The sequence below is a fragment of the Ochotona princeps genome, chromosome 3 (assembly GCF_030435755.1).
Source record: "Ochotona princeps isolate mOchPri1 chromosome 3, mOchPri1.hap1, whole genome shotgun sequence".
NCBI classification, from domain to species: domain Eukaryota; kingdom Metazoa; phylum Chordata; class Mammalia; order Lagomorpha; family Ochotonidae; genus Ochotona; species Ochotona princeps.
In genome coordinates, this window is record NC_080834.1 from 85465474 (window position 1) to 85718462 (window position 252989).

General features: G+C 43.7%; 3 protein-coding genes and 1 pseudogene across 3 annotated transcripts; 2 read left to right on the forward strand and 2 right to left on the reverse strand.

Moving 5' to 3' along the window:
- Positions 1 to 39559: 39559 nt before the first annotated feature.
- Positions 39560 to 55040, reverse strand: LRRC58 (leucine rich repeat containing 58). The gene is made up of 4 exons (XM_004577871.4): positions 54255 to 55040; positions 44183 to 44311; positions 43283 to 43560; positions 39560 to 41157 (listed from the first exon to the last, which is right to left on the reverse strand). The coding sequence occupies exons 1-4, from the start codon at positions 54752 to 54754 to the stop codon at positions 40949 to 40951; spliced, it is 1116 nt and encodes a 371-aa protein (XP_004577928.2). The 5' UTR covers positions 54755 to 55040; the 3' UTR covers positions 39560 to 40948.
- An 11623-nt stretch (positions 55041 to 66663) lies between these two features.
- Positions 66664 to 89174, forward strand: LOC105941962 (butyrophilin subfamily 2 member A2-like). Its single transcript, XM_058661951.1, has 5 exons — positions 66664 to 66815; positions 70070 to 70122; positions 75751 to 76158; positions 77379 to 77663; positions 88907 to 89174. The coding sequence occupies exons 2-5, from the start codon at positions 70071 to 70073 to the stop codon at positions 88933 to 88935; spliced, it is 774 nt and encodes a 257-aa protein (XP_058517934.1). The 5' UTR covers positions 66664 to 66815; position 70070; the 3' UTR covers positions 88936 to 89174.
- An 11446-nt stretch (positions 89175 to 100620) lies between these two features.
- On the reverse strand, positions 100621 to 152658 carry FSTL1 (follistatin like 1). Its single transcript, XM_058661950.1, has 11 exons — positions 152521 to 152658; positions 152311 to 152367; positions 118964 to 119068; positions 115986 to 116115; positions 114720 to 114752; positions 113895 to 114025; positions 109048 to 109166; positions 107692 to 107804; positions 107290 to 107400; positions 104513 to 104589; positions 100621 to 101704 (listed from the first exon to the last, which is right to left on the reverse strand). The coding sequence occupies exons 2-11, from the start codon at positions 152365 to 152367 to the stop codon at positions 101660 to 101662; spliced, it is 921 nt and encodes a 306-aa protein (XP_058517933.1). The 5' UTR covers positions 152521 to 152658; the 3' UTR covers positions 100621 to 101659.
- On the forward strand, positions 144188 to 144695 carry LOC118758867 (prefoldin subunit 3-like; annotated as a pseudogene).
- Positions 152659 to 252989: the final 100331 nt, after the last annotated feature.

Consider the following 252989-nt stretch of genomic DNA (forward strand, 5'->3'; position numbering starts at 1 on the left):
CCAGGGAGAAGTTAAACGCAGGAGGAGATGGGAAAGAAGAGAAAACACAGGGAACAGTGCAGAGACAGCAGTGGCCCTGAAGTGGAATTAAGCTGCCAAAACCCACCCAGAGAGTCAGCCCCACGGCTCCCGAGAGAACCCTAAGTCAAGTCAAACAGACCACAGCATTTTATTCTTCAGACTCAAATTGCCTTAACCTATTGGCAAGCACTTCTCCAGCTGTGCCCCCACCTGCAGCTGTCCAAGGAGCCACTGTACTTTGCAAGTCCAACTGCTAAGCAGCCTGTTGGGAGACGCTCTGCACACAACTCAGCCACTGGTCCAGACAAGATAGTTTCTCTCTGCCAGCCTGGCTGCCTGATATTCCCACAACTGTCTCAACATCAGTGCCCAGTTTTTAATCTCTACCTGTCTTTTGCCTGGGGACTCAGAAATGCAAGGTTATCGTCTACATTCCGGTTTTAAAGAGCTGCACAAGGAACGGCCTTTCATCTAGACTATAATTCGCTGTTATGCATGCAAATGCCCAGAAAACCAGCAAAGAGGTAACAGTGAGCCAGGCTATGACTTGTCTCCCCGCAGATCTCTATCTCTAAACGTCTATTTAGAGATGCCTACTTCCAAGTGGGAAAAACAAAACTGACTTTAAGGAAAGCTCTCCAGGTTCTGCAGTAGCCAGCAAGCACCCAGAGCTCCAACAAGAGTGGGGTGGCCTGGGGCGGAGCTCACAGGCAAAGGCGGCTTGCCCCGAAGCAAGACTGGCTTGTGCCCAGGAGCAAGACCCTAGGTCAGAAGGCAGGGCCATTACAGTTTCTCTTTCCAGGGCCTCACAGATTCCCGAGCAGGGGCACCCTGCAACCTGGTGGGCCAATGTTCCTTTAGCAAGGCAAATTCAGGACAGGGGCAGCGAGGAGACTCTGGGACATCTCCAGGCGGTGGGACACGTTGTCTGAGGTCTGTAGCTCACCCAAATCCAAGCAAACAGACAACTGTGGTCTAACCTTTATTCTCCCCTATCCCAGACCTTACGCCTCTGTGGCCCAGAAAGTGCAACTGGCGACCTATCTGACAGGTGGCCCCGTGGCGTCTGAAAGTTTCTCAACTTTCTGGAGGAGAGAGAATCCTTACAAACAAAACCCCAACTGGGTATCCTCAGGGCCGCAGTGCTCACCTCACCGGGTCGTTCCTCAACAATCCAGACGCGCCGAGCCCTCAACTGTTGGCAGGATGCTAGCTGTCCTGGGGTCGCTCGCGGGTTGGTGAGGTTCAGAAAGGACCAGGGCAGCTAGGGCAAGGCACAGATGGAGACCCATGCCCATCGCTTCCAGGACAGTCACTCGGTCGTTGGGGGGCGGCCGGAGGGTGGCGCCCACGTCTGCCCGGTGCGGTGCCCTGCGGGGCCGCCTCAGGTCGCGAAGCAAGTTGCCCTGCCGCTCCTCCCGCCGCTGCCCGTGGCGCCGCCCCCTCGCGGCGCGCTCCGAGCCGCGCCCCGCCGTGCAGACCCCGGGCGCCGCTGCCGCTGTCTCACGCCTCGCTCGGCGGCCGCGCGCCCCGGGCAGCCCCGCCTCCGGCGTCCCTTCCCGGGCTTGGGGCCAGCGGCTGCGGGAGGAGCTGGCTCCGGGGCCTGGAAGCCCCAGGTGCGGGTCACACTCAAGACCCGGGAGCGAGATGGGACGCTTTCCACGCAAATACTCGTTTTTACTTCTGGAATGGGATTACTGGTGCGTTTTCTTATTTTTATACTCTCAGGGACTTCCGGAGTCTGTGCGTTTGGGTTTGTTGTTTCTTTTCTAAGCAGAGAATGCTGAATGAAGCGGCTGCAGACAGGACGCTGGCGCCCCATGTTCCTCACGGTGTGAGAGAAAGAGAAAGAAGTCAGAGAGGGCGCAATGGGTCTTGGGGATCTGTTTGGACTTTTTTTTTTTTTTTTTTTTTTTTTAATCTCAAAGCTATTATGCTGTCGTGGGAAATGCCACTGTTTTTCCCTTGGCTGTAGAGGAGGTAAAAGCTGGTTAGAGCAGCCCCCATTCTGGGACAAGAGGTGGCGGCATTCTTGGATGCTTCACACACCGTGTCACCCCAAGGCGTTTTTTGTTTGTTTGTCCTCAGAAAGGATTCTCCAGAGGAGAAAAACAAGACAGAGAGAAGCTAGCCAGCCAGGTCTTCCTCGGACGGTCACGCTCCCCCAGGATCATGGCTTTGGCGTGACATTTGTCCCGGGATCGCCTCCGGGTCTCATTATGCATGGCCCATTTTCTCTCGGCCCAGAGGTTGCAAGGCTGGGGGTTCGTCTTTCCTTGGCAGCTGACTTGAGAATCCAGAACCACTTCTGCCATTTTGTGGGTCTAGATGGAGGATGTATGCCGTGTTGATCCATGCGGGGCGTCTGTTTGGTTCCAGAATTCCTCCAGGCTCTGAGCCTGTTACCCCCATTGTCCCCTCTAGATCATTCAAGACGCTTGAATCAGGTTCTCCCAGCCTGGTCCCCACCTCAGTGGAGTAACCCCAGCCCCTCAGTTGCCAGACACCAACTTTCTTATCTTCCAACCTCCGCCTGCCATGTTTACCTCAGAAATGTTTCTGAAAGGGGTCCCCTCTTCTGTGGCCCCACACTACTGCTCTGGTTAGATTTGATTGCTTTGGCTGGATGGTTTTATGGCTGTTTAAGTGATTTTCTTGCTTCCTGTCCGTCCTCACTACCAACACAAAATTGTTCTTCGGATTACACAAGTAAATCCACCCCTCCTTTCAGCTCCTCCACCCCAACCTGCTGTGGCTTCCTGTGCAATTAAAGTTAGGGTCTAAATGTTCACAGTTGGGACCCACTTTACCTTTCCAACTTTCTGTTCACTCATTATTTGGGTTCCAGTTGCACCAAGCTGGGGCGATTACTATCGTCCCTGGGTTTTTAATGCCTCTGCTTGTTTTGTTCATTATGTGCTCTTATCCTGGATTTCTCTTCAACCCCACTTTTACTAATGACCTCTTCACATCTTTACTCCTTTCACAATGTTGTTCCTTGGCTTCCCTGTCACACCTGCAAAATCAGCGAAGGTCTCGCTCCCAACACTCTGGACTTATTAAAGTCCTTAGGAAATCCGCTATAGGTTGCACCTTCTTGTCATTCTGTCTCCCCCAGAGCCTGCATGGTAAAGTAAGTTTCTGAATCATCTTCATCCCCAGAGCAGTTGGCCACACGCACGTTTCAAAATAAATCACTCTTCTTTGGTTGTGTATATAAGCCATATGCTTATTATTATTTTTTTAAATCAAATACATGGAAGAAGAAATAAATAAATAAACTTCCACATTCTTCAAAAAACACTATCAGTATTTCAGTGATCGGGACCCGCACAGTGGCTCAACAGGCTAATCCTTCAATTGCAAGCACTGGGATCCCATATAAATGCCAGTTCATGTCCTGATCGCTCTACTTCCCCATCCCGCTCCCTGCTTATGGCTTGGGAAAGGAGTAGAGGGTAGCCCAAAGCCTTTGGACTGTGTACCTGTATGGGAGACCAGGAAGAGGCTCTTGGCCCCTGGCTTCAGACTGGTTCAGCTCTGACTGTTGCAGCCATTTGGAGAGTGAACTAATGGATGGGAAGATCTTTCTCTCTGTCTTTTCTTCTTTCTGTAAATCTTCTTTTCCCATAAAAATAGAATCTTTTTTTATTATTTATTATTTTTAATTCATTAATTACATTGTATTATGTGACACAGTTACATAGTACTTGGGTTCTCCCCACCCCTCCCCAAACCCTCCCACCATGGTGGATTCCTCCACCTTGTTGCATAACCACAGTTCAAGTTCAGTTGAGATTCCCCCATTGCAAGCATATACCAAACATAGAGTCCAGCATCTTATTGTCCAGTCAAGTTCAATGGCTTCTTAGGTATACCCTCTCTGGTCTGAAGACAGAGCCAGCAGAGTATCATCCCAGTCAATTGAAAGCTCCAACATACCATCAGCAAAAATTTACATCATTATGGAATTAATTGACATAGTAATGAGTAACCAATATGGTAAAAGTAAATGCGAGTTCTTAACCACATTCTGTGGCCACCTCATTGACATTTCAATTTTAGTTTATACACAACATATAACATACATAACATAACATGTTATACATAACATCATATCATCTTAAATTAAGGCAAACATGTGGTATTTAATCTTTTGGGATTGGCTCATTTCCCTTAGCATTATGGTTTCCAGTTTGGCCCATTTGGCCACAAAGAACTGCATTTTGTTTTTTTTAATAGCTGAGTAGTATTCCATGGAGTAGATGAACCATAGCTTTCTTATCCAATCCTCTGCTGATGGGCATTTTGGCTGCTTCCCTGTTTTTGCAATTACTGATTGTGCTGCTAAAAATATCTCATTGATCATACTTTCACAAGTTTGTGTACTTGTCTGTGCACATATGCATAGATGGAATCCTTTGTGTGTGCTGGCTTGTCTTTTGGCTCCCGTTTTGGTCTTCATTTTATTTTTGTTTGATAAGCAAAGAGAGAAATAGAGATCTTCCCAAATGCCTGCAATAACCAAAGCTGGGTCAGGCTGCGGCCAGAAGCCAAGAATACAATCTGGATCTCCCACATGGAGAAGACCAAAATACTTGAGTGATCGCTTCTGTTTCCCAGGATGCCCATTGTCAGGACACTGGAATCAGGAGCAGAACTGGGTCTGAACCCCAGGTGTCTCCAATGTGGGATGAGGACATCTTAACTGCCGAATAAAATGTGCACCATTCTAGACTTTTAAAATCTTATTTGTTTTCTCACTACTTTCTCCTACTTCCAACTATTTGAAAGTTGAGCAATTAATTTATAATGTCCCTTAATTTTTCAATACTTATATCTATTCAGAGTTTTTATCCCAGTTTTCCTTATAAAATGAAATATGTTAAATATAGTTCTGTTTCTTGTGCTTTTTGTTAAACAGAAAGTCATAAAATTCCTTCTAATTCAAGGATAGTTTCCAATTCTCTCTTTTATTTTAGACTCTCCACAAGGCTCCACAGCACAGTATATTAAAATTTTTAAGATATATTTATTTATTAAAATCAGAGAAATAGAAGGAGAGAAAGAGATTTTCCATCCACTGATTTAGTCCCCAAATGACCATAATGGTCAGTGCTATACCATGCCAAAACCGGGAACCCAAAGCTTTTTCCAGTTCTCCCACACGTGTGCAGGGGTCGAAGCACCTGAGCCATCATCTGCTACATTCCCAAGTCATATTAAGAGGAAACTGCATCAAAAGTTGCGAACTTAAATGGTGCTCATATACGATGCCAGCATCATAGGCTGTAGCTGAATCACCTACAGCAAAGACCAGCCCTAGACATATTAAAATGTATTCCAGTGTTCCCCTGCCCATGACATTTGACTTCCTTTAATAGAAAATGCCACAGTTATGAATATTGCAACACATTTCTGATGTATACCCAAATGCTCTGATACTCCAATTTCTATGGGACTTATGTTCAAAGATCAGTTTGATCTATTTGAATGTTAATAAATTTCTATTTACAAGGTTATAAAATTTCTCTGAGCACAGTTGTAGCCATTCTAATAAATGAGATAGAAATGTTGAGTAAGTTAGGATGTGAACTTTGATTGGGTTAAGGCCTTTAATGTCTTACCTCCAGTTACCCATGCTAACCCTTCCTAGGAAAAACTTAATCTTTGTTCTCCTGCCTCTTGCCTTCTCAATTCTTTTTCATTTTGTTTCACTTGGAATTAAAAATAAAGCTCTAGAATGTATATCTTTAAACTGACCAGGAACTCCTGAAACTTTATTCTTTTTAATCAACATCAGAAGTTGAAGTTTTAATGTAGCTCAAGTTCCTGAACTTTCTCTGCCTGGCCTAAAGTTGGAATCTACTGGCTGGCCTTAGCTTAACACCAGGATCTAGAGTGCTATGGCTAATTTGTGAGCAGAACATTTTAACAATTAACTAGTGTAAAAAACATTAATTCTTGGGCCCGGCGGCGTGGCCTAGCGGCTAAAGTCCTCGCCTTGAAAGCCCCGGGATCCCATATGGGCGCCGGTTCTAATCCCGGCAGCTCCACTTCCCATCCAGCTCCCTGCTTGTGGCCTGGGAAAGCAGGAGAGGACGGCCCAAAGCTTTGGGACCCTGCACCCGCGTGGGAGACCCGGAAGAGGTTCCTGGTTCCCGGCATCGGATTGGCGCGCACCGGCCCGTTGCGGCTCACTTGGGGAGTGAAACATCGGATGGAAGATTTTCGTCTCTGTCTCTCCTCCTCTCTGTATATCCGGCTTTCCAATAATAATAAAATCTTTAAAAAAAAAAAAAAAAAAAAAAAAAAAAAAAAAAAAAAAAACATTAATTCTTTAGTTATTGCTTTTTCAGTAAATATTAATTGTGGGGAGTAAAACCTCTTCCTTTTCAGTTTTGTTTTGTTTTGTTTTTACTTTGACCCTAAAGCAGCTCCTTGGCTTTCTCAAATGTGTTAGGGAGAAAGCTTCAGACCGCCAACATTTTGCCTCCTACTTGCTTTCCATATGGAAAAGAAAGTGATTTGTAGAATTGTTTTTTTTTTTTAAGATTTATTATTGTTGGAAAGCCGGATATACAGAGAGGAGGAGAGACAGAGAGGAAGATCTTCCATCCGATGTTTCATTCCCCAAGTGAGCCGCAATGGGCCGGTGCTGCGCTGATCCGATGCCGGGAACCAGGAACCTCTTCCAGGTCCCCCTCGTGGGTGCAGGGTCCCAAAGCCTTGGGCCGTCCTCAACTGCTTTCCCAGGCCACAAGCAGGGAGCTGGATGGGAAGTGGAGCCGCCGGGACTAGGGACTAGAACCTGCGTCCACATGGGATCCCGGGGCTTTCAAGGCGAGGACTTTAGCCGCTAGGCCACGCTGCCGGGCCCCTGTAGAATTGTTTTAGAAAAAGCGTCATTGGGCCCAGGGCAGTAGCCTAGTGGCTAATGTTCTCACCTTGCATGCGCCAGGATCCCATATGGACATTGGTTCATGTTCCAGATATTCCACTTCCCATCCAGCTCCCTGCTTGTGGCCTAGGATAGTAGTAGAGGATGGCCCAAATTCTTGGGACCCTGTACCTGTGTGAGAGATCCAGAATAAACTCCTGGCTCCTGGATTCAGAGCTCAGTTCTGGTCATTGTGGCTACTTGGGGAATGAACCAGGGGATGGAAGATCTTTCCCTCTGTCTCTTCTTCTCTGTAAATCTGCATTTCAAATAAAAGTAAATAAATCGTTAAAAAAAAAAAAGGAAAAAGAATCTTTGCAATCACATGGCCATAGCCCTCTGTGACTTTCTTTTGGAATAATGTTGCCCACAGGAGCTACATAATATTTTCTTCCTTAGGTAAGCCCTATTTCTTTGGATAGACTATGGTTTTGTGGTTTTCCAAGTTTTACCTGTATTTAGGTGGGTAAGTTCAAGTTGGGGGAGGAGTATGAAACCCATTTTGACCTCTAAACCAAGCTGTATTCTCATATCTAGCATCACCATATAATCTTGGGGTTGTAACTGATTCCAGGATTGATAGCATATTGGTCAGAAAACAGGGCAAGATATAATTCTCATTCTCAAACTCTGATTACTGATATTTCTTATGTACAACTCACAGTTGGAAGATGTAAGTCATAAAATGTATGTACATGTACCATACCTTCATGAAGTCTGTAGATTTGGGGCCAGCCTTGTGGCATAGCAGGCAAAGCTGCCATTGGGTGCCAAGTTGAGTCCTGCTACTTCTCTTCCAATCCAATATGCTGATAATGGCTTAAGAAAGCAGTAGAAGCTGGCTGAAATATTTCTACATTCAAGAACCTTAGGGTTGCATTTTTGTAGCAAAAAGGGTGCTTGAACCAGTGTATGAAGGGTAAGATATTCTAAGTAGAGAACAGAGCGTGAGCATGAGCAGAAAGGCAGGAACTCTCCAGGCAAATGGTCCACTTAGGTAGAACTGGAGAGATCTTACTGGAGAGTAATGGGAGATTACTAGACAGCTAGATTGTGACTACTTAGCACAGTTTCTTGATTGCTCTCTAAGGCAGCAACACTTCATGGTTAGTGTCAGTGATCCCGAATAGAGAATAAGGATCTCACTACAGGTAAGAGAAGGGAAAATGCCCCTAAATAAATATCTTCCCCTACAATTTATTTGTTATACACCCATAGAATGGACAGAATGTCAAAAATCTTGGAGATATTCTAATTTAACCTACTCACTTTACAAAAGAAAAAAAATGCTCAGAGAGATGAAGTGAATATTCTTTTGAGCATTAGCCGCACATCTCAGAAAATTAAACACAATTTCAATGTGAGAAATCCACCCCAGGAAATAGAAGCACCAGGAGTGCCGTATTGGAAGGAAAAATGCAAATGCCCTCCAGGAGTCCAATAACAGGGAGTAAGAATTATTTCAGGAATACAAAGTAAGCAATTTTCCATAAAACAAGTGGGAAAAGTGCTGGTTCTTACATGTGTGGATACTGGTCTTGTGTGAACCAAAGGCATTGAGTCACAGTAATTAGTCATTTATTGTTGGTTGGTTGCTTTTTTTGTTGTTATTATTGCTACAGTCATGTACCTAAATGACTCCTTAGATAACTCTTCAACTCCCAACAAGGCTTTGAAAGACTAAGAGGCAAATTCTGTTGGTGCTTGCTGGGATGAATGGGAGGCCATCAGGGAAGGTAACCATGTTGAGTCTTAACAGGAGAGTTTTCTCCTAGGCTTCACTTGTCAGACTATGTATTCCATGGGGTGGGCAGTCACGAGATGCAGAGGGGAACAGCTATGGGAAACACAAGTCAACATTGCATTAAGAATAACTAATTTCAACATGGATATTCAGCAACCTACTTACATTATTAAATATTTTATATGATATGACCCTGTGGAACCAGAGGGAGAGTTTTAAGAGGCACATCAGACTCCCCCAAATCAAAGGACGAAGGTAGATGTCTGGTATAGCAGCTAAGATACTGCTGTGCATGCCTACTTCCATATTGGAGAATGCCCTAGTTTAGAGTCTTAGATACGCTTCAATTCCAGTTTACTGTGCATCCTGGGAAGCAATGGGTGATGACCCAAGTACTTTCCAGTCTCCTGATTTGGGCCTTTGAAGAGACATTTTTAAATCTGTGTTCATAGCACACAATTCACAACAGCCAAAACTGGCAAGCAGTCTAAGTCTCTGTTAGTGGATTAATGGGTTTAAAAAAATGATATCAGTATACAATGGAATATTATGCAACTTCAAAAGAAAGAAAATTCGGACACATGCTATATCATGAATGAATTTTGAAGACATTTTTCTAAGTGAAATAAGCCAATCACATAAGGTTAAATATTATATGAATTCCTTTACCTTGAGTTGTCAAAAATCACAGAGATAGGGTAGAGGGGTGATTTCTCTGGGTTATAGAAGGGGAGAGTGGGAGTTAGTGTTTAATGGACATAGAATTTTAGTTGGGGAAGTTTAAAAGATTCTGGAGTTGGGTGATGATAATGGTTGCATGACAATATGAAATACATAACAACACAGAACTATACACGTAGGAATCATTAAAATGGCATATTTTGATATTTAAATATTTACCACATTTTTAAAAAGAACAGCTCTTTCTGCTTTTCAAATAGATGAACCATTTTTAAAAACAATTTTTTTTTGAGAAGAGAGTATTATTCATATCAGTCTCCAACACAGCCAAAAGCCATAACATCAGGCCACAAGGCGGGCAGAGAAGCATCCGGTAGAGGCAGACAAGCTTGTCACCTTCTTTGCAAGCCATGCAGCCAATACATCCTCTTCTTATTACTTCTGTGGCTTTGAGAATATGGAGCTTTTTTGAAATCTGAAATTCTGTTGGACCACTGTAGTGTGAACTCCTCAGCATCAAATGCTGTAAAGCACATATGGAGCTAAGTTTTTAAAAATCTCATACTCTTCAACTATCACTCTCTAGTTCCTGTCTCCCTGCCTCACCCCAGCCTTAAGAAATTAATAACCTTTTTTTAAAAAACGGCTTTATATACCTTTTTTCAAATTAGAAATGCAGATCAGATATATGGAGAGAAGTAGAGACAGAAAGATCTTCCATCTTCTGGTTCATTCCCTAAATGGCCACAATATCTGGAGCTGAGCCAAAGCCAGGAACCAGGAACCAGGAGCTTCTTCTGGGTCTCACACCACAGGTACAGAGTCCTAAAGCTTTGGGCCGTTCTCTACTGTTTTCCCAGGCCATGAGCAGGCAGTTGGAAGGGAAGTGGAACAGCTAGGACACAAACCAGCACCCAATTGGGACCTCGGTACTCACAAGGCAAAGATTTAGCCATTGAACATTGAACAGGACCCCAGAAATCACTAATCTACTTTCTGTCTGTAGGATTCTCTATTCTGGGCTCTTCTATTAGTAGGATCATAAATAAATTATTTTCCTTGACTGGATTGTTGTCTGTTTTGCCCTTAGTTAAGCTGCACAAAAAGGAACGTTATAAGCCCTTGAAATAGGTGTTTTTTAAGAATATATCATGCCATTTTCTATGCATTTCATTCTTTTTAGAAGTTTTATTTAGTGATTTGTTTATTTATTGAGAAATTTGCTTCATTCCTGTTAACAGTTTCTGGTGGTCCATTATATAAATGTACCATTATTTGTCTCAACATTCTCCATTGATAAAATTTGTGTGCCTTCCAACTTTTTACTGAGATGACACAAGCAAGATATTTCTACTTGTTTTTCTGTGCTGGTATTTCCTAGAAATGGAATTGCTGGGTCAAGGGGTATGAAAATACACTGTTGTGTAAGCTGATTTTTTTTTTACCCCGTTAATATATTGCAAAACTTTCCCCAGATCATTAAATATTTCATCTGACAGTCTAATTCTACAATTTATAAAGATGATGAAATGTGTTTTCTCAATCCTCAATACTAGATATTGAGTCATTTTTAAATTTATAGATATTTAATTTATCATAGTTAAATCTTTGAGCCTGGCGGCCGTGGCCTAGCGGCTAAAGTCCTCGCCTTGAAAGCCCCGGGATCCCATATGGGCACAGGTTCTAATCCTGGCAGCTCCACTTCCCATCCAGCTCCCTGCTTGTGGCCTGGGAAAGCAGTCAAGGACGGCCCAGTGCATTGGGACCCTGCACCCACGTGGGAGACCTGGAAGAGGTTCCTGGTCCCGGCATCGGATTGGCGGCTCACTTGGGGAGTGAAACATCGGATGGAAGATCTTCCTCTCTGTCTCTCCTCCTCTCTGTATATTCGGCTTTCCAATAATAATAATAAAATCTTTAAAAAAAAAATCTTTACATGTATGCTTAAAATTATATTTTAAGATGAATTCCTAGATACATAATTTCTCATTCGAGAAGGATATATACATATATAAAGTAGTACCTTTAATTTTTCTTATTATAGCAATAACATATAGTCATCCTAGATTAAAAAATACACAAAAGCAAGAGTCAAATGCACATAACTTCACCACTCATTGGTAATGTAGTGGAGATGGCCACTGGTAAATATTCTGTTTGCATACTTTTTAAAATATGAATGCAAACATGGAGTATACACTACTTTGAGCCACTTATAATAAATTTTACTTTAAGATTTACTTATTTTTATTAGAAAGGCAGATCAGATTTATAATGAGAAGGGGAGACAGAGAAAAATCTTCCCTGGTTCACTCCCCAAACGCCCACAATGGCTGTAGCTGAGTGGATCCAAAGCCAGGAGCTTTCTCTGGGTCTCCCACATGGGTGCAAGGCTTTGGACCATCTTCTACTGCTTTCCCAGGCCACAAGGAGGGAGCTGAATGAGAAGTGGAGAGCTGGGACACCAAAGTGGATTGAGTCATCGCACCGAGTCCTATAATAAACTTTAAATTCATGTCCATTACCACTTTTAATATTTGCATAGCATTTTATCTTATAGATGTACCAAAATTTGCTTGTTCTAGTCCTATTCCTGAGCATTTAGGTAGTGAATGTTCTTATTTTGCTTTGGAGTTTTTTGTTTGTTTGTTTTTGCTTTTTAAAAAAATGTATTTTTGTTGGAAAGGCAAATCAGATTTACGAAGAGAAGAAGACAGAAAGATCTCCCATATGCTGGTTCACTCCCCACATGGTTGCAATGGCCAGAGCCAAGCTGATCTGAGGCCAGGAGCTTCTTCTGGGTCACCCATGCAGGTGCAGGGTCCCAAGGCTTTGAGCCATCTTCTTCTACTTACCATACACAGGGAGCTGAAAAGAGAGTGGAGCAGCTGGGACATGATCAGGCACCCATATGGGATCCTGGTGCTTGCCTGATGAGGACTTGGCCATTGAGCCATCACACCGGGCCCGAATGTTTGTTTTTGAAACCTTTTCAGTTTTGTGGTGCTTATGGACAGAATCATTTCTCTGTCAAGAACCCTTGAACATCCAATTTGTGCCTCTTTATGAATCCAAAGCCAGGAGGAGGGAAAGAAAGAGAAAGGCTAGGAATGGAACAAGGTGTCAAGCAAGGCTGCCTAGCCAACCTCTGAATGGAGGCACCAGCAAGGATACATAGGATTATGGTTTGTAGGGGTTACAGGCAGGGATGTCTGAGTTCTAAGTTACCATCTGCAGAAAGCTGCCAGACCCTGGCCGTGCATCATGTGTGGTGTGAGGGTACAGCACCTCCTCTGTGAGGCTTCCTGGAACAAGCCTTGTAATTGCCTATGTTTGCCCCCCCACAAAAAGTAAATAAAAAATAAAAAATAAATCACACCACTGGATTTTTACCTGGAGCTATACTCCTCTGTAAATAAAAGGTGATTGCCAAAATTTGTCAGGTATCCCTTGTACCAGAGCATGTAACAGTGCTGGTTAAATAGAAGTTTAGAGTGGGCATTGTAGCTGTTTGAATCCCTGCTCCTCTACTTTTCTTCCTATTTATGCTCCAATGGGCAACAGACGATGGCTCAGTATTTGGATTCCTGCTACCCCTGCGGGAAATCTGGTGTTCCTACCTTCTGGTTTCAACCTTTCAACCTGGTCCATCTTTGGCTGTTGTGGGCATTCGGGGAGTGGGTGAACCAGCAGACAGATCTCTCTCTCTCTCTCTCTCTCTCTCTCTCTCTCTCTCTCTCTCTCTTTCACTCTCTCTTTCTGTCTCTGACTCAGTAGTAGCAGGTCAAAGACAGATCCGGCAACAGAAGGAGCCCCAGAGAATCCTAAGCAGACTGTGCCAGGTCTGAAGTAATGGCAACCTCCTTTGAAACTGAGTCAAATCCATGCATCTCAACTGATAGCTGTGCTTCCAGAGTGGTTCCAAAGTACTCATTTTGTATTCTTGGCTGTGCTCCATAGCCTCAGACAGTTATAACACGTTCCCTGAAGTTTATCCTTCCTAAAGAAATCATCTATATTGATATGTCTTTCTTCAGTTTCCTTTCAAATTTTTTTTTTATATTCTAAGCTTGTGTTATTTCTTTGAAATGAATGTGAGTTACTGTATGTCCTGCTTGTCTTCAGTTTTCCTGCTTCAAGGCTGAAATACCTAGAAATTTGATGGAGAGTGAGTCCTCTCTGGTTATCTACCCACACCCTTTATGACCCATGCATTCATGAACTTTAATCACATCTCTTTTCTTTTTTCTCTGTTTTGACCTTTTTTAAAAAAAATCACAAAATGGATAATTCTCAAGGCTTTTGGTCACCATGTGTTTAGAAATATCAACTAGAGAGTGAAATAGATATTTCATTCTCCAATGGAGGTCTAGGTGGGAACACCTGTGACTACTTGACATGGGGACAAGAGGAAGACAGCCTAGCCATCTGCTTTATAATGCTTGGGAATACAAGGACTCTTGCTTGTTGAGAAGCCTGAGAGAACTCTGCAGAAATTCTCTGCGTTCGGTTCCATTCCAAGTATCCTGCCCAAGAAACTCACCCAAGCAAGGAGCAACCGCTGTGAAGGAGGCGCCAGTGTGTCAGTGGGCTGGAAGAGATTGAACTGGAGCACAATTTGGAAAATGTGCAACAGAGAGGAAGCTCAACAGATATGCCACCACCAACCCGAAGATCTCAAATTCTTGATGCCTGACATACAAGTGACACCAACCACCTGCCTGTGTTAGCCAGAGAAGCAGCAGCATCAACAATGTTTATTTACTGTAGAGAGGTGTTCGCCTTTGCCCAAACCTCCATTTTTCCTCCCTGCATCTAGCAGTGAAGGGTAGAGGAGAGCACTGAAGCAGCTTTTAAGTTTTAAATGCATTGGGAAACTATGAAGCCTTCTCGAAGCAGCCTCAAGAGTTTAGAGAGCATTCAGTACAACAAAGTTCAAAGTAATGTTTGAAAAAGCAAAGCACTGGGGCTCGTGTGGTGATGCATCAGACTAACCCTCCACCCTGTGATGTCAGCATCCCATATGGCACCGGTTCATGTCCTGTTTCACTTATTGTATGTGTGTTTTCCACTTGTGATTCAGCTCCCTGCTAGTGGCCTGGGAAAGCAGTTGAGGATGGCCCAAACCCTTGGGACCCTGCACCCATGTGACAGACCTAGTTCTCAGCTTTGGATTAGCTCAGCTCTGGCCGTTGTGGCTATTTGGGGAGTGAACCAGCAGATGAAAGACCTTCTCTCTCTGTAAAATCTGTCTCTTTAATCATGCAACTCCAATTATGAATTGAGACTTCAGATATAGTAACTGTCATGCAGTAGCATGACAAATTATATACATAGGGAAGATATTTGTATTAGCAAAAGTAGCAATGGAAACAAGGAAAAATAAAATGCAACAATAAATTGGAAGCATTTCGTCATCAACAGAACACTGGATAAGTCAGTTATCTCACAGTCACACATTTAGAGATGACAGAAACAGACAACTGTTTGGCATAATCATTAAGACTTCATTTGGGGCCCGGTGCAGTGGTCTAGTGGCTAAAGTCCTTGCTTTTGAAAGCGCCAGGATCCCATACGGGTGCCGGTTCTAATCCTGGCAGCCCTACTTCCCATCCAGTTCCCTCCTTGTGGCCTGGGAGAGCAATCAAGGACAGCCCAAAGCCGTGGGACCCTATACCCGTGTGGGACACTTGGGAGAAGTTCCTGGCTCCTGGTTTTGGATCAGCGTAGTACCAGCCATTGCAGTCACTTGGGGAATGAAACATCGGACAGAAGATCTTCCTCTCTGTCTCTCCTTCTCTCTGTATATCAGACTTTGTGATAAAAACAAAAATAAATCCTAAAAAAAAAAAACCCAAACAACAACAACACAAAAACCTCCATTTTGGGGGCCCAGCACGGTAGCCTAGTGGCTAAGGTCCTCACCTTGCATGTGTCAGGATCCCACATGGGTTGAGGACGGCTGAAACCTACCTTGCACCCGTGTGCAAGACCCAGAGGGCTCTGGGCTCCTGGCTTTGGATCGTCTCGGCTCCAGCCATTGTGGCCGCTTGGGGAGTAAATCAGCGGATGGAGGATTTTCCTCTCTGTCTTTCCTTCTCTCTATGTATCTGACTTTCCCATAAAAACTGTTGGGATACTCACGTCCCGTATCAAAATGTCTCAGTTCAAATTCTGGCTCCACTCTTATTTCTAGCTTCATATGAATGTGTATCTTGGGAATCAGCAGGTGAGGGTTCTAATACTTGAGTCCCTGCCACTCCCTTGGGAAAGCTGGATGATTCTGAGCTCCTGGCTTCGGCCCGGCCAAGTGCCAGCTGTTGCAGCCATTTGGGGGAGTGAACCAACAGATGGGAGATCTCTATCTATCTATCTGACTGTCTCTGTCCAAATAAATATCCAAAACTAAAACGGGAAAAATGAAGTAGAGTTGCATGTGATGTTTCCATGAGAAACTCCATGGTAGTTTCCTTTGGGAAAAAATGACTGGAAGATTTTTCACTTTTCACTTTACAGTTTCAAGTCCTACTTGAATTTACACTAAGAACATGTGATCTGGTTTTGTTTGTTTAGTCTAATGTAAAAAGTAATAGGGGCCAGTGTTGGGGAATAATGAGTTAAGTCAGTGCCCATATGCTGACTTTGTGCCAGCTGCTCTGCTTCCTGTCCAGCTCCCTGTTAACGTGCCTGGGAAAGCAGTAGAGGATGGTCCAGATGCGTAGGCTCTCACACTCACCTAGGAGGCTGGGAAGAAGCTCCTGGCTGCCTGCTTTGGCCTTGCCTGGCCCTGGCAGTTGTGGTTATTTAAGCAATGAACCAGCGGATAGAAGTTCTTTCTCTTTCTCTCACTCTGTATTTCCACTTTTCAAATAAATAAAAATAAATCATCAAAAAAGAAAAGGGAAGTTAATAAGTTGAACAGATATGTGCCTGGTGCTCCAAACTGTATGGATAAAATGGTAAAGTTTGTTGTGCACTGTTCTACAGAAAGGTAAATAAAAATATGTGTAAGTTCATTTAAAATAGAATAAATACTGGGACGAGGCTAAGCAGTTGCCGAAAGGAAAACAATCTGAGAGTGTGAGACATTCTGAGGCGGCAGTAAAGGCAGGTTCAAGGCTGGCTCATGACTCTCACTGAGGCTGTTGTGTGGGAGGTTTTTACGAGGGGTTCAGAAGGAGCCGGGACATGTATATTTGTCTGGAAGAAGTTGGGGAGGGGATCCTGGCAACCTTTTATTTCCAGTTGAGTTGTGATTAGACTCCACACGGCTGCGTGAAATTAAAGAGCAGGAGGATTTATTGAGCCTTGTGAACAGTTTTCTCACTGACTAATCCGAGTTGGACTTCTACAAGATCTTATAAAAAACCTGGACTGGATTCTTGGTGGAGGGAAAACTGACTTAGCCTTGTGGCCAACTGAAGTATCAAAACTGGAAAGAATGAGTAGAGTCCTTTCACCTGAGGATTCTGAGGGCAAGACAAACAGAATGGATGCAAGTCACAACGATGGCAAAATAACTCTAGTTGGCTATGTAGCTGGGGTCTCCAGTCCCTGGACAAGTACTGCTTTTGTCAAAAATTTTTAAATTTTTAGAAGTTGACACTATTACTGTTTCAGACATGGCTTATCTGCCTTCCCCTGATTTCTCTTCCTGCTTTTTTTTTTTTTTTAGATTTTTAAATTTTATTTTTATTGCAAAGTCAGATTATACATAGAGGAGGAGAGACAGAGAGGAAGATCCTCCGTCAGATGATTCATTCCCCAAGTGACCACAACGGTCGGCACTGCGCTGATCCAAAGCCAGGAGCCAGGAACTTCCTCCAGGTCTCCCCACACGGGTGCAGGATCCCAAGGCTTTGGGCTGTCCTCGACTGCCTTCCCAGGCCACAAGCAGGGAGCAGGATGGGAAGTGGAGCTGCCGGGATTAGAACCGGCACCCATATTGGATCCTGGCGTACAAAGCAGGGACTTTTAGCCACTACGGGCCGGGCCCTTCTCTGCGCCGGGCCCTTCTCTTCATGTTAATGGCTTAACTACTTCTTGGAACTGAGAATTTACTATTTGTTTTAAAATATTTTAAAAAATATTTATATTTATTTTACTCAGAAGTCAGAGTTACAAAGAGAAAGGGAGAGAGAGAGAATGAGAGAGAAAGAGAGAAATAAATCTGGGGCTTGGACCATTTTCCACTCCTGTCCCAGGCACATTAGCAGAAAGCTGAATCAGAAGTGGAGCCGCAAAGATGTGGACTAGGGTCCTTGTGGGATGCTGGCACAAGAGGTGAAGTCTTAACTTCCACTGACAATTCTGGTTGCTAACATAATATCTAGAATGTTTGTGCCTGTATTTCCTAAGTGAGATAAGCTTACAGTCATCTAGTTTTGTGCTACTATATTTTTACCAATTCTATGATCTGTACTTTGTTCACATTTTAGTGTCTTTGAAATCAGCATGCCTCTGACAATTGCTGTTGGCTAAGCCTAAGTTATTACATAGCTGTCATCACTGGTGCCTGTGCCTGTGCCTGTATGAACTTGACTGAAACCTTGCATTGATGCCTGCTGGCATCAAAACTTACAAAGGAAATGCCAGCAGGTTGGAAAAAAAAAATCCTAAGATATCAATGTTGCTTCTTTTGGAAGAGGTCATATTAGTGATGCTTTTGGTGGCTTAGAGAACAACATTGTATGGAAAAACACTAACATTAGCTATTTGAGTAGAAAATGATCAAAAGAGCATGACTTTGAGTATGAAGACATTTCCTTTATGGATACACAAAGATGATAGATGACAAGCAAGAAAAGCCTAAAGCGGGGTTGGTTTTGTGGCATACAGGGTTAAGTCTGTGCCTATGATGCCAGCATCCCATACGGGCGTTGCTTTGAGTCCAGGTTGCCCCACTTCCAATCCAGTTACCTGCTAATTACCTCAGAGAGCAGAGGAGGATGGTCCAAATGCTTGGGCTGCTGTACCCATGTGAGAGACTTTGAAGAAGCTCCTGGCTCCTGGCCTCAGCATGGTAGCTTGTTGGGATCATTCAGGGAGTAAAACAGCATAGGGAAGTATAACTCCTACTCTCTGAAACGCTATCTTTCACATAAATTTAAAAAATAAATATTTTTTGAATAAAAGCCTAAAATAATGCTTTCAGTAAACTTAAGCCAAAAATATAAGGGCTAGAAAAGTACATGTGTAACCATTCATATTAACATCTTAGAAGGAAATGAATATTAAGGGAAAGAGGAAAGTAAGAGAATGAGAAGGAAGAAAAGAAGGAAGCAAGATAACAGCACCCAAAATTATCAGTGGTGCTATTGTCTTTTTAAAATTTATTTTAAGATTTATTTATTTGTTTGAAAGAGTTACAGAGAGATGGAGAGACATGGACAGTGATCTTCCATCCAGTGGTTTACTCCACAGGTAATTGCAATGGCTGGGGCTCGGCCAGGTCAAAGCCAGCATCCAGGAGCTTCTTCTGGGTCTCCCATACTGATGCAGGGTCCCAAGGCTTTGGGCCATCCTCTGCTGACTTCCTAGGCCATAAGCAGGAAGCGGGATGGGAAGTGGAGTATCTGGGACACTAACTGGCACCCACATGGGATCCTGGGTGCAAAGCAAAGGATGAGCCAATCAAGCCATCATGCTGGGCCCCCGAAGATTGGTTGCTAACCAGTGCCCAATAGGTCCTTAGAGCCCCTACATGTGACCCTTGACTTGAACCTGCCCTTTGAGGCTAGAGAAGGAAGAGGAGGAGGAGCTTGGGTGCATGGTCTCTTAACAATTGTGGAATCTGGCACAAAATAAAGCCCAAAGGTCTTTATCCTCAGGTCAGTGTTTGCCAGCTAAGCCCAGAGTGTTACTCGAGCATTAGAGAGCTACATCTTGGTGCGACAGATTTGGTTCAGGTATGTCATCACCAGCCTCACATGGACCATGCATCATCCCCAAACTGGGATGGGGTTCAGTGACTCTAAGACCCAAGTGTGTCCCATCATAGTACCAGCTTGAGCAGCCAAGGGTCCCCATTTATCACTCTTCCTCCATCCTTGCTCATATAGCAAAGAACTGTAGAGATCCTTTTTTAAAAAATCAGTTTAACAACAATGTGTTTTTTTTTTTTATTTACTTTCATTTGAAAGGTAGAGTTACAGGGAAAGGAGGAGAGTCAGAGAAAGATCTTCCATTTGCTGGTTCACTCCCCAAATGGCAGCAACAGCTGGAACTGGGATGTCAGAAGCCAGGAGCCACAAACTTTCTTCAGCTCTCCCCCAAAATTGACCAATTCCCCACTCCCTTCCCTGGCCATCAGCAGGGAGCTAGGTCAGGATTGGAACTGCAGAAACTCAAACCAGCATGTGGAGGCCTAATGTACTATGCCAGGGTGTCAGTCTATGGAACTCCTTGTTAAGATTCAGAGTTGGGCTGGCTAGTAAAACCCACAATAGGCAGTTATTAATAGTCTTTGCTTCTAGGCTGTTGGGGTGCATATGGCCTGCAGATGGAGCCTGTAGACCTGCTGCAGCATTAGAGATTTGCACCCTGATGGGCTGGACTGCTTCGGCTGTGCATCAGTGGAAGCCTGATGTGGGCCAGGCATACACCCCCAGGATTATCCAAAGTTTAATGGTAGCCTGGACAGACAAGGGACTACCATTGTCACTCCTCCCCCATCCTTGGATAGATATAAGCCATAGGACAGTATCTTGAGACTTGGTGCTAGCTGGGGTGATAAAAAGCCAACATTAGAGGCTAACACTGTGTTGTGATAGGCTTATCTTCCACCTGTGGTGTCTGCATTTCTTATGGGCAGAAGTTCATGTCCTGGATGCTAAACTGATTATCCAGCTCCCTAGTTAATCCTGGGAAAGCAGTAGTGGATGGTTCAAGTGCTTGGGACCCTGTACCCACAGAAGAGACTTGAAGAGGCTACTCGCTACATTGTGGCCATTAGGTGAATGAACCAGCAGATGAAAGATTTCTCTCTGTAACTTATCTTTCAAATTAAAATAAAAGAAGTCTTTTTTTTTTTAAGCCAACATGGAGCAAATCTTAATCATCTCTTCACCCAGGTCTGACCTAGCAGTGCAGTGTTGGTGGCCATAGGCCTGGGTATTTGGGCCTTCCTTGGCCTCAAGAGAGGCTAGTAAGATGAGACTGCCTGTTTTTTGAATACCTGCTGGTTCTCTCTGGGCAGCAGACTCTGGATTTGGGGCAAATCTGAGTTCAGAGCACCCCTGACCTGGTGACCACACTTTGGCAGAAGATATGTCCTTAGCCTAGACCCAGAGCACCACAAGTGGTTAAGTGTAAAAGTCTTCACTGGTGGGCTGCAAGAGGGAACGTCTAGCTCGGATCCCAATCCCAGCCACCATGTGCTCATGGTGAGCTGGGCCTGGGCCCACCTGGATTCAGGAACTGCTTCCTTTCGGGTGAGTACACCGAGGGGGGGGGGAGTCTCTGGGACTGGGTGGGTCCAGGGCCCACACACCACCCGCATTGGGCGGTGGACGGGATTGGGGTGGGGCGCAACCTTGGGCCTGCGGGTTTAAACTTCAGCAGCTGGGAGGCTGCTGGGGGCTGCAGGATGGAGCGTCTAGCTCGGATCCCGATCCCAGCCACCATGTGCTCATGGTGAGCTGAGCCTGGGCGGCCAGTGCGCCATTTGGCACCAGGCTGTGCCTGCTGGCCGCCCGGCTGGGGAGCTCTGGGGTATTTGTAGTCTGAATCGTTGTTTAGGTAGCTCCAGGCTGACCGCACTGTTTCTGGGATCTGAGTCAATCCCAAAGATTCCCAATGCCAGTAACTCTTCCTTTGAAGAACTTCTAATCACTTAACAATGCTGAGCTGTCAAATTGGTAATGGAACGGAATGTACTGGGCAGGACTAAGCAAACCTTAGCCTACAAGCAAAACTAGAAACCAGCATGGAGCAAGGTCATACCGAGCTAGGCTCTTGCACCTACTGGTCCTCAGAGCAAACACGGGCAGGTGCGCAATTTACGGCTAGGAACAGGCCCAAATGGGAGGTAAGGGGACAACCTAACTGGGTTGAGGCTCCCACCAAGGGGTGCATGTGCTGGAATGGGGGCTGCATTCTATCTAGGAAACAGTCGTAGTCACCCAAGGCACTAGTGTGAGCTGGGACTGGATGCACCAGGCCAGTTCAGACCCTAACACCATCTGGTGTCATGGAGAACCAGGGTAGACGTGGGACTGACTAGGCTGGGTCTCAACCCCATACTAAGTCATGTGTGAGCTGTATGTGGGTATGGACAAGCCATGGCTGGGCTGAAACATCCAACAACAAGAACCAGAATGGGGTGAAAGCCAGCCAGGAAAAGCCACTGTTCCTGCTAGGACAGGAGGTGAACTGAGTAGGGTTGGCTCAAGGACCCCCTGGTATGTGCAAAATCTGACATTGGGAGGGGTTCTGATGGAGGAGCATGGGCAACTCCTCTGGCAGGACACAGTCCCTGCAGGTTAGCGCAAGAAGCATGATAGGAAGCAGCCCAGAATAGGCCATGGAAAGTTTTCCACTGGCACACATTCGGCCTGGGTCGGGGCAGACCAGGCTGAATCAGTTCATGTCATCCATTGGCAAATCCGATCACCAGAACAGAGTGTGGGTTGAGCCGGGTTTGGTCGCGACAAAACCAGTACACACTATGGAATGCCAGGGCGTGGTTGCCTTTACTGGATTTGACTGCAGCACCCAACCAGCACACGTGAGATCCAGGAAGGGAGGGGGCAGAGCTGGCAAGGGGATTAAGGGACTGGTCCCCTCGCCGGACCGCTACTCCCACTGGAGAGCATGGGCTGGGATGGGGACAGACCAGACTAAGCAAGGCTACAACACCTGTGCGCTGCATGCGGACTAGATCAGGGAAAAGCCAGGCTGGGCTGATTATTCCTGTGGGTGCAAGCATAAATTAGAGTGGGTGAGGGATGTTTGGGCTTAGCCGCAGCATCAGCTGGCACTGGGGACTAATTCTGTCAAGTCAAATCACAGAACCACCCGAAGAGTGCATAAACCGGGATTGAGAGAGACCTGGGAGGGAAAAAGTGGGTTCCCCCTTCTTGGGTCACTACTCCCGCGGGAGGGCATAAAAACTAGGACGGGGGCTGGGATGGCTAGACAGAGAGGCACTCAACAACATCCGTGAGGGCTGGATGGTTGAGTTGGTTAGATGGAATTAAGCTTTAATACCCAGTGACAAGTACAAGAGCCAAATGGGATGGGGGACAGCCTGGACTAGTCTGCTACACATACTGGCAAACCAGGGTAGGGGGTGGGCCTGATGGGGGTTATTGTGGGTCACCCCGACTAGGCTGCAGCTCCCACTGTTTGATGTAAGGGCCGAGTATGTGCTGGGCAGAACCAGGCTGGACTGCAACACCCATTGGTTCCAGTGCAACTCGGGACTGAAAACAGAACCAATCCAGCAATTGCAACCACCAGCTGATCCGGGTGATGGACTGTGCCAGGCCCTGTGCTTGCTAGAACATACAAGAATCTAGTCTGGGAATACCTCAAAGTTTCTTTGGAGATCTGCCCAATCGAACTGCTGGACTCAGAACTCTAACCAAGAAAAGACAGAGGACAGAACAGGTCAATCATTCATCTCAGCTGTATATTCTTGGCAGCGAAATATGGGGCGAATGGAGACTTTGTGATGGACCATATCAATCAGTGGACGACCTCATCGAGCAAAACTGGCAGTGATTCATAACTGGAGAACTATTAAAACCACTTGAGCAAATATCTCAGAGCATGCCCCACGTCCGGGACTTGGGGTGGGCGGGGAACCGGGTAAGGATTCTCCCTCAATATTACCCTTTACCTCGGATACATGATGGAAACAATATGGACATAATAGTATTACCCACTTCCCTATACCCCCGAACCTTTTTTTTTAACCATAATTAACTATGTAACCATTGTCAACAATATAATAAAATAAATTAAAAAAAAAGTCTTCACTGGCTTAGGGTAGATAAATGATTCCTTAGAATTTCTAAAAGAGTATCCACAAAAGGGCCAAAGTCCGGAGAAAAATATTAATGCTCAGTATGCATAAAATATTATATGGTCTCTGAAGGAAGCATAGCCTGACTTAAGGAACTCAAGGTGCTAGACTCCAATTACCTTCAATCTAAGATTGTCAAATGTTCAGATAAAGAGCTGGAAATGGCTGTTTTAAGGACATTCAACCAGCCTCAAAAGAACACAGAGAATTTTTTCACTACCCTTAAAGATAAAGGTGGGAATACATTTAAAAAAAAAATAGAAATACTTCAACTAGAAACTACACCAAACAAAATTAAAACCATAATAGAAAGCATAAGTACCAGAACAGATCAAGCAGAAGAACCAGTGAGCTCAAAAACAGGCTATTCAAAAATACAAAGTCAAAGATAAAAAAGAATTAAGAGGAATGAGAAAAGCTTCAGAGCAAATATCTGCAGAATTAGGGTTTAAGAGAGAGTTGAGAACATCAAAGGAATATAAAGCATATTCAAAGAGATAATAACTGGACCTAGAGAAAAATGTATAGGAAGGTCTGAGGTCACCACTCATATGTAACTCAGCCAGCTCTACTCCCATACATATTATAATCAAGGTCTACAAGTTAGACACCAGGAAGACTCCCAAAGTGGAAATAAAAGGAATAACACCAAAACAGGGTCTAGTTTCCTGACTGTAGACCAAGTGGCAAAGGGATGAGACTTCCACAGCACGGAAGCTAAAAGAATTGCCAGTCAAAACAGGGGCCCAATGCTGTGGCATTCTTCTCAATAGCATGTGGAATATTCTCCTAGAGGGATCATATAGTGGGTCACAAAACAAGTCTCAAAACAAAACAAAAAACAAAATAACAAGTTTTTGAGTGCATGTGAAGTACTTTTTCAGACCAGAATACAATCAAAGTAAAACTCCATAACAACAACAACAACAAAAAGCATAAATACATGGACATGAAATTTATTCTTTTTTAAGATTTATTTATTTATTTTATTGCAAAGTCAGAGATATAGAGAGGAAGAGAGACAGAGGGGAAGATCTTCCATCTGCTAGTTCACTTCCAAAGCGGCCACAATGGCTGAATCTGAGCCAATTTGAAATTAGGAGTCAGTAGCTTCCTCCAAGTCTCCCACGCAGGTGCAGGATCCCAAGGCTTTGGGCCATCCCGCACTGCTTTCCCAGACCACAAGCAGGGAGTTGGATGAGAACAGGGCGGCTGGGATTAGAAACGACGCCCATATGGGATACTGGTGTATGCAAGGTTAGGATTTTAGCCACTAGGCTACTGTGCTGGGCCTACAATTTACTCTTAATCAACCAAAGGATCCAGGAGAAAGTTAAAAATTTGTTGAAACAAAGAAAATAAAAGCACAGCACAACAAAACCTATGAGATACAGAAAATTCAGTACTTGGAGAGGTTACTGTGTCAATTAATGCCTACATTTTAAAAAGCAGAAATATATAAAATAAAAATTTATTGCTGTACCACAAGGAAGTAGAAAAACAAGAATAAATTAAAACAAAATTGGTAGAATGAAAGAATTCATAAAATTCAGGGAACTAATAATGACCCAGAGACAAAAAACAAAAAAAGCAAAAAAAAACCAAAGCAAAACAAATAAAAAGATACAATGAAATGAAAAGCTAGTTTTTCGAAAAGATAAACAAAATTCACAAAGCCTTAACTAAATTTAAAAAGTGGGGGGGGGTGGGGAGAAAGACAAATATGTAAAGTTGGAGATGGGGCTCAGTGTGATGGCATAATGATTGAGGTCCTTGCCTTGAAAGCTCCGGGATCCCATGTGAGCGCTGGTTCTGGTCCCGGCAGCTCTGTTTCCCATCCAGCTCCCTGATTGTGGCCTGGGAGGGCAATCGAGGATGGCCTCAGGCCTTGGGACCCTGGACCTGTGTGGGAGACCCGGAGGAGCTCCTGGCTCCTGGCTCCTGGCTTCATAATCACGGCACCAGCCGTTGCACTCACTTGGGGGGTGAATCATCGGACGGAGGATCTTCCTCTCTGTACATCTGCCTTTCCAATAAAATAAATACATCTTAAAAATAAAATAAAATACAATTAGAGATGAGAAAAGTGTTATAATTGGCAGTGTAGAAATACAAAGCATTGTTGCCATGACAACAAATTTAGCAATCTAGAAGTTGATCAACCTTACCAAAATTGAATCATGAAGAAATATTGTACTTAGGTAAATCAAGAGTTGTAAGACTGAATCAGTAGTAAAAAGTCAACAAGAGAAGGCCAGGAACAGAAAATTCATTGCTGAATTATATCAAATATTTTAAGAATTAATACTAAGTTCTCTTAAAGTATACCAAAAGTTCAAGAACAGGAAATACTTCCAAATTCATTTTACAAGTCCACCATTGCTTTCATACTAACACCAGACAAGAACATAGCAAAATAAAGGTTATAGGCCCCTACCTCTGATGAATGTACGTATGGAAATTCTCAACAAAATACCAGCAAACTGCTAGAAGTCGATTGAGTTGAGCTAAAGTGCAGCACCCCCTGCAGACTGGATGGGGCTGAGCTTTGAGGTCACCCTACTGGGACACAGCACCTGCTGGTGCATGCGAGAGCTGAGGTTGGAGATGGGACTGGCCAGGCAGCTGTACCCACTGGTATGTGCTAGAGGCGGCAGACTGAGCCCAACCTTACACCAGCTATCACACACAGGAGAGCATGGTCTGATGATATCCCCAGTGAGATTGGAGGCTCCCCAACTAGACCACTGTGCTCAATCCCCAAACTCAGGGAAAATCACATAGATGCATGGTCTTACCCCAGAGCACAAGTTGCAGAATTTGACCACCTCAGTTGTTGACACTCATGCAAGAGTGGAGAGCATACCCAGATGAACATGAAAGATAAGACAGCCAACTCATGTAAGCCAACAGAAGACCTCCAGTACCTTATTAATAGATATGAAGAAGGACCAGCTTGAGCAACACTCCAGGCTCTACAATGAGTGCCTACATCTGTGGGTACACTGAGGTAGACAAGGACAGTTAACAAGCCTCAGAAAGAATTTAACACCTCTGGTGTAACAAAGCTGACAATTTCTCAGAACAATCAAGACCACTCAAGTAACTCCTGTGAACATTCTTCCCCACATGGGGCCTCAGAGGTGATTGTCTCCATTTGAGTGATGATGTAGTGTGATATCAAGGAGCAGAGTATTCCTTCTTTCCTCCGCCCTTTCCACAGATACAGGAGGGAAACTGACACATTTGTCTCACACACCGTGACCCTCTCCGTTCTAATCAGAGGGCCCACATGGGCCTGCAACCCCGCATCTTTGTAATAAATATTAAAATAATGTGGAAATTTAAAAAATAACAGCAAACCAAATCCAACAGTAAAGAGCATATTAATCATGATCAAATGGGATTCATTCTAAAGAAGTAAGAATGGTTTAATATATGCAAATTAAGAAGTGTGATACACCACATCAACTACATTAAGTATAACAACTATATTATTATTATCTCAGTAGATATAGGAAAGGCATACGATACAATACACTACACTTTTATGATAAAAAAGATCTCTGATTAAATTACGTATAGAAGGAACATATCTCGATATAATAATAAGTCAGTAGTTAAAATCATGCAGGATGGAAAAAAACTGAGGACTTTCTTTCCAAGATCTGGAGCAAGACAAGAAGAGTCACCTTCACCAAGATTATCCAATGCAGTACAGGAGGTCTACTATCCTGAGCAAGTAGAGAACAGAAAGAAATAAGCAACATCTAAAATGGAAAGGAAGAAGTCAAACTGTAATTTTTTTGTAGAATTAAACTCTAAGACTACATACACATAGAAAGCTGTTGAATTAATACACTAATTAAGGAGGGTTACAAAGTTGATGTACAAAAATCAGTAGATGCCACCTGCAATACTAGCTTATGAGTGCAGGTTCATGTTTCTGGTATTCCTCCCTGATCTAGCTTCTTGTTAATGTGCCTTAGAAGGTAGCAGAAGATGGTCTAAGAACTTGGACTGCTACATCCACATGGGAGATTTGTATGAAGCATATGGCTCCTGGTTTCAGCCTGATCTAGCCCTAGTCGTTCCATCCCTAATCATTGTGGTCATTTGGGGAATATGGGAAATGTGGTCTTTTAGGGAATGCAAGTTTCTCTCTCTCTCTGCTTCTTTGTAACTCTGCCTTTCAGGTAAATAAATACGTTTTTTTAAAATCAGTAGTACTATTATGCAGCAATAACAAGGTATCTGGAAAAAAAAAACAAGAAAGCAACCCCATTTCCAATAGCCATCAAAAATACACGAAATACATAGGAATAAATTTAACTGAATAAATGAAAGATTTTTACAATGAAAACCATACACATTGGTGAAAGAAACTGAAGTGAACATGAAGAAGTCAGAAGATATCTGTTCATAAATTAGAAGAGTGGGTGTTATTAAATGTCCATACTACCCAGGTAACACACTGAATGCTAAAATTTGTGTGGGACCAAAAAAGATCCTATATGGCCAGAATAATCTTGAGCAAAAAGAACAGTCCAGGATACAGTATGTCACCTAATTTTAAAATTTATTATAGGACTACAGTAACTGAAATACCATGATATCAACATAATAGCAGACAGATAAATGAATGGAGCCAAATAGAGATCCTGTAATCCTAATCATCTACATCCATTCACAAAGACACCAAGAGCACAAGTTGGGAAAAATGATAGTCATTATTTCAACAAGAGCTGCTGGGGAAAGTAGATATCCACATGTGGATGACTGAAAATAGATCCAAATGTACAGGTCACCTGAAAGTGGATTATAGACCTAAATGAGAGATCTGAAACTTTGAAACTACCAGAAGAAAGCAATGCGGAGATGTTTCCAGACGTTGGAATGGGCAGAGGTTTTTATAGACCAAAATAAAAAGCACAGGAAAATAGAAGCAAAAATAGACACATGGGATTTCCTCAAACTAAAGAGCTTCTGCACAGAAAAGGAAACAACCACAGGGTGAGAAGACAGCCTACAGAGTCAGATCAAATGTTTGCCAGTTCTCCATTTGACAAAAAGCATATAACCAGAATATGAAAGACGTGGAAATGACTCAATAGAAGACAATTCAACTACGTCGGGCAGAAGCTCTCCACAGACAATTCTCAGAGGAAGACGTGTAAATGGCCAAGGGGTACATGAAAAAAATGCCCAGTGTCAGTAATCATCAGGGAACTGCAAATTGAAATCCCAGCAACACATCACCTCATTTCAGTTAGATTGTATCTATTTTTAAAAAATGGTAACAAGTACTGCCAGGAATGTGGAGAAAAGTGAGCACTTGCACACTGTTGGTAGGATGGAAAACAGTATGGAGGTTCCTCAAATCCTAAAAAATAGAATTACCATATGATCCAGAAATTCCACTACTGGGTATACATTAGGGAAATGAAATCCTCTGTCGAGGAGACATCTGTACTCTGTGTTTACAGTAGCACTCTTCACAATAGCCAGGAGACAAAAGCAACTGATACATCATCCATAGATGAACAATTATCATTTGCAGCAAGCATAGAACTGGCAACCATTATGCTAAGTGAAATAAGTCAAATACAAAAAGGCAAGTTTTGCATAATCTCACTCATGTGGAAGATAGGAAAACTGATTTCAAAGAAGTTAAGAGCACAATTATGGTTATTAATGGCTGGGGAGGTAGAAGGGAAGTAAAATTAAGGTAAGATTGAGGAACTGGTCCCAATTTATGATTGTAAAGGAATAAGAAGTTTAGATGTTCTACAAAGTACAGTGGTTATAGATAGCATGTTGTATATTCATAATATATCACCCAAAAGAAATGTCAAATAGTTCAGAAACCAGGTATATTTACTTTGATTTGACAGTGTCTAAATGTATAGAAATGTCACATGGAATCCCATAAATATTTATGTACACTTTTAGGTGCTAGTTAAAAATAAAAAATTTTAAAATTTGGACTAGCATTGTTGTGTCGGGTAAAACTGCCGCCTGTAATGTAGGCATTCCAATATGGCACCAGCTTGTGCCTCAGCTGCTCCATTTCTTATCCAGCTTTTGGCAATAGTCTGGGAAAAGCAGTAGAGGATCATCAAACTGTTTGAAGCTTCTGGCTGCTGCCTGGCCCAGTTGTAACTGTTGTGGCAATATGGGGAGTAAACCAGTGGATGAAAAAAATCTCTCCCTGTCTTTCTGTAATTATGACTTCCAAATTAAGAAAAAATTGTGAAAATCTTTTTTTTTTGCACTGAAATAAACTTATTTTTAAATTTCATTTTCCTTAATCCTCTTGACATTCTCTCAGGATGGCATATAAATAATCAAAAAAGTTGCTTTCATATTTAATTCACAATAACTTTGAAAAAGGTTTCTACCACTACTAATTGTTAAGCTTCAGGATTGCTAAAGAAGGAGATTCTTCCCAGAGATAGCATGATGGTTAAGTTATTCTTTTGCACAAAGTTGAACTAAAATGACTTTCCAAGTTCTTGCTGTGAAATCTTAGATTCTGTGATGCTTGATTCTGTAAAATCTTTGATTCTGCAATTTCACTAGAGTGAAATTCTGGGAGCAGATTGGAGTTAAGAATGTAATTATGATTATCCCACAGGATAAATCACAGATAGGCATGTAGTAACCATCTGATTAATTCTCATCGGCTGGCCAATTGCACACATGCCTTTCTTGGAGGGGATGCTATCCTGAGCAGAAATAAAAATCTAAGATTACTTGCTTCAAAGCTGCCCATCAGTCCTGTACCATCAGACTCTTAGAAGTGACAATAATGGGTGGAATTTTAGTTACAGATTAGGTGTAAAGTTCTCATTACCCCCACTAACTCTGCCTTTGGCGAAATGTTTAGCTTAGGAGGAAAGATGAAAAGACCTAGAGATGGTTAAAAAGGGTGTGGTGGATGATATAAGAATTTACAAGTATTTGAGAAATAGACGTTTTGAGCACAAATAATTGTCGATTCTTAAAATCAACAAGATCTTCAGAGAGCATTGTTAAGATTACAAAGGGGTTAAAATTAACAACAAAAACAAAAATGCCTATAATTGTAGATGGTTTCTAGCAGTAAGATTAATTACCAAGAAGTTATACTTGTTACATACCTTTATCTAGATCAGCTTCTAACACTCCTAAAATGGCATTTTAAGCTCAGTGTTAATTTGTAGGGAGATATACCCGTAACAACATTCAAGAATATTTTCTCTTCCACACTTTTTGTGACATCATGAACAAATTTTCTTTTTCACTTACACATTCCACATAGGAGTATTTACAGAGGTTGAAGATTGCATGGAGAGGACATTTAGCTTGGCAGTTAAGATGCCCTTGTCCTTCTGGGAGTGTCTGAGTTCCATCTTCACTCCCACTTCTAACTGCAGTTTCCTGCCTGTGCAGACCCTGGGCAGTAGAGGTGATGATCCAAGCACCTGGGTTCGTGCTACACACATGGGAGACGTGGACTGAGTTCCTGCCTCCAGGTTCTGGCACCAGCCCAGCTCCAGGCCTGGTCTCTGTGGGCATTTAAGGACGAGTCCAAGCTCACTTTCTCGAAAATTAAATATATGCGTGTGTGTGTGTGTGTGTGTGTGTGTGTGTGTGTGTACACATGCATATACGAAAAACATTGTGCTACTCTTCAGATTTAAGCAGGAAAAAAATCATAGATAGATCTAAAAAAAAAAGAAATTATAGAATGCTTAAGCACATTTTTGGTTTAAGGAATATGAACAGTGGTTTGTAGGTGGGCCTGGTCCAGATTCCTCTCTGCTTCACCCCTCTTATATTATGCTTTTCTAGGTTCAGCATTCCTGCAGGCCAAGCCTAAGACTATCAGGCTTGGGACATTTGGAACCATGATCAGTGAAAGAGATCACGGCAGGACCCATCAGGGGCAGAAGCTTGTGAAATGCATTTAGGACGCAAGTCACAGTGACACTCAGGAACCGTACACTGTGGAACATAGGGCATCATGGGACAGTCCATGGGTATAATGCTCATGTCCCTTACCCAGCCACTCCTCTGCCACTGTACGAGCCTATGGTGAGATACCCTGCCCCGGTGTGCATCTGTCACTACGTCTCCCAGGGAGTGTATCCATGTTGCATTGGGATGCCCAGGGAGGTTTGTATTCCATCTGTTTTAGCATTTCTTCCTCGGGGAATGGGGCAGGACACCCTCTAGAAGGAGCATGTCCAGCCTGCGACCCAGATGGGCAGGCTTTCAGGCTTTCAGTCTTTCAGTCTTCTGATTGGCAGTTGTGACTTCTGGGATATGCCTTCCTTGTGGAAGATACATGGTAGGTTGCTCTGGTTGACCTGGGGGAATGAAGGCAATCAGGAGAGACAGGAGGCAGCAGCAGCTCACAGGGAACCTTGCTTTTGAGATTTTCTTTTTAGGTTGCTGTTTTTTGAGCCCCTACCCCATTTTGTCCTCAGGATCTAGGAACCAGGAAATAACATGAAAAATACGGCAGGAGGGATGGTTACCACACAATTCACCTGTGACTATTCCGTCAGAGTTCAAAACCTGAAAGTGATCAGTGACCTAGCCAGCTTGATTCCCTCTAATTTAAAAAAAAAATTGGCAGCAATGTTTCTGTATTTCTTCCCGATACCTGGGACCACAACCTACTGAAATCTTGGTCACACCTTCAAGTGGGTGTCACAAGCATTGCCCACCATTTCCTAACTGGTTAAGAGAGGAACCTTTTACCTGTAGGTTCTTGCCTGACAAGGAGAGGTCAGGGAATGCTTAAAATCCCAAGACCCTTCCTCAAACCTTTGGTGTCGCTCCCTCTCTCGAGAGGCACCCCACCTCCTGGCTCTCTCTCGGGAGATGCTTCACCCTCCGCTCTTCTTTCCCTGCTCACCTGGTCCCTTCACAAATACAACTGTCTGTAATCGGTTCCCCACTTTTTATTTCTATATTAAGCTGAGGAAAGAACCCACTGAGCTTTTCTGGGAACAATACTGAGAACTAATTGCCCTTAAAAGGGCTGCATATCGTTCCAGGAAAACACACCTAAGGAGTGATTGGGGAGAGCTAGTTACTTTAGTCACCAGGTTCAGTTTGATTTGGGTGACACACACATAGGGTCGGTTTTATCTTAGCCACCTGCAGTAACCTTGTAAAGACCCTTTGTTCTTTATCCATGCAGTTCATGTCTATTTTCAGATACACCCTTAAAATCATTCAATAGTTTCAGTGATGTTTATCACCAACCACGTTTTGAGAAAGTAACCTCCCATTTGTGAGACCCTTCTGCTCACCTAAAGTTTGCCTTTTGGGGCTGAGTCAATGTGTGTTCACTGTTCACAACAAACGAAAAATCTACTGTCACAGAATACATAAATTCTAGCTACAGTCTAACTACCCTGGAACACTTTTCAAGATTCATTAAAAGTTGTTGGCCTTGTGTTTCCTAATCTAGGCCATTCATATTCTGCTCAGAATAATTAACATTCTATTAACCTTCAAAGCAGTAACACCTACAAATCAGAAAGGGTACTTGAGTTGAACCTTTCTGCTTCCTATCATCGGGGTCTGTGTTTATGGATTAGCTTGTGTCATCCTCTTGTCAGATGTCCACATTTTATCTTTCCTGGGAATGTCATGCCATTTATCACTGTTGTTTAAGATGTGAGTCATGTGTTCATCTGAAGTCAAAAGAGCCAGCGCGTGACTTGGCAAGGTTTATCTTGTGCTTGAAATGGATGTCTCCTGTCTTGTGGCTGTTAACTTGAAATGCTTGACCAAACCAAAATGTTTCTGGCTACGCTCATCTGTTTGCTGCTTTCAACTTAGCAGTCTGAGTGCAGCTGGTTTCACTCTGGCCAACACTCTTGAATACGTCATCTTATGTTTGTGAACCTTCTTTAAAAACAAAAAGTGACTGACAGGGAGAAGCAAGCAACATTAGCAATCAATGCCTGTCTAAAACATGCAATGCATTTTCTTTGAGGAGTAGATTCTAGCAGTAACTGTCCCTATCTAAGAGAACTTGGACATGTTGCTTCATCAGTTTGGTCCCACTTACTCACCTGTTTAAAAAAACAAATCTTAGCCCACCAACCTCAAGTTAAAATGAGCTTTTATTAAAGCAGTGTTACCCTCACTGAGAAACTGTGTCACCCCGTGAGTTTCTACAGCTCTGGAGACTTGGAACATGCCTTTCAAGATCAGGTTTAAACTGATCAGTGGAGGAGGCCCCTGCATCTTCATTATCTTCAAAGCTCCCCTGATGATTGTTAAATTTTAGTTTTGTTTAAATACAGATTAACAGTGACAGAGAATCTTCCATCTGTTTACTCCCCAAATGCCTGCCAATAATCAGGACTGTGCCAGGCTGTGGAACCAGGAATCTTGAACTCCTCATTTCCCTTGTGGGTGGCAGACGAGAATCATCACCCACTGCCTCTCGGGATAGGCATTAGCACAAAGCTGGGTCAGAAGTGGAGCAAGGATTCAAACCCAGACACTGGATCACAGGTATCCCAAGGGGCATTCCAGTGTGTTAGCCAGGTTTGAGAAGTTTCGCACAGAAATATTTCTCTTCCTTGTGGGAGAGGCTGACTCAGCTGCTTAGATGGTCCAGGTTTCTCCACTTGGCAGTACAAAGGAGTAAGTTTCTGTTTTTTTTTTTTTTTTAACCTATCCTCCTTTGAATTTGCCCGCCCAAAGTGGTGTGTTGCATGTGCCTTGGGAGAATCGTATGTGGGGAAAGCAGTGATAGTGGTTACAGTCAATTTAAAGGAATATTAAGCTCAATCCCGACTTGATAAAGCTGATATTTAGATTTCTATCTCAGGTTGACATCAATTTCTTGATTGACTTCAAACACCAAGGAGAAAAGGGGAAAGCTTTGCCTTGTCACAGCAACAAAGTTTACCAAATCTATGACTATTAAACACTGTCATGAGGATTACAAGATGGGTTCTTGCATGTTCTCTGTGAACAGTAGTTATCCAGGTATTTACTCTTACCCAGGGTCTCTCAGCTAATCTCCAACTTCAGGTTTATTAAGACATAGTGCAGCCAGCATCACCTCCAGTGGCAAGCCAGTGTATACTTCAGTATCCGTGACTCTCCTTGAGCTCCTGTCATTCCTTAACGGAAGCAGCATGCTATAATGGAAACAGTAAGTGAGAATCCAGAGACCTGGGTTCAAGATTCAGCCTTCTGGAATCTTGGCCAAGTACATTTTTGAATTTTTTTTCATTTCTCAAACAAGTGCATCAATTTTAGACTTCAAAGGATTCTTCTTACGACTAATATTTCAGTAAATGCTGATTAACTACTCACAAAGCTGGCAATGACCAGTGTGATGCATGGAGCATACCCAAACCTGACACATTCCCTTCTAACAATAATTCTAAAGAGAACTAGATGAGTTGGTTAAGCTTCACCCTTTGGAAAGAAAGAGATCAAAGTTAGTTTATTTGTTCTTGACTTCTGAAATTTCTGGTCCTAGCTTCACGAAGAAGTCATTTTATAAACTAGCCAGGGAAATGCTGAGCTTTTTCTCTTAGCAAATTAGAAATGCGAGTTATTTTGTACACACTACATTTATCCTGGCTCATCCTCTCATATTCAGGAAACAAGACAAATGTTAGGTGTTCTAAGGTCACCAAAAGAACAATATGAACTACCGTGGTATCACTGTGTTGTTAGTATTGTATTGCTATGAATTAAGATGGCATGATTCTGGAGTAAATGCAAGAAGTAATTAGTCTCAAAAATGACCTCATAGATTTATTATAGCAGGCATCTTTAGTCTGTGTAGAGGGGAAATGGGACCACTAACAGACAGGGGTCTGATCTAACTCATCCTTTATCCCTCACATAAAACACAAAGAGTAAATGCCAATATATGCTAAATGCACAAATTCATGTATTGAATAAATGCAATAAACAGATACACAATGATATAATAAGTAATCAGGTAAATACAAACATTGTAAGGATTTAAAATTTTTAAAAGTAAATGCTTATCAATCAATACTAAAACACTGTTATTCTTCCAAAATATGAAATTGGCTTCGAACAAAAACACTTTTAGTAAGGCACATTTGAAAAGGCATAATTCATACATATTGTTAGTTAATATTAAGATCACATTCTTCTCCATGTTCAGGGGATTAAGCAGGTAGGAAAAGGAGGTACTACAAGTGAAGTAGCTTATTCTTTTCAGAACATTTACCATTAAAATATAGCAATCTGATATAATAAGCTATCTTGTCCTGAAAACAAAACTTAATTGTTGAAATGTTGAATTACATTGCTTGCCATTAATTTTTAATTATCTGTATCTACAGATACATATTCTGATTTACAAGATGTGTTATACAGAAAACAAAATGATTATTTGGCTTAACCAAACTAAAATCAGACTTTTATGTAACCAAAGTAAAACTACATATGTTTTCAGTACCCTTTGCTGATATGTTTAAGTCCCAAAGCATATTTACTGGCTATCCTGAAATTGTCTACCGTCATCTTGTTTCTCATGAACATCAAGTGGGCTCAGGAATGCAACAAACCTCAACTGCAGGAGCACAAATCTCTGCGGAATTGTTGTAGTGTGACTATTATCTCACAGTACTTCGATGTTAAGCACTGAAGGTAGTAAAAGGAGTCTTTTAAACATCAGCTGTGTTTGCAGTATCAGCAATACTGATATGAATTTTATCTTATTTCGTCCACCAGCTGGAATTCAGAATAAACAGTTTTATCCAGTTATTCCACAGCCAAAGGAATGCAGTCTTTCCATAAAGACTTTTGGTAAGATAGTATATAAACTAACAGATTTCAACATTTACTAGATTGAACACTGTCCCTTACAAGACTGAGCCTGACCAATGCTAGGTGGAAGTCCAGTAGCACCCAAATCAGTATTACCCTGTGAGAATTTAATAATATGTAATGGTTGTCAGTAAATTGTTCCTTTTTTACATTAATTCTTAGCAAATATGGACCCAGGTGAGATATAAAACAAATGGAGATATTTACATCCACAAATACCAAAACATACATGCCTTTCAGCTTATATTACCATGAAAATCAATGGCAAAACATATTAGGGATCCCTGTAACAGTATATTCACATGATGTTGTTCATACAAAGCTTATCAGGAACTGCTGTCATCTTTTGGTGGCACCATATACATTTTTAAAACAGACTGATTTGTTACAGAATGTCTTTTTGTTGATTTCATTTTGAGGGATCCTCATTTGTTTGGCTTTGACAACACACATGATGGAGTTTCCTTCCCCAGGGGAAGGCCTACAACTTCAACCCAAGAGGCTCTGCTTTGGGGGAAGGGATCTCTCTGGACCACAGTCTCCATCTCTCCTGTCAAATGCCTGAAGCCATGAGGCAAGTTAAGATAAGATGCTGTTTCACAAACTTGTGGTCTGGAGATGAGAATTTAAGGCACATGGTTTCTGACCACAACTAAAGATGCTGTTACTTTCAACATGATCATGATAATAATGAAACTACAAAATTGTACACTACTAAATTCGCTACTGTTATACACATTACAATGCTTAATACAGCGATAGTGAAGCTTAAGAACGTCTTTAAAGTACAGATGGAATCAGAACTATGGATTATAGATCATGTGGCCTAACAACCTATACAACAGCCTTTGCTATTGTTAAATGCCCAGGACAACCTCAAAGCTCATTATTTTTGTCTAATGGCAGAGTAATACTTACAATGACACAGTAAAGTCCTTACTTTCAGGTGAGAAGACCGGGGATCACCTAGGCAAAAATTATTTCTAACCAAATGCAGGCTAATGTTTTATATACATATTGGAACTGATCATTTTTTTAGGGGTCTTATGAAAATTTAGGAATAACAACCATTAGTTTATTTATATTAATAGCTACTGCTAAAACACTTTAAGATAAACTATTTGCATGCATTTCCCCCCTCCCCAACAACATATGAACATTAACCAAGGCTACTTGCTGGACCACAAATGCCAGGTTAATGAGGCATTCCTCTGTTTCTTTGGGAAGACTAAGGTTGACTGTATGATAAGCTCATTACTTGCTGGCTCCTCACAGAGAGATGTGAACCATCTCCACATAAATCTGTCTTCAAATAAACTTTGTGAAGAGATTCTGAATGGTTGTCAGTGGCCAGTTAATAATTTAAAAATCAATTTGCTACTACTTTAAGACATTTTCTTGGCTCCGGAATAAGCCCAGGTGTCTGATGAGTCTTTTATTCCTTTTTAAAAAAATTTATTATTGGGCCGGGCGCTGTAGCCTATCGGCTAAAGTCCTCGCCTTGAACGCCCCGGGATCCCATATGGGTGCCGGTTCTAATCCCAGCGGCTCCACTTCCCATCCAGCTCCCTGCTTGTGGCCTGGGAAAGCAGTCGAGACTTTGTAATAAAAATAAATCTTTAAAAAAAATTTCTTATTGTTTTTAAAAACGTATTTCATCTAATAATCTAGCAAACAACTTTTTCTTATTCATCTACCTTTCATTTTCACTTACATCAACATAAAATTTCTCAAATTTAAGGAACAGCTTGCAGCATGAGTTTGCTTCAAAACCTGATAAAGTTCTAAACAGCAAGAATTCTGGAATAGGAAAGAACCTCATCACAAAGTTGAGCAGTCACCTTTAGCTTTATCTCTACCATTCCAACTCTGAAAAGATTGACAACCCTGACGGCTTGATCTGGCATCAGCCAATCCTTAGGATCATGGACTCAAAATATTGTATTAGCTAATATTATTTTCTAAAATCCTGAGACTATCTGTCCAGATCATTTTGGTAGTGTTGACAGAACCAGATTCTAGCAATAAAGTCTACTAAGAATGTATAATATACCCATTCCAATTTCAAATGTTAGCATTCTAAGTATATTAGTGCTTTAAGTAGTTTTATTCACAGAAGCTTTGGTTGCTAAAACTGTCCAACCCAAACCTTTTTTTTACTTTGAAAATTAGACTGATTCTGTGAATTTCTTTGAAAAATTAATTTCTTTGAAAAATTAAAGTTTATTAACTATAGTTGTTCATAAACATGTGACTCAGCAACTAAAAAGACTACTATTTTAAACACACCTAGCTGACTAGGGAACCGACCAACTGGGTTCTAAAGATCAGGCCCCTGGTATCTCCTGTTCTCATTAATTTCTAAAACCAACAATTACAAACAAAAAGAAGAAACAAACTCTTAGAAATTACTAGCAGCTCTTGTGAAAAAGACCTAAGGTTATAAAAAGATAGAATTAACAGTTAAAATGCAAATTTTACTAAAAGTTAACAAAGATAGTGTAGACTGATCATAGATTTTTTTCAAATATATATGTGATGAAACTAACAAATATTTTGTTGAGAGGATACTATGGTATACAGCTATATTGTAACAGCAAAGACTAGAAACTGTTTCTCGTTGCGTTTACCTGCATCTGTCAGAGATCAAATAATCTTTCTAAGAAGCTGGGAATGGCGGGTAGGGTTAAGCACTGTATTCACATACCCACTCATTTATTTTACAATAACTCACTCTTTGAAGATTATTCAAGCTGCTACATAGGAAACCAAGCTGGAAACCAATCGAAAATTAACTTAGAGGCAGTCAGAAAAATTTGGTTCTACCAATCTGAATTATTTCATTACTCAAATTGGTAAAAATAGATTCATTTTTTATGAAAATAAGAATCATTAAGTCACTTACATAAATTTTAGGTTTCACACTCAGGCACTGCCTAAGGCATCTTTGCTTGCTGTGAATTTTGTAGTATGCAGCTTGTTATGGCTCATATGGAGAAGGAAGCAAAGACTATTACTTTCATTTTATGATGTACTCAGTCAAGAACTACTTTGCTAGACAGCAGAAACAGTTTAGATTTCTTCTTACAGGCATAGTCAGAACATTTCTAAAATAAAAGGAAAAGTAGAATCTTCCTACATTGTATCAGGGTAAAGGTGAAGGGATTCACTATAGCAGCGTTTCATAACCGCAGTTCATGAAACTCTCATGTTTCACGAATTAAAATACCAAAAAAACCACATAAACTGAACTACTCTACATTATATTTTCTTCTAAGAAAAAATATATGAACAAAACCTAACACACATATATACCATTTTATTATACAGTAATCTGCTTTTGAAATAGTGTGCACCACCATAGAAAAGAGATTAATGTGTTGACACACAGCTGGCCAATGGCCATCATGCTACTACAAGCTGGCTACTTCATAACTCCTAGAAAGCCGGTGTATTTTATAATTCCAGCTTACAGCTATACTATTATTCAATTTCACTGAACAGTAAACTAGTGAATAAAAATTAATTTCTAAAACTAATCTGTGGAACTATTTTTCTGTCATCCTTCTAAGATATGATACATTTAGCATATATTTTTAATATTTTACCAGTATTTTATTCTCAAAACTTATTCCATGACTAAACTAGTTTTGGAAATTTTTCTATTGTACAAAACACAATGGCTTCTGTTCCAAACTGTGTTTGTCTTATTTTTCTAGTTACACGAATTTGTTCAGTAGACAATAAAGGAGTTATATTTGACTGTTAAAAACTTTTTCCCATTCGTTTAATGAACATCTAAAGCAGTTTTCCTAGCTCACATCTCTTCTACATTTTTCTGTTAAAAACTATCCTACAATGTACAGATTGGTCAAGATCATGACCTCCCATTAAGTATAAAAGCAGTATGTTTAAAAGGGGGCACTGCAAGTTTATACAAACAAACCAACAAAAAATGCAGTGAAGGTGGCTATGAGCTCAGCCGCTAAAAGCAGTTTATCCTGTTAAAGCATATTGTATGGCGCCCTGCATGGTATGTCAGGGTACAGTTTGCTCTGGCATTATTTCTTGAAGAAATTTCTTTATTCTTGCTAGGAGTAAGGCACTATTAAAGCCATCGCTGAATTATCTAAGATTGATAATAATCATAAAGAACAAAGGAGAAGTACTGAAGAATTTCAACAGCTAATTTAAAAACAAGCTAATTGGTCACAAAGGTTTAGGTCCTATATAATCTCTGAGTTTACTGGAACGGCTATATGTACTCTGTACATATGGGCAAAATTAGAGGGTAAATCCTGTTTACAATATAGTGTTCAACCTAAACCTCAGGCTAACTCTAACAGCACCATTTCTTTACCTCCACTGTCACAAGTTACAGAATTCATGGCTTTTGCCGGCACTACTCTTAAGAATGCACCTTTCTGCTGTGATTCATTCAAAACTTGAGTCAAAATCACAACCAGCCAAATCTGGAATTACCATTCACAGTGTACTCAATTCAAAGAATCCACACATGGAACTGACTCATTCCTGCTGTAGGGGCAGATGAAACAGTCTTTTACAACATGCCTGACTCCTTTACAGACACTCATGATGAAGGTAAGGTTTCTAGTGAATTCTAAGACTCATTTTCTTTTCTAACCACTTTTAGACAGTGTTGTTAGTATTTCACCCCATTCTGGTCTCCCTTTTAGCCAAGCAGAACTTTCTGCATCCTGTGTGCAGCGACACTGGCTTCATCTTCTGAGTCAGATTCGCTCTGGGATGTGGAACTGTGGGAGGCAGAACTGCAAGGGGAGGAGCATTCTGGCGAACACAAGTAGTGCATCAATGGGAGGCGATACTTCCCACAAAAGTCCACAAACTTAATTTGTCTGACACAGCAGTCAAAGTAGACTCCTGGAAAGAGGGAGAAACACAAAGTAATCATGACAAAGCAAAGTGCCACAGTCTGTCAACCCTCTCTTCAGCAAAGGGAGGGTACAGCTAAAGCTGAGAAGAAAGCAGCAGTTGCTGTATATGCTGGGTTCTAGCTGGCTGTGAACAGATAGCACACATCTTTTCAACAACTGCATCCAGAACTCAGTCCCGCTGCCTTTCTGGACAGGAATTTCAACCTTTATATACTAACCAGTTTCCCAAGTGTGTTTATTACGTAAGGGACCCAAATTACAGAAGTGGTTTAAGCAACGGAGAAATGATTTCTATGCTTCCCGACATCCCCCATGCACCCACTGATCTTTTTCAATTAATCTCACAGTTTTCTGATCTTGGTAGTAACTCTTGGTTTGGAAACAAAAATGCCCACTAGATTACTCTGAATAGTTTGGGACAGTTAATAAACTGGTCACAGACTGATTACTAATAGCCTAAAATGAGTAAGCCCTGAGAAAGAGACAGAACTAAAATAAGGAGTTACTATGAGCTAAAACAGTCTAACAGTAGCTAAAATCATTCATAGGCTCTCAGATTAAACAAAGAGAAAATATCCCACAAAACATAAAGTACTCTCATTTAATAGAAAAATATCTGATGGTTCAGTTTCCTTATTATCCCAAATTTTAACCTAGCAAGTTTTAAAGCATTTAAAGCCAAGATAAACAGTACATCAGTATAATACAAAAGCTTTTAAGAAACCAATTATGAGAGAAAAAAAAATCTTGAAAAGGTCCAGCTCCAGAAAAGGATGGATTCACAGCAGAGACTAGGTTAAGAAGACTTGGCCTGGGGCCCGGCGGTGTGGCCTAGCGGCTAAAGTCCTTGCCTTGAACATGCCCAGGATCCCATGTGGGTGCCGGTTCTAATCCCCACAGCTCCACTTCCCATCCAGCTCCCTGCTTGTGGCCTGGGAAAGCAGTTGAGGACGGCCCAATGCATTGGGACCCTGCACCCGTGTGGGAGACCTGGAAGAGGTTCCTGGTTCCCGGCTTCGGATCGGCACAGCACCGGCCGTTGCTCTCACTTGCGGAGTGAATCGTCGGACGGAAGATCTTCCTCTCTGTCTCTCCTCCTCTCTGTATATCTGACTTTGTAATAAAAATAAATAAATCTTTAAAAAAAAAAAAAGGAGAAGACGACTTGGCCTGGGTGTCTGGTGTACATGCTGGCCAGCTTGTCTTCCTGCCAGTGTTCAGTCAATTCAGGAAAGGACCACAGAGAAATGGGTTCACACTTCCATCCTGGCACAGCACCCCGATTTCCACTTCCAAAAGCAGGTAGGAAAGAATGTCCTTTTTTTTTCCTTCTTTAAACTAAAGTGTTTGTATCTTCCAGCATCTTTGAGGACTTTAATAATTTATTTCTTCCTTTCTAAACTTGTAACAATTTCCAGACAAGATGAGACTCAGGAAAACTTTTTTTTTTCCAAGTAGTCTTTAATGAAGAATCCAAAGTAAAAGAGCTTGCTATCAGTCCCCAGGTCTTGCCCATATAGCCTGGGACTTTAGGTCCTTTACAACGTGGTCTCAATTTATCTATTCACTGGTTTCTTGCTACTCACTGAACTGTACATCTCACTTGTCAACAACGTGCTGCATCATGCCGTTATATTCATTTTATCGTTGTCTCTTGAAAAGCTTCCTCTTGTCAATCTTACCCTACCTAAATCTACCCCAGACCTTAAGAATCTTCTCATCTTTTTCAAATCTATTAAATATATTTGCTCCCTCCTCTGATATTCAATAGCATTTTGAATTGCTTAAAGTAAATATGAAGAGTGGCCAAACATTTTAGTGTTTTCTACCATTTTACCAGCTTCCTTTATTGTCTGACCATTCTGGGATAAGATAAGACTATGTGGATGTTCTGCCTGTATATGAATTCTAAAATATTTTGAAAAGAATTTTTAAAAAATGAAATCCGAAGAGGGTGAAGTGTCTTAACTTTATGGGAAAAGGCTGAAAGGTGAGGGAACAGGAACAGACTCACTTTCTCAGAGAGAAGGCTCAGTTACAGCAACTGTCACACAATCGCCATTTCAAAAACAGCTAAGGCACTAGGAAGCCAGAACAGCAATTTAGCTTACCTCCACACTTTGGGTTTGGGCAGTTGCTAGCTGAACTTAAATATTTCAGAAGGTTTCCAGGAAGATCATAGGGAGTATAGGGAATATTTCGGATCTTAATGGTCCGTGCAGCCAATTCTAGGAGAGTTGGAGGGTCATAGGTTAAATCTCTAACAAAACGAACAACCAGTGGATTTCCTCGTAAACTCAATTCTTCCAGATGAATAAGGTTGAGGATCTCTCGAGGCAGATAGGTCAGCAAGTTATTGTGGAGGCTGAGGGAACGAAGTGAGTGCAACCTAGGATGGACAAAGCACAAAGATCAATGGCAGTAAGCAACATACATCTCTTACACACCGAGAGAGCTCAGTCTGTGTGTGGGGGCTGTGTGTGCATGTATGCATGTATGGGGCTTGATTTCCCCATAAGACCGAGACATTCAGACAATGGTCAAAGAAAGTATCATTAAAGATGCTGAAAGCTAGACCAGAGTGCAGATTTGTAAATGTTAGAAGACTCTGACCCAGCGAATCTGAGAGAATTTATAATATTGGGAATACTTTGATGTACTAGCTGATATTTAAGTAAACGCCAAATGTAAAGACTTTGGGTTGAAAGGCTTTATCATTAAAGGAACTAAAAACAAACAAGCAAACAAAAAAAAATTCAGATGCAACAAGAGTGAAGATTCTTCGTATTATAAAGCCTAAGTGTATCTGATTAGAAATTGCAAAAAAGCTAGGAAAATTTATGTCAAATCGATTCTCATTTTAGGCTATAGAAAACAGGCTGAATAAATATTCTAAAGAAAAGAAACTGCATATTTAAAAGTAAAACTAAAAAAGATGGCAGTGAATCCAGAAAATAATTCCTAACCAAGGACCTGTGTGTTTGTAATATATATGGTCTAAAACTACTCACTGGGAGAGTTGAGGAGGCACGCTTTGGATTTTGTTGTCGCATAATACCAAGTAATTCAGAGAAGGTAAATTTGCTAATTCGGGTGGGATTTCTTTGATGAAGTTTCCTCCAAGATACAAACACTCTAAACTGAAAAAGTAAATGAAAATCAAAATGAATAAAGTTGGACAAGATAGCCCGATGGTCTCTATTGCAGTTAATACATTTCATATATTCACTTAGTAAAAGTTCACTTGGGATCTACTATGTCCAATCTCTAGAGAAATAATGGAATCCTCAGGGAACTTATTCTCTAGTTCAGTACGAAGAACACACCAACATCAGTGATAAACAGGAAATGAGTCCAAAAATAAGCAATCTACATGACTAAAATACTAACAGAAAAATCAATAAATGACATAGAAGCTGAAAAACGAAGACAAAGAGAGGCCACAGAAGCACTGCCTGGACAGGACTTCTTGTGAGTGCTGTGACTTCAACAGGGGACCACAAATTTAACCCCTGGAAATAAGAAAGAGGACACTTCAGGTGGGAGGAAACCAGAGTGGAAGCTGGAGAGGCTGCACTGCAGGAACTCCGAATTCCAGGTTAATATGCTTGGGTTCGTGTACCAACAGGCAACGGGAAAACAGTTACCTTTCAACGGGAAGCCACATCTGAAATCTCTACATTTCTTCTTTGCTCTTAGTAGAGGATTCATTCTTCATAGGCTAGCTATCTAAATAAATTACAGGAATCTTCAAAGGGCTCATGGGAAACACATATCTTTTAATTCATTTTTTCCATGAACCTTCTGAAGTACCCTTGCATACGAAATTGACCACATGATAATAAAGTTCAAGATAACTATAAGTTAACATTTTAGACAACGCATGTACGACACTGAGATGTAAGGCTAAGGTCTGACATGATGAAAGAAAGGCTCTACCCACAACATTTTAGCATGGAGTGGCAGAATCAGTTCTTACACCACAGACAAATAAATACACACACATATGCAGAGCTTTTCCAAAAACTATCTTTGCTTTTGTTCTTCTTAAATGTGCTAACTCGGAGCTATCGCTCTTCCAAAACATCTTTAAATGTGAAAAGAAGCTTTATTACTTTGCTACCCAAAATGCCATGGTAAGAATTACCCAAGACAATTCTAAAGCCGTGAGATCCAGATACCAGGGGAAGGGCCCTCTGAAGTACAACATGTAATTTAAATAAAGTCTAGCTGCCCTGCAGAACTAAGGCTACATACAACCCCCAATTAGCATTTATAAGCATTCCTTAGCCTGCATCCTTGTCAACACTCGCTATTATCACCTGGTTTAATGGTTTTTAAATACTGGGCGGTGTGAAAAATTGTACCATTCTTAAAAAAAAAAAAGACTATTTATTTAAAAGGTTGAGTGACAAAGCAGGGGTAAGGGGAAGGTGGGGGAAGGAGAGAGGGCGATTGATTTTCCATGTACTGGTTCACTCCCCAAATGCCCACAACAGGAGAAATGGGGTCAGGCCAATTCCAGCATCTCAATCCCCCCACTGAGGGGTAGTGGTTCCAGGGACTGTGCCATCACCTGCTGCCTCCTAGGACTCAGCAGCCAGGACTCCACTCCAGTGTCGAATGGGAATGTCATGAGCAGTGGCTTAGCTCACAGTACAACATGGGTTTCCCCAACATGGCATTATCCTGATTTTCTATTCTGGAAATTTTTCATTATTATTAGCAAGCTCAGCATGTTTTTCACATGCTTTCTTTAGAGAACTGCCTATTCACATCACTTATCCGTATTTTCTAGTGGGTTAAATAGCGTTTTCTCACAAATCTGTTAGGAGCTCTGTTGTTAACATGTTATTTTGTATCACTTTGTTCCTCTGTGGCCTACAATTTGATAGGTGTTTGTTCATGTTTTGTAGGTATCAAAAGGATGTGTGGAGGGCTCCACTTTCCACCCAGCTTCCTGCTCCCTGCTTGTGGCCAGGAAAAGCAGTGGAGGATGGTCCAACACTCTGGGACCCTGCACCCATGTGGTGTCTCCCATGTGGAAGGAGTTCAATTACCTTAGCCATCACTTCTACCTTCCAGGGTCTGCATTAGTATAAAAATGGAATTACGAGCCAGAGTTGGGACTCAAACTTACGAACTAATGCGGGGTACGGGTGTTTTAAGGCTGGGCCAGATGCTTTCCCTCTTTATTGTTTGGAATTGTACATGCTGTTTCTGTTTTGCTAGCAGCTACCCAAATCAGTGTCCTCCCTCTGAGTGCTCTCTCCCTCTCAATCTATGCTGCACTCTGCCCTTCACATCATTTGTACGGTCAGTTCTATCTTGATTTTTCTATCAATTTATTGATAGGAAACAATCTCCATTAGATAACTTTGCAGACTTCTTGGTGTGTTTTTACCAATTACTTTATTCATCAGTCCTGGAGGCTTGCTAGTTCTTTCTCTTCTCTCTTTTTTTTAAAATTTATTTATTGTTATTAGAAAGACAAATTTACAGACAGGACAGAAAGAAAGATCTTCCGCTCTCAGGTTCTCTCTCCAAGTGAACAGAACAGCCAGAACTGAGTCCATCTGAAGCCAAGAGCCTCTTCTGGGTCTCCCATGTGGGTGCAGGGACCAGAGGTTTTGGGCCGACCTCTACTGCTTTTCCAGGCCACAAGCAGGGAGTTGGATGGGAAGTGGAGTATCTGGAACACAAGTCGGTGTTCATATGCGATTCCAATGGATGCAATGCAAGGATTTAGCCACTAGGCTACCACATAGGGCCCTTCGCTATTTCTTTTAAATTTCATTTTTCTTGAAGCATATCCTTTGGTTCTTTCAACAAGCATTCGTCATTGTCCATCTTCGAGTCCTTTGTGTCTGATTTTTTTTATTCCTCCCTCATCTTTGAGTAATAGTTTAGCTGAACATAAAATTCGAAGGTTAGTATATGGGTGCCTGTTTCAGTCCTGGCTGCTCTACTTCCAATCCAGCTAATGGCTTGGGAAAGCAGAAGACAGACCAAATCCTGGGGTCTCTGCTTCCACGTGGAAGACCCATAAAAAATTCTTGGCTCCTGATTGGTCCAGCTGTGGCCATGGCAGCCAATTGGGGTGTGAACCAGCAAATAAAAACTTTCTCTGTGTGTCTCTCTCTAGCTCTTTCAAATAAACATCTTAAAAAAAAAATTATTGGTTAGCAGTCGCTTTTCCTTAGCACTAGGAAGATGCTACTCCATGCTTTTAGTAGTACAATTCTTCTTTGTAGATTCAGTAATATTTGGTTCTCATTAGGAATGCTAAGCATTTTTCCTCATCTTTAGTGTTCTAAAGTTGTACCATGACAAGTGAAGACAGCAGTTTAGAGAACTCTCTTTCTGTAATTGTGGGAAATCTGAGCCACTCTTACATCAGTCCATCTTTCATTGCTTTCTTTCTAGGACTGCATCCTAGACTGTTAGGGTGTATCCTCGTGCCGTGACGTTTCTGTATCTCGTGCTGCACTCACACTCTGGAATGCCTCAGTAGGCTCTTCCAGCTCACAACCTAGTCTTTGCATGGCTGTGGTCTACCCATCCCTTTTGGTGGGTTCCTAACATGAGTTATCAGCACAGGGTGTGTTCCAAGATCCTTAGCCTTGCCTGAAACTATCTACTACGGAACTCTGTGATTTAATGATCTTTCTGCTACAACTAAGCACTTATCATGCGCGGTGGCAATAACCATAGCAGTCTGCGAGGTGTGACAGCAAAACTAGCATGAATTTCTTTTCTCTTCTTCACAATTTCATTGGGTCCTACCATGGTTACTTGCAATCTTCTTTCACTAACTTGAGAACCACATTTTTCTCTTAAAGGAAACACTGACTTCACGGAGGCATATCTGAATTGACAGCATCACTGCTCTATGTTCTCAGGTAATTACAAAGTAAGTTATTGAATACAAGCACTGAAACAGTCTAGTCCCCAAGTGGTTACCGCATGACTGCCTGGCAGGTGGTGTATGCAGGAGATCCACACTGCAGCTGACTGAACTAAAACCAGAAAAAATGAAACCATGGAAAATGAGACCACTGCATATTTTCTAATTTCACAGGAATTCTAATTGAGGCTTTGATAAATGTTCATTTTAAAACTTCCTACTCTTGTTTCATGATCAAATTCCTTCCTTTACTTCTCTAAAGTCTGGAAATATACTTAGAAAAGTCCTTTACGAATGGAGTTACAATAGGTATTTTCTCAGGTATAATTTCTTCCAAATGTTACATTTCTTCTGTTTTCCAGTCTTGGCCTTTCTTGTTGTAGCACCTCACAAAACCAACTTGATTATAATTTCTTTTTTCTCTTTTACAAATGAATGACTTTTTTCCTTTTTCTAAGAATGTGCAGTTTTTCAAGACTGCATTTCTTTCCTTAGACTTACAATGTTTAGAAAGATACGCAAGCAACCTTAATTTTAGTATGTTACCCTTTCTCAAAGATTCTCTTGTATCAAGAATCAGTTAACCAATTGTATGAATTCTCCCACATGTAAGGGCTTAAGCACTGGTTTAAAAAAAAAAAAAAAAAAGCTCCTGGCCAAGACTTTCTAACCCTATTGAGGATGGTATAAGTGAATGCTGTTATTCAGAAATTCCAATTTTTCAATGAAGAAAGTGAACAGAATCATTTGGAGTTTAAAGTCTTGGAAAGTATCCTCAAAAAAGGGTGGTAAAAATATTAACTACAGGGGTCCAACAAGGTGATGTGGCAAGCTAATCTTCTGCCTACAGCATCAACGTTCCAAATGGCCATATCAATTCATGTCCAAGCTGCACCAATTCTGATCCAGCTTCCTGCTTAGGGCCTGGGAAGGCAGCGTAGAATAGTTCGAGTGCTTGGGTTCCTGTACCCACACAGGAGATCCAGAAGAAGCTCTGGCTTTGGATCTGCTCAGCTCTGGTGTTAGTGCTCATCTAGAGAGTGGGCCAATGGATGGAAGACCTCACTCTCTCTCCTTTCTCTGTAAAATTTGCCATCCCAATACAGATATATCTTTAATTTCTTTTTTAATTGGAAAAGCAGATTTTACAGAGAAAAGCACAGAGAGGAAGATCTTCCATCTGCTGGCTCACTTCCCAAGTGGCCACAATGGCCAGAGATGAGCCGATCTGAAGCCAGGAACTAGTAGCTTCTTCCATGTCTCCCATTGCAGGTGCAGGGTCTCAAAGCTTTGAGCCATCCTCCACTGCTTTTCCAGGCCTCAAGCAGGGAGCCAGGAGGGAAGGGGAACAGCCAGGACAGGAACTGGCACCCATATGGTAGGCCAGTGCTGCAAGGCTAAGGATTAGACAACGAGCCATCACACCAGCTCCAAATAAAAATAAATCTTAAAAAAAAAATACTAATTGGGGAAAAAAGCTTAATAAGCGAAGTCCTTTCAATAAAGGATTCAACAGTTAAATAACCTGTCATTTATGTCCCTGAAAGCACTGACAAAGTGGAAAAAGAGGGAGGTGCTATTTTAAAGGTCAGGGTCAGAGAATCAACTTCTATTTCATCGCAAAATTCACATGGAAACTTCGCTCCTTTGTTAGTATTACAAGGTGGGTTCTTGGAGAGGTGACCGGGATTAAACTACGAGGGCAGAGCCTTCCAGGATGGGTTTTTTTTTTTTTTTTTTTTTTTTTTTTGAGAATCCTGGGTGAACTTGTTTCCTCTCTATCACGTGATGACACAGTGAGAAACAAGGCTTCATTAGACATGAGGTCTTCCAGTACTTCTACCTTGGATGCCCAGTCTCTAGCACTACAATATGTTTCTGTTGTTCACACATCACCCAGACTATGGTTATTTTGCTACAGCAGCCTGAACTTACTAACATGGTCAAGAACCAACAACAACTACTCTCTGGTGATTACCTGCTAGTCAATGTCTTCTTTCCACAGGGATGGGCAGGAAAAGCACACAGAAAGGATTTCAAAAAGTAGCAATGACTTTGGCACAGAAAGATCCAAACTTAAAATATAAAACCAAGTCCAGGATTTTGAAATTATGCAAGATTCCTTATGCAACTGATGCAGATTACACAACTAGCTTATTAAACATACACTTCCAGACTTGCTTCAAACTTAAAAGTAATGTAGAAATTTCTTGGGCCTTAAAACCTTCTAATGATTTGCAAGAATGAAATTTCTAAAGTGCATCTTACTATTTCCAAACCCACTTTTCTACAAGGAAGAAGAAAATCATTGTTGTCCATTTTGCATTTCTGTTAATTAGGGTTGGAACAGTTCTGTTCTTTCGGTGTTTGACAAGTACAAAAAATCATTCATTGAATTTAAGGAAAGCTGTTTGGTGTGAACGAACTAGCTTTACTTTCTTTTATGAAAAATGTTCTCATTGGAGCAGGCATTTAGCCCAGAGGTTAAAACAGCTCTCTTCCATGGAAATGCTGGGGTTTCATTCCCTGATCGTGCTCCTTATGCCAGCTCTCCAGTGTAAACCCTGAAAGACGGAGAGGATGCCAAGTAACTGGGTCCCAGCCACCCACTAGGACACTTGGACTGAATTCCTGGCTCCTGGTCCAATCCCAGGCCAGCCCCAGATGTTGCAAGGGAGTGAGTCAGCAAATGGGAGCGCTCTCTCTACCTCTCAAATAAGTACAGTTAGAAATAATAAAGTCTATTCACTCAGCGGATGATAAGTTATTGAGCTCCTCCTCCACCGATGTCTGAGCTAACAATGAACACTAAAGAGTTTAAAAAAAAAACAGTCAAGACACAAATTATATCTATTTTTTCACTATTATAAAACACTGAAGTTTTCCCCTCTAACAAAAACAGTATTTGCTGAAGGATAATCTCACATTCTGATGGAAAGAATTTACACTTAGAATGTTACAGTTCATGTTGAAATCCTAATTTGTTTCAGACGATTCAGTTAATCACACGATTTTCAGCATCTACATACTTGATGCACTTCAAAAGAAATTGTTCAGAAACTTTAAGATTTTCCCACTATGGGGAAGTATCAACAAGATATCAAAAGCAAAAGAAATTAAAGACATACTGCTAAAGCCAAAGGTATCAATGACAACATTAATCCTCGCTGGAATAATGAGGCATGGGAGTAAAAAGGAAGTATTCCTGAATTATCTATTCCTCAATCTCTTAAAAATTGCTCTTAGAGAAGGCAGGTGTCTTGTTAACGTGCCAGAACAGTCGACTGGTTCAAGCTATAGCCCGGTACACTGCACCTCACAAATCTGGACTCCAACCAATGAGTCTAACAGAAAGCACATGACTTCTAAGACATGGTGTGCTTGGACAGGCACCCCATGGCCTAAGGGGTTAAAGCCCCTATCTCTACATTTTGAAGATTTAATGCATGACTTTAGCAGTCAATATAGTGAGCAGCTTCTGAGGGCTGAACTAGCTCACTCTGTGGCTATCTGGCCTCAAGCAAGTCACCAGTAATAAATCTCTGTTTCATCACCCTTAAAAAAAAAGGGTGGTGGGAGGAGCTTGAATCGTTATCACCAAGGATATTTCTATCTTGAGGCGGATATTTCTACACGACCCTTTATGCCCTAAACTCTCAGTGATTCCTATCAGTAAAGACAAACACAGTGTACATCTGAAAAATGAAAACACGGATATAAAAGGTCCCATACATTCCTGGAACCAAAGGCAAAAACAATCAATGAACACAGGCACAGCTATCAGCTCGGAAAGTGAGGTTAAGCAGGCCTCCTCGCGGACTGTGATCAACGCTCCTTAGCACACATGCAGAGCAGAAGTCCAAAGCCAGGTTCCAGTCCCACTGTGCCACAATGGAGAACTCACGTTCCGGAGTCGGAGAACTCTTTCTCTCCACATGAGCAGGGAAGCAGGGGTGGAGTACGTCATCTCATGGGTCATGGCGAGAATTAGAAAGTATATTCACAGCACCTCTACAGCATGGGAAGTACTCCATCCATGCCATTATTGCCTATCTTTTAAAATACATGAATGAACATTTGCCCTGGGTGTCTCTTGTTATATTGAGAAAATTCTGAGAAGGTTGGAAACATAGCATATTAAATTTAGTAGGAATCAAGGTGTACCAATTTCATTTCTCAAACCCTTGTGTGCCTTACCATCTCCTTGTATTACCTGGCATAAGCCATCATCTCTCACGCTATCAGACAGCCACTCATTTCAGCAACCTCCCCCCATTTTGTTCCTGCATAGCAACAAGACACAAGTGCTTAGAACTCTTCCAGAACACTTACTCCACCACCTCCTTCAAGACCTGACATGGCCTGACTGGCCCCTTTGCCTCTCTCTCACTTCCTAGTACGATATGTATTCTTCAGAATTCTGGGTACTCTCCTTGCCTCTGAGACTTCACATATGCTGTTCTTCCAACAGAGCTGATCCCCTCTTATCTTCCACCGCCAGTTAATCTTTATTTTCCCTTCAAAAATTTAATTCAAAAAGCATTATTTTTGGGGCCCAGCACAATAACCTAGTGGCTAAATCCTCGCCTTGAATGTCCAGGTTCCCATATGGGCGGCACTGGTTCATGTCCTGGCTGCTCCGCGTCCCATCCTGCTCCCTGCTTGTGGCCTGGGAAAGCAGTCAAGGATGGTTCAAAGCCTTGGGACCCTGCACCCATAGTCGGAGACCCGGAAGAGGCTCCTGGCTCCTGGTCAGCTCAGCTGCGGTTGTTGCACCATTTGGGCAGAAAACCAGCAGATGGAGCATACCTCCTTCTCTCTGTATATTTGCTTTCCCAATAAAAATAAATAAATCCTAAAAAAAAAAAAAACCCACTATTTTGTTTCAAGACATTCCAAGCACATCTTCATAGAACTTAGAGCCATTGCAATTAAATATAAGGTTTATAGTTAGTTGTTTAATGTCCACTTTCTCTGCTAATGAGTCAGCTCCACGGGGACAAGATCATGCACACCACTACACCCCCAGCACCTGGGACAGTACCTGAAACACCTGTCTGGAACTCCCAGGTAAACAAGAGGCCATCTTGTCCAAATGCCTCACGGTGCAGATTAGGCAGCTAGGGCAGGGTATGCTAAGAGACTGACCTAAAGCCAGAACACCCAGAATTCTTTTTTCCGAGCCAACATTCTCATTACATTTAACTCTGGGGTCTCTCTCAGCACTAAGATTCTGCTAACTTCTGACCATTCAATAAAGGACAGGAGAATATTTTAGTCAGAAGACCCTTCTTTCTTCAACCTAGATGATAAGCTTAACCTATTTCCCACTCCTCAGGTCACCTTTGGGAACTTTACCCTGCCTCTCTGCTTCTTCTTTCAATTAAACTCTTCATACATTCACTAGAAAGAGTCCAGCAGATGAAGACGAGTAACTCCTGTAACTAAGGAATAACGCTGAGCAAGGTAAACACAGGGCGAAATGAAAGTACACTTTAGGGAATAACTAATAGGAGCTGTCTAGGGAGCATTAAAGCAAAGAATCATAGAGGCCACCCTTGAAATGGGTTTTGAAGGATGAACAGGAGTTTGTCAGGAAAGGCAACAGCACACATCAGAGATGCTGCATCTATTCAACACTATCTGTGCCCACTGGTGTAGGTCCTAGTGCCCATTTTGAGTGTCCACTGGTGCAGGCACCTATGGGCAGCTTCCCCTGTATGATGGGAAACGAAATGGCTCCACAAACAATTCGTTGCTTTCACCCCAAGGAAAGAGAACCGGAAACGTCATGAAAAGCTAGGTCGTTGTAAAGGGCATGTCCTTTGTCCTCGAATCTGAGAAAATCACGAGAGACTTCTGAAAAAGTAAGACTGACAGCAGCTTTAGCACCCACTCAGTTCGGATCCTTCTCCAGCTCTAAGAAGGAAGAGAGAAAACTGCCTCGAATATCTGCTTAGACCCAAAGCAACTTGCAAACAGTGTTGCACACGCAGTCTTAGGATACCTTTACTGCAATCTGCTGGGCCGACAAGGACAAGACTCAGGACTCCAACAGGCCAAGAGACAGCCTAGAAGAGTTTCAGGACAAACATCGGGCACCACGGGGCTCTCGGGCACGTCTCCTGGCTTTCCCACCACCCTCACCCCATCCAGGGCAGGCTCCCCCAGCGCACCTCTGCAAGTTCTCGATTTCCGCCGGGATGCTCTGCAGCTGGTTGCCGCCCAGGCTGAGGGTCTGCAGCGCGCGCAGCTCCAGCAGCGAGGGGGGCACCTCCTGGAAGCAGTTGCCGCTGAGGTTGAGCACCTGGAGGCTGTGGCGGAGCGGGGACTGGGCCAGGCCCTTGGGCAGCGCGCCGGGCCCTCCGAGGCGGTTGTTCCTGGCCAGCAGCGTGCGCAGGCCGCGCAGCGCCAGCAGCTCTGGCCCGAGCGCGGTCAGCGCGTTGCCGCTCACGTCCAGCAGCTGGAGGTGCGGGAAGCCACTGCCCAGCGCCCGCGGCAGCGACACCAGACGGTTGTGGGGCAGCAGCAGTCGCAGCAGCGCCTCCCGCGCACCCCGCCGCTCTTCGCCCCGCGCCTCCAGCTCCGACTCCAGCGTCTCCGGGGACACGCTGAGGCGGGACCAGTTCAGTTCGGCCTCCCCGTTCGCGGCCACCCCCGCCGCGGCCTCCTCCATCCCGGCCGCTGTACGCGCCCGCGCGCGCGGCCGGCCAGGCGCCCGCGCTCCGACGCGCCCCGGAACCTGAACCTAGGGCTGCGTCGGAAGTGGCGCGGGCGGCCGCTCACCCCGCGCGCCCGGGCCGAGTCACGCGACGCCCAGCGCCGTGGTGCGCGCGCTGCTCGGGGGCCGGGCTCGCGTCTCACGTGCCGCGCGGCCCGGACGGCCTTCCAGGGCCTTCCAGGGCCTTCCAGGGCGGCGCGGGGGCTGCGCGGTGCAGCCCCGTGGCGGCCCCGTCGTTCTCTGAGAGGGGCTGGGCTAGGCCCCTGCACTTTATAGTGCCCTGTCCCTGGGCCCCAGGACCGCCTTTGTAAACAGCCCCGGACTGGTTGTCTAGCTTGGTTGGCTTCGCGCGTCACCGTGCGCCGCCCTCTTGGGCTGGGAAGCGGGGCCCCGGGACCGCAGGGTTCTTGGAGAACACAGGAATTTGGTGTTGGTTCAACTCGGTCACAGCGAACCCGAGGAATTTGGAGTCTGGAAATGACAGAGTCCACATGGATGTGAGGAGGCAGCTGGACGAGAAAACAGAATCCCCATGTTACATAGCCCCGTGTCCTTGGACGTAGGTTTTGATTTCCGTCTTTCCATCCATAAAATACAGATAAAACCTGCTTGCCGTGAAGAACTGTTTCAAAAGGGGAAAAAAAAGGCATTTAAGTAGGCCAAATAAGGACGGTTTGTCCATTCTGATTGTACTAGCACTGCTGGGTTTTGGTCTGCAGTGTGATTAGGAATGAGTCTGGGAGTCACAGCTTATATTGATTAGCTTAAAAGCTCAGAAAGCCCTGAGCTCCTATCGCAGGTTAACACTACGTTGGAAATCCCAACTAACTTTAATGTAGTAATCTTGAGTAGCATGTTTTCCACTTTGTTCCAAACTCAATGTTTTCTGAAGTTACTTTTTATAGTTTTAAGAACTCATGAATAGAAATGGGAAAAACACTTTACTTTTTCATTTTCAAATGAAGCGAATGCATAAGAAAGCTAAATGGTTGTTTGCAATCAATGTTATTGCTTTTACTTTTTTTAATCTTGCGGATTTTTTTTTTTTTTTTGAGAAACTATATCTCTAATCTGGAGCCAGGCGTTAATTTCTGGTTGGGCTGTAGTCATTTGAGGATAAACTTGGCAATTTAACCCAAGGATGGAATGTTTTTAAGACCTATGTTCTGGAGTCGCCTGTTTTGAAAGACTGCTTTATAAAATAGGCCTTGTTTTGGAACAAGCTAACATTCTATTACCCTAATCTGCGAAAATTGCAGTCACTTAAAATAAAAAAAATAGTCATGCTTTAAGCGTGATTTTAAAAAGGAATTAAAATAAGTAATTTATATGTGATTCAAAAATAGAATTAGGGTTAAAGTCAGGGAACTTAAAAGGGAAATGGTATTCTACCATGAAGCCACCTGGTAGAGAACTGCAGAAATGCTTTAGGACAGAAACTGAGAAAATTGGGAGAGAAGGAGGAAGGGAAATACAATTATGTTCTTAGACTAGAGTCTGTGAAATACTTGAATTGTGTCCTCTTTTGTGTAAACAAAAAAAAATTTAAAAGAAATTAACTGACAAGTTTTGAAAGCCTACTGCATGCAAAATTATAGAACAAACTATTTTAATACTAAGAAGGCTCCAGCTCTCTGGTTGTTGAATTTAGGATAAATGTTAACCAGATCATTGATAGCAGCAGATAGTCTTTCAAAAAAAAAATGTCTTACAAAAGTTGAAAACAATGTCTGACTTTTGAAAATGGCAAGAAAATGATAAAGTTGGGTTTTTTAAAAAGGTTTATTTTGTACCCAAATGAGAATGCGCACCTTCGTTTATGGAGACGCTATCTTGATTTATAGTTTTTGCATTCTGGCTGTTAGGTGGCACGTATCCTATCACTGCCTTGCATGATTTCTTGCAGGTGATTTGAATTGATTGGACTGAGTGTCCTTATTAAACTGTTTTTGGTTGCTTTGTTGTTTTACATAATTAGATTGGATTGTGAGATGCTTACGGAGAGGAACTGCTTGTCCAATTTATCATTACATCTTCAGTCCCTGACTCCTGCTTGGTTCATGGTAGAAACTTCTGTATCTTTTTTTTTTAAGGTTTGTTTATTTTCATTGGAAAAGTGGGTGTACAGAAAGGGAGGAGAGAAGAGATAAAGATCTTCCATCCTAAGATACACTCCCCAAGAAAGCGCGACGCCTGGAGCTGAGCTGATCCAAAGCCAGGAGCCTCTTCCGGGGCTCCAGTGTGGGTGCAGGGTCCCACGGCTTTGGGCCATCCTTGACTGCTTTTCCAGGCCACAAACAGGGAGCTGTAAGCTGAACGTCCAGGATTAGGACCAGCTCCATATGGGATCCTGGTGTCTGCAAGGTGAGGACTTCAGCCACTAGGCTACAGCATCAGGCCTGAAACTTTCATATCTTTTTGTGTGTGTGTTTTAATTTTAGTGATCTTTACATAGTTGATTAGGGCTCAGAGAGCCAAGGGCTACAGGAAAGTGGGTAAGACCATTGTTTCCACATTCTCTTTTTTCCTTCCTGTATCTGGGAAGGGAAGAGACTAAGGGAGAAGCCACACCCAGCCTACCAACCATCCCAGGGTCCCTTATGTGGGACATGCTCCGAGGGCACTGCTCATGTGGTTTCAATAGTTCAACTGTTCTGAATTGCTGCCAATCTCACCATTCCAAGCATGATGAAATCTCTTCAGAATCTACTGGCTGACATAGTCCACCTTAGAGTCTCCACTTGCCCAGATTTTCACTGCAATACTTGGCTGGGTTAGTTGATCAATTTGTTCTGTCCTCTGTTCTGGTACCAGGTATCCTATGCAGGCTCTGATGTACTGCCATATCCTCTATGTGCACCTGGGTATGCTGTCCACTGCTCTTTCTAAGCCACCGAGGAGGCTCAGGTTTGACACATATACTCCACAGTTAGACCATGGAACCTGCAATTCTCTTCATGGTTGGGGTTCGAGTCCAGCAGTTCAGTTGGGGTATCCCCAAAGAAACTTCATCTGAGATGGTCCAAGACTTGATTCTTGTGTGTGCTTATCTTGTCCAGCACAGACTGCTACTCCAGTCAGCCTATGCACACACCAGTAGTTGCAATTGCTGGGTCAGTTCTGTCTCCAGCCCCATGTTTTATGAAACCCAGTGGGTGTTGGAGCCCAACCCGATCCTGCGCACCACACACTTGGCCCTCACACAAACCAATGGGAGCTGCAGCCTAGTCAGAGCAACCCACAATAGCCCTCATCAGGCTCACCTCATCAGGCCCACCTTCTGTCCTGGTTCCCGTGCTTGCCAGTATGTACAGCAGACTGATCTAGTCTGTCCCACATGAGCTGTCGTACATTCAGCCCAACCAGACCCACTATCCAACCTTCACACGGGCTAGCAGGTGCCACTTTCTGTGTAGCCATGCCTGTCCCAGTCCTGGTTCTCATGCTCACCATGGGAGTGGCATCCCAAGAGGGAGGTGTCCACTGTTTCCCTACTGGTTCCACTCCCACTCCTGGGTCATGCACTCTCCAGTGGTTCTGCAGTTTGGCTTGACAGAATTAGCCCCCCGTGCCAGCATCTGTCAGCTGATACGGCAGCAGAGTCCAGCCAACCCACACCTTCTCTGATTTGTGCTTGCACCAGTAGTAACAGTCAACCCAGCCTGCCTTTTCCCTGGTGCAGCTCACATGAGGCCCACAGATGTTGTAGCTCTGCCCGGTCTGGTCTGCCCCCATCCCAACTCATGCTCTCCAGTGGGCATTGTGATCCAGCAGTGGAGCCCCATGCAGCTCCACTACTGGCGTTACCTTCCCCCCGGGTCTCACATGTGCTGGTTGGGTGCTGCAGCCCTGTCTGGCATGGCCTGCCTCACCTCAGCTTTTGCCAGTGAGTGCTGTAGCCTGGCCCAGCCCAGCCTACCCCCAATTTCAGCTCACACTGGTGGAGGCTACATCCTAGCCCAGCCCAGCTGGCACCTAGTCCCAACCCTCATATGTACTGGCATGTGTTGTGACCAAACTTGGCTCATCCCACACTCTGTTCTGGTGCTCAGATTCACCAGCGGGTGATGTGAACTAGCTCTGCCTGGTTCGCCCCAACATGTGCCAAATATATGCCACTGGCTATGTTCCTTGGCCTGGTCTGGGCTGCTCCCCATTGTGATTCTTGTGTTCAACTGCAGGGACTGTGTCCTGACAGAGGAGTTTCCCAAGCTCCTCCATCAGAATCTCTCCCAATGCCAGATCTTGCGCACACCAGTGGGGTCCATGGGCCAGCCCTACTCAGTTCACCTCCTGTCCTAGCAGGAATAGTGGCCTTTCCTGACTGGCCTTCAACCCATTCAGGTTATTATTGTCGGGTGTTACAGCCCAACCTAGCCTGGTCCGCGTGCAGACACAGCTTATACCTGGCTTAGGGGCAAAAACCTAGCCTAGTCTGTCCTACACCTACCCTTGTTCTCATGAACACCAGTGAGTACTGAGGTCTAGCCCAGTCCGGCACACCCAGCCCCAGTCCACACTTGTGCCAAGGGACACTGCAGCCATGTCCAGACTAGAATGCGGTACCCATTACAGACCCTGCATTTACCAGTTGAGAACCACAACCCTACCAGGGCATCCCTTTGGCTCCCCAGCCAGGGCTGTTCCCAGCTATATTGCACATGCCAGTGGTTGCTCTGATCCAACTTGGCACAACCCCTCCCTTGGTTTGGCCTTTGCCTTTGGATGCTGCAGCTTTGCCTGACCTAGCCAGCCCCCAGTCTTTACTCTCTCTGGCTGGTGCTGGAACCTGGCCCTACTCAGTCTGCTCCAATTCCTGGCTCATGCAAACTGGTAGGTATGACAGCTTAGCCCAGCTTTACCTGTGCATCAGCCTGGTTTATGCTCTTGCCAGTAAGCTAAGGTTTGCTCTGCCCTGCCCCATCTACCCACCTCCAAAACCAACTCACATAATTAGCCAGCTGTTGGAGTTACCCTGCCCAACACCTAGGCCTAGACCACGTGTTCACCAGCGGGAGCTATGACCACATAGGGGAGTTTCCCACATTCCCCTACTTGGCCCACTCCCTGACCCAGGTCTCATATGTGCCAGCAGGTGCTAGGCCCTTGCCTGGCATAGCCTGCCCCTCCACCTTTGCCTTTGTATGAGCTGGAGGATGTTGCAGCTCTGCCCACTTCACACTCTGTTTTAGGGTGTATGTGCAGGTGCTGCAACTTGGATCTGCCCAGCCTATTCTCAGCCCGGATTTCATGAGTATTCCTGGATTTCATGTTCACATCTAATTCAGCCCATCACCACCCCAACTGTTGAGCTAACCCATAGGACTTGTATTTCCACAGGGTTAGGCCCACTTACCCCCACAGAATCTATTCCCGGACCTGGTTCTCTCATGTGCTGGTTAGTGTCATGGCCCTGCCTAATGTGACCTGTCTCCTGTTCCGACACTCAGTCAGGTATTGGAACCTACCCTGCCAGACAGGCTATCAGCCATAGCTTTTGTGTGGGCTGGTGTGTGGCAGTCAGCAATGTTCTGTGCTAACAGCCCATCTCAGTACTCCCATGTGAGCTGGTGAATCAGTCTGACCCATACAGATCTTCTGGACTTTCCCCTCCAAACCACCAGGTCTCAGTCCCCATGCTTAACTGCAAGTACAGTGACTTTGTCACTGGGAGTCACACAGGATTCATTCCTCACCTACACACACAGTGACCTGATCCAAGGTTGTCCCTAGGCAGCAATTAACATACCCCCAAAACCCTAGAGCTCACTGCTGGGCAGCCAGAGAGCAGAGCCTGGTGCCAACTGGTGCATTGGCTACCAGGTAAGCCTGGGACATGCTCACTGCATGACAGCAGTGGCCGTGGCCAGGGCCCCAAGCATTGAGTTCAACCTGGCTTGGGTACCCCCAACAGCCTCCACACTGGTGGAAGCTCCCCCCACTCAAGTCCCACATCTGAACACTTCCAGGCTCCTCCCACCACAAGGTCTTTCATACTGTTTGAATAGCAGTACATTTTTAGATACTCATTTAGTTGAAAAAGAGCTTATATGCATAAAGCACCTAAATCAGGAATTTTAAATGTAATGCTATTTGTCACATCAAATGTGTCAAAAGGAATTTTATTTTTTTATTGCAAAGTCAGATATATTAGAGAGGAGGAGAGACAGAGAGGAAGATCTTCCATCCGATGATTCACTCCCCAAGTAACCGCAATGGCTGGTGCTGTGCCATTCTCAAGCCAGGAGCCAGGAATTTGCTCCAGGTTTCCCACTTGGGTTTAGGGTCCCAAGGCTTTGGGGTCGTCCTCTACTGCTTTCCCAGGCCACAGCAGGGAGCTGGATGGGAAGCAGGGCTGCCGGGATTAGAACTGGCACCTGTATGGGATCTCAGCGTATCCAAGGTGAGGACTTTAGCCAATAGGCCATGCCGCCGGGCCCTGGAATTAGTTGACATGGTATTGAGTAACCAATTTGTTAAAAGAGAAAAAAAAAAGAATGCAAGTTCTGAACCACATCCTGTGACTTCTACATTGACATTTCAGTTATTAGTTTATATATAACCAGGTTCTGTACACCTTAAAATGGCTATAGATTACTATTCAGCTGTCTCATGTCTATTTTAATTTTAGTATTTAGCAGTTCATAGCGTTGAAGCATGATTTTGCGGAACCTGGCTGTTTTTCGGGTAGTCTAACTCTCTAACTCTAACAAGACATGTGTCAGCAGTTTAGGTGAACAGTTTTAGGAGGGGTGTGCAGAGAAATCTTCCATACCCCAGTGAGGAGTAACTAATCTTTGTGTCCCACCCAGTGAGTTACAAGTGCATCCCCGCTGACCGTTTCCTGTCTGTTTCTAAGCTTTCCTTGTTGTTCTCTGACTATCTATTCTAGTTTGTTTGTTTACTTGCTTGTTTGTTTTGAGGGGTTTCTGGAGCGCTCCTGATGGTCATTATGAGAGAGGGTGGGGATCCAAAGTAGGAACCAGGCAAGGACCAGAGAAAGCTCCTCTTCCTAGTCCCGAAGGAAGTTTACTGTTCTGTTTCTGTGGACCACTCAGTGCTCCTGGTTGTCATTCCGATGACCTCGGATCCTGCAAGGCAGGATTTGGGCTTCTTCCATCCCAAGTGGTAGATCCAAATGGGGGTGGGTGACCTCAGAGTTCTTGGCCTCCGAAGGCACTCCATTTCCTCGTGGTCTCCTTGGCAGTAGGGATGTAGTCCTCGGTGCTTGTACTGATAGTCCTTGGTGAGGATCTGGGAGTCTTCAGGGTTGGGAAACAAGCCTCCTGTCCACCTGCTCCACTCTGGGGTCCCCCACCCCCAGCTCTATGCATATGACCTCCTGTTAATAGGTTGTTAGGATTGCTCCTGATTCCCCCCATATGCCTTTGTAGTTTTGCTATTGTCTAATGCTAATTCGAGTCTGTTGTCTATGAGTTACCAGTTATGATCCTAATAGGTTATACTTCCCGTCTTCCCACACTGCTTTTTTTTTTTTTTTTTTTTTTTTTTTTTTTATTGTTATTGGAAAGCCGGATATACTGAGAGGAGGAGAGACAGAGAGGAAGATCTTCCATCCGATGTTTCACTCCCCAAGTGAGCCGCAACGGGCCGATGCGCCAATCCGATGCCGGGAACCAGGAACCTCTTCCGGGTCTCCCACGTGGGTGCAGGGTCCCAAAGCTTTGGGCCGTCCTCGACTGCTTTCCCAGGCCACAAGCAGGGAGCTGGATGGGAAGTGGAGCTGCTGGGATTAGAACCGGCGCCCATATGGGATCCCGGGGCTTTCAAGGCGATGACTTTAGCTGCTAGGCCACGTCGCCAGGCCCCACACTGCTTTTTTAGACTGAGTTTAGTCTTTAAATAAGATCCAAAGCAAGCCTTACATCTCACAAGTGTAGTCAGTGTAGCAAATAGAATTTATCTGTTTATGGTACTTCAAAATACTGTGGTTATTGGGCACTGATTTGAGGCTTTTATGGGATTCTGACAGAACTAGGATGGAGCACTTGGATGAGAGGCACATGAATCAAATGAAATTCATTTGTTTTATAAAATAATATCTCATGGCTTGACTCCAGGCATGATGCTTTAGAACGGTGGTGGATAAGGGTAAGCCTGTTGGTAGCTGGCTGGTGGCTTATTAATTGTAACACAGATGGTTGGAAGCAGGGTCATTTTTGTGCATGTCTGTCCCAGGAATGTAATACTCCACATCCAGACAGAAGTCATCATTGGTGGCAGAACAGAAAGAAGCAGACATATGGAGAGCTGCTGATCGTTGTTGATTGTGGAGCCCACAAGGGTACTCCAAAAAGCTCACTGAAAATGGAGTTAAAACACAAGCTTATTTTAGTGCAGAAAATTTTTGAAATTCATGCTTTTTTTTTTTTTTTAAGATTTATTTCGTGGGCCCGGCGGCGTGGCCTAGCAGCTAAAGTTCTCATCTTGAACACGCCCAGGATCCCATATGGGCGCTGGTTCTAATCCCCACAGCTCCACTTCCCATCCAGCTCCCTGCTTGTGGCCTGGGAAAGCAGTCGAGAATGGCCCAATGCATTGGGACCCTGCACCCGCGTGGGAGACCTAGAGAAGGTTCCTGGCTCCTGGCTCCAGATAGGCACAGCACCGGCCATTGCACTCACTTGGGGAGTGAATCATCAGATGGAAGATCTTCCTCTCTGTCTCTCCTCTCTATAGATCTGACTTTGCAATAAAAATAAATAAATCTTTAAAAAAAAGATTCATTTCAGAAAGACAGATCAGATTTACAGATAGAAGGAGAGGCAGAGAGGAAGATCTTCTATCCACTGGGTTACTCCCCAAATGCCCACAACAGCTGGAACTAAGCCGATCCAAAGCCAGGAGCCAGGAGCATCTTCCAGGTCTCCCACGTGGGTGCAGGGTCCAAGGCTTTGAGCCACTCTCTACTGCTTTCCCAGGCCATAAGCTGGGAGCTGGATGGGAAGTGGAGCAGCTGAGACACAAGCCAATGCACTTATGGCATTTATAAGGGGAAGATTTTAGCCATGAAACCGGGCCCATGAATAGTTTTATGATATGAATTTTCCATGAAACTTTGGTACACTCCTTATAAGTGTAAAGATTTACAAAATGCTACTACTGATTACTTGGGGCTGCTCTATGTCCAGAAAGACACCCTGCAAATTCATTGAATGCTAAATTTGTTACCTGGGTTGGTGTGCAAGTGTCCCTATTGCTCATTATAATAAACCCTTGTGATGCTACTGTGGAGGTATCTTCAGTGCCCTCAGATAGGCCTAGGTTAAACAGCACACTCCAGACCTACAGTGTTCCTTGAAACCACCCAAACAGCTGCAGTCCTGAAAACCTCCTAGGACGTGAACCAGTTTTGGCGCTTGTGGACCTTACTGTCCCTGAGGTCTGCCTGCTGCTAGCTGAAAGTGCTGAAGAAAGCTTTGGGGCCCCTGGGGAAGGAGAAGGACAGGCAAGACACTGCAATACATTAACCTGAGAGAAGGATTATGAAGAAGTAGGAAAATACATGGCCTATTTGTCCAATCGCCAAAAGTTTACTGTTATGCTGTGGTTGGCCAAATTGTAAATATTTCAGGGTAAGTCTCCTTCCTTATTAGAAGTAATTGAGGAGGGCCTGGCACCATGGCTCAATGGCTAAATTATCACCTTGCATTCCCAGGATCCCAAATGGGTGATGGTACCTAGCTCCTGGTTCCTGGCTTCAGATTGGGTCAGTTCCAGCTGTTGCAGTCACTTGGGGAATGAACCCGTGGACGGAAGACCTTTGTCTTTCCTTCTCTATGTTGATCAGCCTTTTCAATAAAAATAAATCTTCAGGGCCTGGTGTGATGGTTCAATGCTTAAATCCTCACCTTGCAAGAGTCAGGATTCCAATGAGTGCCAGTTAATGTCCCGGTAGCTCCACTTCCCATCCAGATTCCTGTTTGTGGCCTAGGAAGGCAATAGAGGATGGCCCAAAGCCTTGGGACCCTGCCCTGTGTGGGAGACCTGGAAGAAGCTCCTAGTTCTTGGTTCGAGATTGGCTCAACTCCAGCTGTTGCGACCATTTGGGGAGTAAACCAGTGAAAGGAAGATTTTTCTCTCTGCCTCTCCTTCTTTTTGTAAATCTTCCTTTCCAATAAAAATAAATCTTTTTTAAAAAAGAGTTATTGTAGAAAGGCCACATGTCCTTGTGGCAACATGGAAAGGCAGCAAGACTTGGGAGAGCCTCTAGGGTGTGGCACTTGTAGAAATGGACTTACAGCTGAGGACAAAATAGTCCTCACACCTGCTTGATCTCGTGGCCCTATTAGGATGCTCCTCCTCAGGGTCAAAGTCAAATGTAGGTCAATCAAGCCCCAAGCTCTGCAGTATGAATTAGAGAGGAGACTAGGAACTGGTCATTGTTATTTCCTGCCTTTCTCGCACACTGTATCCTGTAGTTATTTTAGTGAGAGTCCACTATGTTTAAAAGAAAGTTTATACTAGAGACTACAGAAGCTAAAGAAGAATAAGAACAAAAACCCTCAGCAGTTCATGTCAGTGGATGTAGCGTTCATTTTATATTGAAGCCGCACAGGTGTTTTTCTCACTCAGCTGCTGAAAGCGATTGGAGGAACCCTGAAGTCCAGGAGATCCGAGACCAGGAGCTAACAGGAGATCCGAGACCAGGAGCTAACTGGTTCAGTCGGGGGGGTGAGGAGCCCTTGGCCCATGTCCCTTATCTGCCCAGCCTAATAAGGTGTATTTACCAAGGGAAATGTTCCTCAAACTGTCATCTGTAGTTCACTCAGGCCGTGCTGAGCATCAGGACTAGGTCAACCCCTTCAGACCCAGATGATAATCCATGTGCTGTAGGAGGGCACAGGGCAAGATTCCCTAATGTGGAGCTGGCCACCGGGGACTCAGAGCCTGGAGGCTAGTAGGAGAGGCATCAAACAGGAGACACAAACTGTACTTAGTACCCTTGTAAGAAAGAGAATGAAGAATAAATCTCTTTTGCCCTCTTCTTCCTATATTCTCATTCTGTACCATATTTTGTGTATCAGAGCTGGCTCTTCAATTGCCTTTTTTCCAGGTATTAAAAAATTTATTATAAATTAAAAAGGTCCCTATAGAAAATTCAGTGGTAAAAACAAAGTTACATATAATCTCATTATCCAGAAATAGCCGCTGTTAACATTTTAGTGTATTTTCTTTTTTTCCTATTTGCACATACTTCCCCTCACAAAGTTGAAACCAGACATATTTGTGTATATATGTGTATTTGTGGCATATAAAGCTTTGTGTTTGATTTTTAAAGCTGTGTAATGAATATTTCCCCATTTTGTTTCATTAGTCTCTGAAAATGTCAGTGCAGTGATTTCCCAAAATTAGACATTATGGTGTTATTTTAGTTCTGTTCTTCTACCATAATTTTTAGCAAACAGTTTCAAACCAACAAATATAGCTGTAGCAATATTAAATATTACATCTTTGGGCTAGCATTATGGCATAGCAAATAAGGCCTCTGCCTGCATTGCCAGCATTCTATATAGCCACAGCCACCATTCAGCTCCCTGCTAATGTTCCCAATTTAGCGAGTCCCAGCCACTCTGCTTCCATTTCAACTCGGAAAGCAGCAGAAGATGCCCCAGATGCTTGGGCCCCTGCACCCACGTTGGAGATCCAGAAGGAACTTCTGGCTCTTGACTTCATCCTGTCCCGACCCTAGCTGTTGTGGCCATTTGGGAAGTGAGCCAGTGGATGGACGATCCCCTGTCTTACTCTGTCTCTCTGTAACTCTTTCATCTAAATAAATAAATAAATAAATAAATAATCTTAAAAAAGATTCAGAGTGTTGTTTGTTTTTGGAACAGAAGCATCAAGTCACATAGAAACCTGCTATGCCTTTGTGGCAGAGGCTTGGTAATAACAAAACCAGTCTCTGGGGACTGCTACACAACTGGCCCTCCAAGATGCACTGACTCCACCTCATTTGCCTCTGAGCTGAGCAGAGTGACTGTCTGTGACACAGGTAAGCTCTTCGGATAAAAGGACTATTTATTCGGGAATAATTGTTGGCAATGATGGTGAACTGGAAAATCTAATGGCCAGTAATGTGTCTGAAGTGTTTAGGTCTATGTTCTGATTGAATCTGGTCACTCTATGCGTATGTGACCATGCAGAGCTGCTTCATGAGACTTACTATTTTTCCGCAAACAACAGGTGAGAAGGATGCAAGCATAAGTGCACTGTTGATTGGGCATGCTGCATGTTCCTCTTTAGTAGCCTGTGGATTTTTGTTTTTTTTTGGCTCATGTTTTTCTTTTCTTTTTCCTGTTATATCGTGAAACGTTATAAGAATCTTACACAAGACTTCAGCTTCATTCAGTTAATTCAAAAAAATTGCTAGGTACTCATATGAACTGCTATGATATGTGAAAGACTAGGGGAACAAAGCTTTACTGCCTGGTAGGGGAAGTAAGATAAACAAAGCTAAGCAGTTAAAATTAAATCATTATTTAACAACAGAGAAACACAAAATAGTGTAATGAGGGGAATTGAACTGCATGTACAAATTCAGTTTTATTGAAGAATACACATATAAAAGACAAACTGAAACGAACACTATAAAATAGTAACAGTAGTTGGATGATAAATTCAAAGTAATTTTAATATTCTTTATTCCTTTCTATTTTTAAAAAAAACAATTTTCACAATGAATATATGCTTTTTAGAAGAATGCTTCAAAATGTTTCTGGGGAAATTGAATTATAAGAAGTTTATTTTGGTGCTAGAAACATCTAAAATCCATGAACAATTTTTCCAGACTATGCATTTTTGAGAATTTTTTTTAAAGAGATTTATTTATTTTTAGTGGAAAGGCGGATTTATAGAGGAGAGACAGAAAGAAAGATTTTCCATCCACTGATTCACTCTCTCCCCAGATGGTTGCAATGCCCAGGCTGAGAAGATCCAAAACTTGGAGCCAGGAGCTGCTTCTGAGTCTTCCACATGGATGCAGGATTTCAAAGACTTGGCTCAACCTTCCCAGACCATAAGCAGAGGGTTGATCAGAAGTGAAGCAGCTAGGACACAAACCAGTGCCCATATAGGATCCTGAGACTTAGAGATGGAGGATTAGCCTGTTGAGCCATGTGACAGCCCTCTGAAAATTTGTTAAAGACCCTGAATACATGTAAATTTCAAAATTTTTGCAACCAAAACAAACCTTTAAATTCTATCTCCTATGTACTTTTTGAAATGCCCTCGTGTTAGAATCACTAAACGTCAAGTCTTATTGAAGGAATGAGAGTATTATCAAGCAGTAAGAGCGGTGGAAGTGAGGGGAGCAAATATTATATCTGTGATGGGGGAGGATCTGGAAGGCTGTAGGATTTATGTCTTTCCTAATGATCAAAAACTTTCACACCTTAGAATTTGGGTAATGATGTTTTAGTGAGTTGGAAGGGCACATTATTCCTACAACTTTCACCTCTACAGCATTAGAGGTCGGCAGTGCTAGTAGCTATTATCTGCTATGTTTCCTTTCAGATTTTGTATTATTTTAGGTATTTAATTTTATTTTTTACTGTAACTACCACAGAGAAATATTTCTTACGTCAGTAGACACTGTCAATCACTAGCCATGTGCCTATTTAAAGTATTTGCATTTGGCAATGGATTTTTCTACTAACCCCAGAAGGGTCTTTGACTACTTACTTCTTCCTATTCTTCTGAAGACTTTTGTCTGCTAATAATCAACTCACAGAGCATGGGTTTTCCAGGGTCAAATAGGTCCCTAGGAAAATGTCTTAGTGTAATATTGCACAAGCCATGGACTTCATTGGCCTAAGAGAATCCTGTCTCCTTGGTGGACACCCCTGGGTGATAGGGGCTACTTAGGCTTGTGGCTACAATTGAAGAGATTTATGAGGACAGAGTTGAGATGTAATTTCCAGGCTCCAGCTAACCTAAAGGGCAAGAGTCTTGGCTCACTGTGACCCTGGACGACTTATTTATGTTCCTTATGCTGTAGTTTTCTCACCCACAAATTGGAAATAGTAGCACCTGCTTCTTAGGCTTTTTTTGAATATTCAACTTAGCCTTTGTAAGTGCTTGACATGAAGATGCTATTTTAGGTAGTACTATAGCCAAATTGAAGGATTGTGGTGAGTTCTTTCTTCTTCATTGATAACAGGAGGAAAGGGAAGTAAATAAATGTGAGAGGGTATGATTAATTTTGTTTCTGTGAAATAGTACGGGAGGACAGAACACTTAAAGAATAATTGCCCTCAAAACAAGAATAATTGCCCTATGGTGTGATTCATGCAACAATAGAAGTGTGTTCAAGATAAAGAAAGAGTAATTATTTAGATATGAGGCTGGAGAGAGCTTTGAGAAATGCTACTTTGGCAGAGGTGTGAATAAGTAGTAGGGGTAAGTGAGGGTAGGAGTGATGGGGACCATGTCAGGCACAGCAGGTATGAACGGCACTATGCCTTTGCGATGATACTGCTAGAACTTAAAGTGTGGGGAATAGTGAAGGGTAGCGCCAGAAATGCAGCTGGGTTTAACTTGTGTGTATTAGAGGCTTGCATTTATGTCAGAGACTCTCAAAGAACCGGGGTCTTCCCTGGGCCCTTTCTCCTAGCTTTCCCAGAACTGCTGTAGGCCTTTAAGGTCAGTACTGGCTATATTCTTGGCTATTTCCCTCCATTTCAAAGCATGGATTCCATAACTTGAATATGTACTGATCACATTTCCTCCACCTCTAACTTGCCCCAGTTTAAATCCAGAGGGGCTGATGACCATTGCCTGGGAAGGGATGACTTTGGATCCAGATGAATTTGACTATGGCTCATTTGGAGACAGGTTGACACAGTATAGAAAGAGAATACTAGATCTGTGTAGCAGAACATACAAACCTGCACAGGATCAGCCTGAGTGGACTTGACTCAGTGGGCTGTCCCACAGAGCATGCTGGGGTTCAGGCAGCATCTGTCGGCTGAGGTAGTCTGGGGTCTAGAGGCAGTAGCTGAACAAAACTTTCTTTGAACCTATAGCAGGTAACTGCACACCATATTCGCTGTTGGCTGATGTTAATTTTCTGATTTTCATTTTATGCCTTAGATACAGTTTAAATTTTCAAGTAGAATTTTTATAAAAAAATTACTTTTAACAAATTTATGTATTGAAAACTTTATAGAGCAAACCCAGGGAGTATACTGAACTGTTCATTGTGGAAGGCCTTAAATTACACTATGCTTTTCTTTTTGTTCCTTCCAGAATGTCTTCCTTTTTGGTGACTATCAACATACTTATACTTCTTCATAGTGCAGGTGAGTCACTTGCAAAAAGCTTTATGTAAAAGCATTGGGGGTGATGAGGAAAACGGCAGCTTAGAGATAAACAAGCAAACAAGCAAATTACTTAATCCTTCCAAACTCAGTCTTTTTCATTTGTTAAATGGGAGCAATAAATCCCTAGTATATTCCTTACCAGGTCTGGGAAAGAATGTGGGTGTTGGGGAGTGGGGTGGAAGTGACTCACACACACATTATAAGCACAATGTTTATTCTATTCTTTCTTTTTTTTTTAAGTTAAGAAAACCTCTTACTTTATCCCACCCCTAATTTGATTTGTCTAGTTTGAGGCCAAATCTTGATGACTAGTCTTTTTTTTTTTAATATTTATTTATTTATTTATTTATTTATTTTTATTGATTACATTGCATTATGTGACACAGTCTTATAAGCACTGGGATCCCCTCCCACCCCTCCCCAAATCTCCCCACCCCCGGGTGGATTCCTCCACCTTGTTGCATTACCACAGTTCAAACTCAGTTGAGATTCTTTCATTGCAACCATCTACCAAGCATAAAATCCGGCATCTTATTGTCCAGATAAGTTCAACGGTTTCTTGGGAAGACCACCTCTGGTCTGAAGGTAGAGCAGACAGAGTATCATCCTGATCAATTAAAAGCCCCGACATTACATCAGTAACAATTTATAATGTAATGGAATTAGTTGACATGGTATTGAGTAACCAATATATTAAAAGAGAAAATAAAAGAATGCAAGTTCTGAACCACATCCTGTGACTTCTATATTGGCATTTCAATTATTAATTTATATATAACTGGGTTCTATACACCTTAAAATGGCTATAGATTACTATTCAGCTGTCTCAAGTCTATTTTAATTTTAGTATTTAGCAGTTCATAGCGTTGAAGCATGATTTTGCTGAACCTGGCTGTTTTTCGGGTAGTCTAACTCTGTAACTCTAATAAGACATATGTCAATAATTTAGGTGAACAATTTTAGGAGGGGTGTGCAGAGAAATCTTCCATACCCCAATGAGGAGTAACTAATCTTTGTGTCCCACCCAGTGAGTTATAAGTGCTTGATGACTAGTCCTATTCTCATCTAAAGTTTGAGAACCCCAACTAACAAAAAACCGAACAAAAGCAAAAACCAGACTCCTTCAAGTGACTCTGACAAATGCACATTTAAGAACATATATTTGCAGAATATTTGATGTCAGAGCTATCCATAAAAATCTATATGCAATCAGCACAGAGGTTATGGAACTCACTATGTCCAATGCTTCAAAAATCTTAGTCATGAATATACAGATGTTGGAAAGGTTTATGTAATTCTAGTAAATAAAAGTCTTTCAGCAAAAATTTGTAGAAAAAAAAAAATTAAAAGCATGATGAACCCAAAGTTGCAGTGGAACTGTTCTGTGGAGTGACCAACCACATGGACAGCCTCAGGAATGTGCCATCTCTTAGGGGCCTGTGAGAATCGGATTTTAAAGAGGCCAAACGATGGAAGGTGTCCCCAGGCTCCAGAGATCTGATCAGGGATTAGAGTTAGGCCAAGTCCAGCCAGGTGACTAGATTCTTTCTGTCTTTCCCCAGACCTGTGTATGTGTGTGTATGTGAGAAAAGTGAGGTGGTAATCCACTCAGGAAAAACCTGATCAAATAAATGAAAGGAACATATGTCAGTGAGAAGAGAAAGTGCCTGTTTCTTCTAATAATATCTTTCATTTCACAGCAGAATTGACAATGTATTTATTTCTATGTGCAGGTACATTAATTAGCATAGTATCTTTCAGCAGTACCCAATGGGTTTTCCTATATTAAGTTTTTTTTTTTTTTTTACTGAGATTTTGCCTCAGCTTCTTAAAGCTTTGAAGGGTGATTATATAATGGTTTAGAATTAGCATTGATTAATTAGAATGACTATCATCTGAAAATAAAAAACAGCAAATGCTGGTAAGGATGTGGAGGAAAAATGTACCCTGATCACTCTTGGTAGGAATATAAATTAATACAACCATTATGAAAGACAGTATGGAGATTCCTTAAAGATCTGAAAATAGATTATGACCTAGTCCTCTTATTCCTGTGAATATACCCAAATAAAATTAAGTCAGCATTTGCGAGAATTATTTGTACACCCATGTTTATTGCAGCTCAATTCACAATAACTAAGATATAGAATCAATCCAGATGTACAATAACAGATGACTGGATAAAGAAATAAAGAAAATGTGATGTATAGGAATACTACTATGGACTACTACTCAGTCTATTAACAAGAATGAAATCCTGTCTTTTGCAACAAAATGGATGCAAATGAAAATCATTATACATAGTGAAATAAGCCATTCACAAAAGCTTAACTACCATGTTTCCCTGATCTGTGGTGACTAATACACGGATTGACACTCTGAGGTTTGATTATTGTTTACAGCCTTTGTCTATACTCTGGAGGAATAGTAGGCTTTTTCCACTTGGTAGTTGTTGAATTCTTTACCTGATGGAGTGTTAAGCCTGTGATTGTGAAGTAAGATTAAAGTATGCCATTGTAACATTTAAAAAAAGAGAAAGAGAAGGAAATAGATGAAAGCAGGATAGGCTTGGAAGTATCACTGTGCTCCTACTTCTGTGCTGGTCAGTATGAAATTTATTCACTTTATGTAAGTAAGTTAAAATGTATTTTAAAAAGGAGGAATCTTGGAAGAAAAAAATGACAGGACTTAAACTACAAAAAGGAGTTATTTAGATTCAAGTAGGACCATCTACAGACATATCAGTCACAAGTTGGCTTTTGTATTACCAGTTTCATCAGCAGTAGATCCTGTCTCATGATTCGTTGGCTAGCTTGTATTCCTAAATTAGGACTTTCCCTAGGGACCAGAATGCGTGCAGCTGTAGCCAGACCGCCTGAGTAGAAGAATCAAAGATTGTCACATATTCCTGTGAGAGAGATTGGGAAAAGGGGCATCTTACTGAAATATTCACTTATGTGCTCTATTTCTTGTTGCTCTGGAAAATGACTGAGCCATGTAGGATAAAAAACAGTCCCTGAGCATGAAAAGGAATCCCAAGGTATTTCCTAACAACTCTGGGGCAGATGTTATTATGCTAATTATACAGGAGGATACTGTAACTCTTTTTTTTTTTTTAAGATTTATTCATTTTATTACAGCCAGATACACACAGAGGAGGACAGACAGAGAGGAAGATCTTCCATCCGATGTTTCACTCCCCAAGTGAGCCGCAACGGGCTGATGTGCGCCGATCCGATGCCGGGAACCTGGAACCTCTTCCAGGTCTCCCACGCGGGTGCAGGGTCCCAATGCATTGGGCCGTCCTCAACTGCTTTCCCAGGCCACAAGCAGGGAGCTGGATGGGAAGTGGAGCTGCCGGGATTAGAACCGGCGCCCACATGGGATCCCGGGGCTTTCAAGGCGAGGACTTTAGCCGCTAGGCCACGCCGCCGGGCCCGGATACTGTAACTCTTAAAGATTACAAAGCATTATTAAGGGGTATTTGGCAGTAGAACTTGAATTTACAGTTCAGTAGGCCAGGCTTGAAAAAAACCATAAACTACTGCTTCATGGTGATAGTTGTATCAGAAATATAACAATAATTCAAGCAAGAAAGCACTTGGACCTTTTATTTGCCAGTTTCAAATTTAATCCCGAAGTTTCTCCCTGCCTCCTTCTTCCTTCCTTATATCCATCACTCATTCATTTAATTAGTGATTGATTCATTTGTCAAAGTTAGGTGGAGGGTCTGTGATTAGCAGCTGAAAGAGCAAGTCTGCAGGAGATGGCTTTGCAACCTGGGTTTTATTCAAAGCTTTGCTGCTGCTCACCAAGGTGCGCGTCCTTGAGCAACGCCACTGCGGAGTTTTCTCAGTAGTTAGCTTGGGATTCTAATCCTCACCACCTCCAGGCTATCTCACTGATGGAGAGCTTTAATACCAGAAAAGCTTTTAGACTCTGTCTCACACATTTTAAATACTAGATAAATGCTACCTGGTATAGTCAGTGTTCTCTAGACTAACAGAAGAATCTGAGGAAGCAGGAGAGAGAGCAATTGATTGATTACAAGGAATCAGGTTATGCCATTCTGGAGACTGAGAAGGTCCAGGCTGTGCCTTCTGCAAGCAGGAGGCCTGAGGGAGACTATGGTGTGGTTCTGAGCCCAAAGGCTCGAGACCCAGGGAGAACCTGTGTTTCCAACTGGCGTCTGCACCAGGAAGAGGCTGCTCAGCAGTACCATCTTGCTGATAGGAAGACTCATTTTTTTATACAATGAAGACTTCAGCTGAGTGGATGTGGACTGCTGTGTGAGAGAGCGATTGGTTCTCCTGGGTCTACCCATTCAAAGATTAATTTCCTCCCCAAACACCCTCACAGACACACCCAGGCTGATGCGTGGCCGCCAATATTCATGTGACTGCTCCTGTTGCACTGGCTCTCAGTTGCACCTTGCTGGGCTGGTGGCTTGGAAGCTTCCGTGCCTAACATCTCTCTGGGATTTCATCTTGAGATTTCCTCATGTACATTTTTCTTTTATTTTATCTCTCTTGGTTACATCAAAGAGTAACTTTAGGCTCACACCCACCAACTCTTCTTTTTCACTACTTGTCAAGTGTAGAGTCTCAGGGAGAAAAAATAAAATTGCCTTATTAGAGTCCCTACTTTCTCATTATTCTTAAATTGGAAATTTAATTAGTCTTTTAGGTTGAAAAATTTGGTAGCATTGTCCCTAAATACCATTTTTAACTCTGGGAAGTCTTATTTCTTTTTTGTGTATGTTACCATTATCTTAATATTATATCCAAGGGCAATTTTTCTTCCTGGGAATCAGTTTTGTATTTCAGTAGGAGTCATTTGACAGAAGAATTTTGATTAGGAGTTTAATTTATAAGGTAAACTAGAGAGGGATAATTCTGATTTAAGTGGTAAGGGGAAAGCTACTGATGTGGTCTTTCCCTGATCATTAGTGGCAACCTCTGGGACACTAGTTGGAAGTATTGAATCATGTCATGATTTTATGAATAGTACATGGTACACACGTCAATCCTCCACAGGTTTCAGCTCTTTCACATGCTAACCCTGCCCAGCGTGGTTGGTAATATGTGACAAAAGCAGGTTAAAATGCTGGACATCGGTTTCTGCGTTTCTTTAGGGCTTTCTAGCATCACTGAAACCGGAAAGTAAAAAATGACACTTTTGAGATTCGTTTGCAGTTAGGTTCCTAGGTGTGATGTAGACCCTGCCCACCAGATACTCTTGTTCATTGATGACATTGACAATCAATGGAAATGGAGATAAAGGTGATAGTGATGAATCATCCTGTCTTTTTCCAATGTGACTCCAATAAGTGCAGTGTGGCACTGGAAGCAGCACTGGTGCTGATGAGGTCCTGATTTACCAGATTCCTAGTAAGGCAGAGGCAACAGCTTCTGCAGGGTTGTTCTCAGCCTCATGTGATGTGGGGGAGAAGAGAATAAATATTGCCCATGTTGCCTTCCAGTGATTTTGTGAATCATTTAGATCCCTGTTCTGAATTCCCATCTGTTTGAAATAGCATTTGTTATCAAAGCTTGCCTAAGCAGTGTTCATTGGTCCATAGTAACTCTACTTCTCTGATGTTCTCAGTGTCTACAGAAGAGGAGTTGCGAGCTCACCCATTCACTGATGTTACCCTCTCTTGCCATTTCTCCTTTGTGAAAGACACAGAGAATCTTGAGTTTTCTTGGAAAAGAGAAGACATCATAGAGGAATATGAGGTAGAGGATGACAAGGAATATTATCGCTTTTTAAGGCATTATGACATTTTTGAAGTATTCTCGAAGTTGGTTTACCAGTTCCACAATAATACAGAGCAATTGGAGGACCAGAACTCTCTGTATGAAGGAAGGGTCTCTGTGGATCGAGATGAAATCTTTGAGGGGACTCTATCACTTTTGTTAAGAAATGTGGATTTCTTGGATGAAGCTGTGTACAAGTGCTCAGCTATCACACCAAATGGAAGAGGGGAAAGTACAATTAAACTAATAGTAGAAGGTAAGGGAAATTTTTTTAATGAATTTGGTTTCAAACCTCTTTTTCTAAAAATAAGTGTCAGTTTGGGGCTGTTCTCATATTGTTATAGGTTTTTCTTGCCCCTACAATAATAGTTTCATGTTTGCTAAAAAATATTGCTCTTGGAGTATACATTGTGGATACCACTTGGGATGCATGTACACTGTATCAGAGTGCCTAATTGGAGTCCCAGATTCTTGGCTTTCAGTCCATTTTCCTGCTGATACACAACCTTGGAGGCAGCACATGATGGCTCAAGTACCTGGACTCCTGCCTCTCATGGAGGACATCCAGGTGGGAATTCTGGGCTCTGGCTATTGCAGGCATTTGGGGAATGAACCGGCAGATAGAATTTCTTTCTTTCTCTCTCTCTCTCTCTGTCTCTCTCTCTCTCTCTCTCATTCCCTGTTGTTCTCTAATACATTTTTTAAAAATAGCCATTTTCAAAGTATATATTCTTCTGAATAAAATGTGCTTTATCTGTACCTGTATATATCATTCATTCATACAAACACAACATTAAAAAGAAAAACAGAATAAAGAAGCACTAGGCTTACTTCACACTTTCTGAATGATTTGTAACACCCAAATCCATGAAATGTGATGTGATAATCCTGCATGAAAACTTCAAGGTGTGAAATGAGCAGAGCCCTGCCTTGGGAGTCAGGAGTCCCAGGTTCTGTTTCAGGATGACTTGGAACTACTAATTTAGATTTTCTCACTATGAAAGTGGAGGTTGGACCAGATTAAAGGCTCTTCAGAATGCCCCAGGATCCATATCCTTCTCAGCATTACAGGGAAGGCTATGTTCTTCTCATGAAAGATCTCATAGGGTTTTGGGAAAGCATGGCAGAATTTCACCAGGATGAGAGTTGGGAAGAGATATACAGGTGGTGGTGGTGGTAGGAATCTTTTATTATCCTCCATGGTTCTAAGCAGGGTGTCTGAGGTCAGACATGAATCTGGAATGAACTTACCCAAAGAGAGGACGAATCTGAAAATAGCAGACAGAGGAGATTTGGAAGGCAAGGGTGTGCAAGAGTCCCATTCTCTTACTGTGTTTGCATTGAAACTTTACAGTGTACTATGAAATACATTTTTTACACAGGGGTTAATAGGAAAACCAAAGATGAGATCTACGCTAGCCTGAGCTTCCTGGGGGATGAAATAAAGGAACGAATTGTTATTTTTTTCCCAATCAGACTCTGAAATGCCCCCGGTGCAGTTCAGTAGAATGGATGACGAGGACGTAGCCACTTGTGTCTCCCAGGGCTGGTATCTCACACCCAACGTGACCTGGCTGGACCGTGCAGAGAGAGACCTGAGCAACCACAGCACAGTGGAGGTCCTCGAGGAACAACTGAACGGCTTCTTCAGGGTGTTCTCTGTCCTGAAATACCCTGTCAAGCTCCATGAGAAATACGTGTGTTACATAACAGAGACGGACGTGAATAACCAGCCCTTCCGGATCATCCGCAAGTACCCAAGTAAGTACACGGCGAACCCATGAGAGCAGGGGATATTTCACCACTAAGAAGTCACCTTTCAGTAGTATTTACTGAATTGCTGGGCATTTGGGGGTTTCAAGAAGCATCAAGAACCTAAGATTGTGGATCTCAGGGCTGGAGATGGTGGTGAGGTGGAGTCTGTTACTGCAGACCAGGCTTCTCTGCCTCACCTTTGTCACGTGACAGGCTGAGCGCTCACAGCTGCCATTAAGAGCCTCTCACCATTTGCCCATTACTTCACATTTGACATCTGAAGTCCTTGCTCAACTCTGAAAGGCAGTTGTAAGGAATGACCCCCTTCAAGCTGAGGAAACCAGGAAATGACTAAGAACATAGCTAATAAGCACAGGAGTCAGATGTCACACCCATTCTTTCTGAATCCAAAGTTCGTGAACTTTTTTTTATGCCACACTGCACTTATTGATACAAAACTACATACTACAGGAATAGAACCGAGTGTGGAGAAAGGGTGCCGCTGGGTGATAAGTCATGAGGCAAGAAATGAAGCTATTGTTCTTACCATGAATCCTGGACAGTATTATAATTGTATTCTGTTGTGCCTTGTAGTTCCCTGACAGTCCTTTGGAGAAAAAATTTGATCAACCATTTTTTAATGTAGCTGTTCTATTCCGTCTTAGTTGTTTATAACTCAGGGGGTTAATAAAGCATGTAAGAAAAAGAATGGATATTGATTGAGTGAGGTAGTCTTGCTTACCACACTTACCCCACAGTGATCTCTGAGTTAAATACTTGTGCTATCCCATTCAGCTAAAGAGGAAATTAGGGTAAGAGAAGGTAAATTATTGGTCAAAGGCAACTCAGCTGATAGGGTTAGAGGCCAGGCCTTCAGTCTGGATCTAATTCTCAAAAAGGCCTGGGTATTTTCCACTGCAGCTTGGCTGACTCAGAGGCTAATTACACAGTGTTAGTCCTTGTGCTATGGTGCCCATAGCCTCAGGCAGTGGTCAGTGATCCGTGTTAACACATGTGACTTCACCTGCCTCTTCATCAAGGAAAAAGTGATTCTGATGAGGAAACATGCTGCATACACTAATTCCTCCTTTCTGTGTCCTTGACTTAGGGACTGCACTCAGACCCCTAGTATTCACATGGAGCAGAGTATGACTGGGGGTAGAGGTGGTGGGGAACAGGAATGGGGACAGTAGGTGTCTTCTTCTACCAACCATAGCGCATGGAAGAAGGAAACATACCTAGAGAGCTGAAATAGCTGTCCAAGGTTGTACAGCTCCTGCACAACAAAGTTTTAAGTGAGTTTATCTTTATGGTTTTGTGGTGTAGATTATATAGACCTGGAGCTTACGGCATTTGAGATCTTATTGCCAAGCTTGGATCTCTCAGGAATCAGCTATGAATATTATACAACTGTTAAAAATATTCATTTATGGGTCCAGTATAGTAGCCTAGTGGCTAAAGTCCTCACCTTGTATGCACTGGGATTCCATATGGGCCCCGGTTCTAATCCTGACAGCCCTTCTTCCCATCCAGATCCCTGTTGTGGCCTGGGAAAGCAGTCGAGGACAGCCCAAAGCCTTGGGATCCTGTAACTGTGTTGGAGACCCTGAGGAGGCCCTGGCTTTGGATTGGCTCAGCTCTGGCAGTGGCAGCCACTTGGGGAGTGAACCAGCTGACAGAAGATCTTCCTCTCTGTCTCTCCTGCTCCCTGTATATCTGAATTTCCAATCAAAAAAATAAAATCTTTTTAAAAATTCATTTACTAAGGAAAGGTTCACCATGCTAAAATTCTTAAAAGATTTATTTTATTTATTTGAGAAAAAGAGAGAGGGAGAGATGTTTCTTCAGCCTGCTGATTCACTCCCCAAATGACCATAAGAGCTAGGGTTAGGCCAAGCTGAAGCCAGCAGCTAGGAACTCCAACCCCATTTCTCACATGGGGCAGGAGATCAAATACTCGGGCCACCTTCTGCAGCTTTCCCAGGTGTATTAGAAGGGACCTGGATCAGAAGTGGAACAATGGGAACTTGTCCTAGCACTCCAGTGTGAAATGCTGATGTCACAAGCTGTGACAGCTTGCTGTGCCATGGTACTGGCTCTACAGTAGTAAAAGTTTTAAAAGCAACATATAAATTTGTATGAGTCCGCATTGTTTACATACAGATTAGGTGAATAGGAATTATTATTATAGTTAGAATTGTTAATGATGATTCCTGGTTCCTTCTGCATGATAGAATTATGGGAATTTTCATTTTTGTACTTGTTTCTTTAATGTAGGTTTCTCTAATGAATATGAAGTTTGTATAGTCTTCTAAAAAAGGTGTGATTTTTTAAAAAAAGTTGAATTTTAACAACTTTATGAAAGATAATTCATTTGTAATAAGATTCATATATATGACATACATAATTGTTTTAGAGCATTCACAGAATTGTGCAGTCATTACTAGGTAATTTTATAATCTTTTCATTACCCTGAAAAGAAGCCCTATACCTTTGCAGTCACTCTCCATTTGTTCCATTGTGTCTTCCAGTCCCAAGCAACTACTAATCTACTTTCCAGCTATATAGGTTTTCCTATTTTAACCTTTGCAATAATTGAATCATATGTGATATGTGATCTTTAGTAACTGCCTTCTGTCATTGAGAATAATGTTTTCAGTGTTCACCCATGTTGTGGTTTATTACAGTGCTTATTTCCCCCTTTATTAATTTCAATACCATACTAAATATATATATATATACATATACATATATATACATATATATAATATACAGTATATTTTATGTATATGTCTTTGGTTGTTGGAGATTTGGGTAAATTATACTTTTTGAAAACTAATTGGAATGAGTAATACTGCTATGAATATTTGTATACAGTCTTTGTGAAATTTCACTTATCTTAGGTTTGTGCAGAGTGGATTTAAGCCCTGTCCTATTTTTTTTAACCGTTCAAACCACTGCTAGATTGTCTTCCAAAGTGGCTGCACAATTTTATGTCCACAGCAGCAATGTATGATTTCAGCACAGGGTGATTTCTCAACGCCCTTGACAGATCCCACTCTTATCTGTTTTTGTTGTGATAGCCTCCTGACAGGTCTGAGTGGTCTTTGTGGTTTTGAGCTGCATCTCCCTGATGGCACATGACATTTATCGTATTTTCATTTGCCTGTTGTTGAGTTGTTTATCTTATTTGGAGAAATGTCTATTTAAATCCTTTGTCCATTTAAAAAAAATGGGTGATTTATCTTTTTCTTATTGAAAAGAGTTGGTATATTTTTAATACAAAGTCCTTAGCAAATATGTAATTTACAAATATTTTGTTCCTTTCTGTGAGTATTTTTTAACATCTTTCACATCTCGATTATGTCTTTTTAAAAAAAAATTAATTTAATTTTATTGGAAAGTCAGATAGAGAGGAGGAGAGACAGAGAGGAAGATCTTCCATCCGATGATTCACTCCCCAAGTGGCCACCACGGCCAGAGCTGAGCCAATCCAGAGCCAGGAGCCTCCTCAGGGTCTCCCACGTGGGTGCAGGGTCCCAAAGCTTTGGGCCGTCCTCAACTGCCTTCCCAGGCCACAAGCAGGGATCTGGATGGGAAGCAGGGACACCAGGACACAAACTGGTGTCCATATGGAATCCCAGTGCAAGCAAGGCAGAACTTTAGCCACTAGGCTACCACACTGGCCCAATATGTCTTTTTTTTTTTTTAAAGATATATTTATTTGTTTAAAATACAGATCTACAGAGAGAGAGAGAGAGAAAGAAAAGAGAGAGAGAGATGAGATCTTCTCTCCACTGCTTCACTCCCCAAATAGCTGCAATGCTCAGGACAAGGCCAGGCTGAAGCCAGGATCCAGGTTTACTGAGAGGGTAGAAGGGAATCCACTACTTGAGCCATTTCCACTCCGTTCCCAGGTGCATTAGCTGGAGCCTGGGCGAAGCACAGCAGCTGGGGATCTGGCTGGCGCTCGTATGAGACATTGCCATTGCTGGAGGCAGGTTAGCTCTGGTGCTCGTATGAGACATTGCCATTGCTGGAGGCAGGTTAGCTCTGGTGCTCGTATGAGGCATTGCCATTGCTGGAGGCAGGTTAGCTCGCTGTACCGTGTCAGCCTGGACAATGTCTTTTGAGACACAAAAGTTCCTGATTTTGTTGAATTTATCTTTTTGGTTTTTTGTCACTTGTTATTTTAGCGTTATGTTAAAAAATCATTGTCTCAAGTGATATTTATTCCTGTGTATTCTTCCAACACTTCTACAATGTTTGCTCCTGCATTCTATGACCCAATTTACTTTTTTTTTTTAAAGATTTATTTTATTTTCATTACAAAGTCAGATATACAGAGAGGACGAGAGAGAGGAAGATCTTCCATCTGATGATTCACTCCCCAAGTGAGCGCAATGGCCAGTGCTACACCGATCCGAAGCCAGGAGCCAGGAGCTTCTTCCAGGTCTCCCACGCAGGTGCAGGGTCCCAAGGCCCTGGGCCATCCTCGACTACTCTCCCAGGCCACAAGTAGGGAGCTGGATGGGAAGTGGAGCTGCCGTGATTAGAACCAGTGCCCATATGGGATCCCAGGCGCGTTCAAGGCGAGGACCTTAGCTGCTAGGCCATGGCACCGTGCCCGACCCAATTTACTTTTAAAAATATATTATTTTTTAAAAAAATCTATTTATTTGAAAGGCAGAGTGATAGAGCGAGGATGAGGAGAGAATCTTCCAACCACTGGTTTCCTCCCCAAAAGCTACAACAGCCCAGGCTATGCCAGGCTGAAACCAGGAGCCAGGAAATCCATCCTAATCTCCCACAGTGGTGGCAGGGGCCAAGTACTTAGCAAGAAGCTTGATTGGAAGCACAGTCACCAGTACTCAAATTGTCACTACAAGATAGGCAAATGATGCCCCCTCTCTTTTTCCCCCAGCAACTTAGGTTAGAAAGTTGATTTATTGCTTTGTGATCTTTCCTTCTTTTTACTGTAGGCATTTAAAATGCTAAATTACCCTCTGGGCACTGTTTTAAATGAAAGTTTGATGTATTTTATTTTCATCTTAAAATATCTTTTTTTTTTTTTTAAGATTTATTTTATTTTTTTTTACTACAAAGTCAGATATACTGAGAGGAGGAGAGACAGAGAGGAAGTGGAGCTGCCAGGACTAGAACCAGCGGCCATATGGGATCAAGGCGAGGACCTTAGCCACCAGGCCACGCCGCCAAGCCCTTAAAATATCTTTAATATCTGAGGCCAGCACAGTAGTCTAGTGGGTGAAGTCTTCACCTTGCATGTACTGAGATCCCATATGGGTGCCAGTTCATGTCTGAATCCTGCACTTCCCATTCAGCTGTCTGCTCGTGGCCTGGAAAAACAGTCAAGGACGACCCAAAACCTTGGGATCCTGCAACCGTGTGGAAGACCTGGAAGATGCTCCTGACTCCTGGCTTCAAATTGGCTCAGCTTTGGCAGTGTGGCCATTTGGGGAGCAAATCAGCATATGGAAGATGTTTCTCTGTCTCTCTTTAGAAATCTTTTTAGTATCCCTTGGTATTTCTTCTTTAATCTATTTGTTATTTAGAAATATGTTTTTAATGCACATATTGTTATTCCCTATATCTTATGCTGTTAATTTTTTAAGCTTAAAAAAAAAGCAAATCATGAACAAAAATACCTTAGTTTAATGAAAATACAGACAGTGGCTAAAAAGGAAACTGAAAGAACTCTCACTTTTTCTATGCTTCTCTGTAGAGGAAAAGGAGCCAGAGTCACAGTCTGAGTGGCCACCCTCTTTCCTACTGTCCTATGTCTTTTTGAGAAGGCAGTGGAATTTATTAATTCAGCAAATACAGGTAGATTGCCATGTCAGTGCTAGAAATACAAAGATAAATGAGGGAGACATAATTTCCACCCTTGTGGAGAACATAAAAATTAAATGAGTGAACACTGCAGAACCAGAAAAGATATGGAGAGAAACCAGATGTACTGACCTAGAGGGCTACCAGCATTGCATAGGGTTGTGCCTCTGCACACACCATCCCCAGGCAGCATTACCGGCACCACTTGGATTTTGTTGGAAATGCACATTGTTAGGCTCATCCAAGACCACCGAATAAAAAACTCCAGGAACAGGCCTAGAACTTTGTGTTGTAAGAAGGCCACCCAGTGTTGTCTTAAAGGTACTCAAGTTTGTGAATTACAGATGAAAAATATCAGCCCTTGGTTGAGTAAAGATAGCCAGAGTGTCTCTATTCTGTCTCTTCTGCAGGGATGGGGATAGCATTTCCTCAAAGCCATGGTCAGCAGGCAAGGACAACAGAACTCCTGGCTGCTTGCCCAGTGCAGTAAAACAAGGTCAACCAGATGGACTCCTAAATTTGAGTTTATCATGTGAGTTAGCTTTACCTTAAAAGGAGACAAAAGAGGGGTTTCCTTATTCCCCAGACTTTTCGGTCTCTCCCACATATTCAGAAGTAGTTTAGATATTTGAGCATAACAGGGTGCCTCGGACTTTCTTCTGAAAACACTACGGTGTATTATTGGTGAACTAAATTTAAAGAAAACTGTTTCTTATCCCCTGAGAAATTTAACATCTTAAACAAAATCCCAGGAATGCCTGAGAGGCTCTGTATTTATTTTTCTTTGCTCCTTCTCTTATACTTTTTGTTTAATCGCTTTGAGACCCAGCATCTGCTTGTTGCTCAGCTCCAGGCCATTGCTTATGGCTCTGACGCAATGACCCACGCCCTTGGAATCTTGGAGTGACTTTCTTTTTTGGTCTACCACTTGAACTCCTCCTGCTCAGCCTTCAAGATTTGGCCCAGACTTAGCCCTTCTTTACCCTGCTATCATTTCCAGTCATCCAATAATTCATTCATTCATTTATCGAATACTAGTCAAGCTCCAGCTCTAGGCCAAATACTCTTTTAGGTACTGGAAAGGCAACAGTGAACAAAACAAAATTCCTGACCTCTCAAAGCTCACATGCCAGTGGTAGGGAAAGTAGACAGTAATAGAACATTAAAATGCATAGTATCTCACTGCCTGTGTCCATTTGGATTAAATGTAAAACAAGAAAAATTGATTTCAGCTCAGGTATAGGAGAATCGTGAGTAGAAGGAAACACCATGAGACTACTGGGATATTGGTAATACTCTGTTTCTTGATGTGGACACAGGACACAGGGTTGGATTCCGCTTCTGAAAATTAATTGAGCTGGATACTTAACATAAACTTTTTCTTTTATGTTTTTTAAGGTTTGTTTATTTTTATTGGAAAGGCAGATTCACAGAGAGAAGGAGAGACAGAGAGAAAGATCTTCTATCTGCTGATTCACTCCCAAAATGGCCGCAACGGCCGGAATTGAGCTGATCCAAAGCCAGGAGCTAGGAGCCAGGAGCTTTTTTTGGGTCTCCCATGCAGGTGCAGGGTCCCAAGGTTTTGGATCATCCTCTACTGCTTTCCCAGGGGACATCAGCAGGGAGTTGGATGGGGACTAGAGCAGGTGGGATACAAATCGGCATTCATATGGGATCCTGATGCTTGAAGCGGGGGGGGGGGGATAGATTTGGCCAACTGAGCCATTACCCCAGACCCAACATGTACTTTTCTTAACATGTACTTTTTCTATATTGGGTTATCTTTCAGTATAATGTAAAAAGTATGTGGTATATCATATGGTGAATAATTATGGAGAGAAAAGTAAAGCAAAGAAAGTTACTAAAGTGATGGAGGGTTGTAATTTTAAATAGACTGTTCAGAGAAAGCCCCACTGAATAGTTAAATTTTAACGAAGCTTTGGTTAAGATTAGAGCCATGCCTTGAGGCAGGCAAGGACTAATGGTTTTGAGAAACAGGCAAAGAGGGCTCAAGAGTGCATATGTCGGCCCAATGGCGTGGTCTATCAGTTAAAGTCCTTGCCTTGAACGCGCCCCGGGATCCCATATGGGCGCTGGTTCTAATCCCGGCAGCTCCACTTCCCGTCCAGATCCCTGCTTGTGGTCTGGGAAAGCAGTTGAGGACGGCCCAAAGGTTTGGGACTCTGCACCCGCGTGGGAGACCTGGAAGAGGTTCCTGGTCCCCTCTTCGGATCGGCAAGCACTGGCCGTTGTGCTCACTTGGGGAGTGAATCATTGGACGGAAGATCTTCCTCTCTGTCTCTCCTCCTCTTTGTATATCTGACTTTGTAATAAAAATAAATAAATCTTTAAAAAAATTTTTTTAGGGCTTGGCAGCTTGGCCTAGTGGCTAAGGTCCTCGCCTTGATCCCATATGGCCGCTGGTTCTAATCCCGGCAGCTCCACTTCCTCTCTGTCTCTCCTCCTCTCAGTATATCTGACTTTGTAACAAAAATAAAATAAATCTTTAAAAAAAATTTTTTTTTTAAAAAAAGAGTGCATATGTCAATAGCATAATGAAAATAGGAGGCTGGATTGTATGTTGTCTTATATACCCTACTAGGGCTATTGGCTTTTCCTCACACTGTGGAAAAAGCCAAAAGAGAGTTTTAAGCTGAGGTGTGACATGATCCAACCCATTGTATCAGGTTCTTTCTGGTTACTCTAGAGAACAGTCCTAAGAGAGGCAAGGGTGGGAGGAGGGTGACCAGTAGGAATCTAAATGAGACAAGATGGAGGCATGACATAAAGTGTTAGTGCAAGCAGTGAGAAAAGGTGGGATTATCTATATATTTATGAAATAGAGAAAACGGGATCTGCTGGCATATTAGACCATAGAATGAGGGAAAGAAAACTTTGATGACTAAGGCTTTTTCCTTGAGCAGCTGGAAGGCTGGAAAGAACAGTTATTCTTGATTAGGAAGTGCTGGAGTCTGGCTTGGAATGTGTACAGTTGGAAATGCCCATGTGAAACTCTTGAGGGGCAATGTGAAGTAGGGAGTGGAGTAGATTATGAAATTGCAGTTTAGGAGGGAGGTCTAGGTTCAAAAGAGGAACCTGAGTGTGTAACCTGTAGATGGTATTTTACATTATGAGACTGGATAAGAGCTGAGCCCTAGAACACTCTGGAATTTGTAGATCAGAGAGATGAAAGAGAATGAGACATGGACAGTAAAGAAGAAAGGAACCTAGGAGTGTTGGGACCTGGGAGCCAATGAAGAAATTGCTTCCGGTGTGAGATGCTGACACTAAGAATTATGTCAGAGCCAATAGCTAGAATCCAGGCATGTTAGTGGAGACAATATAGAGAACAGAAGAGTGTAACATCAGACGGTGATGGGTGACTAAGAAAAATGGTATCAGAATTTAAGCAAGAGGCTTGTTGAAAGGAGGAAAAGAGAATGATCTGGAAGACATAATACATTTACCTTGCAAGTGTGGGGAGGATGTTGGAAAGAAGGCCAGCAGTGCTTTGAAAGGGCTACAAAAGGAAAAGTATCCTCAAAGGAGAGTCAGATTTCAGTTAGAGCAAGACACAGAGAATGGAAGGGGTTTGTTGAGGAACCTCAGGTGATGAGTTTCAAAAGTTAGGGGTAGGCTGGAGGTGCAAGTCAGAAAAGGGAAGGTGCAGAACCATGAAGTGCTCAGAGTGATCTGAGATTAAGGACAGAGTGGCTCTGGGCTTCATGAGGGATGCGATATGATGGTCTTAAGACGGACCATGAAGGCAAACTGTTAATGTTGCTGGGGGAAGAAGGAGGGAGTATTGCAGGATGACTCAGAATTCTGAGGTCTCTTCATTCTCAGAGATGAATCCGTATAGGCCAAGGTGGAACAGAGGTAATCATAGAAAGTGCAACGCTGGCACTCCTTTTGATTCCTGTGGATAGGGAAGGAAGAGAAAGAACAGCAGGATGGCTCCACAGCTCAGGCTGTGCCTATTACACTGTTCACATTGAGTCTAATGTGCCTGGCACCCCTGGAGGAGAGTGATGTGCTCTGGGAGAACAGTCTTTATAGCATCTCAAACACGTTGTATCTGCAATTTACTGCGTTGTTGGGATTCATTATTCATCTTGTCACAAGATGAATCTCTCATGAGCAAGGACGCAATTCTCTTCTCTCTCTTCTGGTAGATAAAAGGAAGTTGCATTAAGTATTAGCTCTTAACTGCCAAATCTCATCATCATGGCATTAGGGATGTAAAATAGCTAAGAGCCTCGAAGGAAGACTGCATGACCTCTTGATTCCTTTTCTTAGGGTACATCAGGAATATCCTCCTCCCTTCTACCCCATGCCACGCGAATTAACCAAAGAGCTATGCAGTCCTTTTTTGGATTGGGATGAATTATTTCTGGAGCACACTGTAATGTGATGGGCTGCCCTGACCTGATGACATCAGCTCCTCTTCTCCTTGTCTCAGGCCCACAACCTAAAAGACAAGCTCCTTATGCTATAGCCCCGGGCCTATCTCCCTTCTGTTTCTTTTTGTTGTCAGAAATGTAATTCCATTCACTTCAGTGACTATTTTCTCTTCTGTAATTTTTCAAACAATATTTGTTTGACTAATAGGAGGGTAAGTCAGAATGTGGTCTTACAAATGAAGGAGAGTTGCTTGTGGCCTAGGAAAGCAATTAAGGACCCTATACTGGCATGGGAGACTAGGATGAGATTCCAGGCTCATGGCTTCAGATTAGCTCAGCTCACCCTGTTGTGGCCACTTGGGGAGTAAATTATTGGATGAAAGACCTTCCTGTCTGCTCCTTTCTGTATATATGACTTTCCAATAAAAATAAATAAATCTTAAAGAAAAAAAAAGCAAATGAAGGAAAGCTATGCAGTTGTGAGTAGGTTATTCTCAAGCAACACTTTTACCACTATTGGAAAGAGGGGAGAAAGAATTCATTGCTCATGATTGTTCTTTCCTGTGTGACTTTTAAGAAATTCAATGGGGCCTGGCGTGGCAGCCTAGCAGCTAAAGTCCTTGCCTTACATGCACTGGGATCTCATATGGACACTGGTTCTAATCCCAGCTGCCCTGCTTCCCATCCGACTCCCTGCTTGTGGCCTGGGAAAGCAGTCGAGGATGACCCAAAGCCCTGGAACCCTGCACCCATGTGGGAGACCCAGAGGAAGCTCCTGGCTCCTGGCTTCGGATCGGCGCAGTCACTGGCTGTTGCGGTCACTTGGGGAATGAATCATCGGACGGAAGATCTTCCTCTCTGTCTCTCCTCCTCTTTGTATATCTGACTTTCTAATAAAAATAAAATAAATCTTTAAAAAAGGAAATGCAATGTAGCTGAATACAGTTTGCTTCTAATGTAAAAGTGATCTATTGTGTTTTATTTCCTTTTGAACAGAGAGAAAATATCCTGATGACTACTATTGAGAAATTTGAATTACATCTGTCCAGGGGCCTGTCCTGCCTCAAGCCACCAGAGTACTTGGTTTTCCCTTAGGAATGATATTCTTTTTGTGCTAGACACTTACCTTGTCATAAACAGAAAGAAGGAAGGAAGCAGCAGATCGGGGATTTTATCTGACATGATTGGTGATCCTATATTTTGCCTCTTGTTACATATGTATGTTGAAGGCTGTTTCTTTATTTCTCTGCTTTAATAAGATTTATTTCTATTTAATCATATGCCTCTCACAAGTGAAATTCCGAGTAAAATTAAAAAATTTTAACTGAAAAGTAGAAGATTATAGCCCAATGAATGAATGGTCCACTTTGTGTGTTTCTTATTGGGGTGATATTTCAGTGATGGATGACTTGGTGGGGCATTCAGAGCAGAGAAATCTGCAGTAGATTATTTCCAAGACATTGAATGAGACACACATCCAGTATCAGGTCCTTGGTTTGGGTCCTAACTCTGCCCCTGATTCTAGCTTCCTGCTGCTGTACATCCTCAAAAGCACAGGTAATAGTCCAGTAGTTGGGTGTCTGCCACCTGCATGTAAGACTCAAGTAGAATTCCAGGCTTCTGGCTTCAGCTTGGCACAGCCCTAGCTCTAGATATTTGGTGAATGGCCTCGCTGACGGAGTTCTCTGTCTCTCTATGCCTCTAAAACAAATAAGTAAATATATCATTTTAGAAATGATTACAGGTGAAAATTATTGTATTTGTTAAAATCTATGCATTACCAAACACTCTGAAGATCTTTTTAAAATATTTATTTATTTTTATTGGAAAGCCAGGTTTTCAGAGAAAAGGAGAGAGAAAACTATCTTCATCTGCAGGTTCACTCTCCAAATGGCCACAATGGCTGTAGCCAAGCTGAACCAAAGCCAGGAGCCAAGAGCCTCAGCTGGGAATCCCACACAGGTGCAGGTTGCAGGGTCCCAAGACTTTACTTGGGACCTTCTACCTTCTACTGCTTTGCCAGGCCACAAGCTGGGAGGTGGGTGAGAAATGGAGCAGCTGGGACATGAACCACACCCATATGAGATCTAAGCGCAGGCAAGTGGAGGATTTACCCAACTGAGCCATCCTTTGCAGCCCTGGAAATCTTCTAAATTCGAAGAAGGTGAGATTAGCTTTTGAGCTTTTCTAATTTTCCCAACTGATCTTAGAGTTTATTTGTCCTCTGCCTTACCATCCACACCTCTCCTATGCCTTTTCTTTCTGCATGTGGATTCCCATCTGCTATAGTCTGTTTGTGACTGGCCTCCACCCAAATTCTGACTTTCAAAACGGGGTTATTAGGAGGAAGGGGCTTTGGGAGATTATTAGGTCATTAAGGTGGAGACCTCATGAATGGGATTCATGTCCTCATAAAGAAACCTGAGGAGGTCCTTTGTTCTTTATGCCAATGAGAATTCAATGAGAAGTTACCATCTATGGACCAGAAAAGGGCTCCTTACCCTTCAATCTGTTAGTTTTTAGGCTCAGTTAAAGTTCTTACACACAGCTAATTTTCCACAGCCAAGTCCTCTTTTCATAAGTTTACCACCACAAGTCAAAATCCCAGATGCAGCGAGGTGCTTAGCAGGCCTTTTATTCTGGCAGGGTAGGAATGGAACCAGAGCTGGGGTAGTTAGGATCGATCAATGCCAAATACCACTCACTGCTACATGCTAAAGCTTGGGCTGTGGGGCTGCCTGGCAGAGCTAGATCACAGCTCCTGCCAGTGAGAATCAGAACTGGAGATGGAAAGTGTTAGGCTGGGCCATGGCACCAACCAGAATGCGAGAGAATGGGATCTAGGGGTGGATTCTGTGGGGGTTGCATGGGCCCACGCCTGTGGATCTGCAATTTCTACCAGTTTGCTTGGGAGGTGGGAGTGGTGATGTGGACAATGTCAGCCAATTGACTTTGGAAGGATTTCCTTATCCTTAGAGCGGTGATAGCAGCAGCATCTCAGAACTATCGAAACCACATGAGCAGAGCCCTCGGAAAACTCCCCACAATGGGGACCCTGGGATGACATCAGGTGGCTATTCCCCATCCCCGGGTATTGAGGTGGTTGTGAGGCTGGGCGTGGTTTCTCCCGTCGTATCCTCTGCTCCCTCAGGTACGGGAAGAAGAAAGAGAATGTGTAAACAGTAGTCTCACCTACTTTTCCTTGATCTTTGACCTTTCCCTCCTTGATCAACTATGTAAACATCATCAAAAATAAAATAAAAATAAATAAATAAATAAAATAAGAATTTTGGAGCCAAAAAATTTTGTTTTGAGTTTCCCCAGCTCCTTGAAATGCTGCTAATATGTACAATTTAGATTAAATGTTTTAATTTTACTGAAAGCACCAAGGAGAGACAGAGATAGACATAGCTTTGCATGCGAGCATACACACACACACACACACACGCACATGCACACTCGCGCATGTGCACACAGATATATTGCTGATTCACTCCTTAAATGGACACAGCTGTTAAGGCCAGTGTCAGGAGCCTGGAAGTCAATCTGGGTCTCCAATATAGGTGACCCAAGTCCTTGAGTTATCATCTGTCATCTCTGAAAAGGAAGGAGGAAGAGAGAAGGAAGGAAGGAGAGAGGAGAGTGTACATTAGTAGAAAACCGGAATTGGAAGTAGAGCTAAAACTTGAATCCAGGTGCTCAACTATGGGAACAGGGTGTTCCATGTAGTGTCTTTTTTTTTTTTTTTTTTTTTTTTTTAAAGATTTTATTATTATTGGAAAGCCGGATATACAGAGAGGAGGAGAGACAGAGAGGAAGATCTTCCATCCGATGTTTCACTCCCCAAGTGAGCCGCAACGGCCGGAGCTGAGCCGATCTGAAGCCGGGAACCAGGAACCTCTTCCAGGTCTCCCATGCGGGTGCAGTGTCCCAATGCATTGGGCCGTCCTCAACTGCTTTCCCAGGCCACAAGCAGGGAGCTGGATGGGAAGTGGAGCTGCCGGGATTAGAACCGGCGCCCATATGGGATCCCGGGGCGTTCAAGGCGAGGACCTTAGCCGCTAGGCCACGCCGCCGGGCCCCCATGTAGTGTCTTAACCACAGAGCCAAATGCCTGGCCCATGGGTGTTACTTAATCCTAGGCCAAAGACTAGAAGAATAAAGTTGTTTTTCTCTTGTAGGCAAAAAATTTCCTTGCAAATATGTTGTATTCCTCACAATTTTGTACAATTTTCTTGGCTAAATGTTTCGTTTTTACTTCATTATCAGTCTTGTCTTCTTATGCTGCTAATAATACTTGTCCATTCTATTTACTTGTTTTTCTGTTTATATGTCTATATATGTATTAATTTATTTGAAAGAGCAAAAGAAAAAGATAATGATAGATGTTGGATATATAGATGATAGATACAGATAGATCATAGGAAGGTTCCATCCTCTATATCTCTCCCCAAATATTCAGAATAGCCAGGGGTTGGCTAAACAGAAATCAGGAGCCAGGAACTCTGTGTCTCCCACATGGATGACAGGGGCCCTGGTCCTTGAGTTATCATCCACTGCCTTCCCAGGCGCATTTGCAGAGAGTTCTGATCGGAAGTGGAACAGCCAGATTTACACCAGCACTTCATTATAGTGTGCTTGTGCTGCGAGTGGCGTCCTAACGTGCTGCACCTCAAAACTGACTCAGTCCATTCTTTCCCAACCCCAACATTGTCAAGTTTCTGTGGGTTTCTTTTCTAAACACCATAGGTCACCAGATAAGACCTATACATTCCAGTGATCATCCTAGGGTGATTATGAACGTCCTCCTAAATTCATTTGATCTATATTCCAATGAGTTACCTTACCTCGTGTCCCACGTAGGTTGTTCCTTAAAAGTTTAAACTTCTGGGGCCAGTGCCGTGGCACAGTACACTAACCTCCATCTGAGGTGCCAGCATCCCATATGGGGACAAGTTCATGTTGCAATTGCTCCACTTCTGATACAACTCCCTGCTTATGACCTGGGAAAGCAATGGAGGATGGACCAAGGGCATCGACCCCTATACCCATGTGGCAGACCTGGAAGCATCTCCTGGCTTCTGGCTTCAGGTTGACTCAGCTATGGTCATTGCAGCCATCTGGGAAGTGAACCAGCTGATAGAAGACTGCCATCTCCAACCCCTCTACTCCCGTGTCTCCTGCTTTTTGTAACTGTGACTTTCAAATAAAAATGAATGAATGAACATATGGATAGATAAAATTCCAACTTCTGTATGTATGATTTTTCTTCTACATTCACCCATATAAAATCCTAACATGCTGTACCATTAAAAAAAAAACCTGTGTAGCTTTTTTGTTAATAATGTCATGAAGAAGCAGGAAAAATACACACTCTCAGAGTTCCTCACAGGATTTTATTTATGACCACCTGAAGAATATTTTCTTACTTTTCAAAACTTAATACATTCTCCGTGGGCCGTCTGTCCCCCGACAGGAATACCATATCTAGATCCTCTATTTCCAGATCTGTATCACCAACTCAAATGTTTTTCAAAAACTTTCTTTCCAACTGCCCACAAGATGTCTCATTTGAATATTTCATGGCAACTCATATTCAAGCTGCAAAACTGAACCTACTGCTTGCTTCTTTATCCCCCCGGCCAATTGACTTCTCCAGTTTTCTTCCCACGCTCAAAAAGTGACACCACTACAAAGACAGAGCTTTAGAGTTATTCTAGACTGTTGTTTACAATCTTAACTCCTCCAGCCAATCAAGAGCAAGTTGTTGTCAATGCTGCTTCCTTAACTTTCTCTCAACCCCGTTGCCATTATCTTAATTTAAATCACCATTACTTCTTCCCCTCATTCTTTTTTTTTTAAAGATTTATTTATTTCTATTACAAAGTCAGATATATGGAGAGGAGGAGAGACAGAGAGGAAGATCTTCCATTCGATGATTCACTCCCCAAGTGAGTGCAACAGCCAGTGGCTGTGCCGATCCGAAGCCAGGAGCCAGGAACTTCTTCCAGGTCTCCCATGCAGGTCGGGGACCCAAGGCTTTGGACCATCCTCTACTGCTTTCCCTGGTCACAAGCAGGGAGCTGGATGGGAAGTGAAGCAACCAGGGCACAAACCTGCACCCATTTGGAATCCCAGCACTTGCAAGGTGAGGACTTAACCATTGAGCTATTGCTCCAAGTCCCATAATTACTTCTTATTGAGCAGTTGCTGTAGGTTTATTTTAGTCTGCACAGCAATGTTATGAAGGATTATTGTTACCTCCATTCTGCAGAAAAGAGGAGCAACAGCAACAAAAAGCTAACACTTAGCACACTGCTCCTCTTAAATCTTGTATTTCACTCAATTGTCTTAGCAACTCTGTGAAATACAAATTATGATTACCTCCATCTTACAGATGAGGAAATGTAAGTACAGAGAATCTAACTCGCTCAAGGCTGTACAACATCTGAGGAGAGTTCACATCCAGGTTTGGATCTACAGCTCCTTTTGCCTCTCGTGCTGTATCTCAGCATTTGCTACTCCTTCTGAGTGGACTTTGGCTAGGTGAACTCTTCTTGTTCAAAGTTTAGCGGCAAGGTATGCTGACCTCTTGCCTTGTGATGGTGCAATCAGAAGATACCATACAGACGGCTGTCTGTCTCCTTGAGAGGAGAGACCAAGTTCAGTATAGTCCTACTCCCCATATTTGGTGCCCAGTCCTCAGTAAACATGTGTTCAGTCCTACAGGCTCATTACATCTATTTGGGCACTCTATGTCTCACCTACTAACAAGATATATATCTATATTTCCTTCTCAGAGTTAGATGCTATATATACACCTAAAGCTCTTCCGTAACAGGCCTTGTAGTAAACAATCCCTGTTTTTGTCAATGATCAAAATCTTGATGCAGCATAGCTGGTGGGTAGCTGTATAAACCAACAAGTGCACCGGGAATAGTAGTTTTCAGCTCTCATACTCATATGGAAGACGTTTTTGAGAATGATTGGGCCCATAGGCACAATCAGAATCATGTGGGCTTTATTCTGTATATTTAACATAACAATCTAGAAACACCCCCCCCTTACTTACAGTTGCACACAAGGCACAGCTGTCCTCCCTCAGTTATTTACTCTGCCCATCTGCTCTGTGTCCTGGTGTCCCACTGCTCTCTCCTTCATTCACTGTAGCAGCCAGACAGACATTCCTGCTCTTCTTTACACACCCCACAGCTACTTGCCTGGGGCTGAAGTCTTTGTTCACCTTCTCAAAGAAACCTGTCCCCAATGACTCCATTTAAACTGGCAAATGGAGATACTCGCTCACCCCACACTTCCTCAGTCCCTGTTAGCTTGCTATACATAGTCCTGATCGCCTTCTCACATGTCAGAAACTTTACTTGTTTTTTATGTTTGTTGTCTGTCTCTCTCCGCTGGAATGCAAGCTGGAAAAAGGCTCAGGTTTTTATCTTTTTTCCAAGCAGTGAGAGCAAACACTTACAAAATTGCCTGGAGACACAAAACACATTCGCTGAATTAATATTAATGATATTTCACAAAAGAAGTGGAAATCATCCTTAGCCAATCATAGACTAGGCTGGATCGGAGAATGAGGTCAAGTTTGGATCTCCCTGGCTTGTTCTAAGCATTGGAATAATGTGTCCTGGGATACATCCTTCAGTACAACCTTAGGTTTGGCTTGTACACTCCCTAACTTTAGCAATGACTGCACTGTGCAGCTCCATCCTTTTCCTGAGTGGACACTTTCTACACTCTGTTTTTGACAGGTTCAGAGGTCTGCTCTGGTAATGATATTTTTGTCCTATGCTTTGACAATGCTACAGATTTTAAAGCTCCTTTGTCCTATGGACAAAAGGAAAAAACAATAAATTGTTTTATGTAAATAGTGAAAATTTCTGCAAGGCAAAGAATGCCAGAGGAAAAAAAATAATGACATAATAACAAAGACCTTTTACAGAGCCATCCTAACAAAAGGCCAACAGCCACAAGAAAAACAATAAAAGGAAATCAAAAGAAAAGGTTTAGTGCAGTCATTTATAGAAGATGCTCAATATCAAGAATAGAATAATGAAATGCATAAAAAAATTAAGTGAAGATTTTTTGTCTAACAGAAGGCAGAAGATTCTGGAGACACACTGTTTACAAAAATGTAGAAAAGTAAACATGGTGGGAACATATAATTGTACCACATACTTAAAGAACTATTGGTAATTACAAGCACATTCATAAATGTATATCTCTTTAAGTTAATTTTTAAAATATATTTTCTTTGATACAAATTAGATTTCCTTTGAACTGTGTGCACACATTACTTCTTCAATTCAAAAAATGTTAAATAGTGAGAAAAAATTACCTCTTCATCAACAGGAAGGCCCTGCCATCCAAACAGTAACAATCGGCTTCCTGTGTCACACATGAGACAGACTCCATCAGCAGCAGTCTCGGACTTACCCTCTCCATTTTCCACATGTGTGAGATTTTTCTCCAGGCCACTGAGGACGTCGGCCTAGACCTCTCTACTTATTCACATTTTTTTTAACCCCAATCCTTTCTCCTCTTATTTCAGAAAAGTTCAGGAAAACTGACAGGAAGTTGATAAAAGTACTCTAAATAAAGTTATTCATGTTGATTTGTATGATTCACACATTTTGATTATAGAAAGTTTACTTTCCTAGTTCTTTAAAAGACTATTATTTTTTAAAGATTTGCTCTTTCTAAAAATTTTTATTGCAAAGGCAGATCAGATTTACAGAGAGAAGCAGAGACAGAGCAGAAAGATTTTCCATCTGCTGGTTCACTCTCCCAATGGCCTCAACAGCCAGAGCTGAGCTCATCTGAAGCCAGGAGCCAGGAACTTTTTCTAGGTGTCCTGTGCAAGTGCAGGGTCCCAAGGCTTTGAGCTATCCTCTGCTGCTTTCCCAGGCTACAGGTTGGGAGCTAGATGGGAAGTGGAGCAGCGGGGACATGAACCAGTGCCCATATAGGATGCCAGCACTTGAAAGGGTAGGATTAGCTAATTAGCACAGGGCCCTGAAGTTTACTTTCGGAACTTTGTTTGACTATGTTTAAGAATTTTCACTTCCTAAACACATACACACTGTTAACAGCAGGAAATGTTTCTGGGTTCAAGATTGGGAGAAGCCAGCCAAGATATTTATTTAAAGACATTTATTTGAAAAGTAGAGAGAGAAAAGGAGACAGAGAGGGAGAGGGAAGGGGATAGAGGAGCCTGGAACTCCATCCAGGTCTTCCACTTGAATGGCAGGGGCCATCTTCTGCTGATTTCTCTGTTAGCAGAGAGCTGGCTTGGAAGTAGAGCAGCCAGGATTTTCAACAAGAGCTCATATCAGATGCTGGTGACAAGGAACTGTTTTTACCATCTGTGCCAAGATGCTGGCCCTACTGGCAAGCATGTAAACGTGGCTATGAGCAATGCACCCATCAAATTGGGTTTGAGAGTCCCTTCTGGGACTGGCATTGTGGCATAGAAGGATATGCTACTGCCTTTAGTGCTGGCATCCCATAAGGGTACCAGTTTTAGTCCCAATCCAGGTCCCTGATAATATGCCTGGGAAAGCAGCAGAAGATGGCCCAGTACTTGGGTCCCTGCACTCAGTTGGGAGATGTGGAAGAAGCACTGGGCTATTGGCTTCAATCTAGCACAGCTCCAGGCATTGTGGCCTTTTGGATAGTGAACCAGTGGAGGGAAGATCTCTTTCTCTCTTCTTTCTGTAACTCTGCTTTTCAAATAAATCATTAAACTTTAAAAATTACCCTGAGACTAGAAGTCAGTAACCTGAGATTCGAAGTCAGTAACCTGTAGTAGTAATAATACAACCAAAGAGATCGCCTTTTTTTTTTTAATGATTGTTATTTTTATCTGAGTTACAGAGAGAAGAAAGCCTTCCATTTGCTGGTTCACTCTCCAAATGGGTACTACAGCCAGAGCCTGGCTGATCTGAATTTGGGAGCCAGGTGCCAGGAGCTTCTTTCCGCTCTCCCATGTGTGTGCAGAGTCCAAGTACTTGAGCCATCCTCTGTTGCTTTCCCAAGCCATAAACAGGTTGCTGGATTAGAAGTGGAGCAGCTGGGACTGAACTGGCATTCAGATATAATGCTGGCACCACAGGCAGAGGCTTAGCTTACTAGCCATGGTGCCAGCCCCTAGACTTCTTTAATATTTGACTATCATTTGGGTAATGCTTCAGCTCTAATCAAGGCGAGCTGGCTGTAATTTTAGAAAAATGAGACTTCTACACATGACTGAAATAAAGAAATCTTAAGCCTCATCAACAGTAATGTGCTCTTCTGAATGGCAGAACTACTGGGGATGCAGAGTGCATCATATCAATAAAGATCAATGTCAAAAGTCAAGTGTTGCTCATGTCTCCAAGATAAAGCAGAACAGTCTTCTTAGCCAGCTCATACGCTGTCCACTTGGAATGTTTATCCCAATGGAATGTCTGCTATGAAAGAAAGTCTGGCTTATCCTGACAAGGATTCTTTGTTCCCTGTGCTAACCTTCCATCTTTATGTGGTTTCTCATAGTTTTAATGGTAGCCAGCTTCAGTGGGTGCCACTCATCTCGTAAGTCCCCTTGAGGACTTCAGTTTAACCTCCTCCCAAGGGAGGAATGAATGCTCATCACTACATTCTGAATGTCTGTGTCCCCCTAAAATTCCTTTATTGAAATTTCATCCCCATGTAGTAGTAAGAGGTTTTTAGGAGAGGATTGGGTCAGAGAGCCCCACCCTCACCAATGGGTTTCCTGCTCTCCTAACAGAAGCCAGAGCACACTGCAAGGAGGTTCCAGCCATCCTCACAGCCATCCCCAGCAGAAAAACCTGTGAGCATCTGGATTGCAGACTCTGCAGCCTACACAACTGTGAACAATTAATTCTGTTCTTTGTAAATTACCCAGCCTACGGTATTTTGTCATAGCAGCCTGAATGGACTAAGATATTCCCTGACTTTCCATCCACCCCTACTCTAGACCAACTACCCATGATCCATTTATACAATGTGTCCTCCCAACCCCTGAGAAAGCTTTTGCTTCCAGCTGCAGTTCCAAGGCATTTTTTTTTGGGGGGGGGGTTAGAGCAGGAGGAAATTCTGGGAACAGAAATTCTTCAGTGCTTTTGAAGGCTCCTGAAACACAAATCCACTTCTATGAGGCAATGGCTAATATTTGCCCAACTTTATTTGGTCTTTATTGGTGTTGGAGGTGGAGAAAGAAAACCAATAAAAGTATTATTTCAATGTCTTTATTTATCAATAGTAACAACAACAACAACAACAACAAAAAGCCAGGAATTACAAAAACAAGTTAAATGCAATATGGGAAGCATACTAAATACATTTTCACAAACACACAGGAACAGAAATCTGTTCAAACTGTTTCCTGAAGTTGGATTTTTTAAGAAAATAGGTGTAAAGGAAAGACATTCACTTGGGCTTAGTAGCAGGTGAAGGAGCCTGGCTTGCCAAAAACAATGATGTAAGAGTCCAAGGTCACGGCATGGGGGTAGGTTTCCCTGGACACTGGATCTCAGTGCTGCATTGTTTATAAAACCACACACACAGAAAAAAACCCAAGGAGGCTTGTGGTTGAGGCCCCAACTTTTACAGGGCTGCGGGAACTGGAACTGATTTAATCATGTCTGTATGCTCCAAGCAGAGCTCTGTGCAGGACTTCTCAAACTAGGCTGGTTAGCAGCTTTCCACGAATGGTTCTCAGATCATGTGATTCTATGGTGGTGACAACAGCTGCCCTCGTGACACAGAGGCAGCACAACTCAAGAGAAATGTGGATTTGCTCTTGGGAATTCCATGTTGTAGCATGGGACACAGTCTTGGATGGCAACCATTGTTCTAACTGTGAACAGACACTGAATGATACATAAATAGTGAAGGAACCCTGCTGTTTCTTGCTTTAAACAAAATGGAAACTTTGCCCTCTCTTTCATTGTCCAAACACTGGCAAAACTTTGGATTAAGGCATGCTGCTGGGAGTTTTCCAAGGCACTTGGGCAGGGAGTTGCAAAGTGGGGTGCAGGGAGAAATTTTAAATAGGATGATACAGTAAAGTTCAGAATTCTAAACATGGTGGAATGTTCTCATTTGGAGAATAAGGACAACAATTTTAAAAGAATTCCATTTCTGGCCCAATAGTTTTTCACAGTTACCTTGGTAGCACTACCCCAATGCCATCTGATGGTCTGTAATCTGCTTTCTGCCACTGACAGCTTATGTCAAGCTTTTAGTCTTTGTGATTCCCAATGTTCCTGAAGCACAATAGCAAGTTAATATTCACAGAAGCTGAAAGTCTCAGGACTGACTGTGAATGGTTGACTTTTCCTAAGTCACTGTTTTCAGACTCGGTCTCTTTGTCTCTCTTGAACCTGAAACCTTCTTTGGTTCTCATCTTTCAGCAATCACCTAAAGATGACTAATGAAATGCAGAGCTGAAGTAGGGTGGTTCTTTCCCACTCTCTCTCTGGGCAGGCAAAGGCTCTACATCAGAGCCCATGGCTGCACGGCCATTCACAATGAGATCACGTTGGGTCATCTTGGATTCTGGTTGTCTGACTTCTCATGTTCTAACAACAAGGTTTCATTTATCTTAATGAAAAGAAGACAAATCATGGTGACTCTCTGCACCAGTGACCAGAATCTCAGAACCACTAATCCATTAAATCTAAAGTCAAGTGAGCACAGACAAGTGAGCACATTTGTCACCACACCTTGAATATGATTTGCCTGAACCTCTCAGAATCAACGAAAAAAATTTAATGTTTTGGATCTTGAAAGCTTTCTGTGAAAGTGCGTCATCTTGCCCTGGCTTGTCTGAGGCACTGCTGCTCTGGCAGATGGCTGATCTGCTGGCAAATCAGGAGGCCCACAATGTGTTGTCTCTAGCCTGTAGAGTGGGCAACGTCTGGGTTAAGGAGCTCCCAGCACCAGGAAGAACCCCAAATTCCTTTCACCTGTGAAATGATAGGACTACTGAAAAATATTACAAAAGCTTACTATTGCAATAACAAAATATTAAACAACAACAAAAATATAATGGTAATAGTTGAAGAAGGAAGTCAACTTGCCAACAAAATGTGTTTTACAGAAAAATAGCACCTTTGGTAAAAAGTATTTTAAAAATTTGGTTAGGTCTCTAAGGGGCTTGAAGTAGACAAGTCTCTACATCATTTGAACACACCCTCCTGAAAACTCCATCCAAGCCTGAGGGATGCTGGGGTAGTTAGTAGGGTGGCCATGAAGGTAGAGGCAGTTGCTGGGACTAAAAAGAGAAGGACAGGTGTTGATGAATGGGAAGGAGCCAAAAGCAGAATGTGTTCCTCCCAACTGACCTCCCTAGAGTCCTCCCCCAAGGACAGCCTACTAAGTTCTTTCTGGCCTTGCTGACAATCCCTGCAGCCACGGACTGAGAAAGGCCTCAGTTCTGGGTCTGTTGCTTTTCCAACCATTGATGCAGTTTCCTGACTTGCTTCCAGCCCTCAGAGCATCATTTACAGTTTCTCCCAAAGCACTCCTAAAAGGAAGGCTCTGAGCCTTCCCCTCCTAGCCAACCGCCCCCATTTCCTTGATTGCAAAACACATAAACAAAACAAAAGTCGTTGCTATACAAGCAAATACTGGTGATTTGGCGATTGTAGCAGACATCTGTGTTTACTGGGCTCAGCGCTGAAGTGGAGGAGAAGGTGTGGGCTCCAGACGCTGTTCCTGCACGCCTCCTCAGATCTCTTTGGTGTTCACACTCTTGGTCTTCTCAGCTGTATCCTTTGAGATGCAAGAGAAAACAAATATCCTGAACATCTTAAAAAACTGGCCTTTCACTAGACCCCAGTGCATAGCAGACATATGCTCACACTGAGTTTCAGTTCTGTTGACATGTCTGGTTCCTCCATGGATAATGAGTAACTCAGAATGAAGGATCATGTCCCAGTCAGCACATGTCCAGGAAGCTGTTTATGGAATTAAAAGCTGAGCTGTGGGAACTCCCATGAAACAATGACCAGATATCATCATCTCCATTTTAAGGATGAAAAGAATGATATCAAATGGAAGTGCTACAGTATGTTCCAAACCCAACCAATGCAGAGAAGGGTTCAGAGCAATGGGTTGTGTGAGCAGACTGCCTGAGCTGTGACACTTTTGGGGATGACTTTTGACCTATTAGGAAAACTTTGGTGTTTCAGTGTCTTCAACTGCAAAACCAGGTGACAAAATACCGCCTCCTGCAAACTGTATCTAGCCTATTTCTCCAAACAAGATACACAAGTGGAAAATAAGGGTTTCAAGAAGATAATGAGCTGAATCATTAGTCATTAGGCAAATGTAAATCCAAACCACAAGGAGGAGATACCAGTTCAGATCCACACTAAAAAAACACAAAAACAATGACAAAGGCTGTCAAGGACGTGAAGGATGTTGAGCAGCTGGGAAGGACATACAATGGCATAGTCACTTTGGCACCTTTTCAAAGGCCAAACATGGAAATGCTCTGGGACTTAGCAATTCCACACCAAGGAGTATACCAACAGAGGCGAAAGCTCAGATTCACATGCATAGGAATACAACAAAGTTCCCAGCAATGTAATAGATCACAGGCAAAAGAAGGAAATGAAATAAATCCCATCTGCACATGAATGGGTACAGAGAATGTGGGATAACCATCCCCTGGAAGGTTATTCAGCCACAAAGGGGAGCAAAGTGCAGATTCATGCCACAAGGATGAACCTTGTAATCATTACGTGAAGCAAATTAAGTCAGGCAGAAAAGACTGTCCATTGCAAGACTGCATTGGCTGAAACATCCAGAATAGGCAAATCTATAAAGCCAGAAAGTAGGTTAGTGGCTGCCAGAGACAAGGAGAGGAGAATGAGAACTGACCTTTAATGGGTATAATTTTTTTTTGTGGGGGGATGATGAAAATGTTTTGGAATTACATGGAGGTGACGGCAGTCATATAAATACACTAAAAAAAAAAAAACTAGCGAGCAATACCCTTTTAAGGAACAGATTTTATGGTATGTGACAACTCAATTTTAAAAAGTAAATAGGGTAGACCCTTGGCCATGGGGCCTGGGACACAATAGCTGCTACTTCATCCCTAGTCCCTTTGTTCATATGCTGGTTGACACTAACTTTCTTCCTTCTGCAGGGCTGCATCTCTTTGCCCAAGGGCTTTCCCTGGCTGTGGAGGCCCACTTCGTGCACATTTGCTGACAGGCCAGAAATGCCAAGGAACCCATGCTTCCTGGCAGCAGCCATCAATGGCTCCAATGGCTGATGGGAGTTTTTGTTGAAATCCCTGTCTGCTCTCTGCTCAGACACAGCAACTCAGTTCCCCAACAGGATTCACTTCCACTTGCCCTGGATCCTAATATGCCTGAACATACATTGTATATCACCTTCTTCCTGAACTATTCTCCAAGTCCCTTTCTGATGGACTACTTCCCTGATAAACTATCTGCAGTTGAGTTCTTGTCTCACCATTTTCTGCTGCTAAGGGATTTCACATACATCAGAAACCCTTAAATGCTAGTGATTATAATTCACTCCCCACTATCTGACAACTTCCCACCCTAGATGAAAAAGAATCCCTATAAAGCACACCCCCCACCCCCAACACACACATACACTTCACGGGGCTGGACTCATTGGACACACAATACTGAAAAATTGAGTGAAACAAACTAGAAGCCTGTGCTTATTCACTAACATCAGCAGTGACAATGATAAACTGACTATGCATAAAGAATTATCACTAAATAAGAACAATTACTATTAACGGTTCCACTTATTCGTGTCAAATATTTCACCTCAATAGGCTAGTAGTACTTATGATCATTTTACTCCTTAAAAACATCTGAGTCACAGAGAAGGCTTGTACTACTAGACCCAATCTACAGGCAGGAAACATAAGGCACCACAGCTCTATGACTTCATGACAGGCCCGTGGAGAGGCGGGGCCAGGAGCCCAATATTCCCATAATATTTCAGCCTTCAACTGAACCACATGGAAACTGAACAGACTTCTTATTTAGTATCTTCTTGAATCTTCAAGAAGGAGAACTTTGGTTAATCTCAAGCTATTTTCTAGTCATTGTTGTATTTAACTTAAATCCTTTCTGCTGTGGTCCAAATGTATAAATTTCACAGTTGTTCAGTGCTACACATGTTCTAGGTCCCACGCTACGTGGGAGGGTACAGTGGTGAGCAAGTTCCAGAGCTTGCTTTCAAGCAACTGAAGAGTTTTTTGATCTGGGTGCTGGCCATGACAAGAAGCATTACCATCAGGCTCATTTGCAAATCACTTCCACCTCATCTGCAAATCACTACTAGTCTGGGTCTGTCTTAAGCAGCCAAACACCAAGTTGTTCCCTATGTCTTCTGGCACCCTACTTGACCATGGCAGAAATACCCATTAGAGAATGTCTGGATCAAATTCAACAGTAATAGGTAAAGTGGTACTATTCAGGAGCTACTGAGCATGGCATGTCTCCCGGGGCACCGGGAGTATGCATGGTCTCTGGGCCTGGTGGCAGCAGGGATGCCTGAACTTGCATGGAAGCTGCCTCTCACCTGGTGCTTTTGGAAATCCTGGACATATCTGGTCATCTCCTCCTCCGTTTGGGTCTGGGACCCCTTCTGATGCTTTCCTGCAAGAAGAACCAAAGTTCATGGGCCCGGCGCGGTGGCCTAGCAGCTGAAGTCCTCACCATGAATATGCTGGGATCCCATATGGGAACCAGTTCTAATCCCAGCTGCCCAACTTCCCATCCAGCTTCCTGCCTGTGGCCTGGGAAAGCAGCAAGACAGCCCAAAGCTTTGGGACCCTACACTTGCTTGGGAGACCCGGAATAAGTTCCTGGCTCCTGGCTTCGGATTAGTTTAGCTCCAGCTGTTGCAGCTGCTTGGGGAGTGAATCAGTGGATAGATTTTCCTCGCTCTCTTTTTCCTCCTCTCTGTATATCTCACTTTCCAATAAAAATAAAATAACTCTTAAAAAAAAAAAGAAGAAGAAGAACCAAAGCTCAGAGCAGTGGTAGCTGTGCTAATCCCAGGAGGGATCCCACCAAGATCTAGCCTGTAGGTCCTCAATTCATCCCACATCTAACGTGTGGAAGGAGAGATGAAATTCACAATTTCTATTAACATGGATGATTGCTCCTAGGTTACATACTATTGATAAAGCTATTGATCCCTGCTCCTCTCTGGCCTCTGTTCACTGTGTCTCCTTCAGCTGCTTATAGCTGACCCTGTAGAAAATGCTGGATCCTGCCTCAGGGAACTCCTCTCAGCCATTCACACATCCTCAAACAGTCTTGGAGAAAATTTTAAGAATACAATTGCTTAGGTCCTAGCTTCAGGGATTCCAATTTTATTAACATGAGATGAACACTGATTTTTGCTTTTTTGTGTTTTGGAAAAAGGCTTTCTAGGGGATTTTAATGTACAGCCATGGTTGACGGACACTGTACTTAGCAATAATAAATAAACTCTCAGTCCAGATCAACAAAAACAAGACTATGCAGGTCCCCAAGCTATCCTTCAGCTGATTTTAATTCAGTAGGTTTGGGATGGAGGCCGGTCATCTCGCGGGAAGCATGTCTGGGACACACTCTGGGCTTATTCTTCACAGTAGTCTCCCTAACTCTGGTTTTACCTGCCCTTACATCTTGGTGACCTTTCTTGTTTGTCATGTTGGGATTTAGGATCTGACACCACTCTGCTAACTTTCAGGTACTAACCTGAAAAGCCATACCCTCTCCAATCCTTAGACCACACAGGTCCTTGGTCACTACCCCACGACCCTATACTCCTACAGTGCTCTGAAGCAGAGCCATCCAGGGAGGTGGGTCTGCAGCATGGAGCTGTGTGGCTGTGAAAATGGGCAGTGTCCACAGGGGTAGTAACCTGGCCCTGATGCACAGGACGGGGTTCTTACCAGATGACTGTGATTACAGCTCAGCCTATCAGATGCTCCTCAACTGCTATGTCATGGAAATGAAGGGTTTCCCTTACAAGGCCACACAGGAACAGACAGGTAGGGAGAGCTACTGAAGGGAGTTCCAGGAAGACCAGAGGTCATGCAGGCTGGGCCACTGATTTGAGATGTTGTGGGCTTCAGTAGCTACTGTGTGGCCTGGCCTTCCAGGGTTGGTCTACACATCCAATAACTTCTAAGGCTTTCTAGACTCCTCCTGCTGTTTTACAAATTGTCCCTGGAATTCTCTTGGTTTCCTGCCTTTCCACCCTGTCAACAGTCCTGGACTGAGGTGGACTGGTGACCTTTTGATAACATTGGGTTCCTTTTGTACCACTGGTGTTCCCCAGGCCTCATTGGCCAGAAGCATCTCATCCTGGGATCTTGCCTTACCTAGTCTTCCTAAACATGATGCTAGGTACATAGTGTTCTTTCTGTAAGTATCCCTGATCTCCACTCCAAGACATGCTCAGGTTGCTGGTGTACTCTTTTTAGTCACACAGGGAGGGTGAGCAGTCCTGGGCTGTGTGATGGTGGGCAGAAATGACCTCCATATAGGGAAGGCAACTTGGATTGTAGGATGTGTGGGACTTACTTTTAGGTTCTCCACATTGGGTGTAACTTTGGGTCAAATTCTAACCAGCATTCTTCTCAAACCGAGGGTGGCTCTTCAGTCCAGACCTGGCTTCAATACTTAACTCTTTCCTCCAATCCCAATGGTCTCTGGTTCTTTGCTAGCCTTGGCTTTGACTTCAAAGTTTCTCTTGACCTTTGGCATCACTGTAACAGAACCCTGATGGGATCCCTGATCCTCTGTCCTGTCTTCCCAAATCCTTCCAACATGTTCTCCTCAACCTGCCCTGCCCACGTTTCAACCACCTCAGGTGTTTTTTTTTTTTTTTTTTTTAGGATTACCCAGTCTTTTTCCATTTTCTTCTGGGTATGGCAAGGTGGTGTCATTTTGTCCTCTAACCACCTCAGTCTCTCCCAGCATATTTTCCAAGGTGTCATACAGGTTAAGTGCATTCACATGTAAATGCTGAGAAGCATGTCTAGCATATAGCAAGTATTTGTTTTCCTTATTATTATTCTTGTCTCATAGCAACATTCACTAAGGTCCTGGGTCTAAGTGTTCTCTTATTAGAAGTCTCTGGGGTGATTTGCACACTTAGGCATTGGAAAGAGTGCTCTGCCCTCAGAGATGCCCACTGGGAGCTCCAATATGCCAAGTCTGAGTCGGCCAATTGTTTGCCTGGGTTCTTGCTCCCAGCCTTGGCTCTCTTCTCTACCTCCACCCCACCCCCTGGGACTTCTCCCACAGTGAGGTACAGTGCTGCTTTTTTCTGTTTCCTGTTCCCAAGACACAGCTCACCATCACATGTCATGGCTGTGCAGACCCAGTTTCCACAGGCACAGACGCAGCGGTTACAGTCCACCTCAGTCTCGGCTCCATCTGCGTATGTCTCATCCTCCAGTGCACACTCTGTGGGACCACAAATGAGGGGACAACAGTACAGATGGGAGGGGAGCTTTGCTACAGTCTATGGACCTTACCCATTCCCAGACAAGATCATCTTAATGACAAGATGCCCTATAGTCAAGGCAATGTGACCATCAACCTCAAGATTTTTGGATCCTAACTCAGCCAGAGGTGATGAACAAGGCCCAGTGTACAATCAAGGAAGGGGATTTTATCAGTTAATTCTGGAGAGCGCCACCAAGGCTTTCTAACCCGGCCTCCCTCCCAACAACTCTGTCTTCAGCTCAAGCATACTCTTCTCTGGAGGGTTGAAAGATGGGTTGAGGCACTTGAGGAACTCTTGGAAGCTGAGTTTCCAGTCGGCATTTTCATCAGACAGTTCGATGAGCGCATCGACACAGAGTCCTCTGAAATGAAATGCAAGAGAAATATGTCAGTGAAAGCTCAGTTTTGCTCCCAAGAAAGGAAGATGGTACTAAGGCCACACACACCTGCAGCCTGCAGTGGAGACCAAGAGATGGTTGCTGAATGGGACACTGTGCACTGGCCTACCATGGCCTTTGCCTATCCAGGCCCCGGGATCCTCTAACCTTCAGTTTGTCTTATTGGATGTCAGATCCCTCAAGCTGATCAACTGTTCTGTCTAAGAAGACAAAGTCATTTTTGGCTTTGTTCACTGAGACAGACAAATGTTTTTATGACCCGCACAGCTTCCACTAACAGCTACTCTTCCCATGCGTTATGTGTCAAGTTAACCAGACTAAAAAAGTTAAGACAGAGGAAATTAAATATGATATGAAAAGGACATTGAATCTGACAAAAAGTAGAGGAAGAAGCATTAGTCTAACCATTCTAGAAAGAGATCTTTGACCAAAAGGATCTTAGTTCCATCGCTCTCCCTTTAGCCTGAACTTTAGCCCTAGCTGAATCCCTTACTACTGCATGTCCTTGAGCTAATCATTCAACCTTTCAGAGCCTGTCTTCTCATCTGTGAAAGGAGGACAAGACACCTCCTTCACTGGGATGTCAGGAGGAGCAAGTGTTGAAACTGTAAATCGCTATCAAATTTCAGATGACCAAAGATGACTATGTTACGGTTTAAGGTCATGGATTATTATTAAGGAAGGAGTCCTTCTAGGTGCTTTGGGTCACTTGAGAACATAACAGGCACTTTTGTTTTTAATTTTACCAGTACACTAGAAAGCAGGGTTAATTTTTAAAAATACTTATTCTGGGATAATACTGAGAAGGGGGGAGGGCATATCATGGTAATCATTAGAGCAATCAACATGAAACAGCACTGATTTTCTTAAAAATCACCTCTGAAGCTATTTCAGATTTGCAGTTTGATAACCCTTTCAGAAAATGAACAACAAAATATCAGGCACAGCCCTCAGGAACAGCTTTGTCGGGGTGTGACCTTGATAATCTGCCTTAGGATCCATTATAATCTTCAATTCCTTGCCAGAGCTAGCCGAAAATCATAACTACATCATCAGTGATGGATGGTTTTCAATACTAGACTGCAGTGTTCATCAGACTAGAACAGGACACAATTCCTGTTCTCCTGGTGGCTCCTTGTCTGGTAGAAAGAGTTGCGAATCTCCGTCCCAGGCAACCTGCTCCCAGCTGACCACGCCCCATGTGTACCTTAGCAGCTTGTTGTTTTCCTGGTTTGCATAGGTGGTGATGTTGACAGCAGTTTCATTCTGCTCCACAAATTTCAGGAATTCACTGGAGTCCAGACGTGAGTCACCATTATCAAAGTTCTAGAAAGGGTGTGCAGAGATCCTTCAGGGAGGTTTGGCAGAACTCTAGCTCCCATTCCTGACCCCTTGTCCTGGCCCATTTCTGCTTCATCCTTCCTTGACTCATTCTAGCCCTGGCCTAAGAGAGCTCCAGCAATCCTGACTGGAGTCACTAGGACATCCAGAGAAGGCCCCCATGTCCCAAGATGAGAGTAAAGGGATCTGGCAGAGGCCACCCCACCTCCTTCAAACCCAGGGAAGGGTCCCAAGAGGGTAGCTCCAACAGAAAGCTGAACTGCTCAGGGCCCTGGGGTGTCTGACAATCTACTTCACAATGTTGGCTTTAAGTGTGAGCTCAGACAGCAACAATCCATGCTCACAGATCCCAGGGGAAGACAGAAAGGCAAAGAAAGGTGACCAGTTCGGGATCAGAATCTTTGGCTGGAGGCCCAGAGGGGTTCCTCTAACAGGGTGCTCAGGAGCAACAACGCAAATGACCCTCTTAGTTCACTTTGGGATCTACAGGAACATATCTTGCTGTTGGATTTCAAGTGTCCATGCCCTGTTATCAAGATTTCACTTTGACACTGGTGGCTGTAACAGACCATGTTGGTGAGAATACATGCACAAAGGGTCCGAATTAACTAAGTTGCAGGCACAAAGTCCTGTGCAGTGGGTCCTGCTGCCGGTGAGAGCAAAGATCCTCAGACTCCTTGGTGCAGGCTGTCCTGATGCTCCAGCTAATACCTCATGAACAGATCTGAAGGGACAGAGGGACCAAGCATTTCTCCCTGCATGGAAAGATGCTAAACTGAGACCTCAGCCAACTGGGATCATCAGCAATGCCTCGGCTCTTGTTGCAGGAAAAAGGTGTCAATTTCAAGGTTCTGATCAATCCCAAGTTGGATACTGCCAGCCTCCTAACTAGTTCCAATGGCATGGCATCTGCCACCCTTACACAACTATATTCTTTCCATAGACTGCCTCATTTGCTACCCTATGAAATCAACATCGACATGTTCCTTTCAGGGTGGCTCCCAGATGCTGCAAGGGATTCTAGAAAAATATGTCTTGGTTTCCACGTAGAAGGAAAAAAATGTAGCTACCATTTCTGTTTTTGTGACTGTCATGTGTTCCTTGTATGCCAGGTGAGTCTTCCTGTTGCACGTGGCATGACAAAAACATATAGATCAACCGCAAGGCTTCAGCTTAGCATCAATTTATCATCCTTGTCCTCAATCCCTTGGAACATGTCTCAGATGTTCTTTATTCACTATGCATTCCTCTGAGGAACCCTCTATAAGTATTGACCTCGTGAGGTCTTGATTAATTAGCCAAGAATAATTTTAAAAGCTTGTCAAGGAGCCATATTTTAGTAGCTCAGGACTTTGAGTTCAGGGTTGTATGTGTTGGGGTGACAGAAGCAATCCTTAAAGATCCCAATGTCTTTAGGGCTTGATGACAGACAGAATATAAAGAGAACAATCCAATGTGGGCTGCCAGAGGCACCTGTGAGCATCCTGTACCTGGATGAGCCTAGTTGGCTCTTAAGAGACAGGACTATGTACATATACCTGATATTCATTGCAACTAGATCTAAGCCTAAAGCTAAGCACCCATCCCTGCCTTCCTGCATTCTTGTCTCAAAAGGGCCTTCTCTGTCTTTCCCCAGGCCAGATCTGTAGGTGGAATCCATAGGAAGGCAGAAGCCTGGAACCTGACCATGAAACAGACTGGAATGCTTTGGCCAGGGTTGGGAGGAAGGGGTAACTATCTGTGGGAGACTCTTCTTGGATACCAACATAATTCTCCTGGCCTCTGTTTAGCCAACACTGACAAAGAATGAGGGTATGTTTTTAAAAATTCATGTAATAATTGATTTTAAAAAGAAGGATTATTTTATTGGCCAAAATTTTCAAACTAGGCATATGAGGGGTCTTCAAATAGTTTAGTGAAGATGCATCGTATGCAACTTATAATTCTACTCCCTTGAACTCTCTGAAGTCCCCCTCAGAAGTCTGCATTTCCAAGCTTTGTATTTACACTAACAACACTTTCCTGTCATGTCACTGGAGGGTCGTGGAAAGGCAGGAAGATGTGTGTGTGATGGAGACGGCTCAGAGAGGGGCTGCGCCAGGTGCTCACTCACAGCTACTGGAGTACTGGACAATTGGATAGCTAGGTACAGGGGACAGGAAAGCTGGCTCTAGTTTCACCAGCCACACGGAGTTGTGGGTGTGTATGTGTGTGTGTATGAAAGAGAGAGAGAGAGAGATGGGCATCCTATTACACTTTCATCCCAGAAACAGCAAGTGGGTCACTAGCTGAGGTTAAAGTCTGATTTGGGTCTTTTCCAAATTCCCATTAGATTTGGTCTTTCAACTGATGTCGATGTGTGGAATGCCAGGTGGGCAGGAGAGTAGTTCACTGGTCCAGAAACAGATGTCTCTGTGAAATATCAGATCTGTTACCAACTGGCAGCTGTTCACCTAGGGGAGGGAGTCTCCCTTTGAAGACAGTATCACACAGGTTTCTGGACATCAGCAGGAATCAGAAAGTAAAGCCTCTCTTTTCTGCGGGATGATACTGCCAGGGAGTCGGAAAGGAAGGACCTTGATGTTAGAAAGTCATGACTTAGCTTTCTTAGTTGTGAGTGAGTGAAAATGCCCTAGAGCAAAGCTGCTGTCTCAAGGGGGTGTGCAGGTTTTCGATGGAAGCTTCTGGGCTGTGATGTGTGTGTGTGTGGTGATGGGGAGTGAGGTAGTCAAGGGACTTGACAATCAAATCTAATAGCAGGTGTCAGTGATGCCGCAGGCAGGGTGCCACCAGAGAGCCACGATCAATGGTTACAAGGTCCCAAGAGGTGCCCTGGAAGGAGTGTCCTGGGCCCGGCAACGCTTAAGCTATAATCACAAAGCTGCTGCTTACCACGGGCCCTGGGGTACCACTTAGGCAGCTTTGGGAAAAATAATTTTCTGTCAGTGCCCTTCTGTTCCTACCCTATCCTCAGCAGGGTGATGTATCTTTCTAGGGGAGGACCCAGCCCTGGCCCAGGGGCTCTGTGACATGCATGTGATAGAAACAGGACAGGGCACTTGGGTAGTGCTTTTTCATCCTGCTGAATCCCAGCAGGGATTTAATCTCTCCAGCTGACGAGAGAAATCTATAACTAAGAATAATTACAGAAGAGACTGCTGAAATGACCCTCCATTCGTTTAATTCCAACCCAGTAATCTTTTACCACGGGGTCCATACAGCCAGGGTGAGAGAAGAATCCAGACTGAAATTGCATGGATCCAGCTGGATGGTGTCAGAGCTGCTAAAAAAAAAATCCCTCTTGTGGTTGGTTAGCTCAGGGCGCAGGTGAGAGAGGATGTGTGTGTGTGTGTGTGTGTATGTCTTAGAGTGCTCCCCAGCAACTTTTGTCTCTAGATGGAGAGCCCCTGGGTCTCTATGAGAATGTGGGGGTCTGAACTGTGTGTGTTTGCATGCAGGCTGTGCATTTGCGTGCGGTATGCGTAACTTGAGCATGTTGTATCTCTGTGTATGTGTCTCTCTTTTTCCCAGTGTGATATGTGGGGAGCGGCCGACCCCACATGGATGAGGGGCTTCAAGATGGCGGCTGGCCAAGTGCCAGGAGGCGGGACTTGTCCCACCAGTGGGCAGGCGGGAAGTCACAAGGATAGGCTAATTCTCCCTGGCTGCGATTGCTGGCCTATCAGATAGCGCCCTGTGGACCACGGGCAGAAGTGATTGGTGGAAGAACTGTATATAAGCAGCTCACTTTAGGCATTAAACGCCTTTTTTGGTTCGTCTGCCTTTTTTGGTTCGTCTGCCTTTTTTGGTTCGCTCTCTCTTTTTGGTTTTGTCTCTCTCCCTTTTGGTTCATGACATTCTGGTGGCCCGTACAGGGAGAATACAGAAACGGGAAGAATTGGGAAGAAGGGTGGTGGAAAACGGGAGGAAGGGTGGCGAAGAAGCGGGTAGGAAAGCTTAGACAGACGGGGACAGGAGCAGCGGAGAAAAGGTTTTAAAACGCAGCCGCTTTCGCCAGTTTTTCCCGGACCTCCAAGAATATGACTAGGCGTTTTTAGTTGTCACCGCGGCCAGAGCAGCGGCGACAGTGATATGTGTCTGTGTCCTTGGCAATCAGCTGGAACACAGCCATGAATCTTTCCTTCCAGCAACTCTGAAGCTCTGCAGGACGTTCGTGGTGGCCTGCCACTGCCAACTTCATACTATTTCCTCCTTCCTTTTCTTTCTTAGAAGAAACATCTCTTTGGACCTAGAGCACCGTCTCTTTAGTTAAAAACAACAGGGAATAGCAGTATCTTTTTTTAGCCAGGTTTTTTGGACCCATGAAATGCCAGCTCACCGACAGAAGACTAACAACTTGGGGAGATATCAATGTGGGCAGGAAAGAGGCTGAATGTGTTTGGGTCCAGGTGAATCTGAAGGTGTCATGTAACAGCACTCAGCTGCACAAGGCACCATTGGCAGCAGGAGTCAGGTTGGGTCCTAGCCATCAGTGACTGCCTCATCAACCCTTTCTGTGGCTTTCCTGGCCAAAGAAAGGAGCACATGTGTCTCAGACTCCCAAGGATTGCAGGGCTCCTACGGACCAAGCAGGTCAGAAGGCAACTTTCGAGCAGCTTCACAACTTTGTCTTGGTTAGGGAGTCAGGTTTATCCCAGTGTTTCCTTCTGATCAAGCTCTGGGAGGAGGAAGTATCTCTCAACGCCATGTTACCTTAAAGTACTTATCAAGAACTTCACTGTAGTTGCTGCCTTTAGAGAACCAGCCGTCGGGAATGATCTCGGCTTCCAGCCACTGGATGATGCGATGCCGGAGCTCATCACGGTTGGCCTGATAGCAAACGACTGCAGGAAAGGGACAGCTCTGTCACACACAAGGCAGTCAGCTAGGAAGAGTCTAACCCAGAATTCAAGCTGTCATTGCTGAAACATTTGTCAAACACCCAGAACACTACAACAGAAACTTTGGTGCTTAACAGGCATTCCACCCCATTTTGCCATTTCCTTGCTGTGTGGATTTGGGAAAACTCACTTCATTTCTCTGAGGCTCATTCTTCTCAATTGATAATCACAATAAGAGCTGCATTGGGCGGGGAGTTCCAGGGATGTGCACACCAAGCATAAATCACGATGAACTTGTCAGGCTTATTTATAGAAAACCCCAGAAGTCTCACCAGCCTTCCCAAACATCCACTTTCAAAACACATCATGCCTTCTGCTTTTGCTGGGGCTGTGACATGCGCCCATCTTACAGGGTAACAAGGGGAGGTTGCAATGGCTTTTCTATCACTGTGATTCAATCACTGCTCAGTAGCAATGGAAAACCTGACCCAGACAGCAGTTTCAATCAGTAAGCACAGAACAAGGCCACTTTGCAGTTTTTCTGGGTTGGCTTGAGGTGAGCCTACTTTAGGGTCATGAGCTCTGATCTAGCTCACACCTTGTCAGGGATTGTGGAAGAGAATCAGAATTTTCAACATGGAAAGCATTTCCTCCTAAGGCATGTGTGTGTGTGCGCTCACAGCAGACCAGCACTCACCTGGGCTGGCAGATGGACTGACCGGCTTCTTCTCTGCAAGACAGAAAGAGAAGGCATGTTGCCAGGCGAAGACAGAAGAGAACATTCCTATGGATGTCTAGGATCAAGCCTGCGCTACACTAAAGGGGCACCTCATCATCTTGTCTTCCTCCTCTTCCTCCGGGGCTCAAGTGTGGGGATGCTTTCTTTCCTGCCTTGTTTGACATTCTAGGGTCACAGAATGGCCCTCTTGGTTTTTTGCTCTTTCCTGTTGGATGAATGGGGTCCTGAGAGCCTGAGAATTAATATGAAGCAGCCAGCATTATGGCATGGAAAGTTAAGTTGCTGCCTGAGATGCTGGCATTCCATTTCAGAGTACAGGTTTGAGTCCCATCTACTCAACTTCTGATCCAGCGTCTTGCTAGTGCACCTGAAAAAGCAGCGGATGATGGCCCAAATATCTGGGATCCTGCCACTCACATGGGAGACTGAGTAGAAATTCCTGACTCCTGGTTTTAAGTTAGCCCAGCCCTAGCTACTATGGCCATCTGGGAGTGAACTAGCTTGAACTAACTTGTGGAAGATCATTCTTTCTCTATCCCTTAACCCCTTTTCTTCTTTCTCTCTCTTTCTTTCTCTCTGTTGCTCTGCCTTTTGAATAAAGAGATAAATATTTAACAAAGAAGGATCCATGCCCAGAATCACCCTGAACAGGAAACAGAGTAGACACCAACACTTGGAAACAGCTCTCTGCTTCTCTGGGAAGGTCAGGGCTGAGAAAGGCTGGGTAGGTGTAGGACTTGGCAGGTAGCTAATGTCTAATTAGCAACAAATGCAGAACTCCATCTCTCAGACTCCAAGGGGTAATAATTTGACCACAAAATGGACAAAACACAATACTACCAATTTTGAGAGGTGCCCAGATTAAAAATCTTCAGGAAAAGTGAAATCTAGCTGCTTTCTAGAAAGGAAATCACTTATGGATTTTTAAAAATGATTTTTGATTAATAATGTGGTCACCTGTTATCTGCTATCTGGCTATAGACAGTGCTGGAAGTCCCCATTAGGGTCTGATGTAAGAAGCCCTGGGCACAAATCCGAGCTTTTCTCTAGGCCCAAACAAGCAGGCTCATAGCAAGAGGACCCATCGCCTCTGCCAGGGTAGTTTCCACAACTTTGCTGGCCATGGTCAAGATGGAAGAAGCGAGGGTCATTTTGACCAGCTGATCTGCTCTTGGGCTCCCTGCGGCTCCAGTTGCCCTGCAGCGGGTGGGGAGTCTGCCTTACCTTTGCAGTGTCCATCATAATCCACCTGGATTTTGGACCCAGTGAGGCAGGCGTCTCGGTGTAGTTCACAATGGTTGTGGTAGGTCTTGCCGTTACTGCCACACACAGGCCTCTTGTGAGGTTTGCATTGCTGAAACAGACACAAGAGGAAATGCACATAATCAAGGCACACACAGGTGTACACACAGCTATCCTGCAAGGCGCCTCCCCACCAGCAAGGTGGAACCTTTACCCCACTAGGGCACAGGGAACCTCAGCTCTGGCCATCAGTGACCACGGCTGACTTGGTGTCGCAGGTGGCTCATCCTGTCCCACCCACCGCAGTCCTCTGGGGTCAGTCTTGTTCAGGGTCTTTTCTTCTGTTCAGTGAAGAGAAAGGCCTCCTGCTACGGTTGGCATGGCTGTATCCTCTCCAACTTTCATGGATACAATCTCCAAAGTGATCATATTCAGAGAGGCCTTCAGATGTGATTAGGTCACAGGAGCCCTTCCTTTGTGAATGAGACTAAGGTTTTTTTTACAAAAAAGGCTTCACACAGTAGTAATACTCAGCCCCTTTGCTCTTCCGCCTTCCACAACATGAGGCTGCAATGGGCAAGGGGCCACCCTGGAAATCGGATCAGACGCTCTGCAGACGCTACACCAGCTGTTACCTTGATCCTGGCCTTCCCAACATCTAGAACTCTGAATGTCAGATTTCCATGATATAGAAATAATCTACTCTCAGTTATTTGTCTATTGCAGCACAACTCGACTAAGCTCTGCTTTATTCACCCTCTCAAGTCAGTAAGAAGGGAATTTCATTAGAAGTCAGGAATTTGGATTCTCTGCCACTTTGGATAAAGTCATTCAATATCTTTAGGTGATCCAAGATGCCTTAATGTGCCAACAATCTATCACAAAAGAGCCAGAGACAGGTTGGAAATGTGAGAGACACACATACACACACATTTCAGTTCTTTCAGGGCCTAACTCTAAGGGTCTGTGACTCTGTTTCACATTCTAGGGCTATTTGATTTCCTTCTAATCTCACAACCTGTTGTGAAGCTGGAGATGGAGGCTACTTTGTGAAGTGCTACATATATAGAATCATTATTGATGGAAACAAGGCAAAGGGGAAATGGAAACTTGGCAGCTAGGTTCTGTTTTGCCTACTGAAGGTGTCAAGATACCAAACAAGCCCAATTTCCTTAGATCTGTGTCTTTTAAGAAGGTGGTATGGGCAGCAAGTTCAGCTCACACCTAATGAAGGGACAAAACAGAGAAGACATGTTAACACAAAAAGTAACAGCACATCCTGCAATGGGAGTAGGCTAGCCTCCCTACATATAAATGAGGTTAACAAAGCCCGAAGAGATAAATTGCACTTGCTTATGTCAATAATATTTATTATGGGGTGCTTGCTGTGCAGTGGATCATCAGAGCCTGTTTTGGCATCTAATGGGAAGTAGTTTGTTCAAAATCAATGACTCCATAAGACAAAGCTGAGACTAGACTGTGGTCATCTGCAGTTTTTAGACAGGACCTCCCAGGGCAAATCCATGCCCAGTAGGAACTCACTTTCAGGCTTCTGAGTTGGAAGACTTCCTTCTTGGGACTACACACCAGAATCTGTTAAGCTGGGTTATTTATTGGCAGAAAGGTATGTTTCCAGGTTACGGATTAAGGATTAATTTGCTAGAAAGGGCTGGTGAAAGGATACATGTTTGCTTCAGGAGGGGGAATGGAGCTGAATCCTGCCAATAAAAGTTGCATCTCTCAAAGGCTCATTTTATTTTTCAAATGTGATTAACAAAAGGAAGGGGGGGACACATGGGGAGAGGTCAGAGTTGTGGTGCAGCAGTTAAGGCATGTTGTTATGCCGGCATTCCATATAAGTGCTGATTGGAACCGCAGACGCTCTGCTCCCAATTCAGCTCTCTGCTAACGTCCCTGGGAAGGCAGTGGAAGATGGCTCAAGTGCTTGGGAGCCACAACTGAGTGGACCCCAGTGGAGTTTCTTGCCCTTGGCTTTGGCCTGGCCCACTCATGGCCGTTGGGATATCTGAGGGGTATCTCACAGATGGGCGCTCTCTCTGTTCTCATAAGTAAATAAACAAATACGCTTAAAAATTTAACATATCCTTTGACCTAGCAAGCTCAGTGGCAAAGAAACAAAGGCAGTAGCAGCTTGAAAACAAATCTGTACTGGAGGTGATAGATTGTAGTGTAACCAACCCATGGAACAACCTACATGTTCATCCATGTGAAATGACTCAATAAATCTAATCTTCTTTCGTAGGATCAAATACCATGCAGCTATTCAAAAGTGAATTAAAACAATATGTAATACTTTGGTGTGTTGTCGACGATTTATTAACCAGTACAAGACATAAACTGCACATATCTATATTATAATCTTGCTTTGTAAAAAAATAGGGGGAAATCCTATGTTTATAGTAGCATAGAAAAAAAAATGTGGAACATTTTATACCAAACACTGGTTCCCTCTATACAAATATAACACTTCTTCAAAAAGTTTATGGGAAATAGAATAAAAAGATAAGCTTTATTTTGATGCAGAAAATTTGAAATTCATGCAGATGAGGGCTCTTCATCAAGTTCATGGACAGTGCCTATCAGGAAAATCATGCATGGATTTTAAAATATTTTGATTGAAATAAACTTATCTTTTAGCTTCTTCATTTATGAACTTTCTGAAGTGCTCTTACGTCTTGTACTATTTGACAAACATAAAGCAACTTGACAATCTAAACATTTTTACAGTTCCAAACATAAAAAATATATAAAAAATCCCTGTGCTAAATCAGGTATATGATTTATAACACCTTGGTTTAAAATGTCACGTCTTCCAGATAGACAAGGCATGCCTGTGCAGAGATGATGAAATGACAGGCACTGCCCCGCTAAGTGGCAGCTCAGGCAAGAGACCCACCCTCTCCTGGGTCCCTGTCGTGGCTCCTGATGTCGGGACTCACCTCAATGCACAGACAGGTGGGCTCCCCCTTCTCTGTGACAGCACACTCCCGGCCAGCTCCACAAAACACGTTGGCACAGATTTTGGATTTGCTCCTTGGTTCCTCCTAAAACACAACATTGCTGAGATGAGCCGATCCCAGAATGGATAGTATGTCTGCAGGCTTGGGCTTCAGTCTGGAGGTGTAGCTCATGCTGTGGAGGGTCCTGAACAGGTAGAAGCTGGCCCTAGCAGCCAGCAGCATACTCCCAGGCACTGCTCCACCGACACATTCCCCCTATGGCTGTTTTCTTGAAGAGCATGACTTCATTTCTTGCATATTTCCTTTCTTCTAAAAGTGTCTCTGAGCATCCATTACAGACCAATGCCTTGCTAAGGGCTGCAGCTACAAAGCAATGCCACCACAGGAATCCGGGGCAGCTGGAGGCAAAGAGGAGGGAATGAATAAAATGAGACCTTCTGAAGATACTGGACTTCATGGGAACACCTGGGAAGACACAAAACTTCTGAAGGTCCTAAACCTCACCACGTGGTGTTTAAGGCCACATCTCCACACAAGGATGGCTAAAGCACTAAATACTGGGATTTTCTATTGTTTCCTGTAGTTCTATTCAGCTCCTCCCATGGCTGCCTCTGGCTTCAAGAGTAAGAGATCTAAACTACGTGACAGAATGTACAATGCATAAAAGCACTTTCTGATCTGACATTCCTGTATAGATGTGGGAGGCAGAACTGGCAGGGCAGGGGGCAGTGCCAGTCTGTGCCACTTCAAACCTCAGGGGTGGCAGGAGCCATGAGGAGAGTCATGGGATGGGACAGGTCAGGGCAGTGGTGGAAGCCAAGAGCCCATTGTCTGGGCCATGTATACCACCTCACACGGAGAACTCACACCCACAAAGCCTGTGGCAGTCAAATTCTTACAGATTAAAAAAAAAAAAAAAATCCAAGCATAGGCCACAAGAAGCAAAAATCCCAAAGTGGATGTGTGAGAGCCGTGTCTTACACGGCTGGTCTGCTGCCACCCAGGGGCTGCTTTGCAAACTGCGGGCTATTATGCTCTCCTAAGCCATCTTGGCTGTCAGGCTGAGCCCCCATTGGTTTAGAAGCCTTTCCCATGTCCACATTTCATTGGTTCCCATGCTGTTGCTAGGCGAATTCTTCTTTGGATGTTGCTAAGGAGAATTCAATAAAGCTGGCAGGCAGGGAAGAAAATGAGGAAGTAATTCCCAGCAGGCTAGGGGTAAGGGTGGGGGTGGGGCTGCAGAGTTGTTTCTGCAACCGGGAATGGAGGTAAAAAAAAATCAACATTTTCTCCAGGCAGGGCCCTCTTGTGAAAACTGTGCCTGGGAATACAAACCCACGTTGAAAAGGAAGAGGAAAAGGCTATTGTTGGTCCGTTTTTTAAAAACTCAGAACGTTAGTTCTCTCGCCTCCCATAAGTGCCTGTCTGAGCCTGTGGGTGTGTCGTGGGAACTAGACACACAACTGTGTGAAAGCCTGCCCTCAGGGCCACCCTCCAAAGACATCCCAGCACACAGCCCTCCTGCGCCAGCCACATGCCACTTGATTTTTGTGAGCCTTGACCTTCCTTACCCCAGCAAACAGCAGGGACGTGCCCGCTGTCCCAGCAGGACGAAAGGAGATGGCACACTGGGAAGTGCACTAGACTGTAAAGCTGGGAACACTGTGTTAACAGGAGTGCTCCAGGTCCCCCTGTGGAGCCGATGTGGCATCCACAGAGCTCCCGCTCCCCACACTGCCTTGACCTTAGTTGGCTGCTTTTAGCACGACAAACACAAGCCTTCATGTAGAGGTTGAATTCAAACCAAGTCATTGTTCAGAAACCCTCCCCAATCCATTTGAAGAACCATATGCCTCGGACTTAAATGATGACAACTAATATGGGAGTAGCACAGGTTTTCACCTGACTGTGCAGACAGCTCTGACAGAATGAGTCCATCCTTGTCAGCCCCATTGGACTTAGGAGAAAACCAGTGAGATCCAGTCACTTGCCCAAAGCTAACAATAAGAGAAGGGTGGATCCCAACGTAGGTGTTCAGACCACAGCTGACCAAGCTCCTGTTTAGAAATCCCTGTACTCCAGAATATTAAGGCTCTACCATAACTCCGCAAGTCAGACATCCTCACTACCCTGTTTACCGTCAGGGAACTGAGCTTGGCGGGGAGGGGAGGGGTGGTGATGGGGGTGTGAGATTAAGGTGGAAAAAAGCAGAGTTGGGATTCTACCCAACCAAAAGGAAACGGTTCCTTTATTTCTAAGATGACTTGGATTACAGAAATTCTGCCTTGAACTGGGGACAGGAACTGCTTGGTTGGCAAGTGCTGGGAGAAACTGATTCAGAGCAAGACAGAATTCAGCCTCGATTCTGCCATACCCCAAGGTCCTTGTTCCTTACTGGTCGTGGATGCTGGGGGCCAGCAACTGTTATTAAAACCTCAGGTTCCTCATGTGGAAACTGGGACGACTGCCTTCTCGAGGGATGCTTGGAAGGGTAAGAGACAACCACATGCAGCAGAGTGCCTGTCACACAACACCAAGTGCCTCGTGTAATCAGGAGGCCTGATTACAGGGGGCGAGCTGTTCCTAGGCAATTTTCTCACGAAGACGCTCTCCTCATCACCTCGGGATCTCCAGTTCCCATCTTCCCCTCGTCCTCCCCTACACTGTAAACACACCGAGAGCAGGAGGTCTGACTGAGTGGAAAAAGACAAAGGGTCTTGTTAACTACCCAGTAGGAGAGCACAGGGAGGCTGGAAGCTGCCATTACACAACCTTGCCTCTGTGCAGCCGACGCGCCTGTCAGTAGGTGGCGCTCTCCCGCTTCATCTCAGCCCAGAGCCGCATTGCAGAAGCGCAGCTGGGCTCCTGCAGCTCCCCTCTCCTCCCAGCAAGAAATGGTGCAGGAAAAGGGGCTGGCAGAGCTCTCCCACCCCTGTGTACACACAGGAGGACTTGCCAACCTAGGGTAAGGATGTCTTTCTTGCAGCCCGCACAGCCTCACCAGTTCTCCCCAGCTGTCACAGCTCTTAGGCATGCCTCAGTGTATAAAACAACGAGAAAGACAGTTTCCTCTCAAGAGATGGCTTCTGTGTGCTATTCACAGCCCTTCTCCAAACCCCATCTTCTCTGGGAGCGAGTGTGTCAGGTGCACCTCCACCCATCTGCTGCCTGATTGATGCTGGGTCAGAGAGAGGAGCAAGCACCTGTACAGGAGATGAACAGGACACGGATGTACTCATGGGTCAGCAATGGCTGCCTGGTGAGGACAGAGACAATCAGGGCGGTGATGAGGGGCTGGGTCTTCACAGCTGATCTGAGACGCATGCAAGTTCTGGGAACAGGCAAGGTGGTACAGTGAATGGGATACCCTGCAATGTCCTTTGGATAGCAGCTCTTTCAATTTCAATCCAAAGTGCAGAACAGCCTGCAGGGAGAGGCCAGGAACAGGGAAACCTCCAGGCTGAAGGCAGGGCCTTAGCTAGGGTGGGTGGGTTGGGGGGAAGGGGTGCCTGGCAACAGGGCTGGTGTTGACAGTCGCAGCCAGCTCAGGTGAGGCTCTGCACAGACAGCTGTGTTCTGGCCACCTCTGTGCAGGTTTTCAGGTTCCAGTCCAGTATCACAGGGGCAGAGCCACTGCGGATTTGGAGAAGCTTTGACAGATAGAGGCCACCCGAACAATGAGAGCTGAGTCAGGGTCAGACCCAGAGCCTCAGTGGGATGGCAGACAAGGGCTGACACCTGTGCACAATGCAGCTGTTGTTAACCAAGCAGGGCTGCGGGATTTAGCCTCCTGATGGTTTTAGGAATCAGGTCTCAAGGCTGTCCAAGAACCCGATCTACACAGGAGTCACCATGCTGGCATGAGCATACTCTTCAGGAGTGGAAGGGTCCCAGGCAGGGCCATTGTTAGAGGTATAGGAAGTGGGTGAGCCTGAATATCACTGAGAGCAGGACTGAGTCACGCAGGTGAAGGGTGCTTCAGAAGTGTGGACACCTAGATGCTTTGGTCAATAAAATACCTGCCTCCAAATGAAGAAACATCACATAGCTAGCTTTCTTCTTCTGCCTCCCTGCCACCCTCCATGCTGCTTCTGTGATAAGTACTGCATACAGGCTGGGGCAGGGACGTCTGATCTGGGGTCCATTTGCACACAATCAGTTCTCCTTGGTAAACGGGTCACCGGGAACATCCTACCAGACAGAAATGTCCTCTCTGAGCTGGGGTCTTCCATCGCATGGTAATAATGATATTTCATATTTACACAGTATTCTCTTGAATCGGGAAATTTTAGTAGCATTTTTGATTCTCAAGACCTTTTTAAGATAGGCAAGGAGTTCCCTCCCAAGCCCTTTTATATTTAAGATCTTACGGTGAAGATGATGCCAAGGTCCCCAGACCTGGTCCTTGGCTCCAATCCAAAGTCAAGAAAAAAAACAGAAGTTCTGTTTGCAACAAGAAAAGATCCTTTACAAGCAAAGGAAAAAGCAAGTTATTTGCAAAACCACCAGCAGAGTGTGTCTGAGTTTGTGGGCCCATCCTGAAGTCTGAAAATAAGACACATTTGAATGTTTTTGCACAGTCTTGGCCACTCAGGAGATGGTTCCTGGAGGAATAGCCTGTTTTGGCAGGGGAGGACACGTTCAAGCAAAGCCACAGGGCTGTCAGCTTCATGTACCATCATTTCCTAACTGCAGCTGTGGTGGTTCTGTCCCCTCTGTTTCTTTTTTTCTTACGTTCCAACTTTCTTATTTAAAAACATAGCTCTATGCACGTATGCCAAGGTGGAATTTTGGCTCCACTTTCCACTACTCTGTGTGAGAGAGGCTCTGTTGATACGAGAAAGGGTCTGCTGGCCCTGCCAAAATTAGTCATGGAAACTTTGCAACACCAGGGCCTCTCAGACACACCCAGCCGCATGGAGCTGGGGACAAAGGAATTCACAGAACTCGGGGGAGCAGGAGGAGGCCTGGGGTGGGGTAGGTATCTGGGCAGTGTCAGCTGTTCCCACCCAGCCATCCCGGAGTGGATCCCTGTAGCAGTGCCTAGGAGAGCCAAGGAGAAAGAGGAAAATGGCGTGAGGACCCTGAAATCCAGGGCAGCAGCTACAACACCTTGTTCAAGGCTCTGCTTCCTTTGTGTTGATGCATCCTGTGTGTTCTAAGGGAGCAGAAGGAAGCAGAAGGCTGGTTTTAAGAGTGCTTTGATATGTTCAGCAGTAGCTACCACAACTGTGCCTTGTCCCTCCCTTAATATTCCTCAGGGGCCAGTGTTGTGGCACTGCAGATGAAGATATCGCCATCCCATATGGGTGCCTAGTTGTATTCTGGCTGTACTTCCTCTGATCCAGCCCCCTGATAATGGCCTGATAAAAGCAGCAGATCCTATGAGGCCCAGAACTTAAATAATCTGGGGAGTCTTCCATAGGAAAAAGAGAATACACAACTGTGATCACAAAACTGGATGCAGAGCGTTAGTCGGGGCCTTGCAAATATGTAAAAGGCCTGAAACTGAAGCATCATTAACTTCCAGGTAAACCCAATTTTTCATTCCTGAAGTTGCTCCCCTCGTGAGGAGCAATATCTTACTAATAATAACCTCTGATTCTTCAGTCTCCTAGAGCTGCATTTCATATCCTATGCATATATGGCTTATCTCTAGAAGATTCCACGTGCCTTGAACACTTTGTTTTCCCACAGACTCCCTCAGTGTCCTGCCTGCAAAAATCCCCAATAAATGATTTCTATGTTCAATGTCATTTGAGCGTACAAAGTCCCCATTATGTAAGTTATATAAGCCAATTCCTAAGGATCTAATAATATACAGCATGGTGGTACCAAGTAAATGCCAGTTAACAATGGTGTGTCCTTTTAATTTCCTAAGAGGATATAGATTTTGAATGAGAACTCAACACACAGAGATCTCTCCTCCTTTGCTTGATTATGGTGATCATTTCACAACACATAGAAACAGAAAAAAAGTCACAGTTGTACACCTTAAATATGCATAATTTTCATATGTTAGTGATACCTCAATAAAGCTGTTTAAAAATACATTCAGGTACGTGTCAGCTCCATTGATCAGCAACAGCAGTGTTCAGGATGTTTCCAAGAAGGTAGGGGTGGGCTTCATGATATTAAACTAAGCAGTGAGCACTGGCTTTCAGATTTAAACACTTGCATTATGAACCTGTCAATCTAGGATTATTAAATTCTCTTTGTACTTATTTCAATAATGTCTCCATTGCAACCCATGGGATTCAGCAACCGTCTGACATCCTGGCCTTGTTGCATGACAATGGACTGTGTGCCTGCCAGTGGGGAAAATGCTGCTTACTTGAGCTATTTTATTATTTTACAGGACTGTCAGACTCCCTGAGTTTTTGCCTTTTCAGACAGAAGCATCTGCATTGGTGCAGGCATCACCACTGGGTGGCTCATCCAGCTCGCAGGCCATTTCTGGAAAGGGCTCCTGCTCTGTTGACCCAGACACAGCACAGCAAACTACACACTGGGCTCCTAAAGGACAAGTTCAAATTCTCTGTCAGGGTCTTGGCTAGTCAAGTGTTCAGAGGCAAGTAATAAGAACCTACAGAGTTAGAAATACACTAAGGCCTCTCACAAAAGACTGCAAATAATCTTACGGGGTCTTCGAGGTCAGTGAATTCATTCCTGTTTGTAGCAAGAAGCCCAGTGACATCTGATGCTGTGCTATGACTGAGGTGAGGGTCAAATCCAGGTGCGTCTGAGCCCCTACCACTGGAAGGCACTCTTTTCTCATACCTCAGGCCATGCTCCACAGTGACATGTTGGGCTTTGCCCCCTACAATGTCAGCTGCCTCCTACCACAGGTACATTCAGCAACCCCACTCAAACTGGTCTGGGTCTACAAGCTGCCTAACCTGAGTGTCATCTGTGTGTGTCTGTCACTCTTGGTGAGGTCCCTGGGCAGCTGCTCACCTTTTCGTCAGGCTCCTTCATGCATGCTTTCTAACGCAGCCCATTTCCCTCGTGCATGTTTTCTCAGGTACTCCATTTCCACTTTCGCCCTTCAGTCTCCGGAGCACCTGCACGGGCCCTGCTAATTCATACTGCGCGTCTGCCCCACCTGCATTAGTCTATGAGGGTTGAGGGTAGTATTCATTTTCTGCTCTCCAATCACCCACCTAGGACTTGTCTACATTAACGGTCAGGACTGGAGGGATCTGGAGAGTTCCCTGATCTTTTTTGGTCAGGCCAAGGCAAACTGTCTAAACCTATCAAATAGGGCATTGGATTAAGAGAACCAGCATGATGACAGTCTGCACCCAGCATGGTGCCAGCTCCAAAAAAGTCTATATTCCTTCGCAAAGCTTCTGTCCTAGCCATGCCTGAGGAACCAACCTTGAGGCTGTGCAGCCCTGCAGTGAGGGGACATTCAGGGAGAGGCAGGAGCAGAGGACAGCGGGGCCTAGAGAGCAATCCTGCTGGGCTTTAATTTAAGAAACAACAGCTGGAGAGTAATGCAGGGGCAGAAATGGTTGAGCGGGGGTGTGGGAGGCAAGGAAACCAGCTAGAAAGGGCCTGGGAAGATGATGAGTCTCAGGAAGGTGGCATGCATACAGGAGGGGAACCCCAAGGAGTATCTAAAACATGTTCTGGCAAACATCCTGGACAGAGAGGAGGAGGGCTGACTCCAAGGAGCTGCCAAGATGTCTGACCTCAAGGTCCCTGCACAACTGGTACCGAGCTCCGGGAGAGATGGGGCATTAGGAGGGGTAAGGGTGGGGCAGAGGGAATGAGTCAGCTGTGGACAGGAGTGTAAGCGGACAGTAGGAATGCCCTGGATAGCTGAAAGTACAGGCGGAAGAGACACATCTGGATGTCATCTATGTAGAACTGGGAAAGCAGGGCAAGGGAACACACATGCTCAGGAGGAAATGGTAGGACCGGAGGCTGAAGGTAACCGGACAGAGGAAGGGAAAGGCGAGCTGAGAGACAGCAAGCATGTGGGAGGACGAGATGCCCCAAGAAACACGGGTCTCCGTGCAACCCAGCCAAGGCCCCTTCACCTTTGGGCAGATGCGACATGGCGCCAGGATACAGAGCATGGTAGATGGAATGCAGCCTGCATTTTAGGCCCGCTTACTTATTTGTGCAGTCAACTGCCTGCATCACTGTGCAAGGGTTCTGATGGCAAAGAAACCAGGAGGACAGAGTAGGGGGATTCAGAAACCTGTGAGGGGAACCAGCACATTTGCAAAGCTCCAAGAAATGCATTGATGAATGAGAAAGAGCTTGACAAACATCTGGATAACCCTGCCCCGCCCCCCCCCCCCCAAAAAAAAAGGAAAAAGAAAAGCTTTCAAATCCTTTGTTGGAACCTGAAGCAGCACCCAAACAGTAGCCCAGGCACAGGCAACAAGAACTGACGCTGGAAGCAGGAGCTGCGGACATGTCTCCAACTCTTAGAAAAGGGTCCTGGCCTCTTGAAGTCTCAGTTTCCTCATGTATCAAATGCAAAGATTATGCCTGATGCCCAAATCCCTTAACTAGCAGAATGGACTCAGAAGTTCAAGAATTTCAGATGCCGCTGACTGCCACACAAAACACTAAAATTGAAAGAGACTGGTACTAGAGTGGGGAGTTTCAGGTATTTTGCTGGGTTTGGGCAAGAGGACAAAAGTTGGCTCTTGTAGTCAGACGGTTTTCACAAGCAATGCCTTGTCCCTCACGCCTGGATCCTAACAGACCAGGGCTGCAGGGATGGGACCCCGCTGAGCAGCCCGATTTCACTGATGCTGAACTGACTCCTGCACCCTCTTCTCCGATTCCCCTGGAATGTCATGAAGACAGTTTCTCTTCAACTTGTGTTTTCCTTGCATGGAAACCAGGGCAAGAAAGCAAAGAGGAAGTGGGTAAAAGAAACTCACAGGAGATTTGCAAATCTCCACTCCTGCCAAGAACCTGTCACTGAAGTATGTCTGGGGCTGCCTGGGCTCCATTTACTCAGCATTCATGCTCTAATTATTTCCATGTGCAGTTCAAGGAAAATGGTTGATCAAAAGTTAAAAAGAAAAAATCCATATCCCTAAACCTCAATATCCTCAAAGAGGGGAGAAAGCTTGAGGGTTGCTGAGGGAGGGCTGCCAGAAAGCTAGTTTTAGAAGAGGCCCCTGCCCCTGCAGGGCCTCCACCAGCCGGTCCAACATCACTGCCTGTTCCAGGAACGTTGCCCCAGCAAGCTGACACTTCCCCGCCCCACACCTCTCAACCCTGAAGCAATTAAGATCTGCGTTCTTCGGCAATTTTGATTTGGTGGACCAGCAGAAAAGCCGGTCTGGGATGCTGCTCCACTGCTTCTCCCCTGGATGCCACCGACTCCAGGGAGTTCCAGGGTGGCTCCTAACACCACACATCACATCTGCTGGGGAAGGAATCCACTGTGGCAGACATTCTGCATTTCCATCGCCCCGAGGGGCACGTGCTTCCTCCTAAACCTGAGTGAAGTCATTGTTGTCTAAGGGGTGGGGGTAGTCACATGACCCAACCCTGAACTGGGTGTCCAGGGCTGTGATGTAAAGGCACTTGCGTGGGCACATTTAACACAGTCTTCGGCAAGTAGATCAAAGTCATCTTCCCTCTCTCCTGAGGGATTAAATCAGTGAGGAGGGTTCAAGATCCTTGGCCTTCTCACGCCGAGCCGCCGCGGCCCATCTCTCCAGCCCCCGCCCTTCCGCCCGGGGCTGTGGGTAGCTTTTGGAGGTCTCTGAGAGTAGATAGAGCAGGAAACCAATGCAGTCTGACACCGTTGGCAGACAGAAGGAAAGGGCAGAGGGCTCCTGAGGTTCGGTGTTTCGGAATGCGAACTCATTACCCTTTGAAAATGTCAGCACTATAAGGTATTGTTAGCTTCTTGTTTCACCTCTGGATAGGCAGACACCGTCCCATAAGATCAGCTACAAAAACAATGTCACCATGTGGGAAGTCTGATTTATTGTCTGGCTTGCTCAAATTCTTCCTGTTCTTCAAGGATTAGCTCAAATTACACTTCACCCTTGGTGACCATTTCATTTTTGTTTTTGATCATCTGATGTTTGAGATGTAACTGCGCAGAATCTGCCTTCCAAGTTAACTGGTGAACTCACAGAAAACAAGAATTATTATGTTTTAGAGTTCTTTTGCAGGGCTTCCCACAGTACTCCATGCTGTTCCATCCTTTGTTGAAAGTGTAAAAGGGTGGACAGAAACATACTGCCCTGGGGAACTGGGGTTAGGGACAGAAAGGCACAGTGCCTAGGCCAGCCCCTCACCTGGCAGTGCAGGACTGGTTTTTAGAGTAAAAAGAACAAAGACTCAACTCTCTTTATTTAAACTATAAACATTCAGCCTGAAATTTCACTTGTTAGAGATTACATTAGGCCCAGAGAAAGACACTGGCTGTGTGAGGTAGACAGGACAGTAACCAGTGTGCATGCACACCTGTCTGAGTGATTTACTCTGTCCATAATTGATATAGAACAGAGATTGACATGCTAAGAGAATGAGAACTTGGAAGGGAAAGAAGGAGAAAGGCAAAGCAGTGTGGGGTATGGGATGCAGCGTGGAACAAGGCAAAACTGGGTAGGACTTCAGAGGGTAGGGCTGTGCAGCCAACAAACAGCCTGACGCCAGGGAGAAGCAGACACAAAGGGAAGTAAGGGAGAGAAGGTTGCAGTTGAAACCCTGAGAAGGGGCTTCCTACCCAAGGAAATTGTGCTCATTCTTTTCAGCGATGTCCTGGGAGGGAGGCAGGGTGATCAGTTTCTCTAGGCCATAAAAAGAAGTGTCTTGCCTTGTTCTACCCCTCTGCCACTCCCAGAATGTATTAGGGTCTCCAACCACTGTTCTTTGGTGCATCCATTAGATTGACCTTGTGGTGGGTTGGCATACATGGAAATGTGAGTTGCCAGGGAAGGTGAGGCCTGTGCTGTGCTGGAGTGGTTTATTTCCCCTGGGATTTGGCTCATGAAAAAGAACCACAAGCTGAGCAAAAGCCATTGGATAGGCCAGCACAGGCTGGGGATGTCAGTGGGGAGGCCATGGTTGAGTAGAACAAGCTGGACATAGGAGACCCAGAGAGCAGAGCAGCAGTGAGCTGCCACTTCAAAGCAGGAACACAGATCTGAGTCTTGGAGCAAGGTGGCTGCAGAATGGCAGCAACCCAGTGATGGTTCTCCTAGCCAAGAGGATGCGGAAAGAGCTAAAACCCCGGCAAAACGAAGTCTCCATATATGTGGCTCCCAGGGTTCTATGGGAGACAGAAAGATGTAATTACAAGTTCTAGTCACTGTGTTGTCATGGCAACTGCTGGCCAGGACAACATGGAGGCAGACCAGAGCCGAGAAAGGCAGTTTTCCCACGAACTGCCAGCAGCAGGTGGTGCCTGCCCTGCTCTTCCTCATGGCTGGCTCCCCCAGTTTGCCCACTCCAGACTTCAAGGACTATTTCACTCCAGTTCTTCTTCTTCATTCCACTCCCACGCCACAGATCTAAGCCTGGAGCCATTCCAGTGCAAATCAAGGGCTCCCTTCGTACAGTATCTAAAGGAAGAATTAGACATTTCTAGAGCCGAGTTGGTGTGCAATGACGGTGTTCTCGAGCAGTCCCAGGGGCTTCCTGGGTTGAGTCTGAGGCCCTGCTGGAGAAAGTGCAGCCTGGATATATGGATCATGACCCAGTCCAGCTACTCTGTAATGCAGGGTACCTCAGAACAACTGCAAGCATGTGAATAGGGCTCTCAGTCATGGCACATTTGGGAGCCAAAGGGGACCTTTCCAACAGACACACATAGAAAACAGTCATAGCCTACCACACTTGGTCACCGTAATTACTGAACTGTCCATGGGAAAAAATGTTAATTGTATTTTATACAATGGTTATTTTAACCTCATGTCTTTTGGGCTCCCAGAAACCTTGCCATATCTCTGGGGGCTGAACTTTAAATGGGGCATATGTGCTTAGCTTTTCACAAACCCAAATCCAAACCCCATAACCAAAGAAATGACTGCTATAGACATAAACTGCCTGTTGAAACCTTAATCTCCTGTAAACTGGAGGATTTTCATGGGGTTCTGCCACTGGGAAGCTGGAGACCCTGGGATTCTCTTTGTTCTTAAACCCTGGCACTGTATCATTTCTCCAAAGACAGGGTTACTTATTCCACACATTGTCACGAAGGGAGATGGTTCCCTCTGCCCTGTTTATGGCATTCAGTGGAGTGGGTTCAAACGCAGCCATGAGACCTCATAAACCTGCCTCCAAGGTGGAGTGGTTTCCAGGGATGTAGCTGAAGCAGAAACAGGGGCCGAGGAATCCCCTGGTCAGGAAATGCAGGGAAAGGTTAGACTCTCCCAGGGGCTTTAGGAATCATGTAGCCAGCCCTGAAATTAAGAGCATGTGGGTCAGCCACAAGTTCAGTTACAAAACGGCAGCCTGTTTAAAGGGTAAGCCCCCTGCCATGAGGGAATATTCCCTAGTATATTTTCTCAGAGACCCTGAGAAGTATTGCCATCTGGTAAGGAGTTCTTGACAATGATGTGGCCATTGGACCAGTACATCCCCCTTTAAAGGTATCCATATCCAGATAGGTCCTTACATGTGGGGTGCAAGTCTCTGAGCTGAATTTGAAGTTTCTTAAGATTCTGGGTAAAGAGGGGTTCCTCGCAATCTGTGCTTAATACCACTGCTCTTTCCGGCATGTGTCGGGGAGTTGTGATACCCCATTCAGGTCCTGGAATTTTATAGTTCAGTTAAGAGGAATGTTTATCTTCCTGGAACAAATTAAGAATTACATAAAATCTGTTCTTTTGAAAAATAAAGCAATACTCAAAACACAAATTAACCCGCAATTTCTTATCATTGTCCAAAGTAGAAATGGACGAAAACTATTTCCAACTAAGTAAACAACCTATGGCACAATTCAGCAATCAAATACATCATGCTACATGTGAGGAGCATAAAAGAAAACATAGTCCATGTCTTCAAGAAGCCTAGGTTTAGGTGAGGAGTTGGAGTTAAAATATATGAAATTTTAAATAGCAGACCACCACACATTTTAACAAAAGATCATTCAATTAAATGTGTGGCAAAACGCAATGTAATGTCTAGAACAGTTATACCCAATAGCAATAGAATATTACTTCTCATATATTAACATTTTCTGATAGTTAAATTTTAAAAAGTCAAAAGAAACAGGTAAAATCATTTCAGTAACTTTTTCCTCAGCCAATATATCCAAAATGTTACCATTTGAATATGTAATCAATATTAGTGAGATACTGTACAGTTAAAATTTAAAAAAATCTTTTATTTATGTGAAAAGCAAAGAGAGAGACACAGAAGAAGGGAGAACCTCCATCCACTGGCTCACTCCCCAGTTGTGCACAACAGCCCAGGCCTGCCAAGGTCTATGTCAAGTGTCAGGAACTCAATTTAACTCCCACGTGGGTAGCAACGACTAAAGCACCATGGCCACCACCTCCTCCCAGAGTACACATTAACAGGAAGCTGGAACTGGAAGTGGAGCTGGCACTCAAAACCAGGCATCCCAATATGGAATGTGGGTGTCCCAAGTAGCATCTTAGCACTGTGTCAAATGCACTTTTTCATACTGAATTGTGGGAATCTGGTGTGTATTTTATACTTGCAATGCATCTTCAGTGGACTAACTACATTTCCAGTGTTCAAGAGTCAGGTGTGCCTACTAACTGCCCACACTGGACAGCACACCTCTTAAGAGTAAAGTCTGACTTCTGGCCTTGTTGAGTCAGAGGGGAAGAGATTGGGTAGAAACAGTCTTTCTTCAACTTGGAAGGGTTTAAAAGTGATGTTAGGTGAAGCTAATAGATGTCTGAACAGATGAGCAAGGTGACATGCTGACCTAGTTGTGGGACCAGGGCACTATAGCTATATATTTCCCAGCCCTTTAAAAGTGTGCAAGCGCCATGGGCACTGAAGCCTAATTCTACCTCTGCTTTCCACACTCCTGGACAAGTCACCTCTGCCTTCTAATCCCTAGCAGATAAAATGTGTGCCATCTCTTGTCTTTAGGACTTGGTACAGTTTACTCAGGAACAACAAAGGGCTAATTAAATAGTACATATTTAGAGTCTTCTCTTAACCTAAATGTACCTTTAAAAAATCCATGGATAAATTTGGCAATGAGGTGGACATAAAAAGAATATTTTCTCAAAAGTTTTTTTTTTTTTGGTCATTTTCTAGGTTTTACTGCTATACTCCCTTAGTATATACACATTAAAAAAACATAAGCTTTCAATATCTGCACACACACACACACACACACACACAATTTCAGTGCCTTGACATTAAATTCAGTGAAAACATGCACATTCTCTTCTTGAGAAATTCCTGGCTTGTGCTCGTTCCTTGGAGCAGTCACAGTGTGGGGGTAAACCACAGCTTGGGAGAAGGAGCTGTCAAGCCAGCTTGTACTGGCCAATCAGGCTGGAGCTGACAGGAAGCCCACCAATGAACTACTGCCAGGAATTCTGTTCCCTTGCAGCAAACCTCACTGTTTTTGCAGAGATGAAAATCCCATGGGACCCTCAAGCTGTACTAACAGTATGCACACAGACCTCCTTTTCTGTGCATTGTTTTCCCCAACGGTTGACTACATTAGAAACTCTACACAAAAAATCTACTTGTTTTGTTGTGGTGGCCGGGTTATCACTCATGATAAAAACACATAGAAATACTTTGTAACAATGTAGTTCTTGAAGCTGTCATTCTTCATGTTCAACTGACTAAATACTGGGGAGAAGTCACACATTTAACTGCTTTTGGCTACCCAAAGGATTCTCTCTCCCTGCAAAATGCAGCACATGGTAAGTTGGGAAACTTCGATTAAAGGTCAACTCTTACAAGTTTGGCGGTCTGTTGCTGGGGACTATATCCAGGACTATCACTTTCAGAAAACTTCCTGGAGGATAGAAGGAAGACTTCTTACCTGAGATCTGTGTGTGAAGATCCAGGGACATTAAATATTTTTTCTTGGTTTCACCGACATTGCTGATTATGCAGCTACTTGGGATACCAGCATCCCTCACTGGAGTGCTGGATCAAGTCCCAGCTACTCCAGTTGCAATTCAGCTTCCCACTAACATGTCTGGGTAGCAGTGGATGATGGCTCAAGTACTTGTGTTCTTGCCACTCATACAATAGTCCTGGTTAAGCATGTGTTGCTTACTCAGTGGCACATTATTTTATCAGGGTGCTACAATGTGTTGGTGATGTTGTTGTTGTTGTGCTCGATGTGCCTGTTATGAAATGATGTCAATCCGAAAAACAATAATATTATTTCAACCCCAAACAGCCTGTATCTCATGCAATAAGATATTGTGAAGTAACCAATGATATGAGGCAGATTGCTTATTATCTACATCAAAGAATTGTAAAACCTAATGTACTTGTAAGGCCTCATGATACTTGGGAAATGGGGAGGGACAGCAGAGAAATCTTACATCACCCTAGCAGGTGTGAGGAAGACGGGAAATATAACCTATTAGGATCATAACTGGTAACTCACAGACAACAGACTCGAATCAGCATTAGACAATAGTAAAACTACAAAGGCATATGAGGGAATCAGGAGTAATCCTAACAACCTCCTAACAGGAGGTCATACGCATAGAGCAGGGGGAGACCCCAGAGTGGAGCAGGCGGACAGGAGGAGGCTTGTATCCCAACCCTGAAGACTCCCAGATCCTCACCAAGGACTATCAGTACGAGCACCGAGGACTACATCCCTACTGCCAAGGAGACCACGGGGAAATGGAGTGCCTTCGGAGGCCAAGAACTCTGAGGTCACCCACCCCCATTTGGATCTACCACATGGGATAGAAGAAGCCCAGATCCTGCCTTGCAGGATCCAAGGTCATCAGAACTACAACCAGGATCCCTGAGCGGTCTGCAGAAACAGAAGAACAGTAAACTTCCTTTGGGACTAGGGAGAGGAGCTTTCTCTGGTCCTTGCCTGCTTCCAACTTTGGGTCCCCACCCCCTCTAATAAAAACCATCAGGAGCGCTCCAGAAACCCCTCAAAACAAACAAACAAAACTAGAATAGATAGATAGACAGAAAACAACAAGGAAAGCTTAGAACCAGACAGGAAACAGTCAGCGGGGATGCACTTATACCTCACTGAGTGGGACACAAAGATTAGTTACTCCTCACTGGGGTATGGAAGATTTCTCTGCACACCCCTCCTAAACATGCTCACCTAAACTGCTGACATATATCCTGTTAGAATTATAGAGTTAGACCACCCGAAAAACAGCCAGGTTCAGCGAAATCATGCTTCAATGCTATAAACTGCTAAAGACTAAAATTAAAATAGGCATGAGACAGCTGAATAGCAATCTAAGCCATTTTACGGTGTATAGAACACGGATGAATGTAAACCAAAATTGAAATGTCTATGAAGAAGTCACAGGTTGTGGTTGAGAACCTGCATTTTCTTATTAACATATTGGTTAATCAATACCATGTCAATTAATGCCATAATGTTGTAAATGGTTGGAAATATTATGTTGGGGCTTTTAATTGATTGGATGATACTCTGCCGGCTCTACCTTCAGACCAGAGATGGTCTCACCAAGAAACCATTGAACTTACCAGGACAATAAGATGCTGGACTTTATGTTTGGTAAATACCTCCAATGAAAGAATGTCAACTGAATTTGAACTATGGAAATGCAACAAGGTGGAGCAATCCACCGTTGGGGGAGGGTTTTGGGAGGGGCGGGGGGAATCCCAGTGCATAAAAAAATGTATCACATAATGCAATGTAATTAATTTAAAAAATAAAAGGAAATGCAATAAAAATATGTTTAAAAAAAATAATAGACCTGGATATAGTTCCTGGTTCCTGGACTCAGCCTAGCTCCTTGGCTAATACGACCATTTGGGGAGTAAACTAGTGAATGGAAGATCCTTCTGTCTATCTCTCAGTCACTCTGCATTTCAGACAAATTTCTTAAACATTAAAAATCTCTTAGGGTAGCAAGCAAAAATGGGAGTTATCCTAGAAGGTGAAGAACTCTGCAGATAGCAAGATCAGAAGACAAAGAATTTTGTTGTTTGGTTCTTGGAACATTAGTATCCTCTGGTCATGATGTACAGTTATATCAGGATTGCTGAGCATGGAAGAAAAAAAAATACATAAGCATTTACTATTCAGTGAGCCCATGTTGAAATTTCAACTTTACCCACAGCTGACGAAATCAGAATCCAAGTGTCTGATTAAGCAACCCCAGCATCTCTACCATGTCCAGGGAAAGGCAAAGTGATGGTGGGCCTGTTCTGTCCACCACCCTCCCAGGTGAACAACACACTTGTAGAATCTGGCCCCGAGATGATGAGTAGGCTACAAGGATTACAGGCAGGATACAACATACACTTTCATATAGCCTATCTGGCATTCGGCCCTGTTAATCCACTGGGCCAGTAGGTTAATTCAAAAGTTATCTGCTAAGTAGCTACTCAACAGTTAGTCCAGTTCTGGGTGCCAGAGATCCACTGGTGAATGAGATGAACAGGGGCTCTGTTCTGAAGTAGCACCTGTTCTTGTGGAAAGACAGTGCACATGCCAACAGGAGTAACAAGTCTATTTCAGATTGTGATGAAGCTTAGAGGAAGACAGAGCATGGATGTCAGCAATCTAGCAGAGTCACACTCCTTACATGGAGTGGCCAGAGCATGCCTGCTTGAACTGAGACCTGCAGGATGACAGCAACTCAGCCAGAGCAGACAAGTGCACAGGTTCTGATGCAGGGCGGGGTAGAATGCGTTATGTTCTTTGAAAAATCAAGGCCACTAATACTAGCCAGAAAATATTTATGGCATTTTCTGAAGTGGTGTTGGGTGCTGAGGTGTTTGGGAAATACTGCCAGTAAGAATCTAGTAAGATCTTCCTGTAAGATATAAATAACGCACATGACATGGTAAGGCTCTGACAAGTTTGTTAGCTAAAAAGTCATTGAACCTGGCACATATATCAACATTGCTCAATGCATAGTTTGGGAAGCATGGGTCTAGGCTCTTCATATCTCTCCCCATCTACAGGGTCCTGAATTAAAGCAATAATAACAAGAATAATAGCAATTACTATGAAATAATTACTTATTTGTATAAAGCACCTTATATGCATCATCTCTCTTGCTATACATTCTATGTTTAACTCAGAGCTTTTATATGAAGACTCTGGTGCAAGCCTTGCTTATCTACTGTATGTTCACTTAATGGGGACAATACCCTTTTGGGTCATATTTGTCAGCAGTGTTCACTCACAGTGTTTCCCCCCTAAAGCATAAAAGACCAGCAATTCTTCCCTTCATCACCTCATCTTCAATTGTGTGAGACTTACTATACAGTTTCCTTCCTCTTATCACTGCCTCCCTCGTGTTCTGATCATGAGTTTCCTTCTTCCTATTGACTCCAAACATTCTTAGGAAAACTATTTGGGGACCATTCATTGCTTGCATTGACCCCTCAAAGGCTTAGAATCTGCAGCTTTTGTCTCTGCAAGAGAATTTCAGGGCTTTCTCAACATGGCTGTTGTCACATTTGAGCCCACAATAATCTATAACCTGTAAGAGCCCTCAGATATTTAAGACACACACACACAGATCCATACACATATATACCCACCTACATATGTACAGTTCTACACACATGCACATGTGCAGATCCACACATACACATGCACACTTACAGATCCCTGCGCATACATATATACTGACACAGTACAGATTCACACTTACAGACTTACACATGTAGTTAACACATACACACATGTATAGATCCATACACATGCATATACACTTACACATATACAATCATACATGCATACATGTACATGCACATAGATTCTATACATTTACACATGTATAGATCCACACACATACATATACACATCAACACACATACACATGCAGTTATACACATATGCCTATACACATGTACAGATCATACGTACTTACACATGTACAATTATACACATACATGTACACGTATGCATAGATCTATAAACATAAATACACAATTGCACATGTATAGATCCACACACATACATATATAAATTACAGATGCACACACTTATACATGTTCAGTTACACATGTATACCTATACACGTGTACAGATCCACACACATACATCACATACACTTACACATATACTGATCCACACACCCATTAACACATACATATACACATGCACATATACATATAAATTTACACATATACAGATACACACATACACATGTAAAGATCCACATGCAGCATACACACTTACACATGTACAGACTCCCCACACACATACTTGTCCAATCTAGGCAAAGCAGCACTTTTTCCTTGGAGTTAAACAATAAACCACTGGGGAATAAGCAGCTCTCTATATTCTAAGCCAATATAGCCTGAGTAATTATGGTCTCTTCATGACAATGCCATTTCCATGAGGCAAATGAGGGCATTACCTGGAAAATATTCCAATCAAGCAACTGCACACAGACAGTGGAGAGGAATCCAACTTGCCCTCTAATTGACAAGCAATTTGATGGCATGTGCCAGGCAGGAAACGAAGAGCCTTTTATTTGATCAAATGGGTAAGGGATGTTTTGAGAGAAAATGCAATTACTTAAGCTGTAAAGTGATCCATACAGTGGGGTCGATAGTTCCCAAGCATTGGCTGCTCTTACCGGATTTCATCTCACCACTATGGTGGTCTCTTTGGTTTAGACCAAGAAAGGAGAGTGTCTGACATAGGGCAAATAGCATGGAAAAAAATCCCAGTTTTGTATAGTTTCTTACCATCATTCAGTTATATTATGCATGTTCATTTGTAGAAAACAAAGAAACAGAAATTTTTTTTTTCAATTACATCTCTAAGAACTGCTTTGTAATTATCCTTTAAACAATATGGCCCAAGCCTAAGGAATGTTATTAAGAAATAAATCTGAGCAATGAATTTATTATGCAGCAATTAGTAAAGACTCAAGTGTCTGACTTCCACTCAAAACACTTTGTAGTCTCTCCCTTCTAGTACCAACGCCCAAGAAAGGGAGCTGAGAGTCAAAGTCAACTTACACCTGAAATTCCTCCTGCTGTTTTTTTTTCCCCATTCGATCATTATCCAGCCCTTGGGGTCATGCAGAAAACTGCTCTTTTGTTGAACACAATACAGACACCAATTAACACAGAAAGTGAAAAGCTTTACCCTTAAAATAAATGTCTGAGCTAGGAATTTTGTTGCTCTGTGTGCAGCTGATGGCAAGGTCAAGGCCACACAAGACAGAAATCAGCAAATCCCAGGAGCAAAGACTAGAGGAGGGACAGCAAAACAGAAAGGGATGCACTCTTGAAAGTTTTTGAAACTCTACTGAGAGGCCAAGGCATTCCGCTGCTCCTGGTGTAGCATCTTAATGGTACAAAGCTGAGCGTTTTGAGCATTTGTAAATGACAGGCACATAAACATCTTCCTGCATTCCATGGGTGGGCTGGGCTACAGAGAAGCCACTGTAGGCTCTACAGATAAGGACCCTGACAGTAGAAGGAACTCAAATATATCTGTGTTGGTCCTCTGCCTGGCTATCTGTGTGTCTGAGTCAACAGTTTTTAGCTGTGGATAAAAATTCCACATGTGCCACTTTCACACTCAGCTGTGCATGGGCCATTTATCTTTGTGAGAGTTTTCTTTGAAATGTTATGCCACTAACTTGTGTCCCTCCCCATAACTGAGATCCACATGATGAGTTGAACCCTTAGAGAACCTTAACAGGGAATGTCAGTTACAAGACCGGAGAAGGAAAATATACCTTTCTTCTGGGGATGAGGTAGGGAGTGAATGAATGAATATGTTTATCAAGTTCATTAGCAGTCAAATTCCATAACCATAAAAATAAACACTGGTCTCTTTGGCTAGGCTCATCAAGTAGCCAAAGCAATGTATCAGAAGACCACTACTATATTTAACATAAAAGTTAAATTCAAGGAAGCTTACATACTTATTTTTCTTCATTAGTTTCCATAGGAACTTGGTTTGGTGAGGGAATTCTCACTGTCTGAGTTTTGGTGAACAGTCCCGGTCTCCAAGTGGTGAAATTTCAGCATGTGGGCACATTATAAACACATGCCCACACTCAAATAAATACACACTGACAACATCTACTTACATATACATACAAAACAGTCCACATTTGAACTCAATCCTAACCTGTACACACACCCTTAATAGAAGAGAAACCAAGTGCAACGCTGAATTGGCACCCACTCAGGACCAACCATCAGCACCATTTAGCACACCAGGATTATCTAGAGATGTGGAAACTGGAGTTCACACAAGGTACTGACCACTGCAGAACTGTGTTGCCCTCTGCTTCTTCCCTGCATTCTAGCTCACAGGTCACTTGACGCATACAGAGGTCCAAGCCAAACACCAATGTCCAGGCATTGTGGAAAAAAAAAACCTCAGAGATCAGGACCAGCAGACCAGAGCAGGAACGTCACTGGTCCCTGATCAGGAGCCCCTGGTTTCTGGTCCAGGTCTGGTAATGTGGTGAGAAGGGAAACAAGACTCTGAGACCCAAACTAGGGTCTGAGCAATACTGTCCGATAACTATTTTTGTAAATCATTTGCAATAATATTGAACCATTATCTTCAAATGAAAATATAAACTCAAATGAAAATATGAAGTCAGAAGAAAGTTTCTTTTTTAAAAAGGCATAATCAATTGCCACTGGCACATTTTGGAATTGAGGTTGTCTTTTTTGGGGGGTTGGGGAGGTGGTCTGTTTGTTGCTGTTTTTAAGATTCCTTCCTTGATTCCATGGGGACCCAGCATCTTTCACTGGTTGCTCAGTGTTGTTGAACATCTGATTTCTGAAGTGGAAAATCAATCAATTGCTCCCTGAGGAGAAAAATAGCAAGTGGGGCTCTTGTACATGAAGACCATCCAGGTGCCACATGTACCATGGTTCATATTGCCCTCAACACATAAAGAGGGAAGGAACAGCCCCAAGGTGCCCCTTGCCTTCATTCATGTTGTTTTCTTCTTTGTGGAGGACTCTTTTGAACAGCTCCTCCCTAGATTAGAGTCAATCAAATTTCCTCACTCCATTAAGGAGAGTATCTTGTCAGTCAGATATGGACTAAACTGGGGTGCAGTGATCCAGACCTCAACTTCTCTAGACACAGCTCCCTGCCCATTGATTGGGTGATTGGGTGACTCGCCCAAGACCACATGGTGTAAGGCCCAAAGCTGGGATCTTTACCCCAGCTCATCTCTGGCCAGTCCACAGAGGCTTGGGTGAAGCCAGCTCACTGCCTGTTACTGGGGATCTAAGTCCAGCCACTGCGGCAGCCAGCTCTGCTGCTTCTCCTCCTTGTTCCGAACCTCAAGGCAGACGCATGCTGACAGGCTCCTGCACCCACACCTGCTTCCCCAGCATGCTGCTCATGCCAGTCCCCTGGGACAGTTCAAGGCTGACTAAGAAAAGTGAGGAGAGCCAACCAAAGTCAAAGAGCTGCTGCAGAACTGAGTAGATCGTGCTGCAAAGGCATGGCGCCAAGCAGACAGTGTCTAGACTTTAACTGGCCTCTCCCAGTGGAGCAGCGAGCAGGGAGCAAGGAGCCAGGCCGGAAAGGCTGCCTGCTTTTTGTTCAGCTAATGCAAACACATGACACAACCTCTTGACAGGCTGCAGGCTAGGGGTTCATTCTGACTCAGACTTTCTTTTTATCCCAGGGGCTGGAATTCAGCTGTGGGCTAAGGGAAGGTCTGCTAATCCAGCCATCCACGGGAAGCTGGGAGTGCTTTTCTCAATTCTTAAAGAAGCACCATTCCCAAAGTAGACTGGGTTGGGCAGTAGCCAAAAGTAGCACACTGTGGGTGCAAAAAACCTGGTTTTAGAATTTTCCATGAGGAAAGTGCACAAAACACAGAAGTTGGCTCTTTTTTTAAAAAAAAAAAAAAACTTACTTGAGAGGCAGACAGAAAAAAGACTGAAGGAGACAGAGCTTCCATTCACTGATTTACTCCCCAGATATCTACCAGGGCTGTGGGGGAAACCAGGGCTGAGCTGGAGTTGAAGCCAAATGCTGTGAACACTATTCAGTTCTCCTACGTGGATGGGAGGAACCCAGTTACTTGAGCCATCACCTCTGCCACACAGGGCCTGAATTAGCAGGAAGCTGGAGTCAGGAGCCAGAGCTGGCAACTGAACTCAGGCACTTCTCCGAAAGACATAGGCATCTTAACTGTCAGTCTAAACGTCTGCTCTAGAACTGGCTTTTAAATCAGGCCTGTCTTAGAACATTCTCTAAGACTCTTGATGAAATCAACTTGTAACAGGAATAGATGTAGAAAAAGCCACCATGATCAATAAGCATTATCTACTGTGTTTGAAGACCTCTGCTCATCAATCAGACAAAAGATGCCCCCTTCCTCTGGGTGTATAAACAAGCTCTGTGCAGGTGCACACAGCCTGGTCAGCAGGGTGCAGTATACAGTTGAGCCTATTTGCCCCCTCAGGTAGGCACAATTATACATATACCACCATACCTAGCAACTCAACCAGTGTTTGGGGGGCTGCCTTTAATCTGGTTTGATTTAAATGTAGAACAGTTGCATCTCTGAAGGAAAGGAAATTGCCTTTCAGCATCAGAGCCACTGACCAGCATGCAGCCAGGGCTCTTAGGTAATCGCCACCCTCAAGCTCAGGTCAGAGAAGCAGCTGGGCCTGAATCCAAGTGGAGACGATGCGCACGTGAATGCGGCAAGTTGACTGCATTCCAGGTGTAAATCCATTAACTGATGCAACTTGGGAGTTATACGACCAGGCCTATGCAGTGCCAACTCCACATTATGTAGCCAAAGTGTCTTCAGTTTGCGAAGTTATTTTCAGACAAAAGGTACAGGAGGCCAGAATACAGAGCCTACACCTTGGAATTTTAAGTTCAGAGTTCGCATCCTGGCTTTACTAATTTCTAGATGGCTGATTAGGGGTAACTACAAAAATTTTCTGCGTCACAAATTCTTCACCGATGGAATGAAGACTATAATAACTACTTAGTTTCCAAGAATTAAGTAACACAAGGCTTTTTCTGATTGGCTAGCTACTAGTCATCCTTCAGAGGTCACCTGGGGGGGTCACTTCCTGGAGCCACAGTGGCCAGGGAGGGAGGCATGGGATGTCTCAGTTCAAGCCCTCCCAGGCCTGAGTGTTGAACTTCTATGTTATACTTCTCAAAGAAACCTCAGTAAATGAAATACCAAGCTGAACTATGCATAGGTAGCACACATGGAGACAATGCCTAGTGAATGCTTACGCTTAAATGGAGAATTCTCACATTAAAGTCATGAGAGTCTAAAATTGTCTTTATTAGGCTAGCAGGCACTGATCGGGGTGCTTGGTCTTTTGCAGGCACAGTCATACACTGGTAAGAAACACATCCTTAAGTAATATCATCATTGAGTGATCATCTTAAGGTATATTTGCATAGACCAAGATGCCTGTGATGTTCTAGATGATATAATCTAATGGGACCACCTATCACTGACCAAAATCTTGCCATGATCTAATTGAATAGGCAGAGAGATGGCAGTATTCCCTCTTTAACAGGGGTGGGAAGGATGACCTCTGGAAAGTTAAGAGACTTGTGAAAGTGACTTGTACCAAGCCAGAATTCAACCTAGACTATTCCCCAAAACTTCTTGCTTGTATGGGCAAGCAAGTTGGACACACTAGGTAATTTTTTAAAGGAGACACCAGAAGGAATCTTCACTGTGGTACAGTGAACTAAGCTACCACCTGTAATGCCAGCATCCCACACGAGCACCAGTTGAAGTCCTGGCTGCACTGCTTCTGATCCAACTTCCTGCTAATGTGGCAAGGAGGCAGTGTAGGATGCTCATGTGCTTAAGCCCTTGTAAACCATGTGGGAGAGAGACCAGGATGAATTTCCAGGCTGTTGGTTTTGCCTTGGACCAGCTCTAGCTGTTGTGGCCATCTGGGGAGTGAACCAGCAGATGGAAGATATCTCTTGTGCATGTGCACTTTCTCCCTCTGTGACTTTCACATGAATAACGTGTTTTTAAAAATAAAAAATAATAGCCTCCCTAAGATGGCGACCGCTAAGAACAGTTGCAGCAAGGGATTAGGGAGTAGCATCACATGGGGATTTATGAGGCAGCATTTGGTGGAAGTTTAGATTCCTTCATAAAGCGGCCTGGTATTGAGACTGCAGATACAGTACTAAGCAGACTGGAGGAGCAGCACTGGAAGGATCCGTTTATGGAACTCAACGTTGATCAAAAGAAAAGGAGGCTAAGGATCAGCTTCCTGATCCTTAAGCAGACTTCAGAAATCCTAAAACACATGCAGAAGAAAAAAGTTCACCAATTCACTGGAGACCAGATTCAGTGGCAGATAGCCTGTACTGTAAACACTTCAGTTCCTCTTCTGATAATGTGTGTCTGTGGTCGGGGGCTATGATGTTTATATGATATTGATGAACTCAGGCATTGTTGGAAAAGAATTTATTAACAACCTCTTAAATTTCATAAGGAAGACCTTGACTTTCTCTGAGACCAACTTACTACCCCAGAAGTCCATATAGCGAGGGTGTCTAATTGGGATGTAAAAAGAGGAAACAAAGGATTCTACCAAGAACAAAGTATAATGCTGAGTTTAAAAATTTGCCTATTCTCCACATACACTATTTTAAGATTTTTTTTATTGAAAAGGCAGATCCGATTTATGGTGATAAAGACAGAAAGATCTTTCATCCATTGGTTCACTCCCCAAATGGCCACAACACCTGGAATTGAGCTGCTTTCAAGCAAGGAGCCAGGATGTTTTTCTGGGTCTCCGATGCTGGTGCAGGGTCCCAAGGCTTTGGGCCATCCTTAACTGGTTTCCCAGGACATAAGCAAGGAATGCAATTTTAACTGTCTTTGAATGATGATTAAGACGACAAACACCACTGTATTTATAAAAACAAAATCGGTTTCCTTTTTCCCACATTTTCCAGCAAATGCTAATGTCATTTTTGTTATTTTTAGACTATTACTAAGAACACTCAAAGCTGAAAAGGCTGAAAACTGTGAGGGGGGGGACACCTCTTCATTGCATGGCTAAACCCTATCAGAGAGACAGTTAAAGTAATTAAGCATATTTTCTTTAGTACATGCAAAGGGGCATGCAAAGGTCTTTTGTTGTAGTTGTTTTCTGTAACTGGGGTTTTGGGAATGACTGCTTAACTACTTACTACTGTGATATTCTCTAATTTTCAAGAAATGGCCATTTGTCTTCCTATAAATAAAAGATATCTATAGAGACAACACTTTCTATAACCTCAGCAAGGTGTACAGTATCTTTGTAACAGAAAAAGAGAAGAGTTTGCCAACATGAGATAAATACTATCAAACCGAAAGTCTTGGCTAAGGTGATTTTTTAATTCTTAACAGTTTTCCAAAGCATCTTGAAAAGAAATATTAAGATAAGATGTAAGTGTGTAAGAGCTGAAGAGTTGTGAGGGTTTTATTCATGATTTAAATTAAAAAAAAAACTCTCATAGCAACATTTAAAAATCTCGTGGAAAGACACAGGTATGGGAGCAAGTACTGGGTGATACAAAAATTCTGGTAAAAACACAAATGTATTATTTTATTTCCTGTACTAACAACTATATTTATACAATGCTCCATAGTTGTGTTTCATGATATTAAAATACTGTTAAAACTATAGTGCAAAAAGTAAATAAAATATATGCAAAATAATAAAGGGGACATCAGCAAGAAGGGAATTCAAAGCCAAGGACTCTTTCATTATTCCACAATGTCACTCTCAATGAGGAAAAGGTTCTGGAATAAGGACCACATAAAAGACAGACTTGGAGATATCCAGGTATGAGAACAAAGAAGACGGTGAGTGGGTGACACGAAAATGGGAAGCTAAGGGAAAATATGAATGCCTAGGAAGCAGTTTCAGACAAGGTGCACACGAGAATCTGCTCCCTGCTGTACATGCTGATCAGGTCAATGAGCTAGACAGGTGGAACTTGGCACGGGCTGCCCCAGATCCTGATAAGATGGCACTTTCCAGTCCACAACCCGTTTCAGGTATCTTAAGCCATTGTCAGGAGATAAGAAAGCAGGTGGCAATTACTATCAAAGTCACAACTTTGGTTTTCTTATGGCTAGATCCACTTAAGCAGACCATTTGTAGAGTTATGGCAGTGACAATTCCCCTGGAAGAGGAAGCTGTGAAGTAATATCTTTCAGTCCCACACTATTTCTATTATATGTGCAAAATGATTAGTACAAATAGATGTAAGACATTTATAGGAAATTAATAAACTACACTTATCACTGAAGCATAGAATGGAACACTGGGTAAAGACAACTTGGTATCAGACACAGGATTTTAAATTTTGAAAACAACAAGAAATAAAAAAAGACAAAGAAACATTTTCCCTACATTAATTCAAGTCACTTCTCACTCTTACACACACACACACACACACACACACACACACACACAAATCTGGGCTGCAATATGGCATGCAATATGGCATCACATGACTTGGCAACAGCTAGGATGATCACAAACAGGATCTGGGATAATTCAGGGAACATATTAGACGTCAAACATTCAGTCTTAATCCAGGGAATAGTTTATTGGTGATGGCTTCCAAATGAGCAGATACAAAGTCCACAAAGAGATTACATGAAAATCCTTCAACCACAGCAGAAAAGACAAATTTATAGGATGTGTTTTGTACTGTAACTACTCAAAGAGAATTCTGTTAGTAGGGGACTGCCAGACTGCTGCTAATGCACAGGCTGTTATCTATGAGAGCAGCAACTGTTTACTCCACCTAATAGCCAAGAGGATTCTCATTGTCATACTTATGTTGAAAGCCAACATTAGAGGGTTTAGCTTATGTTAACTAACGTGTTTAGAGAAGCTGGGGCAAGAATTGGGAAAGGGCTGTTTTTCTGACATTTGTAGTCATTTGCTACTCTAGCTCACCTAGTTTTGAACTCTGTTAACTATCTTCATGTAGGCTAGAAAGATGTTGCTGTTTGTCACATTGGATTCACTCTTTCCCAGTACAAATGGCAAACAGCTTTCATCTCACAGATTCTGGCTAATCATTAATGGCTACCTCTAGAATACTGGTGAGTAGGCCGTTAAAATTTCCTCCATGTTGAGTAAAAAAGAATACTATTATTGATCAGCAATGTCTGTTCTGGGCAAGGGAGAAGGTAGCGGTGAACAGGGATGTTACGACTGAACCATTCATGCAGGGCATTTATCTTACACTGTTGAGAGATACTTATTTTATGGCCTGCAGCATCTAACAATCACATCACATACTCTGTTAACTGATTTTGGTAATTTCTGAAAGGGGAATGAAACAATAGCAGCTGGCTCTAGCCTCAACTCCAGCCTCCCTACTTCCTTCTCCCTCAGCAAGTCCTGCAGGTCCTGGTGCCCTGGGCATTCCACCCCATGTCCCAACATTAGGAAGATGATTGTGAGCCTCAACTTTTGAAGCAGCACTGTACCCTCCTAATACACTCTTTTCTTTAAATAAAGTGAATTTGGTATTTTCTGACAAAATGTGCTCACAAAGAGCTTACAGAATGTCTTAAAAAGATTAGAGAAAAAGAAGAAAATTACACCTAATTTCACCACCTACAGATAATTTCTCACACACTTTTATTGTGCTTCTCTGTAACATTTTTTCAACATTTGTGAAGATAAAGCATCAGGGGTTGGGAATTCTGCCTTTTAGAACTAAATCATAACCATTTGCCAGAGCTTTAAAATGTTTTGTAATCACAACTTTTAGGGACACATTTGGCTATACTGTGATGTATTTAACCTTTCTCCTGGTGTTGGATACTTAGTTTGAAGTTTTTAGCTATCATAAAAACATGACTGGCATCTTAGGAATAATAACAACTAGGATAGACTGTCTCTTTCTTGTAGCTTCTCTCCATAGATTACAGTGAGCCTTGAAATCATAAACCCAGGAAACAGTGAAATAAGCTCCTCTAGGTTTATGCAAATGGATTCATGTCAATAAAGACACAGTTGGGTGCTGTGAGTTAAGTACCACATGGGACAGCAACATCCTGATCAGAGCACCTGGGTCCTGTCTCATTTCACCTCCCAAAGTAGTTTCTGCTACTGTGTACCCTAGGATGCAGAAGATGATGACATAAGTGCTTGAGTCCCTGCAAACCACAATGGGAGCCCTGGAGTGAGTTCCTGACTCTTGGATTCAGCGTGGCCCAGCCCCAGACGTTATGGGCATTTGGAAGTGAACAGACCAAAGAAATACATATTTAAACATGCTTGAATGTGTTTGCTGGATGGCCTTGTATCTCACAAAGAAAGCAATTTTCCATCATAAACATTGTAAATAACAAGTTAAAATGCTTACATCGTCCAAACTTCAAGTCACGTGGGGAGGGTTAACTTAATCTTTTCATTAGTTACATTTGCTAAAATATGGATAAAAAGCCTGCCTAGTGTTACTAGGGCCACACCCAAAGAGGCCAGACTGATAAAAGCTGATAGTCCTCAGACAAGGAGTCATGAAATACCTTAGATCATCCCCATCTCTCCCTATTTTCATTGTATCTGTTTCCATACACTGAGTTTTCAACCTTCTTCCTGCACTGACTTGAGTGATAGTTGTTACATGGGTGTATCCAGAAAGTTCATCAAGTGGTACATTAAAGATCTGTGCATTGTACTAATGTAAAGGAATTATAAAAATCAGAGGAAGCCTATAATGTAACAAACAACATTAATGATTATATGCATACTTCTTTGCCATGTAGTTATAATGACATACATTGTAGCTATTATGATTTACAACACTTGGCCCCCTGCTAGTCTGTAAGAGACCTGAGCAGAGGTTCATGTCTTTCTCTTTACTCAGGATTCCACTCCTTAAATATGGTGTGCTCCACCTACAGCCTGAAGGGCACAGGGCAGGGAAAGGCCATAGCATTAGAGGCTCATTCTTGGAGAAAGTACTCTTGGATAAAGCAAGGTCAGAATAAGACAAAGCATGTATTTAACCTCGAAGGACATTAACCATTTGTCTTGCAAAATGAGCCCATCCCCCCATTCCTCCAAACCTTCAATATTTGATAACACTAAGCCTCTAAAATACATATCTGCTAGAAATGCTCTGCTGGACATCCAGATATTGGAAGCCAAGCTGGGAAAGGACACCATGTCAGTTTCAATTCTCATGTGTGACTACTGGCCTGTACAGCTTCTTTACCATCTGTTGCTGTGGGTGCATGTATCTTTCTGCCTCACCCAGTCTTCTTTGGGACTTTGCCCTGAGGTCATTCCACCTACTTTAGTCCCTGTCTCCTGGTCTTCTCTGCCCTCATAGCTTCCCGCTAACCTGTTCCTGGGAGCCTGGAAGCCGCCTCCTGCTGGCTGTCGCTCAATCCAGATGACTGTCCGGGAAGTATACCATGTCCACCTTCTAATTGTTCAGCAGGCGTAGCTGTGATTGGCTGATGCTTGCCAATCCGCTTCAGCCATCCAGCAGAGTCCTTGCTGAGGCTCCCCATTCCACTTTCCAAAAACAGCCTTCCAATGATCACAAGTAGTTTATTTGGCAAAATACAGCCAAACAAGCTCTGCAAGCTGCATCTCCAAGAAGCAGCAAGCTCTGGTGTGGATTATTCATTCTGCAGGCCTACATGAATCTATCATTAGGATGTGGAGGAGCCCCCAACTCACTCATGAAATGCCGAGTAGTTAACCGTATGTTGATCATAAGGGTATAAATGAGGCTTAGAGTTGCTACAGGAGGGGAAAAAAAATCCCTAATAATTTCACAGTATTGCAGGCCTAAAGTTAAGTGAAGTGTCCCTGTCTATAGAATCACTGTTCTCCTTACCATACTCTCAGGTGGGGCACTCCCAGGTCCCGGGTCAAGCAGGGTCTCTTACTGCATTGAGGGTCCACATTCATACATCAGTCCCTAATACATGTGACATCCATGAGTGGACTTCTAGACATGGAATGCTGCAAATCAGAATGCCGACAAGACAGCCTCCAAGTGCAAGTCAGGTGTGCTTGGGTACTTGCCAAGTCAGCACTCCTGCAGCAAAGAGCTTGCTCTCCAGCTAACCAGCCGTTGTAGTGACAGAGATCTGCCAGCTGGTACTCAAAAGGCGCACACATGGATGATGCCTGACTTCTCTGCCTTTCCCCTGGGTTCTCACCATGCCTCCAACACTTGTCAGAGACCTGCAGCTCCTGTGGAAGGACCTAGAACATGAGCTTTACTTAGACTGGCATTCACAGTGCTGATAAGCGCCCTCCCTACACGTGGCTTGCCTCTGGTTCTGGAGGTCTTTGAAGAGCTTCACGACTTATAAGGTAGTCCCCTTGACTGAACATGCAGTGCAGGCTGCCTAGAATAGACGTGAACCAACATTCCCCTCACACCTCATATGTGCATTCCAGTTCAAAGAGCGATTTCACACACTAGCTGGCAATCCCCAAGCCTGCTGGGAAAACAACCAGGGAGAGGCTGCCTTTTGAGGACCACAGCAGGGGATGTAGGGATGTTCCTGATCCCGGGCTCAGATGGTTGGAGGAGAGGGAGCCTCTCACCCTGGACAACAAAATGGATGGGAAGTAGGGGCTCAAAGGTAGAGGGATCTGGGTTCAGATCCTTCTTTGGAACTAAGTATGAGTTTGACCTTGGGAAGTTACCCAGTTTCCTTAAAGTTGTTTCACTGTTTAAAAAAAGGGGGAGGGGTGTTAAGGATTGGGTAACAAAAGCTGCCTTATTAAAGGGCTTGGGGAGTCTTACAAGAAACAAGGCGGGTCATGCACACAACCCAATATGTGCTTGGAAGGGTATAGATAGTGACCAAGAACTCAGTGTTTGGAATCAGACCTTCTGGGTTCAAATCCTCACTCAATTTCACAGGTTATCAGATGCCCTCCCCTAGTAACATGCTGGGGGTGAAATTTGAACCTGTGTAACCAAGTGATTCAGTTTCTCTCATACAAATGAAAATCTGATTCCTGCACAGTACACAGCTAATAAACCTTTTTTCTTAAATTGAGAAAGCAACAACAACAAAAACACACCATGTTTCCATCTCAAACAATGTAGCAGTAGTGAACTGGATGAGAATGTAACAAAAAGTGGATTTTTCTTTTTAATCGGGAAGCCATGGCCTGCATCTATGGTTTCTTGGGGGTAGAATCAAGCTGTGATGCAAAGGGTGGGACCTGAACTGTAACGGGAAGAAAAGAAATGCTTGGAGGGAGTATAAACCACCCACCAGGGAGCCATTTCTTTTGTAATGTGCATTCCATTTCTTCTCCCTCATGCTTAATTCCTTCCACATTTCCTGCCATAATTATCAAATGCTTAGTTTCTGACCTCACTTTTCTAGAGACAAGAGCCCAGGGAATTCGGAATTGTTTATCTTCTGTCCGTAAACCTTTGAGTTAATGGAAGGACCAAAGGGGGGGGAGGGGAGAGCACGGCTTGGTGGTCAGTTTGTGGTGTCTCAGGAAGGTCACTGGAGTTTAAAAGAAAACAGTGAGGAGAGCTCTGAAATGCCTTCGCTGCACACGCACAGCCGACAAAGAGCAGGCATGGGGCCTCCGACGGCACGCCACGTTACTTCCAGGCGAAGGTGAGATTTGAAAAGGCTGCTATGTGGCCCAGATACTACCATAGAACCCCAGGGCGCTTTGCAAAGAAAGGAAGCAAACTCAGGGTATCATAGTCTCACTTTATCAAAAGCCAAGTAATTTTATCTTGCCCCTCCCCACCCCGAAGAAATCCCCCACTGGGTCCCCCCACACCTCCTCCGCACCCCTTTCGAGGGGACAGACTTGGAAAAGAAGGTCCCTAACTCTTCCCAATTGCCTCTACAGCCAAGAAAGAACTCCGACCGCTGCCCCAGTCGCCGCCCGCGCCCCGGTGGGCCCTGCTCGTGCCCTCTGCGCCTTTTCACTCTCCCTTTTTCTTAACCGCGGTGGGCTCCAGTTTCCGGCCGGGACGACTTTCCCAGATTTGGAGATCTAAGTTTCCCAAGTAGTATCTCTGCTCCGAGAGTCCCCCAAAGCCAAGCCCAGCCTAGCCCAGCCCGGGGCGGCCCACTGCATCCCAAGTATGGATACTCGGAGTCCTGTCCCGGGAGCTCATCCCCAGGACCCGTGTCCCGACCCGCCGGGCGAGTGGCTAGCGCGCCTCTCGCTTCGTACCCCTCACCTACCTCGGCGTGGACCCAGGCGACGGCCACCAGCGCGAGCGCGAGCCAGCGTTTCCACATCTGCGGAAAAGAGGACGGAGCGGCTGAGGGCGCCGGGCCCCCGCGCCTACCCCGGAAACTTCCCCGGGTCCCGCAGGCTCGCCCCCTCCTCTCAGGCGCCCTTCCAGGCCGCCAGCCGGGGTCTTGCCCCGGCGCCCTACGCCCCCAGCTCACCGTGATCGGGTCCCGGAGTCCGGAGGGCGCAGGGCAGGGCGGCGGCGGTGAGCTCTAAGGAAAGGTGGGAGCCCGGACGATCGCCAGCCTGAGAGGAAATCCGACCTGGGCTCGCTGCCCCTTAAGACCCCTCCTTCCCCGCCTGCCTGCCCCCCAGCTCCTCCCCATTCTCCTCCCACTTCTGCCGCCGCTGCTCCCCGTCGCCTCCCGCCCCTCGCGCCCGGAGCCCGCCCGCGCCCTGGCGCCGTCCGAACCCGGCTCCGCGCCCAGCGCCTCGCCAGCAGTCCCCGGCTCGCAGGACGGTAGGCGGAGGAGCCACGAGGGTGTCCTGGCGGGGAGAGAAGGACGCTGCAACAAAAGGCGGAGTCGGGGGAGATGGGGTAGAAAGCCCACTCCCGAGAGGGGCTGGCTAGCCTGCGGCAGCCGGGGCGGAAACGGGCTGCGGTTGCGGCCAGGTGGGCGGTGCCGCCGGGGGCCTGGGCCCAGACAAGAACCTAGAGAGGCAGGCGCACTGCGGCCTGGAGATCTTGTCAAGGAGAGGTTCTGGAGTACTCAGCCCGGAGTTGGGGCAGTGGCCGCAGACCCGCCGAGGTGGAGAGGGTTGCTGCAGAGCCGAGAGCCGGAGCCCGGCGTTGGCCTGCATCTGCTGTCCTGTCCTGTCCTTGTCCTGTCTCCCTTCTGCCGCCCACTCCTGCCCTGAACCCTTGATCAGGCCCCTGCCACCCGAGGTGGCCTCCTTGGGGTTTACTACGTCCACCAACTTCTTCCCAGTTACTTCCAAAGGAAAGGTGTGCCACCTCCTCAGTGGTATGCTCACCCCCCACCCCCTTAGGATAGTAGCCTGGCTCTTGTCGGGAGTCCCCAATCGCTGGGCACGGTCATCAGCTTACTTTGGCTGAAGTCAGGCCAGTCTTTTCATTGTCCCCTGGACATGCCATATTCTCTCTTCTTCCAAGGGTTGAGTGGCTGCTCTTTCGTTTTTCAGGGGACTTCCATTCCAGATGACCCCCATGTTCCCCATGTGAGTTCAGTGTCCACTGAGAAAGCCACAGAAGTCAAACTGTCTAATAGCCAGGGGGTTAGCTTTGCCCCTGGTGAAAAGTGGAGCCGGGACCACTGTTCTTAATCAACAGGGACAATGAGCTGCTATTCCTGTATGCTAGTCTTGGTGAGACCCACCCAGTCACAAGCAGAATAGGAAAACTCGCTGCTCTAAAACTGTTGGCTTGGAAAAGCAGAAAGCATGTGTCCCTGGACAAGCCTGTTCCCTAAACTTGGGGGAGGAGAGCCACATATACTTGATTCTCTGGGGTTTACCAGTAAGACAACTCATCCAGATTCCTTATTTCTGGGACAAGAACAGGGACTAGGTACCCCTACCAAATACACACACTCCACACACCCCACACCCCACGTGCAAACTCCCATACACACACAACATACTTTTGCCTAGTCACTGTGCTGGAACTAAAGGATGAACAAAGCTTTGCTTCTGTCCTCTGCTGGTGCTGGACGTCCTTGGACCTGCATTGCGCCCATCTGAGTCTAGCATGATTGCCTTTTCTCCTCTCTGCTGAAACTGGAGTTTTTGGTATTTTCAGAACCCATGTTAAACTTCATTGCATCGCTAGCACCCCTCTGACAACAGCTTGGCAGGGTAAAAAACACATGGGATTTCAGGTCAAACCAGCCTGGCTTTGGATCCTGCCACTGCAGGTTACTAGCTGCATGACTGTCGGTCAAAATACTAAGTTCTCTGAACCCTAAGTCTCAGCATCTAACAAATAAAGTGAATATGCCTCACCGAGGGTTGTGAAATTTAAATAGACACACTATGAGTGGGTACCCTGGCAGCATCTCCCTAAATGGGAAGCCATTATAATGTCTCTGATTTGCTTTACATCAAAATTGAATAGATGGGTACTATATGCTAGATGCTATGAAAGACATCCTACATGTCTAATTATTTTAACAAGTAGCAAGGCATATTTCATTAATTCCAGTAAAGTTAAAGCTCAAATTTTAAATACTTTCTGCAAATTGTAGAGATTGTTATGTAGCTTTATAACTTAACAGTTATAAAAAAATGATTTGAAAGGCAGAGTCACTAAAAGACAGAAATAGTAATCTTCCGCATGCTTGCTGAAACTGAGCTCCATAAACCCCGTCTGGGTTTCTATCCAGTGGCAGGGACCCAAGCGCTTGGGCCATTCTTTGTTGCTTTTCCAGGTGCACCAGCAGAAAACTGGGTTTGAAACAGAACCACCAGCACTTGAACTGGCAACTGAATATGGGATATCAGGGTTCTAAGCAGTGGCTTAACTTGCTGTGTCACAATGCTGGCCTAATTTAGAATTGTATTGTATTTTGCTATATATGCAATATTTAATACTTTTGGGTAGTTTTTCTTGATTCTTCAGCTAGATTTTAAGTTGCTTAGAGCAAAAATGTTTTCATATTTTAATCCCGCCTACCTTTGGAGCACAATTAATAGATCTAATTATAGCCAAATGAAGGATTTGTGTTCAATCCAGTGCACCATAAGCAAATGGTAGAAACAGATGTCACTGTCTGAAATTGACATGGGATTCTTAACTGGTTCCTCTCTGCCCCCCCACTACAAGTCGATAAGAAAAGACATGAAAGCTGGTAGAAAAATGAGTGAAGGATATGAACAGGTAGTTCCCACAAGGACACTTCATTTGGACAGCAGCTATGGGAAGTTGGCATCTAGGTTTCCAGTGTCAGCTTAACTAGCTGCATAGCAATAAAGGCTCCTACTATTTTCATTTTATAGGTAAGAAAACTGGGACACAGAGAATGCAAATACAGTGTTTTCCTGTAAATGCAGTTCATTCTCATACTGGCGAAGATGAGACAACTGGCCATTGTGAAACACTGAAATTTAAGTGGTGAAATCTTTCTAAATATGCTTTAGCATTTAATGCCCTAGGTTTATGAGATGTATTGGTTCAAAATTGCCTTGGTTATAAACCTTAGCTTTACTATTTATCATGTAACTTATCTCACTGCATCTCGGTTTCTTCATCAGCAAAAATGATGATAAGATATTATGAATTCTGTAGGGTTATTGTATCAATCAAATGTGTCAATATGAAATCCTTACAACAGTACTAGGTACTTAGTAAGTATCTAATTAGCTGTGCTATTATAGAAATAAATCAAGAGAGGGATCTTTCAGGTACTGAAGATAACCCTGTGCTACAGAATATGATTAATCCAACAATAAATAAAACAAAATCACAACAAGACATACTGCATAAGGGAGTTTACAGTTATGTCAATGGGGGAAGTTTTTGCTTGCGAAAGAGAAACCAACATAAATAAAAGGCTGTGGAAGTTATTGGCCTGTATAGCTGAGACAATACAGCAAGAACTACACTTAGGTAAACCTTCTCTGGGAGCTCAAATGAAGTCTCCAATAATTTAATTTGTTGGTGTCTCTTGAAGATTCAGCCATCTTAATCTATACCTAGGTTCCACAGAATGAGACCTGGGAACTCTGCTGTATGTTCAAAGCTGGCTTAAACACACAGCCTGGATGAGGGAGATGAGAGCCTCTTTCTGGAACTGCTAAAGAATCCTAGGATGGCCTTCATTATTATTATTGTTGTTGATGTTGTTTTATGATACAGTTCCATAGGATCCAGGATTTCCCGTACCCATCCGCTAGCGCCCTCCCTCTTCATTGATTTCCCCTCTAGTATTAAAATGTAAGGTTCTTCATGAACAGTCATAATAGGATGGCCTTTTTCAAAAGCCCAGATGGGGAGCCTGCACTATGGTGGAGTAAGTTAAACCTTTGTGTGCAGGGCAAACATCCCATATGGGTTCGAATCCCGGCTACTCCACTTCTGATTCAGCTCCCTGCTAGTGTGACTGGGGAAAGCAGTGGAGAAAGCCCAAGTGGTTGTGTTCCTGCTACCCAAGTGGGAAATATGGATGGAATACCTGGCTTCTGGCTTCCATGTACCCTCCTCCCAGGTCATTGTGGCCATTTGATGAGTGAATCAATGGGAGGAAGATCTCTGTCTCTCCTTCTCTCTGTAACTCTGCCTTTCCAATAAAAATAAATAGATCATTAAAACAAATAAGTCAGAAATCCCATGTGAGTTTCTTGACATTGCCAAAGTGATTACTTTGATTGGGCAGGACTGGGTTAGGCTGACTGGCTTAAGACAGAAGGCTCCCATCTTGGAAACTTCTGGAAGAAAATCGGGCTAACATTGGCAGGAGAAGCAGAGAGCAGACACTGGAAGTAGTTCCATGATATCTGCTACAAGAGTGAACCAGCAATTTGCACAGTGTAATTAGTGCTGTGCACAGAGGGGCGCAAACTCCTGGAAGACATGGGAAATGATTTCAGAACTTCTGTTTTTACTTGTCTTCTATCTAGAAGAGGAAATAGACTTTGCAAACATGTGCACTAATCTACACCTTTATTTGGTCTGTATGTGAAACAGTCATGATGAGTTAAACTCCATTTGCCAAACACCATGAGGAGAAAGTGGGCGTTCTTCCTCACAAAAGAACTGACAGCAGCGAGTTCTCTGAACAAATTGTTGATGTTCTGCAGTGTGCCCACTTGGGTGGATTTATAAGTTATGCTGTCTTTTTTTTTTTTGGTGTGTGCTGGGAGGAGGATTGGTTTTAAAATGGATTTATTTAATTGAAGGCAGAGTGACAGAGATCTGCTGTTTTACTGCCCAAATGTTTTACCCCTTAACCAGGGCTGGGCCAGACCAAAGCCATAATCTAAGCCTCCCACATCCAGTCTCCCACTTCTGGGTCTCCCACGTGGTTATCTGAGGAAAAGCCTTTGAGCCATCTTCTGTTGCTTTCTCAGGTGCGTTAGCAGGGAATTACACTGTAAGTAGAGCAGCTGGGGCTCCAATTGTGTCAATCCTCTGATGAATGGATGAAGGAAGTATGGCAGGTATGCAGAATGGAATACTAATCAGCCATTAAAAAAAGAAATCTCATCATTTGCAACAACATGGATGGAAGTGGAGGTCACTGTATTATGTGAAATGAGCAAAGTGCAGAAAGACAAATATCGCATGACCTCACCCCTATGTATAGTCTATGACAAAAGTGATCTTACAGAAGTTAAAAGCCAGCTAGCGTGGTTGCATAGAAAGTTAATCCTCTGCCCTGTGATGCTGGCATCCCATATGGGCACCAGTTCTAGCTGCTGCTACTCCACTTACAGTCCAGCTTCCTTCTGATGGCCTGAGAAAGCAACAGGGAATGGAAAAAGTCCTTAGACTACTGCACACATGTGGGAGACCTGAAAGAAACTCCTGGCTCCCAGCTTTGGACTGACCCAGCTGTGGCCGTATTGGATATTTGGAGAGTGAACCTGCTCACTCGCTCTCTGTCTCTCCCCCTCAGTAATTCTGACTTTTCATTAAAATAAATAAACCTTAAAAAAAAGTTAACAGCATAATGGTGGTTACCAGAGGCTGGGAAGTATGGAGGAAAAAGAGGGAAAGGAAACACTGATTGATGAGCACCACGTTATACCTGGATGGGAAGTAAGCAGTTTTGGAGTTCCACTGCACAGCTATGTGGCCACAGATAAAACCCTGTGGAGGTCCCTGTTAATAACACACAAGCAGGGGGACAATGCTACAGTTCACCAGATGAAGCTGGGCCACCTGGGGCACTAGCAGTCTGTATGAGTACTGGTTTGAGTGCTGGCTTCTCTTCTTTTGATCTGGCTTCCTACTGATGTGCCTAGGAAGCACATTAGAAGAAGAAGCAGTAGAAGGCGTGGTAATAGTAGAAGAAGAAGTAGTAGAAGGTAGCCTGAGGGTCTGGGCACTTCCCACCCACTTGGAAGACCCAGGTAGAATCCTCCGTTGCTGGTTTCAGTCTAGACCAGCCCAGTCATTGAAACATTTGGGGTGTGAATCACAGGCTATATTCTCTCTCTTTCTCTTACTTTGTCGCCCCTCCCACCTCTATCTCACTGCAGTTGTAGCTCTGCCTTTCATATGAATAAATACATCTTTTAAAAATAAACAATAAATCAGACAAACATGTAAGACAGGATGCAGATCTTTTAATAAAGAAATTTTAATATTTGAGGAAATAGATATATTTACACTGATTGGACATTATATAATTTATACATATATAAAACATCATTTAGTATGTCATAATTGAAAAAAAGTTAGATATTTAAATACAGGGCTACCATTGTGGCACAATGGGTTAAGTTTTGCGACAATAACATCCCATGCAAGACAGCAAGCTCATGTACCGGCTGTTCTGCTTTTGGCCCAGCTCCCAGCTACTGTGCTTGGGAAATCAGTGGAAGGTGGCTCAAGTACTTGGGTCCTTGCCAAGCAAAAGAGAGACCCAGATGGAATTCCAGTCTCTGGCTTCAGCCTGGCTGAGTCCTAGCCATTACTTAAATCCAGGTAGTAAACCAGCAGATGCAAGAACTCTTTCTCTAATGGCCTCTGCTTCTCTGTTAATGTGCCTTTCAAATAAACAAGTCTTCAAAAAAATTTAAATAAATACATTAAAATCCAACAACTTTCAGTTAAAATGAAGAACAAGTGATGGCATAACAGATAGAAATCTACCAGCCCACTATCAACAAAAACATTTGTATGATTTTAGTTTCTAGGACTGAAAATGAGTGTTAAAATTTTGTGAGCCAATGGTGCTCACCATCTAGGTCTACATATATTTGTGAACATTTTCATGTTCAAGTACTAATATAACATAATGCTGCAGACAGGGTAGCAAACAGCTTTAAACAGGTGTTTATATATTTGTTGCTGTATCCAAAGCACTATGTATGTGTTTAAGATTTATTTATCTATTGGGTAGGTAGAGAAACAGTGAGATATGGACACACACACACCTTTCTTCTGCTGGGTCATTCCCCAAATGCCCACAACAGTTGGGGCTTGACTAAGCTGACACCAAGAGTCAAGAATTCCAGTTGGATCTGGTAGTGTGGAAAGCAGGGGCCCAAGGACCTAGGCCATCATCCCACCTGTGCTTTCACGCATGTTTGCAGAAAACTGTATTAGCAGTTGAGTACCAGGGACATGAACTCAAATATGGGAGGCCAGTGTCATAAGCAGTGTTTCCATCAACTGCACCAAAATGTACAACCAACTGCACCCAGCAATGCATAGTTAAATGTGTGCTTATTTTGCCTTATCCAAAGGCATTGGATCCATGCAATCTTCAGGGTAATTTCAGAAACTTCAGTAAATTGGTAGTAATACATTTTCATATTATATTTATGAAACGATGATTAATAATAATCCATCTACTTATCATGAGTTTGGCAGCCCTAATAATTTGGATAAATAGAGGGAGTTTATAAAAGCTTAACATGTCATGAGATTCATGACTCTGCATTCTCCATGCTTGGATTGTCCTCCAGGCAACAAGCCCAGCTTCCTCCCAGATGCCATTCCTCTTCTGCTCTTCAACCTGTGTTCCACCTGACTCTGGAGGTAAAGAAATGAGCATGGCTAAACTTAGCAGGACATTTCATCTCCTCGGCCACAGCAGTCAAGTTCAGAGTAGACGTTTGACAAAACAAGGACAATAGCGTCAGTGATGTCTGCTTCCAACCATTTTCTTCTGCCCATCAGGGAAGACCTTGAAGCCTAATATTTGCAAAAGGCTGTAAAATTCAGAGCTAAAATTCAGAGGCTAAAATTCAGAGCTAAAATTCAGAGGTAGACAATTTCCTCCAAAACTTGCAGAAGAACAAATGTTCTGCTGCACACATGAGAAGAGCCTGGTTTGCTGCATACACAGGAAGCTGTGTTATTTAAGGTGTCTTTAATGCATGGGACTAACACTAAATTCATACTAGCCTAAGCCAAATGCCTTTCCTGCAGTTTAAAGAAGAGTTGCAGGAACAGACAGATGGCTCAGGGTCTTGAAAGAGATTTGTGAGTTACTAAAAAATAAACTGCCCCACCAAGATGGTATTCACTTCTGGAACCTATACATATACATGTGACTTATATGGTAAAAAAGTGAATGTTACCATCACTGGACAAAACAAACAAACAACAACAACAAAACCCCCACCATGATGAAATGAGGATTTTGAGAGCAGTATGTATGTTTTAAGTGGGCTCTAAATGCACTCTTACACATCCTTCTCAGAAAGTGGCCGAGGGGAGAGAAGATGCTGACAGGGGATGGGGAGAGATGTGCATGGGGAAGAAGGCCGCATTCTGATGGGGATACAGATTGGAGTGGTGGTGCCGCAAGCCAGGGGACACCAGGCAGTGCTGGTAAGCACTGGGAACTGGAAGAGGCAAGGGGTGCATTGCCCCCTAGAGCCTGAGGGGGAGCCCTGCCTTGCTGAAACCTTGATATCAGGCTTTAGACCTCCAGACCTGTCGAGAACAGATATCTGTTATTTGAAGCCACCAAGTATGTGGATGCAAGACTTAATGCTACAAACTGACTCTATCTCTCTGGCTACCCTCTCATCTCTATATCTCTTATACTCACATACAGCCCAGACTCTCAGCTTATCCCATCTTTTAGTTTTCACATACTGCTGAGAAGATGGCTGAGGCCAGTCCCCAAGTTATATTCTGTTAGCTTTGGAACTGCTATAAGGTGAGCCTATTCTTCCACACTCCATAGAGCCAGCCCAGGGAAGGGTTCTGATTGCTTCTGCCTGTGTTCAGGGCCTACCCCCTACCCCTTGGACAGAGCAGATTGCCAAGGACGCAGTCTTGTGGTTGGCTGTGTGTGGGTCATGATGCTATTCCTAGAGCAGGGCATACACTTGCACGGATAGCCTCACAAAAGACGCTGTATGCATAAGGAAGCATCCCCAAGGAAGGGAGACAGGACAGACCAAATCAACCAGTTATTTATTAGGGCAGTCCCTGGCTTCTTTCTCCGCTCAGGGACACCACGAGGAAGTGTAGGATTGTGGGTAGGACAGATTATCTCTGAGCACAGGACATTTGCATCCAGACACAGGCTTAGATGGCTGCTGTCAAAATGTATGTGGAGCCTGAAAAATTGGTGGTTTGATCAAAATGAAATACCTACCCTGTTATATGTTATGGTCATGGTGGTACAGATCTGGACCAGATGAGGAAGTGGCTTCTGGAAGCTTTTGGTTATGCAGTAGAGATGAGCTCTCCTGATAAGACCCCAGGGACAAAGCCCAAAGCTGGAGAGGCCTTTGCCCTCTCCTTCACTGGCAGCCACCTCATTATCTCTTCCCCAGTTGTGCTCCCTTCCTGCAACACCTTCTCTGTCTCCCACTCCCAACCTTGGGAGAAGAAGCAGGATACTAAAGCACAAGCCGTGGACTTAGTAGGAAGCAGTGACATCTTCCTTTGCTTGGTTTTGGTGGAGTATTGGATTATTAGAATGATCACTGACATTTGTCCAAAACTTCACTGACGGATTCTCCGGGGTCTGGGCTACTACCTGAGGGCCAAATAGGCACTTTTGAGCAGTGGCAGACCTTCTTTCCACCCCTCGGTTCCTATTTTTAGCAGACCAGTGAAACCTAAGTGTGGAGGAGAATAAATGCTGCTGCTACAAGGAACTGAGCTGCAAGGAAAGGTCAGGCAGGAAAGGCATTTGGCTTATTAAGAATGTGTGGATGCGGCAGAAGGGGCTCATTTTTACTGGCTCTTCATGGTGAATAGAAATGCTGCCACTAATCTCCTGAATAATCATGCAGACTGAGCCTATCAGCTGCTGCTTCCTCCAGTTGGGCCTGTTCCCCTGATGTCTCCTCTTTGCCCTCATTAAGTCATTAAATGCTTATGGGTACTTCCAAGGAAAGCTGACTCTTTCAAATTACTGACATAAGTAGTTGGAATGAAAGTATAGGAGGGGAGAAGTGATAACTCTGCAAAAGGAATATGACTGGAAATCTATGGATCCTGTTGGTGTGTGCAGGGGCCCCATGATCACTCCCAGACTTAATGGGGAGGGTTCATTGGATTCAGCATGTCATCACTCTTAGAAGTTTGCTTTATTACAGTGAAAAGCACACACAGCGAAAGTCAGCAAGAGGAAAAGTCAAATGGTGCATGCAGAGATAAGGTGAAATCAGCTGAGAGCTTCTAGGAGTACCCATCCATTAGGGTCATCCAGGACTCAATTCTCCCAGCGACTGATATATTGAGAGAACACATGTGAAACATTGCCTACCAGGGAAGTTCACTACATACTCAATGTTTAAGGCTCCTATGGAGAAACTTGGGCTGGCCACATAGGCACTTTCTGCCTTTTATATACTAGAAGACCAGAGTCCTTGAGGGAAAGCAAGTCTTCATCATGAGTCATAATATTTGCATAAATAGTTCTGGAAATGCTAGGAAATCCCAAAATCCCAAGTTTCCTGCTGCCAACCACAGGCCTATCTCTAGCACAACAATCTCAGGTTCACCCTGTTAACTCTTTCTGCACACAGTGACTTTTCAGTTCTGTCATCCCCACAATTATGGGCATAGCATTTTCTGTATTAAGGAAACTATAAGTATAAAATAGAATTGAATAAATATATATTATGAAATGGAACATGAAGCTTCAAATGTCTGTCATGCCTCCAGCTTCTCTCTCTTCTTCCCTGACCATACATGATGGAACAAGGAATGTTTTCCTGGGTTGAAGGCCAATAGACTGGACATAATTGACAGCAAGAGTCCACCAGAGTCTAATTAACGAGGAGAGCTCACTAGTAGGTGGTGATAAACTTGTCACATGTACTGTTTTGGGAAGAATAAAACCTATTGGAGAAAATGAAATGAATGAGAATAATGTTGTTTCAAGGCTCTATGAAAATGTGTGCTGTCACTGGCATACATTTGGCATAGGTCGGGGACAGACCAGGCTGAGAACCAGTTCACATCCACCACCGGTGAATCCGAGCACCAGAACAGAGTGTGGTTTGGGCCAGGTTCGGTCGCAACACATACCAGTGCACATTATGGCTGGGATTGGGTGCCTGCTGGGCTGGGCTGGGCTGGGCTAGGCTATAACCCTCACCAGTGTCAGCTGGAATTGAGGGTAAGCCAGGTCGGGCCAGGCTACAACACCCACTGACAAATGCCAAGGTGAGGTGGGCCATACCAGGCTGGGCCGCAGTGCCCAACCAGCACACATGAGAACCAGGGAAGGAGGGGCAAAGTCAGTAGGTAGAATATGGAGGGCTCCTTTGCTGGACAGTCACTCCCACTGGAGAGCGTGAGCTGGGACTAGAGCAGACCAGACTAGGCAGGACTACACCTGTGGGCCTCATGTGAGCTAGATCAGGAAAAAGCCAGGCTAGGCTGATTGTTCCTATTGGTGTAAGCATAAAGTAGAGTGGGTGAGGACTGGTTGGTCTTTTCCGCAGCCTCAGCTGGCAGATGCTGGCACGGGGATGGAAGGGCTAATTCTGTCAAGCCAAACTGCAGAAGTACCTGGAGAGTATGTGATCGGGAGTGGGGGTGGCCTAGGAAGGAAATAGTGGGTGCCTCACTCTTGGGTTACCACTCCCACTGGAGAGCACGAAAACCAGGATTGGGGCAGGGATAGCTGGACAGAACAGCACCCACCAGTATGTGTGTGGGCTGGATAGTAGGGCTGGTTAGATTGAGCTAGGCTTCAATGCCCATTGACATGTACGAGAGCTAAATGGGATGTGGGGCAGACTGAACAAGCCTGTGGTACATACTGGCAAGCATGGGAACCAGGGTAGGGAAGGTAGGGGGCAGGCCTGGTGGGGGTTATGGAGGAGTTGCCCTGACTAGGCTGCAGCTCCCACTGGTTTGTGTGAGGGCCAAGTATGAAGTGGGCAGGATCGGGCTAGACTACAACATCCACTGGTTCATGTGGAAGACGAGGCTGGGAACAGAACTCACCCAGCAATTGCAACCACCAGTATGTGCATAAGCTGATTGGGGCGATGGACTGTGACAGATCCTGTACTGGCAAGCACACACAAGAATCAGGTCTGGGATCACCCCAGATGAAGTTTCTCTGGGGATTCCTCCAACTGAACTGCTGACCTCAGAACCCCAACCATGAAGATACTGTGTCAGCGAGTGGATTCTGAATAGATTTCATCATGCTTGGAATGGCGAGATTGGCAGCAATTCAGAACTGTTGAACTATCAAAACTGCTTGAGCGGGACCCTTGGAGCATGCCCCACATTGGGGACCTGGGTTGGGTGGCAGGCTGGGTGGGGCTTCTCCCTTTATCTCTCCCCTTCCCCAGATACAGAAAAAATATATATAATATCAATGTGGAAACAATGGTCTTATTCACTTTCCTGTAGCCCTTGACCTTTTGTGCCTTAATCAACTATGTAAAGATTACCAAAATAAAAGAGTTAAAAAAAGAAAAGAAAAGAAAATGTGTGCTACTCAACCTCGGAAGCCTATATTTCAAGACGATGTCTTCTGGTCACTTTCTTGCATTTCCTTGCCATGAACACATTTTCTTCACTAATGTGAGGGTGTCTTTTCCAAGTAGCCCAAACAAGCCTGCTACTGTAGGGGTACATACTTCCTTTACGAAAAGAGTCAGACACTACAATGAGAATAGTTGTGCTAGAGAACATCCAGGGTCATTATCAGGAACAATAGCTTCCACTGCCAAAGAGAAGCCTTGAAGCACATGCCATCCCATACAATAATAGAGGCCACGATCAGGCTTAAGGAAAGCTTACAGGAAGGGGGAGGGAGGACTGTATACCTACAAAACTGAATCATGGCAATAATAATAACAATTTTAAAAAGGGGGAGCAGTGCGGTGGCCTTAAGTCCTCGCCTTGCACGCTCCAGGATCCCTTATGGGTGCTGGTTCTAATCCCGGCAGCCCTGCTTCCCATCCAGCTCCCTGCTTGTGGCCTGGGAAAGCAGTTGAGGATGGCCCAAAGCCTTGGGACCCTGCACCCACGTGGGAGACTTGGAAGAGCTCCTGGCTTTGGATCAGCGCAGCTCTGGCCGTAGCAGTCACTTGGGGAGTGAATCATCAGACGGAAGATCTTCCTCTCTGTTTCTCGTCCTCTCTATATATTTGACTTTGCAATAAAAATAAATAAATCTTTTTTTTAAATGAAGTATATTTGGTGGCCCCTGCTCAGCCCTGGGTCCGCCTGGGAAAGGATCCTCAGAAAATGGGAGCAAGTGTCTGGGGTCTCACCTCCTGTTCTCTGACTAAGCTCCCACAGAGACGCTCATTGATGTGTTGCTGGCTGAGGCAGGATTGTGATTAGAAAGCTCTTGCTTCATTCCAGCACTGTCACCTTTTTAGGAAAAGATAACCTTCCTTCATGTGGCGCGTGACCTTTTACTTGTACTTGGCTTACTTTGAGGCTGTTCAGAGATAATGTTCCATGGCAGAGAATACCTTGAAGATGTGTCCCCAGTGAACTTCCTGCAGTAAATGTGATAAGAGTTGTTTGGGACTATCAGGTTATGCTAGTGGAGTCATTTCTACCCTTTGTTGTGAAAAAAAAGGGGTGGGGGGCTCAAGTTTTCTTTTCCTTTCAGGGCAAATGAAAGTGAGTGAGTTGCTGCCTTAAGCAGTTAGGACGCAGCTAAGCTTTTGAATCCAGAGTATTCCTTGCAAGGACAGCTTCAGAAGTATTAGAGACCTGAAGTTATTAGCTGCTTGAGCCTGATACCCAGGCCCTTCTGTGAAATGTGAGTAATAATAATAATGTCACATAAGTTTAGGGTGAAAAGTGATTTAATGTATTTAAAATGTATTATATAGAGTCCAGTGCAGAATAACTCCTTTACTTACTATTTGCTGCTTATTTATTCATTCGTAAGTTCTGAGTTTTCCATAAGATAATGTCATTCCTTGAACTTTCCAAGAGCCAGCTTCCATCATAGGATATGGCAAATAGCAGAACCATTTTACAGACAATTGATACTTGTGGATTTAAAGTCTTGCAATTCTAGCTGTTATTAGGTCATATGATGGTTTCTATATAGTCGTGTCTACCTATCTATCCCTCTAGATTTCTGAAAGGTATAAAAGTCAGGATGCCATGGAGTCATTTTGAGTACCTGTCCAGCCACATCTTTCTCTGAGAAGTCCCCTTACCTCTGCAGAAAGAGAGAGAGAAAGAACCCAGGGAAGACCTAGCTCCTCTTTCTGCCTCTGAGGTTCAAGGGACACCTTCAAATCCTTCCAATAGCTTTTTTCTTAACAACAACAACAAAAAAAGTACTTAGGAAAGCTAAGTTCTGCGATTTCCGAGCAGGTGGGCTCTGGTTAGGTCCCTGCCTGCGTGTGGGAATGGGGGCTTCTCCAAGACACAGCAGTGTGGATGAGTGACTCAGCTATGAGACTGCCGGCCTCTGTGTCTCAGGGGATCATAGAAGCCAATAGAAAGGATCTCTTTCAATTGTATTTGGCAACTTTCAGAGGGGTAAGTCATGTGAGGTGGGGACATGGTCCTCAGATGACAGCGGAGGAGCTGGGGGAAGTCACGTTTCTTTTCTTTGACTAAACGTCAGCCCTAGCTGCAGCTTCCCTCCTAGCTGGCTGGAAAACCCGGGTTTGCACACTGTCTTCAGGTAGGCCTTCCCTGGGTTGCCCTCGCTGATGGAGCCTGCATCTGCACAGAGTCCCTTCATCCCTGGACCATGCTCTGAATGTGAGGTTTCTCCTGGCCCAGCTGCTCTCTGTCTGTAAATCTGTCACTTGGGTGCTCAGGCCTCTGCACAGCGGCCTCTGGTTCCCTAGCCACACAATTTCAGGATCACATCATTCAACTGTCTTCAGAGCAGAGTCTTACCACTCCCTGCACTCAGATTTCCCCCCCATGTATTACTAGTAGTATTATTAAAGATTTATATATTTATTTGTTTGAAATGCAGCATCACACACACACACACACACACACACACACACACACACACACACAAACCCTCCACTCACTGGGCCATGTCTCCAATGACTGCCAGGGCTTGGCCAAGTCAAAGCCAGGAGCCTGGAACTCCACCTGGATCTCTCACATGCATGGCAGAAGCCCAAGCACTGGGCCATTCTTGGCTGCTCTCCTAGGTGCACGAGCAGGGAGCTGGATGGAGAACAGTGGAGACATGAACTGGGGCTCTGATAGGAGCTGCCAGCTTAAGCAGCTGCATCAGCCCACTTTTCCTAGCTGCAGTTCTCTGTCTGCTTCCTCCCTGGACTCAGGCTGTAGAGGAGACAGCCTCTCTCCAGTGGCTTCTGGGATTTGCTCTTTTCTCCCTGTCATCCAGTCCTTGGATCAGGAGCCAAATCATATACCTTTTGGGATTCTTCTCAGTTACTATTTAGGCAGTGTTCTATTTAAGTTTGTTCTTTGACTCCTGGTAAAGGATCTGCATAGGAAAAAAAAAAGCATTTATTTGCTTTGTTTAATTACAAAACAGCTGGACCCAGGGAAAGGAGAGTTTCTATGTTCCCTCGTAGAAACACAGGCTTTACCATTTACACAGAGAACATTCTGTAGCACAGTTTTGCCTCCTGAGTGTTCTTGGGCATTAGTGTTTTACCTCCAAACAAACAAACAAAAGCCAAAAAAACCTTTTTTGAAACCCAAAAGTGAAGAAGTGACTCTATTTGTTGTAATAAACCTGCCTTGAGGCAAGGATGATCTCTGGTCTAGATCTAATGCAGGCTGGCCAACGGGTGCAGGAAGCATAGGGACATGGGATAGGTAGGAAGAGAACCTTTGGGTTTTATTATCCCCCTATGTAGGCAGCTGTGATAAGTCATACATCTGAGGATTTAAACAGGTCCCTTGATACTGTCTAGGTTTCTTCTATGGAGAATAGAATAGTGTTGGATCTGGTTACCTATTGCAAATGGCAAGACAACTGCTGATAGTGTGATTACAATGGAATAGTCTAGGGACCTTGGTGTAAAATATACTATGACCTAAATGTCTCATTTGTAAGTGGATGCGGTATTACCATTGGCCATAGTGTCTGGGAGCTCAAATATGATTTCATCTTAGATCCTGAGTCTTTTGGGACATTAGCTTTTAATACCAAGCTTTCAGATCTCAAGCCTGAGTTTTCTTTGAAAGAAAAACGGGCTACACTGTGTACTTCTGAGTTCATGCCCTAAACTCTTTTTTTTTTCTTAAGATTTGTTTATTTTTATTGGAAAGTCAGATATACAGAGAAGGAGAGTCAGAGAGGAAAGATCTTCCACCCACTGTTTCACTCCCCAAGTAGCTGCAATGCCAGGGTTGAGTCTAACTGAAGCCAGGAACCTCTTCTGGGTTCCAAGGCTTTGGGCCATCCTCTCTCTACTGACTTCCCAAGCCACAACCAGGGAGCTGGATGGGAAATGGAGCAGCCAGGACACAAATCAGCACTCATATGGAATCCTGGCACATGCAAGGCAAGCAATTTAGCCACCAGGCTACCGTGTTGGGAGTTAGTCTCGGTTATGGGGCCTGAGAAGTCTTCCTCTGGTAGCAAAGAGGAGAGTTAGAATCATGGTGAATAAAACTTACAGAAACTTAATTGTAGAATACTGAGCTAAGCTGACACCTGCAGTGCTAGAATTCCATACGGATGCTGGTTCACATCTTAGCTGCTCCACTTCTGATCCATCTCCCAGCACATGGCTTGGAGAAACAGTGGAGGACAATTCAAGTGGTTGGGCCCCTGTCACTCAGGATGAGCAACCAGATGAAGTTCTTGGCTCCTAGTTTTATTTTGTTTTTTAAATTTTTATTGGAAAGTCAGATACACAGAGGAGGAGTGACAGAGAGGAAGATCTTCCATCTGCTGGTTCACCACAATGGCTGCAATGGCCAGAGCTGAGCCGATCCAAAGTCAGGAGCCTGGAGCTTCATCCAGGTCTCTCAAGTGGATGCAAGGTCCCAAGGCTTTGGGCTGTCTTCTACTGTTTTCCCAGGCCACAAGAAGGGAGCTGGATGGGAAGCAGGGCCACCAGGATTAGAACCGGCACCCATATGGGATCCGGCACGTGCAAGGTGAGGACTTTAGCTGCGAGGCTGTCGCACTGGGTCCCTGGCTCCCAGTTTTAATCTGGCACAGTCTTTGTCTTATGTGCTGCTGCTATCTGGGAAGTGAATCAGCGGGTGGAAGATCTCTCTGTGTGTCTTTTCTTCTCTCTCGATAACGCTGCCTTTCAAACAAATAATTTTTTAAAGAACTGAGTCAGGTCTAACTTCCTTCCTTCCTTCCTTCCTTCCTTCCTTCCTTCCTTCCTTCCTTCCTTTTCCTTTTTTCCTTCCTTTTAGTAAGATTTATTTATTTTTCTTGGAAAGGTAAATTTACAGAGAGAAAGAGAGGAAGATAGATCTTCCCTCTGCTGGTTCACTCCCCAACTGGCTGTAATGGCCAGCACTGAGCTGATCTAAAGCCAGGAGCCAGGAGATTCTTCTAGCTATCCCACATGGATGCAGGGTCCCAGGGCTTTGGGCCATCCTCGACTGCCTTCCTGGGCCACAAACAGGAAGCTGGATGGGAAGTAGAGCAGCCTGGACAAGAGCCGGCACCATATGGGATCCTGGCACATGGAAGGCGAGGATTTAGCCACTAGGATATTGCTCCGGGCCCTCTTTTTATTTCTTGACCCCATCACATGAACATTCCTTTACACACACACACACACACACACACACACACACACACACACACACACATACACATACACACAATCTTTGCTGTCCTACAGCCTCACCACACAGCTGAACCATTGGGGTCTACCCACTCTTGAACTGGAAACCTCTAGAGTCATGAGTTGAAATAAACCTTCATTAATAAGTAGTTCATCTTAGGCAGTTAGTTATGCTAACAACAAATGACTGATACAGTCACCAAACCACATTTTCCCTTGGCTGGCTTTCACTTCCTATGTCACCCTGGCAATAGAGATAGAAAGGGAGACCAGGAGGCTGGAGGAGATTCTTGCTTTCTGTTTCTGTAGTAACACTCATAAAGGTTCTGGTGACAACAGTTGGTTCTGGTGCCTTTTTTCCCTGCACTGGTCGTCGAATCCTCTGGAAGACCCCAGTTAGCCCAGTGGTTCCCCCTCTCTTCAGGGCCTGGTTTCTAGCCAGCAGGATTCCCTCCCGAGCTCCCAAGGCACCAGTGCTCACAGCTAACCCCCAGGTCTGTACTTACTCTCATCAGGGCCTCTCCTCTAAGCTTCTAGATTGAGAGACCTTGGCTTGTTCCCTTTGACCCCCCTCACCCCAGGAATTACACTCCCTCACCCTCCAGCTCCCTTACATACATAGTCCATCAATATCTATTTAACCTGTTTCTTAACTTCTTTCTGATAAAGTAACTGATGTGAATTTTCTCTTTTTTATTAAATCCATATTAATATGTTGGGACTTCCATAACAAAATACCACGAATTGGGGGTTGAATCCACAGTTCTGGAAGTTGGAAATCTGAAATCAAGATGTCAGCAGACTTGGTTTTTCTGAGGGTCGTGTTCTGAGGGATCTGTTAGGTGTCTCTCTTTGATTTGTAATTGTCTTCTGATATCTCTTCCCATTATCTTTGCCTTAAACCTGTCTGCCTCCAACTCCTCCCCCAACACTTGAGAACACTAAGTATACGAGATTAGTACCCACTCCAAACACCTGTCTTCCATTTGATAGCCTCTGTAAAGACCCTACCTTCGATTAAAATCGTGTTCTGAAGTATTGGAGGCTGGAAGTTCAGCCTGTGAATAGGCATGATTTTAATGAGTAGAATTGAGAGAACACTGAATTTTTATCAGCCTGCTTCTAGCTTGGTGTCCTCAGGCAAATAGCTTCATCTCTCAAAGCCTCAACTTTTTTTCCTATAAAATGCAGCAGTTGCAACTATTAAGATTAAATTCAAGAATGTAAGGAAATCAGAGCACTTCTCTGTTTTCTAGGAGAAAATGGAAAGGGTGGCTCTGCTTTCCCCTGTTACCATATGATTCGTACCACTTCCATAGGTTGTTTTCTGTTTTGCTCACACTCATTTTGAGATTCAATGACAAGGGCAATATTAATGATTTGTGGAAAAGTCTACACCCACTCCCAGCCCTGTGCAACCTTTCATTTTGCCCTCAGGGGGCCTTCCTCTGGCTGACCTGCTTTGTTCCCCTCCCTCTCTCTCCTCGCTTTGGCATGATCCTGGCATGGCTGATTTTGTTGGAGACCCCAGTTTCACAAGCAAGTCTTGGCTAATTTCTCACTGTTAACCACCCTCCAGCCCCCACCTCACCTGCCTCTTGGGAAACAGTGCTTTTCCACACAGCACTCTGTTTAGAAAGCCTTGTTCCTGGAAACTGGCAAACTGTGAGCTGCTTAAAATGAAATGGTTTACCTATGAACTGCACCACTAAATATGGTCATGCGATAGGCAGTATTTGGGAACAGAAGAGCACTGTTTAAACAAGAGTTTGAATAGTTTCTTTTATGTGGGGATCCTGGGAACAGCCTCAGCAAAACCTGTATTTTACTTTTTGGCAAGAAATGGAATTTGTAGCACAAAAGGAAACTTTCTGCAATGTCGCTTGTCAAACTTCAATGTGCGCAGGAATCACCTGGGATCTTGTTTGATGCAGATTTTGATTCAGGAGGTCTGGGGTGGAGCCTGAGGTAGAAAGAAGCTGCATTCCTAGAAATCTCCCTGCTGATATGATGTATCTGTCCAGAAATCACACTCTGGGTAGCAAAGCACCACACACTTCAAACAGAGGGTCTCAGGCCTGCTTGAATGTTAGAATCATCCCGAGAACTTTGACCAACAGTGATGCCAAATTTCCAGTTTTAATTGGTTTGTGGACTCAGGAGTTAGTATCTTTTGCAAAGCACCCCAGGTGATTCTAACATACAGCCTGGGTTGACAGTCATTGCTGTCATTGATTTTAAACTTTAATATGTATATAAATTGCCTGGGGATCTTGTTAAAATGCATCGTCAGATTCAGTAGCTCTGGGTGAAAGTTAGAGATACTGTATTTCTAATAGCTTCTCAGTAACATAAAGGCTGTTGGCTGGTGGACTAGCTTTGAGTATCAGTGGTCTAATTTAGGTGTTTGTCTACCTTGGCACTATGACACTTTGGGAGAGAGAATTCCTTGTGGTGAGGCCTGTCCTGTACATTATGTTAAACAGTATCCTTGCCTTGCACCAGCACTGGGGATAACTTAATATGTCTCTAGACATGGACAGATATTCTTGGAATGTGTGTCCAGGTGCGTACATACATGTAAAAGTCCCCACTATCATGTCACTATCATTGATATTCTCATTTTGCTGGAAACTAAAATTTATAAAGTTCATCATTTATAGTTTTCTCATTTTGTAAGAATCTCAGAACCCCTCAGGGATGGAGAATTTCTGGCCCTGGGCCATATAAGGCCTGTAAATCATCCTGTCTGGCACTGAGAAATTTAAGGAGTTTGCTTTAGTGCTGGGAAAAACAATGTGGTGTCTTTTTTTTTTTTTTTTTTTTTTTTTCTAGTGTCTAGAAAGCCATGGACCACTACAGCACTCACCTGATTCACTTTCACTGGGTTTTCCAGGCGTTTATTCTGGGAAGCCTTTCCTAACCTGCAAGCCTGAGTTTGAAGACTTTTATTTTAATGTCTTTTTGAAACATTCTGATCTCTACTCATTAGATGCCAGTGTGTTGACCAAAAGCACCTGCAGACTTCTCAGGTGTGCCTTGGGGGCAAGATTACTCTTAGTTGAGAAACTTTGCTGCAGGGCGTGGGGAAACTTTTTTTTTTTTCCTCCTGCCAAGGGGGAAATCTTGCAAGCATACAAGATTATCAACTTAAATGTTAGCCTGAACTTTGAGTTCTGCCTCTAATGGCCTTGGCAGGGCCACACCAAAAGACTTCTTGGGCCTTAAATGGCCCATAAACCTGATGTTCCCCACCTCTGGTAGCGTGACACAAGCCAGTGGAACGACAGTGCATAATGCGTGTCTGATATGCTCGGCTCTGCAGACATGTAGAGTCCTTTCTTGTTGCCTCAGAGCCTCACCTGCCTCCATTCTCTTTCCCCTACCCATTCAATCATGGTGGTGTTGGAAGCAGCAGTGTGGATTCTACAAAAACAGTGATCATTGCTGCAATGCTAGTGTGCGTGTGTGCGGTTTTTTTTTTTTTTTCAATGCCAAATCGTCAGTGCTAGGAAACTGGGATTCTTTTTCATGGTCTCATTCTTTGCAAGAAAAGTGTCTCCTTTCAGAGGGGTCCACAGTGCTGTAAATTCTGAGGGCCCCGGAGAACACCTCAAACACTCCATACCAGGGTAGGCCCACTTGGGAGTAGGGCAGTACTAAGATTTCTTCTGAGGCTCCATGTATCAATCCCTTTCTTTCTTGGAAAATGTGAGCCGAGCTCACCACACCACAGGTCCAGTCAGGGCAATGAATAATGTTTCTCAGAATGGATTTAGTCATCGGAATGCTGCACATAAACTGAAGTCTCCAGATGAACTCACCCTGCTTCCCAATCTGTAGGAGGGTAGGAGGCTGAGAAATGAAGCCGCAAGGGGCTCGCAGGAGGGGTGAATGCATGTCATCCCATAACAATGTGGGGAGGATGTTTGGAAATTCTCCCTTCAGAGCCCAAGCTGGAATTCAAGAAGGGCTGTGTTCCCTCCTGTAGCTCCTAGAACAGCTGTGGTGTTTGGGAGAAAAAATCATGTTGAGGTTATGGTGGACAAAATCCAACTTGCATGAGAAAAGCTTGCCATTTTCTGTGGTTAGGATACTGAGCATCTTCTGCTTCACCATGCTCCATGCTGACAGGATCACAGTTTAAACTAGGAGGTGCGGAAGCGGCTTAGGGTTTCTCTCTGAAGAGCAGCATAATAAAGGTGGTGAATGAGGCGCTTTTTCCCCTCACCATTCATTATGGACTCTCACCGCGCTCCAGGCTCTAGGCTAGGAACTGAAGATGTAGGTGAAAAAGAAGTTGTGGAAGAAGATCACTAGTTGATTGCCAGCCAAGTTGATGAAGGGTGATTTGTGTATACATAAGGTGCATTGCAAGAAAGATGGGGTTGTGTGTCACATAGTACAATGTAATTAATAAAAAAAAAAAAGAAAGATGGGGTTGTGAAAAGAGCCCTAAAAAGGTCTCTTGTAGGAAGATGGAAGCTGTGGGGCAGGTCAGCAACTCATATGAGTGCTTGCTTATGTGCTATAGGTTCCACTTACAATCTACTCCCCTGCTTATGGCCTGAGAAGGCGGGGGGGACGGCTCAAACCCTTGAGCCCCTGCATCAGTGGGTGGAAACCTCTGTCCTTGTCTTAAAAAAAGATGGAAGCTGTGCATCTGAGGGACATGGTAGGTGAGATGGATGTAGGGCAGGTAGGAATTCCAGGCAAAGAACAATTGAGAAGCCTCATGAGGACAAAAGCCGTTAGCTGGAGCTATTTAATTTGACTGGAGTAGAAAGGACAAAGCGGGCTGTGCAAGAAGGGATCCATGCAAGAAAGCTGTTTTGTCTCATCAGGTGTAGCAGCCACTCTGGGTTGGGTCTGGAGACACAGATCTTGCCATCATGCAAGTGAATCTTAGCCTCAGCGACAAAGTCCCAGGCTCCCTGCTGACTCCAAATCCAGGGTGTGCACTGGAGAGAAGCGGGTGAGCCTGCACCGGGGCTTTGTGTATTGATGTATTTGTGCCTTGGCAGATAGTGGGATTGATTTCCTGAACCCTGAGTGCCCATGGATGTGTTCAGACCTACTGTGGTCCAAAGGCTGAACTACACAGATCTTAAAGGGGGTATTCTGAGGGACAAATATGCGAAATTGGGAAGCACAGTTCATTTTTTTTTTCTAGTGGTCCTCCCTACCAAGACAGGGGAAGGAATGAATAAATGATCCATGCTAGCGACACAGGCTTGACTTCCTCAGGGTGTAAGTAGCTGGCGCCACAGTTGGGGTGGACCCTTTTAATTCAAGGTGTCAGCAGCTTTTCCTGAGTTTGGCCAACTCTGTGATTTTACCAGGCCCCTTAGGGGCCCAGCAGAGGGTTCTTGGCATCAGACAGAAGGCACCTCCCTTGGAGCACGTCTGCTCCCTCCCAGCACCCTAATAAAATTCCGTCATGTTTCAGAGCTGAGCCTGGGGCACCTCACTGAGCATATCATCCAACTTCTTCATTTAACAGCTGAGGAAACATAATTTAAAACTGAGAGTGGTTGGTAAGAAGCCGCTAGCTGCTTTGTGGGCTGGGAAACAGAAGGGCCACAACAAGAGGGGCCCTGGGGCAGAGAGGGTCTTGGGAGGGGCAGAACAAGGTAATGAAGGAAGGTATCCAGGTTGCCTGGACCCCTCTCTTCTCTTGTGGTCCAGCCGCGTCCTTGCCCCTGAGTGCTGAGATGTGTCTGCATCCTAATTATGAATTCCCCCACTGTCTGCCTCTGCCTCTTTTTCGCTTCTCTTTTCTTTCTATTTTTTTTTTTTTTTTGACCCTTACTGCTAATGTCAGCTTCTGTAACTTGGTGGGTACAATGAATCAGAAATCAGGTTTGCAGAATCACCTGAAGGAGCCAGGGTTGCTCCCAAGTTGGACTGTTGAGACTTGATGTGTTTGTTTTCAATGGCTGTGTTAAGAAACTTACAACCAAGTGGACAGCTGAAATGTAAATGTGTTTTCTCACAGTTTGGGAAGCTGTAAGTCTGAGCTCAGCATCACTGGATCCATGTCAAGGTGTCGGCGCTGCTGTGCTCCCCATAGCCACGCTCACCCAGGGGCTTGAGGGGAGAATGCTCACTGCTGCCAGCCTGCCTTTGCCACAGCACTCTCCTAGCTGCTACTTTGGCCATGGTGCCCTCCTGCTGTCTGCTGTGTACCACATTTCCCTCACCTACACAAAGATACTGGAATTACAGCTAGAGTCACCTGTACCACACAAGATAATTTTATCCATTGCAAAATCTTTATCATAATCACACCTGCAAAGGCTCATTATTACCAAATAAACTAACAGGCAAAGTTTCAAGGCAGTATCAGGATGTAGATGTCTTTCAAGGGTTGTATTTTTAGCCTGCCACAACTGGGGCATTTTAAAAACAAAAGTTCTGGTTAAAGAGTGCATTAGCTCTAAATGAAAGGTTAAAGAAAGGTTGAACCAATCAGAGGTTGGAAAACATAAGCTCTCACTTTTGAAGTTGGCGCATCCCCTTTGGAGGAGATGAATGATGCCTCATGTTTGTGGCCCACCGGTTGCTGTCACAGAGCATATTTTGTCTCTGATGATTTGGTTGTTTCTACTGAGCAAAATACAGTAACAGAATATGGTGATGTGTCTACTGAAGTATCTAATTGGTGGTATCACTTTACTTCTTAAAAACTTAAGTTAGAATTTTGGTGTGTGTGTTCTTGTTTAAAAAAAAATTATTTATTTTTATTGGAAAGGCAGATATACAGAGAGGAGGAGAGACAGAGAGGAAGATCTTCCGTCCTCTGTTCCACTCCCCATGTGGCCACAACAGCGGGAGCTGAACCAATCCAAAGCCAGGATCCAGGAGCTCTTTCGGGGTTCCCAAGTGGGTGCAGGGTCCCAAGGCTTTGGTCTGTTCTCCACTGCTTTCCCAGGCCACAAGCAGGGAATTAGATGGGAAGCGGGACTACCGAGATTACAATCTGCGCCCATATGGGATCCCAGTGCGTTCAAGGCGAGGACTTTAGCCACCAGGTTACTGCAGCAGGCCTGTTTATTCTTTTAAAAACTCATTAGTTTCTTTGAGTTTAGATAGCCCCTCCTTTGGAAGGAGGCTTGTCCATTTTGTTGGTTCAGAACCCTAATTTTCCAGCACATCAACAGTGATATCACCACTGAATTGAAAGCAGCCACGCTGAGTTTTAATGTCTTGGTCATGATTCCAGGTTCTTAAAGCAGTGCAGTTGGCCAAATCTGGGCCAGTCTCCTAATATGTAATGTTCCATTGTGGCTAGGCAATGAAGCCGCTTTGAACGTTCTGCTTGTATTTTATACTAATTTGGAAGGGTTGAGTCAGTTTCCTTTAAAATTTGACTATGTGAATAAATGAAACAATGATTTCCTCCCGTCTGTATCATAATTTAAACCTCAAAATGGGTCGTGGGTACCACGACATAAGCCTCTGCCTGCAGGTCTGGTATCCCCCATGAATGCTGGGTCAAGTCCTGGCTGCTCCACTTCCAGTCCAGCTCCCTGCTAATGGCCTGGGGAAACCACAGAGGATACTGTTACTATTATTCACACAGTATCTCTGTGTTTCTAGATAATGATATATCTAATATATATTATTACTTAACATTTTCCTTTAAAACACCTCACTCTATAATGAAATGTACTGCTTTAAAAATAAACTGTTACCATGAATGAAAAACTAATATAATTTTCTCGAAATAGAAGAACAGTGGGATGTTGGACTGTGATTTCCAACCGCAGGATTGACTGAGGCTCCACTGTGGTAGGTGTGTTACCAAAGTTGGAATGAGACTGGAAATTGTGAGGAATTGGTTCCATAATTTTTGGATCCTTCCCCTAGCCAGATCAAAAACATTTGAAATAAGTAGAAGGAAGAAAAGCATGTATAAGATGTCTTAAGAGGGACTTGGTACTATGCTAGAGAACCTTCTCTTCAAACTTAGTATGAGAAGTTGCCTTGGGAAGCACAGAAGCACATGGGGAGCTGTGGATGGTATTCTCTGCATTTAGCAAATATCGAGAATTGGGTTCTGACACTCACCTAGAGAGGGGTAAACGTTCCTATGCTGGGATTGCCTATACTTCCAGTTGGATAACATGGAAGAAATATAGCCAAAAACAGTCAATGGAGTGCTAGTTTTTAGGGGCTGTGAAAGAAACTGTCAGTGACACTAGAACTAGAAATGCTTGAAGAAAGTGTCCTACATCGTGGAATGGTGAAAATTTCCTTGAAAGTGCCCAGGCAGGGGATAGGTTTGATCTTGTCCTTGGTGCAGAGATTTCTTAGCTACTGACCAGAAAGTATTGTCCTTCTGCCTTACCCTCTTGGATCTCCTGAACAGAAGCAAAACAGCAGCTGACAAGTGAAGGATGGAGTGAGTAGAGAGAACAGAACCCAACCACACTCCCTTTCTAGAAGACAAGCAGTCATGAGGTAGAGTCTTGCCTAGCGATCAGAAAGGAAAATAGAGGGCTGCCTAATATCTAAACCTAACATTGAAATGATCAAACTGAGATACAGTTTGCACATAAAAGGCTGTAAACCTGCCTTTTAACAAAAATCAACAACAACAAAAAGATTCTGGAGCTGCCCGTATAATATCCAGTACTAAGACAATCTGCTCTCAGTGAAGTTTAAGGTAGAGCATAAGGAATAGAAAATAAAGTTGGAGTTTGATTGTGTGACAGTCATGCTTGCTCACTGTATTGCTTACAAAAATATAAAGCAAACAATTTACTTTTTTAAATGTTAAAATAAAAAACCCACACAAATTATCCTATGTGTATTCCTTTCTTAAATGCACATAGAAAATAACTGCATTACTAAAGCATATGAAGAACTTTAGTCCAAGTTCAAGATTGGCCCCTTGAGTAACTCGTGCTACCACTAAACCTACATGCCTCCCAAATTCAAAGTGGTACCCCTTCTTGGTGCTGCGATCCAGTGTTAAATTACATTCCATTTAATACTACCATAAAATGGGCAGGACAGCCTACCTAGACCATAATGGGAGAGACACAGGGAGCAGTAATTCTTATTACTCCTGCTTCTACAAAATTCTGGTGGAATATTTAGGACAGGATGGTCTGAAACATTCATGAAAAACTGTTGAATTTATGTGAAATACTGTTTCAACCCACTATGCCTGACATATTCTTTTTTCCTTTGCTATCATACACACTGAGATTAATACTCCATACCAAAGGAGGCCTTTTGTTTGTTTTTTGTTTGTTTCTTTTGTTGTTTGTTTGCTTGCCTGCTTGCTTGTTTTTTAAGTTCTATGGCTTGCTTTCTGAAATATTGTAACTTCCACACAGCCAGAGTCCTCCGCGTTCATCTTGCCTTGTAGGTACAGTCCAAGAGGGCAGGGGAAGTCCCTCTTAACTGCTCTCTGTGCTTGGCATGTTCTCTAAGCTCCAACCCCCCAGGGACTGAGACAGGATTCCTCCGTGTCTCTTTCCACTCCCACCAGTGTTTGTTTCACTTGTTTTGCACCTCGGATGGTTTGCAGCTCTGCTGTTTAATGTAAACCCGATTAGGATTGCTGTATCTTCTAGGTGGGTTGATTCTTTCGTGATAATATAGCGTATCTCTTTGTCTCTGATCATTTTCTTTGCTCTGGTATGTTTTACTTATTATTAACACAGCCATTCCTGATTTGATGAATATTTCCATGATAAATTATTCCATCCTTTCACTTTCAACTTGCCTATAGCATTATATTTGAACACCTTGTTGTCAACAGCATGAAGTTGGATCATGTTTTTAAATCTGACCTTACAATCTGTATTTTAATTAGCAAATTTAGATCATTTGCTTTTAATGTAATTGTTCGTATGTTAGGACTTAAGTCTATCATTCTGTTTTATTTTTTAATCAATTAATTAACTTTCTTTTTTTGCAGTTTCTTTTTTTATTTTTTTATTCACTTTATTATTATTATTATTATTTTATAGTACAGTTTCATATTCCCTTTTCCTCTCCCCAGTTCCCTCCCCCCCAGTTCCTCTATATCATTACTAACATATAGTTCTTCATACACAGTCATATGTCCATCATTGCAGGCATGGACAATGGCAGAGAGTCCAGAATCCTATTGTCAAGATATAGTAAACAGTTTCACTGTAAGTCCATCTTTGTCTGGAAGCAGAAATGCATACCACACTATATCCTCACATCTGAATGTTAGTCTCCATTTCACAGCTACCATACATCCCCTTAAATGAAAAGTCATGTTTCAAAATCAACAATAGAAAGAAAAGAGGAAATTGACAATATCATGAAGTTAAATGACATGTTACTAGATATGATAGTCTCCATTACACAACTACCGTACATCCCCTTAAATGAAAAGTCGTGATACAAAATCAACAAATAGAAATTTACAATGCCTGAAGTTAAATGACATGTTACTAGATATGACAGTCTCCATTACACAGTTACTATACATCCCCTTAAATGAAGAGCCACAAAACAAAATCAACAACAGGAAGAAAAAAGAAATTAACACCACCAAGAAGTTAAATAACATGCTATTAAATGACTAATGTGTAGCTGAAGAAATGAAAATCAAGAACCTTCTTGAAGAAAATGATGCTACCGTATGATATACGAGTCATTGAAGGATTTAATCAGAAGGAAGTGTTTTGAAGAGATGAAACAGAGAATAAAAAAACCCATGTGATATAGTTTCCGCTAATCTTTGTTGAAGTGTGTCTCTTCCAGACAATAAGCAGATGGGTTTTGTTTTATAATCCAGTCTACTACCCTATGATGATTGATTAAGCTTAAGCCATTTACATTCAGAATTTAATATACATGGGTGTGACGTTGGTCTTGTCATTTTAGCAATGGGTTGTTCATTGGTTTAGTCTTCTGTTGTCATTTTACTGTGATGTTCTTCCCGTTTGCCTTTGGTTTTGGTAGGTGCTATTCCTCTTCTCTGTCCAGAGAACATCTTGAAGTATCATTTGTAGGGAAGGTTTGGAAGAGGCAAATTCTTTTAGCTTTTCTTTACTGTGGAAGAATTTTATTTCATTTTCAAAGACGAAAGAAAGCTTTGCTGGATATGTTATCCTGGGCCGACAATTTTTTTCTTTTAGAATCTGGAATATGTCACTCCATTCTCTTCTTGCCTGTAGAGTTTCCTGTGAGAGATCTCCTGTGAGCTTAATTGGCATTCCTTTATATGTCAGTTGATTTTTTTCACGTGCACATTTAAGGATCTTTTCCTTATGTTCAATTGAAGAGAGCTTGATGATCATATGTCGTGGTGAAAATCGCTTTTGGTCAAGCCTGTTGGGAGTTCTGTGCTCCTCCTGGAACTTGTTTCCCAATTCTTCCTCTAGTTTAGGGAAAATTTCCTTTATTATTTCATTAAATACATTTGCAAACTCAGCTTCTCTTTCTGCACCTTCTGGGACTCCCATAACTCTTATATTTGGTCTCTTAATAGTGTCTTTCAATTCTTGAATACTTTTTTTTGGCCTGATCTAGCTCTGCTTCCAGCTTTTTGTTTGCTTCCCCCTGGTGACAGGAAATACCTTCCAATTCTGAGATTCTTTCTTCTGCTTGCTTCATTCTATTTTGGAGACTCTCCACTGTACTCTTAATTTGCTCTACTGTGTTCTTAATTTCTGATATACCAGCCTTGATTTGCTTTATTGCTTCCTTAAATTCTTTGAACTCTTGCATGAGCTTCTCATTGTTGATCAGAATCTTTAAAATGAGTCTTATGGATTCTATGTGCCCCATTTTCTCGATGTCTTCCTCAGTGAACTCTGAGATTGGCATAGGGTTTTGCTCCCTTGCAGGAGAGTTTTCAGCAATATTCATTGTGCCTTTGTCTCTTCTTTTGCTCTTGATCATTGTACTTCTGGTTAGCAGAGTCTTCTCCTTGGGGCAGGTTTCTAAGCTGTGTCACCCACAGGTCTACAATGCGATTTTACTTATTGCGGTTGGTACACAACTTTTCTTGCAGCCACTTGTGCCACAACCTCCAACAAGTTCCAGGTCTGGGTTCTTATGTCAGATTTCCACTGTGGTCTCCACAGCCCCAGCTTTTGGCTCACCACTTACCACCTCCTGTGATACCGTGGCGAGGCTGCACCATTGTCTCTGCAACCTTTCTCCCACTTTCAGTTGGAGCAGGTCCCAGGATTAGAGAGACACCAGGTGTCCTATATAATTAGGTTGTTGGTGGTGCTGATCTTGCTGGAACCTGTTGGACATTAGATCTGGGTGCCACACGGACCTATTTTGACCCGTACGATGCCACAGTCAGTATTATTTTCCTGCGGGACCAGTGCAATCTCGGACCTCAGCAAGTTCTCGCAAGATCAGCACATGCGCAGTTCACTGTTGTCCCCTGCAGTCCTAAAGCTATTGCCACAGTGCCCAAAATGGCGCCTGCCGTACAACCACTAAGGTTCTTGATTTTCTGGCCATCAGATCTGAGGGCTATCCCAGACCTGCCCTGAGTGGAACCCGTAGAATGCCACCTCGTTGCAGTTCACTCAGACAGAAATGAGTTCACTCCCAGTTCAGCGCATGCTCAGTCCTCTCCCTCGCCCTTTCCTTCTTACGCAAAATGGCGCCCAATTCAGCTCTAGGGGCTGACTGGACTGTGAAATCCACTCTGTTCTCGCACTGCCCGTCTGAGATCTGCTGCTCTGTCTCTGCTCCTGGTCAAATCAAATGGACCAGCAGAACGGACAGTTCTTTGTCTGGGTTCACCACCCGAGCTCCCAGTGAAAGTCCCTTCCCACCTGGCTGCTGGTGGAGTTCAGATCGCAGTGCTGGAATATCAGTCTCTGCAACACCACACCGTTGTGTCCGCTGCTTTCCTGTGTCTGTCAGTCTCCAGGTGCCCCTCTGCTGTTGTTCTGTCCTTTCCTATTTCCTGAAATATGTCCTCTCTGCTTCATCCTGGTTAAATGTTTTTCTGTCTGTATAAACGTGTCCTTACCCTATTCTGCCATCTTGATTCTCCAATTAATTAACTTTCAAGATTTATTTATTTGAAAGCACTACATAAAGAGAGGGAAAGGAAGAGCAGGAGAGAGAGAGAGAGAGTGAGAGAAAGAGAGAGAGAGGGAGAGTTTTTCCATTCACTGGTTCACTCCCCAAATGTCCAGAACAGCCAGGGCTGCGCCAGGCTGAAGCAAGAAGCCAGGAGCTTCATCCTGGTCTCCTAAATGAGTGCAAGGACCAAGAACTTGGAGCATCTTCTGCTTTACTAGGAAGATTAGCAAAGAGTTAGATCAGAAATGGAGCAGTTGGGGCTTGAACCAGTGCCCATATGGCATGCCAGTGTTTCAGAAGGCAGCTTAACCCACTGCACCACCACAGCAGCCCCCAAGTCTACCATGTAATGTTCTCTTATTTTTGTTAGTGTGTATTTTATTATAGATACATATGTAAAGATAAAGTTTCAATTATTATCTTCTATATATTTTGATCCATTTAAAGTAAACAAAATTGAAATCTACCTAACGTGTAGCATGAAAATCATGTGCTTGGTTGCTTTTTCTCTGTATTTATAACTTATTACGTTTTATGTTGATCTCAAAGTACTAATAATGATGGAAGTGCCTAAGCAAAAAGCAAACAAACAAAAAACTACATTTCACAGCATGTGTATAGACTGGCTATAAGTATAAAGTACTATCAATATTAATAACAAAAATCTGAAGATCATATAAGCTTAGGGAAAGAAATAATAGAAAATCTTCAGTATAGAAATCTATTGAAAAGAAAAGATTAAGGCAGACACCAGGATCTTGAAGGCAAATGGCAGTTTCCTTAAGATTGATAACATTTGGGCTCATTGCGATGGCTCAATGGCTAATTTCTTGCCTTGCACGTGCCAGAATCCCATGTAAGTACCAGTTCATGTCCAATTCACCTCTCTGCTTGTGCCTGGAAGGCAGTAGATGATGGCTCAAAGCCTTGGGACCCTGCACCCATGTGGAAGATATGGAAGAAGCTCCTGGCTTCTTGCTTTAGATCAGTTCAGTTCCGGCCATTGCATTCATTTGGGGAGTGAACCAGTGGATGGAAGATCTTTCTCTTCTCCTTCTCTCTGTAAACCTGATATGCCTTTCCAATAAAAATAAATAAAAAAAAGATAGCGTTTACATATATTTTTAAATTGATGCTTAGTTTTTTTTTAAAGAGTAGCTCCTAACTAGTTAAAACGCATATCCTGATCAACTGAAAGGTCTTTGCCATAGTTTCAGAGCATAGTGAGGAAAAGCTAAACCTGCTATTTTGAAAACACATTTCATCTCAGCAGGAAAGAACTGTGAAGTCTCATCTTGTAAAAAGCTGGAAACTCATAGCTAACCAGGTGATTGCATCTGGTCACCCATTCTGTTCTAATAGAGCCTTCCTGAATCCGTTTTCTAGCATGAATGAAAGTGTCACTGTGCTCTTGCTTCAAAGTGTACTTGTATCTGATCACCTCCCCCCACATGTGATGAGGGCCAGCAGCTCAGCTCATGTATTTGGGGGGCACTTGGCTATTTTTTATTCTCTAGATATCACCCTGGGAAGGTAGACCCTCGTCCCTCAGTAGCTTGCAGTACTGTGATGATGACTCCAAAGAGGTAGAGGGTGACAAGCTCCCGATGGCATGCAGGGAGGTGTCCGCATTTGTGATTCAGACTGCATTTATGTGACATTATCCCACGTCTGCCCTCAGAGACAGATTTACAGTTACGTATGCAAAGACTGGGCTTTGAATTGGAGAAGTGTGGATGTCTTGCAAAGAGCTCAGAGTTTTAGTCTTTTAGGTTACCGGCTGATTGCTACCTCCATGTGGAGTGCCGAGCAGGATCAACAGTCACATGTTCTCTGTTTTGCACACAGGCATTCGATCCGGGGACTCAGACTTGTGTTTTCCTAACACACATATTCTCATTCCTCTGTCCTCTAGGACAGGTTCACTGGGACAATCAGACAGTCAGATAGTCTCTCTCTCCTTCTCTCTCTTTAATGTATTTGAACCACAGTAATAGAGAAATGGTTGAAATGATAAAGGAAAGACAGCATTTGGATTAGCAGGAATTATAATTAGGGCTGGTGCGTTGGCTCAACTGACCTATCCTCCACCGCTAAACATAGGCATTTCAGATGGGCACCAGTTCATGTCCCAGCTATTCCACTTCCCATCCAGCTCCCTGCTTGTGGCCTGGGAAAGCAGTCGAGGATGGCCCAAAGCTCTGGGACCCTGTACCCTGGGAGAACTAGACGAAGCTCTTGGCTTCTGGCTTCAGATTGGCTCAGGTCTAGATTTTGCAGTCACTTGGGAGAATGAACCAGCAGATGGAAGATATTTGTCTCTTATCTGTAAATCTGATTTTCCAATGAAAATAAATAAATATTTAGAAAATAAAAAAATCAGAATCATAACTATGCAAAATGATGTGGGACATGGTATTTATTGATCATCACAATATCAGATATTCTATAAATATCACATTTTCTCTTTAGTTACTTGAAATCAATAGGTAACAATGATATATGTTTATGGTATACAACATAATGTTTTGAAATGTGTATACATTGTGAAATGGCTAAATAATACTATTAGCATAAGCATCACCTCACATATTCATTCTTTATAATGATGAAAACACTTAAAATCTACTCTCGGCGCTTTTCAAAACTAATGTACCTTATTATTAACGGTAGTCACCTTATCATACAATAGTTCTCTTTATTTAATTATTAAATGAATATTTTTGCAAATATGTAAACTGAGGCTTAGGGGGAGGTTAAGTAGGCTGTGTGTTATCATCTCTTATAACTAACTGTTAAAGGTTAGATTTAAATGCTAAATTGTTTTGGATTTGAAAACTTTTCACTTTACTGTCGGTCTCTCATGGAAGAAGGTAAAAGTCAGGACAAATTGTGGTTAGGAGTTAAGGTAGCAGGAGCTGATGCTGTGGTTAGTGCTAAAGATGCCACCTGCATGAAACTACCATTCCGTATGGTGTCTGTAGGTGTCCTGGCTGCACTCCTTTGATTCAATTTCCTGTTCATGGTGTGGGAAAAGCAGAAGAAGATGGCCTAAGTTTTTGGTTTCCTGGGTTCCTGGGCTCCTGCCATCCATGTGGAAGACTTAGGTGAAAGTCCTGCCTCCTGTCTGCGACTTGGCCCAGCTCCAAGCCATTGCATCCATCTCTCTCTGTCTCTCCAACTCTGACTCTCAAATAAGTAAAATGCATCTTTTAGAAAAGGGGGCTAAGGTAGCAGAGACAACTAGTGGAGCAGAGGATGTGTGTGCTGGGTCTCTCTCCCTGTGTCCCTTCTTTCTCACAGTTGTGATGGGCACTTTTCATTTCAAGGGGAAAGCTGGGCTGCATTCTGCTGCCTCTTGGATCTGAAGGTACTTGGCCAGTTTTCCTCTTCCTGAGTGTGCACAACTAAGACAGGGGCCCCCAGCAAGAGACTCCTGGCCAAAAATATCTCAGGGTGGAGAGAACTCTGGAACATATTTTCCACTCTGCATCAGACGGAGTGAAATTGATTAGTGTTTAATTGGTTTCAGCTGTTCTTAACATGTTGCATTGAAAATGCTGATATACTTTGCTGAATTCAATATTCCTTATGGTTAACAGATCGAAAGCCAAAGAATACCCTTGAAAAAAACATTAGACATCAGTGCTTTGGATCACACTAGGTTGTTTGCTATTGCTTGCCAATTTGGAATAGTCTGAGGCTGCTCAATACTTTGGACTGGGCTTAAAGAAAAAAAGAGAGAGAGAGAGAGAAAGTTTCATGTCTGGTGATCTCCAGGGGTAGATGTGTATATTACAGCTCTGGTGTTCCTTGCATAGCTGTGTGATTTGGGGGCAAGCCTTTTCACCCCTCTGGATGAGAGCTGGGTTTCTAACCTGGAAAATGAGGAGATGGAGCTCAGTGAGCTAAAAAATCACTTTCATCTCTCTCATTTTCATGATTCTCATGCTTCAGTACCACTTCACAAAGACGATAGTATCAGCCTCCCTCATTACAAAGTATTCAGGATGGTAACAGCAGCTTGTGTCTTAGAACCCAATAAGGGAGAGATTTCCAAGAAAAAACCCTGATCAAGGCTTAACCAATAAGACCAGAGGGCGCATGAAGCGCTAGGAAAATTCCTGACTATTGCGCTCTGTGAGTTCTGGGGGCAAAGACACTTCTGTCCCATCCTTCAGGTCTCCCTCCATTTACGAAATTAAATAGGGACACTTCCTATTAGTGCAGACATCTTTGTTAAGAAGTTCAGTCAAGGTGGGCTGCAAAGAGTGTGTATCAGGTTCACACTATGTGTATGAGGATCACAGATGGGATGCAGCTTCACTAATACCTCTTCTCAATCCTTCCTCCTGCTCTTCTTGGATTTCCTTAAATTGTTCATTTCTGAATTTCTTTTTGCCTTTATTTCCCTTCCCTTGCTACTTTAATATTGCTTAATCACCTTTGTTAGGTCTTTCCTTTACCAAAGTACCTGAGTGACCAAAATGGTAACCAGAACAATAAGAAAAACCACCAGAGAGATCCTACCGTGTGACCCATTTGCTTAGGATTCTCAGAGAGGGGGAGGCGTTGATAGCCACCTTATTAGCTTTTGAGGCTCCGAAAGCTGTCTCTTACCACAAAACCTCAAGTTAGCATTTGACTGACTTTCACACCTTACTTTAAAGGTCTGTGGAGCTTCTGACCTATCTCTAGGAGCCTGGATCATTGAACCATGAAGGTATTCATTGTCCTCCATAATTAAGGATTCCCTCCACCTCCATGACTGAGTGAATGTTCAAGATAGCCCAGGCTGCTGGACTCACACTCAGTGCTGCAGCATCCATGGTTCAGGACTTCAGGGTCACAGGCTTTTACCTGAGCCCAAGGATTAAGATGGCTCTCTCAAGTGCTAAAATCCTGTTGCAAATGGAGGCTTTGAAGAACTGTTATCCTTGGTTGCACTAATTCTCCGGGAATTGTAACTCATAGGCAGAGGAGATTTGCTATTGGGATTTGCAGGCTGCTGGCCAACTTCGTGAGGGATATTTGATCAATGTGGAACTCTTTCCCATGACCTAATCAAGGCACTGACGTTTGAAGTGTGGGAGTCTTGGTCACAGGCTCGACATTTTGAGCACACCAGCCTTCCTAGATTGGCAAATGCACTTTCCTTCTGGAAAATGCCCCAGGTCCACTTGAGAGGGGAAAGAAAGTTTGTAGGTAGCAAGATGTTCCTTTTGCCTCATGCTGGGTAAGACTTACGTGCACGTTGGTGATTCTGGAAGGCAGCCCGGCACGCTTCAAGTGTCTCTTCTCTATATGTATGGAACATTCTGTCTCTTTGAATGCCCCTGGAGAAGCAGAACAAAAGAAAGCCAACTAAGTGGGCCCTCAAGCCCAGCACAGTCTGCTCTGCACACACTTCTGAGTACTCACCACACCCTTAGAGTTTGGCTTTCTCTCTGGTTTCAAACCCTGTCCTGATTCTTTCCCTGGCAACTTGGGGATTACACACTATTTCATGTTCATGGAAAAGACTGTGAGCCAGACATGAGAAAAAGAAGATTAAAGTGCCTTGTAAAATCTAAATGCCAGTATTGTTGATGATTGACATTTGGTGCATTCTTACTGTCACAAGAGTATGGAGTCCCACTGACCCTCCTTCCATGGAGTTTATCTTCCATTGTGCTGAATCCAGGAACAGGGCTGTGTCTTCTGTCGACTTGCACATTCATATGCCCTAAGGAGAAGCCCAACCCCATCCTCTGGCCTGGCCAGTCTGGGCAATAAGCCCAGACTCATCTAATGAGGTCTTGACTCTGCTGTTCCTTCCCATAGTCATAGCAACACCCACCCTTGTTGATCCAAGGCATTTTCTCTCATTTTCCAATCCCAGTTCTCCTTGAGGGGCTAATGGATAATGAAGGTCACATACTTTTCTTTTCTTTCTTTCTTTCTTTTTTTTTTTTTACTACAAACAGAGAAAATGAGCTTTTATTCACTTTGTACTCCTTACATATTGCTCTGGCTCAAGTGCTGGACAGAAGGGTGCAGCTAGAACGTGCCCCGGCCCCCGTGAGCTCTCAGCACAGGCTGTATCTCCTCTAAACTCCTCTCCCAGCCCTCATGAAGACTTCTCTTTGTTTCCCTGGCATCCTGCTTGCCTGAACTCACATAAGGTATTTCAGGGAGCCAGGCAATACGATCCAATTTTTGTAAATGAAACGATAGAGAAACGATAGAGATTCATAAGAAAACAAGCTATGATTATGAGAGGTGCCATGAATACAAAATTCTCTCCTGCTTTTGAGTTGGCCTTTATTAAACACTCGTTATAATTCTTCTGAGGTCAGGACAGCTAAAAATATTAGGAACTGCGTTGGAAATTGTATACTTTCATTATTCCTATTTTCACTGGTTATTATTTTTTTTTCAGCCAGCAAATCTGATATGTCTTAAGATATGTTGCTTTTGCCATGGGCCATAAACTATTTTCAGCTGCTACACTCTGGAAACCTAAGACACTTAGAATAATATTATGTTTAGAAGAAAAAAAAATTCGGTTAATCAGATTTATTTCCCCATTAATAGGTCAGCTGAGACCAAAGTGCATTTTCCTCCATTATTTTAGAGGTGATGAAATTTTGAGAACTGCTGGATCATGCAGTTATGCATTTAGATACTATGGTATCATAAACACCAAATAAGCAAAAACAGTAGGATAGACACATAGAAAAAAACCTATCCTTTCATTACCCCTCCTCTGCAATTGAGCTTAAGAAGTCTGAATTCCACTTCTTGGTAGGGTGATTATTATGAGCTTCTCCCTAGCTCAAAATTTTGTGTTCTGAAGTCATTGTGCTCTTTGGCTTTGGGCCAAAGTGACTTCATTTTCTGCCTGCTGGTATTTAAGAGAAACTGTTAATGTAATGGCAGTTTTGTGAGCCAACGATGACTTTTTCTTTTTAACTTGTACTAAATGGTACTGAACTGTAGGTTAAGATGCCCATCAAGTTTCTCCAAAACTTCAATTAAAGATTGCAAAACTCTCCTTGGCCAACTACTGGCTTATTTAAAACACATATTGCAGATCTGATCAACTTAATGAATTGGCATTGAGAAAGTATAGGAATCGCTGCTAAAACTCCAAAAATAACAGTGCTCAAAGATCAACTCTCAAACTCATGTAAGATACAACAGTATTGATTTCAGCTGCATCAAAAAGTTGGCATGAGAGTCATTCTAGGGTTTGTTTTCATTTTTAATTGGTTGGAGTGAAATGGTAAAAATAACACTAAGGTTTCTAAAAGAAAATAAAAGACTCCACTAATCATGAGTCTGTCCATTAAGAGTGATGTGGTTACATTAAGCTTTCCTGTAATTGACACTATGGAAACCTGAAAGGCAAACACTGCTGGGAGAGACTGTGCTAAGAAAAAACTGGCATTTTAAAGTCAAATTAACTACTCTGGCCTGCAGAAATAAAAGAAGGTTTCAAAAGACAATGTAAAAGATAATTAAAGATGTTAAAAAAAGATAAGGTGTTTATTGCAAAAGTATTTATCACAGTGAGAGTATTAGAAGTAATAAAATAGACAAAAAGTAGACGATGGATTAAACACATTAGGATACATCCACACAGTGGAAAACAATAGTCACAAAGCAAATGTTATGCTCTATTAATAACAAAACTTCATAAAAAATGTTGTGATGTGTCAAGTTAATTATCAGATATGTTTTAAAAAGGATAGATTACAACATAGCAGATTACAAAAGTTAATAGTTATTGGAACAGTGTTAAAAACCTGAGTTTTCTTTCTCTCTGCCCTTTCCTATATTTTCTCTGTGAGTAATCAGAAGAAATTGATCTCATAAAAAGATACTTCACTTACAGATCTGATAAGAGATGGTGCATATTTAATCCCTTTGGAAAACAGGAACTCTCTTATTACTTGACTTTCTGAAGATGTATTTATTTCTTACATTTCATCTATTAAGATATATATCTGTCACTTTCTGTCATATTTAGAAGTTTTCTTCTTTCCATTTATGCAGTACTTTGGGGAACCAAATTTGACTATTCCAAAGTCTTCAGAAATAGCTATCATTTCATTTCTGTTAAGTTTCTTAAAAAGTTGCTAGGTGGTGTTTGTAGGCTGCTAAATTGGTCAAGTGGCCATCAGGGCTGTCATGAAACAGCTCTTCACAAACCTCCAGGGACAATTTGCATCCTGAAGTCACATAAAACCCCAGATACTGAGAAGAAGATCCATGTGCTGAGGAACTCCCGGAAGCAGAGAACAGGCCTGGTTGCTTGACTGAAGAGACAGAACTGAGGCTTCCACCATTAAGACTGTGGTAGGAAAGATCAGCCCTGGGAAATGATTAGGCCGCAAGTCAAGATATTCCCATGTGGGAGGGGCCTTGCCCTCTGCAAATTCATGAATGAGATGGTTAGGTGGGAATTCCACGAAGCCCTGTTTTACCCAACAATGTCAGCAAACAGTGTTACTGCACTAGCTGCTCCTGGCTTAAGACAGATGGGCTGAGGGAAACCACATTATTAAAAACTGCAAAATCACAGTGATCTCATCTCCTCTCTCTCTCTTTCTCATCTCTCTCTCTCTCTTTCTCTCTCTCTCTCTCTCTCTCTCTCTCACACACACACACACACAGGACAAAGAGACTAATTTTTTTTTTAAAGATTTAGTCATTCTATCACAGCCAGATATACACAGAGGAGGAGAGACAGAGAGGAAGATCTTCTGTCCGATGATTCACTTCCCAAGTGAGCCGCAACGGGCCGGTGCCGCGCCGATCCGAAGCCGGGAACCTGGAACCTCTTCTGGGTCTCCCACGCGGGTGCAGGGTCCCAATGCATTGGGCCGTCCTCAACTGCTTTCCCAGGCCACAAGCAGGGAGCTGGACGGGAAGTGGGGCTGCCGGGACCAAAACCGGCACTCATATGGGATCCCGGGGCTTTCAAGGCAAGGACTTTAGCCACTAGGCCACGCCGCCAGGCCCGAAAGAGACTAATTTTAAGACCAAATGGCAATAGCTGGAATTCTCAGTGTCCCCTTCTGTCACAACTCCATGCCCATGATCTAGTGTGTCAATCAATTCTAGCAGAGAAACTGTAAGAGCTCCAAAGGATGGTAATGTGAGAGACATAGGTTTAGATAGCTCTGGGAAAGCAAGAAAAGTGGGAATTTAAATGGGAAAGTAGTGTTGATTTACTGTAAGTGGTAAGAATTCTTTGTTAGAAATATTCTTTAAGAATGGATACTGTGTGATGAATAAAGATAAAGAGAGAATGCAGATACTTAGCAAAATTATATATAAATTAAGAGACCGTGGCAATGGATGAGGGTTTGCAGTTCAGCAGTTAAAACAGCAGTTAAGACACTAACTGGAATGCCTGATCTCATATTGGAGTGCCTCAGCTCAAGTCCCAGGTCTGCTTTTGATTCCAACTTCCTGCTATTGTGCAGCCTGAGAGGCAGCAGATGAAGGCTCAAGTACTAGGAACACTGTCCCCAATGTAAGAAACTCAGCTTGAGCTTCTGGCTCCTGGCTTTGGCCTTTCCTAGTTTCAGTTGTTTCAGGTATTTGGGGAAGTGAATCAGCACATGGAAAGTTCTCTGTTTCCTTTTCAAGTAAATAAGATGAATAAATCAATGGGAAAAGGAGAAACAGAGACTGGTAACCTCTTAACATGCATCTTCTGTCTCTGGATGCAGTACAACCATCCGGTCATTCCAAATCCTGCAGTTAAAGGGGCTGGGGGATGATCAAAGTGTGCTTTCCCAGCAGCAGTGAAATCTACACAGGTCCTGCTGCTTTCATGGCCTCCTAGCTCCATGTTGAAAATCTCTTTCAATGTTTCCCTCACTGTGATTGTTCGCTTTATTTTCCTAGGAGTTCCTTCTTTCCCCACAGCCCTGCACAGACCTGACAGGGTGAAGGATAATGGGGCATCTCTGCATGTCTCTGGGCCTGGTAACCCAGGTTACACACTGCAGGAAAAAGGAAACTATCAGGGACTCTAGACCACGTTGTATGACTGACCTCAGGAGGCTAGGCGGAGGACAATACTTGGTGTCCTGGGCATAAGGAGACCAACGGGGAGTGAAGAGAGATGTGAGACAAAGAGTTAACCACACAAGTCAGATTATGACACCAAAGCATGGTATAGACAGCAGAGAATGCAGCAGAAATGGTCTAGGGATAGAAAGCTGCTGAAGAAGGAGGCATGCCTGGCAAAGCTGCGGTTGGTTCTTTCAGGGGAGGTCTATGCATGAGCAACGAGATTAAAGCTGTTTTTTTCTCTATCATTAAATTCTGGCTGAACTAGACATTATAGTCTAAGATGAAACCTTAGTTTGTTTAGCACTTTGGAGCCTGCTTTCCTAGCTGTTCTTAGCACTGAGTGTTACTGCTGAGAAGTCTGAATGTGTTATTCTTAAGTGTATGCAGTCCGTTTTATTTCTGATGGTTTCCTTTTATCCTTTATGTTCTAAGTTACATTACAATGTCCCTAGGTGGTAATTTATTTATTCTTTTGTTATCAAGAGTGAACTTCCTATCTGAAGATTTATGTCTCGTTCTAGAGAATTCTCAGCCATTTCTTTTTATAGTAAATTTATTTTGATGATATTTACATAGTTGAGAAGGATGACTGTCCATGTGGACCATAGATTAGAGTGGGGAGGGTCAAGAAATGGGAGAAAGTGGACGAGACAATTATTTCCAATCTCTTTTTCTTCCTGTACCTGGAGAAAGTAGGGAGAGAAGTAGAGAAGGCTGTTTCCAATAGCCTAACTGCATCAGTACCCAGGGATGAGAGATGGCTATCCAGTGTCATCCGGGGTCCCTGATGTGGAGCATGTTCCAAGTGCACTGTTTAAGTGGTTTTGATAGTTCTGAGATGCTTTTCATTTCATTGTTCCAAGGTTGAGGAAATTCTTCAAAGGTTCATTGGCTGATAAAGCCTACCAGATAATCTCCACTTGCCCAGATACTTGCTGTCAAAGCTTGGTCAGGAGAAATGTCCAATTAGTTCTGTTCGCTATGGTACTAGACATCCTCTGCAGGCTTCAGTAATCGGTCATGTCCCCCCTGTGCATATGGGCATGTCATCCACTGCATAGTCTTCAACAACTGAGGAGACCCATTTATAACACATGTACTCTACAGTCAGACCACATATCCTTTGATTTTTCCCTGTGGTTGGAATTCTTAATCCAATGGTTCAGTTGAGGAGTCACCAAAGAAACCTCACTAGTGGTGAGCCCAGACCTGATTCTTGTATGTGCCAGCCAGTGTGAGGTCCAGTTTAGTCCATCACCCACATCAGCCTACACACACTAGTGGCTTCAGTTGCCTGGGCCTGTCCCCAGTCCCATCTCACAGACAAATCAGTAGATGCTGTGGTCAGACCTAACCTTGCCCACCACACACTTGGCCCTCACACACACCAGTGGGAACTACAGCTTAGTCAGAACGAACCCCACCAGACTTAGACCCAGCCCTGGTTCCTGTGCATGTGGGTGTGTGCAGCAGACTGGTCCAGTCTCTCCTGCATCCCATTTGGCTCTCAAACACATCAGTGGATTTTGGAGCCTAGCTCAGCCTAACCATCCTGGCAGGTGCCACTGTCTGTACAACTAGGCCCGTCCCCAGCCTTAGTTTCCATGCTCACTGGTCGGAGCTGCCGCTCACCAGAGAGGTGCTCACAATTTCCCTACTGGGCCTGCTCCCAGCCACAAATCTTACACTTTGCAGGTAGTTCTGCGGTCTAGCCTAACAGGACTTACCCCAGGTACCAGGACCTGCTAGCTAACGCTGTGGCAAAGCCCAACCAACCTGCACTTACTCTGGCTCATGCATGCAACAGTGAATAGAGTTGCTTAGCCCGACTGGGCTCTGCCCCTAGCCAATCTCACATCCAAGCCAAGGGGTGTTGTAGCCCTGCCCAGCCTGGTCTTCCCCCAGTTTCAGCTCTCACACTCACTAGCAGGAGCAGTGGCCCAATAGGGGAGTCCTTGCAGCCGCTCTACCAGGCTAGCCACCTCCTCCTCAAGTCTTACGTGTACTGGTGGATGCTGTAGCCCAGACTGGCATGACTTGCCTCAGTTCAGCATTCACCAGCAGGTGCTGCTGCCTGGCTCAGTCTGACCTGCCCCCAGTTCCAACCCATGTTGGTGGGTGCTACAGCCTAGCCCAACCTGGACTGCCACCAGTCCTGGTCCTAATGTGAACTGCCTGCTGTTTAGACCAGCCTGGCCTGTCTTACACCCTGTTCTGGTACTTAGATCTGCCAATGAATGTTATAAAGTGGCCCAGCCTGACCTGCCCACAGACCTGACCAGCAAATATTCTCGCAGATGCTGTAAACTTGCCTGATCTGGGCTGCTCCAAGCCTTGGTTATTGCACTTACCTGCAGGGGCTGTGTCCTGACAGAGGAGTTCTTTAAGCTCTGGTATCAGGTCATACACACTAGTGGTTTCTTGGCCTAGCCTGTCCTGACAGGTACAGTGGCCTTGCTTAATCAACCCGTACCCATTCTGGCTCTTTCTAGGGATGCCATACCTGGACAATACCCAGACCTAGCTCTTACATGGTTCAGCAGGTGCTGAGAACTAGCCCAGCCTGTCTTACACTCACCCTGGTTCCTATAACCACCAGCAGGGGCTAGAGGCTAGCCCAGTCTGGTACACCCAGACCCAATCCACACCCATGCCAAGATATATTGCAGTCAGGGCCAGCCTAATTTACTGTCCCCATTCCAGCTCTCATGCTCACGAGTGGGATTCACTGTTTGGCTGGTACATCCCCTTAGCTCCCCAACCAGGCTTACTGCCAACCACAGATCTGGTGCATGCCAGTGGTTGCTTTGATCCATCTAGGCATAACCCATCACCTAGCTTGGCCTTTGCCATTGGATTTTGCAGCCTGACCTGGCCTGGCCTGCCCCCATTCCCAACTTTTGCAGGTGGATGCTACAGCCTAACCCTGCCCCATGCCTGGCGTTCATGCAAGCCAGTAGGTGTGATAGCCTAGCCTAGCCAGCATGATCCACACCCCATCCTGGCTCCTGTGCATGCCAGTGTATTATGGTTTGGCCTCGCCCTCGCCAGTCCACATTCCCCAACCCTAAGAGCCAACCCACACATCTGCCAACAAGTAAAGCAGCCCCACCTGCCTGACCAACACCCAGCCCTGACTCACATGCTCACCAGCAGGAGCTATGGCCCACCAGGGGAGTTCCCCAAGTTCCCACACCAGGCCCACTCCCAGACCCAGACTTCACATGTGCCAACAGATGTTAGGCCCTGACCCAGCTCCCAAATCACAACCTTCGTGTGTGCTGGTGGATGTTGTGGCCTGGACTGCCCTACACTCGATTTTTGAGTACGCCTGCGGGAGCAACAGCCTGGACCAGCCCAGCCTGTTGCAAACTTCAGCACCCATGAGTAATGGTGAGTTCCATGGTCATGCCTAGCTTGGCCTGTCACCACTCCCACCCCTTGAGCAAACCAGCTGGTATGGTAGTCCCACACAGGTGAGCCCACAAATCACCCACAGAATCTACTCCCAGACATGGTTCTCTTGCATGCTGTTAGTGTCACTGTCCAGCTTCATGTGATCCACATCTGCCCTGGCATTCACTGGCAGGTACTGTGGTCAAGCCCTGACAGGCAGGCCCTCCATCCATACACAGCTTTCGTGTGTACCAGTAGGCAGTGGTTGATACCAACAATCCCAGCTCAGGTCTCCCACATGAGCAGAGTGTGTTGGGTTGGCCCCCAAAGGTCTTCCAGTTTCCCTCCTCTAAGTCACCTCATCTCAGTCCCCTCATTTACCTTCTAATGCAGTAGCCTGGTTGGTAGGAGTCCCCCAGAAACCACTCCTTATCTGTCACACTCTCCCTCAGCAGCCTTCCCTCCCCCGTACACCCAGACTCCCTTCTCTGCACAATCCACAGCCCCATGCCCCCATGCCTGCGAGTACATAGATCCCAAGCCCAGTCCTCTGGTGGTGTGTTGTGCCACCCTGGAGCCTTGCCTGCCTAGGGTCCATGTACACTAGGGCATGGGTCTCTAGACCCCATTTGCCAACATGCTGGTGACTGCCCCCACATATCTTAAAAAAAAAACAATAGTGGGTAACTATGTTGACACGCTCATATAGTTAACACAAATTTGGCATTAACTAGGCCCAGAATGCCTGCCAGCTCTTGGCTGCTTTTTTTCCCAGCAGTGTAACACTTGTACAATGCAATCTAGGCAGTTGCCTACAGCTAGGAAGTCATTACTTTTATGTTAAGCACCTTATGTTGTTTCTCTGTCATTTTTTCATTCTCATGACAAACATGTAAGCATTCTTCTGTGTATCGATTCTTTGTCTTTCTTTGTTAAATCTGGGATAAACTCCCTGTGATCTCCCTATTCACCAACACTTTTTTTTAACTGAGTCTTGAGTTCATGCCATCTATTCAGCAGTTTAAAAATATCAAGGGCTACTACACATCCATCACCAAGAATTCTGTTCAGCTAATTACATGGTCATCTGTTTTTGCTTTACTTTTTACTGCTTTTGTTCCTTAATGACTTGTCATCCTTGTATCTATTATTCTCCTATCTCTTTGAGTCTTCTTATTTAAACCAGTTTGTCACACATCACTGAGATTACTCTGCTTCTGGAATGAATTCATGTTCTGATTTTAAATTTTGTCAATTGACATTATAGTATTAGATATTACAGATTTTTCTGATTTTAGATTTTGTCAATTGATGTTATAGTATTAGACATTACAGATTTAATAATTTCAATCTTCTTTTGAAGAATTTTTGGTTGCCTGTTTTTAGTCTGTTTATTCCCCCTCTTTTCTCCCCTAGTACCCATTTCTCCAAATCTAGAGACTTTTGGATTGTCTTTCTGTTTATGCTGCTGAAATTCTATTTCAGAGATCAGATCCTATAAAGCCTGCTCAAGATTCTGAGCACAGTGATGTCACAGTTATTTCAGGTCCAGCACCAACCTCACATAAGGCTTGGACCCTTTCCTAGTTTCAAGACAGCATCTATAGTCTCATAGCTCCTGGTCTCACAGGTCATATCTCAGGTGGCCTTTGGCTAACAGCGTGATCTAAGTTCAGGTCCCTGGTGTCAGGAGGAATAGACTCCTAATCATCCAGTCTTCACCTGATTGCGCATTTGGAAACTAGCAGACCCATGACCTCAGCCCTGTTCACTCTTTTTTTTTTTTGCATTCTATTCCATTTTGCATTCTATTTTAGTCCATTTCTATGGACTTAATAAGCTTCTTTCCCCCCTGACCTCCACAGTATAATTTTTTTTCTTTCTGTTTTCTAGCTTATCCATCTTTGCCATATATTTGGGGAAGAGAAGCAATGCCAAAATGTGTCCTCTCTCATTAACAATTCAGCAACTGTTTGCAAACTTCTCCTTTGCCAGGCTTTCACTTTTCTGTGGCAGAGAAGCAGCTATTCATTAGTACCTAAGTCATGAATCATCACTGTTTAGAATTGCATGGGAATTTTGCATTTAGCAAAGTAAGAATGATTTGCTGATTATAAAAGTAATAGGGCATGGTTTTCCCTGTTTATGGTTAAAGCTGTTCTCCTTGGAACTAGATCTCTGTGTCTAAATTACTTTTTAAGTTCTGAAGTTCCCACAGGAACCAAAATGCAATAAAAGCTTCATACATTCTCTCAAGATTTTTAGAAAGATACGCAAGCATAGAATTTTGAGTACAAAGGCACATTAGCATACATTAAAGAACTCTTATTTCTGGATCCGGAAGAGTAGACAGAAATTAAAGGTCTCATTTGAGGGTAAGTAGATACCTGTGGAAAAGCTAGAGCTTGAATAATTGAACCCTTGTAGGTTTGTATTTCTCCCAACAAAGCTGTTGGTGGCATTTATTGGAAGTGATAGAACTAGGAGGCTTGATAAGTGATTTCTATGGTGATGTTTAATTATTTACAATGCAGAGGAATTTCACAGAACAAGTCACATCCAGGTTTCTTAAGGTCTCAATTTCAATCCACTTTTTTTTTTTAAGGCAAATGATGCATCCCAACATTTCTTGTTCTAACTAGAAAGTTTAGTTAGCCACAGTGCTTTGTCTATCTTATTAAGCATCTAATTTAGATAAATATAAGAGAATAAAAATAACAGCGGCTATTAAAATATAAGTACTACATATGTGCAATAACACATCTCGAAAGGTACCTAACTGGGCAGAAAAATGAAACAATCCCAAAGGTGTCATGGGCAAGTAGGGCTTGTCTCTCCAAAACACATGCAGATGTCCAAAAACATCTGTGTCTGCATGGTTGATGGATTAATGGCAGAGACCTGATCTATTGATGGGGTCTGACATAAGGAGGTCCTGATGTCACCCTCGGCGGGTGGTTCTCATGACACGGTTGTCTATTTCAGTTCAAGTTCTGCCTGGCTGCTCTCTGCTTCCTGGCAGATTGTGCCTCCTCACCTGCCACACAAGCTTTCATCAGACATCAAGCCATGGGGCCTCCCAATCTTGACCTGTAACCTCCAGCTATCAGCTGAAATAAACCTTTTCCTCCCCAAGAAGTTCCTCTCGGGTATTTTACGAAAAGTGAACTAATACAAAGGGTTTTCCATAGCTTGCAAAAGTGTAGGAAAAATGGGGGACCAGAACTCAAGGTAATCTTCTAGCGACAGCTCCATACTTTGGGATGCGCTGCTGAGGTAAACTACTACTGTAGCAAACAGGAAACACAAGATGCTCTGGTAAACCAGATGTTTACAGAAGCTTAACTTCTGTGAGACCACGACTGCCACCAGCGTCGCCAGTGCTCCCGTTGTGACTGACACATTCCAGAGTGCAGAGCCATCTTCAGTCCCAGGAGCTCCAGCTATACCCTCCACTGCTCTCAGAAACCACGCCCCCTGTCTCTACCCTCAGCAGCAAGATGGGTTCTGAGCAAAACTTCTTGCCTCAAGCAAGACTCACTGTGCTCAGATATATATCTAATCGTGGGTAGACTCTGCTTCACATACTAACCAATCTAACTGCCAATGAGGGAGCAGGACCAAGTTCTGTGTTCTCTTGGAGACACAGGCCCTTAATGTGGAAGCTTTCCCAAATTATGCTAACAATGTTTAGGTGCCAGACAACTAGCAGGTTTGCCAGCATTGACTACATTTAATAAACAAAAGAGTTGAGGTGCCCATGGAGATGTATGTGAAATAATTTTACCTATTTTGTGAATGATCCTTCATTTACCTCTCTAAATCCTCTGTGAGCCCCTGGAGACTGACCTACAAAGGACTGCAACACCAGCTATATTGCCCTTTGTCCTGATGTGGAACTGGCTAATCAGCAGACATAGGAAAAATAGCAGAAGAATACCACCTGGACATTTAGTCCCTTAGCTTCCTCCAGGTTGGGGCTCAGACTCCTTCCTGGTGGCTCCTATTGGTCATCCTCCTGTTCTAGACACCCAGGGTCTTGCACCGCGACACTTCTCCTTTGCAGTTTCCTTTACTCCTTCCTACACCTTGGAAAGAGTTTCTTTAATCTTTCCTCAATGATTCCATTTGCAGGCCCACCGTGACACGTGCTCAGATCTTACCTTCTTAAATCAACAAATTACTGGAATATATTTCCTTTTTTTTCTTCTCCACCACAAATCACTGATTAATTGAGCTAGATGGAGGCAATATTTTAAAATATGGCAACTGAGAAATCTATTATTCAGGTTTTGAAATTTAGTTTTACATGTCTAGCCAAGTTCTTTTTAATCTTGGCCATGCATCAAAGAACTTTTAAAATTCTGAATTTTGGACTCCATTTCATACTACTCTATACTGCAGCATATATATCTCATGAAAAATATGCTCTGCATGGTTCTGAGGCAAACTACGGAAGTTGAGAAAGATTCATAGACACAGCACAAAATGACTAATACTGCTCCCCCTTTATCACATATTGCGATGAATGTATTGCTTCTTCAGTGCCACAACTTGGAAAGCACTACAATTAGTGGATTTGTATGTGTGTGTGTGTCTGAGCATATGTACGTAACTTTTGAGGGAACACAGCTAGAGGGATAGAGGTAAAAATAGAGAAGGAGAGACAGAGATAGCTCCCATGCACTGAGATAACTCCCACAAATGTTCCCAAAACCTGAAGCTCATCCAGGACTAAGGTCAGAGCAGGGTCTGTCATACAACAGCAAGAATTCAGTTACGTGGGCTATCACTGCAGGATGCTGGAGTCAGAAGTTGGAGATGAGAGCAGAACCCAGATACGTCGATATGAGATGTGGGTGGCCTTAACCGCTAGAATAGATTCCTGCTGCCTGGATTTTTTCTAAGACAGACAACCATTGCATTCTTATGTTCTGAGTTCCCCAAAACTTTTTAAAGGGCTTCCTTGCCTAAATGGATGTTTCCTCAATTGCTTCTGATTGATAATTTCCTTTCACATTCTAGCAGATGTCTAAATCATTTCTACCACCTGTAACATAAAATTTTGTGCTCATAAAACTTTTATTGATGTGATACCACAATGAATCAATGGAAATTTCTACCACACTATGGTTTTTGAAAAAGAAAACATTCCAAGAAGACAAGGTAATAATGGAATGATAATACCAAAGTATCTGGCAGCATAGGTTCAGTCTGCCCCAGTACCAACTCTTGGAATTGTGTTCAGTGGTCAGAACGATGTAGGTGGCAACTGAATTTCATTTAGTCTCAAAAATTGTATTATTATATGCAATGTTTATTAAATGCCTTTTTATGCCTCACTCTCCTACAAATTTTATGGAAAATGATTAAACATAATATGTGATGCCTCTTCTCAAGCAGTTTCAATGTAACAGGAACCGTGGGGAAAATGACTTAGATCCTTGTAACTGCTGGACTGCGTGGTAGTCAATAGTAGCTCAGGGAAGCCTGGCACATTCCTTCACAATATATATTTCAGCAGTTTTAATTCTAATTGACCCAACCATATTGGACCACAGAACCTTGTGGGGGGTGGGGCTCAGCTTAGTAACACATACCACACCTCTCTCCCCAAGTCTGCCCTTGATATGTTTTACTTAAAATGTCCACATCATTAACTCCTTCTAAGACTGTTTTGCAATGACATCAATACTGTATTTCTTATATGTAGATCCCACACCTGCAAAGCTCATTTTGTGAACCTATAAGCTTTATACTCGTTTAGTTATTCTGGGTCTTTGAAGCCCATTGCTCTAATTCATTAAAATAATTTAGACCCTGGATTTACTGCTCACTTTGATAGATTTGGTCACCAGAAACTTCAGCCTAGCTAAATTTAAGCTATAAGGAACTTCGGGGCACTTTGAGGTTTGTGGAGCATTGTTCACATTACCTCATTTCATCATCAAAGACTTAGGTGGGAGACCCAGCGCCCTGACTCAGGGGCTGAATCCTCATCTTGCTTGCACTAAGATCTCATATGGGCACCAGTTTGTGTCCTGGCTGCTCCACTTCTCATCCAGCTACCTGCTCATGGCCTGGGAAAGCAGTAAAGGATGGCCCAGAGCCTTGGGACCCTGCACCTCTTTGGGAGACCTGGAAGAAGCTCCTGGCTCTTGGCTTTAGATCAGTTCAGCTCTGGGAGTGAATCAGCAGAAGGAAGATCTTTATCTTTGTCTCCCCTTGTTCCTGTAAATCTGCCTTTCCAATAAAAATAAAATAAATATTAGAAAAAAGACTTGGGGTGGTAATTGTTCCCTTCTTATGGGGGTGACCCCTGGAGCTCAGGGCACTGAGGTTACCAATGGAGCCATAGCAAGGACACATGTCTGCAGACTAGTGCCTTGAGGTGCTTGCTTTCTTTAAAACCATACTTTTAAAACCATATTTTTAAAGAGCCCTCATTTATTTTTTTAATGTTACACATTAATATTGCCTAAAACCCAAACCTCTTCTTCGATGTTCTCCAAACCCTCATCCTTTTTTCTTTTTAAAGATTTATTCATTTTTATTGGAAAGGCAGATATACAGAGAGAAAAAGAGACAGAAAGGTCTTCCATCTTCTGATTCACTCCCCAAGTGGCTGGAACAGCCAGAACTGAGCCAATCTGAAGCCAGGAGCCAGGACCTTCTTCTGGGTCTCCCACACCTGAGTGCAGGTTCCCAAGGCTTTGGGCCATCCTCTACTGCTTTCTCAGGTTGTAAGCAGGGAGCTGGATGGGAAGTAGAGCAGTTAGGCCACAAATCAGAGCCCATATAGGATCCCAGTGCAAGCAAGATGAGGATTTAGCCACAAGGCTACCAGGTCCCTCCTTTTTTCTTAAATGATTTATTTATTTTATTTGGAAAATCAGAATTACACACAGAGAGAGAGGGAGGGAGAGATAGAGAGAAAAAAATTATTTTTTTCACTAGCTCATTCCCCAAATGACTACAATGGCTTGATATGGATTGATCCAAAGCTAAGAGTCAGGATCTTCCTCCAGGTCCCTCACGTGGATGCAAGATCCCTCACGTGGATGCAGGGACCCAAGGACCTGGGCATTCTTCGCTGCTTTTCTAGGCTATAATCAGTTAGTGGGATCAGGAAGTGGAGCAGCTGGAACATGAATCAGTGCTCATATGCGATGGTGTCACCAGCAGGTAGAGGATTAGCCTGTTGGGCCATCGCACTGGCCCCAACTCTCATCTTTCTTTAATGACTTTCACTCAACTGAGGTGTATTCTTTTCTTTTTTCTCTAAGATTTATTTGTCTATTTGAAATGCAGAATTAGAGAGAGAGAGGGAAAAAGAGAAAGAGAATAATAGAGGGAGATTTTCCATCTACTAGTCTACTCCCCCAGTAACCTCATCAACTGGAGCCAGGAACCTGGGGCTTCATCTGGGTGTCCTTATGTAGGTGCAGGTCTCCAAGGACTTGGACCATCTTCCATTGCCTTCCTGGGCACATTAGTTGGGAGTTAGATCAGAAGTGATGCAGCCAGGATCTGAACCAGCTCCCACGTGGGATGCCAGCACTGCAGGCACTGGTTTCACTCACTGCACCACAGCCCTGGTCCCTGAGGTTTATTATTCAGGGCTTCTCCCCACTTACTCCCTCACTTCTAGAAATTGTTCAATTCATGAGATTTCATAAGGTAGTTATTTTTCTGAAACTTGCCATTTTTATTTTGCATATATCTTAGAGCTTTTTTTCATGTCAGTACTTACATTTATCATTCATCTCTTATGATGTCCAGCATTCCTTTGTAGAGTATGTGCACAAATAATTAACTTTCCTTCTGTTGACAAATCTTAAAACCATTCTCAGTTTTATACCAATAAAAAATACTGTAATGAACATCTTGAAACTGATTCTGGGGACATGCTGGGAATTTCTCTGGGCTGCACAACTAGAGGTGGATATGACTTGGTGAATCTTAATAGGGAATTTCAAAATTGCTCTCCCAAAAGTCTGTACCCATGTACGTTCTCACCAGTGCCTACACGAGTAGCAGGTCTTACACTTTCAACAATAATGATTTGTACGACTTGCTATAGTTTTCATTCATCTAATTTTTCCTGAAGACTAATGGATTTTAGTATAGTGTATTTATTTTTATGAATTGCTTATTCTTATAATGTTCTCTCTATAATGCCTGTACTGTACATGGACCTCCATAAAGGATGAGTTGAGTAGGACCAGAACGCAGGTACATAGCTTTAGCCCACCTCTTGAGTGCAGCCAACTGACCAGAAATTGTTCTTCCTAACCAACCTACAAAATGGGCGACAACATCTTGCCTTGTTCAAATGAATATTGTGGGCAGTTTTGTAAAATGTTATACCTCATAGTCTTCTATTATACATTTTATCTCTTTCCAAAAATAATATGAAAGTCGTCTAACCCACCTTAATGATTTGCTTACAAATGTTTATGTAATATGCATTCTAGAATGCTGCAGAAAGTAATGCTGAACTCATTTCATAGATTCTATATTACGTTTTCTTTCCTTTAAAAAAGAGCTGTATTGCTGGCACCTGCCCCATTTTCAATCTCCTTGAGATGAAAGACAGTGGTTTTGAGACCTATAGTCTTTTATTCAGTCTGCAAAGCCTTCTACCAGCTTTTCTCTCTCTCCTCATTTAAGTTGTGCTTGAATTTACTCTCTGTGCTGTCTGCTCTGCCCTTCTCGGTTTGAAGATCACATTCCTTGCTGCAGAGGAAATGAGCAGTTGAATGGTTCTGCCTGGCTCTGCTGTCGTCCAACATCTTCTCTAAGCACTCAGCCGATCCTTTCCTTCCTCTTGCTTCACACGCTGTGTGCTGTCAGAGCCCTTTCTGTGGGTTTCCTTGTTTAGTACTCAGTTCATTCTTGCATGTTACTTGCTGTCACTTCTTACAGGGCTTGCATCATATTTTTACTCACCTTAGTTTATGTTCTTTCTCTTGCTTTTCCATGTACTATTTTAATCTATAGACCTGTTTTTGGTCGCATTAGCTTCTACAGGTTGTATTATATGAAGGTGGTTCAAATAGTTAATAGAAAATGGAATTGAAAGACTAGCTTTGGTGCAAAACACATTGGAAATTCATGCAGATTTTTTTCATGTGTGATTTTCATGAATTTCTGAAGAGCCATCATAAGCATGTGTCTAAAGAAAATGTTTACACTAAAGTAAATTTATTATTAAATTCAATTTTCCACTTTTTTTAAAAGATTTATTCATTTTATTACAGTCAGAAACACACAGAGGAGGAGAGACAGAGAGGAAGATCTTCTGTCCGATGATTCACTCCCCAAGTGAGCCGCAACGGGCTGGTGCACGCCGATCCGAAGCCGGGAACCTGGAACCTCTTCCGCGTCTCCCACGCGGGTGCAGGGTCCCAAGGCCTTGGGCCGTCCTCAACTGCTTTCCCAGGCCACAAGCAGGGAGCTGGATGGGAAGTGGGGCTGCCGGGATTAGAACCGGCATCCATATGGGATCCCGGGGCGTTCAAGGCGAGGACTTTAGCCGCTAGGCCACGCCGCCGGGCCCAATTTTCCACTTTTTAAAATACTCTCATAATTTTTAGTTTTTAAGTTTTCTGAGCTTTGCAATTAAAAAAAGGTTTCCTTTTAATTGCCTGCGACATTGGGACTTTATTTTTATTTATTTCAACCCTTTCTGGAAGTCTTTTTTCCCCCTGAATTCTCAATTACATGTTTATTCTGACCACAGATTTTTTTTCTATTATAGAATCTGTGATGACATGGTTCCTTTCTCTCACCTTCATGAGGGTAAAGACTTCATTTTGTTTGAAGTGATGAATTCTGTCACCCACAAAACCTTCCTTGCTGGTTAGAATTTAAAAGAGTAGTTCCCGTCATTCCCTCTTGTATCTTTTGTGAGATTAAATTATCAGGAAAGCAGGTCAAATCCTCAGATTGTTGTAGAGATTTAGAACAGATGTCTAAATAGTTTAAGTAACCCATCGATATTACATCTTGCCTCAGTGACGTTTTTATCATTTGATTTAGTAAAGCTTCCCTCTGGCTCCTCCATGCAGCCTAGCATTCTTGACATGGTCCACAAATAACAGCCTTCGCACAATTTTCTTCACGGGTTGTGTGCTCTGCTCATGGGTTTCACACTTTTGCAGTTGACACGTGGTGGTGGAGCTACCCATTGTTATCAAGCCTGTTGAAATGAAAAGGCATACACCATCCATGGCTTATAATGATTTCACTTCCCTAAGTCTTGGTAACATTTATGAAATCACATGTGTCCACACATTAGGTGCTTTTTCTTACAACATACTTCCCGTTGGGAATGAAAGAATTATTCAGCTCTGGGGTGCTTCAGAAGCTGTTCACCGTCTGTCAGCAACTTCACCTTTCAAGGCCATATTCCTTCCAGTTGACTGACTGACATGGGAGGTAGAGGTCTAGGTGGGTGTTCTTTTTTACATTAAAAATCATTTTGTTAAACTTGGTCTTAGTCAAAAAGCAAAGAAATGATAAAATATTTTTATTGTTAATAGTATTTTCTGTGATGGGGTTTTCTCAGTATGGGGGTTCCCCGCTCCAGATGGGTGTTCTTGCTCCAATCCAGGAGACCTCTGAGGAGTCATCCCATTTTCTGTACTCCACGACAGATTGGCTGAGGCCTTCCACGAGATGGCTTTGGGGCTCTCCCTCTCCCCTTGCTCCGCCCTGCCTCTTCCCTATCCTGCCTTTCTACTTTTAAATTTTAAATTGCATTTATGCGACTAGGAGAGGGAGAAAAAAGAGAGAGGGAGGGGGAGAGGGAGAGCGAGAACTCATCATTAGTTCACTGCCCAAATGCCAGGGATCCAGGAATAAAGCCGTGTCTCCCGTGTGGATGGCTGTGGTGCACTACAGAAACCATTAGCTGTTACTATCTGCCAAGGTGTATACCAGCAGGAGACCTCAATCAGACGCAGAACCGGGACTTGACCACAGGCATTCCAAACAGCTATGTAATTGCTATGCCAAGTGCCGACCCCAGGCTTCTTGTTATAGCTACTCAGTTGTATTTTGCTTATTGTGCACTAAAACATGATTACTTGAACCTCCAAGTAGTATTCCCAACCTAGTTCTTTATTACTCTTTCCTTAGTGGGTCTCTCTTTCCCTGTTATTTTTCTTTCTATGCAACTCACTTTTACTTCCATTAGTGTGATTTAGTAGTTTTCTTCTCTGGCCTTTTCTCTCCTTTCTGCAAACTTTACGTGAAGCCCTTTGTCCCTAAGTGTTTTGTTTTGTTTTCTGCTAATCTTCCAATTGTGTATTCCTAGTGTATGTGTGTGTGTGTGTGTGTGCAGAACTCAGCCCCAGATCCACAGATCCATATTCCAACAAGTCAGAGAGCAACTCAGAACTGTTTGTGGGGAGTTTTACCTCCTACACTCAGTGTAGAGATGAGAAGTACACAAAAACTGCCACCACCCTACACGGCAATCAGCCCACTGGAGCCTTCTGCCTTTCTGGCTGTGGGATCAGTCAGAAGTAGTTTTGCAGACAGCAAACCTGAAGGACAGAGAGGTGCAGTGACTTTTCCAAGGCCACGTAATCAGCAGTGAATCCAGAGCGTACATCCAAGTAGCCTAGTTTTCAGTCTATTAAGAAATCCCAGGGCCTGGCACGGTGGCCTAGCAGCTGAAGGCCTCACCTTGAGCACACCGGGATCACATATGGGCGCTGAGTCTAATCCCGACAGCTCTGCTTCCCATCCAGCTCTCTGCTTGTGGCCTGGGAAAGCAGTCGAGGATGGCACAAAGCCTTGAGACTCTATACCTGTGTGGGAGACCCAAAGGAAGCTTTTGGCTCTTGGCTTCAGATTGGCTTATCTCCAGCTGTTGCGGTCATTTCGGGAGTAAAACATCAGAGGGAAGATCTTCCTCTCTGTCTCTCCTTCTCTCTGTATATCTGACTTTCCAATAAAAATAAAATAAATCTTAAAAAAAAAAAAAAAGAAATCCCAGACTATATATGTATTCCAATTCACAAAAGCGCCCTATGGCTCCTCAGGCAATCTGCTAGGAAGAGTCAGGTGCAGGTTACTTGGTATCATTTAATCAAGTTAAATGCATGGAATTTGTTTAACTTATCCAAACAAAATAATCTGTTATAAAAAATCTAAATTATTTATGAGTCCTGCTAGGTGGGATCGCACAATTGTTTGCCCTTTGGGAACTTCGTGCACCTGCCATGTGCCTTCTGATGGCTGCTGGCCCTCCCAGCTCTGAGAAAGGTCCTTTTGAGGCTGCGGGTTAGTTATCCTCCAGATTGCTCTTCTCTTCCTCTCACCTTTTAAGCAGCCTTGGTCTATTGACAAAACAACTAACACCTAGAAAACCAACCTCAGCTGCATTCTACAATCATTGATTTATGTCTTCTCTCTTGTTTGCCAAGACTTTCTGGTGAATCTTGATCTAAGTTCACTTTGGCCTTTTCTAAATTGTTATTTGCTACCCTTAAGAAACAAGCTAAGCAACGAGTGCTTAGTAATAAATTAAGTTTGAAAGCACACTAATCCGTTTTAGCAAGATTTTTTTTTCAACAGGAAATTATGTCCAGTTAATCTTCCATCTCCCATTATGCAGAAAATGAAGTTTTAAAAAAAGTCCAATTGCTTAGCAAACTGATTAATCCACATTTCATTGTAACGTAAATATTTACAATGACTAATCTTTTTTTAAGGTACTTTACTCACTTGATTAATGGTTTCCCTATAACTCTTACAATTACTTTGTGAATCTTTCCAATCTAGTTTTATCCTGTCCAAGAATGGTTTAGGAATTTTGTGCTTAGTATAAGAAATTGTGGAATTAATTCACAGGATATGTATCACAGATTACTCCAATTTTCTCATCACCTGCAGTGGAGCAGAATAACTTGTTTTGGTTTGTGTTCCAGTGAAGGCTGGACAAAAGTGGTTGGCCCATAAAAATGCCATATACCATTCCAAAAAAAAAAAAAAAGTGGTTGGCCCTACCAGTGTATGATTTTGGAATTAGCTGTGACAACAGTGTCGTGTCCTTTGACCAAGTGTACAGGTGCAGGTTCTTCAAAGATTGTGGAACATTTCCTAGCTTCCAGGGAAGCACTGTGGCACAGGAGGAAACATGTGACCTATGTCCCATGTTGGAACACTGGCCTGAATTCTACTGCTCCAACTCAACTTCTGATCTACCCTCCTGCTAACGTACCTGGGAGACAGCAAATAAAGCCCAAGAACTTGGGTTCCTGACCCACATGGGAGGCCTGGACAGAGTTTCTGGTTGTTGGCTTCAGCCTGCCCCAGCTGTTACTGACACTTGGGGAAGTGAATCAGTGATTGCAAGATTGCAATCTATTGTCCTTCCTTTCAAATAAGTAAATAAACCTTTAAAAACCTAGCCTGGCTCCGGCTCTGGACCCCCACCCTCCCTCACAATGACCATCGGGATCGCTCCGAAAACCCCTCATAGCAAACAAACAATCATACAAACTAAAAAAAACCTAAAATAAATAGACAAACAACAAAAAGTAGAACTTGGAATCTGACAGGAAAGAGCTGGCGTGGATTTGCTCATGCCTCGCTGGGTGGGACACAAAGATTAGTCACTCCTCACCATGGTGTTGAGGATTTTCCTGCACAGCCCCCCCCAAAAAAATGTCTGTACCTTAATTGTCGACACATGTCTTGTTAGAGTTACAAGCCAGTCTAGATTATCCTAAAATCTGCCAAGATCAGCAAAATTATACTTCAACACAACAAATGGCTAAATACTAAAATGAAATAGACACGAGACAGCTGAATAGTACCTTATAGCCATTTTAAGGTATATAGCAGCCAGTCCTGTATATAAACTAAAATTGAAATGTCAATGAGCTAATCATAGGATGTGGTTAAGAACTTGCATTTTTTTTAACATACTGGTTACTCAAAACCATGTCGATTCCATAATGTTGCAAATTGCTGTTGATGTTATATTGGGACTCTTAATTGACTGGGATGATATTCTACCAGCTCTAACTTCAGACCAGAAATAGTCTCCCCAAGAAACTGTTCAACCCATCTGGACAATAAGTAGCTGGACTCTATGCTTGGTATATGTTTGCAAAGAAAGAATCTTGATTGAATTTGAACTGTAATACTGCAACAAGGTGGAGGAATCCACCAGGGAGGAGGGGCGTGGGGAGGGGTGGGGGGATTCCCAGAGCCTATGAAACTGTCACATAATGCAAAATAATTAATAAAAAAATTACATTTACAAACTGGGAAAAACTAACCTTTAAAAAGAAAAAAATGTGTTTATTGATCACAGGGAGTAAGGTAACGAAGGCAATGACTAAATTAATGAAATCTGGGTGCAAGTTGTGGCGTAACAAGTCAAGGCTCTGCCTGCAACGCCAGCATCCCATATGGGCGATGGTTTGAGACTCAGCTGCTGATCCACCTCCCTGCTAATGCAGCAGAGGATGGGTCAGGTCCTTGGACCCCTACACCAAGTGGGAGACCTGCAAGAAGCTCTAGGCTCCTGGTTTTGGTGTGGTCCTATCCCAGCTGCTATGTTCATTTTTTTAATAAGTGTTTCCTTTCCAGGTAAGTAAGTAAACTCCTGATTCTCCTATTTTGTAATATTAAAGCTCTGGTGGTCTTTGATTTATGTCTTTATTAATGGTAGGAAGTTAGCAAGTGATTCTAGGATGATGACTCCGCTGGTCTGATCTTTTTTCTCTGAGTGAGCTCCTGAGAAGCTTCGGAAGATCTCTATTCTCCCAAGTCGTTGGAAGCCCTTAGGTAAGTGGCTTCCTGTTTCTTAGAGTCAGTTTACTCATTTTAGAGAGCAAGGAGGTAATTATCTCGAGCCATGTATAATGGCTGTGAAATTCCTTAGTAAAGTGGAAAATGAGCATGCGAGTGCATGTTATCATCACTTGGTGAGCCTTTCCCAATATGGTACTCAATCTCTCCAGTAGTTTCCCTTTCATATATCAGGGGACCCCCCCCCCCCGACCCCAGGGAAATGCCATCATCTGTGCCTGGTCCAGACTCCTCTGGCAGCCTGACCAGCAGAGCAACCATCAGTGTTTTGGAGCTACTCTGGAGTAATGAAATAGAAGCAAATATTTCAGTCTGAAGGATGCTGGATAAAAACACTAGATGGCTGCAGGAGTACAAAGAGCTTGGCACTGACTTTGGAAATGGTATGTGACTTCATGACAACACTTGAATCCTTGGAATGAGCAATCAGCACAGAGCAAATCTGAGCAAATCCCATAACAACACACTGCACGCTAAGCCCCTTGGTACCCCTGGCCGGCAGAGAGGGCCCAGCTGGTGTCAGTGTCCAGCGGTCCTGGGATACGGAGTCGCTAGATAGTGGACATTTGCATTCGCTTTTTGCTATTAGGAATGCTTAAGCCATGAATATTCATGTACAAGTTTTATAGGACATGTTTTGATTTTTCTTGATCAAATATTGAGGGATGGGATTGCTTATCTGTATGATCAATGTATGTTTCACTTAAAAGACTGCCAAACAGGGACTGACACTGTACCATAGTGGATTAAGCCGCTGCTTGCAACCCTGGCATTCTGCAATGGTTCGAGTCCTAGCTGCTTCACTTCCCATTCAGCTCCTTACTAATGTGCCTGGAAAGATAGTCAAAGATGGGCCAAGTTCTTGGGCCCCTGCCATTCATGTGGAAAACCCAGATGGAATTCAGCTGGACCCAGCCAAGGCTCTCGTGGCCATTTGAGAGTGAACCAGTGTGTGACAGATTAATCTCCCTGCACTCACCCGACTCCATTCCCGAGTAACTCTGTCTTTCAAATAAAATAAGTAAATCTTTACCAAAAAAAGTGCATAAAAACCTAAGTTTATATATATTAAAAAAACAAATGTAAGCATCTCTGCTTATAATGCTGAGCTGTATTCAGCAAGGTTTAGTGTTGTAAGTCTTTAATTTTAACACCCTATTATGCAACTTATGGTTATAATTTGCATTTACCAAATGTCCAAGGATTAAGGGCCTCTTTTTATGCATTTGTCAGATGTCAATTTATCATCTTTTGTAAACTGACCACACAAATCTTTCATCAAAGTTGTCTTCGTCAAGTCTTATGAATTCTATTATATGTCTTAAATAAAAGTCACTTGTCAGATTATGTGTATGATTTGTCTCACAAATGTTTTCTCTCCATCTGTGGTTTATTTGGCTTTCAATTTTCTTTATATTATGTTTTGAAGCATTTTTAAAATATTTTTTTATTTGAAAGGCAAAATTTTCAAAAAGATTTACTTATTTTTTATTGCAAAGTCAGATATACAGAGAGGAGGAGAGACAGAGAGGAAGATCTTCCGTCCAGTGATTCACTCCCCAAGTAACCTCAATGACCGGAGCTACACCGATCTGAAGCCAGGAGCCGGGAACTTCTTCCGTGCAGGCACAGGGTCCCAGGGCTTTGGGTCAGCCTCAACCGCCCACCCAGGCCACAAGCAGGGAGCTGGATGGGAAGCAGGGCTGCTGGGATTAAAACTGGTGCTCATATGGGATCCTGGCGCATTAAAGATGAGGACTTTAGCCACTGGGCCACTGCTCCAGGACCCTGAAAGGCAAATTTAAAGAGAGGAGATAGCGATAGTGAGCTATCCTTCATTTGCTGGTCCATTCCCCAAATGGCTGCCACAGATGAAACTGTGCCAATGTAAAGCCAGGAACCAGAAACCTCTTCCAGGTCTCCCATATAGGTGCAGAGGTCCAAGAGCTTGCTTGAGCCATCCTCTGTTGCTTTCCCAGTCCATGAGCAGAGAGGTGGATTAGAAGCTGCATGAGAAGTGGAATAGCTGAGACTAGAATCAGCACCCGTATGGGATGCTGGCACTGAAGGTGGAGGATTAGCCTGTTGAGCCACTGTGATGGCCTCTGTCTTTTGATGTTAATATATTAGATGGAGTGATTGTAAAAACTGAACTAATACTGGATTACTAGGACGAATCTTTTGATTACACTGTACACTTTGTATATTGCTGAATTCAATTTGCCAACAAGATGTTAGAAATTTTGTGTTTCTATTTATGAGGTTTATTGGTCTCAGGCTTTCTTTGATATAATGAGCTCTGCCTGGTTTTTGGATCAGGAAAATGTTGCGTTTTCCTGTTGAGTTTTTGTTACAACAGCAACTTGTTCATTTGATGGCATGTCTCTTTGATCTGGCCCCATGCTACTACTATTCCAACTTTCAACTTTGTACAAGTCTTTAAAAAATTTTTTTAAATTTTACTTCTTTTTATTATTTTCATTTTATGATACAGTTTCATAGGCCCTGGGATTTCCCTTATTCCCTTCCCAGTTCCCTCCCTCCTCACTGAGTTCCCCTATACCATTACTATAGTATATCTCTTCATACACAGTCATATATTCATCATTGTGGGCATGGACAATGGCAGAGTCCAGCATCCTATTGTCAAAATATAGCAAACAGTTTCATTGGGAGTCCATCTGTCAGGAAGTAGAGATGCATACTGCATTATATCCTCACGTCTGGATATGTTAGTCTCTACTTCACAGTTACTGTACGTCACCTTAAATGAAAAGCTACAAAACAAAATCAACAACAGGAATGAAAAAAAAGAAATTAACAACACCATGAAGTAAAATAACATGCTACTGAATGACTAATGTGTCGCTGAAGAAATGAGAAAGAAAATCAAGAACCTTCTTGAAGAAAATGATGCTACTGTATCATCTATGAGTCATTGAAGAATTTAATAAGAAGTATTCTGAAGAGGTGAAACTCACGCAAAAAAAAAAATCCATGAGATATAGTTTCTGCTGATCTTTGTTGGTGAGATGTGTCTCCTGTAGGCACAAATAGATGGATTTTATTTTTTTAATCCAGTGTACTAATCTATGATGTTTGATTGATGAGTTTAAGCCAGTTACATTCAGGGTTAATATGAATGGGTGGTAATTTTGTCCTGTCATTTTAGCAATGGGTTGTTCATTGATTCAGTCTTTTGTTGTTATTTTACTGGGATGTTCTTCACATTTGCCTTTGGTTTTGGTGGCCACTATTTCTTTTCTCTGTCAAGAGAATATCTTTAAGTATCATTTGTAAGGCAGGTTTGAAAGAGGTATATTCTTTTAACTTTTCTTTACTGTGGAAGAATTTTATTTCATTTTCAAAGACAAGGGAAAGTTTTACTGGATACATTATCCGGGGCCAACAATTTTTTTTCATTTAGAATCTGGAATATGTCACTCCATCCTCTTCTTGACTGTAGAGTTTCCTGTGAGAGATCTCTTGTGAGTTTAATTGGCATTCCTTTTTATATGTCAGTTGATTTTTTTCACGTGCACATTTAGGGATCTTTTCCTTATGTTCAATTGAAGAGAGCTTGATGATGATGTGTCATGGTGAAGATCACTCTTGGTCAAGCCTGTTGCGAGTTCTGTGCCCTGCCTGGATGTTGTTCCATTCTTTCTCTAGATTAGGACATCTTCCCTTATTATTTCATTAAATATATTTGCAGAATCAGCTTCTCTTTCTGCACCTTCTGGGACTCCCACAAGTCTTATATCTGGCCTTTTAATAGTGTCTTTCAATTCTTGAATACTTTTTTTAGCCTGATCCAGATCTGCTTCCAGCTTTTTATTTGTTTCCCCCTGATGACAGGAAATATCTGCCAATTCTGAGATTCTTTCTTCTGCCTCATTCATTCTATTTTGGAGACTCTCCACTGTACTTTTAATTTGCTCCACTGTATTTTCATTTCTTCATATCATTCTTCATATTCTTCATTATCAGCTTTCATTTGATTCATTTCCAGTGTGACATATTGCTTAAATTCCTTGAATGCTTGCTTTAAGTGCTTCTCATTGTTGATAGGAAGTTTTATAACACGTGTTTTGAATTCTGTATCCCCCGTTTTCTTGATGTCTTCCTCAGTGAACTCTGAAGTTGGCATAGGGTTTTACTCCTTTGCAGGGAAGTCTTCAGTAATAGTCATTGTGCCTTTGTCTCTTCTTTTGCTCTTGGTCATTGTACTTCTGGTTATCAGATTCTTCTCCTTGGGACAGATTTCTAAGCTGTGTCACCCACAGGTCTATAGTTTGATTTTATTTATTGCAGTTGGTACATGGCTCTTTGTTTGCAGTCATTTGTGCCACTCCCTCCAGTGAGTTCCAGGTCTGGGTTCTCTGTAGCCCCAGCTCCTGGCTCACCAGTCTCCACCTCCTGTGATACTGTGCTGATGATTAGGAAGACACCAGGTGTCCTATATAGCTAGATTATTGGTGATGCTAATCTTGCCAGAACCTGTTGGCCGTTAGGTCTGAGGACCACACGGACCTATTTTGACCAGTACAATGTTGTAGTGGGTATTATTTTCCTGTAGGACCAGTGCAATACAATAAGCTCGGTGAATTCTTGCCAAATTCAGTGCATGTGCAGCTCACTGTCATTCCTGCAGCCTTAAATTCTTTTCCACACTGTAAGAAATGGCACCTGATATGCTACTATTAGAGTTCTTGATCTGATGGCCATCAGGTCTGAGGGATATCCAGGCCTATCTTGAGTGGAACCTGTAGGATGCCACATTGCTATAGTTCGCTGAGCCAGAAATGAGTTCACTCCCAGCTCAGTGCATGCACAGTACTTTTCATAGCCCGTGCCTTCTTAAAAAAAAATGGCACCCGATTCGGCTCTAGGGGGTTGTGAAATCCACCCTGTTCCCGCACTGCCCATCTGGGATCTGCTGCTTTGTCTCTGCTCCTGGTCAAACCAAATTGACCAGCAGGACGGACAGTTCTTTGTCTGGGTTCACCACCTGAGTTACCAGTAGATGTCCCTTCCCACCTTGTTGCTGGTGTAGTTCTGGCTGCCGGTGGAGTTCAGATCACCACTCACAGAATGCCACTGGGGTATCATCACCGCAACACCACACCGTTGTGCTTGCTGCTTTCCTCTTTTCGTCAGTCTCCAGGTACCCCTCTGTTGTTGTTCTGTCTTCTCCTATTTCCTGGAATGTGCCTTCTCTGCTTCACCCTGGCTAATATTTCTCCATCTGTTTAAATGTGTCCGTCATCTTGATTCTCTGTACAAGTCTTAAAACCCAGCCTTCTTTCTATTCCTCTCAGGGTGATGCATGAACTGATGTTCTCATTGCCTCTCCCATTCTCCATGGGAGTTACTGTCAGTGTGTGTATTGATTCCAAGACTCGTTCCTCCTCCTCTTGCTCTCTCAGGAAGTGTCTTCACTGCCTAGATCTCAGAGAAGATGAGCTGCAAGCTAGCTTCTTGGTGCTTTCTGTAGACATGTGTACTTATACATCTTCTCTCCTGTTTTGCTTTGTTACCTTCCTGCTTTATCAAATTGCAATCAGAGCAGGGAAATGGTACTGGCCATAAAGGCTGGTGGAGTGCAAGAAGGGACTTCCTGGGTGTTATCAGTTTGTGGAAGCAACCTCTGGAAGCCCAGCCTCTATACTTTGCCTCCATGAATTTGGGAGTCAGGGACATGAGGTCACCATGGGAGCTGAAGTAGCAAGATTCACACACAATGTCTGTGATTAGCTAGCCCTGAAAGGGGTGGGCCTCACAAAACTGCAATCAAGGTAGGTGATTTGGGTATAATCAAAGGAAGGCAGGAGCAGAATATGAATGCCACTTACCAGAAGACATTTAATCAGTTGCATTGCATTTTGCCTGGAGAGAGATTGTGAAGGGAGGTGGGGGTGTAGAAAGTGGACGTAGCGAAAGTGGTCAACTTGAGCTATGGGAAATGAAAACTCAAGAATGTGTCACTTAGCAATGCCTGACCCAGCGCTGTGCTGAAGGGAGATTGTCCTTTACGGCCTGCGATTGCTGGAATGTCTGCTCTGCTATGGGACGTGAGAGCCCCTGGGTGTCTGTCTGTGTTCACAGATTGTAGGTCTCCCTGGTGTTCTGATCCTAATATGGGCTGTACAAGCACATAACTCGTCATCGCTTCAAAGATGTGTCTCTCATTGAAAATTGCTTATTTGGCAGTGAAGTTGGGCTCATGGATTTGATTGATCTGAGTGACTTATGATCCTGAAAACTTCTGAGAGCATATTAAGAATAAAATGTGGAATTTTGAAAATGGTGACTTCCTCCAAAGAATAGTAGGCAACACAGCTGTTTCCCAGGGATACCAATCTCATTATCATTCCCATTCTGCCCTCAACAGACAGCACCACAGCAGAAAGTGACAAATATAAATGGAGACAGGCCTGTTAATCCCGCAAAGACTACATTGCTGTCAGTGAAGAACTTCTTGGAAATTGCGACTACTGTTTCTGAAATTCTGAACCAAGGTACCATATACTCCTGCTTTAAAAAAAAATGTTTAGGAAGCATTTATGGAAAATTCAGTGTCTACTAAAACTTTGCAAGTATAACTTGTGTTTCCAGGTAAATGAGATTGTGCTCCACACCAAGACATTTGTAGGAAAGTTTTTCATACACACACTGAGGGTCCAACAAGGCAAATGTGCCCTGTGCTAGGGCATAGTCATTTCTTGGCCTGCCATAAATGAGAACTCTGGTTAGTGGGGAGACGGGACAAGGCTGGAAGTGGGTTGGATGGAATTTGTAGGTCTAGAGGGAGAAGATTCTCCAGCAGGATAGTAAGTCAGAGCCTTGCAAGGTGACCAGAATGACAGTTCACCAACTGTCACCAAGGAGGACTGCCATTCAAAGCCCTGGGCCACATGAAGACTCAGGTTTGTTCTTGGTGCATGAGATTTCAGATCAGAAGTCAAGGGAAGAATTAGGGGTTAAGACAGGGATCTAGGAGCATCAGTTTTGTTCATGGAACTTACAACTGGGAAGGTCACATATTTCCAAACCCTTTATGTACAATTCCAGACAGGAATGTCTCGCTGTCAGGTAGGAGCTTGTGTCTTCCCAAGTCATAGCAGCTGATAAGAGGTAAGCAATGGCCTCAGTTTATCAGCATCAAGCCCAGGACTGAAGAGCGGCTGTCTACACAACAACATGTGGTTTCCTTTAGAGCATAGCAACCATTTTAATACAAACAAACCAATTCATCATCCAAGCCGAAATATGTATTCAAGAGAACAGGATTTGAATAGCATTAGCAACCCCTTCTCACTACATCCCTACATCAACGATTTGTTAATTTCCTCTGGGTGGACACAAAGCAGCTGCTTGGAACTCATACTTGGAGTCCATTTCTAAAAGTGGAGTCATGAAGGTGTGGTTGTAGATTGAAGCAATGCCTGTACTGAATGCCACAATTTACAAGAGTTAGTCCACATTTTTGCTGGGAGCCCAGAATGAGATCAGCCTCACAATGCACGCTTTGTGACTCAGGGCTGAACAGTATTCACACAAATTTGATAGTCCCTGCAGACCATCTGAACAGGATGACGCTGCATCTCCAATGACCGTTCCCAAAGCTTCACCCAAGAAAGCTATCTAAGCTCTGCTTGAGATTCATCAGATTATTTAATGTTGGCCCTCCCCTGAGTGCAGCAAGTTCCTTTGTGCTTCCAGTTCCTGGGGGAATGCTGTTGTTTCAATCAGGAGGTTCCATTACTTCATTTCCCCCACATTCATTATAGTGCATGGTCACATCTAGATGGCTTTGAGAAGAACGAGTTCAGCTCTACAGTCCTTGACAGAATACATTAGTGAAAAAGAAAAGTATTGTGCACATGAGAAAGACATTCCATCTTAGCATGTGAAAAAAGGGAAGGGGTGGTTTCAGAATGATGCAGGAACAAGCTGGCTTTCTTTTCCCTCCAGATCTCTCATTTAATTATACTTCGGGTGTTGCTGACTTGCACACCTGGGTTCTGAGTCCTTTCCTGGGCCTCTCCCAGACTCTCTCACATCACCTGCCCTCCACTTCCTTCCTGCTGTCTCGGAGGCCTCCTGTCTCTCTGCACACAGAAGTCTTCTAGGCCGACTTTGCCTCTGCCTTTGGAGTTCCTGCCTGCACAGATTTGACAACCACGTTCCTCCGGTTATTTCCTCCATGCCACAGGCCAGACTTGAGCTTTCAGTAATAGAAGACCCGGGAGGTGGCCAGAAGCAGCTGTGGACAGTGCCCTCCAGGAAAAACAAGGGGAGGCATGCTAAGATCCTCTCTGGTTTTTCTCCAGTGTGAATGTGTCATTTAGACCTCTTCTTGCCTAGAGATCCTTAATAGTTCTCTCCGATCAAAAAAAAAAAAAAAAAGAAAAGAAAAGAAAAGAAAAAAACAAGCAGTTTTATAACATAGTGTGCAAAATCCCCTATAGCTCGCCCCAAGATGCTTTTGGAATGAGTCAACCTCTCTAGGCAAAATGAAAGCAGTGGCTGAGAGTGAATGAAATCCTATTCGGTCACTGTGTGTTGTGCCTCAGCTAAATCCCTAAAACTCCCCCATGTCTTGGTTTCCTTTACCGTAAAAATGGGATACCAGCAATGACTTTGAGTTAAGTGAGAATTAAGAGAGTAAAAGGTTGAGTGCTGGGAAATATGCATAAGCACCACCATCAACTTGCCTGATTATTACTCAATAAACTTTCACTTTTCTGTCTTTGTTACAACTTTTCTTACAGTTACCAATTTCTGAAATGTTCTTCCTTTAACTCCTTCCCATTCTTTTTAGAGTCCTGGTTCAATTAATTCTTCCTTTTCAACAAGCTTGGTTGGACTGTTAGGTGTGCAGTGTTCTATTCTGTTACCAGTTCTCATGATTAGTTGCCATAGTGCTGCATATGGTCTCTTTATCGTATAACTTCTTGTGTTGCTGCTTAATGACGTTGACTGTGAGTGCCATCTTGCCTGACGTCTTTCAGTTAGTCTGTGGAGTCCTTTGAGGGCAGGGATTTGGGCTTGTCTTTCCCTGTCCCCTTGCTTTTCCAACACCAGCTGGATAAATATCTATTCAGCTTGATTTGATCTATAGGTTGAGCACGAGTTTGCTGGATGCTTTTGGAAGTGACGAGTGAATGGCAGGCAGAAGAGCTGGGACTCTTGCTACTCATGTGTGGGCCATTTAGGAAGTACTTGTGTAAGGAGCTACCCTTGCACCTGACTTAGTTTAACCCCTTCTTCCAGGAAGACAGGTAAGAACTAGCATTCCATCATCAGCTCAGGCTCTGGTTTTGGCCAGAGATGGCCAACGTGATAGTGAAGGAGCTTTCAGAACAGTTGGACCAGGTGCAAGCAGGGCAGGACAGAGTCCACAGCATTGGCTGCAGCACAAAGAGGCCTCCTAAAGGAAAAGGTAGTACAAATTCAGGCACTACCTTTCTGGAGGAGGCTTTAAGGTTTATTTTTATTTGAAAGGCAGATTTTTACAGAAAAAAAGATTCAAAGAGAGAGAGAAATCTTCCATCTGTTGGTTTCCTCCCCAAATGACCACAACAGCCAGAGGTGAGCTAATCTGGAAACAGGAACCAGAGCTTCTTCCTGGTCTCCCACATGAATGCGGGAGCTCAAGGCCTTGGGCCATCCGCTACTGTTTTCCCAGGCAATAAGCAGAGGCCTGGATTAGAAGTGAAACATCCAAGACATGAACCAGTGCCAATATGCAATGCTAGTGTTGGCAGGTAGAGCATTAACATAGCCATAATGTTCAGTTCCCTTATCTTTCAATGAAGGTGTGGAATCAATACATAAATTCAGGGTCCCCAAGACTGTGGGATTCTATCATGCTAGACAGAGCCCTCTATTGTAGGAAATTCGGATTCTTCTGGTTGATGAGATCCAATCAGATTTTCAGCCTATGGGGTTCAATTAACTTATACCCCAAGATGTGGGACAGTCCCATTTTATTGGGAATAGCCCTACTTCCAAGTGGTGAAATCCTTTCCCTTCTTCATCACATCTGGGAAGGTAAAGAACCTGGGGTGTAGAACAATGGAGAGAAGACTGGGCAATACTGGCAGAAAGGACTTAAAGTTGGGATCTTGTCTGTTTATTTGGCCAATTGTCTTGCCTGTAAAGTATCACTGGGCACTCCTTTCCTGAAGTTCCTGAAGTTCCTAATGAGATGAAGGGCATAGTTGCTGAGGATGGAGGCCCAGGGAGATGCAGCAAGACTGCCTTGGGGCTTGGTGCCTAGTGTGTGCAAGTGGGCAGAGAACCCATCCGGGATTTGGGCTTGCCCTCATGGACGCACTCAAAGGCCCACCTCCTCCCACTACCCAAAAGTGCTCTGTTCTTGTAATCACCTGGATGTCATTGACAGGCTTCTGCAGATGCGCCTGGCTGCTCTTCTTTCCAGCACCATTCTTCTATCTCTCATCTTAAACCCATAGTAGCCTTTCTCATTGAGTCAGTGACTCTACCTTTTTCCTCAAATCAAGCTGCCCTGGGCATGTTTCCACATCTTTTGGTGCCCATGAGTCCGTCTCATGCCTGGAAAACCAGATGTGGAGGAGGCTGCTGTGGCTGCGGCTTTGCTGCTGTGGGAAACTGCCCTGGGCTCTGGAGCTGGGCAGGGTGGAGGCAGTAGGCAGACAAGGAGGCCAGGGTGGGCCAAGGGCTTCTGTCTTGCTTCCATGTTTCCTGGGCTGACAGCTTTCCTGCTCACTGGCACTGTCATGGCAATTGCTATGTTCTTGACACTGTGATACTTGCTGGAGAGGGCAGGAAGGGAAAACACCCAGCTGAGTTTGCACTTTGGTCAGAGAAGTGAGATACACACACACACACACACACACACACACACACTACACAACTGCAGGAGTTCATGAGAGTAGCAGGGGCAAGGGAGCTATACCCTGGGATCTGTGTTGGGCTTGAAACATCAAAAAATCTTGAGTTCATATTTCTGGAAAGAGGATCTGTATTTATCTGATTTCAAAGGCACGCCTAACTACCTACCTCCTCCAGGCAGGTGAAGAACTAGGCCCAAGTAGAAGGACCTGAGTTGCAGTCCTGGATTTCCACTTTCCATCTGTGTGATAACAAATGTGTGACTTTCCCAATCCTCAGTTTCTTAATCTCTAAAATGATGTGTGGGGAGGTAACAATTTAGGTTCTGCTTATCTCTTAGGGTGGTTGAGAGTATTGAATGAAATAAGCATATGAAAGGATTTCTAAAATATAAACTGTCTGGGTGCAGTAGCCTAAGTGGCTAAAGTCCTCATCTTGCATGCACCAGGATCCCATACGGATGCTGGTTTGTATCCTGGCTGCTCTACTTTCTTTCCAGCTCTCTGCTTGTGGCCTGGGAAAGCAGTCGAGGGCAGCTCAAAGCCTTGGGACCTTGAACATGTCTGAGAGACCTGGAAGAAGCTCCTGGCTCCTGACTTTGAATAAGCTCAGCCCTGGCTATTGCAGCACTTGGAGGATGAACCAGCAGTTGGAAGATCTTTGTACCACTCCTCTCTGTAAATCTGCATTCTATCATCTATCTATCTATCTAGCTAGCTAGCTATCATCTATCCATCTGTCCTGTCATTACCAGTGAAAGGTGTCTTTTTTTTTTAACCTTAACTTCTTAAGAAATGTTATTTATTTGAAAGACAATTACAGAGAGAGGGAGAGACAGAAATGTCTTCTAGCCACTGGTTCACATCCCCTCAAATGGCTGCAATAGCCAGGAGTGGATCAGGCCAAAGCCAGGAGCCAAGAGCTTCCAATAGGTCCCCACCAGGTCTCCCATGTGGGTTTACGTAAGGGACCAAGGACTTGGGCCGTCCTTCACTGATTTCCAGGCACATTAGCAGGGAGCTGGATCAGAAGTGGAGCAGCCGAGACTTGCACTAGCATCTAATATGGGATGCCAGCATTGTAGGTAGCTGCTTAATCTGCAAACCCTAAAAGGTATCATTAACATTTAAAACCAAAACATAAGACCATATTCTTGTGGAAGATCAAATGTAGGACTTATAAAGGATTCCTAAGGTTTGTGCAAAATGGAATGCAAAAATACTGATTTTAGTGCAAAAATATTCTGAAACTTGTGGATAATCTTTTTCACACTGCCCATTTGATGTGAGCTTTTACAGGCCCCGTTTCCAACAAGGGCTCTCCCAAGACTTGCCTGCCAAGGTGACTCATCACTTTGCAAGGCAAGCATCTAGGCACAAGCTCAGGAAGCCTGGCCTTATGGCAGTCCCCACCAAGTTGGTGGGAGATGGACAATGGAGGATTGTGGTCCCCCTTGCCTGGCCATTCCCCCACCAGCTGCTGCTAGGGCCTCTATTGCTAGAAGCATTCTTGTCTAGCTCATTGGAGTCACAGCTGTGTCTCTGGTGGCTGTTCAGCCGCAGTCTCTCAGAACGTGAAGGTTTTGTTGTCTCATTTAACATCTCCAGAGCAGGGCACCCAGCCATACTCTGCGACCCATCCTAGCGTTCAATGTCAAATCTCGAAAACCGGACCTCGTATTGACCCTCAGATGCATTGCCAACATTTCTGTTGATTTCTCTTGGCTCCTAATTACAGCTGCTCACCCAGGTGTCCACATGTAAGTGTGCTTTTAAACACTTGACCTTATTGGGTCCCCTGACCCCCCACTTACCCAGATCCAGTAATTTTAGCAACATCTTACATTCTCACATAAAGGATCACAAACCTTTCCCACAGCATGCCCCTCTCCTTCCTTAGCACCTATCTCTCTTGCCTACCTAAGAAAGAAAATTTTCCATCATCAGTTCGCTAGCATTTGAGCAGCTTCCGGAGCCGACAGTGTCTAATTTGGGAGCAGTGTCTGTGGGAAGGAAGGTTTTTGTTAGTTTCCAAAGTCATGGAAAGCTTCACTGAGAAAACAATAGGAGCCTCTTTTTGTCTGCTTCTAGAAGTTGCCAAGCTTACCGGCTGCACACACAGGGAGCTGCCGGATGCCGTTAGTGCCGCGCAGCACAGGGTTTTTCTGCAGCAGCCTCATTTCTCTGCCTCTTCTAATACACGCTATCTCAGATCCATACAAGCCCTAACTCCCTGAGCACAGGACCTGGGACTGGTTCAGCCGCTCTTGTCATCCAGGGCCTGGCAAGACCAACATGTGGTTGACCCGTTTCAATGCTGAATTTCATGGCATTGCCTATCTGCCCCCTACCCACTTCCTTAGATTTGAACTGGAGTCAGCCAAATTCTAGAACTAGGAAATGATAACAACCAGCAAGTGTTGAGCAAGACATATACACGTGGTGTGGTCACATTGCACTGCTGTGATCCTCCTTGGCTCCTGGAGAAAGTTTAAGTGTCGAAATGTAAGATTAGGGCCTGGCGGCGTGGTCTAGCGGCTGAAGTTCTCGCCTTGAAAGCCCCGGGATCCCATATGGGCGCTGGTTCTAATCCCGGCAGCTCCACTTCCCATCCAGCTCCCTGCTTGTGGCCTGGGAAAGCAGCTGAGGACGGCCCAATGCATTGGGACACTGCACCCGCGTGGGAGACCTGGAGGAGGTTCCTGGTTCCCGGCATCGGATTGGCGCGTACTGGCCTGTTGCGGCTCACTTGGGGAGTGAATCATCGGACGGAAGATCTTCCTCTCTGTCTCTCCTCCTCTCTGTATATCTGGCTGTAATAAAATGAATAAATCTTTAAAAAAAAAAAAGAAATGTAAAGAAATGTAAGATTAGCACATGCTACCATACTAAGGTTAGTCTCTTCTTCATAGGGACACACGTGACCAGGAGCTGAGAGATAATAAACAGGACAGGGTCAGCCTGAAGGCAGGAAATGCAGACACGAGGAGGTTGCAGTACTGTCCCAGAATAGGGATATTGGGGTCTGGAATGGAGCCAGGTTCTGGCTGAGCAGCACAGTCATGAACAAAACAGGTTTCTGTCATTTGCTGGGGGTTCTTCTTGGCCCCTAGAGAATGTTCTGGCAAATTAAACACACGCGCAGCTGCATGGCTTGACTCTTCAGGAACCAAAAGTCCCCAAAAGATTTTAAACTCCATCTTCCCCAAGGGTTAGGTGGAGATGGAGAGATAGTGTGATGAGCAACCAACCATTTGGAGAGGAAATTCCCCACAAGAAAATCACCGAGCCCCCACATCCTCTGGCAGAGTGGACCAGAGCCCGCCAGGGCTCCTGTGAGTCCCTCAACCCTCACCCAACATCCTAAGTGTTCCAGTATATTCTGAAAGTAAGGATTCTGAGTACCTCAGACAACAGGACAGGGGTGGAGCTGTTCTGGTGTGGATACATTCTCTAAAAGACCTGGAAGACCTTGTCTTGTCTTTGTTTTGAAAGGCAGAGTTGAATCACAGAGAGACAGAGAGAGATCTTCCATCTGCTGGTTCACTCCCCAAATGGCCTCAAACGACTGGAGCTACGCTGATCCAAAGCCAGGAGCCAGGAGCTTCTTCCCAGTCTCCCTCATGAGTGCAGGGGCTCAAGCCCTTGGGCCATCTTCTGCTGCTTTCCCAGGTGCATTAGCAGGGAGCTAGACTGGAAGTGGAGTAGCCGGAACTTGAACTGGTGGTGCCCATATGTCAGTGCTACAGGTAGAGGTTTAGTTTACTACGCCACACCACGCTAGACCTTGTGTTAAAAAGCAGGAAAGGAGGTTACCAGAGGACATAAACAGTTTAAGGAAGGTGGGCAACCAATGATAGAAGGACTGTGGGTGTCCCAGGCAGCCTAGCTGGAGGACAGGGACCAGGAGAAAATGCATGAAGGATGTGATGGCAATCCCGAGCCACCTGTTGTGCTTTGAATCACATTCAAAGTGTTAGCTTTTGCCAGACGCTGAAATCTTTCCCAGCTCAGCCTTCACGTGGTTCCATCTCCACATATTTTTCATCACAATTTTAGTAGAGGGCGAGAGGGTAGCAAGGGTTGTGTGGAAACACAAGAAAGAAGTACAGCCGGAAGCAGATGCAGAGAATAGACACAAGGCTTTACGCTAAGAACAGAGGGCAGTGTCCTGCGACACAGTCTGCGGTCGATGCGGTTTCCCGGATGAACAACCCGAAAAAAACAAAGTTTCATCCTTTTCTTTGTCCCACAGTTGGGCTCCTGGGAACACGGGCGCTGGGGCTCTCACACTGCCTGAGCGCCCCCTGCTGGCCGCGCGTCAGAACTGCACCCGTGGGACAGGGTGACGTCACCCTCTTTCCCCACTCCCCATCCCTGTGTTTTCCAAATTCCTGGCATCTCCTGTCTAGCGCCAGGGCGTGAGTGCCAGGGCCCCCAGAGGGTCCTCGGGCCTGGCGAGGGCAATCGGGAGAGACGACCCATCCGTGCTGAGGAGTCTCACGGCCTCGACCGTGACGCTGGGATGACCGAGGGCGGGGAGGCCACGCCTGTCCTGGGGAGAGCCCGTCCCACGCTGTCCTCTCCCTCTCTGACCCCTTCATCTCCCTGTTCCCTCAGTTTCCAGGCTTACAGTCCCCCCGGGCGGGAGGAAGAGAAACACAGGTGTCCCCAAGGCCCAGCCTAGCAAGAAAGGGGCGCTCAATGAAGAAGTGTTGCCGTAGGGGCCTGTGGGGCTGGCACCCCATAGCTGGTTCGAGTCCCAGCTACTCCACTTCTGACCCAGCTGGCTGCTTAAGGCCTGGGAGAGCAGCAGGAGATGACTCAAGTGCTCGGGCCCCTGTACTGGGATAGGAGACCGGGAAAAACCTACTGGCTTCTGCCTGGCCCAGTGCTGGCCATGTGACCATCTGGGGAGTGAACCAGTTAGCATGTTTGTAGTTAAGGGCAGAAGGCTGCTGGAGCCCCTGCTCAGTCCTCCCCAGTCCCCTCCTGGTGCCTGCCCTACCTGTCTTGGCCTATCCCTGCAGGAACACTGGGCTCTCTCTCCCCTGGCTGCTGCTCCCCAGGGAGGCCAGGAGGTTCCCCACATGTCTGATGGCTAATACGAGGAGGGGACGCCATGAGAAGCAAGGCACCCAAGGGTCTTTCTTCTCCTCTTGCAGACTGCAAGTCATTCTTTAAAATCACGGGACAGCTGGCTGGCCTCTAAGTGTCTCTCCTCTCAGGAAGCCTTTGTCCATTTCTACCGTGAGAAGGTTATTTTAGTGACTTCTGAACCAAAAGGTACAGAGGCGCCTTGGCAGGCACTCTGTAAATACAAATGATGCTTACATATCACGGATGAAAGTGGTTCATAAATAAATGAAACTGGTCCAGTTCTGTTGAAGAAAAGGGAGAAAAACCGGACAAACATCAAAAATTTTAAAAATGAAAGGCGAATGCGGACCAGAAGGTATCAGGCATAGGTATTGCCATAGTTGCAAAAACTGTAGTAATTTCTAGCATGCTCGGAAAAAGACAGGCCTCTGCTGTGGGTCTGAACAGCTAATGACCAGCAGAGGGCAGCCTTCAGTTACAGATGCATGGCTCTGTGTGTGTGTGTGTGTGTGTGTGTGTGTGTGTCTGTGTGTGTCTGTGTGTGTGAGAGAGAGAGAGAGAGAGAGAGCGCCTGTAAAGTGTTAATTCCATGCATAATACACACTTTGTGCCTGGATAGCAAGGGGTTTTTTTTATATTTAGAAAAATTTTGAGACTTGCACACACACCTGCACAATCTGCTGAATCCCTTCCCAAATGCCCCGGGAACTCAGTACTGCTTCCTGTGTGGGTGGCAGGAACCTGAGGGCCTGAGCCTTTACCACGGCCTCCATAGGCTGCTGCAGCAGGAAACAAGTCGGGAGCCAGAGCTGGGCCAGGAATGAAGGCCCTTCGATATACGATCCAGGCATCTTAAATACAAGGCTAGAGTGCCACCCTGCAGATTCCTGATTAATTCTGAGAGGCTAGATTTTAACGTACAAGCTCTTTTGAAATAAAATATTTGTTGACAAGAGTAAAACGGTGTGTGTGGGGGAGAGGTTATTTTAGCTCTGTTTCCCCTAGGTACAGCAATCTGCTTCCAATGCACGGTCACCTCAGTGCTGGGTCCCTGTCTCAGGGCCATCCCGGTCACTCAGAGCTGCAGGCTGCCTTGCAGGCAAGTGGGGAGCCGTGTGTGGGCTTGGGCTTGGAAAAGCAGGTGCCGCGTCAGACATCCCAACTATTGGTCATTCTCTGTTGACTTAATGATTGTAGAAAAACCTGTTCCCTGGGATACAGAGAGATGGGAAGGAAGAAGGCTACTGGAAACATTTCCTTAAGATTTGAGCCAGTCTAGTAACTTTGGTCTTAGCTGTGTATTTGAGAGAATCGAAGACATCTGTCCACCACACCTGCTGTATACGAGTATGCTGTAAGTCAGCATGTACACAACTCGGAGTATACACAACTCGGAGTATACATAACTCGGAGTATACATAACTCGGAAGTGAAGACAACTGATGTGTGTTGTGGCTGATGAGTGCTTTAAAAACCTGCAGTAAATCCTTCTAATGGACTGTTACTTAGTCATAAAAATCCATCCAATATTGACAGAACATGGATGGGGCTTCTAAACTTCCTGCTAATTAAAAGCCGGGCAGCCACAGAAGACCACATATGGTCTGGCTCCATTCATGGGAAATGTCCACAATGGCTGAGGTCACAGACACAGCACAGTAGGCTGGGGCCTGCAGCTAGGGAGGGCTGGGTGCTGCTAAGGAGAAGGGGACAGATGGCAATTCTGAAATTAGAGAGTGGTGATGTTTGCTCAACTCTGACTATGCCTAAATTCACCAAACTATACACTTCCAAAAAGGGAATTTTAGATATGTAAGTCAGAACTCAGTGAAACTAGTATTGAAAGTTATGCCAAAGATTTGGGCCAGTTTGGACATTATAATGGGAAATGCAGAACCTGAGACAGAGATGGCTAACAGAATATTTGACGTCCGAGAGAGGCAGCCCCACTCTCCCACCCCAAAAATACTTTGCATGAGAAGAAAGTAATGTAGTACAGGCTGGAGATGGAGACAGTCAAACTGTCTCCATCAAACCCTAGGACATTATCTCTAGGAATTACCTCGGAAGGCTGAACTGACATGCCATCTTCTGCAGCTGTCTCCTCTTGGATCATGCTGGCTTAGTGGCCCCTGGGCAGTGGGAGTTGAGAAAGCAGCTCACCTTTAAGACCTGGGAAACAAGAAAGAGGCCATAAAGCCTTCAGGCAGTGGCAAAGAAAGGTGATAATAGGTAAACCTCCAGCAACGTCACCACGGAGGCCTCACCATCACACTGCAGTTCCCGGATCTAGCATCAGTCACACCCACAGTTTGTGCTGTGTCCCTGCTAGGCCCTGGGCTCCTTGCAGAGGCTGAGCCCTTGTAATCCTTAGTCAAGACTTGGAAAGGGGGGGGTGGGTGAGGGAGTAGGTGAGCACACAGCTGACAAGGCGTAAGGTGGTCTCTGGGATGGATGCTTTCATCAACACATCAGGGAGGGGCAACCATGAACAAGAGTGTAAATGAGAAAGACGATGAGAATGAGCCACTTAGATGCTCCCTGTGGCAGCAGAGGCCAGGGCAAGGTTCTGGGCCCGTGGAACCTGCTCTTCCCTGCCATCACAATGACCAGATCATTATACAAAGAGGAGGAGAGACAGAGAGAAAGATGGTTCACTCCCCAAGTGGCCGCAACGGCTGGAGCTGAGCCAAGCCGAAGCCAGGAGCCAGGAGCTCTTCCGGGTCTCCCACACGGGTGCAGGGTCCCAAGGCTTTGGGCCGTCCTCGACTGCTTTCCCAGGCCACATGCAGGGAGCTGGATGGGAAGCAGGGCAGCCGGGATTAGAACCGGCGCCCATATGATCCCGGCACGTGCTAGGCAAGGACTTTAACCACTACACTATCGCGCCAGGCCCAAGATTGATTTATTTTTAATTGGAAAGGAAGAGTTACAGAGGGAAGGATAGACAAAGATCTTCCATCTGCTGGTTCTCTCCTCCAATGGCCTCAACAGCCAAAGCTGAGCCCATCTAAAGCCAGGAGGAAAGAACTTCTCTTAGCTCTCCCAGATAGGTGCAGGGGCCCCAAGGACTTGGACCATCCTCTGCTGCTTTTCCAGGGCTGGGAAGTGGAGCAACCAGGACATGAACCAGCACCCATATGGGATGCTAATGCTTGCAGGCAGAGGACTAACCAATTGAGCTGTCATGTTGGCCCCATTGTCTAGGTCTTTAATTCCTTACTTTCATCCAACTCCTGCACAAAAAAAGGTACCACAAGGATACTGCTGTTGCTCTCTGGTAAAGATTTGTGTTCTTCCTAAGAAGCATGCTGAAAAATATCAGTATAAGGATATGCTACTAAAATGCATGTAAACAACTTAACAACCCTGCTGATCTGCAGTTGCTCCTGCTGGCCAGGGAGAGCCATGGCATTGGAGTATGTTTTCCAGGCCTGTGTTATTTTCTAAGACTGGTCCTCTGGGTGAATGTTACGCATTTTTAGGGAGCCTGGGAATACATTTAGCTGTGTCTTACAAAGCTTGCTTAATTATAGATTCAGCCAGGAGATGGGAACTTAGTAACTAATTATGTAGCTAGAGTGTCAAATAAGCCTCGGGGCCAAAGTTCCAATCGCTTTCAGTTATTTAGTGAAAAAGGAGCTGGAAACAGCTGGTCAAATCCAGATTGTTTCTTAATAAATTAGACGAGTTTAGCAGTGGCAAGAGTTGATTCGGGCTTCGGGTGGATCCAAGTGTGAAACTTGGCCACTACTTTGTTTAGTGTGTGTTGATCACCTACCAGCTGCCTGGTACTTTGTTATGCAGTAAAATAAAGCATGAACAAGAAAGATGATTTCTATCCCTGGGGCACTCAAATTCCCCACAGCTTATCCTACATCCTTGTCACCTTAAAAGTTATTAAGCGGCTCTCCCTCTAGATCTGTAAAATAGAAAACTGCCTAACATGTAAGGTTGATGATTTGAATGTCGCACACAAAATTCTGAAATACTAAATTGTTAAAAATATTGCTCTTGGGCCTGGCATGATAGCGTAGTGGTTAAGGTCCTCACCTTGCACATGCCGGGATCCCATATGGGCGTCGGTTCTAATCCCGGCTGCCCTGCTTCCCATCCAGCTCCCTGCATGTGGCCTGGGAAAGCAGTCGAGGACGGCCCAAAACCTTGGGACCCTGCACCCGTGTGGGAGACCTGGAAGAGCTCCTGGCTCCTGGTTTCGGCTTGGCTCATCGGATGGAAGATCTTCCTCTCTGTCTCTCCTCCTCTCTGTATATCTGCCTTTCCTATATATATATATATATATATATATATATATATATATATATATATATATATATATATCTTTTTAAAATTTGCTCTCCTTTTCCTTATGATTCCGGCTAAAGGGAGATGGAAGGAGCCACCAGTTTGAACGGAAGACCCCTAAGCTTTTCCTTTAGGAAACAGTACACGTTGTCTCTGAGAAAATGGGAGGAAAAGCAACCAACTCTGCCATATTTTAGTTTGAGGAAAATGTTATTTAACATCAGCCTGAGTTTCCTCCAAAAACCCTGTCCTCATGGAGTTGTCCGGAGGCTGGGTGAGGTACTCTATGTACAGTACTTTGCTCAGTTTCTGATTAGTAGCGTGTACTTGGTGGAAATTGTAATTATTGATTCTTTTATTCTTAGGATAGAGCTGGTCTTGAATAGTATCATGGCCAACTCCCACTATACAGATGAAGAAACTGAGGCTCAATCAAGGTGGTTTGGCCATGCCATGCAGCTTGTTGTTGGCCGAGCTGGAATCGCTGATTCCTGTCCTTGAGTTCCTCCTCTTCCATTCATGTTCAGTGTGGACTTAGACTAATAATCTCAAGGGATATCAGCTCATACACATAGGGTGTGGTAGGAAGGTGCCTTTCCTCTCTGAGGCCTGATTTCTTCATGGGAAGGAATGGAACTGGCTGCATGATTCTCCTTCAGTTGCTTTCTGAAGACAAATTCAGGAATATGAGGAACCATGAGCAACTTCCCTGGTCCCGCTGAGTTCAGGATCTTTATCCTTTGCAAAGACTAGGCACAAGTGTGATTATACCCCCAAGCCTTCCCCGACAAGACGACCATAGCGCATTCCTGCTTCAATGGTTGTAATTTCCAAACTGTGGGTCATAACCTATTGGTGAATCTGTAAGTAAACGGAGTGTGCGTCAGCATTTTGAAAAAGGAAACAGAAGAGGATTTAAAAATATCAAAGCACATCAGATAATGGTAGAATTTTGTGACATCTTTGCTGTCAATGTCATGGATGTGTGCTTACCTATGTGCAATGATGTCACAATGTAAGGAATATTTTTTACCGTCAGCAGCAAACTAAGGAGATTGAAAGCTACTGGTTTTAAAATATTCCCTATGTTGCCTACAATCAAATTTATTCTCACTTTTCCATCACTCAATAAATGCTTATTGAGCACCTATTGAATGCCACGCATAGCTCTAAGCTATGAGAATAGAATAGTGAATAAAATGGCCAGAAATCCCTGCACCCATGGTGCTTACTTTCAGATGGAGGAAACAAATAATTCACAGAAAAGGCACAGGGATCACGAAATCAGATAAGCAGAAAGGAAAGAAAGAAGGAACTTAGGGAACTGGCAACCATGAAACTCAGAAAAACAAACTCTGTTAGCATATTGGTTTATGTCCTTACAGACTTTGCTTCATCTGCATATGCCATTTATCTTGCCATTTAGACAACGTCAGAGTAGCAGGTGTCACATCAGTGTGTGGGATAGATGCTGACCGAGAGCCATTCCTCTGCAGCACGAGCAGAGAGCCTGTGCTTGTCCTCCTCCTGCTCACCACCTCCAAGCTCTCTTGTCTCTGTGTTGTCATGTCCTTTTCTTCTCTAGTAACCATCCTTCTAGGTCCTTGGCTTTAGACACAGGCACTTGTGTTGACTATAGAATTGGTACAGTGTTAACTGACCTTGCTCCTGGTAGGTTTGGCATTGAAGGTCCTGTTGAATACTGACTTGAATGATTTAATCATTTCAGAGCTAACAGACCTTGAAGGGAACAGGCAGTTGGTCTGGGGTTAGCATGTCACTTGGGATACCCACATCCTGTGTCATGGTACCTAGGTTTGGGTCCATAGCTTCTTGGTAATTTGCTTTCTAGGAGGCAGCAAGTCGGGGTCCAAGTGGTTGAGTCCCTGCCATTTCTCAGGAGACCATGATTGTGTTCTGGGTTCCCGACTTCAGCCTGGCCCAGCCGTGGCTGTTGTAGTCATTTAAGGAGCAAACCAGCAGATGGGAATCAGTTTTCTCTATCAAATAAATGAAAATAAAAATAAATTAAAATTTAAAAATATTGAGGGCCAGAGAGATTGTGTCATGCCCAAGTTCTCACCAATGCGAAGTAGAGGCAAGAGGCCACCATGCCTTGTGCCCAGTTTGGCAGCTTCGGTTTGGACTCTCTGCCTGCCACGTATTTGACATTCCTTCCTTGATGTTTCGATATATTCAAAGCATGTTTTCAAGGATACTAAGCTGCTGTGGTTGTTTTAAGTTGTTGCTCTTGAAGACGTACACACTGGTTAGATTTATCCTGGCTTAAGAAACCATTAATTTAGCGAATTACTGCCATTCTAAAAGCCTTAAAAAGAAATGCTACCAGAAGCTACACTTGGGTCCAGCAAGACAAGAAGATGGAACTGGATCATTTCCAAAGCCAATGGCTTTCTCATTTGATTTGCAGGAGAAGTCTAAAGTTTTAGACTGTCTTCCCAATTCTGCTGGGTGCACTTATAGTAATCACTTCCCCTCTCTGAGCCAAAATTCCTTGCTTGAACCATGTGGGGGATGAACTAGACCAGAGATGTTCAAGCAAAAGTCAGTAGGGATCTTGGGATTTCCAGGACATTTGTCTGGGTTAGCAATGAAAGTCAAAATGGAGGCTTAGAAGTCGGGACCCCAGAACTACACTGTCCCCTCTTTTCCTACTTGGAGTAACCTTTTTTTTTGCTTGTTCCAAGCAGAAGAGAGTACAAGTAAGATTTTACTTCAGATGAGGCGCTGCTGGTTTTTAGCAGCCCAATGATTTGCATGATCCCTGCTAGCTCTTATATTGTCTGCATTCTGAGTTCAAAGACCCATTTCCAACTCTCAGAGGCCTCCTTGCTCTGTGGCCATGCCCACTGGTCACTCCTAACTAACAGCACTCCTTGGCCAGCCCCTGTTGGCTGCTGACCATGAGTATGTGTGGAGGCTGTGGGCAGAGGCTCACCTGGGCCTCTTGCTCTCCTAACTTGGCAACTGGCAGGGAAGAATGTTTAAAGCAGGGCTTTTTCCCCCCTCACTGAGCAGGGATTTGATTTAAAAAAAAAAAAACCTGCAGGCATTTGTTCCATCCACAGTTCAGATTCGTCCCCAACCCCCAGCAGTATCTTCATTCACATACTGCTGCTTTGTCCGGGGAGAGGCACTCTGCAAAGCTGCTGCTGCGGTCCTACCGCACCCCCAGGCAGGAGGCAGCGACTCAGGTTGGGTTCCACATCCTCTCCTGTTCAGTTGGGGTTTGTTTTCTTCCATCTGGTGTGCTCCCCGAATCACCTCTGAAAGCCCTTGATCTTTGGAGCTGAGCCAGGCTGTGCCAGTCCAGCCCTACCTTGCTGCTCATCTCTTTCGCGCACAAATGTGACAGCTTTGCCCAGAATGCAATCAGAGCCATTTTCCTTCACAAAGGGCTGATGTGGACATTCCTCTAAAATTCACTGATGGTACAAGCAGACACAGATCAATCAGTGTGTGCTGCTCCCTGCAGGTCCACAAGGTTCTCGCACCGGGCATTGGATGTGTGAATCAGGATGCAAGAGGGAAAAGCTTGGCCTGGCTGCTTGGCCTGGCTGAAACCATGGAATCACCCCGTCCCCCCACCACCTCCAGGTAGGTACTGCACTCTCATCCCCTTTTGTTAGCAGAAGATCTTGTCCAAACACACCAGAAGTGGCAGGTGCAGGAATTGAACTTGTTATCACTGGCACCAAATGCCCTCTTCTCTCCATTACACCGTGCTGCTTCTGAGTGAGCATGCTGATTCATTTGGGAAGTTATGTAAGCTTGTAAATCACACTGAGATTCCCAGAGAACGTGTCTGCGCAAGGAAGAACAGAGTGTTGCCTTGAGCAGCTTTGGTGCAGAGACAGACATACCACTGTGCTGGCGGGAAGGACTCTGCAAAGCTGATGAGAGCAAGCAGATTGCCCCAGCAAGCTCCGCACCGGGGCCGTCATGTGCTTGCTCCTTCCCCCATTCCCAATCTAGTCAGTACATAGCAGCTTTTTAATAATGTGAATGAAGCCAGCTGTCCATTTAATTCACAGATAGTTACTGAAAAGAAGTAATGTTCAAATCAGGTTATTTGGTATTGCTCAAGGCTGTGCCTAGTCAACCACAGACACATTGTACATGTACAAATCTGTGAGGAGGCTAGATCTTGTTTAAATGTCCTTGCCACAATCAATGAAAGAATGAACCCAATGGAATGCTATGACAGAGGATGCTCAGGAACCAGGCTTCTGATTCTGATGCCTTCAATCTGGGCGCAAGAAAGTCTGCCCCTTTCCAGCTAAGTAGGAAGAAGGACATCTGGCTCTATGATGTCATTTGCAAAAGTGAAAGTGCTTTCTTTGCCAAGAGCATCTCCTCAAGTCTCTTACCGTAGTGCTTGAAATGCCGTATTACTCATCCCCCTGGCTTGCTTTTTCCACAATCCTATTTTTAAAATGCTCCCAAGATTACTGATACTTTTATTATGGGTGGTGATGACACTGTGCTTACATAGAAAGAAAAAAAATCTTCAGCTGTTAGAAATACACAAAGAAGGATTTGATGGATAAAATAAAATACTGTTAGGACTTGCTTTCAAATAATTCGATCAAAATTACAATAAGATATATGAAGGAAAATAAGTATACAAAAAAACCTAGGCAAAATATTTAAAACTGTGAACGCTGGAGAATGAATACATGGGGTTTAGGAGACCATCTCCTCCATTTAGGAAGGTTTGGAAATTTTCATAAGACAAATGCAGAATTTACTTGGAAATTCTGTAAGTGCTCCTGGGAGGAACTCTTATCCAGTTATCTTTGATATACCCATGAAAAACAACTATAAAAGTGGGCTTTAAAACTTTGGTCAGGTTTTATATTTAAGATATATAGAAGAAAAGGAGATTCACAAGAAATGAATTAATAGGAGTTTGGTTTTTATTTCTACCCTCTTTCAAAACATTTATTTATTTATTTATTTATTTATTATTTGAGAGGCAGAGAAACACAGACAGATGCACACACATACACGCGCGTGCGCACACACACAAAAATATACAGAAAGAGAGTGAGGGAGAGAGAGCTCCCAACTGTTGGTCCACTCCCCAAATGTCCACTTTCTGGAACTGTGCTGGGGACAAAGACTAGGAATGCTGCCCCAGTACCTGGTGGTGGCTGCCCCAATACCTGAGCCATCACCTGCTATCCTTCAGGAGCATCTTAGCAGGAAGCTGGAGTCAGGAACTGGAGCTGGGACTGGTACTCAAGGATTCCATTATGAGATGCAGTCAGCCTGACTGGCAGCATAACCACTCGGCCAAACACTAGCTCTGGGAGCTGGATCTTAAAATGAAGAAACCAGGAGTCAGATGTGGAAGATGTGTGGCCACTGGTTGATTCTTGCCATCACTCTCCACAGCAGATGGCGCCATCTACTGGCCCCCTGTCATATTTCAGCCTGGAGACTGCTAGACACCCATTTCATAGATGAAGAAACTGAGGCATCAAAGGTCAACTCTTTTGCCTAAATTTAGGCCACAGGGTGGTAAACCTCAGGGGCACCGGACAAAGGGCCCAGGTGTGAAGTTACATGTGTCTCTCCAGTCCACAGTGTGCTCATGCTAGTTCCCATCGTAGTTGACCTTGGGTTGCAGTATGTGATTCTGAGAAATGGCCTTACAAGCTGACTCTGGGACAAGTTTAAACCAAGAGATATTAAGTGCATATGCCTCTGAGCAGTGATAGTGATAGGAAGTGAGCTCAAAGGCAGTGAGGCCGGTCAGGGAAACAAGCATCTATTTACCCGAAAGCTTTAAGGGACTAGCAGGTGCTGTTGGGAAGGCTGGAGTGGACCCAGTACCTACAAGAGTCAAAGGGGGGAAGATAAATCGAACTGTCAAAAAGCAAGTAACTCACCAAGCAAATGTACAATGTTAATGAAAGCAGCATTTCCATCTCAAGTTCTCATTTACACCTAAAAACATTTAGAGCTGGTGCCACTGTATATCATGCTAATCATCCGTCTGTGGCACTGGCATCGTGTGTGAGCACTGGGTAGAGTCCCGATTGCTCCACTTCTCTGCTAAGCAGCAGAGGACAGCCCAAGGTCTTGGACACCCACATGGGAGATGCAGAAGAAGCTCCTAGCTCCCCGCTTTGGACCTGCCCAGCTCTGTTGTGGCCATTTGGGGAGTAAACCAAATTGATTTTGGAAGATCTGTCTGTTTCTCTGTCTCTGTCTCTGTAACTCCTTCAAGTAAAACAAATAACTCTTTAAAAAAAAAAACCTTTATAACCATTGCCTCTTGTTGGACTTTTATGCATCCATGGTACCATGGATATCATCATCCTTAATAATGGCAATAGAAAAATGCTTCTTTTAAACACCTAAGTGAAAGGGCCAAATACAGTATACACATACACATGTATACGGACAAACCACATGGACACATATGCAAAACGGTAAATATTTATATTATACATGTGTAGCCATAGATATACTTTAGTCTGCTTTTTCTCCTGTATATGTCACATATATTCAGCACTGCAATTTTCCAAAAGCTCTACATGGAAAAAAAAGTAAGAAAAAGCTTTTGAAATATTACATGATTGTCCTTGGTACTGGAAGTACGGACTTTTAAAATATTTCATTTCACTTTTAAATTTTATTGTAATGCAATACACGACTCTGAGCTGCAGGAATGTTTAAAAATGTTCAAAGGACTTCATTTTACTTTTTATTTTTGTTTAATTCAAGGTAATGCAAATGTTATAGGAATAGAAGTAGCTAAAAATATGGAGGGCTTCCCATCAAAAACTTAAGCCAATGAGAATCTGAGCAAGTGGAGGTAAATTCAATGTTAAAAGCCCTCAGGCAGCCACATAAGCAGGGAGCAAACCTCAGTCCCCAGGGCTTGGTCACCAAGACTGTGAAACATAAGGTCTGTTCTTGTGAGGATCATGCCAGGGGCAGCAGAATGCTGGTCTTCAAAAGTTAGTCTTTCTGTGGATCACAGGAGGCTAAACTCCCATGCCGGCATGTTTAGTTGCCCATCTACTTGGCCTGTTTAACGCAGCACGAAAGTCTGACTCCACAATGAAAGTCTTCCAGGGCCCAAGTTTGTGCTGCGTTTCAGAAAGCCAGAGTCATCCCAGTCAAAAATTTCAACCACATCTCTTAACTGGTAGGAAGACGTCTCTCCATAACCTTTGGGACACCAGTTTTGTGGGTGAATTTACTTCTCTCCTGCACACCCACACTGTCTACAGTGTTCCTTGGCCAGGGATGTTGGAGTCTTCCAGCTGACTCTGAAATGGGAAATACTTAAAACATGAAATTCAGTAGCTTTCTCCAAGTCTTTAACCAAAACTGAAGAAGAGAAACATGAAGTTTGTTTATCATCCAGTCAACCGGAACGGCCCAAGTCCCAGGTCATAGGCTGTGGGGGCCTGTCCAATGAGAGTGAGAACTTGCTCTTTAAGCAGAGGGAGAGAGCGAGCACTGCATTACCCTTAACGCTGAGTGGGACAGAAACAATAGGATTTCCATTCAGGCAAGAGGAAAAGTCAACTCCATCTAGGGCCTTAGGGAAAGCATTAGACTTGAATCAGCCACAGAGAACAGGAGGGCAAGGGATGGCATGGATAAAAAGGACACCACCCAACTAAAGAAAAGAGAGAAAGGAACATTTTCTATTCTACATTCCAAAAAGCACAAGTAACCCTGAGAAGTGAGACTCCTGAGGAGTGGAGTGGCCAGCGGCTGGGGTTTGTTTCGCTGAGTGTGGACTTCAGTTTTGTGACGCTACAGAAGCAGGTGCAGGAGGCAGCTCAGCTGCAGGGGCTCCCAGGGTAGATTTGGTGGGAGGGGAAGAGACAGCTCCCACTGCCAACACTGGGAGCAAGGAAAAGAGACCCAGACGGCATCGTTTGGGCATTTTGCTTGTGTTCTGCCCCTTGTCTCTCTGTATCAACAAAATTTTAGTAAAAATCTACATTATTGGACAAAGCTTTGGACTTAAATTTTTAGAGACAGTGTGTGTGTATTGGGGAATGGAGATTGATTGTGGGATAAAAGCAAAGGCAGCAACAGGAGTATAGATGCACTGGTTAATGTATCCCACTTTAAAGTAAAGAATGGTAACTAGCTGTTCATTCATCACTACTGTGATGTAGCCAACATTCATGCTAGTGTTGACATGCAGGAGTGTCAAGCCTTGTTTTAAAGAATTCACCTTCTAGTTGAGGGAAAGGAGGAAGAGGAAGGCAGGATTAACCTAATAGTAATAACAATAATAAGCTTGTAAAATTAGGATTGTCATAGGTATCCTGTGGGAGAGGTCTACAATGCCATGACGGTTGCCAGAGGGATTTGACCTTGTTGATGAGTCAAGAGGCCGCAGATATGAGCTCTGAAGGATGAAAGGCTTAACATGTAAGGCAGCATGGATACAGGTGCAATGGCCCTGTGGAAGACGGAAAGGCAAAGAGGCCAGGACGGCTGGGGCATGGAGCCGAGGACAGCTGACAAGGCAGGAAGCAGACCACCCTGGTGTTGTATGTCCCTTAAGGATTTAATCAGGAGTGATAGGATCATGTGTATTTAAACGGGTCACTCTGGCTGAGTAGATATGTGTGAAAAAAAAAAAAACCAACTAGGAGACTGGAGCAAAACACAATAGCGGGAAGGTAGTCTTATCAAAGAGGAAAGCAGACACATAGCCTCAGCTAAGAGAACTAACCCGCTTTCATGTAAAATTGACAACCTGCAAGAAAATGTCACCGTACACTTTGTAGGACATGTATCGTCCCTTTCAAGTACAAATATGTGCTTATGCAAGTGACTTTGTAATAAGAACAGATATGTGCTAACACCAGGGTGAAAAGACTGTGAAGAAGAGAAATGCAGAATGCAATATTCATAAGCTTTTGGATATATCTACATGACAGATGTGTTTCTGAGTGTACTGTGTATTTCAGGCAGAAATCTTTTTTTCTCCCTTGGTTGGGTTGTATCAGCACACTGAATGGCTGGAATGCACAAACCATTATGCTTGAGTTACTTTCGTCTTTATGATGAAGACAGTTCATAGATGCGTGTGTATTAAATATTTCCCTATCACCTTCAACTCACCCTGTGCATTCTAATCTTGCTCAGGGAAAAAATAAACTGCAGCAGCATTGGGAGATTATAATGCATCTTTATATTGGAAATAGATCAAGCAGACAAAATGAATAAGGCTGTGAGCAATCCAAACCACACAATTAACAAGCTAGATCTCCCCTTGAACTCAGTGAATACAGAATAAATGTACCATTTAAGCGGACATGGAACTATTATAAAAATTGACTATGCTTTACTTCAAGGGCATGTTCATTTGTAATTGAACAGAACATAAACATGCAGTTTGTGTTTTTTCCTATCTGTATTTTGAATTTCAATAATTTTTTTTAAAAAGTAAAACACCAAAGCCGATGAGACCAAACAAGACAAAACAAAAATCTGATAACATACAAAGCCCCAATTCCAGCAACTTTCAAAGAGTTAATATCATAAGACAAAGATCTCTGATGACAATGTTGTGTTGTGGCACTGTGAATCGGAGTACCACTTGTGATACTGGAATCCCATATGGGAGTGCTGGGTTTCAGTCTCAGTTCCTTTGTTTCCCATCCAGCTGCCTGCTAATGCATCCCAGATAAGCACAGGTGGGTCTCTGTCATCCATGTGGGAGGCTTGGATGGAGCACTATGCTCCTGCCTTCTCCCGGCCCTGCCTGGATGCTACAGGCATTTGAAGATGAACCAGAGGATGGAAGATTTCTCTTCACTGTCCCAGCCCCCACTGATGATCTGACTTTTGGATAAACAAAAGTAAGTGAATAGCATTAAAAAAAAAAAACTTGTAAACTTTATCTCTGACCCATTGTCTCAGATTTGAAGGGCTGGAATGAAAACATAAGGTCCACAACAAGGTAAATTTCCAAAAGAAAGAAAAAACTAGAAGAAAGAAAGGAGGAAGGAAGGAGAGAGAGAGAGAGAGAGAGAGAGAGATACAGAGAGAGAGAGAGAAAGAGAGAGAAGGAAACAAAGAAAGAGGGCCCAGTACGGTAGCCTACTGGTTAAAGACCTCACCTTGCATCTCACCTTGCATGCACTAGGATCGCATATTGGTACTGGTTTGTGTCCTAGCTGCTTCCACTTCCCAATCAGCTCCCTGCTTGTGGCCTAGGAAAGCAGTAGAGGATGGTCCAAAGCCTTGTCACCCTGTACCTGTGTGGGAGACCTGGAAGACGCTCCTGGCTCCTGGCTTCAGATCAGCTCGGCTCTAGCCACTGTGGCTACTTGGGGAGTGAGCCAGCAGATGGAAAGTCTTTTTCTCTGTCTCTCCTTCTCTTTGTAGATCTGACTTTCTAATAACAAATAAATAAATCCTTAAAAAGAAAGAAAGGGAGAAAGAGATATTCAAAACCAAAGTAAATATTTTTCAGAAATTGAAAAGTACATTTCTAAATAATATGTGATTTGAGGAAAAACAGCATAATGGGAATTGCAAAATACAACTACACAAAGCAACTGTTAATACAAACTTCTGGAAGCATGGACAGTTGGCTTAGCAGCTGAGGCACAGCTTAGGCTGCCCATATCCCATCCTGGAGGTCTGGGTTGAAATTCCAGCTGTGCTCTGATTTCAGTTTCCTGCTAATGTGTGCCTTGGAATGTGGAAGGTGATGGTTCAAGTCCCTGGGCCACTGACCCCCATGCAGGAGATTCGGACTGTATTCCCAGTGTCCAGCATGAGCCTGGCCCAGCCCCAGAGACTGAGCTGTAAACCGCCAAATGGAAGATTTTTCTGTCTTCCTTTGTCGCTGTTTCTCTAAATAAATTTTTAAAATTTTGAAAACCATGACATGGCTAAGTGAAATATAGACTTATAGGTGCGTATGATAAAATATTAAACTAAAAGAGAATGAAATAGCTAGCATTCGACTTAGGAAGCAAAAATAGATATTAAGCTCAAGAAAAACAGAAGACATAATCAACAGCTTTATTGATTATATTAATTAGCACAATAAAATGAAATTGCAATGAAGCTCTCAGCAACTCATTTTGTGCATATCAACAATCTAATTCTAAAATTTACACTTTGAGAAAAGAAGAACCCATTATACAAACATAATTTTAACGAAGAGCAAAGTCGGAGGATGGATGCTACCCAACGTAAGGCTTAATTTAAAGTTACACAAATCAGTAGAATGGTGTGGAATGGTAAAAGGCTAGATAAATAGACTAACGGACTAGAGAGCCCAGAAACAGACCCATGTAAAAATTATCAATTCATCTTTGACAAAGGAGCAAAATACAGTATTTTCAACAAATGGTGATGAAACAACTGGAATCCACAAGCAAAAGCATGAATCTTAATACAGACCTTACACCCTCCACCGAAATAAACTCAAAATGATTCAGAGATGAAATTTAAATCACAAATTGGGGGGTGGTGGTTAAGGTGTCTCCTGGGGTTGTCCCTTGATATTTCCTATCAGAGTGTCTGATTTGTATCCCAGCTCCACTGCTTCTGACCAGCCTTCCTGGATCCATCTGTACCCCGGCAGGCAGTAGATAACGGCTCAAACACTTGGGTCCCCGCAATGCTTGTGGGAGACCCAGAAAGAGTTCTTGGCTCTTCACTTTGGCCTGGTCCTACGCTGGCTGCTGTTGGCATTTGAGAACTGAACCAGTAAATGGAAAATCTTTGCTCTTCTGTCTTTAGCTAAAATAAAAGCAATTCTTTAAAAATTTTTCAAGATTTTGAAAAAGTTTATTTATTTGAAAAACAGAGTTACAGAGAGAAGAGATTGATAGAGAGATCTTCCATCTGCCGATTCACTCCCCCAATGGCCACAGTGGCAGGTGTTGGGCCAGGTTGAAGCCAGCAGTTGGGACCTTCTTCCAGATTCCACAGAGGTGCAGGGGCCCAAGCACTTGGACCATCCCTTGCTGCTTTCTGAGACTTGTGAATATGGAGCTGCACCGGAGGCAGGGCAGATGAAACTTGAACTGGTGCCCATGTGGAATGCTGGCACTGCAGGCAGAGACCTAACCTCTTGTGTCACAATTCTGGCTTCCAATAAATAATTTTTAAGCCTCATTATTAAAGTGCTAGGAGGTAAGTAGGGCAAAACAGAAATGATCGTGCAGATGATGAAGATTTTTTTTATCTATAACAACAGTGACATGATCCATGAAAGAAATCATTTATTAACTTTATCTCATTCAAACTAACTCTGTAAAAGAGAATATTTGGAGAATGAGAAAACAAACCAAAGATGGGGAGAACATATTTACAAAAGACACATGAGATAAAGGATTCTTAGAAAGTATACAAAGAACCCTTAAAAATCAACAATAAGAAAACAATCCTATTACAAAATGGGCCAAAGATTTTTACAAACCATTCACTGAAGAAGATCTACAGATGTCGAATGAACACATGAAAAGATGTGTCATGTTATAGGTCAACAGAGAAGTTCAAACTAAAGCAACAACGAACTACCCCCTATTTATTTGTTAGAATTGTCCAAGCCTGGCATACTGACACCACCAGAGTTGGTAAGAACGTGGAGTGTTAGGAATGTTCATTTATTGTGGGTAGTGTAAGCAGTAAAAGATAATATAAAAGTTGCAGGAGTCAGTTCTTGCCATAATTAAGTGCAGAGCGGCAAATTTCCACACTGCACAATTTCACTAATTCTAACCCAGTGATATTTTTCAGGCTGTTATGGTATATATTCTGCTAAAGGCTAAATCATTAGCTTTCCTTTTTGCCATGCCCTAAGAATGCGTTCATCCTATCTGGACCTCTCTCACAGAGCCAGAGCAGAACAGCCGGTTGAGATGGGGTTAATCTCTTAGGCCTTCTGAGGACTGTGGTGTCCATCACCTTGGTCAGTTGAGCACCTGTGTGGCTGACCTGTTTCTGTCCTTACTGCAGATTCCCGAACAAATAAATAGGGGGTAGTTCATTGTTGCTTTAATTTGAACTTCTCTGTTGACCTATAACATGACACACTAGCCCTTCCTGCACCTCCCGCATTAAAATCTCCGACCACCCTCTCACCAAGTGAATTGATAGTTCCTGAGAGATAAATCTTTTAATTCTTCATCTATCATTATATTAAACTTTCTCCTTTACCCTCAAACCTTGTCTTTATTACTTTGACTTGACCTTGGATCAGGGACTTAGCTCTTGGTAACAGTAGGAAGACAGATTGGCTGTTTTCTACTAACCTACACATACAGTTACTATTCCCATACAATCCAACAATTGACATCTTTGCTATTTACCCAGAGGAGCTGGAGGTTTATGTTCACACAAATATCTGGGTGTGCATGTTTAAAACAGCTTTATGTGTAACTGCCAAGCTTGAATGCAACCAAGATGTCCTTCATCGGGTGAATGGATAAATCAGCTGTGACACATGCAGGCAATGAAATACCATTAAAGACTAAAAAGGAGTGAACTATCAAGCCATGAAAAGACAAGGGGGAACTCTAAGTATTTATTACTAAGTGAAAGAAGACAATCTGAAAGGACTAAATGCTGTACAATTCCAGCTATTGACATTCTAGAGAAGGGAAACTATGGAGCTGGCAAAAAACTCCGTGGTGTCCAGAGGTTGGCAGGAGGAAGGCTGAACTGGCAGAGCACAGGGGATGTTTATGGGAATGAAAACGTTCTGTGATAATATCATAATGAATTGATATTATTGCACATTTGCCCCTACAAACAGAACATACAAGAGAGACCCCTAATGTAAATATGGGTGATCATGATATGGGGATATAGGTTTGTGGACTGTAACAAGTCTACCTTCCTGGGGAACCTAGATAAGGGAGTGGCTATGCATGTATTGGGGCACGTGGTATATGGAAAAATCGTTGCATCTTATTTTTAAAAAATATTTATTTATTTCATTGGAAAGGCAGATTTACAGAGAAAAGGAGAGACAGAGAAAAAGATCTTCTATCTGCTGGTTCACTCCCCAAGTGACTGCAATGGCCAGAGCTGAGCTGATCCGAAGCCAGGATCCAGGAGCTTCTTCCAGATCTCCCACATGGGTGCCGGGTCCCAAGGCTTTGGGCTTTCCTCCACTGCTTTCCCAGGCTGCTTTTCCACAGATGGATGGAGCAGCTGGGACTTGAATGGCACCCAAATGGAATCTCAGTGCTTGCAAGGCAAGGATTTAGCCACTGAGCCATAACAGCTGCTTTTTAATTTTACTGTGAACCCAATACTGCTCTAAAACTAGTTGGTGATTTTTTAAAATGGCCTCATGCTTGCATAGACAAGGTAGACAATCTACTAGCAGGACAAATTAAGGAAAAAAGAAGCAACAAATATACAATATTAGAAGTACAAGGAACAGCATATATCTGGAGATTATATAAATATTTAAGGGATTGGCACCATGCTGTAATAGATTCAGTCTCCACCTGCATGCCAGCATACTGTAAGAGGACAGATTCATGTCCCAGGTGCTCTACTGCTGATCTTGCTCTCTGCTAATGTGCCTTGAAAAGCAGTGGAAGATGGCCCAAGTGCTTGGGCCTCTGGACCCACAAAGGAGACAGGGAAGAAGCTCCTGGCTCATGGTTTGAGCCAGCCCAGCTCTGATCCTGTGGCTATCTGGGAAATGAACCAGCAGATGGAAGATCTTTCTCTCCCTTTCCCTCTCTGTGACTTTTTTTTTGAAATAAAAAAGAAAATAAATCTTTAACAAATATTGTTGAAGAAAGAAGAGGAAAATAATTATAAAGACAATGGCATTAAAAAATTCATAAGATGTAAGGGGAAATTCTAAGGCATTGAGTTTAAAACAAGATATTCAAGGAAATAAAAATGACCAAAATTGATAACAATCATCCACTAAAAATTAAGAAAACCTGAAAAAGTCTGTAGCCATTGCAGAAATTAAATAAGACCTAGACAATTATACAAGATAGTTAACCAAGCCTTCTAAGACAGCCCTTTTCTGATAAAATTTATTTTGGAGAGTTAAAAAACAAGGAACTCTATCTAACTAATTTCATGTAAATGTTTTCAAAATTAGCCAGAAATAAAATAATATGGGGAAATCAGTTGCAGGAAAGGATTTTGGGGAGGTAGTAAGGAAAATCCCAGAGCCTATAGAATTGTATCAAAAAACTAAAATAAAATAGAAGGAAAAATAAATTAAATAATAATTATCAAATATAAAAAAGAAAAAGAAAACAACATAAATTGAAATTCTAAAGATAAATTAACAAACTTAATGTATTAGTATATTTAAAAACAAAACACATGTTTAATATATGCTTGCAATGGGGGAATCTCAACTGAACTTGAACTGTGGTAATGCAACAAGGTGGAGGAATCCACCATGGTGGGAGGGTTTGGGGAGGGGTGGGGGGAATCCAAGTATCTGTGAAACTGTGTCACATAATGCCATGTAATTAATGAATTTAAAATAAAATTAAAAAAAACACATGTAGTAGCTGTCAAAGTTTTATTTTCTAACAGAAATAATAGAGAAAAATCTATATAATGCAGACTAAAAATGATACAGAAATACCATTTGATCACTTGAGGACTCGTTCACTATTTTAAAAGCATTTTGCAAAGGAAGGTATGAGAATTCCTTAGTCTGAGGAAGGATTTCTATCAAACTCTACAGCAGACATCACAGTTACTAGAGAAATCAAAGCATTCCTCTTAAACTTGGAAAAAGACAGGGGAGCCTCTATTTTCACTATAATACTAACACTGCACAGGAGACTCTAGCTAATGTAACAGCAGCGACAGGGAGAAGGGTTGGGGTGGGGAGGGAGGGAAAGAAAAGGAGAGAGAAAATAATTATACAACTTGGGAAAGAAAAGGTAAGACTGCTATTTGCACCATATATGATAAGACTGACTACAAAAAACAATCTGAAATAAAATATACAAAAGCTAATAGGGGCTCACTTTGTGCTGCAGCAGTCTCCATTTGCCACACTGGCATCCCTTATGGGCACTGGTTCAAGTCCCAGCTACACCACTTCCATTCCAGCTCCTTATAACACATCTGGGAAGGCAGTGGACGATGACCTAAATGCTGTCATCTCGGCAGCCAACAATCCTGCTCTGGCTTCAGCCTGGCCAGTCCAGCTGCTGGGAGACCCTCTCTCTCTCTCTCTCTCTCTAAGGTTACACAGCTGAAGGACATGAAAGGAGCCCCGACTAACGAGCGTGCATGAGCAGAGCAGAACACAAAGAATGTTTCTTCTCAAATCAAGCTATACATTCACGACAATGCCAATATATTTGTATTTCAAGATTTTTTTTATGGAACTTGACAGCTTAATGTCAAAACTAATCTGAAAGAGAAGAGAAAAAAAATGTAGCTAAGACAATTTTGAACCATAATAAAATGGAAAGATTTGCTCCATAAAATACAAGACTTTCTATAAAGTAGCTTTTACAAAGCTACAGTAAAAAACAGAATGTCATGGACAGGTGGACAGGTCAGGCAGTGTCCAAGGGTCTGCTGGATACATTGTCACTCCTGAAGTCAGCAGTTCTAGGTGGGTCTTTTCTAAATATTTTTAAGTCCCTGTGACTTAGGTGTGCTATTTGTATGAAAAAAGTTTTACGGGGCCCAGTGCAGTAGCCTAGCAGCTGAAATCCTTGCTTTAAAAATAAAAAAGTTTTTTTTAATAAGTTGCACACGCCAGGTTCCCATATGAGTGCTGGTTCTAATCCTGGCTGCCCTGCTTCCCATCCAGCTCCCTGCTTGTGGCCTGGGAAGGCAGTCAAGGACGGCCCAAAGCCTTGGGACCCTGGACCCTCATGGGAGACCCTGAGCAGGCTCTGGGCTCCTGACTTCAGATCGGCTCAGTTCTGACCGCTGCAGCCGCTTGGGGAGTGAATCAATGGATGCAAGATCTTTCTCTCTGTCTCTCCTTCTCTCTGTATACATGACTTTCCAGTAAAAATAAAATAAATCTTTAAAAAAACAAAAAAGAAAAATGTTATATGATCATTTTCTTTTTTAAAGATTGATTTATTTTTATTGGAAAGTCAGATCAGATTTAGGATAGACGAAAAGATTTTTCCATTTGTTGGTTTACTCCACCAGTGACCACAATGAACGGATCCAAAGGCAGGAGCCAGGAGCTTCTTCTGGGTCTCCCACGTAGGTGTAGGATCCCAAGGCTTTGCGACATCCTCTACTGTTTCCCCAGGCCATAAGCAGGACATGAACCAATGCCCATACAATGTCAGTGCTTGCAAGTACAGGATTTAGCCATTGAGCCATAGGATCGGCTCTCTCCACTCCCCGGTTGTAAGATCTTACTAAGATCTTACTCATTGGAACCGTCAACAGAGTAGTTGGGTATAATAACAGGTAATCTCCTGTGTGTTACTTGGGGGCAACCTAGATTGATCAGTGTCAGACTGATCCAATAATATCCTTTTTGTGAGGAAGAGTCAATGTGAAGAAAGTAAAAGGAAAGTGTGCTACCTGAGCTTAGCTGGGAACACCACTAATGTCATTCCTATTCTCTCTTAGGACTGCTGTTCATTTCAGCTCTGGAAGAGAAGTCCTCAGGAGGCTACACACCCACAGAGCTAACTCTCCTTGCTTTCCCTGTTGCTGGATCTCCTCGCCAGTTAAGTTAGTTCCCACCGCAGACTGTGTCTATTCCTTGCAGCTGTAACAAGACTGACCAAAGGAGGATCCAAGTTGGATGGCACAAAAACTGGCCGAACTGGGAGGGTGGGGATGGGTGTGCACTTCTTTGAGGAAAAAAATACACAAAATTTTAAATACAAATAGGTCTGAGTTGTGAAACATCACAATAAATTATAAATAAAATATATTAACATCAATAATCCAGAAACATAATGCAATGTTCATATTAATATCTTAATCTACATATATTTGCCTTTATATTTTGTGTATACTTTACCTCCTCAGATGACAATGACTTTATAACATTGTTACAGAGAAAAAAAGATAATTCAAGCTTGTCCTGACTCACCCTTCTTACAGTTTCTGTGTCCACCTATCCAAATTCTGTTCCTTCACATGCTGTTCCATTCACATAGTTTCACTACCCATTTACACTGAACTCCTTTTCCACTTAACCACATCTCTCTCCTCTTCCAAACACAAGGGTGTACATATTTAGTCTCTGCAATCCATATCCTTAAAAAAAAAACCTTGAAAAACTCTATTAAGTGATTCCTCAGAGAAGTACTAGTAAAAATCTTCAACTCATGACATATTTGCTGGTAAAATGACAGCTTGTGAAATTGCTTCCCACTTAAACTGTAGTGCCTAAGCTCACCTCCTATCAAAGTCTTGGTTGTTCAATTAGAAATTTGCAACTTTACAAGATAAAACTGTACATTTTGCCAAAGATGTAACATTCACAAAACTGATGTAAGTGATGCCGTTGAATTGCTGGGTTCACCTGCCATCACTAACAAAGCAGGCTCTCAGAGAGTCGCCTGGGCAACAGACGCAAACAAGAGAATCAGTGTAAGAATGGCGTAGGTGTGGGTGCATCAGGAGGAAATAGTCTGAGTTCAAAGGACTGACAGCAGGCCTTAGGAAATATAAATAAAACCCTCCAATGCTTTTGCAAATACTACCTGCTGAAGAATCAAAGTGATAGAAAAAGAGCCATGTAACAGTTGTTGTTCCAAATTAACACTTGATGTCTCAGAATTAGCACTTAATTTCAGTTGTAACCTTGAGTGGAAGATAAACTTGTTTTCATAAATTTGGTTGAGGATAAAGTCTCAATTAAGTCATTTACTTTTATTATGTAATCCAGATAACCATCTTAAATAGATTCACTACTAAAAGGATCTTTTTATTTTTTAGAATTATTTATTTTTATTGGAAAGGCAGATTTTATAGTGAGAAGGAGAGAAAGAGCTTCCATCTGCTGGCTCACTCCCCAAATGACCACAACAGCCAGAGCTGAGCCAATCCAAAGCCAGGAGTTAGGAGCTTCTTCTGGGTCTTGGGGAATGCAGGGTCCCAAGGCTTTGGGCCATCCTCTACTGTTTTTCCCAGGCCACAGCAGCGAGCTGGATGGAAAGTGGAGAAGCCAGGACATGAAGCTGGCACTTGGGGGTAGAGCATTAGCCAGTTGAGCCATTGTGCTGGCCTCAACAGGGTCTTTTCTGTTCCTGAGAGCTGAGAAAAAGAGATGACTTGATTGCTCATCTGTTTCCCAAGCATACAGTAGTGTTTTTAAAGATTTATCTGAAAGTCAGCGTTTCAGAGAGAAGAGAAAGCAAGCATGCAGTACTTTAAGAAGCTCCTAGTTCCCCCTGCCATGTCAATTCTGAATGTCCAAGAGTAGAGTAGAAAGAAGCTGGGAGTTTTAAACCTTGCTAAATTTAACAATCTTCTTAAGCAATCCCATGATAATCAGACATGTGTAAGAATAAACATTTTGATTTTCTCAAAGATTTCCCTTAGAAGAAGCATTTTTCTTTTATTCTTTTTCCATGCCCTTCTAGATCAGTATCTGACCTATAACCAGGAGGTTTTTGCAACTTTGTGGAGTCTTTAGAATTTCATTCTCAGCTCCTGCTTCTCACATGGCTGCATTTCTTCATATTTCAAAAGCACCTTTGCATAAATTCAGAATGTCTATTCTTTATGTGTCTTGAAAATGGAACTCCAGTGATTGATGTCAAATTTCTGTTTTTTGCATTCTCTCAAGTCCATTTTGTTCTGGCTTCGTCTGGACGTTAAACTACTTTGCCCTCAAACACCATCGCCGCTTTTCTGTTCTTTCTGTGCTGACGGATCAGTAGCTCCTGAAACAAAGAACACCTCATCCTCTGTCTCTTCTCCTGCTGTGCTTAGAGATCGACTGACTAGCGTGCAGTATGCTTCACCCGGTGGGTGCTTAATAAATATTTTAAAACAGCATTAAAATGTTGAAACAATCTGACAGCATTGCTGCTCCTCATCACTTCCAGTGCCAACACTTCCCAGTCCCTTCTCTGCCTAGCAACCACCTCCCCACGTACCTACACGTCCCAGATGGTTCCGCCAAGCTCAAGTTCTTTGTTCCAGCTTTCCTTGCCTGTGTTGTGGAAATACTGTTTATATATATATATTTTTTTCTTCCTAGGAATAGCAGATTAAGACCCATAGCAGTGTATTTTGAAGTGGTAGTGGGAGAAAGAAGGAAGGACTGTAGGTGTGCGGAAGGTTTTCTCCCCAATTTGCCTTTTTTTTTTTAAAGTATACTATTATTTTTATTGAAAAGACATATTTACAGGGAGAAGAAGACACAGAAAGATCTCCCATCTTCTGGTTCTCTCCCCAGATGGCTGTAAGAACCAGAGCTGAGCTGATCTGAAGCCAGGAGCCAGAAGCTTCTCCTGGCTCTCCCACGTGTGTGCCGGGTCCCAAGGACTCAGGGCATTTAAGCAGGGAGCTGGATGGGACAGTGGTGCATTCAGGACATGAACCAGCATCCATAGGGATACCAGCACTTTCAGGCAGAGGATTAGCCTGCTGTCACCATCCTCCCCCCCATGTCTTTTACAAAGTAGGATACAGTGACCCTGTATTTTAATATCTGTGAGGATTTTTCATTCTTTAAAAAAAAATGCATTTAGCTTCATTTTATTTGAAAGAAGGGAGGAAGGAGAGAGATCTTCCATCTTCTGGATCATTCCCCAGATGCCTGAAAAAGCTGGGCCCCAGGCCAGGCAGAAGCCAGGAGCCCAGAATTCCCACGGGTGGCAGGGACCCAAGTACTTAAGCTATAATTTGCTGCTTCCCAGGGTGCACGGTATCGTTACCGAAGCTGGGTAAGAAGTGGAGGAGGCGGGACTCAAACCCACGCACTCTGATATGGGATGCAGACATCCCAGGCAGTGACTTAACAGCTGTGTCACACATCTGCCCCTGTTTTTTCTCTTTAGCACCTGTACACCAAGGATTTAGGTAAGAAGCTTTAGCATCTTAACTCAGGCATTGTTGCTTCAGGATTTTTATGCAACAGTTCATTTCTCTCTCCTCTCTCTCTCCCCTCCCCCACCTACTCCTGTCAGAAGACCCTACTCTTGTAACATCAATCTCTTATTAAACATTATCTCTTGCCT

Coding starts and splice junctions, on each gene's coding strand:
- LRRC58 (XM_004577871.4), bottom strand. CDS start 54,754: ATGGAGGAGGCCGCGGCGGGGGTGGCCGCGAACGGGGAGGCCGAACTG. Junction 43,561..44,182: donor GTGCCTCCTCAACTCTCCCA/GTGAGTAGTTTT, acceptor TGTCCATCCTAG/GTTGCACTCACTTCGTTCCC. Junction 41,158..43,282: donor CCCAAACCCAAAGTGTGGAG/GTAAGCTAAATT, acceptor CCCTCTTTCCAG/GAGTCTACTTTGACTGCTGT.
- LOC105941962 (XM_058661951.1), top strand. CDS start 70,071: ATGTCTTCCTTTTTGGTGACTATCAACATACTTATACTTCTTCATAGT. Junction 70,123..75,750: donor TATACTTCTTCATAGTGCAG/GTGAGTCACTTG, acceptor TGATGTTCTCAG/TGTCTACAGAAGAGGAGTTG. Junction 77,664..88,906: donor GATCATCCGCAAGTACCCAA/GTAAGTACACGG, acceptor CCTTTTGAACAG/AGAGAAAATATCCTGATGAC.
- FSTL1 (XM_058661950.1), bottom strand. CDS start 152,367: ATGTGGAAACGCTGGCTCGCGCTCGCGCTGGTGGCCGTCGCCTGGGTC. Junction 114,753..115,985: donor TTATGATGGACACTGCAAAG/GTAAGGCAGACT, acceptor TCTGTCTTGCAG/AGAAGAAGCCGGTCAGTCCA. Junction 107,805..109,047: donor GAAAACAACAAGCTGCTAAG/GTACACATGGGG, acceptor ATTTCATTTCAG/AGGACTCTGTGTCGATGCGC.